The sequence below is a fragment of the Dermacentor variabilis genome, chromosome 2 (assembly GCF_050947875.1).
Source record: "Dermacentor variabilis isolate Ectoservices chromosome 2, ASM5094787v1, whole genome shotgun sequence".
NCBI lineage: Eukaryota > Metazoa > Arthropoda > Arachnida > Ixodida > Ixodidae > Dermacentor > Dermacentor variabilis.
The window spans coordinates 52822777-53052776 of NC_134569.1; the positions used below are offsets into that span (position 1 = coordinate 52822777).

The window sequence follows — 230000 nt, forward strand, 5'->3', positions numbered from 1 at the left end:
CTCCAGAGGGCATAGTGCACATTCGACGCCGTGGGGCTAAACGAGTTTCTCGCATCGCCTTTCCTCCCTGTCTCGCTCCTGTCATGTATGCACACTCTCTGAACCACCGTCCGACGCGATGTGCCAGACAGCAGTCGCAGCAGCAGCAGCAGCAGCAGCAGCAGCAGTGGGAAGGTCGAAGGCAGAGGCAAAGAAAACTTCGCTTTAGAAGCACAGGGTTTAACAATGACTGCACCTGGTTTACAACCGTACGCGGCAGATTATGGCACAGGTAATGAAAAGAGAAAACGACACAATGTTTAATGCGTGCACACGCATGGAAACACAGTGTTCCCAATGAGCGCTCACGGCGAATTTAACAGCACCTGCATAGTATACTGTAATCTTCAGGAGCATAAGCCAAGCCTCACAGTTTATATCAGTGGGCGCGGCGAAAAGGCTGAGAGCGGGTCGCTCACTCTGCGTCTTGCTTTCACCCTTAAGGCGTTGCTGCCGTCAGTCGGAGGTGCGCTGCTTCCTGCTTCTGCCTCGGCTTCACTGCTACCAGCGTCTGTGGCTACAAGAATCGACGCGGACCAAGGACAAACCTACAACGTCAACAAGTCTGTCCCATTCTTTGCTTCAATCTATGTCTCTGTGATGTCACCAGAAGGCCCTGATATAAAGACTGCACCGTTTTGGAACATGTTCATAGGCACGGTAACAGGGCTGAGTGCAGGTCTCTCACCATGCATACGTTCTGCTTTCGCCCTTCAGGTTAGCTATAGCCCCCTCCTGCTGCGTAGTAATAACCGATTTCTCATTCTTGTGTGGGGCCCACGGAAGTGCTTGCGTATTAAATTAAAAATTATGGTATTTTACGTGCCAAAACCACGATCTGATTGGCATGCCATAGTGGGGGACTGTGGAATAATTTGGATCACCTGGAGTTCTTTAACGTGCACCTAAATCTAAGTACACGGGCGTTTTCGCATTTCGCCCCCATTGAAATGCGGCCGCCATGGCTAGGATTCGATCCCGCCACCTCGGGCTCGGCAGTCCAACACCATAGCCACTAAGCAAGCGCGGCGGGTTTGCTAGCGCATTGTATACGATTGTTATTGTCTTTGTAAATTGCTGCTTTGCGGGTGTGTGGAACAAAACCCTGGACCTACCGTAGAGGAAATTCTCCAGACTCTTGTAGAAGGTCAACAATCTATTAGATCGGATATATCTGACTTAAAAACCCGTCTTGAGAATACGGAGATGCTCATACAGAGTTTTCGTGCACATTTAACGGACCTCGAAGACGAAGTAAATGAAATGCAGGGAAAGATTACCTCGATCGAAGTTATGAGCCCAGCTGTTACGGACATGCAGAACCTCTTCACTCCCAGCATGAGAAATTAGTGGATTTGGAGGACAGAAGTCGCAGATAGAACTTAAATGTTTTTGGAATCCTTGACATACCTGATACAGATACATCCCTAAGAAACAAAGTTACAAAGAACATTTTTCAAGGTAATTTAGGCGTTACGCGTTCGACGGTTGCGCGAGTTCATAGACTAGGAAGGGCGAAATCAAATCGACCAATTCTTCTTTTTTTTCCAGAAGTTCCTCGAAAAACAAGCTGTCTTGTCAAACACAAAAGAAAAAATTAAAAGGAGTGGATATGTACATTCGGCAGGATTATTGCGCAGACACATTAAGGGCGCGCAGGTTACCTTAGGCTAAGGCTAAATGCGAAAGATATGCCAAGGAAAAGGTGTCACTTGCATGCAATAAACTTCGAATGGGTGACAAAATTTTCTTGTGGGATGACACGTTGAACACTCGAAAAGAAGTGCCGAATTCGAACAGATTGTCTTCTTCTAGCTAACAATTAAAACCTCGCCAGTTACGTTTGCTGTCTATGAACGCTAGTAGCATCGTAAAAAAATATAAGCTTGAAGATCTTATGCTGCTGTGTTCACCTCATCTTTGCACAATCGCCGAAATCTGGTTGAACGAGTCAATTCGCGATGACGAAATAGTTTCACCACCTTATTAGTTGTAGAGAATGGACGAACTCCGACAGAGGCTCTTAGTTGAGTTCTGGGGTTTTACGCGCCAAAAACGCAATTCGATTATAAGGCACGCCGTAGTGGGGAGCTCCGGATTAATTTTCACCACCAGGGTATCTTTAACGTGCCCCCAATGCACAGGACACGGGCGTTTTTGCATTTCGCTCCCATCGAAATGCGGCCGCCGCGGCCGGGATTCGATTCCGCGACCTCGAGCTTATAGAGCGCAACACCATAGCCGCTAAGCCACCGCGGCGGGTGACAGAGGCTCTCGTGGCAGTGGTGTAGTAGCCATTACAAAAAAAAAGAATAGAAGTAGACATTCTTAACCAATTCAACAATCACGAGACCTTGTTTCTGAGAGTGGTGTTGTCGGGAATAACATTTTTTTTCTAGTCACAGTTTATTGATGTCCTGATTCTGACGATGATTACGTGATTAGGTTAAATGAGATTGAAAAGCTGCACGGCAGAAACTTAATAATCCCAGGTGACTTTAGTTTGCCAAATATTAATTGGAACAATTTCAGTGCTCTGGATGTTACGCTTCTCAATTCTCAATTCTTGATATTATTATTTCTCTTAAGCTCGAAGTAGTGAAAGTGAACACAAGAGGGAATTGGATTCTTAACCTTATGTTCATTGGTTAAATCTTCAGTGGTCCATACGTGACAGTTGAGACCGGGATCTCAGGCCACTTGAATTGATTTTATTCACTTGGGCTAGATCTCTTGATAGCCAGAAAGAAACTCCTGCCAAAAAAAACGTAGTTTAAGATTTCTACCGGGCAGATGATGTGACAATAATATACTACTTAGATATTATATACCTTTGCCGTCGAATGTATGCTGTTGAAAGCGCATGGCAGATGTTTCGTAATACTGTCAAATACTGTGTCGAAAATTTCATACCATCCACGAGTGTTTGCAAACGTCGTTGAGATACATGGATCATCAGAGCGATAATTCAGTGTAAGCGCTAAATAATATGACTGAGAAAGCGAGCTAAAATAGTCACAGAGCATTCTACTTGTCCTAACATTAATTTATTGACAAAGATCAAGCAAGCTAGGCATAACCTTTTTAGTAACAGTTCGAAAAAGGTTATTAAAAACGACCTTTCCAAATTCTGGCGATTTCTCGGCCAAACCATAGAACGTAATTATCGAAAAGAAAGGTTGACGGCATCGCACTGACGAACCCCTGTAGCATAGCGAAAGAGTTTATTCGCCACTTTCAAAGCGTATCTTCGGAGCTGGATGAAGCTGAGCATAACGCACCCGCGTGCGATTGTGCGCGTGAAATCATAATCACACGCAAGGTTGTTCTGGCGATGGTGTTAAATATAAATGCGAGGAAGGCTAGTGGACCAGCTGGCATTCCTAATTCATTCCTGGGGTGCTATGCTGAGCCGATTTTTGGATTTCTCGTGGATATTTTTAACTTATTACTGAGATCATACGATATAGCACGTGATTGGCAAAAGGCACGCATGGTACCAGTACATAAGAGAGGGGGTCGCCTGCTGGTTACTATCGCCCAGTCTCTGTCACCAGTCAATGTCGTAAGCGGTGGGAGCATGTTATTGTATGTCACGTGCAGAAATTCCTTGTTGAACATAACACGCTTTCAATAATCACACAGTTAGTCTCAACAGTTCATAAATTTAAAGTGTTCTTGACATGTCCGGTCAGGTGGATGTTTGGTTTTTGGATTTTTGTAAGGCTTTTGACAACGTGTCTCATGGCAAATTATTGTTTAAGTTTCAGTACATTGGTCTACCGTCCAACATTGTAGGATAGATTGCTGCGTATCTTAGACAACAATTTGTTCAAATGCAAAATTGTTCATCTAGCATGCTATCAGTTAACTTCGCAGTTCCAAAGGGAAGTCTACTGGGGCCATCGTTGTTTTTTTATTTATATAAATGACTTAATAGATGTTTTACCAGATAATGTTTCAATCAGTTTATTCGCAGATGGTTTTTTTTAATGTGTTGTGCACGGACGACCATGATTGTTTACAGGCGGCTCACCAGGCAATTGATTACTGGTGTGAAGAGTGGAGCATGGAGCTAAACAGGGAAAGAAACTGTTCTTCTACGCGTCACAAGAAAAGTCCCAGCGACTTCATGTATCACCTCGGCAGGAGCGCGATTTGCGAAGTTGACAAGTATAAGTACGTAGGAGTCACCCCTACGAAACATCTATCATGGTCCACGCATATCACAGACATTTCTACTTCTGTTGCTCAAAAATAATGTTTTCTTAAAAGAAAGCTCAAAAGTGCCTCCATCAATACAAATCCTTTAGTGTATAATACATGTTTAAGGTCCAAGTTGGAATATGCATCGGTACTGCGGGATCCCTACACAAAGAAGGACACTGAAAACTTGGAACGCGTTCAAAAAAAAGTGGAAAGATTTATATACGGTAAATATAGAAAACTAGATTCTCCTTCCTTTCTCATGCAAGAACACCAGATTCCAACGTTACAAATGCGCCGGAATAAGTCGACTTCTCTTCCTTCATAAACTTTTTTTCAGGGAAAGTTCCGGTAAACGTTCCGAATTGTATTCGGGAAGCTTCTGCCAGGTGAACGACGCATACAACACAACACCCGCTGGCTGCGACTTTTGCAAAAAAGAAACTCCTTTAAGACAGTTTCTCCCCTAAAGCAGTGAAAGCACGGAATGAACTACCACCAACCGTTTTTGAATCGAACGCCTTCCGAACTTAACTGGATTATATTCTTTTGCAAGCAAATGGGCCTTGAGTTGCAACGTGTTCTCGATTTGTGAACTATATTGCGATAAAAGATTAGAGTTCAAATTGTAGTCTCGATTTTCTTTTCTTTTTTTTCGTGGTATAGTCTATTTCTACTTTTACACTTTTGTGTTTTCGACTTTCTACTTTTGTGTTCTGGATTTGTGCCCTTTTTCTTGCTAAGACGACTATAGGCTTGAGTTAGAGGTAGATCTTTGTTCTTATTATTGTATAGCCGCTTCACTTTTCAAACTTATTGTTCTAATCTCCCTCCTGATTAGGCCACAAAACTGGCCTGCAGTATGATTACATAAAAATAAAGATACAATATGTGTGTGTATCGATGATCCCTAGGGGTCCATTCCGAAGGCCTTTCGTTCTTTGAACAATCGAACAAGCACTCTAAGAAAAAAAAAACGTAGGATACAATCACGAGCTTTGAGCGCTTTTATTCCGAAGAAGCCTCAAAAGCTTTAGAGTAGTTTAGCCAAGAAAAGATAGCGGGACACAGCCCCTGCTCATTGGCGATGACCTGTGGCGATTTCACAAGGCTCATAGTGCGCACGCAGATGCATTGCCTCTTGCTGTATCCTCCTCCCCAAATATAGGGTAGCGGGGCACGTGCTTGGTTAACCTCCTTACCTTTCTCTCTTCGTCTCTCTCTCTCTCTCTCTCTCGTGCTTATTCCTGACATAAGCTACCTAGAAAATTGTTAGTCGTCATGCGAGCAAGAGCTGGTAGAGACGTAATACATATTCGTTTAAGTAATATTCGCCCTGCTTCAATATCTAGACACTGCCAGGCTTGTTTTACCGCTGAGTGGAAACGCACCCCGGGCCTCGCACTGCGCACTCAGTCATTCTTCGTAAATATTTGGTAGGTGCATCAAAGGAGCTTGCGTTTCTGGAGGAGAATGGCAGGTTATCTCGTGCACGTGCTAAATGCGCATGCGTACAGGGAGTGGCATCAGAAAGATGACACCAGAACAAATTCTAAGCAAGGAACACAATATATATATATATATATATATATATATATATATATATATATATATATATATATATATATATATTACTGTATGTGGGCGCATACATGTGTGCGCGCGTAAATATCCCATGTTTGGCAACTTTTGATATAATAACAACCTATTTCGCCGGAATGATGTACAATAGCCTCTACCTAGATAAAGTCAAGCAACTTCAAAACTCTGTATACGCATGTACATCTGAGAGCAATATTTAACTAGCTTCGTTCAAGCAGAACCTCTTTCATGGCGGAAGGAGTCTCGCGTCGGTTCTGGATGCGGCTTATTAACGCTTCCTGGGAAGTTTCAGATCGCCAACCTAATTACGGGCAAGCAACCGGTCTTCTTCCGGTGCAGTTCCATACTGATCACCGGCCCCTAAGTGCCCGTTGTCGGTATAACGGTGAAGTCGAAGTTTGCAGCAGCGAACTCGCACGCTTTGAGTAAAGCCGGATCGTGGCGCCTTGAGGAAGCATAGGCGCGCTGATCCCCTCGCTAATTCGCTGAGGCAAGTATAGCTCCGCTTTATAACGGAGTTTCAAGGTACAATGACAAGACAAGCAAATAATTAAATTAACTAAATATAAACTATGGGGTTTTACGTGCCAAACCTACAATCTGGTTAGGAGGCACGCCGTAGCGGAGGACTCCGGAATAATTTGCACCACCTGGGGTTCTTTAACGTGCACTTCAATCTAAGCGCACGGGTGTTTTCGCATTTCACCTCCATCGAAACGCGGCCACCGTGACAAGCAAAGGCAAAGAAAGAAGAGGGAGATGACTTAAGCAGAACAAGCTCCGGTTGGATCTATTTCCCCAAAAGAAGGGCATAAGTATGAAAATACGAATGGAACAAAATGCCCTTCCTATCGAAATCACAAACAATGTTCGCCACAATCTATAAGCCCACCAAGTATGAAAAGTGCGCACTCGCCACAAAACGAACGTTCCAGAAAATATTATGCAGATCCAACGGGCACGTCGAAAACTTTGTATTTGACACGAAGCTTCAGTGAAGCGCATAAATAGATGGTATGCAAGTAAATGCGATACGTAAAATTGTTTTTATTATCATTCTATATGCAACATGTTATTTCCAGAGATGTTCATGTTAAGCAGGTGTTGAGCATGATTATGTTGGGAACGTGAGCGCGCGTCTCCACCTCTAACCCGGCCGCGATTGCTCTGGATGTCTACGCGACTGAGCGCGTACGCGGCTCGCCCACCATATGTCTTGAACGTAATCTTCGGCGGGTGCAAACGCTGGGCGAGCGGTTGCGGTTGTTTACACGTCTTTATTCACATTTTCGCCCTTAAAGGACTGCCGTGAACTGGTTTGGGGAGTGGCGGGAATGAGAAGGTAAGGGAAATAATTGGAGACTTAATTATCTACATCATGGGGTCTGATGCTTTCGCTGGTACGCTCGAGATGAAGAAGCCTGGTCCCAGTGTCTGGAGCCTCAGGATCATCCAGTAATTCGTACAGTGACTGCCAGAGCTCGTTGGCGGTCGCGGCACTGCAGTGTCTCGCTAGCGCCCAGGTCTGTATAGGGAGGTTGGTCGCCATTCCGTTGGGAGCGAAGCAAGGGCCCTTTGCCTGGGGCCAGAATACAGCGGGCAGTCCCAGATTAAGTGTTCGAGGTCCGCCCTGGTGTTGCAGGGGCTGCAGGTACCCGCACGCGAACATTCCAGGCCACGAGGGTCCTCCTTTCTGCGAAAACGCTGCACGAGGAAGGGAGTAAGGAGGGTGCCAGTCTGTACCTGCCGGAGCAGAACCTGCTGCCGACGAGTAACAGCCTGGGAGGGAAGGGGAGGAATGTCCATGGGATTGGACGTAGTGAAGAGATAGCTGCGTCGGTGGCGCTTGGTTTCGGCTATTGCTTCCATGGGATCGTACCACTGACTGTGTATTTCCGTGTCTTCAGGTACGTTGTTCAGTAATTGTTCGGGCGGTTTCGACAGCGCGGATAGTAGCGTGGCGCGCGCTAGTCGATGGGCCCATTCATTTCCTGGCATACCCGTGTGCCCCGGGATCCAGTGTAACTGAAGATCATGACCTCGGTCACGCAGACGACGCACGTGAAGGCGGAGTTGTTAGACCACAGCAGTGGTTGTGCGAGTGTCCTGGCAAGCTCTAAAGGCATTTTGAGAGTGCGCAAACACTTTGTAGTGGTGCTTATCATCTCTTGGAAATTTGTTGGCAGTGTGTTCAGCATGCTTGGCAAAATCTTGGCAAAACCGAACGGGGCAGTAAACTCCACCTCACAAGACATGTCGTTCAGAGCTCTACGGCAGAACTGTATGCTGGGCGAGCGGGGATGTGCGCTACCTTCGCGCGCGCTTAGGGTCGGTCGTCGCATAATCTCGAGTTTTGAAGTTGGGCTGACGTGAGAGTTGCAATGTGGGCTTGTTGGTAGTGCATCTTCAAGGGGTGTACGGTAGCGCAATTAAAAGACGGGACAAAAGAAGACACACAGGCACACACACACAGCGCTACGTGTGTGCCTATGTGTCTTCTTTTGTCCCGTCTTTTATTTGCGCTACCGTACACCCCTTGATCAAATGAGAGGTCGCACGAAACGTTCCCTCACCCACTGGGTCAACAGGGGAAGTGATTCGGCCGTCGAAAGCCGTCTCCAGGCCGCCACCGACATCATAGCCGATTACGCGGCCAAGAGAGGCCTAGCGTGCTCGCCGCAGAAATCAGAATTGCTTATATACAATCCGAAGCACTTAAGGTGCAAGGCACCGTCGGAGATCAAAATAAATGTGGCGGGTGAGCAGGTACCAATAGTCGAGCAAATCAGAATATTGGGCCTGATTCTCCAGTCACACGGCCATGATGGCGAGACCGTCAAGAGGCTGCATAATCACGCGATGCAGACCCTGAGCCTAATTAAACAAGTGGCCAGCAAAGGCCGATGGTTAAAGGAGAAAGATTTGAGTAAACTAATACAGACGTACATCTTCAGCCGGGTGAGCTACGCAACGTCATATCTCGATTTGAAAGCGTTGGAAAGAGAAAAGATTGATCCAATAATGAGAAAATGCGTAAAAAGAGCGCTGGGACTGACTGAGACTGATGGCTCTAGGGGTGCACAACACATAGGCAGAACTGGCGGAAGCGGTGCGAATCTCTCAAATTCAAAGACTTAGCACCACGAGGACAGGATCAGCCATGTTGACCAAAGTTGGAATAAATCCGGATAGAGGCCCCACCCAAAAGGTAGAGGTAGATATGGAAGTCAGAAAAAAATCTGATTGTACCCCCCACCCCCCGCCAAAAAACGTGCACCCGAAACATAACAAGGACAGGAGGCAAAAACGAGCCGAAGCATTACAAATTAGATTCGGCGAAATTTCGGAACATGAGGTGGCCTATGTAGACGCGGCTGGAGGTGGCGGCGGTTTCACGGTGGCAACGACCGTCAGCGGCCGGAGTAATCCCGTGACAGCTGCCACTCTGCGCGGGCGGAGCATAGAAGTTGCCGAGGAAATTGCGATCGCGTTAGCTTGCGCTGGAACGGACGCGAAGTTTGTGGTCAGTGACAGCAGAATCGCCATAAAAAATTTCAGCAAGGGAAGGATCTCGCCCTTAGCTGCCAGAATCCTAGGCCAGAGAAAGTTCAATAGAAAAATTCAAATAATTTGGACTCCGGCGCACGAAGCCGTCCCCAGCTACTAGGCGGCCCACAAGCTGGCTCGATATCTCTACCGCCGAGCCACTACAAGGCCCCTCGATGACCGAGGGAGCGGACAGCGCATGCTAAAATATGGGGAGATCACGCAGCATTATAGATTGGCTCGTAGACTGGTATCCCCGCCAGACCGAAAATTAAACAACAGACAAGCAGTCGTGTGGAGACGACTACAAACTTATACGTATCCGCACCCGGTTATGGCGAACCACATGTTCCCCGAGGCCAGGAGCGATAGATGTAATCTTTTGTGGGGCGAGAGGGACTCTCGACCACATAATATGGGAATTTCCGTACTCTCCCGGGGGAACGCACAATATAGGTAGTAGAGACACCTGGGAGACCCTGCTGCGCAGCTCGGACTCTGAGCTCCAGCTCCGGCTCATCCAACTGGCTGAAGAGGCTGCGGGGACCCAAGACCTCCCAGCCTGCATCTGAGGCGGCGGCACCCGCCCCATGACCTGCGTGTCGGGTGGGTGGATAGATCACCTTATCTGTTGGAGAATAAAGTTTATTCTATCTATCTATCTATCCCTCCCCCTCCTGTGTCTGCACTCTTCCCTACATGTGCCCGCCAGCATTGCGACAGCGCGTGTCCACGGACATCGAATGAGGTCTGTGCGAATATTTACCGCAATTTGTAAGGCCGAAAAAACTACGACCCTCACTTTGTGTAGTTTAATACTTTGCAATCACTATCAATGTTTCGACTTTCTGGCAAAACTGCGGCTTTTTTTTTTTTTTTGAAGCCTTAAGGTAGTTATTGGCATGCATGTGCACTATTGCGTGTGCGCGTGTGTGCGCGCGTGTGGGTGTGTGAATGCATGTGTGTGCGTGAGTGCGCATATTTCACTTTGCTTTCTTGACATCACGTTCGCACTAGCAAGGCGCGCCCGCGGTGTCATTTTCTTGCACTGCCACCTTTTTAAATGGTCGTAGAACTTCCATTCGTTACAGTGCTAGCACTTCGTGTCAGAAATTGCCTTAAAAGGACCGCAGAGTACTGCAGTATATATGCGCTGGAAGACTGCCTTTACGAAGCAAAAGAGCTCTGTGCACATGGTGTGTTACCTTAAGGGTTGCACGTTTAATCAACTGCTGTATGTAGAATCCTCGTATGTCATGGCTACATAAACGTAAAAGCTACACAGTGGCAATTTAACCTATAAGATCACTAAAGAATGTATAGACCGTCTCAATATTTTCTTACAAAATCCATGCTTCTGTGTCTAGACATACTGTCGATTCAACGTTCTTACACGGTTTGCATGCAGATTTACTACTTATTCAACGATTGTCTGTTTAGACCAAAAAAAAAAAGATAGAGAGAGAGAATTTGGTATAGGCAAAGACAGAAAGACCAACTCGAGCTAGAGTGCTCTATGTATAGCGAACTTAAGCTCGCTATATACATACGAGGCGAACTCGTGAAAAATTCACTCATTTTTTATCAAAACCACCTCTCAAGTTACACCCAATACAATTTCAGGCATGACCATATTAGAGTGCCATTTTGCAGGACGAACTACGGTAGAAAACAACTAGCATACTTAGTCCCATCCTTCATAAATGCACATCCTAATACGATCACTATAGCGCAAAACTTCAGATCATTAAACTGCTTTAAAAGTGCCATGAAAAAATATTTGCTTTCCCTTTCTGATTGACATTGTGCTAATTGGTTTTTTGTGTGTCTTATGTACAATTATTTTAAGTGCGTTTCATTTTGTGCTTGTATATATATATATAAAGTTTTTTTCGTGTTCATATTACTCTGTTGATCCTAAACTGTTTCTGCTTAGAAAGTTGTATAGTGATTGTTGTATTTAATGCACGTATGTTTGCAATGTATGCTATGTATGTCTAATCCACGCTATTGATATGTGTGTATACTATCTGTATGTTATATGCTACCGCACTGTTGAGCAATGTATGGGTGACAGGGCCTTAGTCGGGCAGACAATGTACTGGCTTTAGCCTTGCCATCCAAGACCTTCACTGTGTCTAAATCAATGCTGAATAAAAAAAAATAGTCTGTTACTATGCGGAAGGAATACACGGGCAATGGATGCTCTTCATAGAAGATTCAAGTCGCTGGCAGGATGCCTATGGGTGACGTGTAGACAAAAGTTCCTTATGAAACTTCTTTAAGAAGCCTGCAGACTTTCTCTGTTTTATATGAGCGCTCCACCGACCGTGCCTGCTCACTGCAGAGAATCCACGCTGCACGGTACATTCTCGGTTCAACGTTACATGGGCTCCAGATTCTCGCGCCTTCCCTCACCGTCGACAGTGGCGGAAGAGCCAGCACGCGGAAAGCGAGCGGCGGTCGTGGTGTTTATGCAGCCCCGAACGATCGAAGAGCAGTTTGGGATTAAGTATGGCACCGAGGGCGAAATTGTCGAGCGCTTGAAGCTAGCAGCTGCCCCTGGCTCTGACGCCGTGCTATGCTATTTAAGGAAGGCTTTCCGGACCTTCAGGCGATGCGAGTTCACTCCGCGCAGAACGCAAGGATTCTCGAAGTGGCGGCTTTAGCTATCCCGGTCGAAGTTTAATCGAGTTCGGATTTTATGCGCGACGTAAAAGAAGGTGAGCCCATTTTTCTATATATTTATTGCTATTTATTGCTATACTGCTTTGCTTTTAAACGCGCTTTTTATGAGAGCGAAGCGTGAAAGAAGAAGTGTTCGCTGGTGAAGTGCGAGTCAAGCAGAGATTCCTTTTCAATGCACACATAGCACAGAAGAACGACTCTTGCCTCAAGCGTCGATTTGCGTCAAATGAAAGGCGCGCCTGCGGTGAGAGGGGAATGGGTGTCTGCAGTATGCACGGTTACGGGCAGCTCTTGCAATCGCGCAGAACATGTTGGCTTAAGGTCGGTAGCTTGACCTAAGGCAGGGCGCACAACTACGTAACCGTAAGCATTCGCAGCGCACACCGCATCCTGTCGCGATACCAAAATGGCGTGGCGTTGGTCTCGTTGGTGAACTCTCTGCGCTCCGTTCTCGTACGCCTTTTTGTTTGTGGTGTCGCTCTCGCACCGAACCTGTTCATTTCTGAGAACCTTCCGTGTAGCACGGTGCAAACATGGAGCACCCGCGACTGAGCGAAAGCGAAGCCACCACGTGATCGCTTCGCACGTCCGCCCTGACTGGTCGGCGCCATTTTGGTCTCGCCTTGCCTCTGGGTGGCGCTGCCGTCATTGGAAGCTCTTCCTTGACCCGACTCATTTACGCTGGGGGACAGCAGCGCTATCCGCTGCAGCGCAGCAGAAAACGAGAAAAGTGAAATTAAAATGCAAAGAAAAACAGATCTTTAGTGAAGGAAAGTGTAAAAGGGCAGCCCGTCTTGCAAAAGCAACAGAGAATGAAAATTTACAGTAAAGTAGTATAGTCGGGTGCAAACAGAGAGCTAATGGAACAAAGGCGATATATAATAAATTTTGAAATCATATTTTGGATTCCGGTTTTCTTTTAATCTAATTTTAGACCTTTAGAAAGGAGAAATTCTTTAGGTACGGTGGCGTATAGTGAGAATCATTAAACAGACAAACTTTAACAGGGTAATAGTTTTTTTTTTCGCTGAAATGATCATAAAATGGCTCACCAACCGTTTCTATGGCTGAAGCTCAGCACCGATGTCCCAGAGGGGTGTTACAACGGGACGAGAAAATGTCAACACAAGATTACCTACAGGCCGCCACAGTTATTCGTGTTCTCCGGCCGTTTGCCAGCAGTTGTTGCCGCGAGGGAAAGCCAGAAAGGATAGGAAACGTAGGTAGGTCAACCAGACGAGAGTCCAACATCGTACCCTACACCGGAGGTCAGGGAAAAGAAAATTGAAAGAGGAAAGTATGGAGAACTGCACGAGCACAGGTGGATGCACAGCAAGGCTCCAAACGGCCACTCAAGCACTCAGACCTGTGCGCTTCAAAAACTGCGCTAGTGCGCGAACAACTTCGCCAGTGACAGATGTTGCCGGCGGAAAATGCACCCTAACTCACGCTCTCAACGTATCCTAGCTAGCCCCAGCCGTCGACCATGCCATGTTAACTACACCTGTTCCTGTCAGGTCGCTGTCCGGCTAAGTCACATCGGGCTCATTCAGCAGTCGGAAGGGATGACCGTCTTGGAAGGCCGAGTACTGATGACTCCACTTTTGCCGTTATTAGAGCGAACCAATCTCGGTGACCGCAGAAAGGGCTGCTCTGCTAACTCCTTCTCTCACACACCCCTTTCCCCTCTACACCCCTCCCCTCGCCTACACTATTTTCTCAGAAATAACCACGAGAGTATAACCTTGCTGGTCTCTAGTGAAAAGTACGATAAGCGCGATGGATGTCTGCGTACAGAGATTATCGTTCCGTGGGATCCGCATAGTGTATAGCAAGACAAGAAGAAAAAAAAATAGGCAGCAGATAAGCTGTATGTTGTGGCCGTCCACGCACACAAAACAAAAAGGAATGCAAATTAGCATTGCACTGCACCGTTATCGGCTTCTGGCGCGTAAGCACGTCACAATTTGCATGCTTAGGCCCCCAGCAACAATGGCAAATGCGCCTCTTACAAGGAATCAGCGCGGGTGGGCCGCGCGCTAGTACGCATCAGCACAGTAATCAAGCACAGCGTCAAAAGACACATACGATTCGCTGGAGGACCCGTCAGAAAGATGGCTGCCTTACTCGTGAAATGTCTTGAGATTATTATTAATATTTGGTTTGAGCACATACGAGACCTCGAGAGAGAGAAAAGAAAAAGCAGTGAGGAGGCTGGCAACTGCCACCGGAAGGGGCACAACGCCTGCCTACTCTTCAGAAAGGAGGAGACAGAAACATAGAAATAGAAGATAGAAAGAAGTGATCGATGGAAGCATGTATACAGTTGTTGAAGGAAAAGTTGTATCTCGCAGTGGATGGCTTTTTGAGAACATTTGTTTATCGCGCAAAGAAAAGTGGATGAGCTAAAAGAAGAGAAAAGAATAAATTAAATACATGGCGAAGCACTGAAAGGACATTTTTTGGCTGTCAGTTGCCGACTGGTCCGCATTAAGTATCACGCGAGCTTCAGGAACGTTGCTGTCACCCAGCTTTGAGAGAAGAGCTTTGAAAGCGTTGTGTTAAGAAATCCAAGTTGCTCGTAATAGAAGCGAAATATCTGACATTGTCACATATTTAGATTACATACCAAAACCGAATTCAAGTATATACAGGCGGATCACGCAATGATCAAAGCCAAAGTTCTAGCACAGCATTCTTGATTTTAGTTTGCGGGAAACGAGTAGCATACTAAATTTTTGCACAGTACTTCATCACCCAGGTCAGAATCTTACGCGATTCCCTCTGCAATTGAATTTACATGCTCGCAAAAATGACCATGTCAATTGTTCATTTTAAGTGATTCTCAAGCCTCACTACTCTCTCTCTCTGAGAAACATGAGCTTTTTCACAGCGAATGGTGCTTTAGTATACGAGAAACAAGAGGCTTACGCCATTGCAAAGCAGGAATATCATCATGTAGTACTCCAGTGGGTACCAAGTCATTGTTGAATTGCAGGAGATGTGGCTGCCGGTATTTTATCACGCGGCGCACTTAAAAAAGAATGAGACAGGCATAAGGATGGCTTGATTTGCAGGGGTGGTTCCCTATGCACGGATACCCATACGCCGTCTTGGCTGCGGCCACCCCAACCAACATGATGTGGTCCGAGAGGCGGGAGTTGGAAAGCAGCCTCTCCCATACTGCTATTGAAGGAGGAGGGGGGGGGGCGTTAGAGGGGGACAAGCCTGGATTTTTGTTCGCAATCTATGACGATGTGCCGGAGTGTTCCTAGCTGTTCGCACTATTTACATTGTTCGTCATATAGAGATCAACATCAACATCAGATGAAGCCTCCTTGGGTGCCGAAACGGGCTCGTTTGCAACACTCCGAGTGTTGTCTCTTGCGTCTTCGTGAGCTGTGGATGCGGGATGCGCATTGTGTTGCTATGAAAATCCGCGCCAGAGCCACCAGGAGGACTTGGTTAAATAACTGGGCTTTATGTTAATATTTATTCAAGATATATCCACTTATGAGGTTCACCCTATCAATCATTATCAGCCACGCTACAGAAGCCGTAATACAGAGAGTAGAATCTGAAAACAAGTGCGCGTGATGAAGAGCAAATATTCAATGATTTCTCTACATAACACCGATAGAATGGGTGGAGCTACATGAATTAGTGGACAGCAAGTGTGCTGAAGCAAAAAAGAGCAAAGAAACAAAAAATGGAACATGACAGAAGTAAAACCATATAGTGGGCGCCGCTGATATGACGCAAAGAAAATCGATGCGGTAAATCTGATCAATGGAGATAAATTTATATATGAGATCTACTGCATCATTATGACGTTATGCAGCGTGGAAACCAAACTAAAAGAAAATCTGATAGATCACACATGGTCAGGGAAGGCAGCTAAAAATCATTCAACGCCAAATCATTTGTTACTTCTTGCGACAGTGAACTCCGCAATAGTTCGTGGAAATAGTTCATGGACAGTTCTTGACTGCGGCATTAGAATAGTACTTTCGTGCTTATGTCTCGTGCGTCTTGATTTGTTTAACTGCATGTATGTATCAAGTTCCAGTTTTTTCTGATTGTTCTCAATGTTGTACATCATTTTTAATTGATGTTATTTACGGCGTGAGTCTAGTGTTGGAAGGATTGACTGAATTCGGGGTTCTCTGACAGATATATTTCGGTTGTAGGCGTTATAAATGAAACTAAGTGCTTTTCTTTGTACACTTTCGACAAGAGCAATATTTGTCTTAGAATGCGGGTCCCAAACGACATCAGCATATTCCAGTAACGGTCTCACTAATGGTCTGAAATCGAGAAGTTTTGTTTCACTAGTAGCGTGTTTCAAACGATGTCTCAGTAACCATAGGTTGTGTAATGGTGCTGATGCTCTGTAATAAAAATGAGCGTTCCAGTTCAGTGTTCTGTGTACAATCACGCCGAGATATTTGTACCTCTCAACTCTTGTAATTACGACATTCTTTATGGTGTACGTGTGTTCTAACGGATTCCTCTTCCTTGTTACTGACATGTGCGCGAACCTTGAAGTATTAAGGCTCTGCTGCATTCCCTGGCACCAATTATCAGTGGTTTTCTGGTTGTTTCAGGTTTCATGTTTATTCAAGACACGAGAATCGCGGAAAATTATTAGAGATCTTAAAATAATTTGGAAAATGCCCGACTTTTTATCACTTCTATTTACACTTATGAAGACGGGTGCCTCGACGTTTGCGACGCTTGTATCAATATAGAGCCCATAATCGCAGAGATGTGTTCTCGACGTTCTTGCGACGGTTCGCCTAGGTGGTCGAGTCTTCTTGTGGATTACAAGTTACTTATCTGCAAGATCATTATTTGTGTTAACTGACGATGGCCCAACTACCCGACTTTATAGCAGCAGGGGCGTTCCTGAAGGCGGTGCTCTCAGCCCGACACTATTCAACCTTGCTCTCGTTGGACTTGCTGAATACTTGCCAACTACCATCAAGATTTCAATATACGCAGACGCCATCCGTGTCTGGACTTCGGCAGTTACACGTCCTCAGATACGTGCGCGGCTTCAAAGGGCGGCAACTTTGACAGCGAGCTACTTGTTTAAACAAGGTCTCAGCATATCACCAGAAAAATGCGCACTAGTGGCATTTACTCGCAAACCAATGACGTCTTATGTCATCTCAATCAATGGGCGGACCATTTCCTGTGTCAGAACCCACAGATTTCTTGGCGTAATTATTGACCGAGACCTCTGTTGGAGCCCGCACGTGGCCTACATGAAACGGCGCCTGACATCAACTTCCCAGTTGTTTAAATACTTGACAGGAAAGACGTGGGGGATGTCAGTAGACGCAATGCTGAAACTCTACAGAGCTCTCTTTCTCGGTTTTTGTATATTAGTCTACCTGTACTGAACAACACCTGCAAGACAAATATTCGTGTTCTGCAGGCAGCACAAGCTCAAGCATTCAGAGTTTGCCTTGGTTTGCCCAGATGCACATCAGCAGTGGCAACTATTGCCATTACTCGCGACCACCCAATGCAAACTTACATTACGGTGGAAGCCCTGAGAACGCACATCAGACATTTTGCACATGCCCCCTATCACCACCTTGCAACACTACCTTCAGACAGACACCAAACATCATTCTCTAAAACTATCGTCAGGTACAACGACAAACTTCCCTCGGGCTTCACCACTGCATCTAAACTATCGATACCCCCCTGGTGTATTATCAGCCCCACAGTACATCTCAGTGTACCAGGAATCGGGAAAAAGTCTGAGCTGTCGTAGCCTGCACGAGAGGTACGCGGATAGTGTACATATATATACTGATGGTTCCACAAACATCCAGTGTTCGTCCGGTGCTGTGGTTGTACCAGCAAGAGCTATTACCGTCAGTGATCAAGGCAGAAAGTTGGGCTAGTTGGTGTGTCATCATTATTCAAAAGACTAGCGCAATATAGCAGGGACAAAGACAGAGAAGACGACAGGATGAGCGCTAACGCGCTCGTCCTGTCGTCTTCTCTGTCTTTGTCCCTGATATATTGCGCTAGTCTTTTGAATAATATTAACATCAGCTTTAGGACTGACCACCCAATGACATCGATATCTGCGGAACTAGCTGCTCTTCGCGCTGCACTTAATTTGTTTCGTCAATCGGGAACCACCTCGACAATGGTCTATGTTCAGTGACTCACAGGCAGCCTTACAATCTGTGCTATCAGCTCTGCGTCGCAAGTATACGAACAGCTCGTATTCGATATTAGATACCCACTCCATACATCACATGAGAAAGGACATCACGTAACGTTTCAGTGGATGCCAAGTTTGTGAACTATAATTATAAATTGGCGGCTTTTGATCCCCGACTTGTGAACGATTCGAGAAAACTCGCTCTTGAGTGATTTTTCTAACGCTATGTCTTTGTTCTTCTCAGAGTGCTCCTATTTTAATTCCACGTTCAAGCAGAAGAGCATCCGCGGCGCCTCTACAACATCTCCTTATATGCGCATACGTATATTTAAAAAGAAAAGCCACCGACACTTTTAGTCCTCCCCATCCCTTTAAACGCACCGACCGGCTTACGAGCAGCAGTAGTGTTGAGAGCACTGCGATGGAGCATCGCTTGCCTTTGATGTGTAGGGGAAAAGAAAAGTTACATACTCATTTATGACCGGGGCAGATGATTGACCTAGTGTATTTCACAATGACGACTTCGAACTGGCGTCAAAACAGCGGGCAGCAAAATAGGCGCTCACGCACTAAACACACGTTATGTGCATAAGCGCGTGCACAAGTACCGCACAGGAAAAAGTAGATGTCCAGAGAGAAATGAGCAAGCACTAGGAACATCGAATCAAAATACAAGGAGCTGTTGTAATTCATATTGTTTCCTCAATATAGTGTCTCTCTTCTTCTGAGAGTGAGCAAAATATGTAAGCGGAGTGCCGTACATATATACAATCAGCCATGTGACCTCATCTTTGCTTATGCGCGTAACCTGCGTGCAACAAGAGAGTGGCCTGCACCCGCCGTCGCAAGTGCGTCTCCCGATTGCCTTGACGCCTCTCTCCCTCATCTACGAATTTTCTTTCTCTACTTTGTTCTGACCTTCACTGCCATCGTTTGTGGCCATCGAAACGTACACTTACTTATCTCGTTGTATACTACGGGAAGGCAGTGCTAGATTAATACTGCCATATATGTTTACAACATGGGCGATAACGCAAGCACTATTGTCTCCTCTGTTCAACATCTGGTACGAAGCAGAAGCGCCTGCACTGTAATAGTATATGCAAGCCTTCAGTAACCCGACATTTAAACTCGTGTCACACACAACAACGAGCAACATCGCCGCCATTTTTTTCTAGATTAGTGGAGCCTTCTATCGCGGCGGGGCTGCGCTGAGGGGTTTATCTCATATCAGCCACCGTAGCTCCCACGGCAACAGTCACTCGTAACTTATCTCTGGAGATGCCTTCTTTCTCTCTTTTCTTTCTTTTTTTAGGTCTTTCTCTCTCATTTTCTATGGATCGCGGCTAGGTCACCGCGGCAGTTTTTCTCGCTGTGACCACCTCGTACTCTTTGCGATGCGCCCGAAACACCGAGTGCGCTCTCTTCTTTTCCACTAGTGGCCAGCGGCTCTGACAGCCAGGTGAGTCATACCGAGATTTACTATCGAGTTGGGAGTTTTTCCAAGATGCGTGTTACCTGTCTGGGAGTACAACAGTTATCACGAGACAAAAGATGCGGGTCGGTAATATTATCGCAGGATCGTCGTTAATTCGTATAAGTTTCTTTGATCAGCGACTCGGGCACTTCACCGTGAGCTCTCCTCTTCCTAGACAAGCCAGTAACCTTTTCATGAGGCTTTTTTCTCAGTGTATACAACCATAAAAAAATTTGGCCCTTTTGATTCCGTGAATGGCACTGTTTCTCCTTACTGCCCGAGACCCACGCTGCAGTCGTATTCAATTCTACCAATAGACATTCCTTGCCCACGCTACTAGCATTCGAGTCGTGGCGCTGTCGCGTACAGCCTTAGACGGGCGCTTGTAACCATGCATTTATCGTAAAAAAAAAACTTGGAGGACGCTTAAACTTCGCCTTTAAGAGTGGAACGCGTAGCATTCAAAGATCCCTGACTGCTTCTCACGCTTACCGGCAACTGCGGCGTATGTAAGCGTGATGTATTCCGGTAAACGCTTGCGGCGAACACTGTGCAGGAAGGCGGGCGTTCTGGTAGAAACGCGGCCTCTTGCATGGGCCGCGATGCTGGGGAGGCGAGCGCCATCTGAAAGTGTTTCAAGAAAGCGGGCACACTGTTCCGTGGGATCAGGGATACTTATGTGCCGGCGTGCGCAAATGGCGAACGCCGTTTCCAGTCTATGCATTGCAGAAACGCTGGGAAAAGTTCTTGTTTGTGGTTTCGCGTAACAGAACTATGTTTTCTCGTATATTCAAATTACAATACGAGAAATATCCTGATTGTAGGTTGCCTGCAAGTCGCAGTTTACGATTTCTCGTCGTATTTTAGCTTAAAAAATTCAGTTCAGTCAATTCCTTGCGTCACATGGAAGGCCTGGGTATGCGTGGTCCAGAAGTATTTTTGCCGCAGCAACGTCCGGCGCCGGACGCGGGACACCGACGCCGGATTTTCTGCGACACGGCCTCCTTAACGATGTAAAAATCGCATGACTTTGCATGGAATATCCAACACAGAGAAACACGAAAGCTAAGTCTAGCCCTTCTATTTCTTTAATTTATTTTATCTGTTGAAAATTGGGAACTAACAGATTATATAGTATATACAGCAGCAGATCAGATTAAGAATCTTGGTATTTTTCTGTGAGTTACGTCGCATACTCATAAAAACGGACTCCACGTCCGAGCTCTCAGGAATAAATACTTAAGGTGCAGGAGCAGTATCAACTCTATTTCACGCACAGTTTTGCTTGAGAAACAGTGTGCCATGTCGGAAATTGCACGAGCGTACATAATGGATGTCAATAACGTTAAAGAAAAGGCGAGAAACTGCTGCATACTGACGTGCTGTTGTTGTCACAGCAAACACCTATACGTCCTTTCTGCCAGTCTTTCCTTTTTCTAACACACTTGGACCATATAAATAAATTTTGGAGCATAGTTGCATTCAGAACATTCTTAAGATGCATTGGGAGCATCTCAAACATCATAATTGTCTTTACCGGTAGAAATTTCCAAGCTTTCCTTGGCGTGTACAATTGTGCTCGCAGCGCGTGAAAGAGATAACCTGAGAAATGAAGCTTGTAAAAGCTTCTTTTTTTAAACTTATATGTTACGTGATAACACGATTATTACATTTCTATTGGTTCTCCTCAAAATTTGGCAGTGGTCTGCAGGTGCAGTATGCTCTCTGCCTCTCCGCCGAACCTTCCGAGCCCGCTACTTCAGGCGTTTACCTGCCTAAGGGGTCATGCAGGTATCGAGATGACAAGCGCGGCTCTTAAAACAATTATGATTGTGGATTTAAAATATTTAAGCACAGTAAGCTTCCTGCAAGCTACTTATCTTGTGACTAAGTCTTTTTATGCACAGTTACAAACTACTCAGGAAATATTTTTCTTCGTAATTCTTCCCTTATTATCTTATATTAAGTGACTATGAATATCTTTATTCAAAAATAGACACCCAGGAAAGGCTTATCCTATATATAGACACACGTTTATGCCGTACCTTATTCTGCTATAGCGCATAGGCTCACAAACTCCTTGCAAAATATAATAATAACAATTATTATTATTATTATTATTATTATTATTATTATTATTATTATTATTATTATTATTATTATTATTATTATTATTATTATTATTATTATTATTATTATTATTATTATTATTATTATTATTATAAACAGAAAGGGGGTGTAAGCCTAATCACTGCCAGATGTACTAGTTGTGTAAACACAACTTGTCTTCACTCGAAGCGTCTTGATAAATAATATTATCAATGCCTAACTGTTCCTTCATCTCTGTTTACTAACGATTTCTGCACGCAGGTCAACGAACATTATTTTTCCCCCAAGAAACCAGGCAGCTGCCTCAAGCCAATGGCGACGTCTTCGCGCTGTGAGAAAAAGAGAAACAACCGGTGGTGGTCCTTTCCAAGGTTCATTACACCATCTTCTGCGAAGTCTGTTTTGACCAGAGCCCACTTATCGGCTCGAGCTCCTCCGAGAAAGCAGGTGATAGAGGGCGGTCAAAGAAAGTCTCTGTGTGGAAGGCATTTCACAGTAATATCTGCGAGCAATAGCTGTTATTCTTTTGTTTGCCCGGACTGCTTCATGTGTTCGTAATTCCTTTTTTTTTTTTCAAAGCGATTGTTTCTATGCGATCCCTCTCTGAATTTGCGGACCATTGCTGCTGCTGTTGTCTTATCGAATAGCTCGCAAGCCAGACATTACGCGTATATCTAATCGGCTTATGTGTAGCCCTATCTGTAATACCCTTACAGATGTGCCGGTGACCTGCTGTGTTCTTTACGAAATTACGCAGTGAAACAACAAACGGTACCTAAATATCCTAAGTTCAACAAATGTGCGCCTTAAAGCGCATGATCCTTTTATTAAACCGAAGCTTTCAGTAATGCCTTCTTTCCTGTGGTTTGACACGTCCGCCCGGTCGACTTCCTTACGAGTAAGGCGGGTTCGTCCTGGGGATAGTGCAATGGTCACGTGGTCTGATCCCGGAAATGGCCTGATGAAAAGCGAGCCGATCCCGGAGGCAGTATAATTCGCGGTCGCGGATTACCCGGGTCGCGTGCTGGTGGCGTCCGGGTCTTGTTGATTTGACGGGCAGGCCCGTTATCGCTACTCATTTCAGAAGCGTTCGGCACTGGATGGTTAGCTGGTTCAACGTGGCTTTTGAGGGTGAAACAACGCAGGGAACAAAGACAGACAAAAGGAATGAACACACACCGCGAAGTGCTGCTGCGTGTGCCCATTCCTCCAGTCGGTATGTATTCGTTTCCTGCGCGGTTTTGCCATCAGAAACGCGGGTTTACCATCAGGAAACGTGTTGCAGAAGATGCAACAGCTTTACAGCAAAGAAGTAACCGCTTTATGAAAGCGTTGCTTCACGTGGATTATAAAACGTCTGTTGGATCTGCATATATATTTTTATTTCTGCTCACATAATTCTACTGTAAACCTAGGTAAAACAAAAAATGTGACCTCAGCACAATGCGTTGGCGGGTTAGTTGGTGCGAATCCATAATTGCTGTGTTTAGCGCAAAACAGCAGACACAAGAGAAACGACAGGACAAGGCACAGCAGAAGCGTCTTGTCGTCTTCCTTGTGCCTGTTGTTCTGCACTAAACAAAGTAAATGTGACCTCGTACTTGGCAGCATGATGCGATATAACTGCCATCCAACTATGGTGTCATCATCATCAGACTGGCTATGCCCACTGCAGGGCAAAGGCCTCTTCCATAGTTCTTTTCATATAGGAGGTTGTGGCCAACTACTGCACCAGGGTGGCCAATCCTGTTCTGGTGAGGGAGTGCGTTGCCGGTTCTGGTCACCAGGATCAGGCCACACTCCAGGTCAGTTGATGCAATTTCATCAACACGTGGATTTTTTTTTAATCCGGTGGAAAATTGCGCGGCACCGGGATTCGAACCACGTCCTCTCGCACGCGAGGCGGATGCTCTACCTCTACGCCACCGTTGCATCTAACTATGGTGTCTATGCAATTTATTTATTTGTTTGTTTGTTTGTTTGTTTGTTTGTTTGTTTGTTTGTTTGTTTGTTTGTTTGTTTGTTTGTTTGTTTGTTTGTTTGTTTGTTTGTCTTCGAGCGAGCAAGGCGATTAGTGCACAGGCGTGGCAATTTATTGCGCGTGAGAAGGTTGCGCAAACGCAGGACAACGACCTCATTGAAATTTCTTACACAGTGGGAAGCGTAAGAGAAGCTCCACGTGCTAGCAGCGATAACACGATGGTCTTTCAAGGCCGCTGCTTCTCTAGGAGTCAAGTATTTCGGCTTCTCCGGAAGTTTCTCGCTTAATCTGAGCTTCTGGTCGGTGGCGAAGTCACAAACTTAACGCTGCGCCAGCTTTGGCTCTGTGACCCACTTCGACTCCGTTGCTTGCCCGTCTCGCAAGCGATTACGCGTGACAATTCTGATCTAACAGCTGCATCTGAAATGCGGCTGCTTGGACGAAGCAACTGCGAGCAACCTTCGCAGGGCTGAAACTGCCCGCAACCATCAACAACAATTTTAGCCTCGACGGCGCGACGATGCCGTACAGATTATTCTAATAGCTAACACCGTGCAGGCCCCGCGACCAGCATAACTGAAGAGTGAAGTGCTTGACCACGCGTGAGACACGCCACTCCGCATAAGCGCGAACTCGGTATAGGAACAAAGCAGCACGCAAGCATGGCTCACACAGAAATAGGACAAGAAACACCTACGTGGAAACGCGGCTCTGTGGAGCCTATAACACCAGAGCCGAGAAGCAGAGGCGGGTTGTACTATCGTTTCAATATGCGGCATGTGCCTTCCAGCAGGGCGGCAGTGGTGTGCTTATCAGCCTATACCGGAACGCCAGTTTTATCTCGTCGCGAGTGGTTGTTCTTCCGGCAATCCTAAACACGTTTTAAAAAAATCACCGCAGTCTTATATCTTCTTTTTTTTTTCGTACCCCAGCACAGACGGGCCTAATGTTTTCCTTTAAGTGTATCGTCTTCCCATATACGCACATGTAAAAGCCACACGATAACCCCAACCGACCGCCACACAGTCAAGGCTGGGCACCTGGCCCACACCTCCGCTGGCTACTGGACTTCAAACGCGTCGGACTTTGCTCTAATATTTTACCCTATACCTCTCCCTTGTCATGGGGGACTAACTTAATAAAAAAAAAACAGGCGCCACTCGTACAAACACCCTTTGTCCGTACGGTAGATACGGTTTCTGCGCGTTCTACTGCATACTGCACACAACTGGCGAGTTCCCAAAGGTCACGTAAAAGCAGCTGTGGTACACGATATATATATATATATATATTGCACCTCGTTTCTCCTTATTCTAGTGTCACTTCGATTTGTTCAAAATTTTCTTTTGCCGTCTGTTCGGCGTACAATCACTCCCACATTTCTTGCAGGTTCTTTGGGCAGCTAAATCAACCACGAGTTATTCCACATCTACGACATACGACCAAATTCGTTGTGAGAAGTGGCTCTTCTGGCTTTAGTACAAGCGACGCCGGGAGTTACCAGACAAACTGGACCAGCACGATCGTGAACCCGCAACATCTGATCTTGCTCGACATATGTAGTACCAACGAATGAATGGGTGTGATAAAATGTTTTTTGCTCGAAGTTTCCGTTCTTGAGTGTGTATTACATTGTGTTTCTTTAGCAAACATTGTAAACATTTACAATTTAGTAAACATTTTGTAAACATTGCCGCAATATTGTGCTTCTATAGGTCAGTTTCTGCTCTTTTCACGGGACATTATGGAAAGGCAAGATATACAGGGTGTCCCAACTATCACGCACCAAGATTTAAAGATATGCAAATGCCACGTAGCTGAACCGAACCAAGGTAATGTGGTTTTCCGTCGCTTAGAGATACTCAGACTATATATTTTTCTCATTCCGCCTAATTTCATAACTACTCCTAATTATTTATTCAACTTCTCGCATATTATAATCGAATGAAAAGTCTCAATGGGAGAATTGTAGGACAACGTAAAAAAACTCCCTGATACAGCCTTCTGTTGCTCAATACGTGCTACATAAAGGTGTTTTTCTGAGGGCGAAAGGAGCCCGCAAATGCATGCAAAGTGCCTCGAGTGGCCAGTCGCGCGGCAATTTTCCATGCATTCGCGGGCTGTTTTCGCGATCGGAAAAATACTTTTATGTAGCACCTATTGAGAAACAGAAAGAAAGCTGTATAGGGGAGTGTTTCATGTTGCTCTACAATGTTCTAATTGACACTTTTCACCGAACTCTAATATGTGAGAAGTTGATTAATTAATTAAGACTAGTTATGTAATTAGGCGGAATGAGAAAAATAGTCTGAGTATCTCCAAGCGACGGAAAAGCACATTACCTTGGTTTTGTCCAGCTACCTGGCATTTGCATATTTTTAAATCTTGGTGCATGATAGTTGGAACACCCTACATATAAGCGAGGGAAAGCCGGATGCTGAAGCCGTAACCGAACGGAATTTCAGAAAATTTCAAAGATGTTTTCAGTAATCGTTATGAATGTGTATCTTTTTCTTCTTTTCTTCTGTTGTTAGACGTGTACGTACATACTCACGAAATTTTAGCCTGCTCGAAGCAAGTTCTGCGCGCCCAAATTGTATAGCTGTCTGGTAAAAAGACTCAGCAGATCTGCTAAGCGGCACATTTGCTTCTGCGTGTATCTGTGACAGTGAGGAACAATGGTGCAAAAATACGTATACTTTGGGTATAATTAATGTTTTATTGGCATTGGTGAATCCACCAGCAGTGTAGCAGTAATGTTCGGTGATGAAACATGACGTAGTATGCTACATCATAGTTAGTCAAGTATAAATCTAATCAGGTCTTCCACGTTTCTTTAAACTCAGGTAACTTAGGATGCATGGTCTTTTGTAAATGTGCTAATATTATACTCAGACATTGTCGAAATTGGCAATGGATAAGTGAATAGTAAGTATGGCTCCTTCTGTCATAAATAAGCCAAAATAAACAAGGCTTTCTAGAGAAAATATAAGGCAGTATACGCCTTTTCTGAGTGAATCTGGGTTGTCGGTTAGTGCAGGTTAGTGTGTCTGGAAATTCAACAAAATTGCTTGACAGCTATTTCTCCTCCCCTCTACCCCCTACCTTGCAGAGTAGCTTGTAGGTGACTAATCCTGCCTCTCTGCTTTTAAATAAATAGCTATCTTTCCTTCTTTCTATAGGGCGTCAAAGCGACATTGACGTGGTCCTAACATTTAGGTGTGCTTTTTTTTTTCTTACGGACACATAATTAGGCTTGCTGGACTTATCTATTTATCGATTGCAGCTTGGTAAAACAGAACTGATATGTTGAGCATCACCGCGTTGAAAAGTAAAGGGTTCAAAACACTTCGATGTGGCACACCGCTGTTTATATTTAAAACAGCGAAAATGGGACGTCATACACAGGAAGAAATGCACAGTACAGGCGCTAACTGACAAATGGCATTTATATTAGCAAATCAGCATCCCGTTTGGGCTGTTTTTAATATAAGCGTTAACCAAACTAACCCTACTGTCCCCTTTGCTGCAATACCCAGGTTTCATTCACAAAGTATGATAAAACCACTGCTTGCATTGACGTTGGAAGAGCAAATCAATAAGTCAACGAAGCGTGCGACCTTTCCCTCCGAGGCTATAAATGCCATGTAGAACATGTATGGAGCGCACAGTGTCAGAATCAGGGCGGACGTCATGAATATCCATATATTAAAACTGATATTTTAAATGAGCCAAGAGCCTTTCATATTGCACAAGTGTGACGAGGTCAGAATTGATCCAATCGCGTTTATTCGTGGTCGAAAGCGTGAAATTTGTTCTGGGAATGCTCCACTAACTTCCTGCCACCAGTGAAGTCGCTGGTGGATAATTTTTTGCCATTACCTTGCTGATGCAACCTATCAGACTTGCTCATCGTAGTGACGATATCAGGTTAGAAGTTTTACCCGGCTTCTGTTTAGGCACTATATATACTGAGGCGACCACCCAGGAATGTGGCACCGATTATTTTTCCCAGCTGTGGTCATAAATTTATAGTTCATCCCGTCCTGTAGGCCCGAGTTTGTCGAGTAAATCGTACGTAATCACACCGGCTTCAGGAGAGCTCTTCTTTTTCTTTTTTGCTCGCCTCAGCGCAGCCTGCAATTCAGCCATGCTGAGCATCGCGTCCAATGACACGTGACTTCCATTAAGCTTGTGCTTAATAATTTCTGAACAATGCTTTGACTCAGAATGAACAGCTGAGAATACGTTACGTCGGTCGGTCGTGTTTGAGCTAAAAGCGCGTCTGCGACAACACTTTCAGCACAGTTTGACGCTAAAAAATGACTCGAGAAGGGTAAATATGACCGACGGGGCATTTCTTGGATGGAATCAGGCCCCTTACTTTCTATAGGGACATGTAGGGCTTAAAATATTGGCAGAATTATCTCCCTTTTCGGCGAGAGACTTATTCAAGTTGTCTCCGAATAAGGGTGAATATTCTCTGCATCTCCCGACATATTTCTCTAGCCGTCCATAGCGACTGCTGGTCTTGTGTTTATTTATTTATTGGTACCTCAAATACCCCATTTGGGGTTTTACATGAGGGGTGGGCATATTTAGATCATATTTTCAATGAATGCTTTGAACGATGAATGACTGGAGTGGTGCACCGCTTCAGCAGGTAGATGATTCCAGTCTTTCCCTGTTTGAACGAAGAAAGAGTTAAGATGAACGGAGGTGCGAGCTGGAGGAGGATAAACAGCCTTTGAATGGCTATGACTGGATGAAGTGCGATGCGCAGGCGTGATGTCGGTCTGATGAAGCAGTGAGTGATAAAATTTGTAAAACAGGCACAGTCTTGCTGTTTTGCGGCGCTGCTCGAGGGTTGGAAGGTTCCGAGATGACTTAAGTTTAGTAACGCTAGTGTGGTAAGAGTAGTCAGAATTAATGAACCTTGCTGCACAACCCCGTATGGTTTCTAGTGCTGTTGCCAGGTTAGATTGGTGTGGGTCCCACACTGAGCATGCGTATTCCAGTTTGGGTCGAACGATTGTTAAATATGCGAGTAGTTTTACTGAGTAGTTTACTATTCGTCTAGCCTTTATTAATAGTTGCTGAACACGACTCAGATATATCACCGGAATAGGCAAAGGAGACGAGACGCCTGGTCGCAATCGTGTAACGTGTGCAGCCCCTTCCAATTTCAGGCAGCTGAAAAGAAATGCTGCGAAATGCTTACTCTGCGTCTGCATTTGTGCCCTGTATTAAGTACATTTATGTGAATATAATTGCTTTACGTGTGTCTCTTATGTAACACTTATTGTGGGCTGTCTTTAGTGCATATATTTGTGATTTGATTTCAAGTTCGCGTTTATTTGAATTCTTCATATTAGTTGACTTGAAGAGGTGTTAGTGCCCGCCGTGGTAGCGTATATATATATATATATATATATATATATATATATATATATATAGTGCCTTCAGCGTTTCGATGGGCGCGAAATGCAAAAACGCCCGTGCCCCGTGCTTTGGGTGCACATTAAAGAACCCCTGGCGGTGAGAATTATTTCCGTAGCCCCCACCCCCCCCCCCCCTACTGCGTTCCTCGTAATCATTTCGTGGTTTTGGCACGTAATACACCAGAATTCAGTTCATTTCGCGCTTGTTGAAGGCGCCTAGACCTCCTAAATACCAGAAATTTATTAAACTACTGAGAGAAGCCGCGACTTCTAACGTTGAAACAGGATTCCTCGCCTGGTAGGGTCTACCAGCACGGCGGTCGCGACTAGGTGACAAGATACTCGTCATTATATACTTAATTCTCGTATACCCTAACCGAGGCCTTTCCTGAAGTCTGCCGCAGCTGCCACATTTAGCACAATTTCACGCAAAAGAATTTTAAGCCGCACCCGAGCGTTTTACTTCGATAGCATTGTATTTAACAAAACGTCGACGTCGGCGTTTTACCCTGGTAACGTGGACCGATCCTGGAGGCATGTGTGAAAGGCGTTGACTGAACCGATCCTAATACCAGTGAACGGCATGTGTACTGGGAGCAATTTAATGCAGTAACATTGTACAGATCAATAATTGGCCTTCAGTGATGTAGGTAAGTGTATGTATATCCTCCGCGGAGCAACTAACTAGGCCAGAGCGACGGAATGGGGAATGCGGATCATCGGAGCGCTGTGACGTAGAGAGGCACGTGACAGGAGGAGCGGCCGCGGTTGCGCGGCTGTGCGGCGATCATGCTGGATTGCTCTCCACCACAAGGCTCTGTATGGAGGTGGTCGTAGGAAAACGATAATTGCGCTTCGCATAGGTATGCGCTTTTGTGCGTGCTTGTATTACAGCGATAGGTATGGTAAGTGTGTACTAAATGCAATAGCGAGATCTACATGGTATGCTATGTTGTACAGTAATAGCTGGGATAAATATGAATCATGTTTAAGAACAAGTAAAAAGCAGTCGTTTAGCTGTTGTGCTTTGGTTGACCATAAACGACGCACACTCGTAGGCAGCAGTAGGTAGACAGCCCCACTATATGCGGCAGTTGGAGATCAAAGTGTAGCAATCGCTCACAGATGACCAAGGGGTATAAGAGGATGTGCGCATGTCGATAAACGATCATCAGATGAGAGGACCTCATAACGCTATCGCATTAGTCACTCGAATTAAGCATGAACATCTTTGTGTACGTTTTTAGCAGATTCTCATCTTCGTCTTTAGGAATATAAAAGGTTCCCGAATGAGAGGATTGCAACAGTAATTACCAATGTTGATTTAATGCCAACAGGCACAGAAGCTTCAAAATCGCGGCAATGGTGTTTTCGAATCTCTAGCCCATTGACAACGTGGGTCATGATAGGAAGTTCTTTTTTTTATGTCTTGGTACTCATAGATAAGCACGAATCACAATAGGACTGCTAGCTTAGCAGCATCGGTTCAAAAACAAGTAAGGTGACCGAACGCCCCAGTGTCCTGGATGTGAAGTTTACGGGTGCAAAGAGACGAACGATTTCGCAGCTGCTGTGTGACTGCGCAAAACAGAAGACCCTCGCTATGATCGCTATCAACGAGCTGTCGAAGCGCACAATACGGCTCAGATAATGCGAACACTCTTCAGTCATCAGTCGCGCAAGATTGTGTTAGTCGCGATTTCGATAGACAACAAGGCTATTGCGTAGTATCTCAATACTCAACGAAGCGCGGTATCTGGAAACACGTGCCTGTCGTGGGCATTTCTTTTCATTTATTTCGAGTTCGTGGAAGGTGCGGGCTGTGCGTCCGATCGGGCCAGTGCTGCAGCCGTGAATCTGGTGAGTGAGCGGGGCATGTTCATTCCATCAACGTTTTTATGGCGAGCCAGTTTTGTTTATCTTTCCCGGCGCTCCGCCAACAAGAAAATGATAACAACACCATAAGGTGTTATACTAAGTCTTATTAGTATTTCTGAAATAATTTCTTTTGTGCATAATTTGTTGAGACTGTAGCTTCGTACTCGGGGCGTGTGAACAGCCCCATGTCGTTGCTTCGCTTTTTTTCTCTCTCGAAAGAGAGAGAGAGAGAGAGTTTACTACAACTCAAAGCGCAATATATTACGTTGGATGAACGAATAAAAGCGAGAGAAAAAAATAAAGTGCACATACATGCAAATGCACGCACGAAATGCCCTAGAAAAGGAACACGAGGTAACTTACGCTCTCATTGTGGCCTGTACCACGCAGGAATAAAATTGCTTTTGTAGCGCGCCGTGTAGAGGCAGGAAATCGTCGAGTTCTTAGAACGACCGCGTCATTGTCGATCCCTAGATATCCACCTAAAGCTCTGCTTTCCTCCTCGCTTACCACGACGTGGGATAACGCTCATATGTCTTTTATGGCTTGGAATGTCCTTCACAAATGCCTACTCCTTCCTCGTCGGAGTGAACGGAAGTCCTGAGTGTGAAGTTTGTGGGTGTAGAGAACAGATTGCACGATTTCTGTGTGACTGTTCTGGTTTCAGTGCACCAAGCAAAGCGCTGTGCGGTACGCTCAGCATGCTTAACCACTGTCCCCTTGCGGAAAACACAATTTTTGTACCGGGCACGGTCCTGTGGAGCCGACGTTAAACCGAGTTGCTCTAAAAGCAGTAATATGTGTTAGGCTTATTGTTTCTTTCATTCTTTCTTTTTTATTTTTTAAGCCCCGATATTGCATGAAAGGGCGAAGCACTGACTGCGATATGGCAAGGTTTAGCGTTGCGCTTGAACTTCTCGATTGGTGTTCCAACTATATACGCGAGTCCGACAGACGCGGATGTGAAATACGCGCGGGTTCGCCAAAATTTCTGGCACCCTTGAAAGCTTCAAGACGGCGTGCAGGGCCTGTAATGACATCGCATGCACAGAACCCACTGTACGCTGCCCTTAAAAAGCCGCGCCAGTAAAATTATGCCACTTTCAGCTTTGAGTATTGACATTGCCTTGCACTTCTGATATTTAATAGTGTGGGAAGATTTAAGATAAAAGGCATGCGCTGTGAATGTTATGGTTTTTTTCTTCTTTTTCTTTTTTTTCTAACATCTCTTTTCTGTTATCTTTTATTACCCTTACTCCCTTTCCCCGGCACAGGGTAGCCAGCCGGTACAGTGGACTGGCTAACCTCCCTGCCTTTCCGTCTATTCCTGCTTCCATCTTCGATTGCGGGTGGCCCTTCTCAAAATTCTTAGAAATATAGTGGAGAACGTAAGACCTGGTATGAGCAACTTTAGTGAGTGAATAGTGCAGCAATATAAAACGCCTATACGGCATGGATAAGCATATAGCGTACATATACCTAGATGTATGCAGAGCCCGAGGGCGGCGGCATAAATTCCCTTGGAGTGTCCATATAATTGTTATCTCAATAAATAAAGACTGCAATCGTTGTCAGGTGCCTTCCACGTGTTTGTACGGACAGATTCGTCTGATACTCTCTTCTCTTTATCTCGTCTACGCTTTCCTCTTCCCCTAATGCAGGGCAGCCAGTTGTTAACTGTACAATTATTGTGCCTAACATTTGTCTTTCACATCTTATTCTACTCTCTCTCTCTATCTTATTAATTCCCACAAAAACAAAAAGACGACAGCACATTTGTACAAGGCTCACGAGGATTTGTTGTTGTTGTTGTTGTTGTTGTTGTTGTTGTTGTTGTTGTTGTTGTTGTTGTTGTTGTTGTTGTTGTTGTTGTTGTTGTTGTTGTTGTTGTTGTTCCCAAGTGCAGGGCAGCCAGTTCTTAACTGTACAGTTATTCTGCCTAACATTTGTCTTTCACATCTTATTCTCCCCTCCCTCTCTTCATCTTATCTTTCTGTTCCCTCTTTCCCGTCCCCCAGAGTAGGGTAGCCAACCAGACGCATTTCTGGTTAACATCCGTGCCTTCTCTCTTTAGTTCCTCCTCCTCCTCCTCTTCCTCCTCCTCCATTGTCTGTTGGCTTCGTGTGATTGGGGCAGATGTAGGACGTAAGGGGATACACGCGTCGCATATCTGGCCAGTAGCTCAGCGAATTTAGACAGGAGCGCGAAGGGAACACGACAGATGCACGTTAGGGATGGAATCATTGGAAGACGGGTTATGGCAGTAGAAACAACGTGGTCGGTAACACTAGCGCATCGACTTGGAGTTTTCGCTAGTAGTTGTCAGCTAAGGAGTCGGGCGCCGCTTTTGAGTGTGAATACGACCAAGAGTCTTGTAGTCGGTAATCTTCTTGCATGACAATCGTGGTAGGCCACTGTGGCCGTCTACGGAGGCCTATGCATGCATAGTAAGTGCTCACCTGATCTGGTGAGCACGAACGAAATGGCACACGCACCCGGACAGCAAGCACGAACGTGCCACCAATATTTTTTCGTACGTTCCTTCGTCTTATGTGTTTCTCTGTTCGCTCCGAATACCCGCGTAATTACGATTCCCCAACTATCCCAGCAGGACGCTCTTCTAAGATTCACTGGACTTCCGCTCATCTGCTTCCTGTTAACACTGTATACCCCCCTCCGCCCCCAAGCCCTCCCCACGTTCTTTTTTTTTATTTTTTTTCCCTCCAGCACCTAAAGTACAACCATGAGTCTTCTCCTGGAGAAGCTCGTCTCCAACGCGTGCGACTGGCGATGGATCACCACGGTGCTGGTCTTTGCGCTGTCCTACCTACTGGGCCGCTTCTACCATCGAGTGTCCAAATACCCGAGAGGACCCTTTCCACTGCCACTTGTCGGAAACCTCTTGGGCAAGTCTACCCCAATCGCTTAAATTGACGCATTCTCTTCGTTTATCCGCGCTGTGGCATCAGTCTGCGACGGCGGAACACTTCCGTCCGCACGTTTCTTGGCTGCCAAATTTGCCGAGAAGGAAAAGTATTTTGCTCCTCAGTCAACTAATTATTTAGGCACGTGCTCTAGATATGTTCAAAGCAACACGCCAGATTTGTTAAATCTTAAAAACTTCAAAACGTAGTTGAAATACGGGGGCGCCACTTAAAATTACACGATCGCATACAGGGCGCCATTCAGCCATAATTATTAAGGCGCGATATTAGGCCTTGATATTAGGAGACAACGCGTCGGAAATGTAGTGAGCACACGCTTGGCGCCCGTAAACCGCCGTCTCTACGTCCCACAGCGCTTCGCAACGTTAAAGACCTGCACTTCAAGGCGACCGAACTGACCAAAACGTACGGCGACGTGTTCACCCTGTGGATGGCCCACAAGCCCATGGTGATCCTGAACGGCCAAGCCGCCATTCGGGAAGCGTTCCTCGAGCGCAGGCACGAGTTCGCCGGACGCCTCGAGACCAAAATGGGTGAGCACGTGTTTTTTCCAAGAGACATTTTTGTGCATGGACATGCGCAACAGCACTTGCGGCCATTTATGTGCCACGGCATGCTGACCACATCGGCATGTTGAACTCGATATGATATCCCTAATATGACTTGTGTGCTTTCAACGTACAGTGACATCTTTCTCCACAGTTCACCATACGTGACTCGCCCTAAGCACGCCTAAAGGGGTTCTGAACCACGCCTCGGGATTTGTGAAAAAACATATAGCGCGCGGATGGCACATACGCCGCTGTGATGAAGATCTCAGCCTAGTTTTGCAGTCGTGCGCGGCGAGTGGAGCTCGCAAGCGGAGCGCGAAGTCACGTTTCTCTCAAACGCTCTCTTTTCAACAGAACCTTGCTCCTCGCTCTCTTCTGCACGCTTTATTTCGTAATATAGCAGTTTTCCAAACGCGGCTGCTATTGGTGATTAGCTCACATCAATCAAGAAGGGTGTTTCGATCGGTGCGCTTCTTCCTACAGTTATTGTGTATATTTATTGATACAGTTTAATAAACAGGCTATAACGTAAGCGAAAATGTATGTATACATTAGAATTTCGATAATAATTACGTACTTTCGGAAGACGCCGAGTATCTTCTCCTCCCGCTCGGCCGCGGCCGCTTGCGTAGGAATGGCGTAACAGGCTGGCCGCGTAGGAATGGGCCAGCCTGCTTATCGCGGTGTCGTAGCCGTCGGGTCTCGCTAATTTCGACTAGGCCTGAACACTCGACCAGCCTAGAACCACGTGAAACTTAAAGGGCCCCTGAAACGGTTCGAACAAATTTTGTAGACGCGTAGGGTACAGCTTAAGTAGAACATTCGCACCACAATTTGAGTGAAGCGTTACGCATTAATGGAGCTACAAGCGATTAGAAGTTACCCTCCTCCCCATCCACGCTTTTCCTCCTCAACTCGTTCGCCGAGCGAGCTGGGCTACGCTCCGCCTTCACTGGTCCTGCGTCACGATGCGACGTCACATCGTCCACTTCCGTTTGTTTTGGAGCCCGCCCCCGCCCGCGCGAGACCTCTCCGCTAGCCGCTTGGCTGTCGACCCCAAGCGAGAGCTATCGAAGCAGCGTGCGTTGCGAGCATTCTGTCGTAGCGCCGAACGTGTCTGGTATTCCGTTAACCACAGGCAAGCTGGTCATTTCGGCAAATCACTGGAGGCATAAACTCAAGCTGATGAAGGAACTTTGGCGTAGACGTACGTGAGCGGCCTGATTGGTCTACACGGTCCAGACTCTTGTTGGCGCAGCGCTTAACCAGCCAAACAAAGCGCTAATATTGCTGTAACCAAGTGTAAAACATTTTAAACATTTATAAAAACAACGTGTCGATGATTACACTCCTGCGAAAAATACGCACCAGCAGCAAAGAAGAATACGCTTCGTTGCTGCTACTGTGTATGGTTGCGCTCTATGCCACCAGGTGGCTGCACCGTGCAGACCATTCACATTTGCCCTTCTGCTCATCTCGGCTCATCCCGTTACGGCACAGTCAAGCGGCCAGACCCTGTCCCCTTGCGCTTACGTTTGCCCTAATACGGGACTCGCGAAACGCCTTTGCGTTAGTAATCTTCCGGTGTAAAGTGACGGCCACAAACGCGCAAATCCTGGCGCCGATCGGATAGCGGTAGTCCGATGCGCAGCAGCCAGTTCGCTCGTACGCTGCCTTGCAGAGGGACACGATGTCGCAGCTTGACAAATTGCCAGTCGCTACGTTTGCAGTCCACAAGGCAACAAAGTCGAATCATAGTGCTCGCGAAAAGACTGAGACCAACTGTGACCGCGGAGCTCTCGTCAAAATGGAGTACATTGTAACACAAGCAGACGACACTTGCTGTGTGCCGGAAGTGCTTAATGTACTGAAAAATTGTTCTTGTGCATTCTCTTTATGTTACTTTCTTTTCATAAAAACAAATGAACTAACATTCCAACTATTACGAAGATCATTTGTTTACCATAAAGTTGGAAAAATTATCGATCACGCGCCCTTGTCAGCCAATCGGATAGCTCGCCCCACTGACGTCGTATGGGCGATTTCGGTCATATGGGTAGGGGCGGCTTAAAATTCCGCCGAGCAGTGCGCTGCGATCGGCAGCGATGTGCATTCTTAAAACCTTATAATAAATTACACGCTTTACGCAGAGCACTTAGATGTGTCAATTAATGATCAGAAGGACTTACTCTAACGACTCAGTACGTTTGTAGAAAATCGTCAAAAGCGTTTCAGGGTCCCTTTAAGGTCCGACAACAAGTACGCTTGCCAGCGCGCGCTCGCACTTTCCTGGCCGCTACTGGCTAGACGACTTGGCAAACTTGGTTTCGTACTGAACCATTGATAGCGCTTCAAAATGCGCAAGTCGGATGTGGCTACCATCCGTCGGTCAAGCCGGTGCAGGACAAAGCCGGTCCGCGCCACGCAGCACGGCCAGACTGGAGCCTATGAGCGCGAGCACACACTCGAGCCGCGTCGTGCAAAAAGCAAACAGGAATAACGCGGCCGCCGCGGAGCGCCACGACGAGTCCGCTGGCTGAGCGCACTGCAGCTCGCTGAGGACGCGCGCGTTTGGCTTACGTTTGGCTTAGGTTCGACTTACGTTCGGCTAACGTTTGACTTACGTTTGGCTTACGTTTGGCGTACGTTTGGCTCACGTTTGGCTTACGTTTGGCTAAAGTTTGGCGCGTCGTAGGCGCCAAAATCAGAAATAGTGGTGTCTACGGGGACATCCAAAAACAAATTTGAATTTCGCGCAACTGTGACGCTCAGTATGCGGAGCGTTGTGGGCACGCCCCGCTCTGCCGTAGCCTTCGCAGTGCAAGGCTTTGAAGAAAAGGACGGAAGCAGCGCGAAGGGGGCGTTTGATTGCCAATAACTCCGCTTCTACTGAACGCATTGAAGTACCTTTTTTTGCGGCAAAGTATTTCTAAAATAGCCTATTTGTACTTCAAATGCCTTTCTCTACTTCAACAAAAAAATGGTTCAGGGCCCCTTTAATGCATGCATGGGCGCACGTTTGTATACAAGAGGTTCATAGTTCGATTGTTTAATACGTAGCTCCTCCTTGTTTTTTTTCTTTATTCACATGAGTGTAACAATTAAATTCCGGGGTTTAACGTCCCGAAACTCAACAGCGGGTTCTGAGGACGGCCGTATTTGCAGGCTCCAAATTAATTGTAACCACTTGGGGTTCTGTAGCATGCACCTAAATCTAAGTAAGTACACAAATAATTGTGTTTTTTAACGTTTATTCCCTATTGAAACGTGGTCACTGCGGCCAGCTGGAATCACTACTGCCACTTCGTGTTTATCCATAGAACGCCATGGCGCTTCAAGATAATGCTGTGTAGCGGAAATAAAATACATTTAAGATAGCCGCATGAAACTGCGTGTTCAATATATCTGAATTCAAACAACCTCCACACATTTTTTTAGTAGTATACACGCCTGCCTTCTTACGAGGACATTTTCGCATTGGCGCGCCACAGGCGAATTGCAAACTCAGGGAAACCACGACATCCTGTTCGAAGACTACAACCCACGATGGAAGGCCCTTCGAAAGGTCGCTCTGCTGGCTGTGAGGTGAGAGTACCCTGAGCAGACGGGCAATGTTCTTTATTTCGATGAGCCCGGAAAAAGGCAGCTGAGAAATGCATACGATGTCTACATAGGCTGTCATTGCTTGGCAAATAGCGGCTATTTTCTGCCCAATAAACGCTTAGTTCTACTGTCCTATATACTTAGTATAAGGCACGCAAATTTAATCCATCTAGAGAAGAACAGTATTTCCTTACATTTTTTTTTTCTTTTGCGATGAGAGGAGTTTTAATTGAACTGGATTGTACGGAGTATATTTTACTAGGTAAAACGCGATTACCCCCACATGTGGTTCATAAGATAACTAGTTCTTCACCATTCGTTTTGATAGTCAGGCAAGATCTTACTGAGACAACAGCAAATAAACGTCTGTGTGAGCGTGTCCTTACCGCCTTATCGTTCTTGAATATTTGTCCCGATTGTACACCGACCCAGAACTTATGCCATGTTTACTCTTATATTTCCTTAATACAAGTTGACTCACTTCCTTGGCGGCGGAAATATATATGTACACATTATATAATTACTGACATGATATTTTAGCTCGATAAATTGAATACGCGTGAAGCGTGCCCAGCACAGCTTCTGCAGTCACAAGATTTCGCCGTCATGAATGAGCGAACGCATTCGCTCGTAACCTGCCTTTCCGACTGTCGCAGGAAATACGCGGTGAGCGACTCCCTGGAGAAGCTATGCGCGGATGTTGTTGACGCCTACGTGGACTCCCTGCCAGACGGACCTCAGATCATCGACTCAAGAAAGCCATTTTTCTACCTGCTCTACAACGTGATTGGAGTATCCGTCTACGGCACAAAGTGAGCGACAGCCTGAGAGTATTTTAGTATACAGTGTGCCCCGCGTAAATTGAGCCAAACTTCAAAAAATATGCAACTGCCACGTAGCTGGACAGAACCAAGGTAATGTAGTTTGCCGTCGCTTGGAGATAGTTAGATTATTATTTATTTGCATTCCGACTGATTACATGATTAGGCTTAATTAATTGCTCAACTTCTCAAATATTATAATTAGATGAAAAGTGTCAATGAGAAAACTCCAGAGCAACGTGAAAAACTTCCGATACAGTTTTTTTTCTGTTGCTCAATTCGTGCCACATAACAGTGTTTTTCCAATCATAAAAGAAGCCAGCGAATACACGAAAAATTGCCGGCGGCTGGCCGCTCGAGGCACTTTGCGTGTATTCGCGGGATGTGGGAGTGAAAGAGAGAGAGAGAGAAAAGACACGAGCCTTGTGTGCAGCTTAAGTCGCGCACTCAATTCTGTCGCCTTTAAGTACTGTAGAAGGGCTCGATTGGCTGTCTGGGCTGACGAGCTGTGAGGCCAGGCTCCAAAGACCATAACAGTAATGATAACAGTAGGATGGTAACGACTATATGCTAAGACACTCTAACGTGACGACTTTACGATCAGTGTGTTAATTGATACAGGTGCTTAAATGTTTTCCCTAAGAATCATCTATAGTATTCTTAAGACTACTTAGCCGATGAACAGCGTGGGGCTATACAAAAAGCACGGAACAGCCCGCAGACTTCTTGCTAGCTGTAAGGGGCTCACAGAGAGCTCATGCACGATTCCTGCTCCGCCATTTTCTTCAGACATATCGGTGCGAACACACTATCTCTAGCAAATTCACGCTACGGACGAACCTGTGACCAACATCTTTTTTACCCTAACACTGTCGAAGCTTTGATTAACGAGGTGCTTCGAAGCAACTCACGACACCCTATATATTGATATCTGGACGCACATTGCTCGACTAGTTATTGTAACCATGTCATGCAAGTCATCTGTCTTCCCCATCCTTGCATGTTTCATCTTGTTCAGAATGTACAAATACTGATTGCGTCCTTCTTACTTGAACGAACTAAAATGAAGGATAGCTATAATTTACTGTTTAATCACTGAGTCACGCTTATGTTTGGAGTTGCAGTCAATTGTTATCCAGAGTCAGCGCATTTTGTAAGGCTTTTTCTAGACAGACTTTTGCGTCACAAGATTCGGCTGTTAAAATTTTTATATAGACTTCATTTACCACGAATCCTGAAATAACAAAGCTTACACGATCCCCTTCCTCGATTGAATCAACGCAATGGTTAAACCATGTTCGTTCAGCCTGCCAATTAAAAGAATTTTGTTATCTATTACGCGCTGGAATACTGTTCGGCCCGCCGAGATTACAGCATTACCCGCTTGCGTTAAGCATATGCCATGGCACGTATCACGTGCACTTTGTTCAAATAGAAACAGACGAAGTACAATCCTTCATTTGCAATAAGGGATGGCCTATTTCAAATGTATAATTTAAACGTGTTGTAAGAGTTGAGGAGGACGTCGGGATGAAAACTTGGGAGGTTTATTTACATTATTTACAGTGAGAGTCAATTAACAGTCTTAAAGTCATTACGGGCCGGCAGCAACTCGGGCGCTGCGGCCCGTGGCAAGAAGCTCAAAAGAGATGACTCAAGGAATGCTCTAGGAATCCTCTCTTGCTGCTCCCGGTCTGTGTCTTTTAAGCCCTTCGGTGTCTCGAAGACACGTCACGTTCGGCCAATGGGAGAGCCCGCTCAGGTGACGCCATTTTCGGCCAATCGGCGAGCCCGCTCGGGTGTCGTCATTTTCGGCCAATGGTAGGGTCCCGTGCGATGGTGTCACACCCGGCGGAGAGGGTCGCTGCTTGATCCCCAATTGTCCGAGGGCTTACTTCTCCCTGCGGTCTTGCCTTGCTGATTTGCAATGCGCCGTCACAATAGGCGGATGGGAGCGACGCTGCTAGGTTTTCACGGTGCATTACAGCTGTCTTGCTTCGGGACCCACTTTACCTGCAACAGTGCCAGGCTCTCGCTTCACTTTCGGGAAGAGTCAAGCAATGAATAGCTCCACCTGCGGCACACAAAGTGGGGGCCGCCAACTTGTTTGCACGTGCCGCGCCTCAGGAATGTGGTATCCGTGCTTCTGCGCTCCTTAATTAGCTGTGATGCGATTCGATGTGGTCTGGTGAACTCGAAGTAGGCTCAGGAAACGGTCCCGTATCTAACAGTGTGTCCTAAACTAAGTAGACAAGTTAGCCATGTAAATCTCAGCAACAAGCGAACTTGTTCCAATATACCAGCCAAAGTCGCGCCCGCCAGTTAAAATCACGCATGCGCCCCCCCCCACCCCCACTCCTTCGAAGGGCAGCATCATTTTCCAATGCTTTTTTTTTTTCTTCGAGCGTCCTAATTAAGAGAAAAGATAGGAAGTACATAAGTACAAATTTAGAGTGAAATCAACACGGATACGAAAATGTTTTCTCACCATGATTTGGTAGAAATACCGTTACGATGCTTATTGCATATGACCGGCGCCTAGCACCGTATGACAGGCCGCACAGTCATCATAGGCAAGTTTTTTGTTCAGGCTGGACGAAGGGGACAAGGACATCCGGCGTCTGGAAGCTATCGACTCCCAGTTCATCAATGTCGCGCCTAACGGGCTGCCGAGCGACATCGCGCCCTGGCTGGCATTCCTGTACCGTGGACGGGAGAAGAAGATTGAGGACCTGTTCCGCGAGTTCAGGGAGATCGTCTGCAGGCTTTTCACCAAGGCTGAAGCCAGCTACGTCCCAGGTGCGTGTACTTGCCCCCCTCTTGACAACAGTTGTTAGTCCTCGGTACAACCGCGAGGCTATGGTTCGGCTTAACAATCTATGTCGTTCACACTTGCTCAAGTATACACATTCTTACGGTGGGAATTTGAGGGAACAGAGTCGTCAGTTGCCGATCAAGAAGGGGATCAGGCAAGGAGACACAATCTCTTCAGTGCTATTCACTGCATGCTCAGTTGGAAGAAGTATTCAAGCTATTAAATTGGAAAGGCTTAGGAGTGAAGATCAATGGCAAATGTCTCAGCAACCTTCGGTTTTCAGATGACGTTGTCCTGTTTAGCTACACTGGGGACGAATTACAACAAATGATTGAGGACCTTAACAGAGAAACTGTAAAGGTGGAGTTAAATATTAATATGCAGAAGACAACGATTATGTTCAACAGCCTGGCAAGGGAACAAGAGTTCAGGATCGCCAATCAGCCTCTAGAGTCTGTGAAGCAGTACGTTTTTCTACGTCAATTACTCACAGGGTATCCTGAGCACGAGAAGGAAACTTACAGAAGAATAAAAATGAGTTAGAGTGCATACAGCAGACACTGCCAGATCCTGACTGGTAGCCTACCACTATAATTGAAATGAAAGGTGCACAACCACTGCATTCTACCGTTGCGAATGCATGGGGCAGAAACTTGGAGGGTGACAAAGAAGCACGAGAACAAATTGAGGACCGCGCAAAGAGCAATGGAAAGAAAAAATATTAGGCGTAACGTTAAGAGACAGGAAGATAGCGGTGTGGATCAGAAAGCAAACGGGGATAGCCGATATTCTAATCGACATTAAGACAAAAAAAATGGAGCTGGGCAGGCCATGTATAATGCGTAAGATGGATAACCGGTGTACCGTTATAGATACAGAATGGGTGCCAAGAGAAGGGAAGCGCAATCGAGGACGGCAGAAAACTAGGTGGGGTGATGAAATTAGGTCATTTGCAAGCGCTAGTTGGACTCGGTTGGCGCAGGACAGGTGTAATTGGAGATCGCAAGAAGAGGCCTTCGTCCTGCAGTGGACAAAATATGATGATGATGATGATGATGATTACTCATTCGGTGCTCATTCTACGATTCAAGAAAGAGATGTTGCGTCCAACTAACCAATCATTATGTGACCGACCAATGGCCCTCATGGGTAGATGAGTATCCACTAGGGTGCCATATCATCTTAAGTTGGAGAGAAGCCGCTTGTCCATTTCACCATCGGCACAGCATTCATCTTTTCCATTTACTTTGGATCGATGGAAAGAGGCTGGTTCACAAATACGTCACCGCAAATACCTCACCGAATGTTCAGTTCTCGCTTATTTTAAGCGAATCTCGCTTACTGCAGCTGTCTTCGCTGACCTCGTTGAACTCAACGAAGGTCACTGGAGGTGCGCAGACAACGTATTTTTAAAAGTTTTAATAAAGCACGTTACTCAACAATTTCATATGTAGGAACACGTCCAGAAGGGTAGAACCTTTTCGAAGACCTCTTCCTCCTGTAGGGGCATACTTACTGCAAGGCTCATGAACTCTGACAACTTCTCTAATCACTAACAATTTTTATGGCGACAGCAATTATATGGACACTCCAAGCGCATTTCCGCAGTCGCCGTCGCCGTGATGTTCCATATAAAGTCTAAACACGATAATATAGTCGTCGCGCGCCGTGCGCTGTATGTGCGAGTGGAAGCTTACGAGGGTCAGCCGACGATCGCGGCTCAATCTTGTGCGCGCCAGGGAGGAGGGCGGAGCGGAAGCGCGCCGTCTTCCGTCGCGCGTGAGGCACGAGGGGGAGTGGCGTCGTTTTACTCGAACGGCTGCTGCTTAAGGCGCGACCGCGCGGGCGCCGTATCTTGCAAGCTATCGCTATGTGGGCAAAGTACGCGGAGTGCCAGTAGCTAGGCATCCGCTGCGCTTTCGACCCTTATTTCGCGTTGGGATAGGAGACAGCATGAACGCCAATTCGCTCGCTAATGCCGCCGTGCTTACTCACTTTAGCGTCTTGACAACGAGTTTCCGCGGTCATCGGGCGAGATGTGTTCATGTTTACCTGTGCGCGTGTGACACCGTGCTTGTTAACGTAGTTGGTAAGCGAATGTTTGCAAGTTTATACGGCCGCTAAAGCTAATACACTCACTTCGTATAGCTGTCTACAAATTTGTTTTTTTTTCGTCATACAACATTTATTAGGTAGTTTTAATTTGTAAGCGTTTCATTTACATGCGCTATTGTGTAACGGCACTTGCTCTTTTTTGAGGAAATATCCACCCCCAGTGGTGACGTAGTGACTTTGGCGTTGCGCTCCTAAGCCCGACGGGGCGGGATCAAACCCCACGTACGGCGGCCGCATTTCGGTTGGGGCTAAATGCAAAAGAGCCCGTGTACTTTGCATTTGGTGCATGTTAAGGAAGTCCAAGTGGTGGGAATTAATTCGGAGTCCTCCACTACCGCATGCCGCACAATCATATCGTGAGTGGGGCACGTAAAACCGCAGAAAATAAAAAGGAGTTGAAATCTCGTACCATGGCACTTCTGCGCAGTAACATTGTTTGAGTCACATTTATTCGGATAACAGAGAGAGAAATAACTTTTATTTATGTAGCGGGCAGATTGGTAGAGGGACCAAATTAACCACGCCTAGATGGCGGCCAGAAGCCCTTGAGCTCTAGCGGCATCCTCGGCCTGCTGGACGGCCAAAAGTTGGTCTTCGGGGGCCGAGCTGAGCGGCGTGGTCTCCCACGGCTCCCCATCCTTAACTTTTCAGCCCTGCCGGGGCGCCCGAGGGCAGGCTCAGATAATGTGATCCAGGTCCGCCCTTTTTTGGCAAAATTTACATTTGGCCGAATATTGTTCTGGGTGATAGTGATAGTGAGTCACCGGATTTGGATACTTATTGGTTTGAAGGACGCGCCATGCCACCGCCTGCTGCTTATTAAGTGATGGGTGTGTGTGTTGGGGGGGGGGGGGACGCACCCTTCCCCAATCTGTGACGGTTAGTTATCTCCCTGTAGCTAAGTATCCGGTCCCCTGTCAGCCCCAGCCGCGGCGCCCATGTGGCTCAGCTTGTGAGTATTCGAGCCACGGTGTCGGACGCCTCATTGGTGCGGAGAGAGGAGTGCGCAGGCGCCCAGATGATATGGACAACCCGCTGACCGCGGAAGTTTGCCAGGATTCGTTGTGATTCCAGCGAAATGCGCCCCTTTGCGTAATTCAGAATTCTGGTTTTAGAATCGCTGACTATTATTGTGGCCAGCGTGGAAGCCATAGTGAGAGCAATGGCCGATTCCTCAGCCACCTTGGCTTTGCTGCAGCACAGGTCTTAAGATCTTAAGGTCAGCATCCGCTGACCTTAAGATCACCCTCCGAGTTCACTGAAACAATACTCATATTCTGACTGGTCATGTACTCTGCCGCGTCGACGTAGTACACCGCGTCTTGAGAGCGTTGGAATCTCCTCTGTATAGCCCTTGCCCTTCAGAAGAATGAATTTGGGCTCAAGGTTCTTAGGCAGCACGAGACCTCTCGCAGACGGAGTTAAATATGGAACAAGCCGTTACTCGTGCACAAGATGCTGCCAGTACTATATCCCCATCCCTATACATAGCGTTAAACGCATACAGTAGAGTGTGAAGAAGCGCTATACATGCAACTCCTTCGGAAAGTCGTGAAAGAGACCGACATCTATCTATCTAATATACGGTGCTCGGTCGTCAGAGGTCTGACGACCGAACACCGTATGTCTTGTTATCGTATCTGACGCCGTCTTTCATGTGTTGGGCTGCTGAGCACGAGGTCGCGGGATCGAATCCCGGCCACGGCGGCGGCATTTCGATGGGGGCGAAATGCGAAAACACCCGTGTGCTTAGATTTAGGTGCACGTTAAAGAACCACAGGTGGTCAAAATTTCCGGAGTCCTCCACTACGGCGTGCCTCATAATCAGAAAGTGGTTTTGGCACGTAAAACCCCAAATATTATTATTATCTTTCATGTGTTTTTCTTTTGTCAGCCTTGCTAACGTTAGCATAGGACACCCTATATACAGTAAACTCTCAGTTGTACAAAGGTCGGTTTCGCGTTAACGAATATTTCAGAATAACGAACTTTTAGAAAGTCCCCGGCAGTTTTTCTATGCATTCAAAGCAAAAATCTCCCAGTTAAACGAATTTCTGATTATCGGATATTTCAGTTCAACGAAGTATTGCGCTCTGCAACGCTGGCGTAGCCGATGCCCGTCGCCCCCAGATCGCACCTCCCGCGGCGGCTATGTGTAGTGCGACAGTGAGTGAGCTGGTCACCTGTGCTGAACTATCGGATCTGGAAATTGTTTCCAGCGTTCGTCCCGAAGAAGAAGAGTACGACGAGGAAGATGCAATGGCAGAGGCAGATTCAAACCCTGCAATTCCAGCCGAGGCCGTAGGATGCCTTGGAAAGTTGCGAGGCTTCGTGTCTCAGCAACAAGCTGCGCCAGAGGAAGTGCACAAAACAGACTTTCTGGACAGCTCTGTTACTTTTTGCGCTTTAAGAGCACCAGAGCAAATGAAAATTACAGATAAATTAATTTTTTTTAAATGAGATAGACAGCAACGTAAGTGTTACGCACTTCGCATATATTTATGTGCACAAATCCATAAACTGCTTTTCTCACTTTTGACCCGATGTCTGCTGTGTCTTATGCTGTTCCATATTCTAGTGAATATTCAGCTTACTGAACTTTCAGTTAAATGAATATTTTCTAGGGTCATATATATATATATACCTACAAAAGTTTTAAATGCATAATCGACCAATTAAGTAATTAAGTTTTTAACTAATTACTATATTCCCTACATCGCGTGTACAAATCCTAGCCTTGGAGTTCCCAAGGCGGATGCACTCGGAACGAATCCTCAGGATGACACCAGTTTCGAGACATTAATCCTCGAACTTTGCGGCGAAATGCATTGGCTTTCCAGTTACTTTTGTGCTTCAATGCATAAAACGACGTTTTGTTAAAAAAATACAAGTAATGTCCCCCTATGTTGTCCTTGCTGTCTTTGTTTGTTAGCTGTGTGTCCGTCTTTCTTTCTTAGGAGTGACGGGTCGGGCCGAGGTAACTTACGAATCAGCCACTTCCAAACGCGGAGTTGCTGACGCTGCATTCTGCCGCGATGGTCACCGCCATCAGCAACGTCGACATTAGTGTTATCTTCTGCAATGCAGGCAAGACTGAGAACTTCACGCACGCCATGCTTGCGGCTCGGGAGGAAGCCATCCGGGAGGAGAAGGGAGACGCCGAATACCTGACCAAAGGAAACATGGTGCAGGTTGTTCTGAACATCTTCGGTGGTACGTATGCTCCAGCTCTGCAAAGTGTCCTCATTTTTATTCCTTGTCAGGTCAACGGCAGTGGTGTGCCGAGTCATCGCGCACATTTCTCTCAATTACGTCGAAATGAAAGGTGTGCATTCTCTCGTTAGTGAGCAAAGTAAGTCGACAAAAGAAAAAGCGATTACTAATAAGGGTTTGCGAGTATAATCCGGTCGAGCATGGCCACGGCTTAGGAGAGTGATGCTCGTTTTGGTCGTCTTGAGCGTATCATATTCGATGTAGGGGGGGGGGGGGGGGGGAATCGGTAGCGAAGTCATAACTCACAGATACAAGTTTTCATCTATCCAGAATAAGAAACTCTTACTAATAACACGCAATGAAAGCAAACATTTTATTTCATTCTTCACCTTATGATTTCGTCTGTACGGGCATTATGTCGACTTCCGATTGCGGTTTTAAAAGAAACAATTGACACCATAGCGCTCTTTAGATCAACTTGCCAACAAGAAATTTTGTGGAATCAGCCTTGTAGCTTTTATTTTTTTTTCTTTGCAGTGTACTGTTGGCTTGTTCGTATCGAATGTCAAACGCTTTCGCTTAATGCCCACGACAGCATGCAGCCTGGCGCATATGTTACCGCGATGTGCAATAAAAAAAAAAACACGCTAGCTATCATAGCTACCCAGGGTGCACTACACGCCGATAGCAAGTTAATCTTTCCACAGGTTCAAATATGAAAAAAAAAAAGACGCGAAAGTGCGCACCTGAATCTCGGAGGCAACAGTCGTCATTCGCGAAGTTCGTACTAAACAGGGTCACGATACCGCGTCGTATTTTAGCGCTGCAGCAAACAAAGGCTTCACCAAAGCGCATGGTGTCTTATCGTTGCTGGCGCGAATTCGTGCAAGTTCACATCAAGCGGCGATGACGAACAAAACATGTACGTCAGCGGCAGTGTTAAAGGGAGAAATCAACTTGCTAACGCAAGCATTTCCAGTCGCCGTCTTGCGCTCTAGGTTTTCAAGTTTTCATTCGTTCATCGTTTTTCAAAGTGTATCTGTTCGCTTCGCAGCTGCGACTGACACTTCGGCAGGAGAACTACATTGGCTGTTTCTGATGCTGGCAAAGGAACCTAAAATACAAGAGAAAATTCAAAAAGAAATCGAGGACACCATCGGTAAGTAGTGTTTTTTTTTTGTCAGACTTTTAAAGAAAACTCAGCATAAGAATGCTTCGGTCAGGACATTGCATGCAGTGACACTGTTACAACGACGTAGACAAGCATAGCGATAGCGTACTTCACGGTACAGCTATGTCATTAAGACATGATATTGTCAATAGCACCAGGTCTGGCATTTCATGACCAACTTCGGTATCAAATTAGAATAAGTGCCTTACGGCCTTCACAGCTATTCAGTGTGCCCCTTTTACGTGCTATAGAAGCGTACGCTAGAGTTTCTAAAACTTCGAAAATTGGTGTCCGCACTCGATTCCTCACTGCTTTTTAATGCGAATGGCATGCTTGCCATTGTCAGACCAGTTTTCTTTCCGGCTATCCTGCTATCCCGGCAATATCGTGGGCCGATTCCGAAAACAGTGCAGCCTGAAAAAGTGTGCCGATTCCGTGTGCAGTCTTCAGTGTGTGCCGTTCACGTGGGTTCGCGTGAACCCACGTGAGCTGGGGTATGCCAGTTTGGGTATGTGGTCCTGGGATCGGTATGTGCAGCTGGGCATGTGCACGCGTAACCTCTCTGACACCAACTTTGGTCACTGTGCACGTGCCACTCGATATGCGCGAACTTCACGGTGGCGCCGCCAGAAGGCGCAGCGTGTCCGGAGAGAAGCGCGAGAGAGGATCCCGGCTGCAGCACCCGCCCCGTGCGTGACGCACTCCGGCTCTTCGCATACTCGGATGGTCACCGTAGCTGAGTTCTGCCCGAATTTTTTTTTTTCCAGGGAGCACGCCACCAGTGTACAAGGATCGAGCCAGGCTTCCCTATACCGTGGCTTGCCTGCTAGAGGCGCTTCGCTTCCGACCCATAGCCCCACTTGGTCTACCCCACAAGTCGTCTACGGAGACCAAAGTTGGTGAGCACGCGCTGAGTAATATGTCGAGCATTAAAGATAGCAGGCATTATGGCCGCAATAAGGTTACGGTATACGTACGCGTTTTAGAATTTTTTTCTTCTTCTCTTACAATTATTGTTTGATGCTCGTCGTGTAAAGGGCGTCTTTGAAGGTTAAACAACGCTAAATTTTAAAATGCTATTTCGCTTATGAATGAAAAGAAAATAGCAAATGCATGCCTGTCACGCACACAGCGATAACTCGAAACTGCGCGCAAATGTAATACGATTAGGCACTGATGTACTATTCGACTAATGCAGGCAAACAACTAAGCTGTGCAATGAACTAAGATGTTTCGATAAGATTAGCGCAAAGCTCGTTATATGTAAACATTCTTTTTCTTTTTTTCTTCTTTTTTTCGTAAATTTGCCATTTGAGACAGAATGAAGCATCGTAACACTAAAAAAAGTTTTTAGTGATCTTAGTTTATGGAATAGCCTAACTAATGTAAAGTACGAAGCACGCGAATATTCATTCCATAGCCTTTGCTCATATCTAAGTTATCAATGTTCGCCTAAAAAGAAATTGCAAAATTGGCCCGGATTTCGGTACATGTACACGTCGCGCCATCTTCCGGCGGCGGCCGCGCGCCCCGCCGTAACTGAATAGGATACAGACGAAAAAAAAAAAACTCGTATATTACGAATAAGATACGTTATCGAAAATGACACGCTACTATTCGTACCAAAGGCCCACTGAGACATTCTTGTGAAATTCCAGTAATGTGCCGCATTTTTTTTTTCACAATGGTTGTGAAAAAAGCCGAGTAAAAGTGTTTGTGAGTTATAGAAATTATTTGCAGTTCCAAAATTGCCTATTATCTTTTAGCGAAACAAAAGTAAAACTTTATTCCTCCTGCATCACATTTTTGACAGTCTGAGGGTGCTTAATTAACGTGTAAAAATAAGAAACCAATTTATATTAACGCAAAAGCGTTAAGGGCCCCGTGTCACAGAATATCCGGCGTCGGCGTCCAGCGTCGGACGTCGTCTCGGCAGAAGGATTTTCGAACCACCCATACACAGGCCCTCCATGTGGCGCACAACTGAATTTATCAAGCTAAAATACGAAGAAAAATCGTAAAGTACGACTTACACACAACCTACAGACATGATAGCGTCGAATTGTAATGTGAATATACGAGAAAACATAATTCTGTTATGCGAAAACTCAAACAAACCCCTTTTCCAACGTTTCTACAATCATAGACCGGCCACGCCGTGCGCCATTTGCGCGCGCCGACGTGTGAATATCTCGGAGGCCACGGAGCGGCGCGCTCGTTTCCTTGAAAGACTTCCAGATGGCGCTCGCCTCCGCCGCATCGCTGTCCACGCAAGAGGCCGCGTTTCTACCAGAAAGCCCGCCTTAGTGCATATAGCGTTCGCCGCGAGCGTTTCCCGCTAAACATTACGGTTACGTACGCTGCAGTTGCCGGGAAGCGTGAGAAGCAGACAAGGATCTTTGAATGCTATCGCGTTCCACTGTTAAAGGCGAAGCTTAAGCCTCCAATTTATTTTAATTTTTACCTTCGAAATAAACGCAATCCTAAAGGTACTCCGATATCTTGAATGTGACCGGCGTAAGTGAGAAAGAAACAGTGTTCAACAGCCCGGCAAGGAATCAATGTCTTCCATAAAACCGCACTACGCCTGCTATCTGTGCTTCCGTGCTAAAAACGTAGTTCCCGAGGTACGTTGATATTAAAGAGTTTTAGTTAGTCCGGTAAACGCAGGCAGACTGAGAGTTTTACCGGATGGGCGGCGGCGTAAACGTGAGCGGCTGGAGCGATGCTGACACCTGGTGGCGCAGAACTTAACCAGACAAACAAAGGGATAATATTGCAATAACCAAGCATATTCTTCTTTGTTGCTAGTCTCAGTTTTCGCAGAAGCGTAATTGTGTCACGATTCGCATCTGCTGAAAATTTACAGCGGCAGCGAAGTATAATACACTAGGTTGATGCAATATTAGATTTGTGTTTGTCTGGTTCGGTTCTGAACCACGAGGTGACACCACCTGACACCACTCGCTCGAATGTCATGCGCAAACAGTCACGTTTCTTGTGAGCGTCTGCTAAGGGCGTGACAGTTGCGTTCTTCGGCAGTTCCAACAACTCAGTAAGTACTTTTTGTTGGGACCAATTCAAAAAGCGCGCCAAAATGCGCGGGTTCATCGGTCGGTGCAGTGGTCGAAGCCACATTGGGAGCTATCTGATAAAGGAAGAAAAGCGGGATACAAAATTTCTTTGTCCGTACCTCCTCAGGGCACTTCAATTGAGGGTTCTAAAGAGAAACAAGCGACCTGCTCTCTTTTCGCGGAACCCGCGATTCGCAACTTTTTTTCCACAATGAGCTTACGCCAGTGTCTGCCAGTATGTGTCTCCACTAAACTTAAAAGATAATGAAATGTATTTCAAATATCGCTATTGAAGACACGATAAGCGATCAAAATGTCAGTAGCATGTCGACAGCAACGCTTGAAGATTTGGCGTGAGAATACGCATACGTAAGGTGCGACGCATTTCTACGAAAGGCCTTTTGCTGACGCTATCCAACGCAGTAAAGAGTGTAAAACGGGCTTGTAGTGTAATTAAAGCTGAAAGATATCCGTACCGAGGGCGGACCAAACACAAGTTTTAATGAGGACGTCCGTCCATGTTCCGCAGGAGAGCTCGTCATACCCAAGGGTACCGGGATCTTGTACAACGTCTACAGCGTAAACCACGACCCCAGGATGTGGGAAAAGCCGGAAGAATTCAGGCCCGAACGCTTCTTGGACTCGGCCACGGGAAAGCTGCGCCAGGACGCTGGCCCGCTGATAACCTTCGGCATGGGTCCTCGCACATGTCCAGGAGAGAAGCTGGCACACATGGACATGTTCTACATCCTCGTGCGACTCATGCAGAAACTCAGCTGCAGCGCCCCAGGAAGGCCTTCGGATGTGAACCTCGACGGCAGTGGCTCCAGCATCTTCCTGCTGCCCGAAAAGCAGAACATTGTGCTGACCAAGCGACACTAGACTGTTGCTCGGTCCGCGCTCTCGCAAAACAGTAATGCACCACTGCGATGTCGTGTTTCTCGAAGTTGACGACGCTGTGTGTGCAGCACCTGCAAAGCTGTGGTCTGTCGCTTTCCGAGTTACTGCACTATGCTTCTCACGAACACCTTATTGTGTCGCAAACAATTTAAACAAGACCTCCAATACAATACGAAATATGTATTTAAACTATGCGATTCACCACGCAATCGCGCTACTTTTTATGTTATTACAGAACAGCTGTGGGAACAGGCTACCGCCATGGACAGACGTATTGTCATATGTCCGATATTAAGGGTTTACATAACGGTCTGACATTGGGCTGGTTTCAATAAAAGCCCACTTTTCTTGAGTATACGTTGTATGTGTAGTACGCACTACATAACGTGCCAGCTTTTGTCATGTTAGATGCCACTGTGCCGTCCGTCTATTTTTAGTGAAGGCACCAATAGTATACCGCGGGCACCCACCATATGTCCGCGAGGTCATCGGGACAGCTCTGCAGTGTAGTGTAGCAAGTAGTTCGGTATGCTCATCAGTACACTGTAAAAAATGTTTACATCCTTAATTTGCCTTCTGAGTCGGTATGGACGAGAACGCGTCTTTTTGTCCTTGCTCTTCTTCCAGTCTTTACTTACCCTTTTCCTAGTGCAGGGTAGCAAACTGGAGGCTTTAACTCTGATTAACTTCCCAGCCTAACTATACGTGTGATGACAAAAGACGTAATTAAAAGCTATGTAATCATTCTGACAGCCATGGGCGCATAGAAATATCCGACGATTTCACAGGGAGAGATATGAAACTCTCCTGTCGGGTACTACAATGCAGACGAATGGCCAAGTACGGTAAGATAATTACCATGCCGTTCAAGTGAGCATACTTCTTGACAATGCAAATGAAGAGCCGAAATTCGGTCAGGTTTGGCTTAGTGGAACCCCCTGTGCACTTAGCTGTCGATGCGGTTGCCAATGGCCCGGACGGTACAATGGAATATTCGCTGTCCCATCGCGCGCTATTGAGCTTGTCCTCTTCGCACTAGCTAGGCACTGAGATTCTTTGAGGGCATCTAACCGGTCAAGTCCGCCACAAGGATGACCTACCAGGACATTCTACGCGCCAACTGTACTTATCGCGTCGAACGTATACATGTGCGTATGTGAATATATTGTTAGACAGGAATGGGCAAGCATGACCAGCCGCCGTAGACGTAGGCCCGAACCGCTTGAGCAGTGTGCTGCGAAGACGACGATATGCTTTCCTTCGCTGCTCGGTTAAGTGCCACAAAGTATTCACTCCGGCAACTCCAACCGCGCAACATCCCGTGGGCGATTGATTGACGCAGTTTAATGTCCCAGAGCATCACAGGAGCTAAAAGACACACCCATAGCGGAATATTGCAGATTTCGACCAGCTGGAGCTAATCTCTAACGAAGCATCCAAAGCACCGTGTACTCAAATCTATTTTTAACTACTTTTTTACATATATAGCAAGACGGCCGCCGCGGCCAGGGATCGAAATCGTTACCTTGTGCTAAGCTGCAGAATGCCATAGCCACCCGTCGCGGCGGGTATATCGCGCTGTGGCCTCATGGGACATTCACCGCCGATGCAAAAAGCGCGTGCTGCCGAACGCCCGCTCTATTGAGATGAGCTCGCGCGACACATCCCGAACACGAGAGTTGACGCTGTGTTGGGGAGGACTGCTCGAGGTCAGCCAACACCACCTAGTTCCCTAGAGGGTGTTCGGACAGCCCTCATCTCCCGCCGCTCTCTCCCCCCGACGGGAGAGGAAGATGGCAGCCGATTTTCATGCCGCTGGAGATAACGCACGCACGCATACATGGCGAATCGGCTTGTTACAGGACTCCGGTTACAGCCACCTATACTACCGCTGCAGAAAATGATCACACTTTCCTTTCTTTTGAATTCGATCACAGCCGAAAACGCGGAGCTACAACATACACTCTTACACTCTTAAAACGGTTGCACCCTTTGGGGTGTAAATTTGTCCCACAACGATAATCGTCATCTGCCTTGCTTGCGTTTCCTTTCCTGAAAACTCGGCGCTCGCTACTTTCCTGTCGAGAATGCTGCGTCACACTGATAACGCGGCGCCGTTCGTGACTGGGAAGTACCGGGCTCGCCGCGTTAAAGAAAGGAAACGCGGGCAAGACGGATGACGATCATTGTTGTGGGACAAGATAAACCCCAAAGGGTGTACATTTTTCTAAAAGTGTACACAAATGTACACCCTTTGGGGTGTATATTTGCCACACAAGAATAATCATCTGTCTTGCTAGCGTTTCCTTTCTTGAGAACGCCGCGGCCGCTACTTTCCTATCGACAATGCTACGTCATGCTGATAACGCGCATGCCGTTCGTTACTAGGAAGTACCGGGCTCGCAGCGTTAAAGAAAGGAAATGCGGACAAGACGGATGACGTTTATTGTGTGGCAATAACCACTCAAAGGGTGTAAACTTATCTTACACACTCTTCACTCTTAAAGCTGTTGCACCCTTTGGGGTGTAAATTTGTCCCACAACAATAATAATAATAATAACAATAATCGTCATCTGCCTTGCTTGCGTTTCCTTTCCTGAAAACTCGGCGCTCGCTACTTTCCTGTCGAAAACGCTGCGTCACACTGATAACGCGCATGCCGTTCGTGACTGGGAAGTACCGGGCTCGCCGCGTTAGAGAAAGGAAACGCGGGCAAGACGGATGACGATTATCGTTGTGGGACAAGATAAGCCTCAAAGAGTGTAAATTTTTCTAAGAGTGTTAAAACGGTTGCACCCTTTGGGGTGTGTATTTGTCCCGCAACGATAATCGTCATCTGCCTTGCTTACGTTTCCTTTCTTGAAAACTCGGCCCTCGTTACTTTCCGAGAATGCTGCGTCACACTGATAACGCGCATGCCGTCCGTGACTGGGAAGTATCGGGCTCGCCGCGTTCAAGAATGGAAGCGCGGGCAAGAAAGATGCCGATTGTCGTTGTGCGGCAAGATACGACCCGAAGGGTGTGATTACGTTTAAGAGGAAGCTTTAGCTCGAGTGCTATCTAAATACATGTAAAAGGAGAATTCGTTTTTCTCGGCAACCACTGCACCAAATTTGACGAGGTTTGTTGCATTTAAAAGAAAAACTTAAAATCTAGTGACTGTTGGTTTCGAATATTTGAGTTAGGTCGTCAATCTTTTATTAAAAATTGGCGAAAATCAAAAATTTTCAAAAAACGAAACTATCAAGTTTACAACTCTGTAACTCAACCACTAAAGATTATAATTCAATTCTGTGAATTGCATCTAAAAGTACATCCATAGCGGACAAAATTGATATGTTACACATGAACATAAAAAAATTTAATCACAGGGAAATACAACTTTTGTAAAACCATTGTAACCATTGTAAAACCATTGTAGTTGGGCCCGAGCTAAAGCTTCCTCTTAAGAGGAAGCTTTAGCTCGGGCCCAACTCCGACGCGGCCTATTCAAATACATGTAAAACGCAAAAACGTTTTTATGAGATAACTCCTGGACCAATTTTGATGAAATTTGTCGCATTTGAAAGAGAAAGTTAAATTCTAGTGACTCTTGGAAGCGGAATTTCGATTTAGGGCTTGAATTTTCCTAAAACGATTTTCAAATATTTGGCCATTTGAAAAAAATAGAAGCACGAAGTTTACAAATTGATAGCTATGCATCAAGAACTGATATCGCGGTTCTGTAAACGGCATCCATTAGATCATTCAAAGCGGACAAATTTAATATGTCATTTTACATCTTACATGAATTTGTTACGTTGGTTACAATGGTTTTACAAAAGTTGTATTTCTCTGTGATTAAATTTTTTTATGTTCATGTGTAACATATCAATTTTGTCCGCTATGGATGTACTTTTAGATGCAATTCACAGAATTGTATTATAATCTTTAGTGGTTGAGTTACAGAGTTGTAAACTTGATAGTTTCGTTTTTTGAAAATTTTTGATTTTCGCCAATTTTTAATAAAAGATTGACGACCTAACTCAAATATTCGAAACCAACAGTCACTAGATTTTAAGTTTTTCTTTTAAATGCAACAAACCTCGTCAAATTTGGTGCAGTGGTTGCCGAGAAAAACGAATTCTCCTTTTACATGTATTTAGATAGCACTCGAGCTAAAGCTTCCTCTTAAGAGTATTGGCCTCGAGCTCCACCACTGGAAAAGCTGGCGCCACCGTCGGCGTGACGTGCTAGGAGGGATCACGTGGACATAGCAGCCGCGTCGGCTGCTTCGGGCGCGCCGAAGCGAGCTGAAAACGAGAGTTTAAATTCCCTCGTACGCTGCGGTCCTCATTTAGTGGCGAGATTTTCCCGCTTCGAGTGTCTCCTTTACAACGCTTGAAAGCTCTACAATAGGTAGTGGCTGCCTTTGAAGGCGCACAACATGGTGGGCTACTGCTCGGTGCCGCAATGCCGGACGCACGCAACGGAGCACGGTGTCAGCCTTATTCACACGTAGCCGCAGGACAAGCAGCTGTGTGAAGCTTGGCTCGCGAAACATAAAACCGGCAAACAGTCATCGGCTACAACTCGGGTATGCAGCAAGCACAGACGCGAGGAAGATTTCTGCTACGGCGCCCGGTCTGCGATGTTCTGAAAACGCGCACTGAGACGCTCGCCCGAGTCCGCTGCCCGACTAATGTCATGACGGTTTGGTCTATGAACTTGTCGATGCTGTAGAAACTGGCAAGTTCAGTGGAGTGGAAAGGCAGCGGTAAGAAGCACATTTTAAAAAAGCATGGCATATGGTCATGTTTGTGTTATGAATTAATGCACTGGATTACAAAAAAGGAGCAGCGGGGAATTGCACGCTGAGAACACCGATAAACATACAGTGCGACGCAACTCGAGAAATAGTATTGAAAGGTCAAAGAATTTAGAAGAAAAAAAAGATTGAACCATCGCGACGGCACATCACAGTCCCCGTAGGCGTCGAAGTCTACAATGAAATTATTTTTGAACAGCTCTGATAGCGCCCACGCAACAATGGTTGCTTGTATACTGTCAAATGCTCATATTCTGCGGCCTAAAGCTCATGGCACGGTGCGAAAACGCAAGCGCGGAGAAAGCGAAACAGTGCGCGGACAAGCATGCAGACGCGCAGTCGGTCGCTGCGAATCTGCGCGATCGCTGCATTGAGGCTTCATTCTATTACGCTCCACAAACACTATAAGAACATATTTCAGATAGTTTGCTCTCAGCGTTTACCTACCTTTCACGCAAGAAGCCGGTTCGGGAGACTCCATCGCGGCGACAGCGCGCAGTGGCGTTCACTGTACGTATTCGGTAAAGAGATAGCGTCTGTAAACGATTTTGTGCTTTCAGTTTGCCCAAGATTATTATTTAGACAGTAAGAAACTTCTCTCATTTCGAAAGTACTTACAGAAATGTCCGGGAGAGCTCGCGCGTGGTGTTTTCAGTGAGCGCTGACAGCAAAACCTATGAGGAGCGCGCCACGTGATCCCTCATACTACGCCAGCGAGGCGCTTCCGATAGATGGCGACTCCGTAACTCCTCGCCGCCAATAGCTACAACGTCACGGCTTTAACTGCATTTCCGCGTGTTCTGGCCGTTCCCGTACTGAAAAATAAATCCATAAAAATTTTGAGAAATACGGTAATCGTTCATTGCAATTTTTAACACACTCATCTAGCACTGCACTGAAGCTGTCGAAATTCGTGACGCCTTGCAAAGTGAGCACATGAATCAAGTCCAAGCCAGCGACGCCACTGAAAAGACAACATCGCCAATCGTGTCTACTGACGAAGCGCGCAAAGGAAATGAATCGGTACAGAATTACTGCATTGTCCCGGCATATGTTTCATTCCTCCCGATTATGACCTCTGAACTGGAGGCCGTCAAGGGCAAACGCGGCCCCTTGCAACAATTGGCCAAGCACGCATACTGTAAACTTTTATTGAGTGGCTAAAAAAGGCAAACTGCAATTTCTCGCACACGCATTCGTGACCACGCTACAAAAAAAAAAAAAAAGAAGGAATGGGGAAAGAAGAACAGGAAGAACAGGAAGCCGCGACACAACGAAAAGTACGAGACGTGTACAGTCGGCCACAAAAGTTTACGGGGCACGGATCGGCGAACTGAATTTCTGCTAGGTTTGGGCACGTTGCCTCGAATCCAAAGATTCAATCAGTCGTAGCCGACGCGACCACACAGTGGTACGTGAAATTAGGAGCGCCAGGCCTTAATAGAGCCGAAATCCCCACATCGCGTGGAACCCGTGTCCCGTAAGCTTTCGTGGCGAGAAAGTGACCACGCGACAGTGCCGCCACGAAACGACAAAGGCGAACGGTAGGAGGGGAAAAAAAGAAAATCAAGGCCTTTTTCCCCGACACAACAGCACAAAGAGTACTAAACCAAACACGCCTTCAAAAGCGGCTGGTCGTGGGTTCGCCGAGAAAAATAACCGAAGAGGCTAGCTCGTCGCTATCCAAATGCAAAGATATGCATAGTTTGTAATTGCAAATCTCGTTCCTATAGCCGTCCCATGAGGAAAGAGCAGCAACCGCGGATTTGCGGCGTGCGTCAAAAGGCAGGTGAGGGGGGAAAAAAAGCGAGCCGCGTAAGAGGCCGGCGGCAGAGAAAAGCGCGGCAACACGATAGTAGCCTACACGCGAGGATGCAAATGCATCCGCGTACATGGAGACTGAACCGACACGGAGCTACTTTTTCCGCATCGCCGCCGCCGCCATCACGACACGATCCACACACGGACAGGGACAATTTGTTAACAGAACGAAACGACGAAGACAATGACGTCCATGACGCAGTGTGCTCATGAAAACACATGGAGAGTACGTGCGCAAACCGGGGACGAAACGTTTATGGCCAACAGGTGCCGCAGAGAAAAAGATGCCATTTTTCCTGCCTAGGCGGCCAGCACATAAATTTCAAGAAACGATTGTCAGAGAAAAAAATGCCAATTCTTCCTGTCTAGGCACCCAGCACATACAATTTTAAAAACCAATTGCCAATTTGCCAGGTGTCACATCAGGGATTGAAATGGAATCACAGAGTAAGTTAAAACTGTGAAGCCCCAAACCCTGAAGTCCAGGTGACATTAGCGCTGTGGGCACATGTGTGCCTGGCGAAGATAGCGGCTGTCAAGTTGTGCAAAGGCACCAATTAATTCACAGCAAGTGCCTAATGTCTATGTCCAAACTGATGCACTATAGTGTCCCCACTACGAGCGTAGACTCACCTGGAGGACTGCGGCTGTACGCATTTGCCTGGACACATTTTTTTTCTTTTCCAGCATTCGTGGTCCAAAAGGTTTCGTCCCCAGTGACACAACATACATGCATACCAGCTGTTATTTAAAAAAAAAAAGTCAGCAGCCCCGTGCAACCAGAGCAAGAGGGGGCACAATGTCTTACGAAGGTGCTGCAATCACCGACACTACCCTGCTCTTTACAGGTTGTAGAGTAGGAGCCGCAATAGCCCTCAAAACAAACTAATGCCAGTGACTGCGGCATATACACAAAGCCTCAAGCGCCCTCCCAACACTGTCACAAGGGGCTGAACATTTTTGGAGCATATAACAACACAGAAAGGACATGCAAGGGCAAGCACGTGAACAGCATTGACACACTAGTATACTCCAATGAGCACATAATGTGGTAAACTTGGACAATGTAGTACAATAGATGCCCAGCATAAGTTGTGTCTAGTTTTGGTTTTCACACAGGTTATGAAAAATTGAGGAAAATAAGATACTATGGCAACTACACTGTTTCACTCTGCATGGCATAACATAGGCAAATGCTTTGCATTGACCCTCACTGTTGTGACAGTTGCAGCATTGTAAAGCAAGCTCTATCTACACAGACTTCAAGCAAGCTAGACCCAGGTCAGGCAAAACCATTACACAGCTACCTTTCTGTGCCTGGGCCTAAACAGTGCTTACAACATGATAATTTTGACTCTAGCATGTTATCTAATATGTTATGTATTATACTTGGACATGTCATCTGTGTAGGCTCACAACAACCATGCCTTTACTTCTGCTTATGAAGGCAATAATGATGATGCAAATGTACATTACTTCCAACATAAAGTGTCAAAAACATTGATAATGAAGTGCTCACTTTTCGTGAAAATAGCTGATAAATCTTCACTCAGATCATTAAACAGGACTTGATAGCCTAGAAGCAATTTACCAACAGATGCAACTAAAAGCAGACTGCTTAAATAGAAAATGGGTAGCACACATGCAGCTTAATACGCACAGTGACATAAGCTAAGTGTCAAAATTAAATGCAAGACTTGAAGTGTGCAAGCTGACCACTGTAACAACATTTCCTAAATTGAACTGTGTTCCCAACGTTTCACTCTGACTCTTACACATACACATCATTGAAGGAAACAGAGAAAGTAAGTGAAATTCTGAAAGCACAATGTGCAAACGCAATAAACGGTACCTACGCATGGCCCAGTTTTCGCATCGAGCAAACGCCTCAACGCAACAAATCGCAATGCCAACATTTCTCAATATGATAAATGAAGATGCCTTCTAGCATGATATGCCAACCTGAAAATGTAGAACTTCCCCATGCACATCGTACACTTTCAGAAGCCACAAATGAAACTTCCAACAGACACCAGTAGGTTCTGTTTTATGCTCGCATACGAAGAAATGTTACTAATGCCTCCTGCAGTTTAAAGTTCAAGCCTGGAAAGAATGACATAATCATCTTACCAACTCTGCTGCTACAGTGCAGTGACCCTACTGAGAGCTGGTTACAGGCCAGCTGCAATGTGTTTAGCACTTTATGCCAAGCTATTCTAATTCAACCAAACAGTTCATGAGCATTCAGACGTTTTTAATGTGACTTAGGGCCTGGTGCTTTCATTTAATACCTTATGGTCTGTTGCCGTCCGTTTGAACTATGTGAAACTGCATGCGCCCAAAAACAATATATGCGCAGCAAAACAAGTTGTGTCCCATCGCCTTCAGTTAATCTGTTTACTTGCACACAAGTTTTTACCTTCAAGACTGTGCACCTCAATTACTATAAGTAGTCAGGTGCTTGTGAATCACATTACTGCATTCATATTCACTCACTCCACCACTGCAATGAATCTTAGTGAAAAATGGTCAAACAGCTGACGTTTACAACTCCCAGAGTGAAAACATGTACATAGATATATGCTGTCACACAAAAGGGAGGGGCACAAACAACATGTATGTTGTCTATCCCAACCTTTGAGCGTCAGCAGATTGTATCTCCAGGCCCTTTTTACAGAAGTTTTGCTCTCTTTGGTAGATGCCTTCGCGCTTTAATGTAAAGCCCCTCTGTGGCATTTTCCACTCTTTGCACTCCCTCTTCGTTTTACTTTCAGATTTCGGCACGGAACGAAAGTGCAACTGTGTTTTTTTTACACAGATGGTAGAAATCGGAAAGGATGACGAAGTGAGTGCACATCTCATGTAGAGGTGGAACCAGTTCAAGTGACAGATCAGATAATGACGCTGCTTAGCAAAGTGACCAAAGGAGCACCGATTGAGAGGCTCTACATTAACAGGCTCTCACAAATGTCGACATCACAAGAGAGCAATGCTCAAGTAACTAAATCAAAATACCACAGCTCGAGTAAAAGAAGCTGACAAATGGCTCCCCCCTCCCCCCATCCTTACCTCCAAATTGGAGAAAAAGAAATAAAGAGAAGCATACCCCCCAAGCCCAACCAACCCCCTCCCCATAACTCATCAAACACTTTGCACATGCTCATTGGTGCCAGCATTCTCAAGCTCCTCTTCCTCCTTTTAATAAGACCCCACTGTGCAGCAAATAATGCCAGCAAAGACATTCCAGGAACCCCCCAGTCTCTCTTGGACACCACTCTCTGTCCTGCCAGGCCAACATTGGCAACATTGCTTGGCAATCTCATGGCGAGTCAGCGTCGGTGTTGGATGTATCGGTGCGCGCCCTTTTTCTGGATGCTGTCTCATCGTCCAGGGGGAGACCGCTACGTCCGGCATCGCGCTTCTTTGAGCTGCTCTGCTGTAAGACAACAAAGCCAGCCAGAAAAGCACAAAAACCTTTGGCTTGCAAGGTTTGGCACAAGAAAAAAAGACAGGCACATAAGAACAAAGAAAAAAAGAATGAGTCCCTCCTGTCTGTTTTACATTCTATCACATTAGTCTTCTACACATGTACAAACATCTGCACGTCTATCTGAAGAGCTGCACTGAGGAGCAAGATAAAGCAATTATATTTGCGTGCTGCTGTTCCCTTCTAGAGACAAAACTTGCGAGCAGTAAACGAAATTGTTGACTGTTGGGCCAATTTGTGCATCATATTGTGTTGTTAAGCGGAATAAGGGTGGAGGGAAACATTGGGGATGGGACAGATCACATGTTTCCCTCCACCCTTATTCCGCTGAACAACACAACAGTGAACAAAACCTAGACGCAGGAGCTACATAACGTTAAGCTTCACCCAAAAGCTGCTATGGTATTACTCTGATGCCAAGGCCATAGAGCATTTTGGACAAACGCGTGTATGTTCATACCAATAATAGAACACACAAGTCCAGCCAAGGCACAAAAATCCATTGAGGGCAAGTTTTACCTGTATGCACACTAATGCATAAGGAACACAACAATGCTGTTATAGAAAACAGGTGATTGCAATTGGTCTAATGCCGATCTTACAATTTGAATTTGGGCCATGAAACATTTTGGAGAAATTCACAGAGTAAAAACTTTAAAAAAAAAGCAGCAAGTTTGCAGATCTAAAGAATACATTGTTGCGCCAAAAAAGGAAAATAAAGACTTGGGAAGGAAGAGTACGAAACGATGTTTCGTACTCTTCCTTCCCAAGTCTTTATTTTCCTTTTTTGGCGCAACAATGTACGATGTTTCGTACTCTTCCTTCCCAAGTGTTTATTTTCCTTTTTTGGCACAACAATGTATTCTTTAGATCCCAACCAACTCGCCCAGCAACAAGTTCTACTCAGCTAGTTTACAATCTTGCAAGAAAAATAAATGTAACATTAACAAATAAAAAAGACATCATTGTTTTGTAAGTGCCATTTAAAGTTAGTACTCTCCACATGTAAGCACAAAGCAAGAAAGGTGAACTTATAACTTCAACCAATTTAATGTGAACCATACATGGGTAACACTGTCTGAGTTATCCAACATTAAAACTAAAGGAAACAGCCAAATGGCAGATACCATTTGGCACTTTTTCATGCAATTAAAAAGGAAGGTTGAATTAACTAGAGTATGCAAAGCCAATTTCCAGGAGGACCCCATTTTCACAAATTGGTCCTAAGCAATTTACATGGGTGTTGCAATACATGTTTCTATCTCCTATCTTATTAAATGTAGTGCCAACAAATTGCGATATACATTGGGATTCAACCAAAAACACAAAATAGAACTCAAAATGTGAAAGGGCAAGGTTCACCTCAGTAGCACAAAAAGGTTTTATGATTCGTCGACCAACCATGACACCTACTTAGCCCTAACTTTACTACAGTGCAGCTGCTGCAGTCCTAAGCAGCTGCCTGCAACAACAGCTTGATTTGGACGAGTTGGTTCATACTGAATAACGTAGGTAGAGCACAACAGCTTTTCGGGAAGGAAAAACAAAAGAGACAGGAAAAAATGCAGACTCTCAACTGAGTTTATTGAAGAAATTCTGGCCGCTTTTGTACGGGGAAGAACCCGGTGCATGCGCAACTACACATACGTGATTATACATAACAGTGTTGACCGAGGAATGAAAATTCTGCCAGATAGGTGAAGTGAAGGTGTACTGATGCATCGATCTGCGGCCTTCCTGGTGTAAAAAGCTAAAATTTCTCTTTCTTTCTTCATTTTTGCAATGCACAGTCATATGGCTGCCATACCTATATTTTAAGTTATAGACAAGCTGCCTGGCTCAGTCATTAAAGCATTGGCCTGTTTGACCTATATATAACTTTCCACAATCCATTGGTATTTCGTAGACGACTTCTAATTGGCAATCGGTAAATCTGTTTTCATGACCAATGTTGATCTGTCAAATAGTCTTCTTGTTATTCATATTTGGGACACCCACTTTGGAAAGTTTACAAGGGGCGTAAAAAAACAAATTGATTTCATATCTGGTTACTATTTTCTTCTAATTGCGAGAGAACTTATGTACGTACGGAATGAAGTGCAAAAGGATCGACATTTGGGCGAGTTGGTACCGGTTGAACATCTTGAAGGGGCAGCGCAATAAGACGAAGACAGAAGGCAGGAACACACAGGACAGCGCTGAACTCACAACTAACTTTATTCGAAGCCATACACACACTTATGTACACAACCCATAGCCACGTGCTCTCCCATCGATGGCGTCATTATCAGTGCACAGGCAAAAAACGCAAAACTCTTTAATCTAATGCTACGCTATGAGGCGGCTTAAAAATTCAAATTCACTGTCATGCAAATTTAATGATGGCATGCTTACACAATGCGACCCTTTCTTCCCCGATATAGTAGGCCTCAAAAAAAAGACCACGAGGGAGATTATTGAGGCCTACTATATCAGGAATAAAGGGTCGCATTGTGTAAGCATGCCATCATTAAATTTGCATGACAGTGAATTTGAATTTTTAAGGCGCCTCATAGCGTAGCATTAGATTAAAGGGTTTTGCGTTTTTTGCCTGCGCACTGATAATGACGCCAGCGATGGGAGAGCACGTGGCTATGGGTTGTGTACATAAGTGTGTGTATGCCTTCGAATAAAGTTAGTTGTGAGTTCAGCACTGTCTTGTGTGTTCCTGCCTTCTGTCTTCGTCTTATTGCGCTGCCCCTTCAAGGAATGAAATGCAATGGTCTTTGACCTTTCTGTTTTGAACCTACTTGTTGGTGCTATCAGCCTAGGAGCGCTAAGAATGACCTCCCTTTTGATAGTGGTCATTCAACGTTAATAAAAAGAGGCATTCCCACCAGTGTATTCAGGCTGCCCTTAAAGGGGCCCTGAATCACTTTTTATCGAAGTGGAGAAAGATATTTGAAGTGAAGATAGGCTATTTCAGAACCACTTTGCTGCAAAAAGTACTTCAATGCGTTCATCAGAAGCGGAGTTATCGGCAATCAAACACGGCCACAGCTGTGCTCCCCTTCTTCCTCCAATGCCTTGCACTGCGAAGGCTACGGCGGAGACGTCCCCATGGCGCACAGTTCAAATTTCCGATTTGGTGCCCATGTCACGCTAAACGTAAGCCAAAAGCAGCTGTCCTCAGAGAGTCGCATTGTGCTTAGCCACTGGACTCGTGGCGGCACCTCACGGCGGCCGCGGTGTAGCCGAGCGCAGCGACCAATGGCAGCCGCTCATTGGAGTGTGCTTTATGATGAAATAAAGCACACAGAAGACAGCGAGGATCATGGAGTTTTTGAAACGAGAGCATTTGAGAAAAAGGTGACTTCGCGTTCCACTTGTGAGCTCCACAGACCGCATACGACAGCAAAACTTTGCTGAGATGTTCACAACAGCGTATGCTACCTGCGGACTATGTTATATCACCAAGCCCGAGGGGTGGTTCAGGGCCCCTTTAACAAATTGTGTGAGCACAAGGCTGAAATCAGTTTAACAAACCAGGTAGAAAAACTGATAGCTGCTGTCTATCTTAACAGTGTTATCACACCTGATTGTGAAAGCCTTGTTCAGAGGGTCAAGAGCAGAAAAATAGGTCATAAAGGAAAAGAAAAAGGTCAAAGACCATTGCATGTCATTGTGTAGGTACACAAGTTTTCTCACAATTTGAAGAAAATAGCGATCCGATATGAAATCAATTTGTTGCTTTCCGCCCCTTGTAGACTTTCCAAAGTGCATAAATAAGAATAACAACAAGACTATTCGACGGTGCAATATTGGTCACGAAAACAGATTTACTGGTTGACAGTCAGAAGTCATCTACGAAATATCGATGGATATTGGAAAGTTATATATATAGGTCAAAAAGGCCAATGCTTTAATGACTGGGCCAGGCAGCATGCCTATAAATTAAATAATGGGTATGGCAGCCATATGGCTATACACTGCAAAGAATGCAAATGCAAGCCATTATTCCACAAGGCAAGGTTTCAGAAAAAAAAGCAAGAACAAAAAGAAGAAAGAAATTTTAGAAGCTTTCTTTTTTTCGTCAGGAAGGCCGTGGATCGATGCATTAGTACACCTTCACTTCACCTATCTGATAGAGAATATTGATTCCTCGGTCGACACTTCAGTAACTTCTTCGATCGAAATTTATTCAGTAAGCTCAGCTGAAAGCCAGCATTCTTTCCTGTCTTATTCCCAAAAAACTGTCGCGCTGTACCTATGTTATTCAGGTGCCAGCCTTTTCACATGTTGGCTAGTGTCCCTGTTGGCTAATCCATGCTGCCCCTGCTATGTTGATGCACTGCGATGATTCACTAGCACAAATTAAAGGAACACTACAGAGAAAAAATTATTTCACTTGTATTAGTAAATTACACCCCTACAATACCAAAAACGCCACTCTCACTGTGAGAAAAGGTGCAAAAAATAGTAACAGCTGGCGACGCCACCTTGAATTTTATGCCCGCTAACCCATCACGGATTTTGACGGCATCTGCTAGAACGCAATTATTTGCTTATTGGGAAACATAGGCTACATTGTATTCTAAAGGAGCCAAACATTAAACATGGCACGTTTCAGAAACTTTTACTGAGCCAAAGCGGCCTAAATAAAGAAATACATTGAAATTCGTGACATCACACTGACGGTTTCACTTGAGTTTTAGCACAAAATTCAGGAAATGTAACTTTCACCTTCATTTTCTCCACAGATAATTAATCTATTATTGCAAAATCAACGAAAATTAAGTTTTCATGGAATACATTATCAGTGTAAACTGGCTGAGTTCTCTTTAGTGTCTCTTTAAGGCTGACAGCTGCTGGAAAGTAAGTAGCAGCAATGCCAAGTAGTCCTATACTAACCCATTATCTATCAGCACAGAAATTCATGCGAGGACAAAAAAAATAATTTGGATAAAAGGAGCTTGCAGATTAAGCACATCTTTTTTCAGTATGTCAGTGTGGTAGTTGTGTGCTATGACTGCTGTGCCATAAACTGGTTCTCCTTGCAACTACACCAATGCATTCCAGATACTGTTTACTTTTGCCAAGTTGATGCTTACAGGATCTCAAACACAGGTAGTAAAACAATATTAGGAGAGCATTCTTTAGCTCACATGCTTTGCAGGCATACATCTTACCTTTTTGTCCCACTGCTGGTGGAGGTATCGCAGCAGGATGTTGGTCTTCTCAGTTGTGATCACTGAAATGGCATTTCGACAGTGCACATTATAAAGATTGATGTCTGTGAGTGCTTAAAGTGTTGCTTTAGATGCTCCAATTATAAAATATTTCTTTTTTGTGTGCCTGGAAGGACTATCTACTGTGGCAAACGAGCCCATCATACTGAAAAGAGCTGTACTAGCTGTATGTGTGGAACCAAAGCTTGGGCATTACAGTACTTATGAACAAGCGATTCCAAAGCTAGGAATTTAGCTTACAGCATGACTTTAAGAACTTGCTAAGACCAGTCCCAACTCTTAGCTTAGCTTAAACTGGTGAAATATTCTTTCAAAACCTGATTCACATTTCTTTTATGCAAAAAAGGAAAGAAATGATAGGTTATTAGCAAAGAAAACTAAAGTCAAAATTCTATTCGAGAATTTTGTGCCTAGCCCACCATGCTCGTGATGTCAATGTGTTTTAATGGATTTCACGACATTTTTGTACATGTGGACAGTTCATATGCAGACTATGTTCCCAATGGTTCATCGGCTGAGTCAGTACTTGCTTTCACATACAACATTATCCTTCTTTATTGGTAGCTATCCAGCTCTGTGAAGATGCTGTCAAAACTAAAATAAAAATTAATACCTTAAAGCATTAACTCACTTTAATAACAATACTCTTCTAAGAGCATTCAAGTCTATCACTGTCATGACATTATAATTTTTTGGAATGGCCTAAAGATGGACCCATTGAAAGCTGAAACAGCCCATAACCACTTTACTTTAACTGCCAGTTAAGCCGTATTATTTCTATATCCTCAGTCATAGCGCCAATGCAGTGCCGCAACATCTTACCCTGATCAGATGGGTGTTCACGTGTGGGAAGGTACACTGATGGCCTCCGCACCTTCAATGGAGTGCAAAATGCAAAAGCGTTCATCAATGCGAGTACTATTAATTGGCTGCCAAGCTAAAAAATAGTCAAGCATGAGAAGAAAATGCTGAACAAGTCAACCTTACTCAAGCCAATAAAGCATGACTATTATAGACAACAGATAAGCACAACTTCCACAGCTGACGTGTTCAAATGTGTGCTACCAACAAGCAAAACCTAGTCAACTTCTGTTAACTTGACCTTCGTGGTACATGCAAATGTGTTTAAAATTGCACAAAGCTGAAATAAATAAAAAAAAAGAACTTAAAGAATGAATAAAGAACACAAAAATATGCATACTTCAGCAATTTGTTCAGCTCCGAACTCATCTACCATGACACCAATAGACCCCTCAGTGAGCACCACTATCTCCTCACAACTTCCTTGTGATGATGTTGTCTTTGCCTAGCTAATATTGTCTGCTGTAGCCTCCAAAATAAACACACAGACAACCCAACTCTAAGGGTCTGCATGGTGCGCTAAACCCACACAAATTGCCACTTGTGAATGCTGAGTGACAGATCAGTGGTTGGTGAACCTAGAGTTACTGTGCATGGCTCCTATATGGTTCCCCATAGTTAGCCAGAGTTGCAAGTCTATTTTCCATGTGCCACTCACACCGCCGTTCGTTGAGCATGGTCACGTGGTTCAAAAAGCAACCATGTAGCATGGAGAACCTGAAACTAGGGCAGATATAAACAAAGTTGGAGATGGTAGTGCTGCAACATTATTACAGTTTCGTGCTTTCTTTGATGACAATCGTAAAGACAGCTGCTTTTGAAATTATATTTTCTTTTTCTCAATACAATAATCAAATAATGAGCACCTTTTTTCTTTCGTATTTTGGACACGTTCGGAGTTGATTGACATGCGTTACAACAGATGGCACTACCATGCTGTGCACAATGAATAATTCAGTGCTAGGCGACGTGCCAGCAAGAGGATATTTCTATTCGTTCAGAAGACAACTACCATAGCTTATGCGTGTTAAGTTTGTAATAAAGTGGTCCTCGAGTGTCAAAGGTAGAGTAGATAAAACATGGGGGTAGCGCAAGTCAACCACGATTGTTCTCGCAATGAGCCTGGTCCTTACAAATGTGACGTGTGGCTTTCCCTCACAACCATGGTTCATTTTGCACACAATATGGCCGACCTCCGTGAACTCTGCTGCTGCAGGAAGCATGTACAGTTACTCTAGGTGCGCTCAGCTCCTAATTGCACATTGCTACAGGAGCATGAGATTAATCTCCTGGGTAATGGTGAGCAAAGTTTAGTTTTTCCTCTTCGCTCTTTCGTGAGGGTGAAGTTGAGCCTGAGGAGATCACCAGAGCATGATGATAATGGCATAACGGAAAGGACACACAGACACAAGAAACACAGTTTCAAGCATTTAATGGCTGTCAGGATAAATGCACAGGTGCTTTTCGGTGTATTCGAATGTGGTCAAGTGAGAGGAAAGATCTAATTATTATGTTACCAAAAGTCAATCACATCAACAAATGGGTGAATTGCAGCTGCAAGAAAGCTGCAAGTTGTGCAAATCACAACAGATGTAAGTCAAATGAGGTCAATTCTTAAAAGCAATAATAATGTTACTAAGCAATATTTCCTGCTATGAAGGTCAACCAAGGACACAGAACAGCTTTAGGCTATCTTGCAAATATTTCAAGAAAGTGACTGAAGTCATGGTTAGGTTTTTAAACAGTAAGCTTTTCCCAACAAGTCTGTCCACCTATTAGCAGGCAATCGGCACTACCCAGCTTCAACAGAAAAGGTAGCTAATCGGCAAGTTAAGCTTCTATAGCTGCAACTTGGGACCTTGCACAATCAATTTTACAATGGGAAACAAACTGCAAGAACTGTCAATTAATTTGGCCGCACACTAAAAATTGATAGCAACCCGATCAGCTCAGATAGTAAAGCAATCACCACAGCAAGGCACCAGACCTGTGTACAATTTCTAATCAGGATGAATTCTTTTTCAAAGTTCAAAGTTTGCTCTTTAAAGAAACTAAAATGGACCCAGCAGACTACAGTCACGTAGATGGCAATTTTTCCTAGTGTGACACTTCCTCCACCTTCTGAATTCATATAATTTACTGAAGAAGGAATTAAATTCTGGGGTTTTACATGCCAAAATTACAATATTATTATGAGGCAGGATCTAGTTGGTGACTCCAAATCAATTTTGACCACCTGGGATTCTTTAACCTGCACTAAATATAACTACAAGAACGTTATTGCATTCCACTCTCACTGAAATGTGACTGCTGTGGCAGGATTGAACCTGCAACCATAAGCTCATCAGTGCAATTTAATATATGCTTACAACACATAACACACAAGTGCCACTAAATTACAATAGGAACTTATCTGAACGGAACTCATTGGTTTGACAGAAATGTGTTTGATCAATGCCACATTCAGAATGGCTGCACAGTGGCCAGCAGAAAGTTGATACAAACTAAGACTTGACTATTCTGTGCTTACAGTTGTTCTGCAGGATGAGTCTGCCTGGAAGCGGGTGAAGTTGTTCTCGTTGTAAGAGGGAAGGCCCTTCAGGAACTCTGCTGTGGACTGCAGCAAAGAAAACAGCCACAGCATTTAGATAGGCCCTTTAATTGGCAAGACAAAATAACTGAATGCTGGACTAGTTGGTTCATGTGTGGAGAAGATAGCGCAGACTAAGATGATCACATAAAGAGAGCATGTGGACAAGTGCTAGCCCTTGTGGGCTTTTCTCTATGTGAGTGTTTTAGTTTGCACTATAAAGAATCAATTTACTTGCATCCCAGAACAACATTAAGGGAATGAATTAAAAATAGAAAGGATAATGAAAAAGTTGACCTATTTGATAACGGATCACAATGAAAAGCAGTGCAAAGGGGGAACACTGGGAAGGACAGAAGTAGAACCGACACAGGACACTGTGACGACTACCAGCTTACATGATTAATTCTTGCTATTAAAGTATATACACTTGAAAAGGCAACATGACAAAGGAGCAGAAAAAAAGGAAAGAAGAGCCATCAGCACTGCATGTCCATTGCCTGAAGGGCATAACACTGTCCCATCCTTGCGCACTGCTGTTTCGCATGATCATCTGACAGGAGGAGATTCTTTGCCCTAGAGTGATTCCTAGATAATTTCATAAATGCTTCATGCCTCTGAACTCTTAGCCAATCTGGTGCCATCTAATGGCAATGGCATCAACACCCTGCAATCCCATCTACCTCTTTCTGCATGTTTTTTGAAAATGGCCACAGTCGTAGATACCTTATAAATCCTGAGTACACTCGACTTGCTGTCGATATGGCACATGGTTTTATTATGTGTTAAAGCAAAAAGAGTTGCTACACAAAACTTTATATAGTGTGTGCATGTCGTTAACACCTATGATGAACACGAAAATAATGTGCATCCACATGCACAAGTATTTGAAGTATACAGACCAAGTGGACCAAATATTTTACTGTGATATTATTGTCCCCCACCTCCCCATGGTGTAGTACATGGGCGCTTTCCAAAGCCTCATTCTGCAGGGTGGCTGCTTTCTCATGGAAGAGTTGTTTAAAAATCTCAATAACTATAGTCTGGATTCATATATTGAGCATAACCCACAGGCAGTTGTGGCTACACCTCGGCCCCACCCTTTAAGTTGACTAGTGCGGCTCAGTATCCCCGCCCCACCCGTATTTCACGGGATAACCACTCAGACTCCAAAGACAGGTTCGCGCCTCGTTTCCGGATTTCCTCAGAGGCGCAAACGCCATAGCTAGCTAGCGACTGGGTCGATGAATTCCGATTTTTCCTGCCGCCTAAGGTACTAGTTAAACCTGCGTAACGTGAACAGATTACTCGTGCAATCAGTCGCTTTTCTTCACCGCGATTCACCTAAACACTAGACCAAAATTTCGCCCGCCTGTACGAAACATAAAAGCGCCAGACATCGCGCGATGAATGAGCCCACCTATCTTATCGCTGCAGCCGACGCTTGTCGTGCACACAAGTGAAGGAACGGGCAGTGAAGCAAAGGAAGCAAGAAAGTTATATTTTGCGTTTGCTTTTTAAGTGCTATCGCCTTCCCAAGCCCAAAACATGCGGCCGAAATACCGCAACAGAGCGAAGGAACACCCACGAGCGAGCATCATACGATTTCAGAGATGGCCGCCTTTCGAGCAGGCATGGTTTCACGGGGCATACACGTTTTTATTCCGACACCACACCAAAAAACGGAAGCAGACCCCACGGTCGCGAAACGCTATCTGGGTAGAAAGCGTGCCCAGACTCAAAACCGAAAGATACTGGTAGCACGAGAAAAAGCACCGGCCAAGACCAGGGTCGCAAGGCCATGCGTCGCCGCCACGCTTGTTGTCCCAGACGCATCCAACACGTCGAACTAGCAGTAGCCATCACAGCACCCAGTGAACACCTGATCACATTACGCAATACTAAGCAGGATTATTAGCCAGGAAAGGCTAGGAAAAAAAATAAATCGACTGACACGGGAACATATTCAAACTACGGGCGAGCGTCATGGAAGTAAGAATGTCTACGAACGTGAGCATAGCACATACGATGCGTGTCTCTGTCCCCTGACACGAAGGCAGGGCTAGATAGGGCTAAACTTTGCCTTCCAAGCAGCGAAGCGAAATAATTCAAACAGAGAGTATTGTGACTCACCATTTCTACGGTACGATGGAATAAGCCAAGGAGACAATCGGTATTTTGATCGACAGGCACCCTCGACGTTTCGGTGCAGTAAATTTGGCCCCCGCGAATTGACACTGTTGAAGTGGTCAGCACTCCACTCTGGCTAAAGGGAAAATCAACACGCAGGTTCGCTTTATCGCCTACTTCAATCAAGTGTGTAGTGGTTTCCGAAATCAAACAAAGCCATAGGAATGATGTATCAATACATCGATATGCATCAAGGTTTTTTCTTCGCGAATCGGACAGCTGCAACGAGCGCAACCAACCACAGACGCAACCAAATACTAAACACTACTTGGATTGACTTGGATTTGAGCATAGCGGCGCTAATGAAATCTTTTATGACCAGTGGATAGATGCATGCAAGCTTCTTCGTAGAAGCTGTCTCACGCTAAAATTAAGAAGATAACTGCTGCAATGCATAACATCAAACTACTACCAAAGGGATTTTGTATTAAAGTGCGATATAGCAGGTTTTTACGTACAGAAACATTTTTATGCGCAGAATTTCACAAAGTTGAATTGATTGGATTCTTACTAATGAAATTATGAAGTAGTCTAGTAGTTTAGGCAGTGCGTGCTTTTGTCAGCGCTAGTTTTCGTTTTGATCCGATTGCCATGCTGACTGCTGTAACTGGCGGTTGTAGGCGTTGTAGCTGTGTGGCGTGATACTGGCGGTTGATACTCGCAAAATTAATGGTTTGCACTGAAATAATCGCCTTTTTCAGCTGAGTCTATCAGGCCCAGCAATGATTCGCACCTCATCGACCCAATGCTCGCAATCAAAGCCTACGTTAAAAGATGCTTTACGCACTGCCTGTGCGGCCCCTGCAGCGGCCAACATCGATAAAAGTGAAGACGAGTTGTTCGTCGAGCTCTACGTTTCCCCCAGCAAGCGATCGGACGCAGAAAGCTCAGTTCCTCGCTTTCATTACAAACTGCCTTCTGACGACAACGTGTTGTCGCAGAAATTGAGGGGGGAGGCTCGCGCACTGCTTCTAGAGCGACGTAACGCCGAACTTTTGGACCACGATGAATTGAAGACGCTCATGGACGAACTGGCGAATGTGTCCTCTCCTCCAATCGTTCATGAAAAAGCCATGCTCAACTACGCAGATTTCAAGAAAGTGTCGAAACGTTGCGGCGAAAAATGTCGGTCGTTCTTCACTGCCAAGATGTTCGCCAAGTTGCTGCAAAAGGACCCGTACGGCCGAATATCTGTGGATGACTTCTTCAACTACGTCATGAAGAAGGTGTGGATGCAACAGTCTCGTGTTAACCTTTCTTTGTACGACGTTTCAGGCCAAGGCTACCTGAGAGAGCTTGACCTAGAAGCATACATAAAGGATCTTATACCCAGCCTGCCTCAGATTAACGGCATTGAGCAAACGTTTCACTCTTTCTACGTGTGCACAGCTTTGCGGAAGTTCTGCTTCTTTCTCGATCCCTTGCGGACTGGAAAGATAAAGATACAGGACATCCTATGTTGCTCGTTCCACGACGACCTTACTGAGCTGCGAAGCGACAAGCTGACCAGTACAGATTTGGACACGAACTGGTTTTCCGCCACATCGGCCCTCAAAGTTTATGGCGACTACCTCAACTTGGACAGGAACCGTAACGGGATGTTAAGCAAAAGTGAGCTGGCCAGGTATGGCAAGGGAACACTGACGCAGGCATTTATCGACAGAGTGTTTCAGGAGTGTCAGACGTATGACGGGGACATTGACTACAAGACATACCTCGACCTTGTCTTAGCCTTAGAAAACCGCAAAGAGCCACAGGCACTGCAGTTTTTCTTTCGTATTCTAGATATTAATGGTCGTGGTTACCTGGATGTCTTCTCACTCAACTATTTCTTCCGAGACATACAGGAGCAGATGAGAAAACATAACCAGGAACCTGTCAAGTTTGAGGATGTAAAAGACGAAATCTTTGACATGGTTAAGCCAGAGGACCCATGCAAAATTACTCTTAAGGACCTTATACGTTGTGGTAAAGGCAGCACAGTAGTCAGCATCCTCATAGACGTCAATGAATTCTGGGCCTATGACAACAGGGACACACTGGCTGCAGATGTCTAATTGCTACATGGTCAGCATTCAAGTTGTTTTCTCTGTAATCTGGGACTTCATGTGGTGATATCATTAACAGCATTGGTTAGCTGTTGGCCTGTTTCCACTTATAGGTCAATACCTTCAAGTGTCAAATAATTGTTTATTAAAAATTTAGATTTAACACATTTCATGCATCTTCAGCATCACTAAGCTAAGCTGAGCATTATTGCCCTGCCTCTGTTGATTACTTATAATAAATTCCGATTTTAATTATACTCCATAATTTTAGCACATTTTCTTGCATTCACACATATGCACTCCATGCCTGAGCTCTCTGAAGTACTGTTGGTGTGAAAAGAAAAGTCTCAAGTAGTTTCGGGTGACAAACACAGTGATCTATTCAGTAGCAGGCTTTAACAGAGCAGGAATTCATAATCATTGCTAAACCCTTGCCCCATAAACTTTTGGCACTCGCTGTACATGAAGTGCAGGAACCATATCAATTATTTCATGTGAATCGTGCTCAAAACACAGTTGACCACTTTGGAAATTTGCTTGCTGTCAAAAACAAATTGCTATAAGACAACATAGCATCATAGCAAACACAGAAAGTGGCATGTTTGTAACTCCTTTCTTTTATTATTACAATATTGCAACACTTTTCACTAACATGTTTGGTGCATATTAATGAATCTTAGAGCACAGGCCCACTCAGGAGTGTCACAACATGTGTGCAACACATTTCAACATCATTGCATTAATGCTGATTTTGAAGCGTTTTGGCATGTTTGTACAATTCTACATGCTACACATGACGAGGATTAAAAATGTCACGATGGAACAGAATTGTATTATAAGCATAATTTTCAAAATCATCAACCTAATAGGCCTTTGTCCATCGTAATTGTGAGTAAAACCACAATTACTAAGCTAGCAATGCACACTAGTCACACCTCAGTATAGCGAAGTCGCATTGGCCACAAAGATTCCTTGTTATATGCGATATTCATGAACTGAACTAGGATAACAATACACAGTACAGTCACGCTTCATTATAGCGAAGTCACATCGGCCACAAAAATATCTTCAGTATATGCAATATTCGTTACCAGCACACACACTGATGTCGGCGAGAAAAAGTATCACGATCAGGTTGATGCGCAAGCAGGTGCCTCCGATACGAGCAACGGGTCTCCTGCAGATTTTGATAGCCTGCTGGAATCTTGCCATGGCGCTACAAGGCACGGAATCATCAATAAATTACATATGCTGTGCACCACCGCGAATACACAACTGTGCGATCAGTGTTATCGCGCGAGATAGGTGCGGGACCCTTGCCAGGGTGTCTAACAAGTTGACATTTCTAAATTTATGAGTTTTCCAGGTTTTTCCTGAGTGCCTTTGCAAAATTCCTTGAGTGACACAGAATTTTGTTTTATGTCAAGACGGGCTGACACCATGTCACACAATGCTTTCACTCTCTAGTGAGCAGGCTAAAAAAATAAAAAGAACTACTTAATCCAGTTTGAATATTAAGGAGTATAGTGCTTATTTTATTCAAAAAGAAAACAGAAGGGAGGGTTTAGTAAAATTCACAGCGAAGAAAATATCTTCGAAAAATATGGTAAGACCTATTGCAAATTGAGTCGAACATTCTCAATTACGAATAAAATGTGTATGCACACAGAAGCAAATATTTTCGAACATGAGCTACTTTTAAAGACTAATAGCAGGCTCATTGGCACAAGGCATGAACTTTGTCACAAGTGAGATCTTCTCTCAACAGCTGGTAAGTCAACCTCAACTGTCCTGACATATGCTGAAGCAAGATAGCAAGATGGACGAGTTGGTTAAGATCCATCGTTCTCTTGGTAACAGCGCAAAGGGACACGGACAAAAGGAAAAAACACGGCAATACGGGCGCCCATGTCGTGTTTCTTCCTTTTGTTTGTGTCCCTTTGCGCTGTTACCAAGAGAACCATCCTGACCTACCCTTGGCCCGCGCACAACGCCTGTCTTCACTGCTTTTAAACTCTTCGCTGCTTTAAAGAGTTTATTTTGGTTTGGATATAGGGTCACCTGCATCTCGGCTTCAGCCAACAGTTTTTTGAGCTCAAGCTCCTTCAAAGAAGTGGGGGCACGCTTCCTTTCCCGTTCATTCCTCAATGCGTAGGTCCTTTCTGTTCTCGTCCTCCTTGCGCCGCGCGTACGCCACACAGACCATTTGAAGCATCCTCTTGGTCAGTTGCACAGTCAACGTCCCATTTTTTGGACTCCCTAAGTGCCGCGAAAACGTCCGAAAAATCGGGCAGTTCGAAAAAAATCAATGCGTGTCTTTTATTGCCCTTAAGAGCTCAAGTCGCCACAGGCACATCCGAAATAGCTCCGAAGTCCTGCCAGTACACTTATTAGGCATATCGGTGCTCATACCCTGGCAGGAGATGGCGGGTGCACGCGAGTATAATTTAGGAATACATACTGTGTCCCGTGACAATTGCTACTTCCTACGCGAATGCTTCACCGCAGTACGTTTGCGTATGCTTCACCGCGTAACATTTTTGTATTGAGGCGAAGCTGACTTTCGAAAATCGGCTTACGCAACGCGCCGTGCTTTCCGAGCTTCGAAGGCGAACGCGAGGACCACAAAGGCAGAGTCGGTCCCATTGCTGACAGCGGCGAATTATTTCAATGAAAAACACGGCACAGAACAGCAAGAAGCTTAATAGCGAACGTCGAAGCAGCTAGGCGCCTAGCGTTGCAGCACTAGTGGCTACGGCTGCCAGCGGAGGCGGAAAAGTAATCAAAATGGTGACGGTGGTGGCCTTGGTTAAGTTAGCGAAGTGCATACGGAAAACGGGACAACGCACTGTGTGTTCCTACGCGGCGTTGAGATTAATCCCGTCTCGGACCTGCGGTCCCGGCATAAAGGTCGGAAAATTGTACGGCGAAGGGTTCTTATATTTTGCGTTCGAAATTTCAATCGTTTCTATCATACATTGACTCTATGAGGTACGTGGCGGTGCTGTCCGGACGTCGGTCGTTTACTGTACACTGGCAACTGCTCCAGCCGACGACACGGCGTCAAAGACGATTCGTTACGATTCCTGTCTGAGTGACTCGAGCCAGCATTACTGCGACTTTCGTTCCCTTTCAATAAAACTACAGCTAATTTTCTCTGATAGAGGCACAAATTCTCTGTGTGTTCCCTGAGTATTTCCAGACTATTCCGGTAGGTAGACACCATGCTTGCCGACTGCGGTTCAACCAAGCCGAGCTACCGCGCGCCAAGACATTTCGGATACAAAGGGAACGGCACTTGGATCGACCGGTACTCCGCTACCATGCGTGGTCTAGCCCGTGCATCTGAGTTCACGCTTGACCACGGCGCACTTTCCGCGACGGCTTGTCACCAACCGCTCTTCCGACCGCACTTAAGCCGTTAGGCCTAACTATAGTGCTGCTTCTCGGCAGCCAAAGTTGTGGTTTCGTGCCTAGTCGACATGGCTGCAGTGCCTAGAATACTAGGCACTGTAACATGGCTTCAACTTTCTTCATAGCCACCTTTTCGCGGTGTCGCATGAGCGGTTTATCCCCGAAGCAACGTACGTGGGGTGTCCGAAATTCCGGTTAATACATTAGTGCTATCGGTCGCGGTGCCGCAAGGAAGTCCAAATAATCGCCTAGGTTCGAAAAATATGGCATCTGATAAATTGGTCAGCAACTCTATTTGATATTTTCGATACCAGGATAGATATAATTTAAGGCACGTGCAAACAAACATTTGCTTCGCTAAACCGATACCGTACGTGTTGGATTCCATATTTCCGATTTCGTTACGGCATGTGAATATCCCATTGAATTAAAGCATGAGCAGCCAAATTTTAGATTTACTTCTTCATGCCGGATAATTCGTTATATCAAGGTTATTTCACTTCTTTTTAGTCAGCTCAGGATGCAGCCGTGGTGTGACTTTGCTTAATACTTCTAGTTCAGATATACAGGGTATACCTTTTTTTAAGGCACCAAATTATTAAAAATTGCTGTTGTAGCTATCACAGTTCTATCCTTTGATTTAAATTACACGCTGAGGCAGCCATTACTTCCATAGGCAGAAAGACTTAATTTTTCCGGAGTGGGGGGGGGGGGGGAGGGCGACCAGCTTTTCGAACCTCATATATATATATATATATATATCATTAGCCTGGTTACGCCCACTGCAAGGCAAAGGCCTCTCCCATACTTCTCCAACTACCCCGGTCGTGTACTAATTGTGGCCATGTTGTCCCTGCAAACTTCTTAATCTCATCCGGCCACTTAACTTTCTGCCGCCCCCTACTACGCTTCCCTTTCCTTGGAATCCAGTCCGTAACCCTTAATGACCATCAGTTATCTTCCCTCCTCATTACATGTCCTGCCCATGGCCATTTCATTTCAACGAAGATATCATTAACTCGCGTTTGTTCTCTCACCCAATCTGCTCTTTTCTTATCCCTTAATGTTACACCTATCATTCTTCTTTCCATAGCTCGTTGCCTGTATATATATATATATATATATATTTATATATATAACTTTTAATAACAGTCGCACTCAAAGAAACTGCGTGCAACCTCGAAGAATAGTTCACTGAAGTGACGGCCTTTGAGTACATATGCCGTATTGCACCCACTTGTTCGGAAGATCACTATAACCCGCAGGCTAATGAAATTGCAGCCAGTTACGTGTTTTTTATGCGGAAGCAAAAGGAAAGGGAGAGTGTCCAAGACTTCATCGCCAAACTCAGGAGGCTTTCCGTAAGCTGCAACTTTGGCAGCATGATGAACCGTATGTTACGAGACCGCATCATTTGTGATATCCAGGACGACAATGCACGGCGTTCCTTGTTGACGCGTCACAAGCTGATTTTGGAAGATGCTGAACAGTTCGCCAGGGCTTCCGAGAAGACACAAGACGTCCAAGACATGCAGGAGAATGGCATGGGGAACGGAAGCAGCACCGTTAATGTGCTGTCGAGGACCACTTCTCTGCTCTCGGTGTACCATAGAATTTTCCAAGGCCAGTGTGTCTCTCTTGGATGACAAAAGTGCCACGAGTGTAAATTCCGTCCAAATGAACATGCAGGTGAGAACACTACTTGACGAATTTTTGCAGCTGTTTGACAACAAGCTGGGCTGCTGTAAAGGTCTGCCTGTGAAGCTGTACATCAAGGAAGATGCTCGACCTCGTTTCTGCAAAGCCCGAACCGTGCCCTACACAATGCATACACAAACTTCAGCAGAGATTGATCACCTAGTGCAAGAAGGAGCGCTTTTCCAGATCAGTGTCCCTGAAAGGGCAACACCGGTAGTTTCCATGGCGAAAAAGAACAGTGACACAAGGCTCTGCTGGGACTTCAAGTTAATGGAGAACCCAGCAACTTACTTAGAACGCTATCCTTTGGCGGAAGTCGCCAATATTTTTGCAGTGCTAGCAGGAGGTGAAGTGTTAAGTAGACTAGATTTACACAACGCATACAACTGGCTTCCTCTAGACACAGAAACTAAAAAGATAGCAGTGATGAACAGGCATAAGGGCCTGTATTGCAATGATCACCTCGCCTTTGGAATCACTTCAGCACCAGCCCTGTTCCAAAGGTGCGTGGAATCTGTTCTGCAGAACCTTCCAGGGGTGAAAGTTTTCCTGAATGATATTATTGTCGTGAGAAAGAAGTATGATATGACTGTACTGCAACAAGTGCTCCAGCAACTCCATGACAATGGCCTCAACCTGAACAAAGCCAAGTGCAGGTCCTGGGAAAAGCAAGCGACATTTCTGGGGCACCGAATTGACGAAAAAGGTCTGCATTCTTTGCAAGGCAACCTCGGTGCCATACTAGGCGCACTGGCACCAACGTCGGTGAGCCAGTTGAAATATTTTCTTGGTTTGATCACATATTACTCTAAAGTCTTGCCCAACCTCTCAACTATGCTAGCACCACTGTATGCCCTGTTGACATAGGGAGTTGCCTGGAAATGGGAATGGCTGCAAGAAAGCGCATTTTAAGAAGTGAAGAATTCTATGGAAAAGGCGAACTTTCTCATTCATTATGACCTGCGTAAGCCACTTAGGCTTGAATGTGACGCATCGATGTACAGTTTGGGTGCAGTGCTCTCTCATTGCATCAACGGTAAAGATTACTCGATAGGTTTCCAGTCGAGAACATTAACGGCAGCAGAGAGAAACTACTCACAGTTGGAAAAGGAAGGACTTGCCTTAGTTTTTGGTGAGACCAAGTTTTGCGATTATCTTTTTGGCAACCGTTTCACAATGGTAACTGATCACAAGCCTTTGATCGGGCCTTTTCACCAGGATAAGCCTATTCAGCAAATGGCTGCAGCCAGGATTCAACGCTGAGCATTACTCTTGTCCGTGGCAAAAGAATGCATGCTACAATCGAGGGACATTTTTTTTCCCTTTCTTTTAATCACGGAAAACGGGTGCACATTACAATTGAGAGCGCATTAGAATCAAGTAAATAAGGTAATAACCAAAGAGTTTGCTAGGCCACTCCATCACAGCCTGTACCAATTTCGATGTGGGAACGAGAAGCCATAAAAGAACAAGCCGATGAAATGCTACACGACGAACTCATCCAGCCTTCGAAGAGCCCATTGGTGAGTCTCCTGTTGTCTTGGTGAAGAAAAAGAACGGAACCCTGTGTTTCTGTGAGGACTGTTACGCTGTAGTGCTAGCAACACCACAAGCCAGTGGTTCATGGCAGTAACAAATGGTACAAGGCAACCAGCAATGAGGATTTCCAGTGGCCAACGAGCCAGCTCGAGCATGCCAAATGTATGAATTAAATGCCTACTTGTTCCTGTCCAGCTTGGTGTCTTCATATCAACTGGCAACGAGGGTGGGACTATGACCACACGTCAAGTATGCCTATACTGAAACCATTCACCGGAGAAGGCATTCAGGAATGGGAAGAGTATGTGGAGCGTTTGAAACAGTATTTTATTCCGAACGACAACTGCACAGCCGTGTTATTGAGTGGCTAAACACTAATGCAGATGCCTTGAGCCGCTTACCTTTGCCTAGTCTAGAAAATGCGGGAGAAAATACATCCGTGGAATATGTGCTGCATGCACAAGCATTGAACAAGTTTTTGCTGTGTCCCTGGAAGCTAGCAGACAACACTGCCGAAGACAGACTTCTTTGTCAGGTAAACGTGTGGATCCTGCATGGCTGGCCAAGAGAATTGAGTGCAGAACAACAGTGTTTTCAACCTTTTTTCACTCGTAGGCACGAACTGACAGTGAGTCACGGAATAGTTTATTGGGGGCACCGCATTATTTTGCCCGAGAGGGCACGTTCATTCATGCTGCAAGAGTTGCACGAAACCCATCCGAGCATCACAGCAATGAAGAGCCTTGCTCGCACGGTCTTTTGGTACACAGGGCTGAACCGCGATATAGAAAGCCTGGTAAAAAGTTGTCCGCAATGTGTGCAGTGTTTGCCATTACCTGCAGCTCAGGTTGGCCGGAAACCAACAAGCGCTGGTCAAGGCTGCGTGCTGACTTTGCTGATCCGATGGAAGGGCATATGATCCTTGTCTTGGTGGATGCAGGGACGAAATGGATAGGGGTGGTGCCGCTCAAAACTGTGACGGCCGATACCACAGTAGAAGTGCTTTGGAGCATTTTCGCCCGTTTCAGCCTGCCTCACACAGTCGTGTACGATAATGGACCCCAATTTACCAACGCAGTGACAAAGATATTCTTCCGACATAACCATGTGCGTCACATAACAACTGCTCCTTATTATCCTCAGTCAAATGAGGCAGCAGAGCGCATGGTGCACACCGTCAAATAAGCACTAAAGAAAAATAAAGCAGCGTCACTGCAACGTCGACTCGGTAAATTCTTGCTTCGCTACAGGATAACGCTGACAAAGGATGGCAAATCGCCTGCAGACATGTTGCTGGGCACCCAACCAAGGACCAGATTAAGTGCTCACTTCCCCGATCAAGAGGCCCCAAAACTTCCAGTCATGAGTCAGGTCTCGGCACCACCTACCCCATTGTTTCTTCCTGGAACACATGTCTGGTCGCAATAGTATAACCGCACTTGACAGTGATGGCTGCCTGGCACAGTGTCTACTGCTGTTGGTGGATGCATGATAACAGTCAACACGGAAGGCGGAGAACAGCAGCCACATGTAGACCAAGTGTGACTTCGGGAAGTCCAGCGGGAAACCGCCATAACACAACAAAGGGAGAGCGAAATGGAGAACAGCGGCGGAGGTTCGCAACCTGATCAACTATCCAACAGATGAAGTCTGCGAGAAACCGACATAGGGTCGAATACAGGTCAAGCTGCAAGTACTGAGGAAGACCCGAGCCTACCCAGACGATCAACTCGGAAAAAAAGACCCCAGACAGATTTTAGGAAAAGGAAGTGCCGTATCGCACCGAGTGCAGAAGTGTGCATACGCGCATCAGCACGGTGTGTGCATCCATGAGCTCTCTGACTGAAGGAGACGACGACCATATGAGTCTCGCATAAACCCCGTTTTAACTTGTAGTCCTGGCATAAGTCAGGGTCTGGACGACACTTCAATATACAAGACCTCATAGTAGGAGACAGTTCAATTTCACAGCTGAGTCCTCTCACACCACCAAGGACTTGGCATCCCAGTGGTGGAATCTTCCTTCGTGAAATTGTTTTTAACTTTGCTATCACTAATACTGCTTTGCCTTTCTGGAGAAACTGCAGCATCTCTTTTTTTTTTCTTTGAGTCCGAGTACAAGTGCTGCTGCGCATGACTGCTGTTCATGCTGATTTCGAGTGAATCCGGCCTGGCCTCATTTCGGTTACTGAGTGAATTATACCGGGTGTCCCAACTATAATGCGCCAAGGCTTAAAAAAAGAGCAATTGCGTTACTCAAAGGAAACCTAGTGCATATTGTTTCCAGTATAGTGGAGTAGCCGCCTGTAATTTTTTCTTACTGAAATTTAATTAGGTAATTATACTTAAATATCTAACTCGGGAAGTACTGTCACAATTATCAATATGTCAATGAGGCATTTGTAGGCACCTCCATATTACATCTAACTGCGCTGTTTTCAGCAATGTACCAATTGCATAAATTTTTTTCTGGCTGGTAAAGAAACCCCATGAAAAATACCACGTAACTGCACTCCCACCTGCATCATAAAGCAGCGACCTAAAGTACACTGATTGAGAGCAACTGATTTGCCTGTCCTAAACCCGAAGAGATAGCTCATCACCTTGATAATGGTACGGAAGGAGCACCAACAGCAGGCTTCACGGACTCGCACCTATTCCTTCCTCTCATTTCTAGGTGACATTTATTATCCGTCTCTCAAGGCCGAATGATCACATCGATAACAAAAGCTCCTTGATAACGCGGCCGAAGTGCCGCTCTGACTACCCACGAAACACGAAAAGCAATGTAATAGGCATAGAATGTTTCAAATCCTGGCTCTGCTCGCACCACATTGAAAGAAATTGTGCGTAGCTATATTTCATGCCAGAAACTTGTCTCGGACTAAAGCCAAATTAAAGTGACGGTATTATTTTTCATTAGAGTGTACAAGTGCTACAACAACAGGTTCATGGCAAAAAATAAAAGCACAATAAACAGACCAGGAAGCGACTCAAGTGTAGAGAAAAGGCAATACCGATGCGTTCAAAATAGTAAATGTACCACTCCTAAATGAGCCGAATTGGCATTCGGGATGTTTGCACAAAAAAAAAGAAAATTCACAAATGACCTTCTCTGGGATTTATCTGAATGATGCGTAAGCTTTTCGTAGCACCGATGTGGTGTTTCGTGGTAGTTCGCTGATGTGTTTCATATAATTGCAAAAACGACAGCGAAAGAACCATGAAACGAAGAAACGCAGTTGCAACAGCGAACTGTTAAGTGAGACTTGCACAAGACGACGAAGAAGAGAAGAGAGTAGAAGCAATGTTCCCTGGTGTTATAGATAGTCCACAGCAGATGTTGACATGGGATGAACTGACCAGGGAGATGCGGAAAATGAAGGAAATACGGTATAGCAACATTTATTAGGTACACTGAACCATTATGAACTGTGCTCTGGCGGCTATGTCTGGTGCGGCGGTGTGGCCCATATCTTGAAAGCATTCTGCGAAAGTGGCAGAGTGCGGCATGTGCAGAGAGTTCCGTTAGCACTGTCTTCTCACTGCTTTGTTGGCATTGAAGTGAGAGGCAGACGCAGGTGAATTCGCTTGCTGCTGCGGGCGCTATGTTGAAAGCGGTCATATTACGGGACGGATGGAGGGATGGTTTTTTCTGTTGGGTAAGGATAGAAATGCTTACTCATTTAAAACCGAGATTTCAGTGTGCCCTTATTACCTATGAATTCGTAAGCATATTCGAATATGTCTCCTTCTGCAGCTATGCAGCACTGAGTCCACTTTATCACATCTTCTGTGGCTTTCTTGATGACTGACGCTCAAATTCTATGGCGGACATACGTTATCCTTGCCTTGAGCTCATCTGACATCCATCTCAATCTTTCACATAACGCCAAAGTAAGAAATCGAGTGGAGAGAGGTCAGGTGATCTAGCCAGCCAATTTATAGGCCCGTGCCTTTCAATCTATTGCGCATGAAAAGTCGCATCCAGCCAATTTCGTGCTCAGCTGCTGCTGTGTGCTGGCTGATACCACAGAAGTGGAAGACGTGACAGCGGGACTTCACTGGGAAACTCATCCACCACTCCTTCAAGAATTTTGTCCACGTAATGCTGTCTAGTCAATGTTTGATCAAAGAAGACGAGACCAGTTACAGCACCGGCGTAAATTCCGAACCACACATTGAACAACCACTGGTGCCGAGTGCACTTTACCCAGTGTGGATTGGAGTCACTCCAATAGCATGCATTATGCAATTCACCTGGCCATTTCTGCAAAAATTAGCTTCATCTGTGCACATAATGTTGCTCAAAAAGTTCGGTGACCCATCGGATTTCGTGAGGACCCAGTCTGAGAAATTTAGACGATTCTGCAGGTCCCTGTCTTCCAAGAATTGGTGCAGCGCAAGGTGGTAAGGGTGAAATCCTGAGTCATTTAGCATCCTCCAAACTGATGACTTGGAAATTGGTACCTAGGCAGCCATCCCGCATGCCAGCATGAGGGTTTAAAGCCATAAATGCTAGTACATCTGTGCATAGCCTAGGACTCAAAGATAGTCCTCTGCTGCTTTTTCTGGAAGCTGTTGATATGTCTCAGGTTTTCATAATTTCTGATGATAGTTGATGTGTTTGGTCTACCGCCACATTTCCACGACTAATATATATTAGTGGCCTCCTTCTTGTTGCCATTTGCAGCTCCCAAGGCAAGGATCACGTTTCCCTTCTGCTCATTAGAGAAAGACATGGCGACTGGGACAATATAAAACACCTTTAAACCTTTGCATTGACATTGTCAATTCGATTTTGTGTTGATAGCTTCTGTGGCAAGAAAAAAAGAAAAGAAAAACATCCGTGCACTTCATCTACGCTAAGACAACAGCTATCACAGCTTGTTTCCAACTAACACCAAATGCGATATGTTACTTCACGGGGGCTCTGCCCCCTCTAGAAAACTCCGAGAGGGGCTTGGGCCTCGAAGCCCCCCTTTAGTCTGTGCCTATGATTACTTCTATGAGAAATCAAAATGCTTAATTGAATAATTATCATAATTATGAAAATGAACTTAGTTATTTACTTTACAGCACATATTTCAATCTATGAATTATAACCGGTGAGTTCGCAAGATGTATTCGCTTGGAATGAACCCTCAGGTGTTCACCAGTTTCGAGATATCTACTTTTAAAGTGTCCAACGAAATGCATAGGTGTTCAAGTTACCTTTTTTAAAGAAAACAACAGTTTTATGCATTGAAGCATAACGAAGCATGAGCGGTGAGGTGACGGCGAGCATGCGGGATGAGTGTCATCTACAGGAAGACATGCGGCGAGGCGAGTAGCAGTGAGGACCGGCATATGAGCAAAGAGGGGGAGAAGTAGCTCCAATACTGGTACATCCAGGAGATGCAGCAGTGGCAAGCTACAAGGCCAATTTGGAATTTGGTGGCAACGGAAGCAGACTGGCCTGTCTAGAGTTCTCCACTCAGTAGGGTTGCGGAATCTTGGACGAGATTCAAGTCGCTGCAAGGCACAGCTATCAGCGCTAGTCTGGCTTCAGGTTGCGAGACACAGCAGGTAGCAGGAAAACCAAGGTTAATAAATTCTCGCCACACAACTGCCTGCACGAGGGCGACCGCTGGTGCTGACTGGTCAATTATGTGGTTAAGTGGGCATGGATGGAATGGGGCTGGACATGCAGCATTGAGCTCGCAGCAAATGATATGCATCATATTCTTATTGAGGGGGTGCAGTGGCAAGGTCGAGGCAGAACTCCAAAAACAGTTGCACCCTGTGGGGTATATATTTGCCACACAACGATAATCGTCACCTGTCTTGCTTGCATTTCCTTTCTTGAAAACGCTGCACTCGTTACTTTCCTGTCGAGAATGCTCCGTCGTGCTGATAACGCGCATGCCGTTCCGTGAAGTGGAAGTACCGGGCTCGTAGCGTTAAAGAAAGGAAATGTGGGCAAGACAGACGACGATTATTGTTGTGTGGCAAATATACACCCCAAAGGGTGCAACTGTTCTTACAGTGAGGATGTCATCACAGCTGTGTTAGGGAGACGGGAGAACTCTGGAATGACGCGGCAGCTTCTGGCCAGCTCAAAGTGGTGGCATTCCTTGCCAATGGCGTCGATCATGGAAACATTGTTGTAGATAAACAAGTCGAACACGTCATCTGCAATCCCTTTGAGGACATGGCCTACTTTGTCAACCTCGGCCATTTTCTTGTAGACTTTCTGACAAAGAGCGAGCACATCTCGTACATACAAGACATACAATTTGGTGGAAGACTGCACTCTGATGGCAAGCTCTTTTCTTGCAGCCAGTTAGGCTCCGGATGGGTATCCAAAGAGGTCACGGAGTTTCTCCTCGAAGACATCCTAGCTCGACAGCTCATCCTCGTGTGTCCGAAACCAGACACGCAGTGTTCCGCCCAAGTAGAATATTACATTTACTAGCATTATGGCAGGGTCCCAACGGTTGTTCTGGCTAACACACTCACACATGCTGAGCCAGTCCTCAACATCAATATTAACTTGGCCAAAGAATATGCCAGGATCACGGGGACTAGTAACCGTGACGTACGTTGTTGTTGGAGTCGCAGGTGTAGATGCAGATGAGGTGTCAAGATGGATGGTGCGGCTGCTGCGGAGCTCCGTGGCAAGGATGGGGAATACCAGCCTCCAGCAAATGTTATGCAAACGAAAGACTAAACACTGATGACTATTTATGCAGAATGTACATTTATGTACATCTGCAATGTGCATAAAAACAACTGCAGCACTGACCAGTTCAGCTGACAGCTCGAGACCCAGGAACAGTTCACCTTCCTCGTGAGGGCAACCCGCGTGCATTGTGCTAAAGAAACACGCAATTTGCATGTAGCAATATTTTCAGGCATTTAAACTCATTTTGTTCAGGAAATCTTGCAAAAATGCCCAAGCTTGAGTCCTTCCTCACATCAGCACTAGGATGCGAATTTAATGTATAACGCTTTGGAAGACCTAGTCAAGATTTGCCACAATAGCTGAAATAAATCCGTGAAATAACACTGACGTTCTGGTGCTGGAATTTGTGTGAAATTAAATATATTAATTTCACACAAATATATTTATGTTTCTTTTATTTATAAATGATATAATACAAGACATACCTGTAAATGTTAAGTTATGTGCAGATGACTGCATCCTTTACTCAGAAATTGAAAGCCAGCAAGATCAAATTCATTTGAATGAAGCACTTCAAAGGGTTGTTCGTTGGTGTGGTAAATGGCAAATGTCTATTAATATTGAAAAGACCGTTTTCATGAAAATTTCTTATACACGTAATCCTCTTCATTACACATATTCAGCTTGTAACGTCTTTCTGTTGGAAGTGGAGCACTACAAGTATCTTGGTCTTAGGATTTCACGTGACCTTAGATGAAACACATAAACGCTGTAATTAGCTCATCTAACTATAAGCTCTTTTATCTAAGATGAGCTCTCAAACTTTCTACTCCCGTCGTTCGCCTTATTGCGTCTAAGGCAATTTTTCCAGCCAACTTTAGATTATGCATCTATGATTTGGTACCCGTACACTCAAAAACGTGTTAAACAAATTGAAAAAATGCAAAAGAGAGCGGTGAAATTTATTTAAAACAGCTTTGGGCAAACGCCTCCAACATACCTGCAAAGGCTCTTCTGCAAGTTTTGATTACCCACTGGCAGCTTGTCATGTCGATACATGGCGCAGGACCAACTGACAAGGAGCACTTTGTTCACTTTATGCACTTTAATAACTGTAGCTGCCATGAAGGAGGTATGGAGTAAAAAAAAAAAGAGTTGATGGAATGAAACAGACTAGTTGATGAGGACAACAGATGTCCTTAGTCTTCCTTGTCCTTGGGACCGAGGATCTGCTTGCGCTGCCGATACATGTGACTCATCATAAATGCCAGTGCTGTAAGGCAAAGGAAAATGTATTTTATGTGAATTCTCAGCACTTGACAGAATGGAACAGGACACCAGGGAGAAAAAAAAAAATTCACCGTGAGATAATTATCGCATAAACTGCATTTAAAGAGGCCCTGAGCCTCCCTTCGGGCTCAGTGAAAAAGAACTATGGAGGCACTTAAGCAATTCTTATGATGTGTAAATGCGAGAGATTTACTTGTCACTGAGTGTGTTGCTGAGTTACGTCGCGGAGTTTAGTGTTGCGTTGAAATGTTGCAGAGTCTAGCCCTGCTGCATTATGTTTCTGAGTGTAATGTTGCTGCTTACGAGGTAGCAACAATGCAAGACAACAAACCATCCACATTCCAAACTCTCAGCTCAGTTTTATTTGCTCATTATAGTAGTGTTTCACGCATATTGCATTGAGTGTTCTTTCTCGATGACACCACTTTTCAGCATTATGACATTACTTTGTCGAGCGATGACCATACTTTTCTGAGCATCACCATGGTGTTGACACTAAATTTCTTCATTGGATTTGTAGGCGAACTCCACCTAATACTATTTGGGGATGCCGTACTGTAGTCATCGTCTGATGGGTACCTCAAGCGTGCTGCATCTTATTCATCGTCAATGTCCATGGACTCTGGCTCTGGCATCTGCGGTCCCCCGACAACGCGAAAGGCAGAGCCCAACCATGTGCACAGCCTCAAAAATATTCTTCACTGTCACCTGTTGCAACAGCAGTGTAGTAGTTAACGTGTTTGGGTACGGAGCGGTTGCAGCGGCAGTGGGGCAGAGGACCGAATCCTCATCATGGCCACTTTCTTTTTCGAGTTAGAAGATGGCATAATCTGTGTGCCGTTTTTTGGTCACGGCTTTCTGATGACGGCAGGGTCACACAATGAGCCAAGTAACGCTCTTGCACTAAGAACATCCCACAGATAGCGTGCACTTCTATGCACAACTCAGCCAAACTTTGCACTCGTGCGCTGCATGTGGAGCTCACAAGCGTAGAACTAAGTCGCCTTTATCTCAAACACGCTCTTTTCAAACAGAAACTTCTATTCACCCATTTCAAAGCTACCGCCGCCTTGCATGTGTCACCACATGCAATATTTCCATAGGCTGCTGCTATTGGCTGACGGTGACATCAATCAAGAAGGGTGTTTGGATCGGTGTGCTTCTTCTGCTGTTGCTGTGTACATTAATTGATGCAGCTTAGTACACAGGCTGAAGTAAGCGAAAATTGGCACCTTAGATTTCGATAAGAATTCCACACTTCCAGAAGAAGTGGTCTATCATCTGCTCACACTCTATCATCATCCGAGTAGGAATGAAAATTTGGCCGCACTGCTTATCAGTGACACAGCAGTAGAGTCTCACTAACTTAAATTAATTTTGAACCCCCAACTAGCCCTAAACATGTAACACTTAAGCCCTGATTGCACATATGCTATGCCTTCTGCACTTTGCGAGGAATGTTGGTTAGCATCTACAAGAAATGTGTATCAGTGCACACTCACTCCTGGCCCTTCCTGGCTAGACATGCTTTGTATTAAGCTACTGACAGCGCTTCAAAATGCGCAATCTGGATTTGCCTACTATCTTTGCAGGACAAAGTCAATCCACACTACGTAGCACAGCCATACTGGAGCACACGAGCATGAGTGCACTCTCCAGCCCTGCCGTGCAGTAGTTGTGTGTAGGTGTGTCCGTTGTGTAGAGTAAGTGCTGTGGCCGCTGTGGTGTGCCACAATGAGCCCTCTTAATGTAACGCCATAAGCGGGGCACTGTCAGCGGTGCTGCCCGACTCCTTTGAAATGGAGGATGTTGAGGTGGAATGAGAAATATAAATATTGTGTTTGTAGTATCTACGCTCATACTAGGTTCTTTTGAAAAATAATTTCAGTAATATATTAGTGAGAGACACCATACTCGTTCCAAGGTGTTTTCGAGGCTTCAAGGAAAGGTGGCTCTGGGCCCCTTTATCGACTATACTACTACATACAGCTATCGGCATGCACAAACAAGACATGAGACCTTTGTGCAAACACTTACAGGATCTTAGGATGAATGTTAGTTGAAGAGTTTTAGTTTAACAGCGGGGATGCAAACATAAGAAAGAATGCAAGCAGATGTGATGCCATCTGGGGCCTGGTGTTAAACCTTTCCGAGCCAAGACAATCCATAAGCACCCAATGTGCCAATATAAACAAGCTGGCTCGTCAGTGTAAGAGACAAACCAGCCTCGCCTGTAAATAAAGTGCACCAACTCACTTGGAAAGATTCCCAGAAGTAGGTAGAGCCGCAGGAATGTTGGGAGGTAGAAGGAGAAATTGAACATGTTTGGCAAATCCACGCTGAAGCGCCCGGTCTCCTCAAAGTAGGGAATGTTTCGGAGGATCATCACCCCTGCAAGTACAAAGGCACACAACGTTCCACAGAAAAAGCAAGGTATGCTAATGCTGACAACAGATTTCGGGTCTAAATGAACAGCCACAAACAGGTTGCCAGTATAATGAAATAAATTCCCTCCTACTGCAATGTTCAGACAATTCTGAAAAATTGGTTATGCTTCAAAAATAACCTCCACAAGGGTGACCACGTTAACCTGAGTCAAGTGCACGGCTCTCTCAAAACAAGCCGAAATAACCAGTGCAGATTGTCCAAAAATAGCAAATGCATGCACATATGTACTGTTGGCCTTACTCATCACTAAAGTAAAATGCTACAACCAAGCGAACTTCAAGTGTGCCCACACTGTCACACTGCTAGAGTGGTGAACTGGAAGAAATAGAAAGCTACACACTACTTCACCCACTGTTTCTTGGAAAGCTGTAAATTTGGTTATGTTCATTAACAGTTCTTGCCAACATACTCCATTCACCAAATGCCTGACCTCATTGTACCAAGTACCATATACAAATATTTGCACAACCCAAAATTTCATACAGTAACACTCAACTAAGATTTTCGGGTCATCCCCTTCGGGCAATCTTCTCAACACAGAATTCCGCACATGCTATCTTCTGTTAGGTCAGCAAAGAAAGAAGCACACCTTGAGAGGTAAGGTGATCAAGCAAGAAGTGTTTTAATATACTGCACCCTTGACTGCCACTGCAGGAGTGGGTGGCACAACATAAGTACACAAGAAATTCGTGAGAATATCACACTTGAATATGCAAAATGAACATTCAAAATGATGCAAAACTACAAAGCTGGAACAGTGATATCTATGCCCTTTTTATGCTTTCTGTACAACACTGTAAACTGTAATTTTATGCTTCGTTCCCATTACAACTACTAAACCAATGCTGAACCAGCTGACCAACAAGAAACTACAGCAACTAAAACAGGACACACACAAATGTTGAGCAATCTCAAGGTCACAACTTTGATTTCCCTGCCCGTAGGATTTCATACAGCACCTTCACACAGGAATCCAAGAGGAAAAAGAGGGATCCAAACAGTGTATCGTAGCCAGGTTATGAAGCCAATGCTCTTGTCATATGTACGCAGCATGTAGTAAGGGTACCTGCATGACATCCACAGAGAGCAACACCACTTAGGTTTTGGCATCAGTTTTGGTTATTAGCTGCAACTTCTTATTAGGACATTTTCTAATAAGTTTACAAGATGACAACCATGTCTCAGCATCATTCCTCAAGGGTACTAGAGAATATACAGCCTATCAAAATACATGCAGCACACAAACTTCTTGGCAATATCTCTCTCTGTGAGTTGTGTAGTGAAGCTGTTCAGGAACGTTCAGCACTCCAGAAGTGTAGGAATTTGCAAAGGCAGGCTCTGTGGTTACAACAGATTAACCCTGACTAGTATAGCACAGGAGGCTTACTGGCAGCCTGGAAAGAGCTTTGGACAAGGAGCATCAGGCCTGCAAAATTTTGGGAAAGGCTGTACAGGCACGAAACCACAATAAGAACTAGAGAGCCAACATTTCTTCATAGGTTAATTACCAATTGCAGTACAAAGAATCCCTGGTTGTTCCTTTGAATTACAGGGTGCATGGGCCTTTCATGAGAAAATTTTGTATCATCCCAACTTGAGCACCTCTAGAAACATGCTACAACATTTCTCATAATGAGATTGCGGTTTTGGCAAGTAAGACCCCAGAATTTAGTCTTTAATTCATGACAACAGACACTAACAGTCCCCAATTTGTCCATCAAGTTTCCCGTGTAAACACTGTATTCAAGATATTCTTTGTTGAGCTCAGTGTTCAACAATGCCAGAGAAATCAAATCAAATCAAATTTGGGGGTTCCAAAGCAATGCACAGGCTGTGAGAGAGGCTGTAGTAGAGGGGGACCAGATTAATTTTGACCATCTGAGGTTCTTTATATGTGTGCCTAACTAAGTACACAAGCATTTTGAATTCAGCTCCCATCAGAACAAGGCTACCTCAGCCGGGAATCGAACCTGCAACATCAAGCTCCTCGGCAGGATGCCATGTGCTTTGTTACACGCCCCAGCAGTAGCAGATAACAATGTCTCAGAAAGGCAGTTTCAGATAGAATAGCTAGTACAAGTGCAATCAAGCCCACATGAAAGACAGACAAGTCTTATTGCTGACACTGTAAAAAGCAAGGAAAAATCCACTGATAGCCACAGAAATTTATGGATCACAGGAAGCAGGCCAGCCAGCATACATCCTGGAACCAAATGCACCGCCTGCTCTCCAATGCTTAAGAGGTGCAGTGTCGCTCCTGAATCTAGGCTGCACATCCACATAACAGCAATATGGAAAGACATTCCATTTTTTTATGAGCGCAGCTCTTGGGGATACATTCTCGGGTTGAGTGTGAGCATCCCTCAGCGTAACCGCACGAATACACTAGTGTCACTGCTCACGCATTCGTCATTGTCATCTTCTTCCACGGCTGTTCCAATGTTCATCATGCCAGCGTTCCCACACTGCCCCTCTCTCCGCAAAGGCATTGATGACACTGGCCCACTGCCAGAAAATGTGTGAAAATGGTGATCTCGGTCTCAAATTCTTTGCCTCAATATATCGCTAAATGAAAACACGTATACGGTTGTGCTCAAATTTCACATTAGGGAGTATCGTAATCGTCGGACATTTTTTTTTCCACAGCTACTGCATTTAATCAACATCCGCAGTCAGGGCGTGTGAGAAAGTAATCTCGAACCACTTACCTGCACAGCTCTACCAGTGTGTACACGGTAAACAGATAGAAGACCACAGGCTTGGTTTGCATCCTTGGCTCTGCATCAATCATGGCAAATACCATGAAGATGCGGCCACCCACCTGGGAAAGAAGGAAAAATGCATTCTTTGTAATGTATTTCTTGTAATGTACCCAAAGTGCTCCTAGAGTTATATATTACATGGAATATGTTAATGGGGCCAATTAGTATCAGTGCCACATGGCCAGCTTCAGTTGTGCAAGCGTTATTGCTGGTGGATTCATTAAGGACTAAGTATATAACAGGTTATCTTTTTCAGCAGAAACAAATTTATTAAATCTCACCTGTGATATATTGTGCAATTCTGTCACACCAGCTGGACTACTTGAAGAGACGAACATTGCTTGCACAGAAATAACATATTTAGCAAAGTTTCCCCAATTAACTATTATTATTTAATTCAGGGTGCATCCTAATTGAAGAACTCAGGCTGAGCACTGATAAAATCGTATCCATTCAGCATTAAACTTGCGATTGGCAATATGTTCATGAAATATGTGCTCAAATTTCGAGACTTGAACAGTGATTGCATGAAAACTTATTAATGAGTTGGGGGGTGGGAGGTGAATAAACGAGAATGAAGAGAGCAAACAGTGATGCACACTGCAATAGCAGTTCTGTTCAAATTCAGTTTCATTCAATGTTCCAGTGTGCTGGATGTGTAAAAACCTTGTTCTGATCAGCATAAGATTTACTGTGCTGATTAAACACAAGAAATGCCAGGCACACTGTTTCATCCAAATGGTCATTTCCTTTAGAACAATTCCCATTCACATATGACCATGGTGACATTCCCACACTCACGCGTATACGGACCGGAAGACAACAGTGCTCAGCTTACCAGCACAAGTGGATGCAGAAAGCTGCCTCTGGTGTATCCGAGCAGTGGGTGCAGCACTTCGAGAAGTTGCAGGCAGATGACTAGCCGCATGGCTTTGCCCACAGCTTCCCAGGTGCCTGCCATGGAGTCTGAAAACACACAGGCAAGTAGGTGCCATTTCGAAAGCAGCATCACTGTGTTACAGTCATCACTCTTTGTTATGCAGTCGTCCATCTCTTTCTGCGATTTAGCCATTCAGTTTTGCCATCAGGGTTTGCGATAAGGTTTTGTCAGCAAACTCTGCTATGACAGTCATCACTTCTCACTATATGTATAGGCACAGAGCACTTAAAGTTGCCAGATTTCCTAGTGCAGACGACTTCTGTTCCGTGTCAATGCATAACCACGAGTATGATACAGTAGCGGATACAATATGCGGGCTAACTTTTCGAAGTGTAATAATATTCATAACACAAGCTACAACCACAGCCAAGGAATTAATAAGAGAATGGCAGACACAAAAATATACTAGGAAAATGAACAACTATCTGCCTTTTAATGTATTATACATCCACCTAACTTGCTGCTTAGCTGCCCAATAATGCATGTGACAAGCCCAACCTGATCAAAAGAGCTCTCACCAGCAACACTCTACCACTGATTTGATACCATGCAATGACACTTTGCATCACTATTGTTTAATTATCAATGATTTAATTATTGCATGAGGGCAAGCAAGGTTGGGCTTTCTTGCATGGGCCACATCTTTTATCAGGCACTTATTTGCAGTAGGCACGTGTGTTGAGTGTTCATAAAGGCTGCTAATTACAGTAGAGCCAGCATTTACAATAACCATGCAGACGTAACACCTGTTAAACATTTTTCAATTATGGTTAATGACTACCTGATGAACAAAATACAGCACAGCTGCTGTAAAAATGCAGGTTTAAAGGGCCCCTCACTAGGTCTGGCCATTTTGAGCTGACAAGCACACAGCATACATTGCGTGTTAATGATCGTGTCTGCAACGTAAGGTAAGATCTGAAATTTCAAATTGAATGCCATTTTTCCTTCTCCTCGCGGCCGCCGGGCTCCAAGCCGAAGGATGACATTGCTCGTGGTGCCACAGGACTTCGAGAATTACTCAAGGCACCATCTGTCGTTTGTGTGATCTGTTGCTTCAATTGACGAATTGAAGTTTAGAGAAATAATAAAAGACACAAATAGAATGTCTGCATGTTTTTTTCTTTACTTTGCACCGAAGCAAGAAAGATGTACTTCCACTTCGCCTGCTTGTTCCCACGGTCGCGTGCTCACGTGCGCAGGTACCGAAACTATGCCATTTTCTACCGTGTTCCAGTACGTGGTCATGCTCTGCGATCCGCTTGTTCTGCCTCAGTATTCGTGTAGCACTGAATTATACCTCTAGTCATGTGTCCTTGTGCACAGCACGCAAATCATGCAGTGCGCAAAATGATAACAGCTCGTGCGCAACGTCGCCAGCGAAAATGCGCCATCGCCGGAAAAAAATAATAAATAAAGCAAAGAGAAAAAAAAAGTGAAAGCAGGGCCCGTGACGTATGTGTCATGCGATCCTCGAGGTCCGGCATGTGAGAATGCAGGGAAGGAATTTCACTTGCGAAGGCTAAACGAGCCGAGTGGAGAGGGAGTCTCGCTATGCAGTGGAGCCCGCCTGCTGAAGTCACGGGTTCTTGGCACTGAAATATTTCTATCTCAGCTAAATTTTTGCGGTAGAACGCTTGCTAGAGGACACGTAACAACTTCCAGCGTATAACCAAAATTTGCTATGGGTCTGGTGAGAGGCCCTTTAAAAGGTACACACTGGAGAAAACTTGTATACAGCAGAAAGTCCAACAGATTTTTGTGTGTCAAAACTCTGAATGACCTTTCTTTCTTTTTTGTAATAAGGCAAGTTCTCATGCCACACCTCACAATGAAATGTCTTGAGTATAGTTTAGTAAATATAACACACACAGCTTTGGCTCATTATGTGTGTACGCAACAACAAAGGATGGCCTCATTCTGTTAAAATCCCTTCCTGTTCTGGTCATCTTGTTAGAAATGAAGACTTGTATGATAAGAGAAAAAAAAATAAGGTAGTAGACAAGCAAACACATCCAGAAACAAGGCAGAATTCATAAGTTCACTACATAATAATACTGTGAGCTTGGGGGTATTTGTGAATTGCATTACTTTTGCATTCAAAGCAAAAGAGGACCCCCCTCCCTTCTTTACTGCAAGTTCCTAGAAAGAGAGAGAGAGGCAAGAAACAGGGCTTACATTCACCATCACGGCTGTAGCGGATGAGCATGACGAGACCGACATAGAGGAAACCGACAAACTGGAAGAGGTTGTAGAGGAAGAGGTACACCTTGCGAAATTCCTCAGTCTTCCTCTCGTGGCCTCGCCGCTTCCTGCTCCATGATGGTGGGCTTGTTCGTGAGCTCGGCGAATAGCGCTGCGACTCCTGCATGTGTACCAGAACATGTGCTGGTCAAATGACAGCAAGCATGTGACAAATCTCATATCAAAGCTTCAATGAACTAATTAACTGACTCATTGATTTAATGTTTTTGATATATTCTGCAGCTACATCCGAGTCACAAGGGCCACAGAAGTGGGCCTGTTGACATATGAGCACAACACATTTACACAATTAGCCCACACATCGTTAAAGCTCTCTTCCCTAGTACAGCAACCCTTCTGAATAACAGTACAGTGCTCAGCGATATGAATGTGATAACGGGAGCACATGTCGGCCAGCACTTTCTGTGACACTGGTGGGCACTGTGGATACCGAGCCGATTCATTGCGGTATACAATGATAGCGAGAGCCTTTGTCTTGCGTTGTGACTGCATTTGGTCCCCCAGCGATCACCCAGTGCTCATCAGTAGTGCAAAGAGTGCTGACCTCCATGTGGCGCGATTACTGTGCTTTAATCGCTGAGCGCTGTACATTTACGGTGACAACAAGCAGTGACTTACGTAGAAGTTCCGAAGCTGGTTATCATCTTCCGACACCTCGTCTTCATCATCCTCTGTTTGCAGCTTATCAAAGTCAACCTTAAGCCATGCCGGCTTTGGTGAATCTGCTGACAGTAGTTGAGGCCAGGAGTCTGATTTGTCCTTTGTAATCTGGATATCCACTTGCCTGTCATTCACCCGGTACTCACAGCCCTGCGAGAAAGGCATCTCCTTGGTCATGTGTGACTTTCTTCGCTGAACATATCAAAACAGGAAATCAAGAGCACTACAAAATCAATTTCAAATGTCAGTTATTATGTGCAATGAGAAACTTGTTTGCCGATACCTTTCACTTCCCTGTTTAGTAATATATAATGGCCCAATTCAGACTGTTCTGTCCTGAGACACATTTCCTTACAGTAGTTCAAGTACGACTGTGACAAAAAATATATGTATATTTATATGCACATATAATACTTATGCGTAATGTTTCTATTGCAAAGCAGTAAGACGCCAATGTATCTTTGAAACAGTGATTATGACTTTCTAATTCAACATAAAGGAAATTCTGCAAATAAGACGTGCACTAAAAAATCTGCAGTCCTCTGTGCCTCATGATTGTTTACTGAGTATATGCTGCTCAAATTGAGCTTAAACACATGGAATTCGAGAGACGCCCTTTGGAGCTAAAATATGCAGATACTGGAAAATATTTTACTTCTCAGACATGAAACCAGTAAGTGAAACCTCAACAACATCTGTAACCACCCAGTCTCCTTTTTACATCGTACAGAATGCTGCACGATCCAATCTGCACATCTGGTGTCCTGAATTGCATTCTGTGATTTATTGATGAAACCCCTTCAACACTAGCAAAAAATGGCTAAAAACTTAATTATAGCAATGGCACACATGCAACGTTCATGCGGACAACTGGCAGGAGAAAACTTGGTAACCAGAAGAGCACAACCTGTGCCAACAAGAATAACTGCACTAAACTGTAATGCCATGTTGTGATATTGCATTGGATAAAACCTAGACCAGACCCAGTGTGCCTACAGATGTTTCACAAGACCTGTGCTGACAGCACTCGGCAAATAAGAACCCAATGCAATGTGTTAGGTGTTCGACATTTGTGTGCAAATAAAAATGATGCCTCCTAGCTATACTATGATGTCTGTCATGCTATGTTAGTGGTGCCATCTCCTATACCTAGACCTTTTAAGCTGCAGCATTTTCTACTCCACTGCTTCATGTGCCCCTGTGTGAGTCACTAGGTGCCACTCCTGGTTCAAGATTGTGACCAAACATACATGCTTTTTGCCATCTCAACAGTGCAAGAAGTTATTTACAACAATTTGAAGGTCTGTATATCTAAGGTCTGATCTGACGGCTTTAATTAGAACGCATTCACTAAGCAATAAATTGTCGCGACAAAAAAAAAAAAAATCAACTTTTTTTACGTACTTCTTTATTTACTTGCATTTTCCTTGACGAAAGCTTGCGCCGACTACTCTCACTGCACTGGGTGTTTCAATAGCTATGAAACTTACAGATGAGATTCGTATTTTGTAAGTCTTTAGTAATACGAGTGACGCACAGTGCATATCAGATCGGGAGAGAGAAAGGGTTCGTCGTGAGAAAGGAAATGTTGGCGCTATCTTGTGCAGCCCTTGCGAGAGCACGACTCAGCGCCGAACCAACCGGGCTAGAATTTATTGACTGCGACTGGCTTCCTGCAGCAGCTTGCGCAAGTGAACCAATCGAGATTCAGAAATTCGGTGCCGATGAAGCTCCATCGCCATCTAATATGCACCGTATGACGAGACAAAGCGCTCGCGCTCTTTTTATTTGGTGCGATGTCAACGTTTTCGTCAATCATCAATTTTCCCTAAACAAACATGGGTTTCTGATTTGAAGTAGACACTGCTACAGAGATTAGCAAAATACAAGCGATCGATGCGGATACGCCAATGGCGCACTCCTGCGGCGCTCTGGAACGTTCTAGAACAGCACTAGCTCTAATCAGTAATAATTCCCACAAATGCGAATGAGAACTGTTAAAACGGTACTTACATCCGGGTTAACAGGGGCGTAGAAGTCCAAAAGGAACGTGTATTTCTCTTCGCCCCTCGCACCCACGCCGTAAGCGCAGAACGATAGCCTGTTAGTGGTGGCCTCTATATCGGGAACCTTTAACGATAATCAACAAGAACAGAACACTGATAGTGAGCAGCCATAAAATTTGCAGAACTATACAAGCCAGAAGGCACTTAATTGGCTTTCCCGGCTTATCTGCACATTTTAAAGGGAAAGATGTCGGTCGACTCGCCCTCCTCCTGCCGTTCAAATTACACTAATGCAACGTTTTAGAGTTAGGTAAGCGATAAACAGCGCCTTTTATCGGCTTGAATTGGCAAGGCTCACCTTAACGTTCCGTAAGTCAACACGCAAGAAAAGTTTAGAGTCTGTTTGCGCCCAGTAAACAAACGGGCTCAGCGTTCCTGCCGCCATGACTGCGACGATGCAGTTGGCGATTCGTTGTGGCACCAAGAACAAGCCACCTGACGTTTACCAAGTTCTAAACATGTCTAACCATAAAACTAGCACCGTCAAGGCTAATTACTTTATTAATAAAGATATACGCCATCAAGATTTATCGATTTTTGTAAAGCTCAAACATTATAAGCAGTATTTAGTACTACTGAAAACACTTTTTAGAAGTTTTGGTTTCTGCTCTGTCATCACGAAATCGAAAAATTACGGGCTCTTGTATCAATTACGAGGACTGGCATAGACCATTATACACCGTTTGTTGAGAGTTCCTAGAATTTTTCTGATAGCTTATTAAGTAATCCCAAGAGCTGGTACTTCATGAGCGCAGCTCGTGCTTGGAGAAGAGGCGTGTCCTGTGTGTGTACGCATCTGAGGGAATACGTCATGGTGATCGTCCTCCGTCAGTGCCGTGTAATACGCGGAAATCTTACCGAGCTGAAATGTTCAACAGTTTTAGTGAAGTTTCGTGCTCTGTGTGTTGGATTTGAAGTGGCTCGCTCGTGAAAAAAAAAGCAACCCGCTAGGCGCAAAGCTGGTGCGCGCCAAGGAAGGACCGGAAAATAGGGCACAGTACGGAACGCATCAGGCATTGCGTATGGCATGGCGGACGGGGGCCAGTCTACGGAGAACCCCACAGCCGAAGCAAGTGAAATTTTTTACAAGTTTCGATTTTGTTCCTCGCACTCGTAACGCAGCTGTGAGCTGGTTACAGTCATGTAACTTGACTGGTGAGGAACTGCGGAGAGTTGACAAAACTGGGTTCTGGGGTGGGGTGCATTTTAGCAAGGACATTCGTTAACGCATTTGGCGCATCACCACAAAATTTCGTTTGTCAACAACATCACGGAGGTGTCAAAAGCAATCGAAATTTTCATTGTGAAGCTTGCATGATATTTATGCACCTCGGAATTTGGCCAAAATGCGGTCTTATCAGTCTTCATAGGCTTTGAAGTTTGTATTGTTTTTGTGGAAGCGACGGTTCAATACCCGCGTCACCTCTCAGCTGATCACGGCGCTGACGACGGGCGTTGACTCTGCCGCGCTCCTCTATTGACTGGGGCGATTGTTCCAGTCTGGAGGAAGTCGAGGCGTACAGGCAGTTTGTACGTGTACGTGCAGTAAGCGACTTCGAACTAAACCGACCTCGAGTTGTATCGTGCCTCGCAAGGACGATGATTCGCGTGCATGTGTTTGGGTTCCATGATTTCAGGCTGTGTCCGGCAGTGCAGTAAATATACATGATGGTAAATGCAGATTTGGCGAGTCCGTACGATCGAGTAAGTGCAAACACTAGTTTCCCGCATCCGGTTAAATAATCACGCGGTGTGAGAGGCATTTTATGAGCTAGTGCGCAGACCGGATAAAGGCAAGGTCAGCACTACTTGCGCGCGCTTTCTTTTCTGTTTTACTAAAAAAATGTGTGACGAAGTTTATTCGTGAGTGTCACACTGTCTTGCATATGGAACGTTGTCGTGTATCTGGAATTTGCAAGCTTGCGTTTATCCTTCGTAAAGTAATAGCTAACTGAATTGTTTAGCATGCATCCCCGTCCCGATCTTCCGGTGCGCGTGTCTTTGTTCGCGTTACATTGCTTCGTATTGGTGAGTGTGTCTGCGAGGTCAGCTTTGCCAGCTGCCTATTATTTACGTTACAGGAGAGCACGAGTCAAGGCGGCACAACGAAGCTGCTACGGCTGCGGATTGTGGCAGGCCACAGCTTGGCAAAAAAGGACATTTTTGGAGCAAGGCAAGGATCTAGTTTCTGGTAGCATTAAAAAAAAAAAATCTTATGCTCTCATATCCTCTCAAAGCATAATCATCAGTATGAGGGCTTGAAACTATTAATTGAATTGTGTACCTTTCATTATATCTCCATCTTAACTTTAATTGGATAGCAGCTGGTAGGCGTTAAAACTTCTAAGCTTTGCCTTTATGTCGTGCTGCGAATATTTTGATACATCTCAAATAACATCTGTATTCGCTTATGCTGTCGTTTTAGCATCTTTACATGTAATTGCGATTTTTTGGAAGAATTTGCAAAGTTTCTTAGGGTATTTTCATTGTGTAACAACACCTGCAGTGTCCATCATTGCCATATAAAATTTTATCTGCTTGCCAGAGCCAAGAACCGAAACTAATGTATTTCTATATTCCTAGGGAGCTCGCTGAGGAGAAAACAAGGCAAAAAATGTTCTGAGCAGTTAGCTGTATTTGCAGAGCTCAATAGATGCTCAAAACTGCAAGTACCTGTGTCAGGCACGTACCCAGAGGGGGGACCAAGGGGGCCCACCCCCCCACCTCGAAATTAAGCGGCATACACCCCCTTCCCGCCCACGCCACCGCTTCTCACACACATTTCTAAAGCGCCGACAAATCAATCTATTCGGCGGTCAACATTTTGCAGCCTTTTACAGGGAAAGCTGTATATGACTAACCTTCCATAGTTTTTTCGGCGTCCGTCAACAGAAGAAATCGTCATGAGGGCTGATGAGTGCAGAAAGAGTCCAAGCTCAATGGCACATACTCCTGTGGGCCGGTATCATCGGGATGGGCCCACGTATAGGGACTGCTTAACGCCTGCTTCACCTTTGTCATGGGTCGGCCTGGCATTGCACTACCTTGGGGCCGACCCGCGGCGGAGGTGAAGCACTTTGCTTTTCGTTTGAGAGCTTTGACTGTCGTCAGCTTCCGCTGCCATTCCATCTTCACAGAATGGAATGGTTGTCAATTTTTTCGCTCCTTTTGGATGGCGGTATATTATCGGCATCTCCTGGGGTGTGAAGGCCAGTTTCTCCTCAATTCGGTGCTTGCGCGATGAACTCGAGGTTAGTTCAGTTGTTACCATCTATTCAACGATCGTGTGCATCGCTGTTGCTTCGTTAGTTCAACCTTCTTTGTTTAGACTGATCCAGGGACCAGAAGAGCGATACGGTTCGTAGGCAGCCGGTCTGGTATGCTCATGCAGTGAGTTACGGCAGGAGAAAATGCCCGTTGTGTTTAACTTTTCCTTTTGCTACATTATTTCCTCGAGTGACTGCTTGCCGGGATGCTGGCAGATCCTTAGAACCACATACCCGCGATATGGGTTAAATAAGGTGGAGAATAACATAATGTGAAACAGCGTCCATCATCACACCCTGCAATAACCGTTAAACCCATAAGCAATATGACTGTCATCCGTTACCTCATCTGGCTTTTCCCTAATTGTACAGCACTTTTCGTGCAAAATTGGCAACTGGAAACAAGAGCTGCATGGAGTTAAAAAATTACGCGATCTACTGAGGGAGAGAGCCAAGGCAGCAGCCAAACAGGAAGGAAAAGTGAAAATTAACAGATTTAACCGTTGTTTGTGAAATTATTTATGGATCAACTTATCTTTATTTAAAAAGGAAGTATAGAAAGCGCCGCCGAAAGTGGAGAATAATTCCATGTGTTTTGAATGACGCTTCTACAGTTATCAGACGAGCCGTCCGATGTAGCCACTTCTCTGCTTTGCTAAACTGGGTGTTTTTCTAACCTTTCGCAGCCGGCGCAGTACGTCTAGAACTGTAGCATCCTGCGCTCTGCGCGGTTTTACGGGACTGATGACCGCGCATCGTTACTCAACTTCGCAAATAACAACACGAGTCGGTTTTGGCACTTAAATTGGTAGAGCAGTAAACGAAGGATCCGAAAGAACTGTGATTGTTCCACAAATATATATATTTCTCTACAATTCTTCCAGAGCTAATTCAAAAAACGCTGCTAGAAATCTTTATTTTACACTTTCACTTGTTTACTTGTTGTTGTCAGTGTTCTTCCATTGCTTCTTTCATGCTCGAATGCATTTGATCTGGTTCCTTGTTTGCCAAGTAAAGGAGAGGTGTATCTCATAGGCTTACCTCTGAGATACACCTTATTTCTATTGTCTTTTGCGGGTTTACACGTATTTATGGCGAATGGTGGGCATTATTCACATTTGTACTAGTAAAGATACCTCCCCCCCTCATTTGCATAGAAAGTTTACCTTGGGTGCCACCCCCCCTCCCCCCCAAGAAAATCCTGGGTACGTGCCTGACCTGTGTGCATTTGGCTGTATAGTTAGTGTGTGAATCCCACAATTTGGTGCATGTTAGTCCTTCTAAAGGCTTACTGGGCACCATTTTACAGTGATCCCTATGTGCGAATTGACCTTGTCAAGGCTAGGGGCGACAGCTACTCGGTTTTGGATTCACTCTACACAAAAACCAAAAAGAAGGTGAGTGATCCCTGAAGGATTGCAGCCCACATATTTGCTCTACAGAACAGTATGTTTCACTGAGCTGAAGCCACTTTGCCAAGGAGGGCTTTATTTGCAGTTATGCAGGTGGAACACTTTCTAATGTGATTGCCATTCTCTTGCGCCCTGCTTTGGTTGCATATGCATGACAGCTTCACGCACAATTGACGGAATCTTTTCGCATATGTGCACAGAATGCACAAGAAAGAGTTGTTTTTGCTCTGTACTTTGCACAGTTGATGGCTTCGTGCAGTCTCTTGAAAGTTGCAATAATAAATGGGGCATAAAAAGGACATGTTAGAACTCCCCAATGTTGCAACTCTGCCAATGTTTGTATATTTCTGGCACGAGAGCTTCTACATCTTCTTCGCTATGAAAACGAACACCGAGAGTTGGGAGAGTCAGGAAACGGGCAGCAGAACAGTCCAAGGGGAAAGATGGTGTGCACTATTCAGTGAGGCCACGTGAGCCGCACTTGAGAGTTCCGCGGGTCATGTGTTTGAGTTCACTGATATGGGCTATTGTTAATTTAAGAAATGGTTAAAACAAAAAATTTAACCATGTGGTTTTACATGCCAAACCATAATCTGATTATGAGGCATGCCGTCGTGAGGGGCTCTGGATTAATTTTGACCACCTAGAGTTCTTTAATGTGCACCCAAATCTAAGCACAGGGGCATTTTTGCATTTTGCCCCCAATGAAACACAGCTGCCATGGCCAAAATTTGATCCTGCGACCTCGTGTGTAGCAAAGTAACACCATAGCCACTAAGCAGCCTCGGCGGGTAATTTAACAAATGGTGTTTTGGACCACATGGCCACAATCCAAGTAGTGTTCATGCATCTCCTTGAAATCCCTGAAAACCATTGAATTTGAAGAAAATAGGATACAAGGGATTTTAAACCTTCTTGAAAATAAATGTGCTATTGAATTCCATGAAAACGGGTTGGGGTGACTTTTCAACATTTGAAGTACCAAACTCCACATAGGGGCTATGACATGGACACTGTCTATTGGGAAACAGTCATAGATATTTTTTTTTTAGAGTGTGGCTAAATGATTTCAATGTGGTGTGTCCATAGTCATGAAAGAGGCTTGTTTAAATCAGTGCTGCCATTGTGGAGCTAGACAAAGCCAGATCAAGCTACTAAGCCATGCCACCATTTTGTTGTTTTGCAAGTTGGTTCACACCGCAGCTATCATGGCTCCATCTTAGAGCCATAGACTTTAGAAATGTGTGGTGGAAAGCAAGTTTCAGCTATTTGGCATGACGACTATCTTAGACTGTAGTCGGACTAACAATCATGCCCAGTGACAGTTTACTTCATTACAATGGGAAAGTCAACTTAGGATAGTAATCTTAAGAGTTTTAAGCATATACCCAACTGAGCATTTGCTTAGCTGCAAGAAATTGGTGCTAAGAAGATCTCACTACTTTTCAGTGTATGTGTACTAACGACGTTTGTTTCCCCCTCCTTGAACTTTTACTTGAAATCTTTGAATTGCCCTTATCATGCGAAGCCAACAAACAATGACACCAAGGACAATATAGGGAAAGTTACTGTACTTACTAATTGAATTAAGGTAATGATAAATTAATGGAAATTAAAGTGGATGAAAAAACAACTTGCTGAAGGTGGGGAACGATCCCACATCTTCTCATTACACGATGAAAAAACAACTTCCTACAGTTGGGAAACGATCCCACATCTTCGCATTACACGTAATGTGAGGATGGTGGGATCATTCCCCACCTGGGTGGCAAATTGTTTCTTCATCCACTTTCATTTCCATTAATTTATCATTTCTTTAATTCACTGAGTAACTACAGTAATTTCCCCTGTGTTGTCCTGGGTGTCATTGTTTCTTGGCTTGGTATGATATGATTAATAAAAATAAGACCCCTCGGTTAACCTCCTTGAATTGTCCTTGAATTTTGAGTCGAATGCATGAACCTGCATGAACCCTGATAATAATGTTGCTCGAATTACAAATTGCAGTGATGTACAGAACCATCTAAATCGCGTCTTCCTGTCAGTGTAACTGGCATAGTCACTGGAGAGTTTTAGGTTAGGGGACGCAAGAGGGCTTGCATTGTGCTTGCATATGAAAGCCGCTCGGGCACCAACAGTACCCAAGCAGACTTTGGGTTCTTAAACATACCAGAAGCTTGCATCCACTAACAAGGGCTTTTACCTGGACTCCACACCATGTTAGTTGCCGTGGTGACATTCAGTAACACATCCATTGTACAGACTGTTGTCTGTGACAGGGTTTTTTATTCAGCCATTTGTAGTGTTCAGTCATAGAGGATGGCATAGAATTGCTGGGTGAATCCAGATAAGAATGAACAGGTGGTCCTCGTAATCGTTCAAGATTTTGATAAAATTTTCTTTAGGCACAGGCTTTGGGCCCAGAACAGTGATTCTGAACTTAGTTTTGTGAAAAAAAATTTTGTTCACCTGAAAAAAAAAAAAAGATGCACATATTTCGGCTGTCAAAAACACTTTTCTTCCAGTTTTGTGATTTCTGAACTTTGAGCTCACATAGAGAAATGATGGTACACTTCTTGATCACAATATTTTTTTCCTACAAAGAACAAATGAAATGCTACCTTATGAGTAATTTTTACAGTTGGCTACAGAAGGAATTTTGAGAAAAACGATCGCAAACATGGTAAACGGACCAAAAGACCTGTAATTCAGGATTTTATTGCTCTAATTAGAGTGAGGATAATAAAACCCGGTGTGCACAAACTTTTAAGTTTTCACATTCTTTCGAAATATTTTTTTGTTGCTTTGTCAAGCACTATTATATCTAAATATAGCACTTAAACATAAGTGGTTTGCCAAAAACATCGAAATTTGAAAATAGTTTCCTAAGAAAGGCCATTTTTTATTTTTTTGAAAATCACCCAGGGTGAAGTCAACGACGTTGTCTGCCACTATGCATAAAAAACATTGCATTATTAGAGTATCGAACAAGTGGCATGTTCGAACGATCGTGTTCGTCCATTCCGGTGTAGGCCTCATGAGACAGTCTCACAGAAGCATGGATCGGCAAAAGCGTGGAACGTCTGCGCCGCTTGCCAATCCGGAGTCAAAGAGGAAGAGCCTACTCCCTGTCGCGCCTGACCAACCCCGCCGTTAGGTGGTGCTAGCAGCACCACACTCGTGCGCGCCATTTCTCGTAATGCCCTGCAAGCCGACCGACTGCCGCCGGCACTAAGCTATGCGGAAAAGCCGGATTTCAGGAGATGCGAGGTATGCCGGGAAAACAACACATCAGGGGGCGCCTGAGAGTCGCACATCCCCACAGATATTACCATCTATGGTTGATAACTTATTGCCATAGCTTTTACAGTCTGTAAGTGTACATCCACTTTATTTTTTGCTCATACTCATATTCGAGGCAGTGTGACTGTGGAAAGCACCATACACTTTCATCTAACATGTACTTGAGCAGTTTGAAGTGCAGGTCACACGACAAAAACCTGCTGCTAGAATAAATCTTTCACTTGGTGAGGACATACTCGGGTTGTAACACACCGATGTTCACAAATCTGAAACAGGAAGCTTCAGCGAGCTACTTTTAGCTGGAGATTTAGTTTGTTTATATACATGAAGCTCACTTTGGCAGGGCCATTATTTCATTCTCTTTTATTGATTTTCTTTAGACGCTGCATCCAAAATGGGATGAAGAGTTTGTGATCAAGGTAAAGACTTGTGGCCTGTAGCCTATAAAAGCATGCTTGATTCGCTCACCTTTTACTTTCTTTTTCACATTGTACATGGCTTAATACTAGCTTGTGTACAATTTTTCTTCCAGGTTGATCCTCAGGAGCACAAGATAGTCATGGAAGTCTTTGATGAAAACAGACTGGTAAGCTGACCATTGCTGTGCACACAGATCGAGTGACGAGTGCACGCTGTGTGATGGTTAGGTTGCCATAGGCACAGGCGCTTGGTTGTATGGCCTCTTTCTCTCTCTCTCTGCTTTGATGGCTGATGCCATGTCAATGCACTCGTGCATTTTCAATCCTTCACAGTCTTTATGGCGAGGAATTCGATCGAACAGTGTGCCCACTGCTGTCACAGTGTCTGGTGTGCGCTCAATGCCACAGACTCGCGATGACTTCCTGGGTCTGGTGGAGTTGCCCCTGGCGGCCATACCCGTGGAACGACCGGGAAGGCACATCCCTCACAAGTACTACCTGCTCCGGCCACGCAGGTAAGCCAGACCTGGCATGTGACAGGAACATCTCTCATTGCACTTGTTTTTAGGTTTCTCTTCTTGCCTGTCAAGCACTCTTTGCTTGTCTGCTGGAACAGTGAACATATGCAGGTACCTCTATAGCATGATAGGGCACTTTTGTCTTCCCTACACAAAATGTCTTCCCTACAAAATGTCTGCAAAATGTCTTCCCTACACTGCATAAAGAATCTTTTACAATGGTGACATGGTATGTCCTTGAGGCATACCAGCCGTCATCACAGCTCAGCAGCTGTGACGTCCCACTGTAGAGCACAAATGTTACAGGCAGCACCGTTTTAAGGTATTGCACCACCCAAGGCAAAGTGACTCATCATGCCCCTCTGTCACGTCTTGTCACCCGTTCTCCATCGGCACGAAGTCGTCGACGGGGTATACAAGCCTATTGGTTGTTCTGTACTGAAGCGAACGCAGCGAAGAAGTCAGAGTCGGGAGAAAGAGAAAAAACAAAAAATTTGTGGACTGACGACACACAATTTAAGTGAAACACACAAAAAAAAGAAAACACAAGAACACTAACACACGTGCACTTAATCTAGATCAATGACGAAGACAAAAGAAATACAAAAGATAATTAACAGTTGATATAAAATTAACGCTACAGAAGAATACACTTAAGGGTTTTCCACTAAACAGAGTTCAAAAGAAAACAAATGATGGCATATGCACGGCTGGGCAGCCGCAGCGAGTCCATAAAGCATGGAGCGTGGACGGCAGAGCTTTCCTGAAGAATGCTGGCAAGCCGATCTCGTTGCTCTTGATGCGATTGCTGTGCTGGGTTTCCCGGGTGTCTAAATCTGACGACGTCCCTCGAGCAGGTTGAGCTAACTTGAGGGGAACTATCGTGAGCTTTGTTGCAGACATTGGTTTGTTGTCTCTTACGCCAACTAGTAACTCGCAGTTCAGATGTGGCTAGGCGGCCCAGGCTATACTGGACGGCACTAGCTCCTTGATGCTTCTCAGCAGATTGTAGGCCCAGCTTCTAGAGTGATTAGCTCAGTCTAAAACCTGCGTTTAAATAACTTTTCCTTTTTCTAGTTCCCTGTGTTGGGGAACGGCAGATATTGGTGATGATCCGATCAAGTTCACCCACTTGTATCCCGGCTCCTCCTAAGGCCTTGGCCGTGCCCCTTTTAATTAGGGGTGAGGGAACGGGTGATTCCCCCTGCTGTTAGAGGTTGCGCACTTGTATTGCACCACACACGCACACCCTTGAGTGCGTGGCAGGCCTCTATTGTTCGTTCACAAACACAGGAGAAACGACGGCAGCCGGCCATACGGCGCTGTCAGCACCCATATACTGTCAGCAATTCGTGGACACAGGATTGCACAGGGACACCACATATTTCGGAGTATTCGCACTCCTGCCCTCTTAGCAAGCTTCTCAATGCATGCGGGGGGCAGAGAATACATAAGGGTTCCTGCAAAAAGCCATTGGGGCGTCACGGTCGTGCCGACAACAATAATAAATAATCTCTAAACCAGCATTTGACTTACTTCAGCCGCTTACCCGAGTGGCTGGCAATAACTGTCTTGCTCGCCGGTTCCTATTCCTATGACCTTTTGGCGCCCGTTGATTGGTGCTTCACCACATCGAATAATAATGCCACTCCATGACACACCCTCTACCCTGGCAACAATTTTGGGTGTATTGTATTGAGAAACATCTATTTGTCAGGCATTAAATACTGTAATGGAAAAAGTTAACACATCGGTTTCTGGGTATTGGTTTATTGTCTCCTGTGCAAAATGCCATATTAAGGAAGTGACCAAAAATGCCAACTGTAATCCAATTTGCATCTAACGGAATCCAACATGGTCTGTGACTCGCTGGTGAAAAAGGGTGACGTGCAATCAGTTGAGGTGCAACGAAGAGGTATGCATAATATGGCCCTATTATAGAAGCAGCAAGTGCTGCAGCTAAGTTGTCACATTTTCTTCATCATGATTGTCCCTGAACACGTCTACCGGGGAGGGGGGGGCTGAATTTGAAGCTTTTTCAAGGAATCTTCTTGAATTTAGTTTTGTGTTATTCCGTTGAGAGGCTAAGGTTCACTGAAATTACAAGAATTCATGAGTCTGTTGCTCATACTCTAAAAGGATGCAGGGTTACAACTGAAAATTTTGGGGTAGCTTGTTTTTCTAAAGGCACTTTACAAACTTCTCTAAGGAGTCTGAATGCATTGAGTTCTTGCTTACCAATCTATTGCTTGCTGTAAAGATGCAACAGGAAATGAAAGTTTGCTGCTTAAGCTAAAATTTTGCTGTGTATTTCATGGCAGCTTGCTGTAGCACAGCTAGCAGTGAGCCAACAGACTGTGACAAGTTAAGTTGCAACGCTTTCTGACCTTACAGTATTGGCAACAGTGTTTGTTTTTGTGCTGAGGTTCATATTAAATTTACTTAACGTTTTCATAGAAATGCATGAAACAAAGTGTCATTTTAGTGCAGTTGTGATCACTGAATTCCTCATTGCTTCTTTCTTTTTCTTTTTTTTTTACGTCCTGTCTTCTCTTTATGTTCTGTCCCTGGTCACTAGCAGCTGATGGCCTTAGGTTACCAGCATTTGGCCTTAGGTTACCAGCGTTGGATTTTTCAGTTGCCTCCAATGACGTCAACATAGAGTATTGTTTATGAGAAACAAAGTGTGATACAAAGCCTTTGCTTATGAAGACAAAGATGTGTAAGAGGGAAAGTAGTAAAGAGCATGAATGTGCTCACACATAAAATTCTGCAGAGTGTTCACTGTGGGTATGTACTGCCTTTGTTAAAGGTGTGAACGGGGTTCATGGTGTTCAACAGCAGCTTTATCTAACCTTATTCATGGCCAGATTAAGCCACTGCTGTCTCAGGGATTGGATGAATAACCTTACTACCTCTCACTTGAGGGCATTTGTTCTATATAGATGTGCCATCATCAAAATTTGAAGAAAATACTACTGTCGAAGCCAAAAAATACTTGTGATTGTTTTGCTCAAGACGTCGAGTGTTTATTAAAATTACTCATGAACCTTGTTCTGTAGAGAGGCTGTAAACAGGCTCACTTCTCTGTATTGCTGTTAGAATGACCTGTGCCACAAAAAAATGGAAATATTCATAAAGTTTATTCCTGAAATATTCATGTAACAGTATCTAAAATATTGCTTGCCATTGTTACATTGATTCTACGGAGTGTGTGGTGGTGCTGCAGATATAACTGAACATTCAAGCAGGTGCAAAAAAAATCGGGCTCTGAAATTCAATTGGTGACTGTATTTGTCTTTTATGAACACTGTTTTTCCCTGGGCTGGACACAGATTAAAAATAGTAAAGTTATTAGTGTTTATACGACGGTAATAAAGAGGCTCTGGAAATTGAGTGCGTTATGATAAAATAGTAAATGGTGGCAGCTATGTGCAAACATGCACAGAACGAAGGTAGTCAGAAATCTTTGAGAGAGTAATCTTTCTCGGTGACATTTAGGCTGTACGTGAAAAGGACTGTAGCAGCATAGCATGAAAGAAGAGCATAGCCGACAATAGCCCTTGTTTCAACTTCATCTCTTCTTTGGCTTGTGTTAAGGCTGTTTGTAATGAACCATAAGCTGCTTCATTTGAGCAATTCTTCCTTTCCAGAGGAAGTTGATGTGTGTGAACTATTTGTAGACTGCTATACGCAAGTACTTCAGGCGTGGGTAGCACTTTGAGATTGTGTACGCAACTTTTACTTGGATCTCCATTAGCTTAGTGACAAGGTAATTGCTGGTGCAGAACACCATTACAGGAGCCACTGGGGCACAGTGCATACCATTGGACAAATTATGTTCAAGTGGGCAAAACAAAAGTGAGCTATGTGGCAAGTATTTCACCAGAATGTTGATGCAGTTGCAGTTCACATTTGCCCAGTGAAAATTGTCTTTTGCTTTGACGGAAAAACTGGAATTATCTTAACAGGCATGCTTTCAATGCCCAACATTATACAGTTACTCTATGTAACAAACTTCAATATAACGAAGTTTTTACCTTCTTATAACATCTTGTCTATAGAACACCATGCATTTAGAACTTCAGTATAACGAAGTGTGATTATACATGATTTCAGTATAACCAAGTTTCACTCCTGCCACGAAGGAATACCGAGACAATGGCCAAAGGGTTGAATTGCAAGTGGTTGCTTGTGAATGCACATGTGCACCTCTCAGATTGCATGCTGCCAGACCAAAGGTGACCCCGAAAGGGGAGCAGTGTCATATTCCCTATAAAGTTCAAGTGCGATAAGATCCTATTGCACCCTGCAAGCTGTATGCTTTGGGTGCGAGTGAAAGTATATGAGAGTGAGCTGAAAGGGATGATGATTTGATGAGCGCTGTCTTTCCACGCGAGCAAAGGAAAAGGGGGGAAGTGGAGCAAGCTCATGGTAATGCGATCAAGTGAACGTGAAGGGGACAGGCAGTTTGGCATGCCTTTTCTTTTCTCGCGCGGTCATGACTGCACATGGCTGTCAATACAATACGTAGCCCTCATGCCCTGTTATAGAGGTAATCTGCAGTGTGTGCAAAGAGTGGGCATACTGAGATGATGGGGCATCATGTTGAAAGAATGAGGCTGGCAAAATAGATGCTATCTCTTTAATAGCGGGCCAGAAGAAGAATGTGTAGCCAACACGCTTTGTCTTTCATGGTGTCGACCATTGCGTGCACCTTCCTGCAGTGCGGAAGCCCCACATCATTCTTTCAACTGCCCCCCATGTGAAAAGGACTGTTTTGGTTGCGTCAAAAAGTTCTTTCGGCAGAGTTGACGGCAAGAAAGGGAGCTCCGGAGGTGCAATTTGGACACTCGCATACTCGCATAACGTGGCTTCATGTGCCCTATGTGCACTACATGCGTAACTTCAGTGCGAGGACGAGGATGGAGCAAACAGGGTCAGAACTATAGGGGACAACTTCCGAGTTACGTTACTGAGGCAGCGTGTAACCTTGTAGGGACTAAAATACTGGCACAACTTTTCCGAGAGCCCCCAGTGACGGATGGGTGACCAGACCCACACTCAGTCTCTGGGATTGTAATGGGTGTTGCGTTGGGGACCCTAGTTATATTGAAGGGTGTCCATACGCTGTTGGCTCTGGATACGATGGCGAGCAAGCTGGCGTGCTTCTCCGGCTCTTTATATGAACCCTTCTACGTGTTTGTTGGCTGGGCTATTATCAGCCACAGGTAGCATGGCATCAAGTGTTGACGTGACGTGGCGCCCGTATACAAGTTCAAACGGTGTAACCTCTGTGGTCTCCTGTACAGCAGTGTTATAGGTGAATGTCACATATGGCAAAATGTTGTCCCACATCTTATGCTGTACATCACTTTACATGGAAAGCATATCAGTCAGCATTCTGTTGACATGTTCCATTAACCAATTTGCTTGACACACAGTGCTCTTGTTGTGAGAGCTGTGTGTCAGCTGGAGAATGTCCTGCATAAGTTCGGCTGTGAATGCTGCACCACAATCAGTGATAACAAAAGGGCGCACCATGTCGTAGGGTGATGTGGCAGACAAAGAACTTGGCAACTTCAAAAGAGTTTCCTTGCGGAATAGCTTCGGTTTCAGCGTACCGGGTTAAGTAGTTGGTAACGACAACTATCCATCTGTTGCACAAGGAGGTCACTGTGAATGGGCCAAGTAGATCCATTCCTATTTGTTGGAACGAAAGCTTGAGGAGGGTCCACAGGGTGGAGAAAGCCAGCCGGTTTAATGGGTGCTTTCTTGCAGTGCTGACAATCGTGGCAAGTCTTCACGTAACATTGCACAGAAGAAAAAAGCCGGGGCCAGTAATACTTCTGTCATATCCTTGCTAATGTCTTAGTGAATCCCAGTTGTTCGGAGCATGGCTCATTGTGGCAATATGCGCTGTCTCCCCGTATGTTTACTACTTGAGGTTGCATAAGCTTGAGTTTTGGAGATGCACTGAAGCAAGAGGCAGACAAAGCATTCGCTCCCTACTGCTGGCGCTTTTCGTGCTAATGTTGTCCCACTGCGGGTGACACTATCAGCTGCTGGGGCAGAGTAGACACAAAAGAGTGACTGGCTTCACTTCATACTGCTGATGTGCAGATATCGTCAAAAGGGCACTAAACCGTGTCTTTCGTCAAGGACTCTTAGATTCAACAAAGTGAATTTTGTTATTACTCATATTTACTTTTTCTGATAGCCGGATAATTTTGAAAATATTGTGGACCTTTTCAGGTAAGAAAAATCCATCGGCAACACTACTTATTTGCATAAAAGATTGAATTTAAATATAATAATATTTATGATACAATGAAGGAAATTGTTGATTTTACCATCTTCACTATATTGTGGTGCAACTGTATTTAAGACTTCAGGTAATATGTAACTGCTTTCCTGCAGTGCAGATGACCTGCAAAGAACAGACAACATGGTCAAAATGTTCAAAGAAAGCACATGTGTTGTCTGTATGTTCTTCACATCCATGTGTTGTCTGCACTATAAGCAATCAGTCCCAGCATTCTTTGCAAGATGGAGTGCACATTTAACACCTGCTGCTGCAATCCTGTGAGATAGGCTGCCTTTTATTCAGCAGCGCCAAGTCCCGGGTCAAAGGCCACCTGCAGGTCTACCATGCCTACCTGCCTGATGGGGAGCTGCAAGCAGCTGAGAACGCAAACCAGAGTTCTACAGATGAGGTGTGTTTAACAAGCTATGCTCTAGGTTGCTAAATCTGTGCCATATTGTAGAAGTTATGAGGTGTGCTGTAGTCATGGAGCATTATTATAGAAATCCAAGGCACTGCAACGAGGAATGTAAGGTCTAGATAAAACAGTGTAACAAAAGAAAACTGCCTCTTTATGACATCATATGTTTCTTCTCTAGGAACTGTAAACATTCAATCAATTTTATTCTTGCAGTATTTGTCGCCATATCATTGTATGATATAGGGTGGACTTTTTTTATGACAAACGCTGTGTAAGACAAAGCCTCTGATATGTCAAACAGTTCAGGGGCCTCTGTTTTTGTTTGCCATACCTACAGTGCATTACAAACTGAACTTCTTGTAAGTACATTGCTGTAGAGCGAAACAAAACAGGAAACAAGCGCAATCTGCCACCGTTCTTGCAAGAGCAAAACATATTCAAGATCTTTTAAAGTTAGCCCTAAGACAAAACCCGCCGTGGTTGCTCAGTGGCTATGGTGTTGGGCTGCTGAGCACGAGGTCGCGGGATCGAATCCCGGCCACGGCGGCCGCATTTCGATGGGGGCGAAATGCGAAAACACCCGTGTGCTTAGATTTAGGCGCACGTTAAAGAACCCCAGGTGGTCAAAATTTCCGGAGTCCTCCACTACGGCGTGCCTCATAATCAGAAAGTGGTTTTGGCACGTAAAACCCCAAATATTAGCCCTAAGACAAAATTTTATTAAATGTCCTTTCTGGGGACAGTTAACCCTAAGGGAGTCTGTTGTGTTTCATTTATACCAAGACAAAAAAATAAAACCGTAGTACGGAACATTTTTATGCCAGTGTACACCCTTAATGCATCTATCTCTCAGGGATGGGAGGTGGTGGATGCGGAAGATGGTGGGCCGCCGTCATCTCAGGGGGCCGGAACCAGCAGCAGTCCAGAGTTTGCAGGCAGTGAAGCACCTCCATCACCTCTGCCACCTGGCTGGGAGGAGCGGGAAGATGCCTGTGGACGCATATATTACGTCAACCATGTGGCACGCACCACGCAGTGGGAGCGTCCTATTCAGGGGTGGGTACTCAGTGGCCATGCTTTTTCTTGAAGAGGCCCTGAAACACTGGTGGATCAAAGATCAAGGGGATCAAAGATCACTTTTGATCCCCTTCGTGGTGCTCTTGCTCCTTCTTCAATGTCTTGCACTGTGATGGCGGTGTGCGGCGTGCCCACAAAATGCTGCCTAGTGAAGATTACCTTGGTGCGCAGTTAATGTTTGATTTTCGAGCTTCATATAAGCGCCACTATTTCAAATTGTGGCACCTATGACGTGCCAAATGCTAAACGCAGTTATAGCCTCCGACTCTGTGAGCCACAGTGAGCTCAGCGAGTGGGTGCTTATCGCAGCACCCCATGGTTGCCGCACATATGTAACGTTTGGTATGTGCATGGCAGGGCTGGAGTGTGCATTTGTGCTCATGTGCTCCAGTCTGGCCGTGCTAAGTGGTGTGCATCGGCTCTGTCCTGCTCCAGCTTGACTGACGGAGCTACATCTGAATTGTGCATTTTGAAGCACTGTCAATAGCTCAATACAAAGCGGTGTCTGCCAAGACGTCTAGCCAGAAGCGAGCATGCACCGGCAAATATGCGTGTGGTCTGACCTTAAGCTTCCCGTGGTTCGAGGCTATTTGAGTGTTGAACACTAATAGAGAAATGCGAGACCCAAGAACTACAACACTGATAAGCAATGTGGCCAAAGTTGAATTCTTACATGGATGCCTGCGGCTGAGCATGAGCAGGCGATATGTGCTTTCTTCCAGAAGTATGTAATTCTTATGGATATACAAAATGCAGATTCAGTTATTGGTCACTATAGGTAATTTTGCATGCTCAGAATAGCTTTATTCAAATAGTTCACTGAGACATTGCCTCCTCCATCTGCCCTCTCTTTTTTTTTTTCTGATGGATTACATCCACTGGTTGAGAAGGGGTGGGAGCAAGAATTTTTAATATAATAATTTACAAGTTACTAAAGTTGCTTGCCAGTCAACTTAATAGGTGGACCTGCAAGTGACATAAATGTTTGTTGGTGCATTTCCAATCATGTGTGCGAATGCCTGAATTATTTATGGAGTTTATGAATTTGGGCTCGCTTTAAGATTTAAGGTGTGTTGCATTATGTTATGCGATAAACAAACTCTGTTTGCAAAAAAGTTCCACCCATATCTTCAAACCCTCCATTGGAAGTTTTTTGATGGTGAAAGGACACCAGAAGGGTACTAGCTCCAAGCGAGTTTATATCGACAAGTTCCTGAAGCAGGCAAAATCTTCTACAGGAATATTGCTGAAAGAGTTGCTGAACTAAAACAACAATGTGTTGTTTGTCAGTCTCTGTGATTCCTAGTTTGCCGTTACACGTATGCTGCATCTAAAGCTAAATGATTGTTAATAAAGTTCATATTTATTCCACCTGCTTGCAATGGCTTAGCAGCTAACGTGTTGCGCTGCTAAGCAGGATCAAATCCCAGCCGCCATGGCCGCATTTAGATGGGGCTGAAATGCAAAAACGCCCATCTCCTGTGTATTGGGAATATGTTGAAGATCCCCTGGTGGTCAGAATTAACCTGGAGCCCCCCACTACAGCGTGCCTCATAATAAAATTGTAGTTTCGGCATGGTAAAGCCCTAAAATTCAATTCAATTCATATTTATTCCATAGAAGGCATGTGCTCAGGACAAAAAGAAAAAAAAGGTAATATGCATACTGCTCACCTCCGCCGTATGTGTTTTGTGTGCTTGGAGCTTTTACAAATGTTTATGTTCAAAAGATTGACAGTCGTGAAGTTGTCTGTGTTGTACCTGTGAAACAAGCCAGCGTAGTTAATAAAGTTACAATAGTTTGCAGCTGCATTATGATTTCTCTGGTTTACTTCCCTCTCTCTCCCTTACATTTACCGCTATGCATTATGATGCCTTTAGGAAGAGCCATTATTAGCCATTACTGCTATTTTCGGGTATAGCATGAGTGGCATCTCGCAGATGATTTGAACAATGATGTATAGCAGCTAACACAATATGAACTGATGTGCATGTGAATCCGAACCTGACAAAAACGAATTATTGTGCATTAATGGCAGCAGCAAAACTAGCAAGTCACTTATGTTTTTCACAAAATGTAAGTAAAGACATCAAGGCATCATTACTTCTCTTCCGTTTACTAACTACTATCAGTGACATTTATACTACACTTAGCTTCACTGCATAAACAGCGAGAGTTCCTTAAACGAGCAATCAAACACAGTACTAATGTATTCAGATTCATCTTGTTTCTGAGTTCTTTTCACCCATTTTTCACACTCTCCCTTTCTTTTTGTTTTGTAAAGCAGCGGTTAAAGAAAAATTACACTGCTACCTATTCTGTCCTGTTTGCTTTTAGCCTTTGTGAAGCATTACTGCAGCTGCTATACCTCACAGTTGTTCAGAAACATTGGTTTGCACCATATTTATTGGCTGGTGTACGCATTGCATGCACAGGAGTGATGGTATAGAAGAAGGCGCAGCTGCTCACCAGCGGAACCTAGACCTGGCGCAGGAGTTCCAGCGGAGGGTCCACATCAGCGTTGATGAGACAGCCGATCACTCTGCTACCCCTAATCACACAGAAGAGCCGCAGGTTGGTTTTCCACCCCTTCTTTTTCCCCTTGAAAGCAACTGCTCCAGAAGTGAAATGTGTCCACCTTCTGCTCTCTCTGTAATTCTGGTTATTAATTATTAATTATTAATATTAATTCTGTAATTATGGTTATTAGCACTTTTGAGAAACAGTTGGCGACCTCCACAGCTAAAGCTAAGGAGGCTATTTTCTTGTGGGCCCTGGTATCTCCACCGTCAAAGCATGTTAGCAGCAAATCATGCACCATCTTGTACAGTTACCCAACCGCCAGTGCTAAGCACGTACCACCAGGGGAAGTCAAATTCAGAGATGTGAGAACCATGAGGGGAAAACAACATCAGGTGGTGCAAGAGAGCCCAGCATTCCAGGAGGGAAGTCAAATTCCAAGAGATGTGAGAGCCACGAGGGGAAATAAACATGCAACAGAGTCCAGTGTCCTCACATTGACCAAATGCTTTATTTGAAAAACGTGCTACTGACCGAACATGAAGGCATAAGTGAAAGGTGGTGACGATGACTACTGTACCTGTGAAAGCAGTTAAGTCCACCCTTGGCACTCGCACTCTATTCTCTGAGAGCTGATATTGCTGTGGCTCATAACTTATTGCACAGTGTGTCACTAACTGTGCCTCATAAAACATTTTATCTAAGTTTGCTTTCCTAGGAAAAACATAGTGCATGAAATACATAACACTAATGCCATGTTATCCTCTATTATTCTTGATAGTACAGTCAATGTCCTATTTTTCGGAGAACTTAAAATCGCATTAGGCAAGTCCGAAATAACTCTGAAGGCCTGCCACTACATTTATTAGGTGTATCAGTGTTTGTACTCTTGGCAGGAGACGGCAGGTGCACACGTGTGTAATTAAGGAGTACATACTATGTCCCGTGACTGTTGCCTCTTCCCACTATTGGTATGCTTCACAGCAGTACACTGCGTATGCTTCATTGCGCAGTCAGCTTCACGGTGTTGCGGCGAAGCTGACTTTTGGCAACCGTCTATGCAACATTTAATTTTTGCATGTTTTTCGCACTTTGAAGCCATCAGTGAGGATGACAAAGGTGGAGTTGGCACTATTACTGACAGCGGCAAATTCTTTCAATGAAAATACGACACTGAACAGCAGGAAGCCTGGTAGCGAACATCGAAGTGGCTAGGCCTAGCTTTGCCACGATGGTGGCTACAGCTGCGAGATAATCAAAGTGGCGATGGTAATGGCTTCGATTAATATCGTTTCGGACCTGCGTTCATGGAAAAAAATTCTGGCAAATGAGACAGCAAGGTTTTAGGTGTCTGAAATTTCAGACTATCGTATACATTGGCTCTATGGGGGGCTTGGCGGTGTCGCGAAGGCATCCGAATTATTGGGGTTGCCTGAAAAATCTGGCATTTGAAAGATCGGTCGTTGATTTTACTACTATGAATCTTTATGGAATAAACATATTGGTGGAAATGAGCATGTCAAATCTCACCCGTAATAGTAAAAGACTGAGCAAGAATAAAAATGTGATAGTCTAATAAAGGTTACACAAAGAATGAGAACGGTTATTGGAGTGATACAAAAAGCTTGGAATAGTGACAAAATGAACAAAGGAAGAACATCAGCTACAAATGTGGGTGCAGCCCTACATTATGCCAAAAAGCAGTGCTCCAAAGCAGCCCAGACAATGTAATGCAATTAGATTAGATCGTACACACACAACACCACACAGTGTTCCAGACAAGTTTCAAAGAAAGCATGGTTGGCTGATGCTGTCACTTTGGATGTTTTGCGGCAGGCGGCGCCACCACCTGTGCAGAGGGGCAGCGTTGTGGAGACTATCGCACAGCAGAATGGAACTCTGCCTCCTGGCGCAAACTCACAGCGCCGGTTTACCTTGGTATGTTACCTGTGTTGTTTTATGTTGGCATTTAGTATTCTAGCACCACTTCTTGTGTAAAATTACGAACATTTTACCCATGTGCTGTATGAAGGTACAGCCGCTTTTCGTTAATGCGACCCTGACGGGACTGACGATCGAATTAAACAAATGGCAGAAAAAATGGCAAAGCACGCTGTTGACGAGGGCCCTCGTTCTTTTGCATGTCAGTTTCTTGTGCTGTGGACTTGTGATGTAGATAAGTGCCTTAAGGAACATTAAAGGGAGACATTTACTTCATCTTGAAAAATAAATTAACTGCTCTCGGCTTAAGTGATACTTTTGACTGTTTGCAATGCTAGTTAGCTCCCACTTTAGCTAGACCTAATGTTTATCTTTAGTGTACCTTTGAAGCTTTAAAGGGACACTAAAGGCAAATATTAAGTCAAGCTATAGTGATAAATTAATGCTTGAGAATCTCTGAGGCGTCAATATTATCTCGAACAGAGCCTTAATAATCAGGAAATTGAGGTAAATGCAGGACATGATTAGAGACTCCCTCGGGACATTCAAGTACTCTTTCGATGACGAAAGCACTCCTCAGTTAAATTCTGTCACCGGTACTGAACCATACGTCACGAAAAACATTCTTGTATTGTACTACAAGACGAAAGAAAATGCTACTTGTCCAATTCTATTTCATTTTTAGAAAAAAGGAACTCATTGAAATTACCCTTGACGTCATTTTCACTCGACGCCGCGCCACCCACGCTTTCGCGTTTCAGTAGTTTCATTATCGCATGGTGCTGCACTGGTTTTGCTGGCTCACGAAACTCGCACAAACTGCAAGTAGCAGAGAATTCAACTTCCACATGATGTCGTGGGATGCCTGAACGGTCTACACCACTTGACCAAAAAGCAACTGCAGCGGCGAATCCACCACTCTGTTTTGGCTCTGTACTGCCGTCTGTCGGGCATCATTTTACTCACAGACGGCAGCAAAGGATGGTGATGGTGCATGCAACGTTGCCACTTCCTCAGTTGGATGGTGGAAGATTTGAATTTCGTAAAATGGTATTCGGACTCTTCAGATGCAATTTTCTAATTTCTCATAAACTAAGTCCTTTCTTGTCATGAAACAAAAGTTGCGAGGTTTCTAGAATGGTATTTAAACAGTCCACGTCGACTTAGTATTCGCCTTTAGTGTCCCTTTAAAGTTGCTTCTCAAACTTTGTGAACTGTGAATCGATGGACAGCTCTTGGTTTCATAACTACTAAGTCCAGACATCAGTCTCCTGTGAAAGGTGAAGTATGACATCTGTTATGCAACGTCTGCCTGCAGCCCATGGAGGCCAGCGTGCGGCCCCAGCTTACGTCAGCGCCTCAGCCGAGTCCCGAGGGTTTGCCAGCTGGCTGGTCCCTGCAAGTGGCTCCCAATGGGCGCTTGTTCTTCATTGACCACAACACCAAGACCACCACCTGGGTGAGTTTAGACAGATGAGCATAGCGAAACCTGAAACCTTCTTCAGTGCTTTAAAGAAAAAGGAAGTACGTAGAAGAACAAAAAAAAGGCAACAGGACAGGAAGGACACTGATATTCAATGAGTTTTACTGCATTGAATACAGTTTTACATGCAGTAAAACAAAAGGGGGACATGGCTTTTACATAGCAAGAAATGGCAAAAGAATTTTTTTTTTAATTCACATTTTCATTTTCTATAACTATTTTCCTACCTGATTCCGAAGTGTTATCATCGAAAACCACATAGAAGTGCTCTAAAGAATTTGTTGCAGCAGCCAAGGGGGCAAAAAATTTTGTAGTAATCACTAGGGTTGAGGATTGGGCGAGTTGGTATCACATTCTAAAACTGGTGCAGCACAACATAGAAAGGAAGAAACAAGCGGAGGCAGCCAGAGCGCTGTTCTTTCAACTGGCCGGCTCGGCTTGTGTCTTCCTTTCTATGTTGCACTGTACCAGATTTAGAATGCGGTAATCACGAAATAAGAGCATTTTTCAAGCCACAAGACCTCTGGAATGGCGCAACTGCGCACCGCCATCCTGGTCTTGTCGGAAAGCACATTTCTCCATATTCAAGTATACTGCTTCAGATATCTCATCCATACAAAAACAAGTGCACAAAAAGCTAATATTCTGGAGTCTCCCATTGACCGCGCCTGCCACGTCACAGCAACACGGTTCGTCATTGGTCTAGCACTCTCTCTGCTCGTCGGGAATCATCTGCTCTTTGCACCTCGCGAGCTCTCGACATCTTGACCACTGTGATCTTGACGAGGCTGTTTCCTTGCCTTCTCACGTCATCTTTTCCCTCTCCTGCCCTCTCCCCCTGAATGAGAACTGCAAGAGTGACAAGGCTGTTATTCACTCGTTTCGCAACTGCGTCAGTTCTACCCATTCTCTGCCTCCTCTCCCCCTTCCTCTCTACAGTCCTATCTATGTCCCCTCTGGACTTGCAGCTAGTAAAAAGGTAAGCGCTCCAGTTTCTGCACTGCATTTAAGGGTGGGTCGTGATAATTACAGCTGTCAAGAGGATAATGTGCCAACACCCATGGAGCTCCAGATGGTATTTTGCACATGCCACCGCACAATGGAAAGGTCCAAATGAGTTTCTCATTTCGCCTATCCTTTCTGCCATGCTCCTACCATGCATATACATGCTCTGAACCACCCCCTGATGCGGCACGCAAGGAAACAGCAGCAGAAAAGTCGAAGGAAGAGGTAAAGAAAGCTTTGCTTTAAAAGAAAACGTCAAACTTTTTTCTCAGAATTGTTCCAAAGCTACCACAGGCACTCTTTCTTTCACTGCTGTGACATGACTGGCAAGGTATGTCATAGTGTGTAACGTGCAAAGTTGGCTCGCGACCCCGAAGGGCATTTCATATGGATATGCGGGATGTGAGTGTGCTAATCAAGTTGTGTAGCTTTTTGCTAGTGCATAAAAAAATGTCGTGAAATTCCAGAGGGACAGCCAAACAATTCAGGATGCCCATGGACCCTCGGACTTGGCAATCGAGCACATCATGCATGGACTCCTCGTATCATCAACTAGGCATGTCGCACATCAGCCGCTCGGATTTGGCGATCGAGCACATTGTGTGCGGACTTCTTGTATTTGTGGCTAAGCATTTCGCACAGTGACCCCTCACATTCGGTGATGGAGCATATCCTATGTGACTCCTCGTATCTGCTGCTAAGCATTTCGCATGTTGGCCTCTTGGACTCGGCGATCGAGCCCATCCTGCGGGACTCCTCGAACCCATGGTTAAGCATTTTGCAAATTGGCACCTCAGGCTCCGCGACCAAGCTCATCGCGCATTAGTCAGGCTTCTATTTTTTTTTCTTGGTCACAGTTTTTTGAGCTACAGTGCTGGTCAAGTCTTTCTTGCTATTTTGGCTTATTTCAATTCGTTTACACCCAACGTGTGTGTCTGATGTGAAAGTGCCAAGAAAAATGAAAAGTGCATGTTAGTGGGGGCAGTAAGTGTGATCAAGATTGTCACATTTAGCTACATTCACAATGTTCAACAAACCTTCCACTGCATTCTCTAAGCTCTCTAGGCCCTTACAAAGTTTGAAGGAGGAAAAATTTGTACAATACAATGTTCTCAGAATATGGTAGCTGGTGTAAACATTAGGCTGCAGAAACGCGGTAAACCCCAAATTAAATGCTGGCTTGCAAGGCATGAATGTTTCAGCTGCATTGCTACCTGTGTGCCAGTGCCTCTCTAATGTGCACCTAGCTCCTCAGCCATTGCCTAGGAAACAAAATTCAATATGCTGCTGAAAGGCTTCGTTTAGCCATCTGGTCATTGCCACAAAAGACAAAAAATGCACCATTGAATGCGACAGAGACATGTGAGTGACGCTAAGGGGTAAACCTCCCTGCTCCACTAGAGACAGCTGTCGCCAATGCAGTATGCAAATACAATCCTGGGACCCACTGAGCTTTAGTGTGGTATTGTGCAACATTTGGTCTGCAACCTGGCCAACATGCTCTTCACAGAGCAGTGGAGAAAGGTGTTTGGGGGGGGGGGGGGGAGGGCAAGAAAGGCAAGCAAAGCCCTTTAAACTTAAGGCAAAACACTCCAGAAGCCCCACATTTGATGACACATCAATGACTACAGCCCTGGTGCCTTTTGATAACTGAAAATCTAGGGTACAACTTTGAAAGCCATTATCTCAAAACTGTACTTCTTGCCTCCTGTTCAACTTGCCCCGCTGGTAGCTGCTAGGTCTATATTTAAATTCCGTCTTCTTGCGATGTTATTTGAAGTGCAGTTCAGGGTGTGACACTTATGATATTCTTCCTTTTCTAGTGTGACTTTCTGAATGAATGATTCAACTAGTTCACAGTATAGATGCCTGGTGCACAGTCACCTTAAAAAACATGAGAACAAAAAGAATCACGTGCATAAACAAACATTTTTTCAAATGTAACGCCCTTAAACATTAATTTTGGAATGCACAGTGCTTTGAATGAGACTTCTATCACATTTTGTAAGTTGCTCAGGCTAGGGACATGCCGAAAAGGAAAAAAAAAACTTGTAAATGAGGAAATTGTTGAGATATAACTGAAGATTTCTATGGTAACATCACAGAAACATTACCACTACCTCTGCCAATTTTTATCAAAATCATAACAAAGTTGATTTGGAAGCCAAGTCCCCCCTTAAGCATGGTTTTCAATATAGCAGCGTGTCATTGTTAAAAACACCATTTAGAATAAGTTTTATTACAAATGAAGGAATTCATTGCAATTGCAATAACATTTTCGATCATCATGAGCCAGGACAAGAGAGCATTGCATCCAAGGTGAGCAGAGAAAAAATGACAGATTTCGTTGCAGATGGTACAAGAATAGACAGCGAGCATTTGGAATGCATTATTGCAGCACTCATTTGTTGCTTATGGGCCGCTCTGAGACTCCACTCACTTTTGATCCGCTAAGACAATATAGTCAGCTTTGTATATTTAAGAGTGCGTCTGTGAAAGATGTCAGCTTGGTTCAGTCAGCTTGGCTGTAAATGACCAAGAAGTTAAATGAACACACTATCATGCTCCATTTGATTTATCCATCAGCTGAGCTAGGGCTGTGTTCCACCTTTACACGTGCTGTACGAAAGTTTACACCTCTAGAATGTCTATACGGCATTTGTACCGCGACGACAAACATCTCGCCTTCCTAAGTGGCGGGAAGCGGCATTGATGCTCTATTCCATCCAATACATTTGGAACAAATGATGGCGACTGCACAATAAGGATGGCAGCACAGGCATATGCACGCATAAACAACTGCACGGCCATTGCACATGAACTGCCCGAGATCGAGAGGATTACATTAGCGTCATCTACAGTATACATAGCACACTTTATTAGCTTATAACATTTCCAATCACGAAAAATGTAGTTCAATATAACTAATGAATCAAATCTGCTTTCAATATTAGTTTATGTATCTTTTAGGCACTGCTACCAAGACTACACACTTCAATGCAGCAAAGTGAGTTGGCCGAGCACGCTCACTGCTGAGTGTGTTCTGCAGCAAGTGTGACAGCCTGCGAATGACACTAATGGTGAAGCGCACTCAATCAAAGGGACACTAAATTTACCTGTGTGAGAGGGGATTTACACAAACACTGCGTTCAGGGTTTCTCCCTCATCTGTTCTTCCTTGGTTACATTTAACACATGCTCGAAGTAAGTCACACCAGTGGCGGTAAATGTGCATTTGGAGGGCTTCATTCAAAGGTAAGTGTATTGAAAAACACTGGTATAGTTTGCTTGATTTTGTTCAAAAGACAAATGTGGGAGCTGAATCCAGGAAAACAGTTCACTTCAAGAAGCAGTAGGGAGAATGGACTAGGAATATAGTGGTAGCATGTGGTGGGGACGTTCAACACAATGTGGGGGCGGGCTAGTTGGTGCAAATCCATAATGTCCTGTCAACTTTCTTGTGTCCATTGTTTTGCACTAAACAAAGTAATTACGGGGACGCTCAACTTTTACGCATCCTGTGATGTTGTTTTCTCCACATGGCTCTAACATCTCCCGTAATCCAGCCTTCCTGCATAGCTAGGCACTGCCAGTGCTCGATATGGTTGCGCATTAGTACAAGAGAGCGCACGAGTGTTCCGCTGCTAATGTCGCCTAACGCCGGCGTTACTTGGACGCAAAAGGGTTCCTCTCCGTTTCTCTTCGGCTTGGGATCGGCCAGCTGCGTGGACATTTAGTGTGCCCGCTGGCCATTCGCAGGACCATCCTGGGAAAGGCTTAGGAGCAGGACACTGGAATGGATGAGCACAATTGTTTGAATGTGCCACTGTTTGCATGACCCTATACATGAACAATTAGGTGTTGTCCTGCATGAGACTTAACGTATTCACTCACTATCCAGTCGCGGTGAGACGGACTTCCTCAATTTGTCGTGCGCCCATTGGCATGTTCTACGAGTAATCATTTGACTGGCTAGATTGGTGTATAAAGGGCACAATAAATGCCCTTGTGATTGTCTGCACTGCTGTGTTGTCATTCCTTTGTCCCATGGGCATGTTTGAGACCCTGCAATGTTGAGTAGGTCTTTTTTTCCTTCTTTTTTTGCTTGCTTTTTACATGTTAGGTGGATCCCAGGACTGGAAAACCAAGCGACTTACCCCGGCATGGCAGCCTTCCTGGAAGCCAGCAAAACACCATGGATGACTTGGGACCGCTCCCTGTGAGTGGTTGTGGTGCATGCACGAGTTTCGACAGGAAAGATTTTTCTCTGGAACATTAGGGGAGAAAATGTGTATTATCCAAAGAAAACGTGGCATATTTGCAGCAATGTAATAACGAATTGTGCAATCTTGTTTAGTCTGTTTTCTTATTGGTTTACAGTTCTTACATTTTGGAAATGCCTGAATCTGTTTCTTTTTCCATTCTTTCAAGCACTAAATATAGCTTTGCCTCCCTATGGTACGCTTTTAATTCACTAAATGTTGTTTAAGAGAAGTTGACACATTAACCTTTTATTTGTAGTCGCAGATATACTGTGCAAATTATTATCAATTATGCGTGCATTCACATAGGTTCCCCAACTTAATAATAGTTGAGTGCCTATAATAACATTGTCGACAGAATGCACAAAGACATTTTTACTATGAACCTTTGTGCCTTGCAAAACTTGTATAAGCCAATTTTTAGGAGTTGCTATGTGGAATGCCAATGCAATTTTGTGATCATTTCGAAAACTCTGTATTTCAGCTGATCTTAATTCTCCCAACTTCAATTCTGCACATGCAAGACATGCCCTAATCTAATTAGTTTAGAGTGTTAATTACATTTTGTTAATTCACTAATTGATTTGTCATGTCAGTAACAGATTCCTGCTTAAGTAGTCCAGCCCAAATGGTGTAATTGTCTTATCTGGCACTGTTAAGCCAGAAAAAAGCAAGTTGTAAGCGCACTGCCATTTTCAAATGCAGGATGGCTGGGAAGAGCGTATTCACACAGATGGCCGAATTTTCTTCATTGATCACAGTAAGTGCTGTCCATCTTTGCTGTTGTCTTCTGATGTGCTCAGAACCTCAAACCAGGCACTGTTTGTACACTTAGCTATACAGTCAACTTCTGTTAGTTCGATCCTGATGGGAGTGGTGAAACAGATTGAATTATACTGTGGGCCAAATTCAACAAAACGCAGAAAAACAGCGTCAAAACACACAGCTCATTCATTTGGCAGTATTTTCCTTGATTCTAGCATGCTATCGTATCAAATGTGCGCCCGCTTTCTATGTGTCCAAAGCAGGAGACTAACATAGAAATGACACTAAAGCTCCCAAACAAGTAGAAATACAATGCGCACCTGATTTATGAGCAAGAAAAATGGGCAAGATACTAATATGGGTTGCACAATGCCAGCTGGTTTCCTCATGTTTGCTTTGCCACATGGTTTTTGAAAGTCAGCTAGGGCGCAATACATCCATGTTAAGCGGGAGACAAATGGTGTGATTTTGCGTGTGATCCGTCATACGGCATGCTGGAGTGTGACTTGCCGCATTCTACGATTTGGAATACAGGATACGAGCGGGCTTCGCTGTGCAAAGCTCCGCACAGAATTGTCGCCCTTGCATGGACGCTCAGAATACTTTGTAACTTCGCAAAAAAGTGAAAACAAATGCTTTTGCACAGCTCTATCATTTTATACAAGCGATTCCAATAGAAACACGTCTATGAGAGCAGTAAATCTTCTGCAAGGCTGTCCACATTGCTGGCTTCGTTGACAGCTGCCGATGGCTATTCTGGAAGGCCTAGTTTGCTAGGCCTAGTTTAGGGTGGTGCTTGCAACATGACTGCATGCAGCTCATAATAAAGTGCCTAATAATAATAATAATAATAGTCATCATAACGTGGTGCACAATTATGTTACACTTAAATTACAATACATTTGATTTTATCGATGCTGGCAGTAGCGAACGAGCAAAAGTGGGCGATTGCCGTGAGACGGTAGGTGTGGCTTGCTGGCCTTCAGATACAGGGCTGACACCCCTTGCAATCCATCCACAGCTCATAATAAAGCACCTATAGTCAACACAATCAATGTCTGCACACTTATGTCGCTCTTAGGTGAAAATACAATTAGTTCTCTCAAATATCTTGGTAGTGATAAGAAAACTGCCAGCTTGGCGAGCTGCTTCACATAAAGAATAGTTGCGGTGGCTGTGCTGACCGCATGTGCACGTCGAAATCATGTGAACAATTTACTGTGTTGTGCAACGATATATAACAGGCACACATTTAAGGTCACTTTATGCTGTTAATTATTTTGTGTTAGTTTTTTTTTCTTCTGTCGGAAACAAATTGTAGCTGAGTTGTGCTGCCATCAGTGACAAAAGAGACAAACGTCTCGACCAGGAAGGAAAAGAGAGCACCGGGGTGATCAGAGTGGCGAGGAATTTACTTGCAGGCCTCGTCCTGCTGGGTCTGCTACACGGCCATGATGTATGTGCTAGTGGAGCAGTCATTGGTTGCGGCCGCCCGACTAATGCGGCAGTCATGCAACCTAGTGCGACTACATCTAGCGAGTTGGTCGTGCATGCGGTGTGCGATCTGACACTGCATGCTGTCGGAAGGTGTTGGGAGTCTTTCAGGTGTGGCTGTTGGTGCGAATAGTTTAGATGGGTTGCGTGCAAAACTGCACCACGTTTCTCACACTTTAGGTAGTAAAGCATACGAACGCCACAAAGGTGGTTTTGGTATCCTGTCAGACTGCACCTTGCAGGAAATTTTCAGCCAAATGTTTTTGAAAAAAGAAAAGGTGCTTGTTAGAATCTGGTAAATGCCGTAATCAGACTGGTGATCTATTGAAGCAAGGTTTGTGAAGCAAGGTGATCTATGTTGATTGCTTGAAAACCTTCCTAAGGCAAGCCGAAAATAGGCATGTTTAATGGGAGATGAAGTCTTCAAAGCATTCACTGTTCCCTAAGCTTCGCCAATACAGACGCTGCCATTAATGGGGTCACTGTTGGGGTCACCATAGAAGTCAGGCATGTGTTTGCTGACTAGTCAAATCTGAATTATCTGACAAAGACCAATTTAAGGATGGAAATAATGAAGTTTGGGTCCATAGAAAGGCACGGGTGCTAGCCAGGAATTTCGGCCGGGATCAAATTAAACGATTCTTTAGCAAAGGCTTTGCAAGGTGTTGCATTGCTCTTCATACTAGTACTTTTGAAAAAACTAGAGGTGTTCACATAATGAGATTAGTGTTAATCAGGCTGTGTTAAGTAAAAGAAGAAAAAAATATATCTTGAATATATAAAAATATATAAACGTTATATGAGCTACATGTTACTTATTGCTTTTTTTCCCAACTTGTTCTGGCTCTATATAATAATAATAATAATAATAATAATAATAATAATAATAATAATAATAATAATAATAATAATAATGTTTATTATATTACAATATCAATATACACAAGGGATCCTGCCAAAGCTGAGCAAGGGCTTGAGGGGCAGTAACTGGCAGCTGGAGACATCAGAACATACTCAAGGAAAGTAGAATAATGACAGGTTTAAATACTGTAATAACCCACACATAATACAAGAATTTTTTCCCATTGTTAGCTTCCGAAACATTGGTTTCATTATTGCTGCATAGTTGCCATCATTCTCATAAGGTCTATTTGATTCAGCCAAGTTTCTCTGCACCTTCTGCACATATGCCTTTGGTTCCCCGAGGTGCAGCGGTGCACCCTGAACCCCCGTGCTCGATTGAATGTGGCGCAAGGCAAGGTGCCGCCATGGTGCTGTGCACCCTTGAACCTTGCAATGAGTGGGCGCAGCACGGCACACCGTAACTGGCACTCTCTGCACTTTTTCATTTGTGGTGCTGTGCACCTCTTTCTGAATAGAATAAACCTATAGTCTTCTAGCGTACAGGAGGTGGCATCTAGAGACGGCGGGGGGTTTGGCCGCCATAACATGCTGACATGGCGTTCTGGAGGACCTTGTGTGTCACATTTTTATGAAGTGTGGTACATATTTCAAATGCGCTCTATGGTACAGAAGATGACTATCCAGGGGAAGAGTTCTCAGACATGGAACTGTCCAAAGGCAGCGCAACCGAAGACAACGACATTTGAAGCTCGAAGTTGATGTAAAGAGATGTTTTCGCTGAGTTTGCCTCACAGATATTATACGTGGATGAAACTTTTTCATTTATCGCTACACTTAAATTTCTCCTTGTGTTTTATTTCAGTCCATATTATATGTGGCTTTTTATGGTTTTAACGGTACAATAAATGTCAGAAAAGTTCATTTTTCACAGCTTTGCGGCCATTCAAGGCGAACATCTTCAGGCACGTTATTAAAAAGGAGTGAAATGTAAAATTTGTGAATACACTTCCCGCACTGGTTGTGTGTACGAGGAACAAGCAAGGCAAAACTCTTTTGCTTAGGAGGTGTACTTCGACATAGTCATTTCCTTAAAGAGGCTCCGAACCACTTTTTATCAAAAAGAAGAAATGCATTTGAAATTAAAGTAGTCTATTTCGGAAATACTTTGCCGTAAAAAGTACTTCCATGCATTCAGCAGAAATGAGTTATTGTCAAACACCCTCCTCTCTGTGCCCCCGTTCCTTCTGCAATGCCTTGCACTACGAAGGCTAGGCTGAGTGGGGCACGCCTACTGTGCTCCAGACCTTATAAATGTCACCGTGGCATGCAGTTCAAATTTGCTTTTGAATGTTAACCAGACACCACTGCTTCCAATTTTGGTGCTTACGACACACCAACCGTAGTCAAATGTAAGCCAAACAAGGTTGTCCTCAGTGAGGCACAGTGTGCTTAGCCAGTAGACTCTTGGTGGCTCATCGTGGTGGCCATGGTATCTGTGCTACGTAGAAGACTGCAGCTACATGTAACTGTAGTGCATATGTGCAGCATCTGCTTTGTGCATGACAGGGCTTAAGGGTGCACTTGCACTTGCATGTTACAGCCTGACCATGCTACATGTGTGCAGACCAGCTTTGTCCTTTACCAGCTTGAACGGCGGATAGTAGCCACATCAAACTTGTGCATTTTTGAAGCGCTATCTATTAGTCTGCAAAGGCATCTAACCAGGAGCGGCTAGGAGTGAGCATGCGCTGGCAAGCATGCATGTGGTCTAACCTTAAGTTTCACGGGGTTCGAGGCTAGTTGAGCATTCAAAACTAGTTGAAATTAGCGAGACCCATCGGCTACAACAGCGATAAGCAGGGTGGCTAAAGTTTAATACCCATGCGGGCGACCGCGGCCGAGGGTACGTGAGCAGATCATAGTTGGCTTCATCCGAAAGTATGTTATTATTATAGAAATTCGAAAGCAAATTTTCACTTCAGCCTGTTTATTGAACTTCCTGAATAAATATACACAGTAGCAGTAGGAATAAGCGCACTGATCCAAATACCTTTTTTGATTGACGTCAGCTATTGGCCAATAGCGCACTGATCCAAATACCTTTTTTGATTGACGTCAGCTATTGGCCAATAGCAGCCATTGATGGTAATCCGTTTTATTACGAAATAAAGCGTACGGAAGGGAATGAGGAGTAGCTTCTGTTGAAAAGAGAGCGTTTGAGAAAAAGGTGACTTTGCATTCTGCTTGCAAGCTTCACGCGCCACATACTACAGCAAAACTTGGCCGAGATGTTCACAGCAGTGTATGCTATCCGGAGACTATGTTTTTTCGCCGAGCCCGAGGGGTGGTTCAGAATTAAGTTAGGCTTCTTCAGGTATGAAAATACACCCTGGTCATGATTCTTGTGTAAGCCATATAACAAATTTTAACGTTAGCAAGAGATACAAAACTGCAGCCCACTGTATGTCAATGTGCTATCAGTCTTTGTATTTGTAGCAGACGCAGTGACTTGATGGAGTACAACAGACAGGCCATTTTCCTAATTTCAAGGCAAACATGTTACATATGAGTGTTCCAGAGTGTACCAGCATAAAAAAATGACCATGTGCTTGACGGGCAATAAAGGTTAAATACAGGCACAATCATTTCAATTAGGCATGTGTAGAATAAATGTAAACATTGGTACAAATCTGTTTAAAGGATTATGAAAACATACGAGCTTTGTCTTACAGCCATTTACATTAATCAAGTTATTGTGAAACCAATTTATAACTTCTGAATCTTATTGTATGTTAGCCATCGCACCTTCATAGTTAGAATACCTAGATTTGTGCATGGAATGTAATGTGGAGATTATGCAGGAATTGTGTGCATCACGCCAAGAGTCATTTTGATCTTGTTGTAGTAACTCTGTGTCAGTAACTCTATACACTGATAGAAGCTTCACCACCTCATTTTGACAAATAAACTGACAGTCTTCCTTCTGTTTGCTTGTGTAGCTGCAAGGATAACACAGTGGGAAGACCCTCGCTTCAACAATCCCAACGTTGCTGGTCCCGTAAGTACTGCATGAAACTGCTGTTTGATGATAATTCAGCCATTTGTTTAAAACTGTGGGTGAGATGAAATGCACCTTCCTCTTCTCTTCTTTTTTTGTGTGGCCTTCCATACTGATCCATTGAATGTTCTTGCGTGCAAAATTGCGTTTGTGCAGTTTGCAAAAATATTGTTTCATTTGCCATTGCTTCAAATAGCCAGTTTATGAAGCATTTAATATGAGGCATGTACTATTGTTAAGGGGACTCTAAACAGGAATTTTAAACTGGATGAGAAAATTACAGGTCTGTTAGTCTTAACATAAATGAACTTTTCATAAGACATAAAAGATATAGTAGAAACGAAATAAAAATTTGAAATTTCTGCAGAAGTTCTTCGTGGTTTCAGGAGATGTGAACAATGTTTGCATAGCGTGAGTCACTGGTTTATCCTTAAATAAGGGTTACATCGCATTCTAAAGGAACTAAAAACACGACCTAGTGAGTTTTGATAATCTTTTTTGTACAAACGTAACCTTGACATGCTAAAATACTCTTAAATTCATTTGATCAATCACACTCTTATCAAAGCCATTGTTTGAGTGTGAGAATCATCAAAGAAAACATTGCTCTTCATTTTCTGTACTGATAACCAACTTTTTTATGCCAAGCAAATGCATATCAAGTCTTAAACTATCTGCAAAAGCTCATATTGGGCGGTGCCTCGATGTTTGAAATATTGGTTTAATGCAGTTTTTGTTTACTTTTTCTTTAACAGGCTGTGCCGTATTCAAGGGATTATAAAAGGAAGTATGAGTATCTCAAATCTAAGCTTCCAAAGCCGCCGGTGAGTAAACAGCACCTCACTGATGTTTTCACGAGTTTCTTTTTACACAGAGACAGTCTGCAGCATATTTGGTCTCAACCATACTTTTGAATTGGCTATACATTTATGTGTTAAACAAATTTTAATATGCTAAGTCATGCCGAATTAGTCGAAGTGTTAAATCAGTGCTGTGTAAATAACATATTTACTCGCACAATGAGGGCCCTTCTTTTCCAGAAAAATATGTGTAAAGTTGGGAGGTGCGTTTATTATGTGGGGTAAAATTTTGAGTAATCTTTTTTTTCCGTGGCTACCACTACAGAGCAGTCCGTTTTGGCCGAAATGCGAACCATTGATTGTGATAGCAAATGTGTAGACAGCTGCACGAAGTAAGGATAGTACAGTAAAAGCTCGTTAATTCGAACCACAAGGGGACGCCATCTCAGTTCGAATTAAACGAAGTTCGAACTAACGAAAGCAATGAAGAAAAACAGGACACCGCGACCAGGAAGCAGCAGGGCATGGCGCCAGTTCAATTTAATGTTTGAAAAAATCCGTAATTGTGGTCTGCTTTTTTTCTTTGAAGGCAACAGCAAGCACTTTCTGCTCTAAAGAGCGAATGTTGCGGAAGGCTTCCTCTTCGCTTTCTTCAAAACTGAAGAACAGGCGGGCGGCATTAAGTCCGGCCATGACTTCCGCAGCGGAGGGCCGCACCGGTGCCTCGTCGTCTTCCTCGTCGTCGTCACTGGCAGCGACAGGCTCTATGTTTTTAACTTGGGAAATGATGTCCTCGTCTGTGGTCACACCACAGACAACTGCGCTCGCATCCACGTCTACGTAGTCGGCAAAGGAAACGTCTTTCAGAACGTCCGACACGGGAGCGGTGACGCTAGTGACGCGGGCGCACGCCATTCTGAAACCGCACGTCAGCACGGCGAAGCACACCACCGAGGCCTAACTTTTCAAGCGATCCGCACAACAAAGGTCGTAAGCGCGCCGAAAACCAGAAAACTCGAGGCTGCCGAAAGCGGCCGAGACCACCGCGAGTTCAGGACAAAGACGTTGACGAAGGCTCCTCCTATTCGTTCAATTCTCGAGCGCTAGCGGCGCTGCGATGTACTGGATTCTCTGTTTTTTTTTTTTTGTGCTGGTTGCGCCATCCATCGGTTAACAACTGCAGCTATACGACAAGATTCTTAGGCCTCTGAGATCGGCGGCTCAAAACCGGAAACCGCAGTTCTCGGAGGTAGAGAGAGGGCGTAGCTGTTGCCACAGCTGTCACCCCTTGCCCTCCAGCTTCTGCGCCGGGTGCTGGCACCGGTTTTACCCGCTTTTTCCTTCTCTCCCCATTTTGGAGGCAACTCGGCTGCTGCAGCCTCGCGACAAGGCCTGCTCTGGCCATGTGCCAGGCGGCACGCCGCCCAGGCGCGGCGGCGCATAGTTCGAATTAACCGTGGCAGAACCAACTCACGTTCGAATTAACGGGCTTTTTTATACACGGACTTCTATGGAGCTAGGCCGGACCAAGTAGTACGGTTCGAATTATCCCGAAATTCGAATTACTGAAGTTCGAATTAACGAGCTTTTACTGTAATTTTATTGGCCGCATAAACTTGCAAACATTCGCTTCAATGCAAACTGAGCGGCGAGAACACAACACGCACAAAGGTATGGGCCACCATCGACTCAGCCCCCAACGCGGATCATCTTGAAGACAAGGCGTGCCACGGCTGCACAATGCGCAGTTGCTGCCGGATTAAACCTCCCCTGCCCACTTCCGTCCCTTACTCCCGGTGCCATGCATGCGACGGAAGACGGCATGTTTCCTTCCCACTTTTCCCCCTCCTTGTAAACGGGTGATTGAGCTGCGATTGTCGGCGCCCCTCGAGTGCTGTTGCGCAATACGCAGTTGCCGCCAGAGTAAATGTCGCTCCCCACCCCCACCCCCTAAGGCCTTTTGCGCGATGAAAGAGGGCGCGCAAGATTGAGCTTCGCTCGTCAGCTTCCCTCGCGCACTTTCGGTCACACCTATACGATGCGACGCAGGGCGATTACGACAGCGACAACGGCGATGACAACGACAGCAAAAATACGCCTGGAGCATCCATATAATTGCTATCACAGTAAAAGTAGGAGACGGCACAATTCGGCATCCGACGCGGCGTCAGACACAGTCGCACCCACCGGACGCTATATCAGATGCCGAATTGTACCATGTGTCTCCTACTTCACGGCAGCAAGTTCAGGGTGTGATCATTAGATGAGAAACAGAAGAAAAAAAGCATACTTTTTGATTGGAAAAGTGGTGGCTGCATTCATTATGCGAGTGCATCCATTATGTGAGTAAATACGGTACTACATTCTCTTGGAGCTAAGTGAGCATAAAACAGACGACCTCCTGTTTGATTTAAGAATAGATGGCTGCCCTTTAAACTTCATGCAAGTGGGTTGTTTACTGTGCATCCTTTGGCGTATTTCTTGGTTCTGTTTGTTCCCTTGTTATCATTGTTGCCTCGGAAGGCTTTGATATCTTTCACTAAATAAGAACTTTGTCCCTTGCAGGGAAACATTCCGAACAAATTTGAGCTGAAGGTATCACGAGCTCGGATTCTGGAAGACTCATATCGTATCCTAAGCAATGTTACATGTGTGGATCGCCTGAGATCCAAGCTTTGGGTTGAGTTTGATGGTGAGGAGGTTCTGGACTACGGTGGTGCCTCACGGGAGTTCTTCTATCTGCTATCTCGTGAGATGTTCAACCCATATTACGGCCTGTTCGAGTATTCGGCAGCGTGAGTGTTTTTGGCCATATTTTTGGTGTTTGGTCATTGAGACAAGTGTCTTAAGATGAAAAAACTGAACTGTATTTTTCTTTAATAATTGTTACTTCTTGCCTTACACCTTACTATATGCATTCTGTGCCTATCCTTTGTTGCTTTGTGAGATCCTATACACACTCAAAACTTGCTTGCAAAAAAGCAAGCCTGCTGTGAAACCAAGCTTTTAATGCTTATCAACATTGATAATTGTTGCATTTCAGGGATAACTACACACTTCAGATCAATCCTTGCTCAGGAATGTGTAATGAAGACCACCTCTCTTACTTCAAGTTTATTGGAAGAGTGGCTGGTATGGCTGTTTATCATGGGAAATTGCTTGATGGTAAGTTTTGCTACTGAGGATAACAGACAAAAATAGCATGGGTCAAGGTTAATGCCCTAAAGAATCTTGTCATACCTTTCAGCATTCTTCATTCGACCTTTCTACAAAATGATGCTGGGGAAGCCGATCACTATCAAGGACATGGAGTCTGTGGTGAGTGACTTCTTGTACTTTGCTATGCATGCTCATGTCTGTGTGTGTGTTTTCACTTGGCTCTCGAAGACAATAGGGAGCGTGGGCTTATGCTGTTTACTTGAGCATGTGCAGCATTTAATTAGTGTCATCGGCTCCAGTCGGACATTGATATAATGAACACGGATATAACGAATTATCGGATATAGTGAAGTATATGAAAGATGTTTCTCACCAGTAATAGTGTCACTGTGTGTAGCAAGTTCATGTTTATGGCAAGCATTAGTATAACGAAAGTATTCTTGCGTTAGATGTGACTTGGTTATAGTGAGCTTCATGTATTCACTCGGCAAGAGTAATGATGGCTTGCTTATAACGTGTATACCACAATTTTATTGAAAATATTGTCAAAGTGTCACTTAACAGCACACTAAAGAGAAAAACTGTTTTGCACATCGTTTTATGTAGTATACTGTAATACAGCAGACTTCCGTTACTTTGACTGTTAAATTTGATTTTTTGTTTAATTTGATCCCGGCTGAAGGTCCTGACTGCCTCCCATGCATTTATATGGGCTCAAACTTTCGTTATTTTGATTGTAAAATTGGCCTTGGTGGATAATTTGAACTGATAGCACAAATAGCGACCCCTTTAGTGGCAGCGTTTGTCTCTGCAAAGCTTAGGGGACAGTGAATGCTTGAACACGTGTCATCTCCTGTCAAAAACACCTATTTTCGGCCTGCCTTGGGAAGACTTTCAAGCAATAACTGTAGCTCACAATGTCTGATTACGGTTTTTACAAGATTACAGCATGTGCCTTCTCTTTTTTTTTAAAAGAAGGTTGTGCCGAAAATTGCCTGCTAGTGCTATTTATCAAAACCGCCTTTAAGCATTTGTATGCTTTACCGCATAACACAGATGTGTTGCGGTGAAACTGATGTTAGGAAACCGGTCACTATTTATCATCAGCCTATTTTTAGGTCCACTGCAGGATGAAAGCCTCTCCCTGCAATCTCCAATTATCCCTGACCTGCGCCAACTAATTCCAACTTGTGCCTGTAAATTTCCTAATTTCATCAACCCCCCTCCCCCCCCCCCCCCCCCCCCCCCCCCCCCTAGTTTTCTGTTGTCATTGACTGCGCTTCTTTTTTCTTGGCACCCATTAACTTTAATGGTCCACCAGTAATCCACCCTATGCGTTACATGGCCTACCCAGCTCCATTTTTTTCTGTTAATGTCAATTAGAATAGCCACTATCCCCGTTTGTTCTCCTATCCACACCACTCTCTTCCCGTTTCTTAATATTACGCCTAAACTTTTTTGTTCCTTCGCTCTTTGCGCAGTCCTTAACTTGTTCTCGAGCTTCTAAAGTCAAGCTCGAAGTTTCTGCTCCATATGGTAGCACAGGTAGAATGCAGTGATTATACACATTCCTTTTCAATAATAGTGGTAAGCTACCAGACAGGATCTGGCAATGCCTGCCATATGTACTCCAACTCATTTTTATTCTTCTGTATATTTCCTTCTCATGATCAGGGTTCCCTGTGAATAATTGACCTAGATAAACACATTCCTATACAAACTCTAGAGGCTGACTGGCGATCCTGAACTCTTGTTCCCTTGCCATGCTATTGAACATTGTTTTTGTCTTCTGCGTATTAATCTTCAACCCCACTTTTATACTCTCTCTGTTAAGGTCCTCAATCATTTGTGGCAATTCGTAACCACTGTTGCTAAAGAGGACAGTGTCATCTGCAAACCGAAGGTTGCTGAGATATTCACTGTTGATCTTCACTCCTAAGCCTTCCCACTTTAATAGCTTGAATAAGTCTTCCAAGCATGCAGTGAATAGCATTGTAGAGATTGTGTCTCCTTGCCTGAACCCTTTCATGATAGGTAACTTCCTACTTTTCTTGTAGAGAACCAAAGGTAGCTGTGGAATCTTTAGATATTTTCTAAGATATTCACATATGCCTCCTACACTCCTTGATTACGTAGTGCCTCTATAACTGCTGATATCTCTACTGAATCAAATGCCTTTTCATAATCTAGGAAAGCCATATAGAGAGGTTGATTGTACTCTGCAAATTTCTCATTTACTATATTGATGACATGGATGTGATTCATTGTAGAATATCCCTTTCTGAAGCCAGCCTGCTCTCTTGCTTGACTGAGGTCATGCGTTGCCCTTACTCTATTGGAAATTATCTTGGTGAATACTTTATACGATACTGAAAGCAAGGTAATGGGCCTATAATTTTTCAATTCTTTAATGTCTCTCTTCTTCTGGATTTGTATAATTGTGCAACACATATTGGACCCTCACCCATTCTTTTTGCTAAAAACACTGGTGCGCGTTAGGTTTCTACTTTGTTTAGGAGCTTTAATGTCACTTATACATTATTTTTCTATTTTGGACACAGAAATTGGGTGCACGTTTGGTTCTGGGGCTGCAAAAACTGCAAAATCAGCCGTGTGTTCTGCGTTTTTTTCTGCATCTTGTTCAATTTAACCTGCCTGATAATTTGATGACTTTGGTCGGTCTTATAAGGGTCAAATTAACAAAAGTCGACTGTAGAACAAAATTCACTCGCTCTGAATCAGTTATGGCAGGTAAAATATGACAAAGTATTCTTTCAGGAGTCCTATTTCTATGCATTTGGTGGCAAAGTGTTCATTATTGGTGCAAGCTGTGGCGGGAGGGTGTGGGGGTGGGGTGAAATGATAGCCAACCATTCCTTTATTCAATTTGGTGCCAGTACCTCAGCGGCAGTTCAGTCTTGGCACAGAAAAAGCTCTCAACACTTGCTAGGTTTAGCCTTTTGTTCATTTAGAATGCACTGTAATCACTCTTATGAAACATTAACTAGACTCAAGTAGGTGCTGTCAGTATCCACGGCGTCATGGCAAGCTGGTGCAAAAAGTTTGGGTGGTGCCTGTGTTTGCATCTCTTCTGACTAACCTCTTTTTGCAGTAACAGTAGCTATTTTTCTATTGTGAAAGTAAAATTTACTAATAGAGCTTAACCTAATACTACTTCTTTCTTGTGTCCCTTTAAACAGTGACGATATACATTGCTTGAATGTGGATTCATCATTGGTGCAAGAAAATTTTACTTTCACTTTTCCACTCTTGTTAAAACCATGTCATGCAGTTTCATTACAACATGTTTCAAATGTATGCGCATGCATAGCTGAACATGACAGAAAATTGCCACGCAGGACACGGAATACTACAACTCGTTGCGCTGGATCATGGACAATGACCCCGCCGAGCTGGACCTCCGGTTCTCAGTAGACGAGGACCTGTTTGGGCAGATGCAGCAGCGTGAGCTTGTGTCTGGTGGCGCTGACCTACCCGTCACGCAAGAGAACAAGGCACGCTATGTTGACCTGGTGATCCAGTGGCGATTTGCGTCACGCGTGCGGCCCCAGATGAATGCCTTCCTCGAAGGCCTGAACGAACTGGTTCCCCTGGCTTTGCTGCGTGTCTTCGATGAGCACGAGCTTGAGTTGCTTATGTGTGGCATCGGCCAGATTGATGTGCGTGACTGGCGGCGCCACACTGTCTACAAGGGTGGCTATCATGCCAACCATGTGGTGGTCCAGTGGTTCTGGAGGCTGGTGCTGTCATTCAACAACGAGATGCGGTCACGCCTACTCCAGTTTGTGACGGGCACCTCGAGGGTCCCAATGAATGGCTTTGCCGAGCTGCACGGCAGCAATGGGCCGCAGCCGTTCACACTGGAACGATGGGGCTCACCCAGCAACCTGCCTCGGTCTCACACTTGGTGAGAGCCGCTTTTTGTGCACTTATTCGCATTCAATCTGTTCAAGCTGGGCCAAGAAATATTCTGTAGGCATCAAAAGTTTATGGGGGTTTTCACCAAGGAGTTCGTTCTGATTCCTAAAGGAGTTTGTTCTGATTCCTCATGATTCCTAAAGAATTGTTGGTTCAGTCAAAGAGAAAGGATGACATTAGTGAGAGGGAAGTAGTTGTCACTGCTTGGCACTGATACAGTGCTACCTGTGTTATTTGTTATGAAGCATGGTTTGAGGCATTGTTGTTCCCGTTATTTTTATTTCCTCTTGAGTGTGCATTTGTCACAGCAAGCTTGACAATAGACACTTTTATGGACTGAGGGAACATTTTTTACTCCTTCGCAGTTGTTTTTTTTGTCAAGTATAGCAGAATTTGGAGATAGATAATTATTTTTCTCTTATGAAGAGTAAAGCTTGCATGTTGCTTTTTGTGCTTGATGCAGCATATTCTGATCAATTGTGAGACTACAGAAATCCCAATTTGCCTTTTCTTTTGCCCCCTTCCCTGGCTTAGCTTCAACCGTTTAGACCTGCCGATGTATGAGAGCTACCAAGATCTCCGGGAGAAATTGATACAGGCCATTGAAGGATCAGAATCCTTTGGCGGAGTCGACTAACATTCCAAGCTGCCATGATGTCGGAATCTGCTGCGGTATATTTCACAGGCAAGTTCTTCACCTATTTTTCTACAGGAGGTACCAAACAACATAGCCAGTACTAGGTATGCGACTTGAACTCCACTCCACGTCAGATGCAGGTGCCTGAGGCAGAGCTGTAGACAAATTTTGCAACATAAAGACTGTGTCCACGCTGTCATCTGCTATGGTCTGAGACCGCTGCCTGACTTGCTACTGAGACAAATTCGTTACTGCACTCCCAGAAACCTCTCAGCTTATCCTTCCCATCTTTTATAAGCTCACTTGTATGCAACTTTCACAATTACCAAGCAGGAATGTGAAAGATTCAGAGCTCTTGGTACGCACATCCAGATATCTCTTGTCTTTAGGTCATGCAGCAACTTGCACAGTAGCAAATGCTGTGGCAAAGGCAGCTGTGGCTTAGCTATGGCTGGGCATATACTACAGTGCTGCCTTTGGCAGTTGCATCCTGAAAATGGGACCCCTTGTGCACCCTTTGTAATGTACATGTTATGGCTGTTTTTGGACAAGGCTAAAGGTAACATCGACTGGTTTGAAACTTGCAGAAAAATTTATGGACAACTGCAGCGCCAGGTGTCACATTAAACATGTTATCATGTGGGTTATAATTTGAGACCCGGTGTTGTACCAGCCTATAAGTTGCTTCTGTAAATTTTGCTCTGGTTAGTGTTTCCTTTGGGCCTGAAGAAAAATGAGCAAGGTATAAAAACTGATATGCATGTCTGTAAGGGTTGCCATGATAGTGGTGTAGATTGCAATGCTTCTTGGAGTGTGAAGTTAAGCCGTTATTTATGTGTATTTTTGTTGCAGGGACAAGACCTATGTGCGTGTCCAAAGGGTTTCAACAGTCTTGTACGCCATCTTATCTCGTGAGTCAGCACAAGAACAAGTTTTAGTCGCCCACATGCAACAAGTGCCTTTCTGCTGCTCATCCAGCCAATGGGGGCCACGATATAAGCTTGCTTTCTTCTTCTTTATGCTCTTGTGTGGACTACAGACCAACCTTGCCCACCCTGATGGGGTATTGTTTGTGCCTTTGCAGGCATGTAGTAGTAGCATCTCTCAATCATTCATCTGGTTTTGGCAAGCGTCATAGTTTTGTCATTTTGGTTGAGGGTTTCTTATTTTAGCTTCATCGTAACCCAGTCTTCTGAGGCAACAACCAGTCTTATGTCTTGTTGGTTGTAGCAAGTGCTCGTTGAATAATGCTGCTATTTGGACCTGTTGGAGCAAAGTACATAGTGCATTGGAGACAAGGACAGCCAGAAGAAATGAGATACACATAAATTCATCTGCTGGCATCTCACGTATGAGACGCACACACATATAAATGAGATGCACATAGGTTCATGTGTGTCATTTCTTTCTGCTGTCCTTGTGTGCAGCGTAATATCTATACTGCTCATTGAAGCCACATAGATAAAATTCCGATCTTGAGGAGAGCCATGCATCGCTAAAGGCTTTTTACGTCATATTAATTGAACAAAGATTTTCAAAAATGTAAACCGCTAGAGGCTGACAATTGGCGCATTAACTAGCGCTATTCATTTACTCCTGTGTAATGAAGCAACTGCTTTAAGTTTCTTCTTGGTGACATTGCATCCAGAGTCAGAGGCTCTCAGCTTTGTCCTTGCATTTTCTTTAACAGTTTAAGCAGCACTTAGTGTGTACCTGTTGTTGACAACAGTGACATAATTATAGAGGGTGCTGCACAGTGGCAGTACCTGTAATGTCTTTTAACTAGTCAGTTCTACAACGAGCCCTTCAGGCTGTTGGTGTATGTCAGATTGATAGTTTCAGATTCTGAGATGAGAGGTGCAATTTGCCGAGCAATGGATAGTGTAGAACCTTGCGAAACCATGTGAAAGGAAAGTGTGTTCTTCTTTCTGGTTTATAAATTCACGTTTGCAAGACTTGTGTGTTCGGGAATCATCACCAACTGTAAGCATAAGTGCCAGTATGAGCTTACGTGCTCATGTGTACACAAGCATCCTCAGCTCCACATATATTAGTTGGAGAAGCACTTGTTTCAGTGTTACCGTGTTGCATGGAGATCGTCAGTGGTCATTGTCACTGCACCTGACACTCTCTTTCAAATTTATGGAGGCATGTCTGCGGAGGGAGGTATTGTTGAGAGATTGTGGAGCATATAGGTTGTATTTGCGCGAATATAACATGAGGTATTTTTTTTATTTTGTGCTTTCATATATGGTGAGCTCAACTACTAGGCAACTGGACTTTGCACAAAAGCCAACCTTTTGACATCATAAGGAGAATGTCGGTGTACATGCGTGGGTGGGAGTGAAATCACTTTATTAAAAAGATGCATGCCAGCGCAACTTCACTTTTATAAGCAAAGCTATCCTGGCTGGCTTCGTGGCATATCATGGGACATTTCCACCAGTTAAGGGGTGGGGTGTCACCATGATGCACAACCTTGCGAGCCGTGCTGCATGCGCAAGTTTCATGGAGTGATGTATCGCTGTTGCCAATTACACATTACACCTTGCTAAAGCACTAGAAGCCCATTAATGTGCATGAGTTTCACATTGTTACGTCACATTACAGTGGTAACATTGATTTATTTTCTTGTCAAGTCTCATGTTATATTCGTGTAAATCCAGCATGTTGCCCCAGCATGCATGAGCACATTGAGAAAATCAGAGTGGCCTCAAGAAATGTGCAGCCTGCGTAATTGTGCATTATCATGCACCGAGCAAGTTTTCTCCATTGCAGACAGTTTGAGCTGATGACACATGCACTGTCTATTGTGCAGATGCAGCTAGGGCTGCAGTATGCAAATATTCTGCATTCTCAAAGCGCACAACAAAGCGGTGTATAGCGCTACAGTATTCAAGCACATTGAAATTCATTTGAAATTCAGCTTAGTTTTTGCATGCTTGTAACGATGAAGGCTAGTTCAGGCCCTCGAGAGTAGTGCTCTCAGTGGAATTGGTGGGTGATCAAATTTAATATCTGCATGCCTAGTGTGGTTCTTGATGCACCAGTTTCTATCAAAGGTGGCTAGCACCAGTGTGAAAGACTGCATTCCTGTACACTGCATCCCTAATTTGCTGCTTTTAAATCAAGGTGGAGCAAATTGCTGCACAATAGCCCTTGTTGACAAAAACCCTTAGCTAAGTCATTGAAGCACTTGTTTGAACTTTTATATATATATATATATATATATATATCTATATATATATGTGAAAGTTGTTGAACTCCTTTGAACATGCAGTTCCATCTATGTACAAGTGAAAAAACAAACAGCTCTATATGCAGAAACTCACTTTTCATATTTCTGCTTATGAAGCAGAAGCACTTGCATTGTTTTTGGATTTGTCTGTGTGACACGTCTTGCTCTCGAGATTTTTAGTTAGCTTTTATGGGAATAGAATGCTTGTTTTGTATATTATTTCATACATGGACTTGTGTTTGGGTTATTGTGTCTTTTGAGTTGCATTAATGGAGGAGTTGTGCCGTTTGGGTTAGGTTGAGTTTTGAACTGTGTGTAATATACAGCCATTTATTAGCAGAGCTTTACTTAGAGGATCAAGGTTATTATTGATTTACATATTTACATGTATGTATATTGTATGTTCATATACTATCCAGACATTTTCGCTGCTTTATGTATTATGCAAGGCAACCATGTGCAACAACAGTGACAGTACTAAACGACGAAGTTACTTCATTTAGCAAGACTAGTACAGCCATAACCATTTTGAGAAAACGGAAAAGAAAATCTGTTTTGTGAGGACTAACTTGTTGCTTGATGGAATCTTGTGGTACTTAATTCAGTTTTCAATCATAAATCGTACTTCCCAAAGCCTTACAGATGGGATCATGTACAGTGCACAGGTAGGCATCAAAGCACCATATAAGGATATATATATATACTTCGTAATGCATACTATAGCTTGTGTCAGACAAGTTAGCCTTCAAAAGAAATGTGCTTGAAAGCTGTTCCTGTACAAAACCTTTTCTTTATAATCAGTCAGTCTCTTCTGCCAGTACTACCAGCAGTTTTTATGACCTTTACCTACCTCTTGCAAAGAAAGCCAGCTTTGAGCCTTGTATATCTTGACATGCAACTTTACTAGACGAGCACATGAAGGCAAATGTTTGTGCATCGGCACCTTTTCTCTTGCCATGTTGACACAACATATATATGTTGACCGTGCACCAGCACAGAAGTTGAAAAGTGTGGCAACACTCGCAGTACACCTGTTTGCCTTATGCTTGAACACTGCAAACAGGATTGGAATATTTCGTGCCATCACACGAGGTAGCATATGGCTTCTGATTGTTACAAAACAGCGCTTGCTGACAGCATGTTTGCTCAATTTAGGAGTTCAAGGCACATTGTCAGTTTAATTTATGCATGAAGCTTCTCCTGTTGCTAGAGTTTATGCTGCCCGACATTTTTAAAGGGAACTGTGCCGAGTTCAAGCGATATTTCACTTTATGCTTGTGATTATCAAGCCCCTTTGTTGTGCATGCAGTCTTCTTTATTATTTCATTTTTTATTTTGCTGTTCTGCACGCACATATCTTTACAAAGAGCCTGTGAAAAATGATGTTGCTTGAGTCTTTTACTGACGAACAGTGAACCCAAGTACTTTTTACTGTTTGCATTGAGTAGGTCCTTTTTCTCCGTTGTTAAGAGCAAAATTTTCATGGCAAACTCGCGCCTTCTGTTTGAGCTTCAAGTCACGCACAGAGTCATTCAAGTTTGTGTACAATAAATAGCGTTTGGCAGATGCCTTTATTTATAAATAAAACTTAGAACCGACATGTGCATTTAGGTCGTTTGGGGAGGGAAGACTCCGAAGGCACACGTTTGTTCAGAGGAGCTCCCAGGAATGACACTCATTTCTCCGTCTGGAAACAAGCTAAATCGGAGCTCATTGTTCAACATGTTCATCTTATTCATGTCAAGTAATACTGGATAAAATCCTCATGTTCGTGTGCACATTGCCCGAGATGTTGAATGAAAATGGAACCACACTGTTGTTACTGCTGTTCCATCTACCAGTGCTAAGTCATTCAGGGAGACACAGAGGAGCTGTCCAGTATTACTAGGCAAAAGATGTATTGCCCAGACTAATTTGGGTAGTGGGTGCAGGCACCCATGGTGACAAAACACCATAACAATAATCAAAATAGTGATAAATATGCACTTGATTCAACATAACACAAACCAAGTTTACACATAAATTAACTGAAATGATGCAGGGTCATTTTCTTAACACTGCACTTCATGTTTTGCTAATCACATTCAGGGGTACCTTGCAATAGATTGAAGTCATACTTTGTTTTGCGACTGTGCAACTATAGTGAACTATACCTTACAACTTGCATGCTAGTCGAAAGATTGCAGTTGGCATCATTGTGTTCTAGGGCACAGGTGTCCACGTTTTAAAGTTTGCTGCATCATTAAGCTTGGTAATCTCCAGTCAAGCTTAGATAAAGCATAGTTCACTTTGGGCCTAGAGAATCTTGCATAAGGAGCCTTGTGGCTGACATTCCACAGCACGATCACAGAATGAGGTTGCAGAACTGTGCTTTCCAGGGCAACCAGTTGGTGACAGAAATGTTCATGCAGTAGCTGAAAAGACCGAAAAAACTTGTCGCAAGGCAGTTACATGCAATTTTTAAACGTGGTCCATCAGTGATTGGCACCTCTCTTTTATACTTTCACTGATGCAATCTGGTCAGTGATTTGCAGTGGTGCACCTTCCACTCCTGTCTGATCTAGTCTAGTCTTGCTCAGTGAATGTGATGGGCAGAAACTAGGTGACAGCAATTGCAGCAAATAGCAGACGCTTAGCACCATTCCTGTCTACTCTGGGCTCGAAGTGTGGGCCTGGCATCTCATCTCCTTTCTGCTTTAGTGTGGTACATCCCTTGCTGTGCCACAGTGCATGAAGTACTTGCAATACAGCAACAAGGTCAAAGACTAACAGATAACAACAGCTGTTAAAATTATCTGTGCATGCGTATCACTGACAGCAAAGTTTTTTAAAACGAGTACCGACAAATATTTTTGAAGTTGTAGAAATGCTACCACATGTTCCTTGTAAGTAGAATTATGAAGGTTGAGAAACACAAATGATATTTTAACTTGATACTAAAGTTCGTCTTAAAATGCCAGACCTGGCTTTTACGAACATTATCGTGACACCATGACACAGAGAAGTTTTGCCAACATTGCTTAGTCACAAGGCTAGCTATGATCATGCTGCTCATAAAGAAATTGACATCGGAAACACGTCTGTTTCTGGCTGCACTTGCGTGTGGCAGTCGCAGCCATCACAAGAACAGAGTGAGCCAGCATTTCACAACATTGTAATGCGCCCACCTATTGGGTACCGAAACTGGTTTGTAGACACGAGTACTACAGTAAGTTATTTAAGGCACTCTGATGCTTGAAAGCATTTTTTCTTTGGTCTAAGGAACTTAAACCTTCATTAGCTAATAAAAATTAAGAGTTGGAAAACGTCACGTCAGTACTGCATTGAGAGTGCAACAATTTTCAGCATTCAGAGTAGCAAGGACATGTGCTAATTGTGTAACACACCCAGTAGTCCTGTCTCAATTCCAGTTTTTGTAGTAAAAAGCAAACTTGGAAAACTCTGGGAGATAACAAAAGAAATGTGCTTGGCTGCAAGCAAAGGCTTCTGCATAAATGTCAATGCAGTGTGCTACTATTATTGCTTGGAACACGGCAGCACCTTCGTTCTTGCCAGCCACAAGTGCCATTGTTTTCTATCTGTTGTGCACACTTCACAATAAATTGCAGCAGGTTGTGCATTAGATAGCGTAATCACAGCGTCAATTTGGGCAGCTACACTCAACACCCTGCGAAATTTCCTTGAAGTAAATGATGCATCTCTCATGCTTTCCGGACATGTTAGCTACGCAACCATAATGACACCAACATCGGCAACAACCTTTCGATTCTTGACGTGTCTGCTGTACGCATAAATATGGATATAGGACCATGCATATGTGCTTTCAGTGAAGCAAAAAAATAAATAAAAGAACAGTTACCAACACAATATTAAAAAACATTGTACACTCGTATAAGAATGCATTCTCGTTCTGATCGCACAGTCAAATCCCCTGTCCGCCGTGGGCAACAATCAATATATCTACAATACGTACTTCCCTATGGCCTTCATAATACACTGCAGGCACTCTTGAGCTTAAAAGGCAAAAATTTACCAGATTTAAGGCAAATTTTTTTTTTTTTTGATCAAGGGAGTTGCATTCCCTTCAAGGTGTTCTATAACATTAGATTTCTCCATTACCGGATCATGTTACATCATCAGCTAGCCACTGAAAGGAACACCACAGAGTGACACCAAGTCAGTTTAGATTGGTAGAATTTTCACCAAAATTATTTCCATTTAAATTGTGGAAAATTGTTCACTATTCAGCAGAAAAAATTAAGGTAATCTCGTTGCAGAATGGTAGGACTTCTTTCAAAACTCTATTTGCATTCATTTTGCATAAGAACGTTGGCTCTTAGCAGAGAAAAATTCCATGAAGAGAAAATGAACCTCACCAAAGCTACAATAACAATGTTGGTGTGACGTCTGAGATTTCACTAGTATTAACATATTTTTGACAAGCTCAGTCTGTAGGCATTTCCTCCTCTCATTGTGCAGCAAATGCTGCCAAATTCTACATCTAAAAGAGTTCATGGGGTAATAGTGATACAGTGTCACTACTAGTTTTTTCTTTTTGGTTTCCATCAGCTCTGGCCCACCAAGTCATCAGTCATATTAAGACTGGCCTTTCTGTCGTTACAAAAGTGCAATCCACCAATCTAGTTTAACTTGGTGTTTCTCATTAGCAGCTCTCTTAACACAGACAAACCTCCCCATTCCGAAGCAACATTCTGTTCCATGCGCTGGACAGTTCTCACAGACTAAGGCTGTGTTCCTCCATCGGCATGGAGTACCTACAGTTTCTTTCAAGAAAGTGTGGCCAAGGCAGTTCTAATAAAATGTCTCATCATCATACACTAGGAACATAAAAACCACAGCAAACCAGGTTGAATTCGATAAGGCCAGTGCAACATCAAATCTAAAACCTGCCTCAAGGCACTGCTTTGGGCTTCTCACATTTCTTTTGACTAGTAATGATGGCGTGAAGTGCGCCAGGCTGCCGCTAGGTGGGCATAGCACCACAGGGACATGACGCCGGGGCAGCACACAGACATGGATGTGTGCTTGCATCCCTCCCCCTTACATAGGCTCATACAAATATTACTAGAGGGCAATCTGGTGCTGCTGTTCAAATAGTCAAACGTTGATATAATGAATTATCAGATATAACGAACTAAAGTTAATGTCTGTTGCCAATATCAGCGTGTAAGAAACACATGCTTAAACGAATATCAGATATAATAAAGGTATTTTTATGTCGATGTGACTTCGTTATAACAAGGTTCAACTTTACCATGAAAATTTGCAGGTAGTGTGCACATTTTCCCTCACTCCACCAGTGAATTTCACTGAGAATATGTTGTGGCTCCCTTCATCATCACATTTGCTTGCAATATTTAAAAGCTAAAATTCAGGAAAAAAACTAACAGTGCAAGCAATGGGACGTGCAGACAGACTCTATCTGAGTCTGCACGTCCCGTTGCGTGCTGTTATTTGTTTTTTCAGACATGTACCAACTGGCCCGTGTCAGCACTTTATTAAAATTCAGGATTTAATGCAATTTATTTCTGAAGTAAAGTAAAGTAAATGTTTAATGTAATGAACTGCAACCACTAAACCTGGCTGTTAGCGTCTGGACAGCGATGCCCACAATGGCCTTTTATGTTCTCTACAATTACTTTTATTTTTTTAGCAAAGCATTGAAAATACTGAAGGGCAGACCGACGAGCTCATTGGTATTGAATTATGCAATGTGTCTCACAAAAGAGGCATGCCCTGTCTTAGTCTTCTGTGTCATCTACGTGCCTCATTTGTGCTGCATATCACACAACACAGAAAACAGCCAAATGACAGCACTTTGAGTTTAACATTTGAAGCCACAAAAGTGAAGCCAGAAATATTGCACTACCCATCACAACCATGCTAGTTGAACGCAGCAGCAGGCTTCCCTTTGGTTAATCTTTGCATGCATCTCTGTCCCCCCTCCCCGCCACCCCAACTAGCGGCTGTGCTTGTGCAGACTACATTCTCTGTTGTCAGCCGCGCACTCCTCCGCAGCAGTTCATGTCCTCTCCTTGACGGAGACAAGTGCAGCACTCTCCGGCATCACCAGAACGTGCAAAGACTAAGCAGGCACTGGCGGCTGCTGCTGCTTGGTGGCCCCCTTGGTCTTTGCGAGCACGGCTGACGCTTCGTCCAGGACCTGCTGCACAGTCTGCAATACAAAAAAAGCATCTTGCTAGAGGAGCAGCCACAGGTAGAACTGATTGAGAGAAGAATTTGGGGAGGAACTGCTGGCACAGGACCAAGTCACGTGGTGTACGAAAAAGTCACCAATGTCTAGCGTTTGACTAGTTGATGCCAAGTGTCTCAGCACATAAGAACATGAACAACAGGAATGGGAACCCAATGCACTCGGCTAATAACAAAGAGCTACAAGTGTACATTCCCGTTGTTCATGCTCTAACATGCTGCAAAGCATAGGTAAAGGAGGCGTAATCGGAAACTGCTGGAAAAGATCTTTGTCCTGCTGTGGATATAAATTAGACTAATGATAATGGTGGAAAGAATTGTTAAAGGAGACATGCAACACCTTCTATGAAAGGTTTAGAGCTTGTTGGGAATTAAAGGGCATCTCTTCATGAATTGCTTCCAACCAAAGGTTCTGCAGTTGTCGGCAACTGGCAAGAACTTATCAGTAGAAGAGGATGGTGGTGGAGTAAGGGTGAAATTAAACTGGAGCTCTACAAAAAAGATGGTTTATCAATGCACCATGTTAATTATTTTGTGATCCGAGAGCTGATTTCTACTCTCATGTGCACACTCATAGCAATAGGTAGCTATTGGATTTCAATGAACTGTGTGCCAAGTATGGCCAGCAAGATACTAAGGATGTGTTCCAGATCATTGCAGCAAGCAAAGTTCTATACCTTGATGTCTAAAACATGAGCCTCTTGGCTGCTTATAGGAACATGAACAAGCCTCTATGTTCTTTTCTGCCTATATATAAAAAAAAAAAGTTATATGTCAATACAGCCACCAGCAAAGTACACATGCAGAATAGTCAGACTTTAATTGTTTCATTTAGAGGCTATGTGACCGCACAAGTGTGTGTCGTAACAGACCAAAACTTCATGACATGTACAAATAAGATTTTGAAGCATACCTTTCATGAAGACTAGCGACTCTCTTATAAGCAAAACTTGCCTTGAGGCTTGATGCATCAGTCACATCATTGAGTGTTCAACGTAACGGTAAATCTGACTTTACAGCGTCCAGCTCCGCGTTGCTTTACTTAATTTTGCCACCTGCTCATTGACAGCAGTTTAGCCTTGCATTGTTGCATACTTTGACACTGTCTTCTCAAACCCATCTCTGTCTGGACCAGAACAGGTCTTAACATAGCAACTATCTGGCAATGACAGCAAAGTAGATGGTCTGTGTTGAAAATTGGAATACAACCAAGGAGAAAAATCCTTCACAGATGTATGCCAATCTGAGCAACTGGTATGTCAAAGACAGTGAAGTTGCATAGGCTAGTTGTCACATCCTTCGACAGTACTAGAGGTTTATTCGCTGGTTGTTCTTAGTGATGATTCAGTCGGTGTCGCCCTGGTCATATGGCCACTTTGGAGCTCTCATGCTAAGCGTCTTGCTGGCTGCTTTTTAGCATTGCAGCTGTACAGACTCCTAGCTCACCTCCAATGTGGAGCAGGTAAAACACGACATAAGAAAAATAAATATGGATTTCTGGTTAAAAAGCTGCACCAAGAAACTGTCGTTCTGTTCATGTAAGGTAATATGCAAGGCAACCTGTATTTTATAACGACTGATAATTATATTTCGAAGGTAAAATTTAGGGCTCTGACGCAGGCTGCGCTGGTAATTGGTACTGAGCAAGCTGCTGCACACAGGCCTTTGCTGCAATAAAATGGCTGCAATACTCTTCTTAACAGCTTTTGCTGTACGAAAAAAGGAAAGGCACAAGTAGAGACTCAGCACCTGTACTGCAACTTGCAGTTCGAGTTCACAGTAGCTCAATCGTTCGAGGAGGGACTTCATTGTCACGTCGTCTACGTGGCAGGACAGCTCCTCGCGCAGTTTTCTCAGCCGATCCTGCATTGTTTCTGTGCGTGTGTTTGGAGTGCATGATCCATCAGGCAGCTTATGGCTTGGCTCCCTGGTGTCTTCAGTTTGGCTGGCAGATTCGGGTTCTCTTGTTTTATCCGTGTCGTCCTCCTCGCTAGAACTATAGTGGTACAAGAGAGCCGATGCTGGCCTTGGCTTATCTGTCTCGGACTTTGTACCCACCTCCGTTGGTCTGGATATGGAAACAGTTTGGGGAATTAGATATGCAAACACAATAAAAATAAATAAAACCCACATAACTGGTAATATCTAGCATTTATGTTTTTCACATCTTAAAAACTCAACATAGTAATTCACTTCGCTTTCATTACAAGGCCACAACAATTTTCTTCATATAACCGCTTTCTTGTTTGTTGCAATAGCTAATCATACTCGCATAGGCATGACAGAGTACAGAGATGATCAGAATGAAGCAAACATTTCCCTTGAAAAGTAATATTTTGCAGGAGCTTTCAATATGCCTTATAGCAATATCGCAGATTGTAGCTAATTCACATTTATTTAGTTTGCTGTAAATGGTTGTGCGATCGCTGTGATCACTTAACTACAGCTGGCATTCACGTCTCTACTGCAAAAAAATAATAGGAGGGAGGCACCACTGTTGTGCTGCAATAGGACAAATTATATCACAAGCCATCTGTCAGGCAAACTCAAAAGTCCTGTTCAGATGCACTTGATTCAGTAGAGATACCAGCAGTCATAGAGGCATTACGTAATCACGGAGTACAGGCCGCTTACGTTAATTTCTTAGAAAATATCTACAGAAATTCCACAGCTACCTTAATTCTACGCAAGTAGAAGATACCCATAAAGAAAGGGGTCAGACAAGTAGACACAATCTCTCCAATACTATTCACTGCATGCTTGGAATAAGTATTCAAGCTATTGAACTGGTAATTCTTAGGAGTAAGGATCGACAGCGAATATCTCGGCAACCTTCGGTTTGCTGATGACATTGTTCTGATCGGCAACACCAGACGAGTTACAACAAATGATTGAGGACCTTAACAGAGAGAGTGTAAGAGTGGGGTTGAAGATTAAATATGCAGAAGACAAAGGTAATGATGAATAGCCGGGCAAGGAAACAAGAGTTCAGGATCGCCAGTCAGCCTCTAGAGTCTGTGAAGAAGTATGTTTACCTAGGTCAATTAATTGCAGGGAACCCTGACCACAAGAAGGAAACTCACAGAAGAATAAAAATGGGTTGGAGCGCATACAGCAGACATTGTCAGCTTCTGACTGGAAGCTTACCTCACTTCACTTCACTTTATTACCTTAAAAACCCCATTGGAGGGGTATTACATAAGGGGTGGTTAATAAAATGAACATTAGAAACAGGCGTTCATTTTGAGATATGGGTGACAACAGCTTCAGTAAAGGCAGAGATGGGCTTGTGATGGCTGTGATGGCGTGTGGAAGGCCGTTCCAGTCCCTTGATGCTCGAATAAAGAATGATGCTTGAAAAGTGGTGGTCCGGGCATGTGCGCGTGCAACTTGAAGCGGATGACCGGTGCGATGAGATATGTATGAAGGGGGCGTGATGTACGGTGGGTGATTTAAGGAGCTGAAAAAAAATGGACGGAAGAGAGAGAGGGTGGCAACCTGTCGACGGAAAGAAAGCGTTTCCAAGCCAGATTCCGTTTTCATCGATGTAATGCTGATATCGTATGAATATGAAAATTGAATAAACCTAGTAGCACGATTTTGCACAGCGTCAAGTGACTTTGTGATATAAATCTGATGCGGATTCCAGATGGGAGATGCACATTCAAGTTTCGATCTTACAAATGATTAATAAGCCAACGCTTTTACTTGTTGTAGGGTATGACGCAGATGTCGCCTAAGAAATCCTAGCGATTTATTAGCAGCTGAGATGATGTTAGTAGCGTGCAAGCGCCAGGACAGATCACAAGATAGGATGACACCGAGGTATTTGAGTGATTGGACTGATTCTATTGGAACATCAGCAATGGAATAGGTAAATGTGAGGGGGTTACGGCTGCGAGTGCAAGACACGAGTTTACATTTGTTAGGTTGTTATATTTGTTACCATTATCATTGAAAAGGAAGGTGTACGATCAGTGCATTTTACCAGTGCTGACATATGGGGCAGAAACTTGGAGACTGACAAAGAAACTTGAGAACAATTTAAGGACTGCACATAGAGCGATGGAACGAAGATTGCCAGGCATAACATTAAGAGACGGAAAGAGAGTGGTTTGGATCAGAGAGCAAACAGGTATAGACAATATTCTAATTGACACCAGGAGAAAAAAAATGGAGCTGGGCAGGTCATGTAATGTGCAAGTTAGATAACTATTGGACTATTAGGGTTACAGAATGGGTACCAAGAGAAGGGAAGCGGAGTCGAGGACGGTAGAAGACTAGGTGGGGCGATAAAATTAGGAAATTCGCGGGCGCTAGTAGGAATCGGTTGGTGCAGGGCAGGGGTAATTGAAGATCGCAGGGAGAGGCCTTTGTCCTGCAGTGGACATAAAGATAGGCTGATGATGATGTATAACACATTAACATTACCATTACTGGAACTAAATGCATGTGATTATATAAAACACCGGAAACGTTACTGTTGCACTTTGCACAAACATTAATAAGTCTTGCAAATACTAACACTTCGATTGCGCATCATCTTCGTCAAGACACTATATGCCACTTGCTTCCCAGTTCAGCTCTCCATAATGTCATTTGACTCTTAAAACACGACATGTGCTAGTTTGAATTAATTCTTCACCAACAAAAGCTGATTTAGCTGTATGAGAAATTGTAATGAGGAAAAATATAAACAAATTAACTCAACTCACTCTGCTTCCTCTGTAACCACTTCCTGCTTGTGAGAAATCGGGACCTTCTGACTGCTTACTTCTTGAGAAAGAGACTGCAAAATGAGGGTGATAGTTTAATCACAGTTACCTCTACGTGAAATACAAGTGCTTTCATTCATGCTCGATCTGGTCGCACAAGCATACAGTTATGTACAGTGCTCAGGGTTTGAAACACGATAATGTGCCCACGTGGCAGCCAGCACTTTTTGTGCTACCGGTAAGCAACGGTTGATCGCTGGGAGGCCAGATGCATTCATAAAGCATCATAGATGCCCTCACTTTCATGGTATACCACAATGCATCAGTTCAATTTCCTTGGCAACCACCGCTAGTGCAAAAAACACCAGCAACCATGCTGGCCAATATTCGTTTCAATCACTGAGTATTTGTACAGCATTTAAACTAAGAAAGTCAGTGAATTTCTGCGTTCAAATATATTGTGTTCAAGGTTATTTTAATTCACTTTTGTTTTTTTTCTTAATCTATTTGCTGCTGTCCCTGCAGTGTTCTATGTAACATCTTTGTGAGCCAGCATATCATAAGAGCCTACAAAATTTGAGAACAGGGTATGGGGTTCTATGAACAAATACGTAGGCATAATATCCTTTGCAGACCAGCAGTAAGAGCTTTCTGTTGCCAAAGCATACACAAAGTAGCAAACTAAAATAAGGTAAACTAAGCTTTGAAACAGCACGAGACATACTTTTGGCATCTGTGACTTCCGCTGTGGCAGTCTTCTCCCCGCAGGGCCTTTGGCTCGATTTTTAGTGATGCTTTCAAGTGGTTCTTTAACAGGGATGTCCAATGTTGGATCTGAAACCTGAGGACTGCTCTCAACATTTGCCTGCATGTGCAAACAGAACGTCTTGAAATGTTTGATTGTAGAAACGTTTAATCTAGAATATAAAGTGCAAATCTGAAGTGTCAACAGCAGCATATATCACCTGCTGCGTTACTTTTCCATAATGGGCAATTCTGGAGTAAAGCACTTCACGTTAAAGGGACTGACAATCACCCAAAGCATATGTATTCTAATGTTGTGGTGTTAATGGAAAGAGTGTGTCTCACAATAATGAGAGCACATATGAGTTCGTCCATTAAATGAGGGGTTAGTACTGTATATTTAAATGATGTAAAATAACATGAGGTGACAAAGTGTAATAGAACCCTGTCATTAAATGTGTGTACATCCCAAGTACTGCAAACATACATGCCTCAGGTCTTGTCATATGCACTTCTTGTAGATTACCAAAAATGTTTCTCTGTTGCCAATTTGACTTTTGCACATTTAAATGAATTTTGGTACCATAGTAACATGTAAATAGTTTTGTTGACAAGTGGTACTGGCTCCATGCAAGTAAACGGGATGCTATGGTCACACATTTCCTCATAACACGTGAACATGCACGATGGATTTGCTGTGTCAAAATATTTTATAGCAATGCCAGGAGTTTGTTGGGTCCAGTAAAGGTGTGTCAGCTTTGAATATGCCATTGTTCTGCAATAACTTGCTTATTCACTGCCAAAGCTGTATCTGTATTCAGTTGCTCAGTTTTTGTACTGCACCATTTCCACCACTAACAACAACTGCAACTGCTGACACCGGTATACAGCTAAGCAAGCGAGCTGGCAAATTGAAAATTGTATGTTTAAACTTTTCCATATGTTTTCCAAATTAGTTAATTTCGGTCTAGAAACTTTATATTCTAAGCTTTTCGTGGTCACACGAGGAAAGGTGTGTGTGAAAATCAGCCTTCAGGAACTAGCAGCACTCACATGCATCAAAATCTTGCAGGTGCCATAAGACCTGCATATTAAAAGAACACAGCTTGCCCCACAGTCCGAATCCGACTCAGCTTGTAGGGCACACATGATGTTGCGAAAACCTGTCATTACATGCACAGGGGAGCTCGCACCTAGTTCTGTGCATCTGTTGCGATAACTGTATTGTTTGAAAAGCTTGCATTAAACATGTTCAATTGTGAGCCGACTTATACTGCTTAGAGTATTGGCATGACATTTTCAACTTCTAATTTTTTGTGTTTACTAGATGTCCAATCACTCTAAACTCTAGAAAAGATATGGTAATTGTTAAGAGTGCCCTAAATAATACACTATAATACTTGTTTCTACGAGCCGGTTTCAGTTTTGGTACCACGAAGGTGGATGCGCTGTGACATGATGATACATAGGCTGGCTTAACTGCTGCCATCACTGTAGCTGTCACACGCGAGTGCAGTCAGAAGAAACATGTGCTGCACTCTTGTTTATTTTTTATGACCAATGTCATCATACCTGCCCTTATTGCTACACGACTTCAGCAAATTTTGCTGTGTCCTGACATTATGACAATGTTAGTAAGCGCATGGAATTTCAAGACCAACTTCAATATCAAATGAAGATATCTTATCAACCTTTATGGCAGCTAAGTGTCAGGCTTTTGCAAACGAGAAGCATGTGGTAGCATTTATACAACTTCAAAAGTATGTGTCAGTACTTCTTGCACAGTCAAATTTTGAAAAACATTCTTTTAAGTGTGCTTTGAAGAGTGCCTTCCTTGTTACAAAAGAAGTTATATAATAATAAAGAGAAAAAAAGACATCAGTGCTTTCGTCTGTAGTATCTGTGAGGCAATGTGCACGATTACTCACATGCCCCCCATAAGTGTGCACTCTAGTTACACAGCCTTCTCATCTTTTTAACTGGCAAAGAACAAAAAAAAAAAAAATTAAGAAAAATTTGATTGGCATTAAAATAATATATCGGGGCTGCTTTCAGCACATAATCTGTGCACAGCCAAGTGTGCATACATTATGAAGTGATTCTCGCATGCGGCTTTTTGTCTGTTTTGTCAGAACCCGCTGCTAATCCTCAACAAAGTAATTCCAGCCTCGTGACATTGTTTTTTGCCTATTTTGTGCTCGTTGCAGTAAGTTTTAGAGAGTTTGAAGACTTTCACATCTTTCAAGTGCAGGCTACAGCAGTTACATGCGACATCAAACTATTCTGGGTAATTAATCGAGCTGACGTAAGTAATTATTTCTTTGTGAACATGTTTTAAATTGTGATTAGAGCTGGCCTTGGAAGGTCTGAAGGACAAGTTTAAGGCATTTCTGTTTGATGTTATACACATGCAAAACTGAGAAAAAAAAAACGTAATTCTGCAATTACCAGTTTACAGGCCTAATAAGTGTTCATTAACCAGACAACCACTGTTGCTTTTCACTGTTGCAAGGTTGAAGAAGGAGAAAGGCTAGAATGGCAATTAATTATTCAAAACAAATACAATAACTATGTGGTCACCTAAAAAGAGGGAAATGAAAGTCTGATATGGAAATGCAGTCGAGTTCACGAAAAGACACTGTAGCATTCGTTTCTGTCATTTTCTTTTGTTTTTTTACATTGCAAAGTGACACAAAGGACTAAACAGCTTTGTCTAGCTGAAAAAAAAAAGAATATATATATTAATAATGCAAGCAAAAACAAGTCGTGCAGAATATACACTTGTGCTAAGAGTTGTAATATTAAAAATGTAACCTATGCCCTTTGTGAATGTCATTCTCTTAATGCTCTGCATCTCGGCCAAATTTTAAGAGCTACATACCCCTAATGCTTTTTGAATCATTTTAAATGCCAATATTGGACTTGAACATACTTGACTTTAATTTTGCCCTTTTTTGCAACTCTATTGTCACTCAGCTTTTGCTGCACCTTGTAAGTTTAATTTTAAACATTGAAAACAAGTTTTAGGAAACTGGATTGAACTGTGCTGTTGAATGCACAGAAAAATGTTGCAAGCATCATGAAATGTCACAAACAGACATGTCATACCTGGCTTTCAAGGGATTTCCTGGTCTTCCGTTTTGCAAGTGACTTCCTGAGAAAGGATGTCCGCTTCTGCACTATGGACTGATTCAACTGTGTACGGATGTGTGCTATCCAGTCACACACCTCTGATAAGGTACCCGCAGCAAAAGTATGGTATTCCTGTAAGGGCAAAAAAATAAAAATAAAGAAAAGCAAGTGATGTCAGCATACAGGATGTGTTGGGGTGCATCAGCATCACTAGTCATGCTGACATAATGAGCCTTAATTACGTTAAAGAATCCTCGGTTGGCGTTTGTGATGACGAATCCATTCTGGACGGATTTGCTCTCATATTCCTCACAGAGATCGAAAAGGTCTAAGTTGATTACACCACAGTGGGAGTTTGTGCCCTTGCTCGTCTGAAATGGAAAGAAGAATACTAAATAATAATGAAGGAAGCAGTATACAAAATGTAATGCCACTTTGTTGTCTTAATTCTTTGTCCAGCTTCTTAGTTTAGTTTACCATGGTGGAACTGTTGGGTGGCAGAATGATCAATGGGCTTGCACACATACAACAAACTGGATTAAGTACATCTGACCAGTCTTTTTCCTTTTTTCGTAACGCAATATTTCTGCAAGCAGACATGCGCTTTGCCGTCATATCAGCATCCAAAGAAGAATCTGACCTTCGCAGTTTAGCGAAAACATGCTGCATCGTGTGCGCTGTAAAATCGCACGTCCTGTTGCAGCGCGGACGAACAGGCAGAAAAAAAAAAGGGGGGGGGGGGAAGGGGCTCCGGTAGCTCACCTCGCTGTCGTAGTAGTACAGCTTGTTGCCGTCTAGCACACAATAGCGCTCTTTCCACACAGGTAAGAATATCCATCGGCGGCCGACCAGTTTAGACAGCGTTCCCTTTTTGCAGGGCTTGGAGAATGACGTGGCTGACGGAATATCCTGGAAAGGAAATTGAGAACCCTACGCGTGACCCTGCCCGCCTCGCGAACGAGATAGGTATCGCGCGTACTACCTGGCGCTCGCGCGGGGCACAAAAAACGCGGCCGCACCACGATTTGCAGCGGCCCATTTGCAAGCGATCCCGCAAAGCGGCCGGGTGTGTCGCTACCTGCTGAATGCATTTGACGCTTGATCAAGCATAAGCACCCTTGGAAACGACCGCGACCCTGAAGCGCCGCTTCCGTTTATTCTTTCAACGAGTATGGCGAGTTTCATCGCTTCATCATAACGGTGCAAGGTAGTGGTAATGAGCAACCGTAATACTATATCAAAAAGAAAGCTAGCGGGGCACTGTGAATCGGTCATCAGCGAAACATGCACCTTAATTCACTTTAATTGCTACACTACGCACTATTGGGCATCCGGGTCGTCTGCTGCGACATTCGGTAGCAGACGATATTCTCTGCACTGATCCTCCAAAAGAAACAAGCACGAACTTGCAGCGACCGAATGAGAAATCCTTTAATGCTGAGTGGAACTATTCGACGGCCGCAGCATTGCATGCGCAAAGACTATAGCACTGGCAAGCAGCAAATGACTGGCGCCGTCAGAAATACCTCCGCGCGTGCGTGCGCGCAAAAGGAAACAACTCACCGCCACTGAAGACGGGACACCCATACCGGTGCTGCGGGGCGAATGGTGTCACGAATCGCGTTGGCTCGGTGAAGCCGCAATATGGTTTACGCACACTACCGCGTCTCAGTGCAGTTGTGCGGCTGCTGTAGCTGTCGCGGCGCGTCTCTCCGTGCCTTCCTATCAGGCGCACAAGCACGAAGAACAGTTACAAACTGCTGTTCTTCTTCTTCTTCTTCTTCGTGATTTGAGGAGAGGGAAAATACGCTCAGTTCTGCAGCCCATATGGGAGCACGGCGCAGCGTAATGGGGAATGGGGGCGGGGAAAGAAAGATGAGAGGGTAGAGGGGGAGAGGGAGAGTAGGCTCAAACTGCTGTTGACGGTGCGTGCGTTGCGCTCCGGAGCTTGGGGTGCGGCTTTGGGAGCGCTGGGAAGGGGAAAGCGGTCGCGTGGAAAGAGAGGTCACGTGGCTCGCACACGTGGGCGGATGCCTGAAGGACGTCGTCTGTTCTCCGGAGGAAGATGACTCCTCCGCACAGTGCGAGAGGTTTGTTTCTGTTCCAGTTTCTGAACTCTGGTTTTATTTTTTTTCTCTCTCTCGCTCACTTAGCCCGCCCTCCGTTTTCCGCCTTACTTCCGCCACTTTCTTCTCGCGCCGTTTTCCTCGCTGATTTTCTTGGTTTTTGAGGTTTCTAGACGACGGCCCCCACGTTTTGTTCGTGCTTTTAAGTGCGTTGTTGTTGTTGCTCGGAGGAGTCGTGTTCGCCGGCGGCGCATTCCTGGAAGCAGTTCGCGGTGCGTCATGACCGTCTCAATCGACTGCGGACAACGGATTCATTCGGTTCAAAGAACGTGACGATAACACATCGTTTTGAAGCTTCATGTCCTCAAGCTACAACACTCTTTTTGACCTCTTGCAAATCTCTCTGTGGCGATTTCACATTTGTACGTCTCCTTTACGAATAGCACACAGCAGTCCGCAAATAGCACCTCATAATGTGACGTACTAACGAACGAAAGAAAGAACATCTGTATTCGTCTTTCATGTCTAGTTTATTGCGCTGTTTTTGCTCTTAACATAATATACGAAGGAGCCCAACAGCAAACTATTCTGAAGTTTCAACACGATGTTTGTTGACTATGGTTGAGTAACTCCACTTGTGGTTCTTACCCTCACAGTTTCCTACATTGCATGCATTTCTTTATATTCTTAACTGCTTCTATTACCAATAAAAGTTCATGCTAACTTCTAAGTACCACAAGTACACCGTGAGGTAAACAAATGTTTTGCGTTCTCCGCAGCGTTCGCAGACGCAGACCACAATTTTTACACCGTGACGCACAATAATATAGTGCTATGGTAGCGCCAAAAAGCACATAGCGGATTTCAAGTGCAACAACTTGTGGCCACTGGTTTGAGTTGATGCACCATGTGTTTTCTCGCCCGTAGCAGTTGGTTGGTCGTGTGCTTGCTTTGCCAGTATCAGCGTATGACGTGGGTGGTTTAGAGACGATTGGCACCAACATGAAAGTAGTTAGCGGTTTAAATTCACGTCCGTGGTGCATCGCAACGTGTCGGCTGCCTTCAACATCAACGAGTATCTTGTAATGACTGATATATGGAAATATTTGTGTGCATCGCAAGGCAACAGCAGACCCGGTCTCCCAGTGGCATAAGGTAAAAAAAAATCTCACCTCACCCGGTCTGACCGCCTTCCTTGATAGGTTTCTTGTCATTACACTTTGTCTATAACGGAGCAACCGCTTTCACATGCGCGTCGTCTCTACCGCATCTCTACGTATTCCTCGCAAGCGCGACAGTGTTGATGGTACGAACGAACAAGTTATGCGAGCTTACTACGGGTCACGATCGTGGGAAAACTTTCAATGCATGACGTCCCACACCTGAGCCACTTATGTCAAACGACACTGGCGATGGCAACTCCCCGTTTTGTGATCTCATTTGTGTATTTCATATCGTCAGAAATTAAGCTATCGGAGCTCTCCTTTGCCTGCATCATCTTTCGTCGCGACTTCCGCACACATCTCGCATAACCTGTAGCGTAAGCTCGAAGAAGCGCATGTGTGGACTTTTATGCGATCGCCGCATGACCTTGATGCGCCTTCGGCTGTTCTCCGTTTGCAATCGTCGTGACTGGACAAATGAATTTTGCTGAAGTTGAATGCGACGCGCATGTAATCGTGTTCTTACGGTGCTCGTGGTGTCAAAGTGACTTGTCCTCAGCGCTTGCGTCGGTGATATTTCACGCTTGCCGCTGACGGATGTGCCCGGTTAGCGTGGCGCTATGATTTCATACCACCGCGCCTGATTAATACATTTATTTGCTTATTTTTACACCAACTAGTGCAGAAATGTACGACAAAGAGCTAACTGCCACGCCTTTTCTCGTTGCTAGATGATTGAAGTGCAAGCAAAGCTGCTGCGAGATGTCGTCTATGTCGCTGGAGACAGTGTTGAATGCTTGGTCACTTTCACCAACAAACAGCCCGATGAAAACTGCAACGAGCCGAATGACAACAGGTAATATTGCACAACTCTGTATGCCGTGCAAACAATCTGAGGGAATAACGGGGACCGAATACAATTTCCGATACACACCTGTGGCCCATTTCTGCTAACTTCCCAAAGCAAACACATTTACAGCGAAGTTTGACGCTTTCATTGGAAACTGTAGATAACACATGAGCGCAGTCGTTATACCTTTCACCTATTTTGCTTTAGTGTGAAGGTGTGCAGGTGTCTCTCAAAGCTTTCAATTGAGGGAAGTACAAGTTGTGCAAGAAGTTGTGAACCAGAACTTTTGCGGAAAGCATTAGTGTATGTTTTTATAAAGTTTGTTTCATTTGAACATGCATACTCCTTCGTAAAGCTGCTTCTCATTGTTTTGGATGCCAGCCTTTAAGCGAATAAGCTATGTGCTGCCTCAGTGTATAATCGCGAATGGTGCAAGAAACACAGGACAGCAAAAAGGATTGGACACACACCTGCACTCTCCCAGTTGATGATTTAGTGCAAGTAACACACCCTCTATTATACAAGCAATGGTCACATCATATCCCTGCATGCAAATCTTGCAATATAACCACCAAACAAAAGAGCAAGTGAGACATGTTTACTGGAAGGTTGAAATTTAAAGTGATCACCAGTAGCCGAACAAGGAATGTCGAACAACTTTCCTTGTTCAATTACTGTTAATCTCATGAACAAACAAGGCTAGATATCAAAAAAGAAAGATCATAGATCACCGTAGTCTCCATGCACCAAGATTTTCAAAGAAAATAAAATTCACTCTTGCAGAGTGATATGGATGGAGGACTGATACACATATCTGACATGCATGCACTCTATGTGTAATGCTTCAGCAACTTCTCACATTCTTTTATCTTTGCGCTTCATTAACACCTTGTTATCTTCAAATCTTGGTATACATTTTATTGCCTGTGTTTTTCATGCCATTTATAATTGTGCGTCAAAACCAACTCACCCAGTTCTTGCATCTTATTTTTCAATGTCATGATAAGACCAGAGCATGTATTTTGAACATCCTTAGCTGAAACAACCACTGTGATTGCTCAGTAGCTATGGTCTCATACTGCTGAGCTCGAGGTCATGGGATCAATCCTGGCCATGGCGGCCGCATTTTGATGGGGATGAAATGGAAGAACGTTCATGTACTTATATTTAGGCACGTATTAAAGAAACCTAGATGGTCAGAATTAGTCTGGTGTCCTCCACTATGGTGTGCCTCATAATCAGAGCGTGGTTATAGCATGTAAAACCCCAGAATTTAACTCAAGTTGATTCTTACCTTGAACAATGAAGCCTATACTGTACAGTTTTTGCATGCATACCCACATTGAGAGACCAATGTAGCCTACTTGCTTGCAGCATCAAGAGAATGCCTGAGAACATTGCCTGGGCCAGCGCTCAAATACATTGCCACTGCTCGGTGGATGAGTCCAAAGTCCGGTTTCCTAAGTCTCCATCTCAAGAGCAGATGGCCACTGGCTCCAAGGACACCTCATTCATTCCGTGCCGAGGTGAAGGTTGATATCTGTCTTTCTGTTTGTGTTGGAAGTTATACAAAATGTAGATACTCATTTAGTTTTACGTTAAGCTCATGTTAAGCTTTGAATACTGTGCCTTGTACGGCTATACAGGTGAAAAAGGCTACGTGGTATTCTCCTCCAAGCCCAAGATCTTGTTCTGTGACCTCCGGCTGCTACCTGGGGAAAGCAAATCATGTGAGCATTCTTCATAGTCTTCTGTAGCAACACAATGGTTGTTCACTGCTTACAAATAAATGCAAGATTTCTTAGAAAATAGCTTGGTATGCTGTCATTGATGACACTTCTCAAGTAGTTGCAGATGGTGTCTCATTGCACTACAATGCAGTTGTGATCATGGACTCGTGACAACTAGTCTCCTATATTAAGGTGAAAGCCTTTCCAGGCTCATGTTGAAGTTTGTGTCAGCAGACCTGACCGCCGGAGTGTCCGCCGAAGCATCATCACGCCATATGAAGACAGATTAAAGTATGAAAAATGATTGATAGTGACAGTTAGTGAATGATAACATTATAATAGAGATTGGTAGAGGTTAATAATGAATACTAATGACTTCTAATGACTCCAAAATGACCAATATGTCTAACGATGGCTTGTAATGGCCTCAATTGATTAGAAATGTCTAGTAATGAGTAGTAATGACTAAAATGACTTGTAATGACTACTAGTGACTACGAAATGACCAGTATCTCCAACGACGGCTTGTAATGACCATAATTGATTACAAATGACTCAAAATGCTTAGCAGTGAGCAGTAATGACTAATAATGACTGAAATGACTTGTAATGACTTACAAGATGACCACTATGTCTAACAACAACTTGTAATGTCTATAATTTATTAGAAATGACAAAAAATGCTTAGTAATGAGCAGTAATTACTAATAATGACTTGTAATGACTATGATATGACCAACATGTCGAACGATATACAAACTGGGATACATAGCGCAAGAATGGCACAAGGACGAAGCAGGAACACGGGACGAGCGCTTGTCTAACAACGGCTTGTAGTGACCACAATTGATTACAAATGACTAAAAATGCTTAGTAGTGAGCAGTAATGACTAAAAAAAAGAAGAGAAAGAGAAAGAGGCACACGATAAGAGGAGGAAGAGTATGCTTTCGCCATTCACCTCTTAAGAGAGATCTTAAGAGACCCTGTAATTTTTGTAGCATTGATCTGTGCCCGAACTTGACCTTTATTATCCTTTTTAGAGGAATCGTACTGTCACTTGTAAGCTGCTACTTCTGGATTTGCTTCTAGTTGGCAATCTTGTAAGTGCTATATCTCATTCATTCTTTCTTCATGCTTTCCTTCCTTCTTTCGCAGTCATGTATAAGGAAGTCATTCCTTCCTCTGTGCCGCCATCGTACAAGGGCCAAGCAGTACGGTACGCTTACAAGGTCACTATCGGTGCGCAGAGGGTCAATGCACTGACGAGGTTGCTCCGAATACCTATCAAAGTGTTCGTGGTTGAAGGTGTGTGCTTTTCTGACATACTGCTTTGATGCTACAAAGCATGTTCGTGCAGTGGGTGCTGATTGCAATAATCAACAGGGTTTAGCAAAATCATCAGTTATATAAAAAAATAAAACTCATGTTTGATGCCAAGTGTGATTGCAGCAGAAACAAAATGGCATTCTCAAGAATACAGGTTCATAATGTAAACAGCGCGAACAAAATGATGACAAAGTGAAAGGACACAGGACAAGCGCTGATCGGTGTGTCCTTTCACTTTGTCCTTTCAATGTCCTTTCACTCCGTCGTCGTCTTGCTCGCACTGTTCCCATTATGAATGAATACCAACTCGCCCAACTTTCCACTTTAATGAGTTATTTAGGGTATCAACACCAATACAAGCTTTTTTTAATGCTACAGCAAAGGCTTTCTGTTAGCAAAGCCCTTGAGTGTTATGACTTTCTGTCCCAGGTCTGATGGAAGCACTAAAGGAGCGTCTGGCGAAAGCAGCTCCAAGCAACCCATTCCTTCCAACAGCAAGCCGCCAGTCAGTGCTCGAAGTAGCTGTAGATTTCCTGGAGGACTTGACATCTCGAAGAAGGCCTAGTATGTTTTGTTTTGCACAGATGTTATGGAACTGCAACTGCACTGCTACCTATTTGCACCTTGCTGCAGCTGCTATGTAAACGTTTCTGTAGCTCTATGTTATATGATTTGACCTCTGGATTGCTTTTTCAAACATCTAGTGTTGCAGCTTACATATAAGTTACCTTAAAACTTCTTTAAATCCTAGGTGGCCTGAAGTGCTTTATACCTTTGCATGCATTGTGTTTCTCATCAGGAGATTTCCCCTCCTGCATTTCTCTGAATGAATCGCCCAAAAGGCCACATGCTATGCACATTTCTCTGGCACAGTTGTAAGATATTGTGCAACTTTTCTCATTGCATTGACATCCTGTCATGCTGTCTCATCATAGGAGCTGAATATTTCAACTGTATCATTTCCATGGAGTTTATGAAATGACAAATGTTGCTGCTTTGACTAACTTATAATGGTGTTTTGCTTTGACATTAAAGTCAGTGCTGTGGCACATGTGATAAACTGCTTCCTTCTTTTTTTTTTCTTCAATAATGTGACTAGGTCAGCTATTCTGTGCACATTTAAAACTGAAAAGCGCTGAACATATATTTTTTTTTTTGCACACTGAGTGTTTTAAGGCCACTCGCTGCATGCACAACCTTGAGTGGATGCTGCCTTGTACCTTGCAGGCTACTACAATGTGACGCACCAGAATGGACGAGTTGTGCGTTTCTGCCTGCTCAAGTCGTGCTTCCGCCTGGGTGAAGATATTGTTGGCATGTTTGACTTCTCTGAGGCAACAGTCCCCTGTGTGCAGTACTCGGTGACACTGCAGAGTGAGGAGCACATTTCTGCTGCTGCGTCGGTCACAGGCGAGGCTGTGCACTCCACGCTCGGACATTGCCGACAGCATGCCTTCTGCCTGCACCTGCGCACGACCCACCTGCATCTACCTGTGCCACTACATGTCACGCCAACCTTTGGCTCTGATATTGGTGATTGGCGAACCCTGTTTTTATGGGAGGCTTCATTGGGCTGGTATAAGTGCGCCGTCGTGAAATGCCGATGCTACACAATTGCAGGATTGTGAAAACAAGCAAAATTTCGGTGCAGCAGTGCTGCTTCCCAGCACATGTACATGCACACACATAGCATTGTAAATGAACCAAGTGACTTTGCCTCTACGGTAAGCCGAGTAACATGTTTTTTGTTTTTTTGCATCTGCTCATGTCTTCTATTGTTGAGTGCAGTAATGTAGCTATGAAGTGCCCTTGCAGAACAGAGAAGCCACTGCTGAAATGCAGCCAATGAGCATTGGTGCTGACGGCATTGTTAATCTACCATTCAGCATTGACGGTTTGCTAGCTACTGCTCATTAAACCACCTTTTAAAAAGTGTGCAGTGGCAGTAACGTACTGGTTATTTGACTGCTTTCACAGGAAGTCATACCAGTGCATGCGTTGCACATTCATTTTGATAATTAGTACAGCATTGAAACACCAGGACGAAAGAAAAGGAGCGGACCAATTTATTTCCTTTATCCTGCTAGTTTAGCATATTGATGATCAAAATGAACAAATTAGTTTGCCATACTTTCCACCTTTGGCTACCATTTAGTGGATTGCGCCTTTTGGGGTCAAGCTATGTTTCAGCTTATGTAGAGGCATATGTTTGTTTGTGTGAGACAAAAGTCTGCAAAAAAGCATCACCAAAAAGTATTTTGTATTTAACGAAACAGTGTGATTGTTAAAAGCTAAGCAGGTTAAGCAAGGCTCCACAGTTTCTGTTGCACCAAGCATGGTTCCTCTTAAAAAGAACTACATGGTACCTTGGAAAACACGGGGAAGGCAGGAGATGGAAATTCAAGACGATGAACAAAATGAGAACAAGGGGAAAGCAGGAGCCAACATTTCGACAAGTGGACTTTTCTTCAAGGCCTTGAAGAAGACAAGTCCACTTGTCGAAATGTTGGCTCCTGCTTTCACATTGTTCTCGTTTTGCTCATCACATGGTACCTTGCTACGAAAGAAGTAGTAATTGATAGTTACCAGTTGGTTCTTTTTGCAGCCATGATTTGGCACATCTGTACATTTCTGTTGTTGCAGTTCTTGGCATTGCAAGGCAAGATAGGAGGAATTGAAATTCCCAAGGACACAAAGAAGTTTCGAAGCATAGCCTACCATCACTGCATTGTTGTCCTTTTAACATAACATACAGTTAACTGCAATCTTTGATAATTTGCAAAAGCTACAAAAATAGGGGGGGGGGGGGGAACGCTGCCAAGGTTTGTGAAAAACAAGCTGCTTTTATGCAGGCCTTGTGCCTGTGCACATACGCAGACATGCACTGCTGTGACGGATTGTGTGGTGATGGAATTTCTTTTTGAAGCATTCCAGGGGAACTGTTTACTTTATTTTTCTTTTTAAACTGCCACAGCGTGTTTTTAATTTGTGGGACACCTGTGGTGTGGTCATGCTGTGTTGGTAGCATGACAGGCAGACTTCACTGACAACATGCAGCTGTTGAGCAACACAGGTATGTTCTAGGTGGAATTAATGACCCTGGACTGACATTCTTCTCTTCAAATACTTACATCAGGCGACATTGCACATTTCTGCAAAATGGATTCCTCGCTGATTTTCTGTGCAGTTGTAAACTCAACTTTAAACAAAAATAGTATTGCATAAATTTATGTCAATAATGTGTAAACTTTCAGTATGACGATAGTTGTAATGTCTGCAGCCTTGTTTGAATAAGGAAGTGATCAAGAAAATTTGACTGTGTGAACTTCAGAGGCGATCTTAAAGTGGATGCTCTTCATTAAAATCTTTACATACCGTATTTGCACAACTCTGACACTCCTCCGAATCTAGCACGCATACAATTTTCGCACGCTTAAAGAAAATAAAAGTGAATGTGAATGTAATATGTGCCTGATCTATAAAATTAAACTGTAGTATGTTTCCATGTTTGCAATCGCAAAGAAGGCAGCATTCTTGAGTGATCACTTTCATAATATCTTATGTGGCTCGGCAGCGGACTTGCCTAAATGTGCGGGTGATAGCGTTCCTGGCACTCAGCACAAGATAGTGTTGGCTGTACACACCAACACATCCAGTGCTAAGTCGCACAAAATCTCGAAAAAGTAATAGTACATCTGAAAGTGATCATAGTCGAGCACAAAGTGAACCCGTAGTACAGGGACGTGCATATTTTGCTTAAAATTTTCGAAAAAAGGATTTGCACTTCTAAGCTGCCTTGTTCTTGCTCAACTTTCACACGGAGATTGAATTTTGAAGTCTGCGTTGTTAAGTGTAACACTTGGCAAAGTTAATTGCCTGGTTTTTAAGAAAAACATGCAAGGTTGCCTTCGTGTTTGAACATGCAAGCCGATGCAGCAACGGCTACTTTCTGCAGCTGCCAGCATGTGGCAACACAAGTTTGTGCTAGCGACGTCTGTTAATGACAGACTCCAAATTGCTATCTTTGAGCATGAACAGTGCAGGGGTAGGCACAAAATCATTTTCTCAACATTTTAAGCAAAATGTGCGCGTTCCTGTATACCCACAGCCATAGAGTTTCATGCATTTACTTGAGGGAACTGTGGCATTAGTGTCGACGGGAGATGCAAGCAGGGCAGCTCAGCCAGCATGGGAATGGTATTTAGTGCATGGATTTTCCTAAGATTTGACCTTCTGGCTTTTTAACGGCCTCGTGGCTTTGCAAACTGATCATTTTCAAGAAATTACTCCATTATAAATAATTAAATAAACATTATTAAAATTGTCCAATGGCAGCATTTGAACACAGGACCTCTAGCACAGAAACCCAATATTGAAATACCACAGATGCCACAGCGGTGCCACTGCAGTTAGCAGCGATTATGGATGTTCGTTGAGTCTCGCTACGTTCTGAATAAAAAAAAAAGTTTAGACTGCTTTGAGATTAAGGCCAATTAAAACAGTTAAAGCGTAATAAATGAAGCCACAAGAATGTCTGAAGCAACAAGCACGAAGATCAAACAAATTCATGTACTAACCATCATTCCCATGGTGGCTGAACGATCACAGCGCCAGAGTTCTCTTTAGTAATTATTGTAGGAAACAGCAACCTTCAAGAAAATGTGATCTGCCACCATGTCTTGATTATGCTGCATTTGATGGTAGGCTGTTGCCAACGACGCAAGCACTGTTCTTGTTTCGTGTCCGATTGTAATGCGAGGCAAGGAAAAAAAAAAAGGTGTGCATTAGATCTGTGTAACAATGGTAGCCACAGTATCCATGTGGTCATTGTTGTTCTTGTATTCACTTGCAGCTGAACTGCGTTGGAAGCTCCACTTCGAGTTTGTGATGACTACGTCCCCGGTGATGCAGCCAGGGCAGCAAGTGCCGAGCTCTGGTGACTGGCAACCTCCAGCAGTACTGGACGTGCAGACTATGGTGTGGGACTTGCCCATATGCCTGTACCCTACACACCCTGGCCACGTCAGCAGTGCTCTCAAAGCGCCGTCCCAAATGGCTCTGCAAATCTGCTGACCATTGGCCAGCAACAGTGCTGTGCTCATGCCTGGAAACTGTTCTGCCCACAGCTGACAAAGCGAGAAGCAGGTTGCAGTTTGTGTTTTGTACGATGGAACCTCTAGAGCTGCAGCCACGTGCACCCATCTAACGCTTGGGCTTACATGCAGCTGCAAATTTTTCATCCTTCACTTACCTTGAGGTTGGCTGTTGTTTACAGTCCTCCCTGAATACTCCCGAGCCTGCGAGTGCGCTAGAAGAGCCAACTTCATGGCCAGCTCTTAACTTCAGTAGAGGTTGAGTAGTGCTGCCAACACTCCAGTGCACTTTTGTTGCAGGGAGTTAGGAAGGCATTCATCTCAACACTCTGCATCTTTGGAGGTGTGCCACAAGAATCCCACCAAGTGGCCCAGAAGTGATGGTGGTTGTTTTCAAAGTGGCTCGAGAACTTTTTGTAATAGGCTGTGCACTTCTGGGAGCTATTTCTTGTCTGCGAGGGCCAGCTAGCTTTGGAATTGCTAAGTTGCTTACGGTTGACATTTAATTATGTGCAAGTTGGAGGAACCTGCTTTTTCTGCTGTTTGTAGTATGGTATTAGGCTTCAGTAATTTCTTCTGACCATGCTGGGCCTTTTTATTCTGTTGAATGCCATTATTGGTATGCACTTCGTGTTGGAAAACTTTTGTTTTATTGCTTAAGGGGACTTTACAAACCTCCTTGGCAAGTTTGGGTCAAGCTATTCATTTCTGCATTTTGTGCGAGGTGTCATTGTGCAGTTATAGAGAGTAAGCATGACCATTTTGATACTTCCTCTATGATGCTTACGGGATAGAAGTTTTGCAGCTGCCCCCATATATGTTGCTTGAATTGACGATTGTGTTGTTGATATCCTATGTTTAAAGGTCCTGCCAATTTTCTTCTTTAGAAGCTCAAAGTACAAACAAATGTGCAGAAGGTGTTGTGGACTAGAAATGATGATGGCACGTAGTTTCGTGCATAATTGCTCATGAATGCCTGTGTGGCGCATTTGTATAGTGCCGACGTCGCGCCAAGTTTGGATGACTGGGGAATCCTTTTTTTATGTGTATGCTTGTGTGTGCGATTGTTTTACCACATGTACATTGGCCAGAGTTACGAATGCAGCATACATTAATGTAACTCTCCAGTGCCTCTCACACTGGGCGACGTTTGAGTACAGGTGCCTGCCAGTGGCAGTCTTTTAATTAAATACTTTTGGTTATCCAGCTGTGCTGAATGATATTGACATGCTATTGATTGTGCCTGGTATATCTGTAAAATATGTGAGGTATCTTTACCATTAAGGGGTCAGATCGCTGTAAATAGACCATTTCTGGCAGCTCCACTGTTATGCCAAGCATTCGACACATATGTTGGTCTTGTACTTTGTAACGCATATAGTGTTGTTACCGTACTATGTTGCAAGTTTTTTTTTACTTGTGCTGTATATGCTGCGAGGGACTTGTGCAAGGTGTAGGTGATCTGAATGCAGAATTGCTGTTAGCTTGTATTGCGGTTTGATATATATGTGGAAGGCTTTTTTTTTTCTATTCACTATAGCATAATTTTTATGTGCAGTACTTGCACGCCAACACAAAGCAAGTATAATCACCTTGAGATCTTTCTTGCTCTTGAGAAGATAATGTTTTTGACTCACTTATTGTTACTACACAGTTCCAATACTGAAGTTGAGAAAAATAAAAATGTTGCCATTAAAATTTATACTGCCTACAATGTTTGAGGACAAGGTAAATACTTCATTACAGCCAGCAAGAGAATGCCTAACTACTTTTAGCTGGACTTAACACCTTCTCCAGTAATCACATGAAAACTAACTCTGAAAAGACCAATTTTGATATGCTGACATTCCACTCATTGCACTGAGTGTTAAAAAAGTGGTAGCAAATCAGCAAAACCTGTGTGTCACATTTAGGCACCAATTATATTTCTCTTCCAGCAAATTGCCCAAGCAAATTAGCTTGGGCAATTCTGTTTGGCTGGACTGTTTGGCTGTTTGACTGGAAGCTTACCATTACCATTGAAAAGGAAGGTATACAATCAGTGCATTTTACCGGTGATGACATATGGGGCAGACAGAGATTTGGAGACTGACAAAGAAGCTTGAGAACAAGTTAAGGACTGCACAAAGAGCAACGGAACGAAGAATGCTAGGCATAACTTTAAGAGACAGAAAGAGAGCGGTTTGGATCAGAGAGGGTATAGAAGACATTCTAATTGACATAAAGAGAAAATAATGGCACTGGGCAGGTCATGTAATGCGTAGAGTAGGTAACCATTGGACCATTAGGGCGACAGAATCGGTACCAAGAGAAGGTAAGCATAGTAGAGGACGACAGAAGACTAGGTGGTGTGATGAAATGAGGAAATTTGCGGGTGCTGGTTTGAATCAGCTGGCACAGGACAGGGGTAATTGGAGATCGTGGGGAGAGGCCTTCATCCTGTAGTGGACATAAAATAGGCTGATGATGATATTTCTCTTATGCCTGCTTATGCTCCTGTTTGAAAGATGCAATAATCTGCATCTAGGAATAAATATTTATGTCCATCCAATTAGCTGAATGTAGCACGTGCATAAATCATCATCATTCATTTGCACCTATTGTATGAAATCTAGCACTTTCTCTTTTTTTTTACAATGGAAGGTTTGTATATGTTCATATGCAGCTGCACATTTCAATGCTTGAAAGGTGGTACTGCCAAAGCTATTTGACAAATTTTTGTCTAGGATTCCCAGCTACAAGCTTTTGTTAGCATCTTTTAAGTACATCTGTGCTTTGGTTACAAAGTCGCATTTATATCCTGCTAATACAAAAGCCAAAGGCAACACACATTTTGACTGGTGCAATTGGAGTGTGCAGCATGGCAACAGGTGTGCCAAGTATAGCACACAGAGTGTTAATACTAGGAGTCGTAGCTCCTTACCGGTAACCTTTGGTGTGACAAGTCCTGTGGGTCAAGGCCCCTTTTCTCTTGCATAATTTTTTTAATGCAGCAAGGATGTCTAACAAGGTAGGAGAAAATGCTGGTAAATTTTTTTTTCACATAAAGCAAATGAGACACATGAAGAGAAACGGTGACAACTTATCACCTTTCAATGAACAGCAGGCGGGTGGTTTTCACCGAGGAAAATTGATGGCAAGTAAGCAGAACCTATATGTCAGAACTTTAGTTCCGAAACATGTCTTGCATTTCAGCATTGTTAGGAGGATACGAAAAACAAATGTCTGGCTGAAGTGATGCATTGCGCCAACAGAATGCCAAGAGCACTGCATTTTCTGAAAACGAATCTTTCATAAGTGAGCAAGCACAAGTTGTAGGAAAAAGTTGGCATTGCTGTTGTAAATGTACAGAACCAGCTTTTGATAACTGCACTATGACATCCTACCTGCAGTTGGTTTAGCACTAGTCATTCATAATAAGAGTATCTACATTGCGCCTAAACATCACACAAAAAGGAAATTAGCTTGGGCAATTCTGTTTGGCTGCAGTATAACAGTATCAGCTGATGTTACCTAGTCAAACCACTCGTTTGGTACTGTTTTGTGGAACTTCTGTGAGCCACATTTGAACACGATGGTGCATTCTACTAATTTCAGCTCTTCCACCCACGGTTGCATTTGCAGCAAATGCATGGCACGGTCCTAAACATGAATCACTTGTTTGCCCAAACTACCCTGCAATTTCTTTAATGAACTAGTGTCTTAGTTGGGTCAGTTGTGCTATTTAAAGCACATGCTCTAAGCTGCTTTATGAATATAGATAATGGCTTCCAATTAATGTTTTAAGTCGACATGCACCAAGTCCACAAGCCTAGTTGTGGTGCTGAATCTTTGTCGATCAACCACTTATATGTTGATATAGGTGCACATTAACTACCGGTGGTCAAAATTGATCCAGAGTTCTCCATTATATACCCCACTGTGCATTTTCCAGATGTTTCACCCATAATTTAGCTTTTTAGTGAATACATTTATCAGCATAACACTGAACTGAATCAAGAAGTGAAAAATCCTATGTTCCCTGAAAAATTAATTTTCATCATAGCATGTCCCAACCCCAATACATTGCACTTTCCTCAGTGACCCAATTCCAGCAGCATAAATTTTCATTGGTTTCTTTCCATCTCGGCCATGCATGTTTGCTGGGTATTGTCAGTTCCAAAAATATGGACACTTCAGGTTAAATATTTGTGCATATGAACAATAATCGAGAGCTGCAGTAATAGAGTGTTATGCTACAATTTCTAGTTAAGCATTGTGCTTCAGTTTGAAGGACATCTGAGCCTGCTTAATGGAAAATGGTTATTTATGTCCAACCTTGAACATTCAGAGTATAAATGAATTTTGGTTGCGTCTTCGAATATCTTAACTGATCTAGTTTGGTCACGTGTCCTCATCATTTACTTCACTAAATAAGCCTTTCACGGTGAAGCTGAAACAACACAGCAATTACATTAATGAGCTGGAGCAGAAGGTATGCTATTAATATCGGGGAGTACGTATTGTGCTGGTAAGATAGTTCAGACTCAAATTGGCATGGTGTTACACTTTGGCGTCAGTTTGAAATTTGTTTACGGACCTGTCACATGATGGCGTCATCCACAGGCAGTTTAATATTTCGCACTGAATAGCACGCACAACATTGTGGCAGGAAAGCCATCTTCCACATGGCGTGAATGCAATTCAGTGCCTAGCATTAAGCTTTTCAACTTGCAGTTTTGCTCTGAAACTTCCATTACGATAATGTACACGGTTCTGCATCCTAAAGCGATGTTTTGGGCTATGAGACATGCAATAACGGAGATCTCTGGATTAGTTTCGACAGCTCGAGTTTCTTTCATGTGGAACTAAATTGAACAACAGACACTTTTTGTAACCCCCCCCCCCCCCATATCAGAATGTGGCTGAAGAGGCAGGGACTGGTATCCACGACCTACTGCTCTGCAGCAGCCTATTGAAGTCCACTGCAGCTTGATGGCCTCCACAAGCAATAACCCTCTACTCTCATACTGAATCCTATGCCTACAAATAGCCTCATTGCTCCGTCTAATCCTTGCTTGCCTTTCATTGCATTTCCATCTCTTGGCACTCATTGTTACTGAACTAGATCACTACACATTTATGAGATGTGTGATAGCACTTTCCTGTTTACTGTTTACATCTTGACTGTCAGCTGCCGGGTTTTGCTCGGTAAACTACATACTGGCGTCTTCCTGTCTCTTATGGTACATGCAACTGGTTCCTACCGCACTCCAACTCTGTTTGCAGAAAGGCGCTGCATGAGATTGTAGCCAGAGAGAGCCTACTCGAGGTGAACGTTCACCTGCTCCCAGAGGTATCGGAGAAGTCACATGGCAGGAATTATCAGATCACGGTCACACTCCCAGCTCAAAGGCGAGAGTGCCTCCAAGAACTCCTGAGATAGAGTACGGCATTCTGAACGAACAACGCGAATGTGTTCCAAGTACTCAATTTCAACCGGTCAGAGCACTTGAAGGTGACCAGTCAAATGTACCATTAAGATTGCACCTGTAATTTAATGACGTCTCACTTGCTTCACAGTCCTCGGCTTCCTTCTGTATTTCTTTGCTTTCCTTTAAGTACGAAGCATTGCATCAATTAAGATGAAATGCTGGATACTACAGCTGCTTTTCATACCGAAATTAACCACAACAAGAACAAACATATTTAATTGCATGGGAATGCACTGGGCACTTGCAGAGTGTAGCGGCCACCTTCATCGTTGTCTTCACGGTGCATCCTACACAAGGCCTTCAGCTCTGCCTGCATTATCAAATAAATAATTGCGTTGGTGCATTCTTCCCATGGTTGTCATGGTCCCCCCCCCCCCTCCATCCGCTATTGCTGCTATAAAGCAGGGCTCTTCAGTATGGGCTTCAAGGAATTCTTTTTGAGCGTTTCTTATTTACAGCAGCTATGCAGGGACCTTTGTTACTCGGGGCCTCCTCTCTGAAATGGAAGAAAAGAAAAACGTGACTTTCAGTTGCAATTTGGTGGCAATCATACTAACAATTTAATCTGTCGCCAATACAGACAGACAAAGAACTTTAATGTGGTTCTGAGAAGCGCCGCACTTAGAGCCAGAATTCAAACAAATTACGTAATTTTTATTCGCCTGTTATTTTTTTCAGTTCAAGTTGCTTCGACAAAGTGGGGATTCCAGTTAAGCAAAATGTGCCTTCTGTGAAGCATCAAACGTGTCCTGTCAAAGCCAGAATCGGCTCGGGGTGCAACGCTATTTAGACACGCTTTTTCCTTTAGGAAAAAACGTCAGTTGCACCATATTTAATCGCATGAGCACGTAATCGAATAGCCTTAATGCTACTCGGTGTCAAATATTTTTGCTGTAATTAACAGAAAGCGAATATAATACGACACAATGCAAGACTAATCAAGAGTCACACGGGGCACTTTCGATCGGGATCGAATTTTTCGATTGCGATTGGCTCCCTTCTGCAACTTGAACATAGGAGCCATTCGCGATAGAGAAATTCGATCGCGATCAAAAGTGCCCCATGTGACTGGGGCACAAACGTTCAGTGTCCTCGATCCATGGCTGCTTACCTGTATGTAGTCGCCTTCGTATTGAGACAGCGGTTTCCTGGCGTACCGGGCTGGTAGTTGAGATTCGTCGATACCGGATCCGCGTGGCGCAGAGCCCACCGGTTTAGATTCTGCGGGAGTAGCGCTACTCGTTGCCTTCATCGCTGTGGATGAAGCAGTGGTCTGTGTCGGCCCTGTGAGAACTTTGCGACGTTGAGAACCCGCGTCACAACATTCGTCCTACCAAAGACAGTGTCACAAACGCTCCGAACTCAACCTTACCTCTATCGGCCCTCGCGCTGCCCGCGCGAAATTTTATCAGCGGGTTGTGGGGCTTGACGGCCTGCGAAAACCAGACGAATCCAATGAATGGGTAGTGCAATGTATGTGACGCAACACGTTTACAATCAGCCACACGTGGAAATAGTGTTCCCTGTCATCACTGTTAAGCAATCGGGAGCGGTCGAGCTGGTTGTCAGCAGGTATTCCGTCTGTTAAAGACGTTTTACCGTGGCGCCTGCTCTCAAGGGCGTCCTTCAGCGCGAGTTCCGTTTCTCGGACATGAAAGCACGCCGCTGCATCTGGCCCGTACGAACAAGGACCAGCGCATCATGAGCGGCAATAGTCTGCGCTTCGGCCGTTCATAGGTCTCTAACAAAACAAAACAAGAAATAGTGCAAGTGACCTGAATAACTCTTGCAGAAGATGATGCCATCTGCGCCGCCGTCGTCGCCACCAACAAGCGCACCGCACAAACTCAATTTTTCGACTGCTGCCGCTAACGCTGCCAAGGTGCGGTGATTTAGGGAAGCTTCGCAATATTTACTTCGCTCTGTAGTTTTCTGTAACGAGGTTCAAATTCACGCATATCAGTTTTTTTTAATTTATGCATAACTGCATAATCTCTTATGTCTCCCGCATTGTTAGCTACGTTAGCGAAGTTAGCGCGCACGTGTTGTTACGTAATCGTTATGGCGACTCCCGTGCCTCTGCGGTGCGGTTAGTTCTTGTTTACTGCTGTCGCGGGCAGTTTAGTTTATTGCGGAAATCCTTCTGTTCGTGCTTGAAATATGAGCACACAGTCAGGAAATGTGAGCAGGTCACGGGCTCAGAAGCACCAAAATGCCACTGCATTTAAGAACACGCTTCACGACACGAGTGTGCAGACGAAGAAAATACTCAACATGAAAATCGAAAATGTGTGTGCAAGGTGTAAAGGCATAATCGAGTGGAAAATTAAGTACAAGAAGTACAAGCCGCTTACGGTGCCCAAGAAATGGTGAGAGGTTTTTTTTTTTTTTTTGCTTCCTAGCCTCTATAGTTGTGTTGTAGTGTTCTGCACGTTAGTGAACATTTGCTACTTTATTGAAATTTAGCACAGCAATAAGGTTGCGCTTGAAAGATGAAAACAGTTATGTCTGTAGAGAGGAGGAAATGTAAGTATTTGTGCAACAATGTCGGCTCTTTAGTATTTGAAACTTTGGTGGAGTGTATGCTACTCCATCATACAGGTTTTCTTCATACGTACCTTCTCCTTCCAGTGTCAAGTGTGAAGCTAAAACAGTCAAGTCAGCCTATCATATAGCGTGCAGTGCCTGTGCGGAAAGGCTGAAAATCTGTGCAAAATGTGGTGCCCCCGAAGGCTCTGAATCCAGGTCAGTCACTGTGCATTTTTCTTCATTCGTGGGAACGACTGTCGTTTTGTTTAGCAAGTGCATGCCACGCACGTTTCATCTTTTGTCATTTATGTGCCATCCCATACGGGATCGCCTTTTTTTAATCGCTCTTCAGTTACGCTTATGTCCTAATCTAAATCAAGGTGCTATGTGGAGGCATAGGTTAATCACATATGTCTCACATGACAGTTAATTCTCCATATGTACAGATCTCGAAAAAAAAAATACATGTTTTGTACATGATTATGTGTGTTTTCTTACTGCACGATATTGCAACAACTTAGAGTTGTGCTCACGAGCATTTTGTCACATAAAGTGATAATGGCAACAGTGTTCTGATTTGCACACTTTATTTTTTAGAATAGCTGACTATTCTACATTCTGATTTGTTACTGTAAAAATTAGGATCGGTAATGTTTGCTTGTAATCGGTCATTTCAGCAGACTGCATGATCAATGAGTAGAAGCAAATTTACATAATAAAGTTACAATTACGTCAAGCTACAGTTACTGGAACTATGCCATGATGTAGAGGAGAACAGGCCTGTTGATGGTGTTTCTGTGGAAATGACTTGTATTCTTCAGGTTAACAGCAGTTGCTGTTTGCAGTGGTTGTGTGGTTTTCACACCTCGAGATGAGAAAGTCTAAGGATTTTCATTTGTACCTACCTCTCTCAGTGTAGGGTAGCATACCAGACCCTCTTCTAGTCAGTACCTTTTCTATTCTATTCTCCATCTCTTTAGTGAGAAGTAGGAACGAATCATGATGGTGAGATATGCCTTGGAAAACATGTAAAAATCTTGCAATCTTTTGATCTTTCACCCTCAAGAGATGGCACTTATGCAGACTCTATCAATCATAACGATTTTCTCCTTGAAAACTGCAGGTCTTCCATTTGAAGCATTGCATTGCATCAAACTAAGGCTTCTCGTTTGCCCTGATTTAGACCTTGCAAGTGCCCATCTCTTCAGTTTTCTTTAGTTTAAAGTCTTATGTGGGGTTTCTGTATGTGCAGCTCTCAAGTGACAGAAGACGACCAAGAGCTGTGACACCTTCTGAAGAGACAAGTGGCATTGTGATCTAGTGTGTGAGCACAACACTTATTATGCATTATGTATGTATTGTTGAGGGAAGATGCTGTGAACTGAGAACACCTTTGCCTCATCGGTGCATCATTCTCTATAAGATACTGACAGAAGCGTCAACAAACCAGTGCTCAACCTGTATGATGCATTCTCATTGTACATTCTTATATCTAAACCTCTGTCAGCTATTGCCGTCAAGCAAATAAATAAGTTTAAAGCATGCATTGTACAGATCCCATTATCTGCATATAGCACATTCCAAGCTGGTAGGGCTTTATTTTGAATTTGCTGGGCAGTGAATGGGACAAGCTGTAAAGGTGTGTTATGGTTTATGGTCTTTTTTGTAGCTATAGGACTGTCATTTCTTTTTCTTTTTTTAACTCTGTACAGCTTGTGACTTCAGTTTCTTCAAATTTCAGTTTGAACAGTGCTTAAGGTATTCACATGTATAGTGTAGGGTCTTTCCAAGTTCAGAACTCAATGTGCAGGCTTAGCACTCTCAAATACAGCCAAACAGTAGCCAACCTAGGGCACCAATAAAGTAATTGTGGGGGCATTTATCATGCACTTCTTTGTCATCTGTATATTATCATCATCATATGTGTGCCCTTCTTCATTGCCTGTGTGGCACAGTACATGCCGATGATGCATATCATCAGCGTGTACTGTCTGGGGCCTTTTGCTGTGTCCCTTGTGCTCAATAAAGGGTTGTCCTCAATTGCTGCATCACATAACTTAGGAAATAGCAAAACTGTGACTAAATGGTCACAATAGGTGCTCCTGCTTCAGGTCAGTCAAATTTCATATGAGAGGGGACTCTGAATGTTGATTCAGAATCAGAAGGACTGCATTTTGCAGCAGCACCAGACAAGGTAATATGGAGATAGCTGAGAGCATGACATTGCCAAATTGCAAAATGTGTCTGCTTACGCAATATTTTATATTAACTAGCAATTTATCACACTACTGCAATTTTTATGAACTTGGTTTCATGGGCTATGGTAAAGAAGCCAATCAGTGGAAGTGCCAAAAATTTTGTAGCTAAGAATGCCCAGATGTAGCCAGTCCTCAATTGCTGCATCACATAACTTAGGAAATAGCAAAGCTGTGACTAAATGGTCACAATAGGTGCTCCTGCTTCCGGTCAGTCAAATTTCATATGAGAGGGGACTTTGAATGTTGATTCAGAATCAGAAGGACTGCATTTTGCAGCAGCACCAGACAAGGTAATATGGAGATAGCTGAGAGCATGACATTGCCAAATTGCAAAATGTGTCTGCTTACGCAATATTTTATATTAACTAGCAATTTATCACACTACTGCAATAGCATTATGAACTTGGTTTCATGGGCTATGGTAAAGAAGCCAATCAGTGGAAGTGCCAAAAATTTTGTAGCTAAGAATGCCCACATGTAGCCAGTCTGGAGCATGGCAACTGTACTTCGCAACCCTCGTGGTTACTGCAGCTGCAGCCTGGGACCGTAGACAAAACAGAAAAGAAGCAGGGCCACAGCTCAAGGCAGTATGCTGCAATATTTGTGCACTAACTAGCTCTAAAGGAACACTTGTTGACATCCATCGTGGCGCTTGGGATTTGTGGCAGTGCATAGGGATCTTGTTAATGGGGACTTATTAATGGGGCAATATATATGGCTGGCATATAGCATCTACAATTGCTGGAGCATTATGCTGTTCACTTATATTTGCACTTTGTGCATAGGTTAGCTATTCTGCTTTCCCCTCGATATAATGCATTGTTAGTAGCATCAGTTACTGTTCCTGTAAAACTTTGTGCATTTTATTTGCCTATTCTTTGTTTTTTGGCTGATTTCACAAGTTTAATATGAATGTTTTTTTTTTTCACTGGTCATCTGAAATGCTGAACTCTGTATATTATGCTTAGCACAACCCAAAATTTGTGCTGCTATTAAACTGAGGCTCCGGCTGACTCAGCTGAGGCGTAAAGTAGTTCGAGGTGCCTTTATTTTCCACGGAGAAACCAAATATATATATATCCTTCAGAGGAACAAGGCTAAGCTCATCAGAACCTGGTCGCATATACTTCTACTACACCCATATATCATGCTGTTGATAGAAGCTGTAATTTGCTTACCTGTAAATGTTATTTCTTTTACACAAGCTATATGCGGTGAGAGGGTGTGTCCTTGCTTTGTTTGCTTGGCGCTCACATGTCTGCACTGTATTCATAATTTTGCCATGATTTTTATCCCGGTATAGGAGCTCTGTACTTGTCAAGTAAATTGACGTTTGGTGGTTTTTGGAGTACACTGGCAGAGTATGTTTCGTAGTATCGCCTCAAAAACAGCAATTGGCACCGATACCGCCTTGTATGCCTGTGTTTGGTTCCAGGCCTTTGAAAATTCACCAATAACTGAGAGCTTGGACATGGTTTCATGTAACTTTGCCTATTTGGCTAAAGCATACTTGTTTACAATTCCTCTGGCGTCTTTTTAGGGACCTTGAAAACATTTAAAAAAGTGAGCATACGGTATGCAGAAAAACAGGAAAGTTGTTTTCCCTCCAGCACGTAAACATTGCACTCCTTCAGGACGCCTTAAAGGCACCAATGAGTGCGCTTTTACATTTCCAAAATGCAAGACAAACCGTCATCTTATAAGTGTCCCTCTTGCTTGCTCACTTAAGCTTCCTCCTCTGAACAAAACGGAACAAACCTTTGCATTTTTTTATGGTATACCTCCTGTTTTGAGCCCCTGCTACAAGTTCATTGGCATGAAAACGTAAAGCTGCATATTTTATGGGTCGAAAAACCTGTATGTTTGGGATGATGCCCACTCATTTCTTTCATTTACTAATGATTTCTACAGTTATACAATTTAGTTACCAAAATGACTTGTGTGTGTGCAAATATTACATCTATCAAGATGTAATATTTACAGGATTGGACTTTTGTGATCAGGTGTAATGTGTTCGTGTGGACTGTGCAACAAGACGGTGCACAAGAAAGAGCAAACGGGCATAGGTTTGCACACGAGTCACAAGTGCAAATAAGCAATACACACCAGCAACAAAAGTGCCAGTTACAGTCGCCGCGCTTAGATTAAACCTCTGAGTGATACAAGTTATCAACTGTACACTTTTTGAAATGTTATCGCAACATAGTACTTCGACTGCTTCCTCTCTTTCTTTTTCTTTCATGGCTTGTGCAGTTCGTACCAAATCGTGTAGCTGTCAGTCTTATTCGAAAGCAGCGACCCTATGCGTGGAGCCAGCACATTGGCGTGGAAAGGCGCGCCCATGTTCTTTCCGGCGGTGACTCGGACCCATGACCTCCTCTCTAAACTTTTTATAGTTTATAGAGGAGGTCGTGTTCTGACTCCGCTTGCGCTCGGCGGCGTCATCGTCGAAGCGGTGACGTCACGTTAGCGGGAGTGCTCGCGGAAGAGCGCGAGGTATCGCTGCAACCGAGACGTTGCGACAGAAAAAAAAAAAAAAAAAGAGCAGTCAACCGAGAGCAAACTATCGCCACTATGACGAAGGCTGTGACGCGCACACTCATTTCCGCGAAGCGCTGTTGCGGTTAGGCAAGAGCCAGGGTAAGGAGGATAAGCGCGGAGTATGGAACACACTGACTAGGTTTCGTTGACTCAGATGTCAGTATGGCTGAGCGACCAGTGCAGCAGTTTAGAATATGTTGCTGGAACACGCTCGTCCGTGAGGAGATGTAAGCATTTCTTCGTTCAGCCTTAAAAGGAGTGTCGTTGAACATGAAAACAACTTATGCGTCCGCAGTGCGACGGCGAGCGTCATTTCGCGGTGAAATGTTCAGAAACTGCATAGTAGAGTAACAATGTAGAGCGAGGCCATTTGGTGCATATGGGAAAAAAATAAAAGAAAGGAAGGAAGAAACAGAAAACAGCGGTGACCACCGAGGGAAATAATTCGACGGGACAAAACTGGAACTAACAAGTAAAATTTATTACTGAAAAAAGACAACATACACCCCGGCAAGGCTCCTTGCACGTGCACAAAACTGTATATGAAAAGAAAAAGCAAGGGAAAGAGCAATGGCCGACATTTAATATAATAACTAATGTATGACACATATCTAAATAACATCGCTTTTTAAATGTAAACGCTTTATCAGTGAGGCTCAGACATGCTGCACCGACGCAAGTGTTACTTCGGCTAATTATGTGAAGGGCCTTTAAAAATGTTCTCTCTTCGTTTTTCCGCGACCAATGCCTTGCAAGTATTAGCGTGCACCCTCACTGCCTGCGGCGAGTCTGTAAGCGTGCCCTGTCAGTCGTGGAGAGGGACTGCGTTCAGTAAACATTGATGCAAGACCCAGTTTGGCCGATACCCGCCGTGGTTGCTCAGTGGCTATGGTGTTTGTTGCGCTGCGGAGCACGAGGTCGCGGGATCGGATCCCGGCCACGGCGGCCGCATTTCGATGGGGGCGAAATGCGAAAACACCCGTGTGCTTAGATTTAGGTGCACGTTAAAGAACCGCAGGTGGTCAAAATTTCCGGAGTCCTCCACTACGGCGTGGCGTGCCTCATAATCAGAAAGTGGTTTTGGCACGTAAAACCCCAAATATTATTATTATTATTAGTTTGGCCGTTGTAAAGCTTTTCACGGGTTAAAGAAATGCAGTACGGTACCTGTGTCACGCAAGATGCGTGTTTGACGACGCATGCCTCCCCAAGTGTGAAATTTAACATTCGTAAATATCATACCGACACGACATTGAGAATGGGATTGCCCGCATTTCTGCTCAGTGGCTATGGTGTTGGGCTGCTGAGCACGAGGTCGCGGGATCGAATCCCGGCCACGGCGGCCGCATTTCGATGGGGGCGAAATGCGAAAACACCCGTGTGCTTAGATTTAGGTGCACGTTAAAGAACCCCAGGTGGTCAAAATTTCCGGAGTCCTCCACTACGGCGTGCCTCATAATCAGAAAGTGGTTTTGGCACGTAAAACCCCAAATATTATTATTGCCCGCATTTCATTATTTTATTTTAAATCTTGCCCTGACCAGCATACAAGCAGCAGACGTGAAACAGCAGAAACTGACAAGCAGCACATTGCTTTTAGATCGCAGCGACTTTTTCAGGCGACGTTCCTGCCGCTGCTGGTGGTTTCGCCTGCTTCGGGAATTTCTCCGTATAAGCTTGCGCTCGACTCAAGTAAACCTACGGCGTACTGTGACGATCTGAGGACTCCCAACGGGAGATTCAGAGACCGATGAGCGAAACATATTAGCGAACAGAATTTTTTTCTTTTTCTTTTTGCAAAATTTGGCGGGGTATTCGTATAATTGTAAAACGAGCCCAAATCCGTAAACATTTCGGAAAACCCGAACTGTTTGTTTCTAGCTGTGTGCCGCCGTGTTCTTTTCTTTCCTCGTTTTGTGCCCTTCCCCAAGGCGCTGAGCCGTGCACCCTAAAGGGTTGCAGAAAATCGCGCTTATTCTTGTCCACGATCACTCAATGTGTGTGCCGCTTTCACCGCCCTTTATTTTTTTTTATTTTTGCCAACTAGCCATAGTGAACTGGTGTGTTGCATTGAAGTGATCCGAATGAAGTTTGACTGATTACGGACTTGCACCAGAATCCAAGTCCACGAACGTTATTGCTTACCGCCTTCAACGGAAGGTCGGCAATCAAACCGGCGGCACTGCGCCCAGCGGCAGAACGCCATAGCTATATACTGCGCAACCACGACGTAAATGCCGCTGGGAACGCAGTCGTGCAAAGGCCGTTTCGAACTCGATGCCGCTCGCATTCCAGTTATCACCGCGCTTTGTCAACACCTAGATAAGTTTGCAGCGCCTCGTAGATAAGGTTATCGCGATACCTGCGCTTATATCCTCTTTACGACGGTGATTTTCTGTAGCGTCCCGCCCACCGGCTCACTCACCTTTTCATTGACCAGAGGGACATTGGGACCTTAGCCAAAATACTTGACCGCTTTTCTTTTTTTTCACCCCATAGGTGTGTGGCGGTCGGGGGGGCATGAACCTCGAGCCCGCGAGAGAGAGAGTAAAACATCTTTATTAATATTTGAATGGCGAGAGCAGTGTGAGGGAAGCTCTGCGCGACATGCGTGCGCGCCCACCGCGTGCTTGCACTACTCCATGTTCGAGAATCATTGCACCCCGCGTGGAGTTCGTATACTCATCATCATCATCATCATCATCATCATCATCATCATCATCATCATCAGCCTGGTTACGCCCACTGCAGGGCAAAGGCCTCTCCCATACTTCTCCAACAACCCCGGTCTTGTACTAATTGTGGCCATGCCGTCCCTGCAAACTTCTTAATCTCATCCGCCCACCTAACTTTCTGCCGCCCCCTGCTACGCTTCCCTTCCCTTGGGATCCAGTCCGTAACCCTTAATGACCATCGGTTATCTTCCCTCCTCATTACATGTCCTGCCCATGCCCATTTCTTTTTCTTGATTTCAACTAAGATGTCATTAACTCGCGTTTGTTCCCTCACCCAATCTGCTCTTTTCTTATCCCTTAACGTTACACCTATCATTCTTCTTTCCATAGCTCGTTGTGTCGTCCTCAATTTGAGTAGAACCCTTTTAGTAAGCCTCCAGGTTTCTGCCCCGTAGGTGAGTACTGGTAAGACACAGCTATTATATACTTTTCTCTTGAGGGATAATGGCAACGTGCTGTTCATGATTTGGGAATGCCTGCCAAACGCACCCCATTTTTCTTATTCTTCTGATTATTTCCGTCTCATGATCCGGATCCGCCGTCACTACCTGCCCTAAGTAGATGTATTCCCTTACGACTTCCAGTGCCTCGCTGCCTATTGTAAATTGCTGTTCTCTCCCGAGACTGTTAAGCATTACTTTAGTTTTCTGCAGATTAATTTTTAGACCCACTCTTCGGCTTTGCCTCTCCAGGTCAGTGAGCATGCATTGCAATTGGTCCCCTGAGTTACTAAGCAAGGCAATATCATCAGCGAATCGCAAGTTACTAAGGTATTCTCCATTAACTTTTATCCCCAATTCTTCCCAATCCAGGTCTCTGAATACCTCCTGTAAACACGCTGTGAATAGCATTGGAGATATCGTATCTCCCTGCCTGACGCCTTTCTTTATTGGGATTTTGTTGCTTGCTTTATGGAGGACTACGGTGGCTGTGGAGCCGCTATAGATATCTTCCAGTATTTTTACATATGGCTCATCTACACCCTGATTCCGTAATGCCTCCATGACTGCTGAGGTTTCGACTGAATCAAACGCTTTCTCGTAATCAATGAAAGCTATATATAAGGGTTGGTTATATTCTGCACATTTCTCTATCACTTGATTGATAGTGTGAATATGGTCTATTGTTAAGTAGCCTTTACGGAATCCTGCCTGGTCCTTTGGTTGACAGAAGTCTAAGGTGTTCCTGATTCTATTTGCAATTACCTTGGTAAATAATTTGTAGGCAACGGACAGTAAGCTGATCGGTCTATAATTTTTCAAGTCTTTGGCGTCCCCTTTCTTATGGATTAGGATTATGTTAGCGTTCTTCCAAGATTCCGGTACGCTCGAGCTCATGAGGCATTGCGTATACAGGGTGGCCAGTTTCTCTAGAACAATCTGTCCACCATCCTTCAACAACATCCTTCGTATACTCTGTTGTGTCAAGTCAGAATGAACATATACTCCATTTCGGGGTACCGATATCCTGGAAAATGAAATTTCATATGGAACAGACGAGTAGTCCTTTTGCTGTTTCCTAACATAGGCTCTCCTATTACCGACCGCCCTCGGCTGCGTCTATTGCGACTCGCATTGAAGCAGTGTTGCAGCTCACCGCATTGCCACCTCCGAGAGGCGCGTCATGCATGGCGCGCCTGTATGCAGCAGCATACATTTTTATACAATAATTACTAGAGTGAACTCTGGCGCTATCTACGGGAGGTTAAGGTCGCTAGATAAAACTTTACAAGGTAGCGACAATCATTGTTCTTTGTGCCATATACTCCTCACTCTCGCGCTTACTCTCCCCTTTCTACCTCATTCGAGTCTGTTGTTGGTGCGTTGGTTGCACGTGATGTGCTAAATAGCTAGAGATGATGTTTAATACATTGCAAAAGGTTCAAAACTAGTGCGCGTGCGCTAATTAAAGTCTCTGGATTTTCTCCTAGCAACAGAACAGAATAGAATTTATTGATAGGAAAGACAGAGAGGTCGACCTGAGCTAGTGCGCTCTAGTCTGCTACTCTGCACTGGGGAAGAGGGAAGGGGAGTGAAAGTATTGGGATGGATGATGATGATCAGAGAAGTGGTGAGTGCTTATGTACATGAGACAGTTGCCTCGCTAGAGCCGCTCGTCGAGCTTGGTGTCCTGCAGGAACTTCAACAATACTTTTGTTGCACGCATTGAAATTGCAGTGTCAGGCCATGGGCCGAGGATAGCTTCCTCCGACAGTAGTTGTCTGCCAACGCTGGCTAGGAAACTGTCTAACGTCCTTCGCTCCAGCATATATGCTGGGCAGTCGCACTTCTCCTAGCAAAAATATCTAGGGACTTTAGCGCTAATCATCTGGTCGGACTTTTGCCGGAAGAAAAGGCGTATAGTCGTAGTAGCCAGGACGTACGACGGCGTTTTGCTACGGCAGCTGGCATATAAAAAAAGCACATGGCGGTGTAATAACCTTGCTCCTTCCAGCTCTGTGAAAGCTACTGGCGCCTCGGACAATGAGGGAGGCTAACACATCAAAATGTTTTCGTCCGCGTTTTGTTGCCTCCTATCTACGCCTGTAGCGTCCGAGGTGTCAGCAGCGTCCATCATTGTGCAACAATGCGCAAACGGGGCGTGGTAGCTGATATACGAATTATATTCACCTTACGCGCAAGCACCTGCGTTCCCGTGCCTTGCAACCTTGGATCTGCTAAACGCTGCTTATGACAAGAGTATACTTCACTGAAGGCGTTTTTTTTTCTTTCTTTCTTTTCTTTTTTTTGAAAGAGACGCCGTCCGCGTCGGAGACCCGAAACAACTGCATGACCTGACCAGCCGCCGGTTCGAACCTGCAGTCGGACGCCAGGGTCGGTGATACACCACGTACTACAACAAGTGTTTGGGCGCCGTAACTATAGGCCGCGTTTACTTGAACGCTGAGGCTTCGTTTGATTTGCCGTTCTCTTTTTCTCAGGTTTGCTAAGCCAACAACAGGAGCAACGGGTGGCTGCGGTGCCATCTGCTAGGTTAAATTCAAACCTCTTTGGACATTACGGGAGCTTCGACTGGAGCGGTTGAACCAGCATGGAAATTATGGAAGTACATGGATTTGCCTTGACTTCGTTATTCTGGCATCAAACGGCTTCGTGACTTTGTAAACTCGTAATCTTCAACAATGTACTGCATAACGAATAATTCGGTAAACATTATTAAAATTGTCCGACGGCAGGATTCGAACACATGACCTCTGGCACAGACGCCCGATATAAATACCATTACGCCGCGGACGCACGCATCGACAAGTGGCATATAACGCCCTTACGAATTTATAGCGGGCGAGCTATGCATTTAGACGCTTGACGCGTTTTGATTTGGCCACCTCGACAAGCTGAACCGTTGCAGCATCATTTCCACTTCGAAAAGTATGGAAGGAAGGAAGGAAAGAAACTGTAATTTTCAAAAAGAAAATTAGGCGAGCGTGGTTGGGCCCTCAGTCCAGGGCTCCACTGGCACGAGCGGCTCGCTGGGCTTGATCCAGGAGAGCCACTTGGCTCTCCTTTTCCTCGTCCGCAAGCCATATGCCTCATACTGCCTATTTAACATGAGTGGCTGGGCATTTATGTATGGGCTAGTAATATGTGACGGCCTTTCCAGGCACTCCCATGCGGTATGTTGTAGTATGGGTTTGTTAGAACACCATGGACAAACGTCCGGAAATCTAGCTGGGTTTATCTTACTGAGTTGATGCAGGTTGGGGAAGCTGTTTGTTTGAATGCGTCGCCAGTCCTTACTCTGCTGTCTGTTAAGGGCCTTGTGTGGATGACCGTACACTCTGCGTTCCTCCCGTTGTTGTAGAAGAATGTCACGAGTGCTTGGAAGAAGTTACGCGCTCGGCTCGGCCGCAGCTCGGTTGTTGAATCCTCGAGCTATATGGTCTGCCGCAACGTTACCCTCAAAGCACTCGTGAGCCGGACACCAAATAATGTGGTGTTCTGTCAAGGTTCGTCCCAGAAGTCTGCATACCATCTTGAGTACCGTCCCATTGAGAAACTGACTGCCGACTCATTTCAGTGTTCAGCGTCTGCAGGGACCATGGCTATTGCAGCCGCTTCGGCCACATACGTGGACCGAGTTACGACTGTGGCCGTTGTGATACGTTGTTTTTGAGTGACCGCTAGCGTATGCGTCTCTCTACGGGCTCTGCTAGCGTCTGTGTAGTACGCTGCCGAACCTTTCGCAAGACGATCTCGCGGAGTTACAGCTCGTGCTCGTCTTCCACCGGCATGGTGTGTTGAATGCATATTCTTTAGTATCGGTGCCACCGTGATATGAGATCTCATGTCCCTGTCCAGTAACACTGTACACTCGTCTCAGTGTAGTGGTCGTGGCGCGAAACCCAGCTTTTCTAGAACTGCAAGTCCCTGGTTCGTTGAGCAGAGCCGCTCTCTTTGAGCTACGAGGACCGGGATCGCGTATTCCTCAAAGGTGTTGTAGACGCCTATAGTTTCTCAACTTTATCGTTGTTAGCACTTTCGGGGATGCAAAGTATATATGGACTGCACGCGAATTCACGACAACGAAGCCATACAAAGCGTAATAAACGAATCCACAAGAAGGTCTAAATCCACAAGTCAGAAAAATCCATGTACTTCTCGTCATGCCCAAAATAGTGCATTCTAGGCACAATATTCGCATGGCTCAACGATTGCAGTGCCAGAGTTCCATCTGGTATACCGTTGGAAGCTCTTATCTGCAGCAGCTATAGGGCTCCTATCTCGCGCACCCATCCGGACGCGGGACCATACGCTGCGCCACACAGAGGCGCCACCGCAAAGTCCGCGCGTGTCTGAATAGTCAATATGTACTCGGTCTGAATATATTGTAAACGCAGTCTGTCCATAGTCCCAACATACCCGTAAGACTATCATATATATATATATATATATATATATATATATATATATATATATATATATATATATATATATATATATATGATGCAAATTTGATTACGCCCAGCACCGGATAAATTTTAAAGGATATATTTTTTTTTGTGCCGCTCAAGAGCGTCACATACGCAGTAACCCAAGTTGACGTCATAGCGGTTCATGGCGGTTATTTGAAGAGCGACACGTACGCAGTGCTCAGTGGCACAAGTTGTTCCGGCGGTTGGTTTCAGACGCGACTCCTTCATCACAGCATCCAGATGCCTCCACCCGTTAGGCCATGGACCACCCATTGACCCAAGTTGGCGGGAAAACGGTTAGATTCACAGAAACGTACTGGAAAGCGCGTGAAGTATATTTAAGAATGCTAATTAGATTAATATCCTCAGTGGTCATGAGTTACTCCTGTCCTGCGAGAACTGAACCTACCCAATTAATTATGGTTTCATTCACTCATTCCCCCAACCCTCAATATGCTGCTTCGATAGACCAACAGTTGTACGCATTATATTTCCGGCCCTGCCCTAATTAATCTAGACCACATCACGTATTCGTTTTTGTACCTAAATACATCTTGACATTCAAACGTATATGAAAACACTTAATAGTAGTCAATTAACATAGTAGTATTAGAGTCACGTCATGGTGCCAGACAAAAGATTGAAGGACTATAGTGAAGTATTAGAAAGTTGAGCTCATCGAGGCAGGCGTGGAGGTTTCAGTACTTTAATAATGTAGGCGTGGCTTGAATCGCTAACAGCTGCTGCTTTTCACGCCGCAGGGCAGCTAGTGGGGGGAAAAGGGCGATGAAAGATGAATGCCGGCCGTGCCGGCTTTCTCCGTGTTTATTCGGTGATGGCAACGTGAACACGAAGTCTGAATGCTCTGTTGTGGTGCTGAGACTCCTCCTCTGTGGGCGTTCTGCTTCCGATGTTCACTTTGTACACGCCCGGCTTCTCGATTGCCTCCGCCAGCTGCAGCGTCACTCCGCCGTCGCTGCAATGAGTCGGCACTCTTGTCACGATCGAGACACATATACATGCGGTCTCACTCACTCACTCACTCACTCACTCACTCACTCACTCACTCACTCACTCACTCACTCACTCACTCGCTCGCTCGCTCGCTCGCTCGCTCGCTCGCTCGCGCGCACGCACACACACACACACACACACACACACACACACACACACACACACACACACACACACACACACACACACACACACACACACACACACACACACACACACACACACACACACACACACACACACACCACTGCAACTCAAATAGCAAACGCGATTTTGTTTGCGATGCCTTCCCCGATGCTGATGCCTTCTTGCACTTTTAGTGGTCGGAGCGTCGAAAGCGGCCACTCACGAACTCGAAGAAGCGTTATAGCATCGGGAAAAAGGCACCACTAAAAAATAACGCAGCACACTACGACGAATCGCGGTGTGTATCGGTTTTTTCTGGACTGGAAAAGCCCGCTAAGCTTCCTTACTTTCTTTAGATATATATTTTGGAATGCAGTGCAGTTTCCTTTCCATTCATTAAGAATTAGCTAATGCTTAGCAGACGCCGTCAAAATTTCTGTTGTAATGGTGCGGGAAGTGGTGTTGCCGCGCGTCCTTCGTTCTTGCGTCTATCTCGGCAGGAGTACCTATTCGCAACTTCACAAGATTAGTCTGCGAATTGAGGTTGACATAATATTTCTTTTCACCGTCTCTCTAAAACATGTCGTGGACGGTTGTACTTTGTGCTCCAGCACGCACCTTGCCACATTCAAGACCACGTCGGCGTGGTTGGCCGGTCGACGTTCGCACGATACTAAATATATTGGAGAGATGCACATTCACTAATACGTAATAGTGAATATTAAGATACAAGGGGAGGGTAAAGCGACCAGTGTATTTGTAAGAATGCGTATGTGGGGGCAACTTGAAGATTAAATGAACTGGCGCACAGCTTAGGACCACCACCGTACTTGCCTATACTTATTAAAGCTTTTCGGCAGGGTTATTTTTGGAGCGACATATTTCTGCATTATTTTTTAACAACTGCAAAATGCAACGCTTCCTGTATATCTGCAGATCGAAACCTCGTAGTAGAGAGAGAGAAAGAGAAAACAAGGAGATGAAAGGTAGGAAGCTCAACTAGACGAGCCTCCGGGTTGCTACCCTACACCGAGGGTAGGAAAAATGGGGATAGCAAAAGACACGTATGTCTTCCTCATACATACGGCTCACAGTATGCGCGCGATGTTACGTCTCATCACGGCCAAGGGCATTAATTGGACGTTTACCACGAGGCAGCCCCACCCATTCATCAGTGCCTATCCAGAAGTCAATGCAGCGTTGACACCGACTGTTGACGGGCCCACAAAAGACCCCTCCTCCTGCATCTGAAAACCTGAACTGATGATGAAAAGGGCCAACGTCGAATGCTACCGTGGGAACGGCTTCTACCTCAGATTCCCCAGATTGCTACGCGCTTGCTAAATATGCGGGGGCATATTCAGCAACGATTTTGATTGGCCGCGACACAGTCATCGTATTCCCTAATCTAGTCGCCTAGTAAAGACGACGGTATTAAAAGCGGAGACCTTTCGTACAGTGAACGAGGTGCCAACGTGTCCTGATGTGAACTCAGACGTTTAATATGCTCCTTCATGGAGTGGGCTTCCGTATCTGGAGCCAGTGTAAGTAATGTAAAATAAACCCTTTTTTCCTTTATTCTTACTACTGGACGTAAACTCGTCGATGGGCTTGGTGGATTCCTGGCCCAAACGCCACCACTAGCCTCAACCGCGGTCAGAGCGGGCTGGACCGCGCAGGGGTGGCGACAACGGCGAGAACGCACCTGGAGTGTCCGTAGAATAGGGGCCCTATAACGTAAAACTATTCCAATATGTTCTTATTCCAATATCCTGACGTCAAATTTGAGTAACCACCGACGCAAGCACCGTGCGGTCACCCGCAGGGTTGCCTGAAAAGACCAGTCAAACCAAAAGTTAAAAAGTGACCTCCTATGAGGTCACTTTTGTTTGCTTGAAAAACGAATAACATTGTCTACACTCAGCGGCTTGTCGTATCTAATTGGCTGACAAGAGGCGAAGAGAACGCTCAAATGGAGAGGGATTCGATGGGGCAGAGCCAGCGCACTGAAAATCGATAACCGGATGAAGAGGGTGGTGCCGGCGTCTGCGATTGGTCCGCTTTCCCTTAGCTTGTGGTGGCTGGTCGAAAATCGCGGCGGCATGCAACGGAAGCTTAAAAATGACGCTAAAACGGATCCTCAGCAAAGAAGAGTTGGCAGAATGAGGCCGTAAACGTGCCGAAAGTGCTCGAAAACGTTACACGTGGCCACGCAAGATGTTTTATTATACGCAAATAAACCCATGCTCTCCGGCAGGTGCGAGTAGCCAGCGCCTGAGCTATCGGCGGCAGCCATCTTTTATTCCTTTCGGAACGGGGTAGCCCGCGGCTATTCAGAAGAAAATGCAGTTTTGTTCGACATATTAATGCATCTTTAATGCGTACACGTCACTTTGACGCGGTGAGCTTTCGCGCTTTTGTGACGTCGCGTGACAGGCAGAAGTGGGTGCAGCCCGAAAACTTTTTACGAATAGCCGGGGGCTAACGGAAAAAAGGCGTCGAATAAGAAATAACTGTTTTTGTTTTTTCGGTCAAATCATGCATAATCAGTGTGTACACATCATATCAGATGGGGAGGTACCGCGATTTTCGTGACGTCGCTTGACAGACAGCTGCCGTGGGGGTGGTCCAAAAAAGTTTTTGACCAATTGTGGAGGGCTGATAGCAGAATTGAAATAGAAAAGGTTTGGAATAGTTTTACGTTATAGCGCCCTAGCTGTCGTAATTGAAAATGTTCGCAGCAGCCACTAGGGTTCACCGTGCTCTTAAATGCAATAGTTTCGGTCAAATCGGCTCAGCGTGGGCTAATTGAGTGCATTTTAGCGCTTCATATATGCGTTTGCACAGACAAGGCCCAACGTTGAGCTTCCTCTTAAGTTCTCATCCTCACGAATTTATTGCGACTAATGCATTTTGTGAGAGTTAGTTCTGCGGCCGTATATATAGTAGATCGGGCTTGGGTAAGCTATGTTGGGAAAGTGGGTCACCGGCGGTGCAGTGTCTAATGGGTGATAACGATGACTGCAAGGCTCGCACTGAATATGCGCTTGCGACGTCGAAAAAGGCGACACGCGTGCAGCTTCTCCAAGCGATAAGAGAGGCGGTTTCGCGTGACGCGGACGCGTGCCCAGCGTTGTACGTGGAGCCGTATTTTCAAGGTCTTAAGCGCCGTCGCGCCTTGACAGCCCTGACAGCTATCTCTCCCGCTTCCCAAGGCTAAAAAATTTCGCCATCGTTTCTTGGTACGTCAGCGAAGTGATTACCTACAGCCCGCACAGTAGTGCATACGATAGTACCTATAAATGTGATAGACATTGCAGTAGTAAGTGCTTGCAAAATGTGTGTGTAGAGGGGGGATGTAGAGAGAGAGAGGAAGTAGAGGAGGCCCTGGGGTGGGGGCGCCCAGGGAATAGCGTTAGCCGACATGATGAGAGACAGAGAGAGGGAGTGAGGGCACGAGATTTGTTTTCTTTTTCTTTTTTTTTTCTGGGGGGGGGGTGAGGTAAGTTTCAGTCTACTAAAATGACTGCGTCTGAGCTAAAGGGGAAGCTTTAGCTCGGGGCATGGTCCGGTTTCTCTATTTAAATGCATGTAAAACGCAGAGACCCTTTTATTAAACAATCGTCGGACCGATTTGAATAAAATGTGTTGCAGTTGAAAGAGAAAGTTAAACTCCAGTGAATCTAGGAAGCAAAATTTCCGTTTAGTGCCTGGAATATTTTTCCCATAAATTTCCGTAAGTTAGTAAGTTTCAAAAGATTGAAGCACGAAGTTTAAAAGTTCGTAACTCTGCTCAAAAAAAAAAAAAAAGAGAACCTGATATCGCAGTTCTGTAAAATTGAATCCGTGAGCAGACAAATCTGATATATGACTTTACAGCTTAAGTTAAATTGTTACAATGTTTAAGAGGGTTTTGCAGAAGTCGTACTCACAAATTAGTGGTATATTCGAAGCGGTGCATAATATATCAATTTTATCCGCTTTAGACGTATTATTAGGTGCATTTTACGGAATTGTGATATCATTTTTGATTGCTCAGTTAAGAGCTGTAAGCTTGGTTGTTCAGTTTCTCGAAATTTCCAGATTTGTAAGATATTTCTAGAAAGAAATTGATGGCTTAAATAAAAACTCTTCCTGCAGGCGCTAGATTTTCTTTTTTCTTTTCTAAGTGCAACACGCTTTATCAATATTCGTGCATTGGTTGCCTAGAAAAACGACTTTTCCTTTCCCATGTATTTATATAGGAGCTCCCTAGCCAGAGCTTCCTCTTGTGGCTTCCTTGCGCGGCGCAGAGCCCACTGTTTAGTCCGAGTTGCTCCCATAGAAAGAGCAGGCCATGTGCATTGTTTCCCGCCACGACTTCTTTTTCACGTGGGATAGCAAAAGAAGGTTATGAACGAAAACTTAGGAGGGTGGGGGGGGGGAGAGGCCATTGTAGACGGGCTTCTGTTGCTGCGTGCAGAGTATAGTAACGGAAAACAAGCTCGCTAACAAAAGCCCGCTATATGGCGCACGCTTTCACACCGAAGCAGGGGGTGCTACCATTTGAGCGCCCGAAGAAGTAACTGTTTGCACCTGTATTACGGCGCTCCATATCATGGTGTTGCTGCTCGACAGCCGCGGTTCACCATAGGTACGCCACGCTGAATGCGCATATTCTCGCCAGATTACCGCAGCTAAGTTTAGTAATTGTGCATGGTCGACACTTATGAGGACGGTCACCCTGAATTGCCGAATGGCTGCTTTCCCTCCTCCTCGAGCAACACAGTTACAGTGTCCGCGGCAGGGGTGTTTCCCTGCTTGCCTTTAACAAGCGCCGTCTAATTTTCGCTCGAAAGCCGAATGAACGAACTGCGGCCTTCCAGTTCCACTGCAGAGGTGCGCTTTCCCGCAGTGCACTCGGTCCTCGCTGCGCACACGCAACCCTGCACTCACCTGGACACAACCCGGAATCGGTCCCTGTCCACGCCGTGCAGCACGTGGTAGTTGCTGTCGTCGCGCAGGTGCTTGTAGGCGGGCCTGATTTCCAGGACGTGTCGGTCCCGCTGGGCCTCGTCCAAGGGTATGGTGACCTTGACCAGGTCCCAGTGGGCGCGGTCGTGCCGCCGCTTGTGCTCCGACGGCTTGCGCTTCTTCGGCGTCTCCTCGGCCGCCGCTGTGCGCTGCGTGGTGTTGAGACTGTCTCGGGTTGTGCGCGCATTTCGACTGTCGAGGACGGAGTGTCCGAGGGCCACTTTTGTCTCGGACTGTGGACGCCGAAGGACATGTTTGCCTCTAAGACGACACGCACAAAAGTGTAGAGACATTGACGACGACACTGGTGGCTCAATGACCGTGTCGTCGTCAACGCTGCTTCGTGTGTGTCCTTTTAGCGGCAAATGTATCTTTCGGCAAATAGCAATTAGACGCAGTTCTCACGAGCGCAGATTACGATGAAAACTCCGAGCCGATATGAAGAGCGTTTTCCATTTGCGGCGTGCGGTGTTCTTAAGCTGCCGCGTTAGCGCAGTGTCCAACGCGTCTGTACTGCCTTTGTTTTCCTTGCTCCTTGCAGAGATTCCATAAAGTATGGTTGTACCACCGATTGATAACCATTCGGGTTAATCCAAGGGTTCGTTAACCACGTTGATTATAACAGTAACAGCGCGAAAGCGCACCATGGAGGACAAACGGAAATAAAACGACGCGCGACAGCAGAAAAGACATAAAAAATTATTATGCCCCGTGGACATGCCCTGTCGCACGCACCTTCCTGTGTGTGGATTTCCGGAAGCGGCGCGTCACCTGGCCGCTGGTGGCGTTCGCTGCTGCTGCTGCCGCCGGGCCCCTGTCATCCGCAACGTCCCTGGTCCTCCGGTGTTGCGCCGTTGGGAGCGAGCCGCTGTTGAGATTGCACGAGTAGCAGCCCTCGGTGGAGATGATCTTGTCGTCGTCGGATGCTGCCCCTTCGGGATCGATGAGCGGATAGACGGGAATGGCGGAGCCCAGGCTACCCAGCGCGTTCGGCACCGATTGTCCCCTGCTGTCCCGGGCCGAGAGGCAGTGCCTGCGCGCGTCCGTCCGCGTGGTTAATGCAATGCATTCACACGCTTGTGTAGCAATGAGATTGCCTCAAACTTCTGATACAGAATGACTTGTTATAGCGAGTCTCCATATAGTGAACATGCCGCCAAAGTGAATTGGTCCCAGTTTTTTCCCCCGTAGAGTGTCCGGACACCCTACGAGTGTCCCCCGTAGAGTGTCCGTGTATGAAGGCCTGTTGTAGCGAAGAAACGGAGCATGGCTAAGAAGAAAAAAAGGTGGGGAGGGGGGGAGCATCAGTGCTGCTGTGTTCGTAAGAACGTGAATGATTATGGGCGCTATAGCCGGAAACCTTCCATGGTAAACATACAACTGATGCTTTCGAATGCGAATACGACATGCGCTCGATCAAAGTATCATCTGTTCGGTTAGGCTGTACTGTAGCCAGCGAACGCAGAGCTTCGCGTTCTCTTCAAAATGTGAACGAAGAAAAAACATTAAAATAACCTTGTCACACATTATGTCTCCGTTTCACTATTCATCGGTGGATTTGGGCTTCGCTTTTGGCCACGCTATCTGTGTGCAACCTTTCGCCTTCATCCTTCGCTCCCTGTCGAGTACTGTGAGCACTCGATAGCGCTTTCTATTACATTTCCGAGCGAGTAGATCTGGTATGACCTGCGCACTCGTCTATAATAGAAACGTTTGCGCAAGCGTGCGTTCGCGTGCCCGCTTTAAAGCGCTAGTTGCACCTGTTGGCAACTGCAAAAAACTTCAAGAGATAGGAAGGAGATTTTTTTGTGTGTGTTTGCTCCCTTTACAACTGCTCGTGTCGGCGTGGGCTTATCGGCTGGCAGGAGACGTTGTGCGTGTAGTACTGCGCTGCTTAGACGAGCAATAACATCTTCGCCATAAAGCAGCACTTCGCGTCAAACGTTACATGCAGTACTGCTCAAAAATAAGTATCGCCAAGCATATCTCTTTATGGAATAGTCTCATCATCTGCAGCTTTGCGCGACGTCTTATACTAATTCTTTGAGTCTAGTTCGCACAACGGGCCGAATACGCAAAAGTGAAGCCGCTGTATATTCTAGATGTTTTCCCGGTTTCGGATATAATGAAGCGATGCGACTGCTTGAAAGCAGTCGTTATCTTGTGAAAAAAAAATAACGTAACATCAAAGAAAACCATGCTCCACACTGCGTCTATGCTTTGATCTTAGTGGCCCCATCTAAATATGGTTTCAAGACTTTAGCATTCTAAACAGGGTTTCAAGGCTTTGATCAAACAACACCGCTCTAAGGTAAATTTTTTGTTCAGTGCGTTCAAACTTTTTTTTTTTTTCGCCGGATAACTTTCTGACAGTGTCCATCAGCCGCATATTGCAAACGCCTACTTTTAGAGTGCGTCTTCCTGCTGCGCCTAGGTACAAGATATTTTCGTCACTACGTGCGTCATTCTTGCGTCAGACAAGGGCCCTTCGCTCTCACCCTTGGCCGATGCGCTGGAATCCCTCTGGGCAGCCGCAGAGGAAACCGCTGCTTCCGGTCGGCGTGCATTCGTACAAGCACGGGCTGTTTTCGCAGCCTTCGCCTCCTGCAATGCGCGCGAGGACAACGAGAAGAAGAATAAGAAAGAGAGAAGACGATGACCGCGTGACCGACGAACGTATGACCCTCATTTGCTGCGTCGTCGACAGTGACACCGACCGCTTCATTCACGTATACATCGAAGTCGAAACAATGCGGCGAGTCGGGCGTGACATTTTTTTAGCGCGAAGTTTTCAGCGCTATACGATATGGTCGCGCTTACACTCACCGGTGCAGGTGGTCATGATCTCGTCGTAGCGGTATCCGGAGGGGCACGAGCACGAGAAGCTGCCCACTGTGTTCGTGCACGAAGCCGATCCGCACGGGAGGCCCAGGCACTCATTCTCATCTGCGCCCACGCCAACGCACACGCGTCAAAGCGAAGTCAACGTGGAAACTGACGCAGAGTATTTCACTGAAAGTTGCCACTTGTCATCGTTATCTGACGGTGAAGCGAACAAGTCGGCGGGTGGAAACAAGGTGTACATGGCGACTTATACTGCGTGCTCGCATCCTGTGTGTGTGTGTGTGTTCGTCGATTTCCTTTCTTATTTCTCCCATCAATGCATTATTATTCGCCTTCTTTTTCACGTTTCAGCCTAATCACCTCGAGTAACATGCCAGACGTTTTTGGCTAGGCTAACTTCTCTGGCTCTCATTAAAGTCGTCCTCACCGTCTGGCCCATTCGGTCATTCTTTATGTGTCCGACTTGTACAACGCACAACCATGGGTAGGTGTAGCAGTTACGTATAAAAGCGGTACTCGGACTGAGCGACTGCCAGTTCATACGAAGAATTGCAGGTTTGTTCCCCAGCTACCATCTACCTCGACCTTTGCAGCCACTATCTCTTTCCACTTGAATATGGGCAGCTTGCCCTCGTGCTTTATTTTTTTTTTTCGCCGACATTGCCACAATTTCAGGCGAACACTTCCCGGTCAGTACCCATCAAACGCTGCTGCCTTTCAAACACATCAGCACGCAGACACGGCACACACCTTGGAATGTTTTGGGACTTGCCGAAGCACTACGTGAAGTTGACTGATACAATTCTAGAATCCAGCACAAATTTGGACAACGCGGAATCAATCTGCTGTGTTGTTTCCTCCAGCGTGATCCAATTTGCGTGCTCAATTTTAGAAAACATCCCAGAATTCCCACACCACATGTATTAAGACTCGTCGACACCAGGTCTCTGGTGAATTTCGCCGCCTTCTTTTCCGTTCCTTCTGCTCGTAACACACGCGAGAGTATACTGACCGATGCACTGGTTCCAGTAGTAATCCTGCTTGAAGCCCTTGGGGCAGGTGCAGCGGTACGAGCCCTCGAGGTTCTCGCAGCCGTGGGGGCACTTGGCCGTGTTGGCACACTCGTCGGTATCTGCATCGACATGGAAGCAATCGACTTCTTGCGCATCTTGATTTTATATATTTATGTTCACAAAAAATAAAAATAAAATGACCACGATCCACATGATGATCTAACTTGTGTAACTGCTCAGAGCGGAGTATAGATACACGAGCGAAAAGAAAAATCAATGGAAATAAAACACTGTAGTTGTCCTTCTGTATATTGGTGACTGTGTTAGAAAGGAAAGCGTGTTAACTGTGAAAAGCTGTGTCAAAACAATAAAAAAATAAAGAACCTCCAGCCCTCCTCCTAATCATAGCCACGACTTTTTCTGGTATGGGTCGCGCGTGTAATTTTTTTTTGGAACTTTATTGGCCGCAGACAAGTTAAAACTTCGTTGTTCGGGGTATACACAGCTGTACCCCTGTGTGTAGGGAACTCTATCCCACGTGATGATTTCATGCTGAAAAATCAGTGCGGTATTCGGACTCTCCTATTGGTGACAGCAAAAGGCAAATGGAAAGCTTTTCTTCCCCCCCCCCTCTCTCCTTCTTTTTTCCTTGCCTTTCTTTTTTCTTTTTTGCGCGTGTGAGCATATACATTACTGTGAGGTCCGAAAGCCAAGCGCTTCTCTGCTGAGCTGACGCGCATCCCTTTTTGTCAATATTGAGTCGCGAGAAGCGAAATACCAGAGAGCGGTTGTTGCTACCATTCTCCGATCCCGACGCCCAACTTCCGAATGTCGTAGGTTCATTGTTTATCTTCGGCTTATCGTTTTCCTCTTGGATCCATACCCAAAGCTTCAAAGGGTTTTTTTTTTTTTCCCTCGTGGTAACGACGACTGTCGCCTATTCACAGATGTATTCATTGTTCTGCTATAATTTTCCTCAAAGAATACGACGATAAACAGTTACCCGAGAAGCACTGCTGTGCAACAGTGCCTACAAGCAGCGTATGTGATATAGCTGGCTACAGCTAAAACGATGCGGTCTGTGTCTGGCCAATCAAACTCCGCTGTGATCTTTTTTTAGGCAGTTGGAGAGGTAGCCATGCTGTGGGCTAATTAGGAGAGGCATGATGGCCCATTTGAAAATAATTCGGAATTGAACTGCGTAACGAGTAGCTCGCGCACTCTTCTGGGTGCTTTACTGAATCCTAGTCCAATTCAGAGGTGGGGTTGGTCTGTTTTGAAGGGCGGAGCCACGCACCACCAGCGCAACAGCCACCGTCAAACATAATCGGTACCGAGGAGGAGGTTGCAATCGAGACACTTCTGCGAGTGCGGTGGTTAACTCTGCTTCCGTGCTGTGAGCAATATCGTGGTAGGTAAATAATGACAGCACGAGCACCGCATTTCTTCAGGAACGCGCGTACCTTTGCAGGACTTTCCGGAGGCGTCGGTGATGTAGCCGCGCAGGCAGTTGCATCGGTAGGTGCCCAGCATGTTACTGCACGTTCCACTCGGGGCGCACAGGTGCGGCTGCTCCTGGCACTCGTTGATATCTGCACGGAAGAAAGTGGCCAGTGACTGTTCGTTAGCTTCTTAAACACATTAAGCTCATCAGTTTGCGAAACATCGGGTGTAGATGCTAGGAGACATTGCGCTAAAGAAATGTTCGGTGCTGAAGGTGGTAACAACTTTATTGAGACTCTGCTCAGTTATGATCTGGCAGGCCCGAGTCCGAGGATGGCCCCTCACGAGGAGCGACCCTTTCGGCCCAGGCAACGAGGGCTTTTTGTAGTTTTTCATCCGGCGTTCTGAGCAGCTCCTCCCACGTCTGTTGTGAGGGAGCTGGCAGGAGCGACCTGGGAGGGGGTAGACCCTCGCACCCCGAAAGAATGTGATTTTGGGTAGGCAATGTTTGATTTGTGCAGTCTTGACATATTGGGTTCCATTGCCCGTTGGTAATTATGGCCAGCCAATGTGGGCTGGGGAACGACTTAGCTTGGATTCGACGCAGGATCAAGGCTTGCGCTCGCATGAGGCTTGCGTTTGGAGGCGGGTAGATTCGCCTTTTTTTGCTTGTAGTAGTTTGTAATCTCGTGGTATGTCGTCGGTGCCTTATCCATGGGATCCGAGTCTGAGGGGCACACCTCCCGGTTGATTAGACCTCGGGCTAACCAGTGCGCCTCCTCATATCCTTGATTCCCCGAATGGGCAGGGACCCATACGAGTTAAACAGTATTTTCATTTGTGAAGTCCCGTAGGACTCGCGCTGCACAGACGCCTATGCTGAAGGGTGCTGAAGGGTGCTATAAAACGGTTGACAGCGCGAGCATCGTCCAGAACGTGCGGTGAGTGAGTGAGTGAGTGAATAAACTTTTATTTGGTCCAGCAAAGCGCGATAAAACGCGCACCCGGCTAATCCCACGACGGGACTGACAGATCTAGTCTGCCGGCCCGATCGAGGGCGCGCTGGACGGCCAGGATTTGATCCTCAAAGAAAGGACTTCGCAGGAGCGCGTCCCACTCTTCCTTGGTGAACTTCGGGCCCAGCGACCCTCACTCCCAGAGCATATGAGGCAACGTAGCTACCTCACCACAGGCCACGCAAGAACAATTTGGATAAATCTCTGGATACCCGCCGTGGTTGCTCAGTGGCTATGGTGTTGGGCTGCTGAGCACGAGGTCGCGGGATCGAATCCCGGCCACGGCGGCCGCATTTCGATGGGGGAGAAATGCGAAAACACCCGTGTGCTTAGATTTAGGTGCACGTTAAAGAACCCCAGGTGGTCAAAATTTCCGGAGTCCTCCACTACGGCGTGCCTCATAATCAGAAAGTGGTTTTGGCACGTAAAACCCCAAATATTATTATTATTAAATCTCTGGATATATGCTATTAAGGGACGCCGGATTTGGGTACGAGTTCGTTTGCAGAAGTCTTAGTGTGACCGCCTGCGGCCTGCTTAGCTTGGAGTGAGGCGGGGGGAAAACCCTTCTCTCTAAGTAGAAGAATTTCGTGATTTCGTTGTGCATGAGAGGAGCGTCTCTGTGTCCGGGGAGAGAGTCGCCCGATCCGAGGGCAGCGCGGTCGGTAAAGACGGCTTTATTTTATAGGAAAGGACGAAACAAAGAAAGAAACGAGAGAGACGTCACGGACGTTGAGCTTTGTTTGGGCTTGGTTTAATGACTGCCATCCAATGACAAGGTATAAGTAGGACATTCAGCTTTGCTCACTGTAAACTAATTCACTGTGAACTGTAACTGTGTTCACTGTAAACTGTATTTCGTCTTTCTATGGCGATAATTACAGCATTTAGACAACATCAGCTAGGCGAAGAAGTAGTTCTTTTGAGGCCTTGTTTTGTTTTGAACTACTTCTCAGGGAAGAGCGTAAACGCCTTTTATTCTGCCTCAATGCTTGCTTAGACTACCGTTACAAAGAATATGTTTGAGCAAGTTGTATTACGCAAAAAGCTATCTATTTCTTCTCAGATTGCTTGTGTGCTGGTCCACACTTGTTAGTGACGGCAATGCTGATGGTGCAGTTTGTTGTCAAGCCACAAAAATATTTACTAAGGGGGAAGCTGTAAGGTTAGTTCGTGAATGCCGCCCGTGTGCGCGAAAGTTTAAGCGATCGCTTTGCCTGTCGACCGTTTTAAATATCACGAACGCGATTCTTCGTGCCGCACAGGCGCTGGTATTCTTGTTTTTGAACGGTCGATGAATGGGTTTGTTTTCTTTGAAAGGATGCCAGCAAGAGAGAGAAAGAGAGAAAGGTTTCCTTCAATTTGCCCTCCTCATTTTTTTTATTGGGAATGATACGTGCAACAGTGCAAAGAACTGCTTCTGCATATAGTGCCGTGAATTCATAGCTCGAAACTAGACAAAGACAGGAAGAATGGAAACGAAGATTTGTGTGTGTATAATTTCGCGCTGTGAATTGGCATCATGGCACCAACTAGCCCGATCTCATACCGTTCTGCACGTAATACGTAAGTGAGAATTTCATGAAAAGGGAAAAGCCTGTCGTCGTACAATTCACTGTCTGGTTAATCGTGGTACGCCGTCACTGTTTTACCGTATGTAACAAATGCCGTCACTAGCATCACAGGTACACTTATAAAATTTTTTTTAGACTTTGGTTTACTTCGTAATTACATCATTTCCCCCCCAATTTCTGAATCGAACCTATATTGCTTTTACGTCTTTTCGGGTTAACAGATAAAGAAGTAGCCGACATCACCTACGACGGCAACGTCTTTTGTATACACGGTCATTCTTTAAAAAAAAAATATCGGCAATAACGAACCTGTGTACACCAGCCTGTGACCCATCGACCGCAATTTAGTCCAAGCTCACGAAAGTGAATCAGCTGGCGTGCTTACCGAGACACTGGTTCTCGTGCGACTTGTAGCCGTTCTTGCATCCGCAGCGGTAGCTTCCCGGTATGTTGATGCAGCTGTGCTCGCAGTTGTGCCTGTCCGTCGCGCATTCGTCGATGTCTTCGAAGAGAAAAGAAAACAGAAAATGGCGGGCCTGTTTACTCTCTGTGTTCGTGGACACATTCTTTCCATTGTGTTTCTCCAGAGCATCCCGTCCAGATGCTATCTCAATGAAAAAAAAAAAAAGAAATATTGCATTACAGAACGAAGTCCGGTCGGTCTGTGTGCGTTGGTTTTCCGCGAGGGGCTTTCGGTCCAGATTTGCGGAGGTGTGACACATCACCTTTGAGTTTAACAAGAGTGCGGATGGCCTTGACGTGTGCGTAAACGTATCGTGTGCTGATTCTCGACCGAGAGGACGGCGTCGGACAAGCGTACGTACAGCAAATGACCATCCTATCCGCACTCCTCCTGTGTAATGCTCCAGAGAGTCGCTGGACGCATCGTCACGGACGTTCTTTATACGGGCGCGTCTACCGCGTGCCCATAACCAATTTCCCGATGACTCCATCGGCTGAACGCCGGTCTCGCGATCGAAAGGCATGGGTTCTATCCCGAAGGATGCGCATTTTGTTTACCATTTGTTCATATCGACGCATTTGCTAATGGAACGCTCATGACCCCTTAACACACTCACAGATACTTCTAATGAACTTAACGTATAATTGTACAAAAACGCTGCGTTGATTGAACGAAGGGAGCCACTTAAGTGGGCTTCTCCTTACAAGAACTGTTACTGTGGAGAAGCCAGCTCCGACGAAGACCATCCCTTTTCCCTTTGTTTAACGAAGAGCACGCGTCAACAAGTTTTGAAGTGCCTTCAGAATACCCCATGGTTATAATCTACTACGCGTGTAATAGTGCCTGTTCCCGTGTCGTGCGAAGAAGAAATGCCGTGCCATCGTTTGTCTAACCTTTGCACGATACTTTGTCCTCGGCAAGCGTGTATCCCGGCTCGCAGGCACAGATGTAGCTGCCGTCCGTGTTGACGCACTTGGACTTGCAAGGCGGCACGCTCTGCTCGCACTCGTTGATGTCTGCACACGAGAAGTACGCGCAGCTTCGTCGTATCTCAGTATACGAACGGCACAGTTCGTGAATACCGCGTACAAATGAAATACGAACAGGGTAGCTCAGAGAGCAACACGGGCAACCCAATAGCTTGGTGCATGGATTTCATGCGGTGGTGTAGTATGTTGTCTTCGAGTGACAAGACCTCGTGTACATAATTTCTTCTATTTCCTAACATTCCTTTAGGAGCGCCACCTGCAGTGACCGGCCGTGCTAGATTTCTTGTCATTGTCTTGCTTCATTTTTATAAGATCCGTCACATTGTTCTTCTTTTCTTTTTTATTTCCCTTCTTCCTGTCTTCAATTTCTATGGTTCTGTCTCCTTTTTGAGGAGTAGGCAGGCATTGTGCCCCTTCCGGTGGCAGTTGCCAGCCTGCTCCTCGCTTTCTTTTTGTCTTTTCTCTCTTTCAATTGCACATATGTTTTAATACCAATTAATAATAATAATAATAATAATAATAATAATAATAATAATAATAATAATAATAATGTAATTTGTTCTTCTGTACAAGCAACTGAGTAGGACACGTCGAAGTTGTAATCAGACGCACTAATACATCCCTTACGTCAAACATAATCTCGCGATTTTGTCGTTCCGATTTTAACTTTCCTGCTCGGCTTTCATTTGTACACGACAACACAGTTCAATGGTAAGATAGATAATGAAGGCATCGCTGAAGGGTAGACCAAAATCGTCGATCTCAGTCCCTGTCCTCGTACAACGCTGGAACAAACATTTTTTTAATATTCATTCTTTCACATCTCAACAAACGAATGGAACTATGCCGTTCCCATCTGTATAAGCAGCAATACATTTACCGACATCAATAAATCTTAACCAGTTCTCTTTTGTCACCGATATTTTGTGAGCTGATCGCATTAATTTTTTCTCTGGCGTTGTCTGATGCGTAAATTATCTTACGTTTGGTTTGTTATTTTGTTTTGGTATTTTGTTTCCATGTACATACTGACCCTCGTGCCTGAATCCATCTCTGTAGGACCTGCGATATGCTACACTGCATAACACATTCTTATGAACAACAAAAAAAAAAAAGCACCTTTGCCGTGCCAATTGCCATCGAGGATGGTTATCTGTAAATTAATAGGTGCCGTTATTCAACGCTAGCAGCTGCGTTCTGTGTCATCTTGTTTCTTCGAAGTTGTGCCTCTTGGGGTGGTAACAAATCCACCAGGCTTGCCTATCTGCTTATCTACACATATTGCAGCCCTGGGTGGAGCTGTTCAGTCAATCCTGATAACAGAAATGCACCAGTTAGCACATCACGTTGTCTTGGTGACAAAAAACCTGCACGACTTGAGCCGCGGCTTCACGCGCTAAATACATGAGGCCTGTACATTTCAGTGGGCGACGCTTAGCGCAGTGCATTTATTTTTCTAGAGAGTACAGTTTCTCAACAGGTTTCCTTGCCTTCCCGAGTGCTGTCTTATTTCATTGCGCACAGGGGCCGTATTTTGTAAGGATTCTTCGTCCGATGCTATTTTTTTCCTATCAACCTTCCCACTGAGTGGCCGATCCCGGTCATAGCACAGGCGGGGCTTCGTACGAGTAATTGAATAATGCGAAAAAGAAAAGAAAATGAAAAGACTTTCCACAAAATATGGCCCCATACTTACCACTGCAACATATGTGTTAGTATGGTGGTTTATTACGATGGGGGGGGGGGCGCCTGCTTAGAAGCATCATGTACTACAGTTTACATGAATGCGCTGGACAACAACAACAGCAAAAAAAAAATCTATTCGTTGCGCTGTTGCAGCATTCTAGTAGTACCTGCGGCTAGTAGGCGCCTCCAGGACAGTGGCGCGCTTATCAGCCTACGCTACAATAGAATGGTACCCAGTTGGCGAGGTCGCACCCTAAGAAACAAAAACTCGTGGGTCGGTCAATGGATCGGAAGCTCACCTATGCACTGGTTTCCAGAAGCGTCGGCCTTGTATCCTCGGTTGCAGATGCACCGGTAAGAACCCTGGATGTTGACGCAGCGGCCGTTCTTGCACAGCTCGGGCATCAGGACGCACTCGTTGATGTCTGCGCATAGCGAAACTCGATCTGTTGATTACGCAGTTTAAGGTATACGCCGAGTCATGTTGCATTTCTTTCGCATCCTGCCCGTGTCCCAACTCTTATAAACCCACTCGCTTTATTTCTTTATTATTATTTTTCGTCCGCAAGCGAATGTCGGCAAAGAATATTTAATGAATACCATCACCACAGTGCCAACGGCGCTGAATGACGTAATGAAGCTTCAGACGTAAAATATGTACACTGCGGATACTTCTTTCCCCTCAGGTTGGAAACCTGCGTGTTTACGATGGCAGCGCAAACGACGACGTAATAGAACGAACAAAACAAAAATAAACAGTAAACACTCACTTTACATTTTATTGAACTGCTTACCTTTGCCGTCTTTGGTGAAACCCTTTTCGAATGGACACAGCTGGCGGTATTCTCCTGCGTAGAAAGCCAGAATCACATTTAAAAAGATGTGACGTTAGCTCACATTTCAAGGAAGCTGGGGATACTCGCCTGCTCCGTTTTTTTTCCGCGGGAGAAAACAATAAGCGTCTGCCTAATCTACTTGAAGTGATCATTTACCGAGTACAAGTTGACTTTTTTGATCGCACGTACACGGCGCTTAGGGTTTGGATTAGGGCATGCACAGCCCAAGGAGGCGAGCCTAGTGCCATTGTGGACTCCTGGCGGTCACTCTGCGCGAGTATCTGGACTGCTGGATAGCTTCTTCAAGGGGCGTACGGTAGCGCCATTAAAAGACGGGACGAAATAAGACACACAGGGACACACACAGCGCTAGCTTCCAACAATGTTATCGAAAACCAGGTCGCGTACTTATACACTCGGCTAACACGAGTCACAGCCACGCGAACAGATAAACAATCAGAGCGAAACATTGTACACCGCGTACACCCCTCGTACATGAATCACCAACAAGCCCACATTGCAACCCTCCTGCTGAATAGCGGCTGCACTACACCGAGCGAGTGTAGAGACAGTGAGCACTGACTCGTGTTCCAGAGTGGGCAGGCCTCGCAGTGCGGTCCCCAGGCGGCGCCGCAGGAGCAGCAGCAGTCCTCCCGTGACGACTCACCGGCGCCCGCCGATGAGCACGACGAAGAGGTCAGGTAGCAGGTGCCCTGCCGGGTGTCTGCGGCAGAGGAAGGACGGGCGCAGATGCGCGCGGACGCTTTATTCGGCATTACCACGAGAAGCCGCCGAGCGACGACAGGCTTACATTCTGGGGCAGTGGTATTCGAAGCTCGGCAGCTTGACCGGTTCTATAAGAGCTGTTGCCTGATCCCTTACTGAATGTCTGCCCATTTCCTTTCATCCCCCTATTTCCCGCGTCCTCTATCTTCCCACCCCTTTACTCATTCCCAGTCTTTCAGCACAGGGAACTCAACCGGATCCACATCTGATTCATCTTCGTGCGGCGTATACTCTGTATTCTCGCAGGCTCTCAAGTTGTTCACCGTTAGGTACGGCTTGGGTGCAAATAATGGCATCGCCGTGCATCGCGTGTCCTGGACGCTGAGTGCGATTTTGCGTCACGTTCAATGGAAGTTTAAGGCAAGGAGCGTACAGACCCGTGCTTTGCTTTGGCGGATGCCTCTGTAAACGACACTTCGACTCTCAACAAAACCGCCATGTCATCTACGACAATTTATTATTTAAAAATATTTATTTCAAATACTTTTAAGACTCGAAGCCGCTACAGAGAGGAGTGGTTAAAAAGAGAGCTACATCCATTAAATTTAATAAAACGGCCTGATTAACAGCAGTTTTGGAGTTGTTACCATCTGGGATGAGAGCGATGGAAGCAGGAAGGTGATTCCATTCGACAGTTGTCCTAGGGATGAAAGATTCGCCAAACAAGTTCGTATGACGAGCAGGCACTCCTGTTAAAGCTTTGGTCTAGGTGTGGTAGTTAGGAGGAGAAAAAATGTTTTCTTTCAAAATAGAGTTACAATTATAAATTTTATGATGAAAGAGACAGAGGTGGAAACACTTACGACGCACTGAAAGATCGGGCAGGTTTAAACCGGTCTTAATCAACGTTACTCTGGTAGGACTCATGTAACTGGATAGAATGAAATGTAGCTGTGGCCTGATTCTGAATTCTTTTAAGTGCGTTAATAAGGGTGAGCTGGCCGTAGTTCCAAATAGCATAGGCGCATCCTAACTTTTATCTAACGGGCGTATTGTAAAGAGTTAGCTTAAGGGAAGACGGTGCAGAGTTAAAATTTAGAAATGTTAAAAATGTAGTCCATGTGGGTGTGCCATAAGAGGTTGTTAGTAATCTGAAGCCCAATACGCTTGTAGACCGTTACAGCTAGGCGACAGAGGAAAACCATTAACATTACAGTTTCACGCAATGTCGTTTTGAGAACGACGAGACATTTGCTTGACTTTACATTTCTCTATAGTTATCTTTATGTTTCATTTTAAACAACATTCTGGTACATGTTCAAGATCCTGTTGGAGCTGACTACAGTTAGATATTCTAGCTCCTGTTCAGACGACACCCGTGTCTTGAATGAGATTCACGAACGCTGTATTTTCAAGAGCTATAAGCACACGCATTTGAAGTAAAGGAACAAAGGGTGGAAGCCAAAGGTCCAGTTGACTAAGCACCTCCCACGAAAAAAAAAAAAGGATGGTTTGTTTGTGAGAAAGCTGCGCCAGCAAGTTGCGATAGCAAATCAAACGGTTGCGAAAGCGCCGACGAACTTCTTACGAACGAATTCGGTCCCCAACATTTTATCCCCACGAATCACTTCTCGCTCACACATCTACGCAGCTCGTGCTCACGAATCTGAAATGCACGAACGAACAGCTTACGAGTGGGCCATTGGTTGAGCGCGCATTTGAATCGTTCCAACAGTGACCTATAGATGGCCAGTCGGCCCATTTCGCGCGCACGTGGTCAGACTCACCGTGGCACTGCTTGCCGTCGCGGCTGCTCTGGAAACCCGCGTGGCACACGCAGCGGTAACCGCCATGCGTGTTCACGCAGTCGCCGTTCTGGCACACGTCGGGCTCCTCGCGGCACTCGTCGATGTCTGTCGTACAAAACACCCGGCAGAAAGAAAAAAAAAAGAGCATTCGTGGTGCATTCAGCGATTGACAGTGAATCAGCGGCGTTAGTTTAGTTTGAGATTTTTTTTTTAGGACACGTCATTCGTTTCGATTACAGTTGTAAATGAGAAACAAATAAGGTAAGCACACCGTGAGATCCTGCCTATAATACAGTCTCTTATATATATATATATATATTGCTATTGCGTCATATTGCGCGTAACACGTCGATTTTGTGACAAAATTACGCAGCCGGAGAGTCGCGTAGACACCATACCTTCGCAGTCGTCCCCGTAGCTGGAAGACCTCATGCCGTCAGGGCAGACGCACTGGAACTTGCCCACGAGGTTCTTGCACGCGAACCGGCAGCCGTGTGTGCCCGCCTTGCACTCGTCCAGATCTGCGTCGACGTAGTCGCGTCACACAGGGACAGTGTCACGACGCCGCTGACCAGACGCTCAGCCAATACCGCGGCCGACCCCCACGACTTCGCAGGCTCCTTACCCTACCGAATACAGGCGCTCTCCGTAGTCCAATAACTAAATGAGTACGATAATAACTGCTTATTTGCCATTCGCGACGACTGTTTCGCTTTGTAGTAGTATAGCGTGCGTACCTTGGCAGTGCTTTCCGTCCGGCGCCAGTTCGTAGCCGTAGGGGCAGGTGCAGCGAAACGAGCCAGGCGTGTTGACGCACCGGAACGCGCAGCCGTCCACGCCCAGGCTACACTCGTTCACGTCTGCGCGTGCAACAGTCGATGAGGAAAGCGGCCCGCATGCCCGAACAAAATTCATGAACGCACTGTACGAATGAACACTGTGGCAAATCGTTATCGCGACACCAGCAGCGCTATAACCACATTCATGCAGCAGTTGGAGCGGTAACGGTGACGGCGTAAGAGAGAGTGAACGTAAGCCAATAAAGATATGGAGGTTAGCGAAAGAGCGTCCCAGACCGGCTGGCTGCCCTGTGCTGGGAAAAAAGGGGTAAGGGGGAATAAAAGATAATAGAAAAGAGATGGTCAAAGGCAATCGCAGAGGTTATAGGTGATCTTCAAAACCAACACACCGTCTTCAGGGCCTTGTGTTTGTGGTAGAATCGTAGAATTGCTATGTGTAGATAACGGCCTGTCCTTGAATCGTGCTAATACGATGGAGAGCAATTGTCTCTTTACACGAGGAGCGACCAATCACATAAAGATGGGGCGCTATAACCTAAAACTATTCCAAACTTTTCTATTGCAATTTTGCAATCAGCTCTTCGCGATTGGTCAAAGACTTTTTTGGACCGCCCCCACTTCACCAGTCTGTCACGCGACGTCACGAAAACCGCGATAGCTCCCCATCTGATGTGACATGTACACATTGATTATGCGTTGTTTGATCGAGCAAAAGAAAAATAGTTATTTCTGATTGGACGCCTTTTCGCCATTAGCCCTCGGCTATTGGTAAAAAGCTTTCGGGCTGTACCCACTTCACCTGCCTGTCACGCGTCGTCACAAAACCGCAAGAGCTCACCGCGTCAAATTGACGTGTACGCATTAAACATGCATTAATATGCCGAACAAAACTGAATTTTCTTCTGAATAGCTGCAGGCTGCCCCGTTCCGAAAGGAATAAAAGATGGATGCCGCCGGTCGCTCAGGCACTGGCTAGTCGCATCTGCCGGAGCGCATGGGTTTATTTGCGTATAATAAAGCTTTTTTGCGTGTCCGTGTAACGTTTTCGAGCACTTTCGGCATACTTACGACCTCGTTCTGCGAACTCTTCTTTGCTGAGGATCCCTTTTAGCGTCATTCTTAAGCTTCCGTTCCATGCCGCCGCGATTTTCGATCAGCCACCGTAAGCTAAGTAAGGGAAAGCGGACCAATCGCGGACGCCGGCTCCAACCTCTTCATACGGTCAGCGATTTTCAGTGCACTGGCTCGGCCCCATCGAATCCCTCTCCACTTGAGCGTGCTCCTCGCTTCTCATCAGCCAATTAGACAAGAGAAGCCGCTCAGTGTAGGCAATGTTATTCGTTTTTAAAGCAAACAAAAGTGACTTACTATAAATAAGGAGAGCGTTTGATTGGTCTCTTCAGAGAACTCTGCGGGTGACCGCCCGATGCTTGCGCCGGTGGTTACGCAAATTTGACGTCAGGAGGTTGGAATAAAAACATATTGGAACAGTTTTACATTATATGGTCTCGTTGCGACCAAAATTAGTGCGCGCAGTGCTCTTGGTCGTCCTCATGAGAGCGAAATAAACTCTCGTGAACATGGACCGAAGGAGACAGCTTACGAAATGCTACGGCATAGCGGTTAGGTGGTAACATTACGCTGTAACTCGTTGACGGACGCTGCTGAAAAAGAAATCACTGTATTATAAACGACGCAGTCGAGGGGAAGGATGTATATAACAGATAATGTCTCGTACCTTCGCAGACCTGGTTCAGGCCAGGTGTATAACCATCCTGGCAGCTGCATTCGAATCCTCCCACGGTGTTGGTGCAGCTGCCCTTTCCGCACACGCCGGGCTGTTTGGAGCACTCGTCCACATCTGCGATGTGCCACCCAGGAAGCGAACGGTTATGTAAGGCAGCTCAGTTAGGTTGCTTAATAAAGCCGGCAGTTAAACATTGGCGCGCGTACCATCTTCGCTAAGACTTTTCAATATGGCTATGCAACCTTTCATTTTAATCAACGGTTCGTAATTCAGCGCCTAGTGCGTCTATACTTGCCCCGCCCACAACGTTGTCGCTATCCTTCGTAAGTAGTCTTTTGCCGGTTTGCTTTCTATCTTGCGGAGGTCAGTGCTCGAAACGGAAGACGACGAAATAGAATGACGGAGAGCACTCAGCATTGGTCCACATTATGCTCGATACTGCGGTTCTGCTTCGACGCCAGTTAAGCGCTAGATAGAGGAGCGACCGAGTGACTTTATCCTGGCATGCTCAGCAACGCGCACTGGCGAACAAGAAAAGCGTCAGCCAGGGAGAGGGGGATGCGTACCGACTAACAAACATGGAGCAACGAAGCTTTTGTGCGCGCGTGTTGCCACAACGTGAGAGTTGCGGCCAGTTTAGCCATGCGGTTGTCTGTGGCAGAGTGTGCTGGTGACGGAAGCAACCTGCAGACAATGTAGTGTGCGCATAACAACGGCTCACCGACGCAGCCCCGTTCGCTCGAGTCCAGCTTGAATCCAGGCTCGCACTCGCAGCGGTACGAGCCGTCCGTGTTGATGCACTTGCCGCTGCTGCATATGCCCGGGATCTTGACACATTCGTCGATGTCTTCACGGACAAGGCAGGCAGGAATAGATAAAATAGTGTGAATTGTTGCTTATCTGCGATTCCTTCCGTCAAATTATTTTAGCATATAATTTTGCCTCTTTCGTTATGCAAGGTCAGCTAACTCGTTGCTTTATATAATTTCTTTGCTCTTTATTTGCTCTCGTATGAATTCACACATGTGCAGTGATATCGGACGTCACTGAGGCTGTGCTTTTCTGTTAAGGTCAAGTCAGCAGTGTGATCACTGATCAGTACTAAATATTGTCAATTTACTTAAATTGTTCAGAAACAGTCAAATTTCCAATAGGCTATCAAAGCCGCCTATCTTCGCACGGCTTTAAAATTTTGCACTAGTTCTTATAACTTTGATGCCGAACGGCTGGCTCACAATTGCCGCTCTTCGATTCTAACAAGACGTGACAATTTAGATTTTCATTATTTACCCGAAGAAGGCTAAGAGGCATTTGTTGCTATTTCTAAAGATTAAAGAATATCCACGTGACCGCAAAGACAAATTTATTACTCAGTACGGTGGCTGCACTTCGATGGAGGCAATTTGCAAAAACGCTCGCGTGCTTACGCTTGGGTGCGCGTTAAAGAATCCAGGCTGGTCAAAACTAATCTGGGTCCCTTCGTTACGGCATCTCTCACTACCCCATTGTTGCCTTGGGATGGCAATCTCCATGATTCAATCAATCAACATTTTCGGTGCTCATGAATAGGGCCCCGAGCACGGAGGTACAAGCAGCGCGACTGGCTCGTGATTAAGAAGACGGAAGCTTTCTAACACGCAGGCTTCGAAAAATTCTTTGAAGCCGTTAAAGCAGGATGCAGTAACTCACCTAGCACGCTGCCGTCGACTTGTACGAAGCCCGTTCCCAATGGACATAGCGCCCTGAAACTGCCTTGTTAGGCATCGAGAACAGATAGCATTAATTTGCAGTTTTCCTTCGACACCTTCTTCGAAGTGTTGTTTCAAAGCATGCAATAGACGGTTCGCACGAAAAAGAGGAGTCAGGATTTGTGCAGATACCGCGCACTGTGGGAATCGATGTTATGCGAAGCATTTTGCAGTTACCCGGCTATCTAACCTTATCTGTGGTTCCGTAAAGCGATACCATGTGGACTAATGTGTTTGTGTGAATTGAGTAGTTGTGTGTGTGGGTCGCGGGCATACGTATCTGCGACGACGGCAGCACCGCGACGACCACGTTGAACACGATTGTATGACGGCCACGGCATGATTTCTACGTCGGCCGTTCGGTGCGTGCTTAGGATGTCGAAGTTGTTTGTTCCTACATAGGTAGTGGACGAGCGTAAGCGAGAGAAACACAGGTTGTGACGCCATCAGCGACCACATGTCGTGCAATCGTGCGTACTTACGCTTATGTCATGTGGCGTATGTTAAAACGACGATGGTGGTATTTGTATTTCGGCGAAAGAATGTCAGAGCAGGATTAACTTGGGCGATCACGAAGTAGATACAACGTCGCACAGTTTCTATGCAGCGTTAGCTGCTACGAGGAAAATACTGGTGAAAGTGGGCTGGCCCCGGAGATAGTACACTCTTACACGGCCGCTCAGAGCGCGAGCTGTCAGAAGGAAAGAAGAGGATGCGGCTTGGGACGAAAGATGTGTGCGTGGGGTGTGTGTTTGTGTTTAAAGAGAGCCACTTGAACGGAAGTATCGCTGTCGTTGTAAATGTATTGCAGGGAAGTTGTACAGGCAATAATGAAACAAATAAGTCATAGCCTAACGGCTAGAGCAACGAGCAACGGACTACTGTGCTCTACGGCAGACGTTCGATTCCGCAGTCGGTTATACGTTGTTTTCTCTTAATGTGTTAGCATTAGGAGTGTCGAAGTGGGGAAAAAAGGGCATGCGTGTGAAGTGTGGGAAGCCGGTCACGTGGCGCAACTGACCGTGATCTGCTCCAGACCTCCGTCAGTTGCACTTCGCTCCTAGAAGAGGCAGGGCGTGTGTCGAGTGATCTCCTGAACAACACTTTACAATGTGGCGAACGCAATTTAATTCAGGGATTCGGCACCTTAAAGAGGTGCGACGTCGATGCTAACGCATTTCTCGCGCATTTACCTGCAAATATCCACAGAATATTCATTAAAGCGGGGTGGGACAGGAACCTGCCGCATAGTGCCAAGGATAAGGCAAAGAATGCTTCGCATTAATATAGGTTTCTGCTGTATTGCTCTGCGCGTTTGCGAATGAACTTGCAGCGTGAATACGCTTCAAAGATACACTCCAAGAAGAGGCAGTGCTGGCGACTCACTTTTATTGAAGCGAACGGCTTTGTTAGGCTCACTACACTAGCATTCCTTGCGCCTAACTGTTTTCGTGTGCCGATCCCGAATGCAAGTAAAGTGTAAACAGCGTGTTAAAGCGCTTGCTGTCACGAAAGAAGAACGGGAGGAACTTGCACGTGATGCACTTACCGCACGGTTCAGAGCGCTACTATGGCGCGACAGAAGTGCGCGTGTGATCGTGGCCTAGTGGTTAGAGCATTGGGCTGCTGTGCTGGAAGGTTCGGTCCCACCACCGCTCGTTCACGCATTTCTTTATAACACGGCGGACCTCGTGCACACACTGGAGCTATCTAGCGTAAAACTCCGGGTATGTAGCGCTTGCGCGAGCGGGCCACAGCGCACGGAATCTTACAAGAGGTCCAGAATAGCCACTTTGATGAAAGTGAATAACTTTCTGGAAGCCTTCGGATATTCGCTTATATTGACAATCATCGTCGATGGTCTCTGAATAATTTTTATGGCTGTAGCTGTTTGCCTTATACTTCACTTAGTTTTCGAGAGTTCGCGATATTCCCCAATGGAGTAAGTGTTTACTCCCATTGATCGCAAGGAGATTAAACGCGTTCAATTGCGGAGCACACTCTCAAACTGGTATCAAACACGGAACAACCGCATAAAGTAGTTGTGCCGGTGCTCTGTTATTTTTTTATGCTGTGAGTGCTCAAGCGACACCAAAAATAGTGCCACCTGTGTTGTTTCATATGCCAACGACTCATACGCACTTCTTTAAACGTAGATCGAATCTTCTGCAAACTATTGTGCACTTCTGAAGTAAAAATTTCTCCCCGGCGTCCCGTCCCCCCCCCTTTTTTTTTGCAAGTGTGAGGGAAAGGTGAGGAACAAGCAATCGATCGTGATGAATCTTTCATCAGCCGATGCTTGCCGGATCAACGAAGGTCGATGGTCACAGCCTGCAGCTGCAGCCACACTGAAGTCTAGGTAGTTCGCGAGAACAAAGGCTAACTACAAAGACTTATGCAAAAAAAAAAAAAATACAGTCACAGAAATGGGTGGAGCAGTTTGAAGACACATCTTACAGAAATATTATGAGTGCGAATTGATGTTTCTTTTTCTTTCCACACATTGCAAGCTATAGAAAACCGATATGAGCTACTGTTAATCATAAGTGTAAATCGTAGGACGGTCTACAGACAGGTTAGAGAAAAATTCTTTAGACAGTTTGCAAGATTCACGGGAATACTTTTTGTAGAGTCGCCGAAGGAAGGTTAATGAAAGGAAGGGACAGCGTGCAAGTCGTCCGGTGACGTCAGCACTCACTCTCCGAGGGCGACGGACAACGCGTGCACTGCGCGTCGTCACCCCAGGCGGCTGATCCACGCATACAGCAGCACTCCTGGTGGCTCATGTTGCCCGGCCGGGGCTCCGAGCAGCGCTGACCGTGGTACCGCAGGAAGCAGTGCTTCTGGCGCATGTCTAGTTCAACAAGGGAGGAAGGACGAGAGAAACTACGTCAAAGCGAAACTCGCAAATAGCGCACACGATCTCGGTCACAAAAGCACGGTGACCCAGAAGTGTCATGTTAGGTAACCAGAAGTGTCGGAAAAAAGACAAAAATACGTTAGAACAATTAGCTTCCACGCAATTTCGTTTTTTAGCCTATTTTATTTAGTATGTGGCGTTTTGCTTAGGCGAGTGGACCGCTGGAAAACGCCTTTTCATGACCTTGTCCCCCCATTATGCCCCGACTAAACGTGATCGCGCTCCCTCAAGCGTTCGAGCGCTGCCGTGACCTAGCATTCGAAGTACTTTTGAAGGTAACAGTCGCGTGCCGTGAACAACGAGGGCAGGATAGCTTCGTTAATTCTAGTGGAGGTTCAAGCGAAAGTTACGCCTAAGCTAGTGGTATCGTCAACACGCCTGGGTTGGCTAGACGCGCAGTGACAGAACCTCCTGCTCATTTGCAGGCGCCAACCGACGACTTGGCCGCTTGACTCCTGCATTTAGAAAGCAGGACACGTACGAAGCAAGTGAACTCACGCAAGCGTTAAAGAACTCTATTTTGAACGGGGCATAACGCACGAAAACGAGAGGTCTTCGAGTGCGCTTACCGATGCAGCTCTTGCCGTCCCCGGACAGCCGGAATCCCGGCGGGCAGGTGCACGTGAAGCTGCCGCGGGTGTTGGAGCACACTCCGCCCAGGCACAGCTGTGGGATGGACATGCACTCGTCTACGTCTGCGTGGAGTTAACAAACAACACGGTGCTTTACTGAACGACAACCGAATACGACAGGCAAAGCGAAGTCGTTACCAGATTCCTGTTGCCTTACAGACCGATTTTGTAGTCAAATAATGCATTTTTCGAGAGTTTCCGCGAAACATCGGGGCACGTGCGGCTACTAAACAGATGAAGAACGGTAGTATCCCCCCCCCCCCCCCCCACTCCGCCCTTTCTAAAGAAATTTTTTTTGCTTAATGTTAAGAAAGCTGATGTGTTTTTCTTTCAAAAGTGGTGGCGGCCCTATATTACTGCACCCGTTAAGCTGTGGTCGAACAATGAACGTCTCTGGAGTCAACTTTTCGACAAGGGAACCGTGTCTTTGTCTCGGTCCTGACGAGGAGAACCCCCCCTTGCCGAAACGTTCGCTCCCGAGACGTTCATTGTTCGACGCCTGATGATCAAGTCTCCGTCTTCCTGAGAGCCTCCGACTCGTATGAGCAGCGACTGGTAACATTCGAAAGTTTTGAACACATACACGTGCGGCTACCTTTGCACGCCGGCAGAGCTGGACTGTGTTTGCTGCTCTTTTCACAGTATAAGAGTATAAGGTGACTGTCTTCAGCATGGGACTGTTGTTATACACGAGAAAAGCTGACAAACATAAATACTTCTGAGAATTTTTCGTCCGGAGTAGCGGGTGGGTCTTTCTAAAGAGTTCGCCTAGTGCACGAAGTTCGGCTATGCACGGCTAGTGCATATTGTGATATACGTAAGGGCATAAAAGTGGCATCCGCACCCACGCAATGTCGGCCGCTTTGCGACAACTCGAATCCCTTCGGGCAGGTGCACTCGAAGGAGCCCTCGGAGTTGCGACAGGTGCCCTCCTGGCACATGTCGGTGTCACACTCGTCGATGTCTGCAACGGAAAACGCGGTGAGGGAGCAAAAGAAGACAAAAAGGAAATGTAACTAGCAGCCACACCGAAAGTGGGGCTCGCCACCCCTAGGGGGCGGGCTTCCGCATTGTGCTTTCAATTAAGTCCTCATCACGTCCGCTCACCAACGCAGCTTCTTCGGTCCTCGCTGAGCTCGTATCCCTTCTGGCACTCGCACTGGAAGCTGCCAATGGTGTTTCGGCAACGACCGTTGTGGCAGATGCGGTACTGCGTACGGCACTCGTCCACGTCTGCAACGCACGAGATGAAAAATGAGACCAGACGTGTAAGAACGCTCTTGTCACTGGTCACCCGTGACTTGCAACTTCCACACCAAAGGCAATCAAGATCAAGAGCGGTACGACGAAAATAAAGAGGTACCGGCAAGACGAACTCCTTCCGTCTCAAGTTCCAAGGTGACCTCTTGTCGGTTCGTAAGTAGCGTTTCCGCATAACGTTCTGGCGCTCTGTCCTGCGCGATTAAGGACAGCAAGGCCACTCGTCACATGATGCCCGATTGAAGGGGTGTGTGGGGTGTGTTTTTGTTTTTAAATTGGCACACTATGATCCTCATTTATAATGCCCTTTCTGTGAAAGCGCGCGCGACCAGAAATCAAATCGCCGTAAGTGCGTATTCAGCGGATGGCAAAGGAAGGAAGGAAAAAGTGGAGAAGGAAAGGCAGGGAGGCTAACCAGTTTAGCTTAACCGGTTTGCTACCCTACACATGGGAGAGGGATGGGGGCGATGAAACATGGGGAAGAGAGAGAGAGAGAGCACATAGCACAGCACACACACATCGTCCGTTAGAGTCCGTCAATCTGGCGTGGTACGTGAAATCACTGTCACTTATAGCTTATAGTCGGGTTCAACCAGCGCCTGTACAACCTTAGAAGACAGCAGCATTTGCACTGCAAAGCCAGATAGACACGACCCTCTACCAACGGGCGCCCACCCTAGACGGACGTCATGAGCCGGACGGCCGGTGACCCCGCCGACGAAGTACACGGCCGCCTGCGCTTCGAACAGGGCCAAGTCGCGTCAGCTGTGTGCACCTTCTCCTCGTCGGAGTGAATTCCGAAACTGTTTATGATGCTCCCTCATGCCGGAAGAATTATTGCGAGCTTACGACGCATCATTTGTGCCGGGTGCGTTTGTTCTTAGCTGTGATCCGGCGAAGAAAGATTGTAGCGAGTATCGGTGACGCTGCGCTACGCATCTTCCGGAAACAGGACCCCGCGGCGAGACACCGCTGCAAACAAACGTCCTGCATGTTTGTTCCATGGTGTTTCGTTTTGCTCCAAAGTGAAGTTACGACGAGGAAACTTTGCCAAAGTCTGGTACACCTACTGCGAGCAGCGGATGTGCTCGTGTATTCTGTAGCTGTGTTTTTCATCGGACGTGGTGAAGCGATGGAGCAAATCCATTGTAAGGAGAAACGAAAGAAGTGTACGCGGATGAAACAAACCTACGAGTGTCTCAACAGAAAAAAAAAAGATTTGCGAAGGCAACCTCCAATGCAAAGATTTGTTGCTGCCAGCTCAGCGCGCAGACAGTCGTTGGCAGCAGTTTTGCAAGATAGCCGAGCGTCTAGCAGCGTCGTTCGAGTGTTGTGAAGCACCGTCGATTGATTGCTGTCCACCAATGCTAACAATCAGTGACTAACACGCTCTTCTTGAGTGAATGTCATTGGATTAGTAACGGCCAGATGTTTGGTCGCAGTGTTTGTTTCCCTAATGTCAGCCCCAGTGCCAAGTCGTATAAAATTATGAACGGTAAACTGGAGCCCTTACAAGAAAGCGTGGCATAAATTCGTCTCTCTGTGTGGCTTAGTACTCGTTGCTCACTGCACGCGCCAGTTGTAGAATGCCCTCTGTGACACAATCATGTATAGGTTGTGCTGCCAGCGCTCGACATGCTTTCCCACAACACAGCGCTACGCTGCTTTTAGATTCTCGTGATATGTCGCTACTAAAAATTCTTGTGACACTGTTAAGGCAACGGTGCAAAAAAATAAAATAAATATACGACAAGGTAGGTACAGCGGCTTGTGAACTGACTCCTAATACCTCTACCCGCGTCTGTGTGTATATGTGTGTGCGAGTTTTAGAACGGTGACGCACATCGCCATTGTATACTTTCCGTTGCAATCTGCAGCTTGTAGTCACGCTCTAAGCGTCACAAGCGCGCCGTCAAGTTAATCGGGATCGTTTCTTCGCACTGGAGGCGCAACAGTCTATTTTTTTCCTGTTTCCGCAGCACACCAAGCGTATCTACCGAGATGACCGTTTGGTACGAATACACCTATACACATTTGAATATCTTTCGATCACGTGCAGACGATCGGCGAGTAACCACGCTTACCCGTGCAGTCGTTGTTGGGAGACAGCTGGAAGCCGGGGCTGCAGACGCAGCGGTAGGAGCCCGGGACGTTCTCGCAGATTCCGTTGGCGCAGATTCCAGGACCCCGCGTGCATTCGTCGTAATCTGCGGCGCAAGGGTACTGCGGCATCTCAGTCGCACCCAGAATGCAATACGGGGTCACATCCACGCTTCAGTGTCACTTTCATGTTGGCTTGTGGTTAACGAAGTAGCACTTCGTCGCGAGTTTTCGAGCACGAAACCTTAACAAAAGTTGTACTTAAATATACCTAAATCAAATCGTGGTAAGCTATATTTATTTAGGGCAAAGCTGATTTCGACAACCAGAATTTTCTCAATCGCTAGTTAAACGTTACGTAGATAAAACAGAAACGGTTTTAGTGTGCTTGACCAGTCTCAGGTTCATGGCGCAAAGTCATTGACGGAGATCGTTTGAATATGTAATTTATGCAACCAAACAAAGCGTTGATTCTCCAGTGCCTTCTCAGTGTGGTTGCTGCGCCGTCGTTTGAACACTAACCACAAGCGCTATGCATGTATAGTCGAATACTGACGGCACTTGCCTTAATAGTACTAAATGTAAAATAATTTCGTCAGACAAACAGCGTCACGACCACGATAGGTTTCCGACTAAATGCACGGATATGTTTCCCTACCGATGCAGGTGTCTCCAGCGGGCGTCGCATAGTAGCCAGGGTTGCAGGTACACTGGAAGCTGCCATCCAAGTTGGCGCACACTCCGTTCTGGCAGATGCCTGGCTTCTCGAAACACTCGTCCACATCTAAAAAAAACACACGATTTTAATTTCAGAATTCAATTTCTCGTAGGTAAATGTCTGATAACTAAACGTACTAGCTTGCACATTATGGTGCCCTACAGTCTGTTACAATAATCCGCTAAGAGCTGTACTAGCACCTTAATGGCTGCGGAAATAATGTCAGCTCGTAAGTGGCATGCTCGAACAATATCATAAGAAGCCAACAAACGCTGACACCTAGGACGACAGAAGGTAAATCGCACGCGAAATGCGAAGGTTGTGGGATCGTTCCCCGGCAAGTTGTTTTTTCAACCACTTTCATTTCCACAAATTTATCGTTTCTTTATCTCATTTATTAAGCATAAGTAATTTCCCCTATGTTGTCCTTGGTGTCAATGTTGTTGGTTTCTTATGATATGGCTAATAAAAATCGGGTCCTTTCTTCTCATTATTATATAACGAGGGTCTCGAATCCGGCAACATTGGTGCCTTCAGGTAGCATGTGTGGGTTTATTGACCGGTTGCCTTCACCCAAAAAGATCACGTTCTCGTGACGCCTGCGGCAGAAAGGATGTTCCACATCCGCCGCCAAGGTCTGTGAGTGGTGGCGCTGGCTAACACTCCCAGGGTTCTACTAGAAACATAAATGCCCAATAAAGTGGATGGGGAAACGGCGCCGCGGTAGCTCAATTGGTAGAGCATCACACGCGGAATGCGATGGTTGTGGGATCGTTCCCCACCTGCGACAAGTTGTTTTTTCAACCACTTTCATTTCCATTAATTTATCGTTTCTTTATTTCATTTATTAAGCACAAGTAGTTTTCCCTATGTTGTCATTGGTGTCAGTGTTTGTTGGCTTCTTATGATATGGCTAATAAAAATCGGGCCCCTTGGTTAACCCCCTTTCTTCTCGTTATGCTCGAACAAACAATTTCGTAACATTTCATATGTTTGCGACCTCTGCGAGTACCATCGTTCAGCACTGAAATAGCCCGGCAACATAGTTTGCTGTACGAGACCTCACTCAGTTGAGAACATGTTTTGATCCCACGCGGCGTCAACCTATTAAAAAGAATCACGTGCTATAACTACCATATGCTAAAGAGATAGTCGCCTCGCTCGCTCGTTCGGGCTATCCACTTGGATTGACAATCATAGTCAGCGGTTTCTGCATATATATATATATATATATATATATATATATATATATATATATATATATATATATATATATATATATATATATATATATATATATATATATATATATATAATCAAGATTTCATTTCATCGCTCAACAAAGAGAGAAAGGGGGTTGACGGGAAAAAGCTGCATTATTGCAGCTTGGCTAAGCCTGGCCCCCTATGGTAGAATTCGACAGTGTGCAACGGTAATATAGGCACATAGCAACCTAAGTCTAGGCACTTTATAGAAAATGTAAAAAAAGATAACATGGATGTACAGGCAGTAAATTGTTTTTTTTTGTGTGTAGCACAAAAAAATGAAGAAAACCGAGGTACATACGACATAATTTCAGAAAATAAGCTGTGACAATGCAGCTAAAAAGAAAATGAGAACAAAATTGAATACATCAGACGCATCAAACTCGATATAAATAGACGACATGCGCATATGTGCATACACAGATACATACATATATACATACACACATAGGTAGGAATACACATGCTCATGCATACTAATATGTATACAATATACAATAATCAAATACAAGTACAGGAATCACAGAGCGGGATATTGCGAAAGGAAATAAGTGAAAAAGGGACGAGGAGACATAGTATCCGGGTTTAATCCATGTGTAGTTAGGGTGTTTAGTAGATCAGAAATGCGGTAGGATACAGATTGCTGTCCATAATTAGTACGACAAAAGCTCGTGTTATAGGGAATTTCGCGACGATTCAGGTAAACCAAATTTACATAATCAACATTTCTCCTTCTCAACGTTGTTCTGAACGTGCATACTAGACAAAATGAATAAATGAATTCAACCGGCATTATTTTGTATTCGTAAAAATATTTAGACGTGGTGTATTTTTTTTTTTGGAGGAAAGATTAGCTACAGCACGAATTGCTCGTTCTTGACATAATTTTAGTTTAGCGGGGGTTTGTTTTCATGTTGTTGTCCAGACTAGGCGACAATAATTTAGTGTAGAAAGAAAAAGTGAGTTACACGCAGTTCGTTTCACAGTGGTATAGATAGGCAAGACGTGTCAGTGTCTATGTAACATTCCCGTTATTCTGTTTAGCTTTCCGCGAAGACGTTCCACATGTTTTTTTCCAAAGTAGATTTTGTGAAAATATAACTCCTAGTGTTTTAACCTCGTTTAAAATTTGAATTTCTTCACTTTCTAAATACAACTGTGTTCCACATTTAGGGCCTTATGCTTTGAGCGAAACATGATCGCTTGCGTTTTTTTAGCACTAATTCTTAAACGGTTTCTACCACACCATTTTGCGATATCCTGGAGCACAATGTTTGCATAATTGAGGAGAGTGTCCGGATTTGTGCCCCTGAAAAAAAATGGTGGTATCGTCTGCATACCCTATCCATTTGATATTTTCAGCGGTCGAAAAAAGATCATTCATGTAAACAATGAAAAGAAGTGGTCCGAGAATGCTCCCTTGTGGCACATTAAATATTGAATAGACCGGTGTCGCTGTAATGTCTTTGCTTTGCTTGAGTATTGAGCACTTTGTGTGCGCTGACCGACAGTGTTTGGTGACAGTTTGCGAGAAAGTGCGAGTGGTTGGCTCAAAGCTGATCGACATGTCCTGTGGCTGTTGTCTAGTTGAAAGGAACTGGCTATAGCTTTAGAGCACTGAAGACAGAGGATGCCGCTACCCACCTTTACAGTCTCTGCCGTTCGCCGACGGCTTGTATCCGTCCGGGCATTGACATTTGTAGC

General features: G+C 44.8%; 10 protein-coding genes across 24 annotated transcripts in view; 5 read left to right on the top strand and 5 right to left on the bottom strand.

The window, feature by feature from the left end:
• The first annotated feature begins 31032 nt into the window (after positions 1-31032).
• On the top strand, positions 31033-52720 carry LOC142571836 (steroid 17-alpha-hydroxylase/17,20 lyase-like). 3 transcript variants are annotated; one of them, XM_075680480.1, is made up of 11 exons: positions 31040-31139; positions 32432-32555; positions 33885-34063; positions 34456-34635; positions 38145-38238; positions 38913-39068; positions 41668-41876; positions 47095-47220; positions 48275-48379; positions 49159-49290; positions 51995-52720. In XM_075680480.1, exons 3-11 carry the CDS (start codon positions 33901-33903, stop codon positions 52345-52347), a joined length of 1518 nt encoding a protein of 505 aa, XP_075536595.1. In that variant the 5' UTR covers positions 31040-31139; positions 32432-32555; positions 33885-33900; the 3' UTR covers positions 52348-52720. The 3 variants fall into 3 exon arrangements, with proteins under 3 accessions (XP_075536596.1, XP_075536595.1, XP_075536597.1); XM_075680482.1 differs by having other exon boundaries at positions 32432-32545; XM_075680481.1 differs by lacking the exon at positions 32432-32555 and having other exon boundaries at positions 31033-31139.
• A 9431-nt stretch (positions 52721-62151) lies between these two features.
• LOC142571838 (DET1- and DDB1-associated protein 1) lies at positions 62152-73612 on the bottom strand. 2 transcript variants are annotated; one of them, XM_075680485.1, is made up of 5 exons: positions 73294-73612; positions 71101-71187; positions 68532-68583; positions 67650-67711; positions 62152-62430 (listed from the first exon to the last, which is right to left on the bottom strand). In XM_075680485.1, the coding sequence occupies exons 1-5, from the start codon at positions 73294-73296 to the stop codon at positions 62314-62316; spliced, it is 321 nt and encodes a 106-aa protein (XP_075536600.1). In that variant the 5' UTR covers positions 73297-73612; the 3' UTR covers positions 62152-62313. The 2 variants fall into 2 exon arrangements, with proteins under 2 accessions (XP_075536600.1, XP_075536599.1); XM_075680484.1 differs by having other exon boundaries at positions 62152-62427; positions 73294-73427.
• A 290-nt stretch (positions 73613-73902) lies between these two features.
• LOC142571837 (serine/threonine-protein phosphatase 2A regulatory subunit B'' subunit gamma-like) lies at positions 73903-75655 on the top strand. The gene has a single exon (XM_075680483.1). It carries the CDS (start codon positions 74073-74075, stop codon positions 75405-75407), a length of 1335 nt encoding a protein of 444 aa, XP_075536598.1. The 5' UTR covers positions 73903-74072; the 3' UTR covers positions 75408-75655.
• A 14137-nt stretch (positions 75656-89792) lies between these two features.
• Hacd2 (3-hydroxyacyl-CoA dehydratase 2) lies at positions 89793-101578 on the bottom strand. Its single transcript, XM_075680491.1, has 9 exons — positions 101446-101578; positions 101095-101211; positions 99040-99231; positions 98335-98521; positions 96055-96182; positions 95163-95275; positions 93414-93520; positions 92263-92397; positions 89793-89989 (listed from the first exon to the last, which is right to left on the bottom strand). The coding sequence occupies exons 1-9, from the start codon at positions 101530-101532 to the stop codon at positions 89916-89918; spliced, it is 1140 nt and encodes a 379-aa protein (XP_075536606.1). The 5' UTR covers positions 101533-101578; the 3' UTR covers positions 89793-89915.
• A 248-nt stretch (positions 101579-101826) lies between these two features.
• On the top strand, positions 101827-148629 carry Nedd4 (E3 ubiquitin-protein ligase Nedd4). Of its 5 annotated transcripts, none has more exons than XM_075680486.1 (21): positions 101827-102216; positions 103229-103320; positions 105723-105810; positions 109509-109547; positions 109661-109714; positions 109881-110062; positions 116676-116781; positions 117644-117846; positions 120303-120441; positions 122224-122325; positions 123647-123787; positions 128939-129034; positions 129783-129837; positions 135200-135258; positions 136014-136082; positions 138624-138853; positions 139102-139223; positions 139306-139376; positions 142577-143145; positions 143691-143841; positions 144646-148629. In XM_075680486.1, exons 1-20 carry the CDS (start codon positions 102175-102177, stop codon positions 143791-143793), a joined length of 2562 nt encoding a protein of 853 aa, XP_075536601.1. In that variant the 5' UTR covers positions 101827-102174; the 3' UTR covers positions 143794-143841; positions 144646-148629. The 5 variants fall into 5 exon arrangements, with proteins under 5 accessions (XP_075536601.1, XP_075536602.1, XP_075536604.1 ...); XM_075680487.1 differs by having other exon boundaries at positions 101829-102216; positions 116679-116781; XM_075680489.1 differs by having other exon boundaries at positions 101831-102216; positions 109956-110062.
• LOC142571842 (uncharacterized) lies at positions 148584-163615 on the bottom strand. 2 transcript variants are annotated; one of them, XM_075680494.1, is made up of 8 exons: positions 163420-163615; positions 162619-162765; positions 162099-162227; positions 161833-161988; positions 158705-158845; positions 157981-158054; positions 155015-155333; positions 148584-153227 (listed from the first exon to the last, which is right to left on the bottom strand). In XM_075680494.1, the coding sequence occupies exons 1-8, from the start codon at positions 163441-163443 to the stop codon at positions 153138-153140; spliced, it is 1080 nt and encodes a 359-aa protein (XP_075536609.1). In that variant the 5' UTR covers positions 163444-163615; the 3' UTR covers positions 148584-153137. The 2 variants fall into 2 exon arrangements, with proteins under 2 accessions (XP_075536609.1, XP_075536608.1); XM_075680493.1 differs by lacking the exon at positions 163420-163615 and adding an exon at positions 162839-163380.
• A 274-nt stretch (positions 163616-163889) lies between these two features.
• Positions 163890-175787, top strand: LOC142571843 (RAB6A-GEF complex partner protein 2). 4 transcript variants are annotated; one of them, XM_075680496.1, is made up of 8 exons: positions 163890-163946; positions 165817-165941; positions 167310-167467; positions 167582-167665; positions 168822-168971; positions 169422-169556; positions 170220-170525; positions 173845-175787. In XM_075680496.1, the coding sequence occupies exons 2-8, from the start codon at positions 165817-165819 to the stop codon at positions 174063-174065; spliced, it is 1179 nt and encodes a 392-aa protein (XP_075536611.1). In that variant the 5' UTR covers positions 163890-163946; the 3' UTR covers positions 174066-175787. The 4 variants fall into 4 exon arrangements, 3 of the variants coding, with proteins under 3 accessions (XP_075536611.1, XP_075536610.1, XP_075536612.1); XR_012825962.1 differs by lacking the exon at positions 163890-163946 and adding an exon at positions 164834-165077 and having other exon boundaries at positions 170220-170716; positions 173845-173982; XM_075680495.1 differs by lacking the exon at positions 163890-163946 and adding an exon at positions 164834-165077.
• Positions 175788-179748: 3961 nt separating this feature from the next.
• Positions 179749-181483, bottom strand: LOC142571845 (alpha-ketoglutarate dehydrogenase component 4). 2 transcript variants are annotated; one of them, XM_075680500.1, is made up of 4 exons: positions 181335-181483; positions 180932-180992; positions 180671-180843; positions 179749-180055 (listed from the first exon to the last, which is right to left on the bottom strand). In XM_075680500.1, the coding sequence occupies exons 1-4, from the start codon at positions 181362-181364 to the stop codon at positions 180038-180040; spliced, it is 282 nt and encodes a 93-aa protein (XP_075536615.1). In that variant the 5' UTR covers positions 181365-181483; the 3' UTR covers positions 179749-180037. The 2 variants fall into 2 exon arrangements, with proteins under 2 accessions (XP_075536615.1, XP_075536614.1); XM_075680499.1 differs by having other exon boundaries at positions 180671-180852.
• Positions 181484-181599: 116 nt separating this feature from the next.
• Positions 181600-185697, top strand: LOC142571844 (uncharacterized protein C9orf85 homolog). The gene is made up of 3 exons (XM_075680498.1): positions 181600-181928; positions 182191-182304; positions 183341-185697. The coding sequence occupies exons 1-3, from the start codon at positions 181720-181722 to the stop codon at positions 183372-183374; spliced, it is 357 nt and encodes a 118-aa protein (XP_075536613.1). The 5' UTR covers positions 181600-181719; the 3' UTR covers positions 183375-185697.
• A 9548-nt stretch (positions 185698-195245) lies between these two features.
• LOC142571847 (fibrillin-1-like) overlaps positions 195246-230000 on the bottom strand; it is a 114016-nt gene continuing 79261 nt past the window's right edge. For all 3 annotated transcript variants that reach the window (XM_075680502.1, XM_075680501.1, XM_075680503.1), the window contains 25 exons: positions 229941-230000; positions 226972-227097; positions 226298-226420; positions 224061-224186; positions 223798-223917; positions 222891-223016; positions 222100-222255; positions 219343-219405; positions 218375-218500; positions 217645-217767; positions 215844-215966; positions 215505-215627; positions 215086-215211; positions 213156-213296; positions 212531-212584; positions 212036-212161; positions 209955-210077; positions 208984-209100; positions 206029-206157; positions 204565-204684; positions 203535-203654; positions 203207-203312; positions 201444-201741; positions 200631-200857; positions 195246-195531 (listed from right to left, as the gene is read on the bottom strand). The exon at positions 229941-230000 is cut by the window's right edge and continues 69 nt beyond it. In XM_075680502.1, the coding sequence (XP_075536617.1) occupies positions 195381-195531; positions 200631-200857; positions 201444-201741; positions 203207-203312; positions 203535-203654; positions 204565-204684; positions 206029-206157; positions 208984-209100; positions 209955-210077; positions 212036-212161; positions 212531-212584; positions 213156-213296; positions 215086-215211; positions 215505-215627; positions 215844-215966; positions 217645-217767; positions 218375-218500; positions 219343-219405; positions 222100-222255; positions 222891-223016; positions 223798-223917; positions 224061-224186; positions 226298-226420; positions 226972-227097; positions 229941-230000 (3233 nt within the window). In that variant the 3' untranslated portion in view covers positions 195246-195380. The remainder of the gene's footprint in view (positions 195532-200630; positions 200858-201443; positions 201742-203206; positions 203313-203534; positions 203655-204564; positions 204685-206028; positions 206158-208983; positions 209101-209954; positions 210078-212035; positions 212162-212530; positions 212585-213155; positions 213297-215085; positions 215212-215504; positions 215628-215843; positions 215967-217644; positions 217768-218374; positions 218501-219342; positions 219406-222099; positions 222256-222890; positions 223017-223797; positions 223918-224060; positions 224187-226297; positions 226421-226971; positions 227098-229940) is intronic.

Excerpts from the sequence above, each read along its gene's own strand:
- LOC142571836 (XM_075680481.1), top strand. The coding sequence starts at position 33,901 with ATGAGTCTTCTCCTGGAGAAGCTCGTCTCCAACGCGTGCGACTGGCGA. Across the intron at positions 34,636-38,144 it reads ACGCCTCGAGACCAAAATGG|GCGAATTGCAAACTCAGGGA; the intron begins GTGAGCACGTGT and ends GGCGCGCCACAG. Across the intron at positions 48,380-49,158 it reads AGAAATCGAGGACACCATCG|GGAGCACGCCACCAGTGTAC; the intron begins GTAAGTAGTGTT and ends TTTTTTTTCCAG.
- LOC142571838 (XM_075680485.1), bottom strand. Across the intron at positions 68,584-71,100 it reads ACTCATCCTGCAGAACAACT|GTGCGGAGGCCATCAGTGTA; the intron begins GTAAGCACAGAA and ends ACTCCATTGAAG. Across the intron at positions 62,431-67,649 it reads ACCAGCAGTGGGACAAAAAG|CAGAGCAGCTCAAAGAAGCG; the intron begins GTAAGATGTATG and ends GTTGTCTTACAG.
- LOC142571837 (XM_075680483.1), top strand. The coding sequence starts at position 74,073 with ATGATTCGCACCTCATCGACCCAATGCTCGCAATCAAAGCCTACGTTA.
- Hacd2 (XM_075680491.1), bottom strand. The coding sequence starts at position 101,532 with ATGGCGGCAGGAACGCTGAGCCCGTTTGTTTACTGGGCGCAAACAGAC. Across the intron at positions 93,521-95,162 it reads ACACTGGTAGAGCTGTGCAG|GTACCCTTACTACATGCTGC; the intron begins GTAAGTGGTTCG and ends GATGTCATGCAG. Across the intron at positions 89,990-92,262 it reads ACTTCTGGGAATCTTTCCAA|CACTGGCATTTATGATGAGT; the intron begins GTGAGTTGGTGC and ends TTTGCCTTACAG.
- Nedd4 (XM_075680486.1), top strand. The coding sequence starts at position 102,175 with ATGGCGGACGGGGGCCAGTCTACGGAGAACCCCACAGCCGAA. Across the intron at positions 103,321-105,722 it reads AAGGACATTTTTGGAGCAAG|TGATCCCTATGTGCGAATTG; the intron begins GCAAGGATCTAG and ends ACCATTTTACAG. Across the intron at positions 109,715-109,880 it reads TCTTTGATGAAAACAGACTG|TCTTTATGGCGAGGAATTCG; the intron begins GTAAGCTGACCA and ends AATCCTTCACAG.
- LOC142571842 (XM_075680493.1), bottom strand. The coding sequence starts at position 162,895 with ATGGGCCGCTGCAAATCGTGGTGCGGCCGCGTTTTTTGTGCCCCGCGC. Across the intron at positions 162,228-162,618 it reads TGTACTACTACGACAGCGAG|ACGAGCAAGGGCACAAACTC; the intron begins GTGAGCTACCGG and ends TTTCCATTTCAG. Across the intron at positions 161,989-162,098 it reads CCAACCGAGGATTCTTTAAC|GAATACCATACTTTTGCTGC; the intron begins GTAATTAAGGCT and ends TTGCCCTTACAG.
- LOC142571843 (XM_075680496.1), top strand. The coding sequence starts at position 165,817 with ATGATTGAAGTGCAAGCAAAGCTGCTGCGAGATGTCGTCTATGTCGCT. Across the intron at positions 165,942-167,309 it reads AACGAGCCGAATGACAACAG|CATCAAGAGAATGCCTGAGA; the intron begins GTAATATTGCAC and ends ACTTGCTTGCAG. Across the intron at positions 169,557-170,219 it reads GACATCTCGAAGAAGGCCTA|GCTACTACAATGTGACGCAC; the intron begins GTATGTTTTGTT and ends TGTACCTTGCAG.
- LOC142571845 (XM_075680499.1), bottom strand. The coding sequence starts at position 181,364 with ATGGCATCATCTTCTGCAAGAGTTATTCAG. Across the intron at positions 180,993-181,334 it reads CTTCTGCAAGAGTTATTCAG|GCCGTCAAGCCCCACAACCC; the intron begins GTCACTTGCACT and ends TGGTTTTCGCAG. Across the intron at positions 180,853-180,931 it reads CAGCGCGAGGGCCGATAGAG|TTCTCACAGGGCCGACACAG; the intron begins GTAAGGTTGAGT and ends AACGTCGCAAAG.
- LOC142571844 (XM_075680498.1), top strand. The coding sequence starts at position 181,720 with ATGAGCACACAGTCAGGAAATGTGAGCAGGTCACGGGCTCAGAAGCAC. Across the intron at positions 181,929-182,190 it reads CTTACGGTGCCCAAGAAATG|TGTCAAGTGTGAAGCTAAAA; the intron begins GTGAGAGGTTTT and ends TTCTCCTTCCAG. Across the intron at positions 182,305-183,340 it reads CCCGAAGGCTCTGAATCCAG|CTCTCAAGTGACAGAAGACG; the intron begins GTCAGTCACTGT and ends CTGTATGTGCAG.